General features: G+C 40.9%; 4 protein-coding genes and 1 long non-coding RNA gene across 10 annotated transcripts; 3 read left to right on the top strand and 2 right to left on the bottom strand.

Moving 5' to 3' along the window:
- The first annotated feature begins 10182 nt into the window (after nucleotides 1–10182).
- On the top strand, nucleotides 10183–22405 carry E2F6 (E2F transcription factor 6). 4 transcript variants are annotated; one of them, XM_076332772.1, is made up of 7 exons: nucleotides 10183–10265; nucleotides 13870–13918; nucleotides 15455–15671; nucleotides 15995–16153; nucleotides 17207–17321; nucleotides 18818–18965; nucleotides 19684–22405. In XM_076332772.1, the coding sequence occupies exons 2-7, from the start codon at nucleotides 13876–13878 to the stop codon at nucleotides 19719–19721; spliced, it is 720 nt and encodes a 239-aa protein (XP_076188887.1). In that variant the 5' UTR covers nucleotides 10183–10265; nucleotides 13870–13875; the 3' UTR covers nucleotides 19722–22405. The 4 variants fall into 4 exon arrangements, with proteins under 4 accessions (XP_076188887.1, XP_076188885.1, XP_076188884.1 ...); XM_076332770.1 differs by lacking the exon at nucleotides 10183–10265 and adding an exon at nucleotides 10396–10680 and having other exon boundaries at nucleotides 15455–15665; XM_076332769.1 differs by lacking the exon at nucleotides 10183–10265 and adding an exon at nucleotides 10397–10680.
- A 17020-nt stretch (nucleotides 22406–39425) lies between these two features.
- ROCK2 (Rho associated coiled-coil containing protein kinase 2) lies at nucleotides 39426–143844 on the top strand. 3 transcript variants are annotated; one of them, XM_076332773.1, is made up of 34 exons: nucleotides 39426–39692; nucleotides 83220–83301; nucleotides 95079–95179; nucleotides 100741–100878; nucleotides 103772–104032; nucleotides 110832–110976; nucleotides 114704–114842; nucleotides 116544–116635; nucleotides 117440–117599; nucleotides 118212–118275; nucleotides 120127–120206; nucleotides 120550–120598; nucleotides 121352–121487; nucleotides 121616–121707; nucleotides 121961–122207; nucleotides 122534–122640; nucleotides 123318–123477; nucleotides 124516–124676; nucleotides 125095–125279; nucleotides 126496–126565; nucleotides 129001–129104; nucleotides 129244–129430; nucleotides 129782–129875; nucleotides 129997–130091; nucleotides 130773–130952; nucleotides 131175–131343; nucleotides 131734–131910; nucleotides 134448–134518; nucleotides 135485–135573; nucleotides 136314–136392; nucleotides 136606–136867; nucleotides 137531–137744; nucleotides 142164–142276; nucleotides 143507–143844. In XM_076332773.1, exons 1-33 carry the CDS (start codon nucleotides 39543–39545, stop codon nucleotides 142261–142263), a joined length of 4440 nt encoding a protein of 1479 aa, XP_076188888.1. In that variant the 5' UTR covers nucleotides 39426–39542; the 3' UTR covers nucleotides 142264–142276; nucleotides 143507–143844. The 3 variants fall into 3 exon arrangements, with proteins under 3 accessions (XP_076188888.1, XP_076188889.1, XP_076188890.1); XM_076332774.1 differs by lacking the exon at nucleotides 142164–142276 and having other exon boundaries at nucleotides 39430–39692; XM_076332775.1 differs by lacking the exon at nucleotides 131734–131910 and having other exon boundaries at nucleotides 39434–39692.
- Nucleotides 143845–152735: 8891 nt separating this feature from the next.
- Nucleotides 152736–162978, bottom strand: SLC66A3 (solute carrier family 66 member 3). The gene is made up of 7 exons (XM_076332776.1): nucleotides 162784–162978; nucleotides 160328–160410; nucleotides 159781–159850; nucleotides 159099–159156; nucleotides 157779–157899; nucleotides 156544–156585; nucleotides 152736–154539 (listed from the first exon to the last, which is right to left on the bottom strand). Exons 1-7 carry the CDS (start codon nucleotides 162924–162926, stop codon nucleotides 154451–154453), a joined length of 606 nt encoding a protein of 201 aa, XP_076188891.1. The 5' UTR covers nucleotides 162927–162978; the 3' UTR covers nucleotides 152736–154450.
- LOC143157779 (uncharacterized) lies at nucleotides 162821–180938 on the top strand. The gene is made up of 4 exons (XR_012994845.1): nucleotides 162821–162888; nucleotides 177348–177442; nucleotides 178055–178216; nucleotides 179677–180938. It is a non-coding gene; the product is annotated as an uncharacterized LOC143157779 (long non-coding RNA).
- Nucleotides 174690–178300, bottom strand: CIMIP5 (ciliary microtubule inner protein 5). The gene is made up of 3 exons (XM_076332777.1): nucleotides 178030–178300; nucleotides 175670–175709; nucleotides 174690–175047 (listed from the first exon to the last, which is right to left on the bottom strand). Exons 1-3 carry the CDS (start codon nucleotides 178287–178289, stop codon nucleotides 174856–174858), a joined length of 492 nt encoding a protein of 163 aa, XP_076188892.1. The 5' UTR covers nucleotides 178290–178300; the 3' UTR covers nucleotides 174690–174855.
- Nucleotides 180939–288358: the final 107420 nt, after the last annotated feature.

The following is a 288358-nucleotide window of genomic DNA, read 5'->3' on the forward strand; positions in this document are numbered from 1 at the left end:
CCCCTTGTCCTGTCACAACAGGTCCTGCTAAGAAGTTTGTTCCCATCTTTCTTATAGGCCCCCTTGAAGTACTGAAAGGTCTCCCTGGAGCCTTCTCTTCTCCAGGATAAACAACCCAAACTCTCTCAGCCTTTCTTCATAGGAGAGGTGTTCCATCCCCCTGAGCATTTCCGTGGCTCTCCTCTGGACCCGCTCCAACAGGTCCGTGTCTTTCTTATGCTGAGGGCTCCAGAGCTGGACGCAGGACTCCAGGTGGGGTCTCACCAGGGCAGAGTAGAGGGGCAGAATCACCTCCCTTGACCTGCTGGCCACGCTTCTTTGGATGCGGCCCAGGATACGATTGGCCTTCTGGGCTGCGAGCGCACATTGCTGGCTCATGTCCAGCTTTTCATCCACCAGTACCCGCAAGTCCTTCTCGGCAGGGCTGCTCTCAATCCCTTCATCCCCCAGCCTGTATTGATACCGGGGGTTGCCCCGACCCAGGTGCAGGACCTTGCACTTGGCCTTCTTGCACCTCATGAGGTTCACACGGGCCCACTTCTCCAGCTTGTCCAGGTCCCTCTGGATGGCATCGTGTGCCTCAGGCATGTTGACCGCACCACTCAGCTTGGTGTCATCTGCAAACTTGCTGAGGGTGCCCTTGATCCCACTGTCTATGTCATTGATGAAGGTATTAAACAGTACCGGTCCCAAGACGGACCCCTGCAGGACACCACTTGTCACCGATCTCCATCTGGACATTGAGCCGTTGACCACTACCCTCTGGATGTGACCATCCAGCCAATTCCTTATCCACCAAAGAGCCCATCCATCAAATCCATACCTTTCCAATTTAGAGAGAAGGATGTTAGGGGGGATCGTGTCAAAGGCCTTACACAAGTCCAAATAGACGACATCTGTAGCTCTTCCCTTGTCCACTGATGTAGTCACTCCATCACAGAAGGCTACTAGGTTGGTTAGGCAAGACTTGCCCTTGGTGAAGCCATGCTGGCTGTCTCAAACCACCTCCCTGTCCTCCATGTGCCTTAGCGTAGCTTCTAGGAGGATCTGTTCCATGATCTTCCCAGGCACAGACATGAGGCTGACAGGTCGGTAGTTCCCAGGGTCCTCCTTTCTTAAAAATGGGTGCAATGTTTCTCACCGGGGACTTCACCTGACTGCCATGACTTTTCAAATATCATGGAGAGTGGCTTGGCAACTACATCAGCCAAGAAGTCAGAGGCAAGATGCTGACAGTATGGATACTCTATAGACATTTGGAGATCAGTGGGAGAGCAAAAGCAGCTGGCCGGAAGATGCAGCCCAGGATACAGCCTGGGCTGCATCTCTGGACCTATCCAGAGAGTAGGAGAAGAAAGAATTCTGTGAGGCTGCTCAGGCAGAAGGCAGCAGTCACCAACACCGGTCAGGGAACTAAAGCTGGGTCCAGCTCTGCTCAGTCTCTCCAGTGCAGGAGCATACCAGGGGCAATGGACATGCTAGCGGCACGAAGTGCAATCCTTTGCCCTCACAGCAGACAATCCTTTCTCTTTCAGCCAATGTTTTTGCCAGTGCTTCAGCCAACAGCAGCAGCCACAGAACCAGGCAATCCCAAAGATACTTCCTCCTTGCTACCTGCTTTTGTCCAAGTTCAAGGAAGTAACTCAGCACAGAGAGAATGGAGGGATGTTGCTGCCAAAGCCACACTTCACAAAACCACCTTTTGACGCTTTCTTCTCTGCTCTTGCTGCAGCTGCTAACTGTATGTGCATAATGATGGACTCTTACCCACTTAGTAAAGAAGTCTTTGAGCACTGTAGGCAGTTTTCTGAAAACATCAGCTCAATGCTCACTAGTCATCAAAAAGGCACATACAGTGTTAGGAAAAGAATAGAGAATAAAGAAGAAAATATCAGTTTGACGTTGTATTAAGTCTACACTTGTAGACTTCTTGTATACTGCCTGCATATCTGGTCATGGGATCACAGGATAACTCAGGTTCAAAGGGACCACAGGAGGTGTCTAGCCCAATCTCCCAGTCAAAGAAGGGTCAGCTATGAGATGAGGCCAGGTTGCTCAGGGCTTTATCCAGTTGTGTCTTGGAAACCTCCAAGGATGGACACTACACAACCTCTCTGGGCAGCCTGTTCCACTGCTTTATTGTCCTCATGTTGGGGGGAAAAATTTCCTTTTTTCCCTTTCTTTTTTTTTTCCTTTGAAATTACAGTTTTCTTCCTTTCAAATGTCGCAACATTTGAAAAGGCTATAGCAGAACAGAAAAAGAAACATAGGAGAGTGACTACAGATTTGAAATAACTTCCACAGAAAACAGATTACATAGGCTAGGATTCTTCAAATTGGAAAATAGGTAACTGAGCTGATAAAGATCTGTGAAGTTGAGAATATCGAAAAAATGAACTGAAGAGAAGTTCTTCCAATTTCTCATAACACAAGAATTAGAGAGCACCCAATGACATGATTAGGGAGCATATTTGAAACAAAATTTGTTTTTTCAAACAACTTATAATTAAATTGTAGAACTCACTGCTGCAGAATGTAACAGCAGTCAAAACTATCAAAGGGTTCAAAAATGAATTCAGTGAACACATGGAGTTTGGTCCATCAGTGGGCAGCTCAGCTGCAGGATACCTGCAGGACAGGAATTCTCCAAACTGTTTATTACAAATGGATACTCCAGAGAGGGCACTACTTTACACTTCTGTTTCTTAAACTCTTCCTGAAACTGGATGTTCCTACTGTCCATTGTCACGGTCAGAATATAAACAACATACTTGGGTACCACATATTCTTAGGAAGCAAAGTTTTCTGTGTAGTCTCCTGTGTCCTTTTAATAAAACACATTTCTAGCAATTTTCTTAGTAAAGTGAGATGAAAAATCTTCACATACATAAAACATCAATGCCGTAATTCAGTAGAGCCAACCAAGTTTCATAAAGATGCTAAATGTTTTAAAACAATACATCACATAACATTTAAAGATACAATCATGTAGTGAATTTTTGTTTATTGTACCTTGATGTAGCCACAACATAAAGTCTTCAAATATCTGTGCATTTTCATCAGCCATGTTTAGCACAAGTCTTCTACCACAGACACTTCTAACAATCTCCGCTGCTTCTTCATAGGCCATTTGTAAATCATATACCACTGCAAAGATATAATAAATGGCATTGGTGCGGTGCTAGACCAAAAGTATCCAAGTTCTCAATGGAGTTAAATTAGCAAATAAATGGTATTTTCCCTCAAGGCTGACTGTTCCTCTCAACTTCCAACGACAGACCACCAAAGCAGGTTCTTGGCTTCATTAGAACAGCTACACTATGAACTCCGGAAGCAAAAGACAGTGATTGCCTGTCCAACTTAAACAGCAGAAGCATATTTTTGGCAGAAGCCCAGGTTTCTGAGCAGAGCCTACAGATCTGTGGGACAGCCCAAGCGCTGTCATGGCAGCTATGAAATTCTGAACTAGTTCAGAAGACTCATTCTCTGTATGAACAGAGCAAGTGCCTGCTTTACACATCTAACACCAACCAGGAGCTGGATCATTCCAACTTGGGCATCAATTTTAGCACAAGGTTTCAATTCAGCTATAATCACTAAGCTGCAGTGTTCTCCTGTTTTATGCAAAATATACAGAAGCTTTTCCAGAAGTTTACAGACACTCACTGTGAATAAAATGTTCAAACAAAATGCAAGTCTGTCTTCAAGAATTCACTTTCTGATAAGAATCAATATATATTTTGCATTATTGATCATAAGCAATCATTTTAGGTGCCTATCGCCTACTTTTTAATTTGTATCTGACCCAGCCTCAATCTTCTTAATAAACTTAATAAAGCCTCTTAATAAACTAGCAAGAAAATTCTCTGTGACTCATGTTACAAATATTACCTGAGGTAATATAAATTATACAAGCAAAAACATTTAAAAGAAAAATATACCTTTTTTTTGATGATGATACATATGATACATGATACATGTATCAATGTATCCTTGACAGATAAAGAAAGAGTATCTTGGAGATGGATTTCTGCGTACAGTGAGATATTTAGGTAGCTACAAGGATGAGGAAATAATCAAATCACACATAATTTAAATATCTATTGGAATTGAAAAAATCTGTATTGTTTATTCTGAAGTTAGCACTAGACATATTCACAAACTATAAATGATACTAAGCATCAGATTCTTAGTAACCAATGAAGTTACCACGTAATCACCACTTTCCTAATTACAACAAAACTCAGTTGATGTTGAAATGCTAGGAACTAAGCCGTCTTTGACACCCTTACAGAAAGCATGCAAGACACTTCACAGCTATTTCAAACATTCTAGTCCTTATCAGAGGAAAGAAATCCTGTCCAGTTTTTATGTCTAGATGTTGCATGAAATTCTTGCCTCTTCAAAATCACTCCTTTTAATCATATTAATCCCAGGTACTCAATATACAGTCTACAAAGTGATCCACCCTGCCAGAACAATTAATTTGGCCCATAGCCTTTTCTTTCCCTCTCTTTCTAGGATATAGAGTTTTGCCTGCTCCTTATCTGGAATAGCACCCATAACCAAAAGCAGTTGTTCTCTAGTGCACGATGGATACACATCCAATCACTTCTAAAAAAAAAAAAAAAAATCAACAACAATCACCATAATATTTCACTGTGACAGTAAGAAAATTAACGTCTTAAGCATTTTCAGTCATATGGCATGCTTATTACATGGCCAAAATACAGGCATGTCCATGCTTGTGACTAAAGGTAACCAAAACTTAAAGCACATGCCTGCATTTTAGTTAGGTAACATGCCAGTCTGATTATTCCTGGAAAAAGGTCATTAAATACAGCTATAAATTAATGCGTCTAAGAAACTGAGTGTGTCACTGCAGCTAGAGTGATGGCTACAAGTAGTAGAAATTACTCCAGCTGTTCCAGAGTCAAGTTCAAAGACACGGTGTCAGACTACAAAGTAAATGCAAACTTGTAAAGAGAGATATCATCTTTGTTAGATCAAGAAATATAGTTAGAAAACCAGATTTTTTTTGGTGTGTGTCTGAAATGAGAGGAATAGGATTATGGTAATTCCATTTAGTGCAATAAAGAAGATACCTCTCCACTTTTTTTTTTTTTTTTTTGCTTTGCTAGGGTTTATCTTTAGATATAGGTGACATTTGTAATCAAATAATTTATTATTATTTATTAGAATTTGCGTTCTGATCAGAACCACCCCAAGGTTCCTCAGTATTGTAGGCAAAACTGAATTTTGCCATTCCACAGTCAGCAATTATTTTGTTCTATCAGTGGTAACAGCTACTTTCTATTTTGCTTGTGGTGGCAAAGCGAGACGAAGGGAAGGATAAGAAGAGGGGTAGAAAAGTCTGCTTAGCTTTAAGGCTCTGGAGATGGAGGTGATCTAACCTTGCTGGAGGGCTGGGACCTGTTCACAAGCAGTGTTACTCCCTAATGGTAAAACACGGAAGCACTGGGGCTGGACAAGCACAGCATGGATGGTCGGAACGCAGATGCCTCCAAAATGGAAATGACTACCTGAGTTTTCCCAGTGTTTTCTGCTTTTCCAGCATCCTCCTACAGTATGCCTCCCAGTGGCAGGTAACCCACCTTCCCAAAATCTCATTCTCTCCTCTACCCTTCCCTCAGTGCAGAACAGGTGCCCCAACATTTCTCAGCCATTTCATGTTCTCACTGCTATAAGGCAGAGTGAGACACTGGAAGAAAGGATGGCAGTGGCCAACCCAAACACTTCCCTGTTAGGCTAGAATCACTTTGATGCACCTAGAGACAAACCTGCCATCAGTGAATGTGCTAGATCATAAGCCTCAGTGCACACATAAGAGCAAGGGACTCTAATTTCAACTAGGTGCTATAGAACACTTTTTCATATTATGAAATAAAATTAAATAATAAAATAAATTTTAAATAATACAAAAACTGCAGTGGGGAAATAATTCACCTAAAATAAAAAAAGTAACTTCAAAGATAGTTCAAAACTCAAGATATAAAGATAACCATCTTATGAGGACATACTTCAACTTTTCCATACATTTAAATCTAAAAAAATGAAATACATCAGGCAATTCTGCACCTCCTCTGCAACTCAAAAGACACAAACAACAAATATAGTAGTGCCCTTTTGCAACAGGAGTCGTCTTCTGTTTATAAACTGCTTAGCATGGATGAAAATTTCCAGCAAGCTCTGTTAAGACCTTTGCCTAGAAACCCTCAGACTCTTTCAGATGGGAGACGGCTTGCTGCCAAGTTTCAAAACCTTACCAAGAACATAATATTCACCGAACCTTTTCAATAAGATACACCAGTGTTCATATGCAGCAAGCACTTGCTATTTACATAACCCTAATGTCACCTTAAGGGTACTTCTTCCATCTATGTATTTTCTTTTCTGGATTACAGGTACAAAAAGTAGGGGCTTCAGTTTATACCATGTCCTAAAACCTACGTCTCCAACATGATACCACATCCACGACTTATAATTTTATTTCAGGTGTGCAATTCAGGACAACACAAAAGAGAACGCTGTTTAGCACTGTGCTGTTCAGATCTGGTTAACTGACTCAGTCTTCCTCATACTTATACAACAAAGTGAAGAAATAAGAGATTTGACTTCTTAAATTAATGGATGACTATTCATCATGTATACAGGAACAAATTTTTTCAGTCAGGTTAAGCTGAGCACATCAAGAAAGACTGTATTATTACCAGAAACAGATTTAAATCATTACATTTTACAGCATAAAAAATTACATAGTAGTGTTCCACACCTTCATGCCTAATTGTTATGCAGTGGTGAGGACCTTAGTAGGACCTTCGGGAAGCTAGAGAGTTTATACAGACAGACATATTAATATACAAAAATATGGATGATTCTATGATTTTATGTAGCTTAAACAGATACTTACACCTATTTCTGTCTTTCATGATTTTGTACTTTCGCACCTTTGCAGGAAGGTATTTCCTGTGGCTCATCTTTGCAACAATACATATGCACCTAATGGAAGATCCAGTTAGAAGGTTATTATCATTAAAGGGAAGATTGCATTTGATACAGAATTGTAAAGATCTTTACAGAAGGCGGCCTTGGCTGTAACTGCAGTATGTTGGAACTATTAAGCACATAAATAAAATAAATACATATCATATAAGGATATAAAGGTACCTGTCAGGTGATATAATTCCCAAATTCAGAATTACATATATAGGCTAGTAAATATTAATAGGACATTAGTGTAACAGAAAAATAAAAGAAGAATAGGAAAGTAATGGCATTCAAAACAAATTTTAAAATATTACAATGGCAATATAAAAACCACAAAAAATCGTATTTTGCATGAAATCCAAACCTTGCACCGTTACAGTGCTGCATGAGGTTCACCAGTAAAAACTTTTACAAAGCAGTCTAATTTCAGCTGCTCAAAATAAAAGTAAAACCTACATGCCTAAGCAGTGCAGAGTAAAACGTTAAAATAGTAATAAAATTGGCATTAAATTACACAAGTGAAGCATTTCTAAGAAAATTATGTTTTGACTTTCACATATAGTCCCTCAAAAATTTTAATGAAACCACTGTTCTAGTACGTATTAATGTTAAAAGATCCGACTTAGGAAATGGAATTATTGCCCCCTGGTGGCAGATTAAGAATCAATGCAATTGAAGAAAACAATTTCAGCTAAATAAGCAAATCCTTCATTTCAAGAATCATGTTTTGTACGATTAATGTCTGGACATATTAAAAAAAATGCACAGTCATTTTCATATGCAATAAGATAACAGTAAATGGGGTATAATTTACATTTTCATCTACAAGAGTAATAAAGAATGCGGGAGAAATTTAATTATCAGCTTTATAAAATGTAAATAATAACACACTAGAATCAAACTCTTTGATCAACAAAATGCCACAGCTGAAACTCCTGACAGTCCAGTCAGTTACTTCGAAATCTAATTTTCATTTAAAAAAAGAACTAGGCTTTATAATTTTCATGTAAATATAGAAAAACCTTCCTGAATCTGAATCCATGTGGGACTTTTCTTCGCTCAGTTAGGTATGTCAGCAGCCAAGGACAGAGAAGCACAGGAACAACAGAATTTGATCTTATGACTGGCTAGAACAACGGCATAGTTAAATATTGATGCAATGTTTTCCACATGGGTTAATACGGAAATTCATGTATCCTAATCCTCAAAATATGAGTCGTTAGCCGCCCTCCTAGTATCTGACTACCCAACAATCATCAAAATCCTATTCAATGATTTTTATACTGCATGGCACATTCCTTACATCACCCCAAACTAAAGCGGCCCAAGACATCTATTCCAAACCATTTTGCTGTTCCGGCTGGAAAAGACCTGCTTTATCACAGTGGGTTTATACAGTCTGTGATTACAATGGTAAGATACGACTTCCAGTTAAGAGTATAACAAAGGGGGAGAAATATTCATTCCTTATGGGACTACATTTGTCACCACAGAGTAGTTAGCAAGGATCATGCTGCCCACACAAAAATGAGCATTTTTACATTTCAGTGATGTGTTGCTTCCGTGACAGGAAAACCTTTTGCATCTGCAGTAGTCTAAGCTCTCCTTAGAATACTGACAAGTAACATTTGCACGACGTCTTTAACTGCACAACTCAAGGCTTCATGTCTCCTGAAACACAGACATCATGCCTTTGAAGAGCTGTAACATATTTTTCCCCCTTTTTTTCTTATAAATTGATCAGAGCATGAGAACAACCCACCTTAGTTCTACATACCTCTACAAGGACAATTATTACCATGCAAGTAATTGACTGAAAATTAGTTTCTATGAAGAAAACTCAATCCTTTCTCAAGGCATCTGATGTATCAGTGGTGACAAAGGAATGTCTAAACTGAAGGGATATGAAACAGCTAGTAAATTAAAATGAATTCAGTATTTTTTCAAGATAATAGAGTGTAATTTGACCTGTCCAGTCTGGCATATTAGAAGATGAATGAACTCCTTCATGGCTTTGAATTCCTCATACCAGACTGGCAGTTTTACACAACATCCAATGAAATTCACATTTCTCCAGAGCACCTGCCCTGAGGGCAGGGAAGGGAAGTGACTGGAAATTTCACCTAAGGTGTAGGTGGGGGAAGCAAAATAGTTCACAAATTCTTTAAGCAAAAGAACTCCATGACAGACTTACCTGTTGTACAATATGGTAGAGGACAGTTAACTGCCATAAAAAGCCAACAATCAACAGATCAGCTATCTAACAGGGAGTTGTGTTTTAAAGAAATGTTTTTGTCTGACAAATATAAGTTACCTACTAAATAAGAAATTTTGAGATTACTGTCGATGCTGACAAATGAGCAAGGCAACAGCCAGTGCTTGTAAAAGGTTATCAGAAGTGTGGAAGAAAGGGCAGGAGCAATGGAGTTGGGATTTCAGAAAGGAGCTGGGACCTCTTGCTGTGGGGTAAACGGACAGGCTTAGTTTAGACAAGCTGCATTTGCTGGCTCCTCTCTCTAGAGGAACATACCTAGCCCTTCACCTACAAGCCTCTCATAGCTAACTTATTCCTGACACGGGCACGGGATCCTGGTCTGCCCAGTGAGTGACGCACACAGCTTTGGCCTTCTCATACTAGCAAGTCGTGACAGAAGCAGATTATCTGCCAAGAAAGCAACACCAATTATTCTCACATCTATTTACACGATGGTGCTTGGGCAGGGCACTCTCTCCTTGCTCATGCTCTACACCGAGCAAAGAAAAACCTCCCTCCTTGCAGTAACCAAAGTGGTGAGAACTTCCTCCTTTTAACCCACCTCAGCCCACGGCAGTGCTTAAAGGAGCTCCCCTTGCCGGCTGCACCCCCCCGGCAAGACAAGGAGGAAGGGGGCGAGCAAGTCCTTTTCTCCGCTGCTCTGGGAGGGTGATGAGAGCGGAGGAAACGCCAATCCGGGCGATACCCGGAGAAGTCCCCTTCCTCCCGGCGTTCAGGGGAGAGGACTCCCCTGAAGGACACCTGCCCGCCGCGCTGAGGGGATGGAAAGGCCGACTGTGCCGCTTCCCCCGCGGCCGCTGACAGACAGGCGGGCGGGCAGGCAGGCAGGCCCGGCGGGGGGGGGAGGGCGGCGGCGCCAGCGCGCCGCAGGGGCCGGCGGGTAAGGGAAGCGGCGGGTAAGGGAAGCGGCGGCCAAAGGAAGCGGCGGCCAAGGGAAGCGGCGGCCAAGGGAAGCGGCGGCCTCGCCGCCCGCGGACGGAAGGTTCGCTCGCGCCGCAGCTCTGGCGGGAGGCGGGCGCGCGCGTGCGCACGGTCCGGGAGGGGCGGGGGTGGTTCCGCTCTCCCTCCCGCCGTCCGCTCGGGGCGGGGCGGGGCGAGGCGAGGCGGCGCGGCCATAACGGGCTGCGGTGAGGGCGGGAGGGCCCCTGCCGCCCCCTCCTCCCGGAGGTGGGGTGGGGATGGCGGCGCCTTCTTCCGACGTGGGCTCGCGGGCTCGTCGTGAAGGCCTCTGAGCACCCTCCCTCCGCCGCCTCGCCTCAGGGCGGGAGAGGCCTCCCGCCGCCCTAGGCCGCGGCCGGCCGGCCGGAGGAAGGAGGAGGGGGCCGGCGAACATGGCCAACCCCGCCAAGTGGGAGCGTCTGAGGCCGCTGCGGCCGGACACGCTGCGTGTGAGTGAGGTACACGGCGGGCGGGGAAGGGAGGTGCCGCTTGTGGATGGGGAAAGGGCGGGACGGCACTGCAACGCTTTGCTCCCAACGCGGGAGGTTTTAAGGAGATTCCCGAAAGTCCTTCCTCTCACCTGTCCGGCAGGAGATCCCTGAGTTGGAATGATGAGGCAGGCCTCGCCAGAGTGATGCACGAAAGGGGCGTCGTGATGCATCCCTCCTTCATCGATTTTAGCAGGCTGCCCGGGAAACGAAAATGTAGTCATGTTAGTCATAGTGCAAAGGGATTATTTTCTTAGCTGTGTTACCTATAGCCTCTTAATCGAGTTAAACAGATTGTAGATATGTTTGAGAAAAACAGACTATGACTGTGTATTCTGTTCTCCCAACATCTGTGATGTTCAGGTAATCTTATATGCAGCTTCCACTACTACTTTTAGTAATATTATGAGGTAGATAACAAAAAGCAGTCCTACTTCTAATTCTGTGATACATTTCAGAAATGCTTATTTTTATTAACCTTGACTGTTGGGCTAAATGTTACTTGGTAGTATTGTCTCAAAGCCGTGAAAAAGTTTACGTAAGGTTTTACACTGGTAATTGGAAGTTTCTTATTATTGGAGATGATGATTGTAAGAAACAAAGGATGTTGGGCACAACTTCTTATATAGGTGTTTAGATGAGTCAACCAGGGGTGATGCTTTCCTGAACCTGCTTCTCATAAACAGGGAGGTCGAGGACGTGGTAATCATTAGCAGCCTTGGCTGTAATAGCCATGGAATAGTGGAGTTCAAGATTGGATGTAGTGAGGAAGACAAGTAGCAGAGTACAGAACCTGGACTCCAGTTTATTCAGGCTTCAGGACTCCAGTTTATTCAGGCAACAGGTAGCTGAGATTTTGAGGGAGACATCTTTGAAAGTTGGAGGAGCTGAAGAGGTGGAGGTCTGTAAGGACATCATACAAGCACAGGGACATTCCATCTGATACTCATGAAAACAAGTAAATGTGTTGAGGGATAGGCATAGCTATGCCTGCACACTGAGGGTGGGGCACAAAGACAACATGTGCAGGACGTGGAAGCAAGGACAGGCTATAAAGGAGAAGGATAAAAAACCATTGTCTGGACATGTAGGTATGATGCTAGGAAAACTGAAGTTCTAGCGCTGAAACTAGCAAGGAATGCCAAGGGTGACAAGAAGAACTTTTACTGCTACATTAGTGGTAAAGGGGGGGAAGAGGGGAGTGAACCTGCTGCTAAATGGAGCAGGTGATTTAGGAAGAGCAGACACAGATAAGGCTGAAGTACTCGGCCTTCTTGCATGGGTCTTCAGAACTGATGTCTCCTAGGCTTTGTGTCTAAGAGACAGGATTCAAGGAGAGGAAAAACCAGCAATGGAAAAGTGTCAAGTTAGGAATCTCATGAGAAATCTCAACCCATACAAGTCCATAGGACTCACTTGGGGTACATCCTGAGAGGGCTGAGAGAGCTGGCTGATGTCATTGTCAGGTTGCTCTCTTACCATCTTTGAGAGGTTGTGGAGGTCAGCTACAGCTTAGTCAGCCTTGCTTCAGTCCCTTGGAAAATCATGAAGCAAGTTCTCTTGGAAGCTATTTCTAGGCATGCGAAGGAGAAGACGATTGGGAATAGCCAACGTGACTATACTTGCAAACTGAATACCTTTGGTGATGAAATGACTAGATTTGTAGAGCCAAAGCCTTGGATGTCATCTACATTAGCTTTAGCAGGACTTTTGAAACAGTCTCCTGCAGCATCCTCCTCTTCGAGTTGGGATGTTACAGGCTGTAAACTGCTAGATGAGTAAAAAAACTTGGCTGGATTGTCAGGCTCAAAGAGGAGTGGTTAGTGGTGCATACTTTACCTGAAAGTGGATTACAAGTGGAGTTCCTCAGGGGTCTATCCTGGGACCTGTCCTGTTGATAGGAGGAGGATGTGGGATGCACCCTCATAATGTTTATGGGTGGGGAAGGTGCCATAGACAGCTAGGAATACACTGGAGGAATGGCTCATCAGACACCTCAAACTTCAACCAAGGAAGCTGAAAATTCAAGTGTGAAGTCCTGCACCTGGACCTGTACACTGCCTTGGTACAGGCTGGGGGACCACCCTGCTGAAAGGACTCGGAGGTCCTGATGAACAGCGCGCTAAACGTGTGCCAACACTGTGCCCTGGCACTGAGGCTGTATTAGCAGGAGCATAGCCAGCAAATCAAGGGAGGTGATTCTTCTTCTCTACTTGGCATGTATTAGGCTGCTCCTGGAATGCTGTGTCTGTTTTAGGCCCACCAGTACAGGAAGGCTGTTGATAAACTGCTGAGGGAGCTTGTTAAGCCACAGCAGCCCTTCTGTACTTGGAGGGAAGTTAACAACACGCTGGAGCCAGGCACTTCATGGCCATGTGTGATGGGAGGCTGAAAGGAAATAGCCATGAATTGAAATAAAAGAAGCAAGAGAGGTTGCAACTTGATGTAAAGTGAAACTTTTTCATTGTGAGGATGGGCAAGCAGTGAAATGGGATGCCCAGAGAGGTAAGTGTAGCCTCCATCCCTTGAAATTTTCAAGACCCACTTGGATAAAGCCTTGAGTAAGCTGCTCTGATCTAATGGCTCTTCCTGTTTGGAGCTGGAGGTTGGACCAGAGACCTTCTTGGGTCTCCTCCAACTGGAATGAGTCTGAATTTGAAACTACTTCTTTTGTTAAATTGGGGTAAGGGGTGGAATGAAGTACCTACTTAGGCTCATCATGTCAGTTTCTTGACCAGAGCAGATTCTGCTGCCAGTCTGGAAGTCTACTACAAAATAATTGTGATGCTGTATAATAGCAGTGTATCTTCTGTATGTAAGCTGTTACATGGAATAGCTGAAGCTTGTATTTGCAGAATTTATACAGGTATCTGTTTGTGTTGTGACCGTTGCCCGAGCATTAAGGAGTTCGGTGGTGTTTCCTGCTTTCCAAGACAGAGGGGAATGTGCTGAGATTTAAGGACTGAAAATTCTGATAGGAATTAATGAGTGTGTATCCCTTCTATCCAGTGACACTCCTTCACCGTAATATCTGTAAGAGTTGTCAGCACTCTGATGGCTGTAGCATCTAGAGTTGATTTGGGGATTTCTTCTGGAGAAGCTTCCTGTGTAGATAGCATTTTATGTCAGTTTTTTTGTTGTTGTTGTTTTTTTCCCCAGCCACCAATGATCAACCTGAATGTGGATGATGACGTACAGTTTGTGAGAAGTAAGTTGCTATGTTCCATGTCTGAAGATTATTCTTGAAGTATTTCACGCTTTTTTACAATGCTGAGTACATGCTGTAAACAAGTGAGACATTGTTATGTATCTAATACAGGCAGAACAGGAGGAATGCTGCACACTAAATGAAATAACAGATATGAAGCAACATGTTCTTCATAGTTTTTCCTCTTTAAATCTGCTGCAAGTATACCTTCCCACTGCTGTAAAGAAAATAACTTATGGGAAAAGTGTGTTAGAGAAAACTGGAACATCGTGCTGGCAAACATTGGTTTTCAGCTGGTATTAACAAATGTAAATACAAGCTTGAGTGAATTTGAGTTGTTTTTTGTTTTTTCTCACCATTTGAATAGTCTCACACATCTCGCAGTAACACAGTCCAAAACTGAGTTCTTGAACCTGTCACTTCGTGTTAGAGTGCACAATCTTGCAGCCATGGAATGGGTGTGATATACTATGAGTAAAAGTGCGTGTCCCATTCATCCTGGGAAAGATACTGAAGTTTGAAGTAGAGTGTCTCCTAGGGAAGGTTCCTTACCCACGCACTCATGTGCACGAACACACACGCGCACACGTTCTCTTGAAGCATTAGACTGGAATATTACTGAGTGACACAGTTTGATCAGATGTGAAATACCTGGTTTGCTTTGCAAGAGAAGAGACAAGTAACAGCAGGATTTAACAGTCTTTCATTTACTCTAACATCAGATGAGTGCATGTGTACCATGTCTCCTTTGTGCTTTAAAAATAGGTACTTTTTTATGCTTTATGCATACATAAATAACAGTCTAAACAAGCTGTTCATCAGTAACTTTTCTGCTGTTTCTGTGAATATGATGGTAATGGATATGCATAGCACAGGGATCTCTCTTAAACCTGTGGTGTCCTGGTGTCTGTAGATCTTTGTTGCGTTAGTAAATTAAACAATGGCATCACCAGTTCTTTTGGCCTGAGGCCAAATAGTCCAGCCAGAGTTTGTCCATGTATTAATTTCTTGAACTCCAGAACAGATTGGTCACATCCAGCTTGAAACAGTCCCTGAAACCAGGCTAACTTCTGAACCATGCCTGAATGTTATCTGGGAGACCTATTGGTTAATCTGGGCCAAAAGGGTGTGAAAAAACATTTTAACAGTGTCATGGAGCAGATGATAAAGCTGCAGTTCTCTGGCAGTGCCCTGCCACTACCTATAGTTAACCGAAGGTTTCATTGGTATTCATTCAGTAGTCTGAGCTCCTACAGAACATACAGTTACGTAACTGTTCATGTCCATCCTGGCAGTCTTGAAGTCATGAATGCTGAAAATACAAAGATGCATGCTTGCTATTAAGATACAATCATTGCAAACAAATGAAGGTATATGTAGTTAATAGACTTTATATGATGCCGTTGCAATATCAGCATTAATAATGGCAGTGTTTTCAGACTTATCTTCATTGCTACTTCATCACTATTGTTTTTTTAAGGAACACTTCATACTCGTGTAGTAGTTTACCCTAAATATTCTACCAAAACTTTACAGGAACTCTGAAAGTCAAAAAGCCTCGATTTGATGCATCCTTGGTTTATTTGACCAGAAAATTCATGGATCTTGTCAAAACAGCTCCAGACGGTGTCCTTGATTTAAATGAAGTAGCAACAACACTTGGAGTACGAAAACGAAGAGTGTATGACATCACTAATGTGTTGGATGGAATTCACTTAATTCAGAAAAGATCTAAGAATCTTATCCAGTGGGTGTGAGTTGGCTTTGAAACTTCTAATTTCTGAAACAATAAAACCCAACAATGTTATGTTTATGTAATGTTTATAACTTTGAGAGTACTTTTGAGCATATTGAATTGCTTTTAATAGATAAAGATATTTTTAAGTTCTTCTGTATCCTTAGGCTGTCTGAATTACTTACTGTATTAACAAGTATCAAGTGCAAAAGCACAATGAAGCATATTTCAGCGGAGTAAAGGATGCCAGAATTCCTTGTTGTTTTCTATTAGTATACTTGTGTTCAATAAACAGGCTCTTATTTATATAAACATACTAGACAACTTTCATATTCTTCTAGAGGTTCTAATCTTGACCAAGTTGTTGGAAAAGCACCAGAGCAGCAAAACCTTAAAGATGAACTTTCTGACTTGTCAGCCATGGAAGAAGCTCTGGATGAATTAATCAAGGATTGTGCTCATCAGTTATTTGAACTAACAGATGACAAAGAAAATGCAAAATATCCTTTTAACTCTTGTGTTACTTTAACACGTGGTTTTGGTTGCAAGTACTCAGGTATCTAGTAATAGGTGTAGGCTGATACCACAGGTATGCAGTAATACTTGATAATGAGTTTTATAATAGGAAACTTACTGGTTATTTTATATTAGTGTATACTAGTCACGTCCCCTGCTTTGCAGTATCATTTGCAATCTAGCCTGTTCTCAGGGGAGTGCTAGTTGTGTGACCTTTCCACTGCAGAAGAACGGAAGTGGGGCAATAGTTTTAGTACCCTGACCATCACCTTGTTCTCTCCATTATAGAGTAAAGTTGTCTCAGGGGCAGGTCTTGACCCACCAGTGAGATTGAGTTGCTTAGTGAGATGAGAAAGAGGACCCAAAAGAGAGTCCCAGTGCCCTGTTGCCAAGAAGATATAATGGTACGTTGGTTTTGTCCTAATACTGTTCTGTCTCTTGAGAGAGGTTCCAATGCAGTCTTGTCTTTCAGATGGGTTTTGATAACAGAAAAGGCATTTCTTTTAATATGACATAAACATTGGATTTTGGCTTTAGGTTACAATAAAATACTATTTGGCTCCCTTGTCTGGCGGAACGTTAAGGTCTGTGCTCAAATGAAATGTGTCCGTTTTCTGTATGATACCGGGAAAACTTTTCATTACACCTTACCTGTTCTGGTTAAGAAAATAGTTTGATAATTTTCCAGGAAATTATTTTCTGTGCATAGTTATTACAAAACAAAGAAGTTTCTCAAGGGCAGCATTCCCTCTGCTTTGTAGACTTACGACAGCATCTGTGAAAACTGTTTGTCAAATTTGTTTGGCTTTTAATATTGAATATATAAATTTTTTTTAAAAGCTTTTTCCGTCCTAGAAATAAAGAAAAAAGGTTTTCCACTTGTTAGCTAATACTTAGTTTTACAAAGCTAGTATTAAAGTAACCTCAGCTGAACCACCTCTCTTAAGTTGATATTCTGCTTCAACATATCTTAACATCATACTCTTTGCTTCTGCCCATTAGCAAATTACTTTACAGAATCCTTGACCAATGTGTACACTAGCTTATGTGACATATCAAGATATCCGTAGCATTCAAGCATTTCAAGAACAGATTGTGATTGCAATCAAAGCTCCAGAGGAAACCAAATTGGAAATACCAATTCCTAAAGAAGTAAGTTTTATGCGTTTCTGTCTTAAGGGAACAAAAGCTCTCAAATTTGATTTTTGCAGCAGCAATCGGTAATTGACTTCCAGTTTCTTTGTCATGTATAGCAAATATTGGTACTTTATTGTTCTTGTGGTCTACTAAACAATGCTGTAGGTATAATAGTCTAAAACTTATTTTCAGTATTTTTTTGTTAAACGATAAACATGTCTGAGCTTCAGTTATTTGGTTTTGCTAGAGAGAATGGAACAGCTGTAATAAATGTTACTTATTTCCACTATCTGTTTGATAATTACTATGATAATGAAAGTTCAAAAGAGGTGTTACTGTTTGTACACTAAAATCTACAAAAATTGCAAATCTAACCAAAGCAATAATCATGACTTGATAATGGTCTTAACAGCATGTAAATGCTGTCTTACTGCTTAATGAGTAGACAGCTATTGTTACTATAATATTCAAGTATGAAATGCACAGTATGGTTGACAAAAGAAAACATTTGGCACTCTAGTAGATCCTGTCAAGGTGGATTTTTCATGGAGGAGGGGGGCTGTGCCCTGTCCTCACCTCACGGTACAACACGCATCCTCCCATTCAGGTCACACAGAAGAGCTGTAGCTTTGCCCTCTGCACCCAGTCACTCTGCACCTGGGCCTATATACTGGGAACCTGCTGTTTAAAGTAGTGCTGAGAAAGAGGGGAAATACTGGAAGTAAGCTTAAGATAACAAATGGAGCTTTAATTCTGTTTCCCTTTCACGTGTGCATTTTTTTATAATGTTCTTAATTGTGTAGTCATCGAATTTGCCTTGCTGTGTGCACAGAAAGGGAGGTGATATCGTAGGAAGAGGAGATCTGAATCAATAGAACCGGAAAACTTAGTTCCACTGCATAGATCTCCAGTGGTTTCACTGGTAAAAGGAGCTGGCTCTTATCCCATGGAGTTGATAAGATTTCGGAGACATCCTGAGGCAAAAGAAGGCAGGATTTAAAAAGCTGTATTTTAGAGAGAACAGAATCTTCTCTCCATTGTCCATTAAACTTGATTTGCTCTGTGCCTTGCAATGTGATGTCTGCTGGAGGAAAGCAGTAAAAGTAATATGATTTAGTTGCTTTGCCATATTATTAAAGCTGCTATGTGCTCTGATTTGTTTTCTGATCCATGACATTGACTTGTCAAATTTTAAATTTTGTTACTCTTCCTAAACATATAGTAAATCTTGGTCATATATCTAAAGGTCAGTAAAAAGACTAAACAAAGATCTGTTAAGTGCATGTTCATCAAAAATGAAACCATTGTTAGCTTAATGGTGCTTAATAATTGGCCTATAAATCTATGTAATAGTCATAATTTATGTAGAATTAGTAACACAATTTTAAATAGGTATGTCATTCCTGTATTTCTTCTTTTCTTAATCCATTGGCTTTAAAATATGTGCAAAAATAGATAACTGACGTTGGAAGGTTTGTTCTTTGTTTTATATGCAAGTCACTGTTTTACAGGATTGCATAGAAGTACATGTGAAGAGCACAAAAGGACCCATTGATGTGTATCTATGTGAGGTGGAACAAGAGAAGCCAGGTGCCAAAACTTTTGAAGATATGGGTGCTGTCATTTCTGAAACTGAGCCATCAGTTCCTCCTGATGAAGGTAGTGTCTTCCACTTACATTTTTATCCCCATGTAATATTTTTTTTTTAAAGACGGCCATACCATTCTGATAAAGTTGAAAACTGGACTGTACAAGTATAATTTTGTGGGCCAAGATGTGTGGGAGCATAGGAAACGCCTGAAAGAGAAGTCTGTGCTGTTGTGTTACCTCACGACAGCGGGAGGTCAGAGCATCAGGCACGTGCACGCATAGCAAGGCACTCTTGTTCCCTGACCCCTTTCCTTCCTTTGCTCGTTACTGGTTTCCTGTCAGAGCTGCGCTCTGCAGATGGAACAGCGTGTGTCAGTTCTCAGCTGCCTCGCTGCAGAGTCCAGCAGCTCAGCTGAAATAGTCGTCAGGAGAGCTAAGATGCTGTTTCAAACAAGAGAGTGTGCTGCTCTTGCTCATTACCGCCTGATCTAAGGGAGGGCAGACAGAAGGAGGGGATGTAGTATTTTGATGTCCTAAAACAAGATTGGCTGGAATATAGTCTCTCAAGAGCCCCAGTGCTGCAGGATGTTGTGGTTTAAAAATAAATGTGGCGGGAATTGCAGTAGCTCAGAACACAAAAGGTATTTTTAGCAATGCTGCTTTATAGTTGAGGGGAAGAGCTGACTTTTGATCTTAGGCATTTTTTTACTTTACTTGTGAAATGACTCAGAACTATATTTCCTACAATGACAGTAATCGCATTCCTTTTTTTACTTTCCTTTCAAAGTGAGATCTCCGGGGGAAGAAAAAAACCAAACCACCTGAGATGACAGATTAATTACAACTCAAAAATTTAATATGGAATGTAAATATCTGTGTTATAGAGCTTTTCCAAAGCCGCTTGGATCTGCAAACTTACTAACCTGAAATGTTCTGAAGTGTTTTAAATTTAAAACAGCAGTGGGTTGGTTGAGTGCTTTCACAGGATTGCTTATCTTCCCAAGTCAAAAGACGACAGTTCCTAGACTTGCTTTTAGGAGCTTTGTTTTCATAATTGCATGTGATCTGCAGAGCTCTGGGAAAATGGTATTTTTAGCTTATGAAATAATTTTAATTGACGGAAAGCATAAGCAATTAATTACTTCTAAAAATGAAGATTTGAAAACTATTTCTGGAAGGATCCATAATCCTTATGAGAATGTATATAATAAAGAAATGCACTTTTCAGTTCTGAGGCTGCACTACTACTAAGCAGGATTGTCAAATACGAGTGTAACAAAGAACTGGTGTATGGAAGCCTTCACTATAAGGAACGAGATGTAAATATCATGAGGGTTATGCCTTACACTGTGTAGATGCTGTTTGCATTGTTTGCATTCAGCTCTGCATGAACTATGGTTATCAACACTGAAGTCAAATAATTGGGCTTTTTGTATATATCTGTATCATGTCTAGGTAGTTACTGATGTAGATTTATTGAGATGGTTTGCATTTCTGCCTTTGTACAGCAAAGAAATAAAATAAGCTTATAAAAACATTAAATAGTCTAATCGGTCAGTCTAATGAAACATGTTGGGTTGTCTTTGTTGGAATTCACGGGGTAACTACAAGCATTAAAACTGATGTGAAAACTTTAAATCTGTTGTACGGGGTGCTGGCAGCTAGCAGTTAGATCTGATTCTTGTGATGCCACAATACCGTAGCAATTTTCAGAAGAAACGTTATGATCAATAACTACTTAAATTGGTCCCTTCCAGTTTCTAGAGTTTACATACAGCATAGCTTTAGCCTAATACTGTGATCTCTTTGCGGCTTCAGCTCGCAAAAATACACAGAATACTTTAGAACTACATCTGTATTCATCCATCTTTAGTATCCGTAAAATGAAGCTGCACAATTTTGATACTGGGTTTTCTAAGTGAATTAACTGTCACCGTACAAATGTCATACCTAGGCTCATTTCACTCCAGTACTGAAAAGTGTACTTCATAGTTTTCTGTGTGGGGAGGGGTTGGTTGGTCGGTTTGTTCTTAAATCAGAATTCCAAGTCCTCGTTTTCCCCATTGCACAGTATCAACAACTATCCATCTACTCACAAGTGAGAACAACAAAGCTAATAAACCCCTGAACACTTTAACCAGCAACTCTACACTTATTTTAGACAGGTGCTGTGGAATTAGATGCCCTGTATTGTACTAGTGGATACAAATAAGGTAGGGCAGTTGACGCTGAAGAGCTTAAATATACCTAAATACAGATTGCAAGTTAATCCAGTTTTCTACAAGGTTCACTAGTTCTGCAAAGCGCATAGTAGTATACTATGCAAACTGGGAAATACACCGAGTGCAAGCTTGTGTCGGAAAGTAATCTTGACTTCTTGTGTACATGCTACCACTTTGCAGCTCCAGAATACAGGACTTCAGTGTTGGATGCTATTTTTCTGCACCTCTATAAAATCTAAACTACAGGCTGAGCTGTTACAATAAGAAATAAAAGCAAAGTGAAAGCACATTTCATACGTAGATCACAGTAAAAATGGGGAAGGTGCTCCTCCAATGAAGCTGGGGGCGGGGGTTAAAATTAAGAAATCATCTTTTCGCACAGAAAGGTGGTCCTTTTCCTTCAGTGGCTGGCTTCTTTCCAGATGGCAAACTTGCTATTTGTTTTTTTACATTGCTGTTCTGTTTTGGGGGGGAGAGAGGTCTGTGCCTAAGAGAAGTATTGATCCCCCTACGCTGGTTCAATAATTGGGGGTAATGTTTGCTGTGAAACGTGTGAAAATTTCCAGCACCAACAACTAATCCTGAATGCTCTGTGTTAGGGTGGGATTTTGTTACATGACGATACAGTGTCGAACTGTGGAGTAAGAAAGTGTACTTTTACAAAATAAGCATCTTATAACTGTTAAGGAAGTCTGTCTTCAAAAGCAGAACATACTTTATTTTATTGAAACATAGGATTTTTCATTTTGAACAAATCTGTAGTGACTGTTTTTCCTCCCTCCTTTGTGCAGGTTTAATTTTCTAACTTCAAGCTACACAATTATCACAGTGAAATGAGAGAAGCTGTAATATGGCAGTTATAATTATTTTCTTAAATACTTTTACTGTTTTAACAGTGCACCTTCAGTGGAACAAATGGACTTTTGAAGATTAAACCACTTTGTTGTTGCTACTTGGATACTTACAGTATTATCCATTTGCAATACTGGAAAACAATGTACTGTATAAGCTCAGTACGCTAACTAGCTGAAAAGAGTAGACTTGGACTTGAGGAAAAGTTCCTGAGTGATGCTGAACTTAAATACAAGTTACAAGCTCACTTAAAAAGTAAATGTCATAGGACCTTCCTCTGAATTTGTATAATAATGCTTGATTTTTTTCTGAAAGGTTATCAAGATTAAAGTATTTTTGTTGAATCCGTATCTGTCCATTTTCAGCATATTTGTATCTGTAAGCACTTCCCTCGGCTATTTGAGGACTCTGCCTGTAATAAATTAAAAAGCTCTAGTAACGTTTTTGTCTTTCCTTCAATAAGAATGGCTGAGCATCTAAATGCATTAATCAGCAATAGCAACAGCCAGGATCCGTAATTATAAAACGGCCTGGTTCTGCTGACTCTGGAAGTGGAACAAACGCCGCAAGTTGCCAGTTCAGCCCTTATTTGGTATGGGAAATTACTCGTCAGAGTTTTCAGATGTGAATTGCAGTTTTTAAATAACGTGATTTGTAAAGAAGAGAGGAGATTGCTTTAAATTATTATCTTTTGGAAAGCACTTAAAAGACAGCAAATTCCTTCATTTTGAGTAATCTGCTGTGTGTGAAGAGCCTCGTTTATAAGCGTAATTAAATTACACTGATTTCAAAAGTCACTTTAGCTTTTCTAATTTTCAGTGGTGAAGTTAGCCTGCTTGCTAGACAATCAGCTGGTCCTGAGTAGCTGGAGTTGACTGCAAGCTTTAAGCCCTTGTGTGTGCCACGATCTTGTTGTATAGGCTGGCTCTGGCACCGTGCTGGGACTTAAGTAATGGCTGAAGTGTTTATCCGGAGCAGTAATCTGCTGTTTTTGCTTCCACTTCTGATCTGCCAGAAGTAACTTGTGAGAAGTATGACTAAAATCACATAAATTCTACTTGGTTGTGTATGGTTTATATAAATCTACACGAGGCTTCTCACATAGATGTTTACTGAACGATTGGGATACTTGTTTGTAAAAAAACATGGTATATGTTTGGAAGAAAAGCTTACTTGATGCTTGGAGAGAAAGAGAAGCCTGGTTCTCTCCATGTATCTCATACACGGTTCCTTCCCATTCTTTCATCCCACTGCAGTGTCCTGGTTTCGGCAGGGATAGAGTTAATTTCCTTCCTAGTAGCTGGTACAGTGCTGTGTTTTGGATTTAGGGTGAGAACAATGTTGATAACACACCGATGTTTTAGTTGTTGCTAAGCAGTGCTTACACTAGTCAGGGACTTTTCAGCTTCCCGTGCTCTACCGACTGAGAAGGCTGAAGGTGCACAAGAAGCTGGGAGGGGGCACAGCCAAACTGGCCAAAGGGACATTCTGTACCATGGGACGTCATGCTCAGTACATAAACTGGGGGAAAGCTGGCCGGGGGGGGCCGCTGCTCGGGGACTGGCTGGGCATCGGTCGGCAGGTGGTGAGCAATTGCACTGCGCATCACTTGCTTTGTGTATTATTATTATTATTATTTTCCCTTTCTTTTCTGTCCTATTAAACAGAGATGTCCTGGAGACTGGTGACGAGTGGCGTCCTGCAGGGGTCTGTATTGGGACCGGTACTGTTTAATACCTTCATCAATGACATAGACAGAGGGATTGAGTGCACCCTCAGCAAGTTTGCAGATGACACCAAGCTGAGTGGTGCGGTTGACACACCAGAAGGATGGGATGCCCTCCAGAGGGACCTGGACAAGCTCAAGAAGTGGGCCTGTGTGAACCTCATGAGGTTCAACAAGGCCAAGTGCAAGGTCCTGCACCTGGGTCGGGGCTACCCCCGCTACCAATACAGGCTGGGGGATGAAGGGATTGAGAGCAGCCCTGCCGAGAAGGACTTGGGGGTACTGGTGGATGAAAAGCTGGACATGAGCCAGCAATGTGCGCTCGCAGCCCAGAAGGCCAATGGTATCCTGGGCTGCATCCAAAGAAGCGTGGCCAGCAGGTCGAGGGAGGTGATTCTGCCCCTCTACTCTGCCCTGGTGAGACCCCACCTGGAGTCCTGCGTCCAGCTCTGGAGCCCTCAGCATAAGAAAGACACGGACCTGTTGGAGCGGGTCCAGAGGAGGGTCATGAAAATGCTCAGGGGGATGGAACACCTCTCCTATGAAGAAAGGCTGAGAGAGTTGGGGTTGTTCAGCCTGGAGAAGAGAAGGCTTCGGGGAGACCTTATTGCAGCCTCTCAGTACTTCAAGGGGGCTTATAAAAAAGATGGGAACAAACTTTTTAGCAGGGCCTGTTGCGACAGGACAAGGGGGAATGGCTTTAAACTAAAGGGGGGTAGATTTAGACTAGGTATAAGGAAGAAATGTTTTACGCTGAGGGTGGTGAAACACTGGCACAGGTTGCCCCGAGAGGTGGTGGATGCCCCATCCCTGGAAATATTCAGGGTCAGGTTGGAGGGGGCTCTGAGCAACCTGATCTAGTTGAAGATGTCCCTGCTTATTGCAGGGGGGTTGGACTAGGTGACCTTTAAAGGTCCCTTCCAACCCAAACTATTCTATGATTCTATGAAACTGTTTTTACCTCAACCCACGAATTTTCCTTTTTTTTTTTTCCCCGCCCCGATTCCCTCCCCCATCCCACTGGGGCCGGGGGGAGTGGGCAAACGGCTGTGTGGTGCTTAGCTGCCTGCCGGGTTAAACCACAACAGGCAGTCTGATGGCGGGCTATCTAAGGGCCTGTAGCTGTGCTGTCTGGCATCTGCTGCATATACGTGGGCTTATGGTAGCTTCTCACAACGTGATCCATGAATGAGGTAGTTTTTGTAATCACCCCTGGATTAAGTGATGGGGCTATAGGAGACGATCCTGGAAGTTGTTAGCAGCAAATTCAAAAGATGCAAGCTCAGGACATCGTTAGCCTTTTCTTGACTTTTATTAGGCCTCTAATATTTCATAGCATCCTTCTTCGAAAGGAAAACTTGGCACTTCAAATAAAAACTTCAGGAATCTAAAAATCTGCAAGAAGCTATTCAAGTTCCTGGAACAGTTTTGCTTTCAGTCTTTTGTAGATTCTAATGCAAATCCTGCACAGAACTGCTTTTAGATAATGCAATATTCTTTTCCAGACAGACAAGTAATTTTGGTGTTGCAGCTGTCATTTTCTAAGGAATTTTTTTTTTTCTTTTTTTTTTCCATAAAAATGTCTCAAGCAGGTTAACAGCAGTCGTTGTTGCTTCTCTAACATGCAGCCAAAGCGCATGTCATGAAAAGTGAAACAAAAACTGATAAAGTTTTTCTTGCAAATTAGGAAGGTGTCAGATGAAATATAAAGTTTCAGCAAGCTCAGAAAGGGAAATCCTATTTTTATATATATTTTAGTTACAAGACACAAATTCTTAAGAGGCTTGCTGGCTCCTAAACCTAGGATAACATTTGTATGCAGAAACTGTGACCTCAACATCAAAAGAGTTCATTTCCAAATGTGAAAATAAAAGTTATCTGTCAGAAGAAAAGTTCAAAGTCCAGTAAAAATATGTCAGAATGTATTTGGATAATAAAGTTTTAAAGGGGATTGTAAATTGAGATGGGCCCAGACCTTTAAGTGCAAGTTAAGAAGCAAATACCTGCAAGCTTGAAGAGTAAAACAAGGTCAATAGGTCCCATGTTTATTATACCAGTCATTAACGGTAAAGGTTGAAGGTAGATACAGACTTCTCTAAAGATCGAGATTTCTGGCTGAGATTTAGCGTGACCAAGTATTTGTGAGTCAGCTGGGATTCAAACAGAAGAACTCTGGATCGGGAAACACCAGCAAAGGGAGAATTTCCCTCATTGTTTGCAGCAGTAGCTGTTTGTAGGTAGTTACCTACCTCTTTATTTTCTTCACAAGCAGGCAAAAAGAAGTTCTTGAACACAGGTACCTGTATGACACATATCCTACTAAATATTGGAAGTGGTCAAATTTTAGCATGGCGTCTGGAACGAGGGGAGGCGTTAATGCGATTTTGAAAAGGAGGACACACAGTCAGTACCCCTAATACTGTTATTGGTAAGATCCATCTTTCTGCAAACTCTGATGAGACTGTCTTCTGACATTCTCATCTGCTAGGTTGTACTGTGCCTGTGTCCTGGTTCAGAAGTGTCCAGAAAATAAATTGTATGTAGAATGAATGAATGAATGAACTGTTTTCCCCTGGTGAGACTCATGAACATTCAGACCACTTCTTACTGACCATACGGCAGCTGTGAAAGTGCTCTTAGTAATACCTAGTAATAGCAGACACTCTGCTATTAGCTGGGCACTCAAGGATCAAACCAAACTTCCCAGTAGTTATTTGTGATAGTAGAACTTCCTCTTCACAATCCCTAAAACACCTACAAAGACAGGGGACAATATCCACGTGCTGCCTCCATCCCTTATGCTAAAGCAGGTTGCACAGAATTCGTAGTTGGAGCAGAGAACCGTGATGTACTTGATAATGCTACTCCCCAGAAATCGTCAAAGAACCTTTTCACCAAGCAATGATGTTTTCATCATCAACGCCAGTAATACTTTAGTTTTGTGTAAGAAACAATTTCTTGTTGCAAAAATCCCCCCGGTGTTAGAGACAGATTCAACCTTAACTGCCCAGCAATGTGTGCAAGGCCTTCAAGCTGGTGAGAAGCTATCGGAGATGATGATTTCTGTCCTTATTCAGCTGCAGGTAAAACAAACACCTGTGAAATGATAGATAATGATCCCATTCTGGGAGAATATGCATGAGGGAAATACAGAGATTTGCCTCAAGAACTGCGGGATCAATTCTTCCTGTGATTAGAGGTTTGAAAATAAAAGCAAAATACCGTGAAAACATTAGTGTTGCTTCTCTTTTGAGATCAAACGGGTCTTAATTGCAGATTTTTCTTGGAGAACTGAATAAAGGGATAAATATAAATGTCAGTCTTTGAATTGCCAAAGTTGACACACAGGTTGGCAGTCTCAGTGCACAGATCAGTGGTTTTGATTTGTTTCGAAAGTGTCAAAAACACTGAACAGCCCTGGGCCACCAAATGGCACAAAAGGAAAGTATGGATTACTACATATTTATTAACCAATTGTGTGTTTCTTCCAGTCTAAAAGACTCCGGACTGTATTAAAAATTTACTGCACACTGGGGCTCAGGAATCTTACTTCTTTTTAAAAAATTAAATTTGTGACATTAAATGATCACTTCATAGATTCTTAAAAACAAGTATCTTCCACATGAAAATATATTATATTCCCAATCTGTAAAATACTGTTCCTTTATACATGGAGAAAATATAGACTGTTATAGTTGGACAGAAGGGGTTGGAAGGCTGTCCAGGTATTGTCTGTATGCTATGTTTGTGACACTGAGGATCTGTTGCCTAGAAATGAAAACAAGACAACAATAATTGTTTATATAGATGTTGCCTGAAAACTTCTCAGGCATTTATGCTCCCTCTGCTGGCTTTATGCCAATCGACCATTTCTTACATTGACAAGCGGGAGCTATTTTTGTGAGATAGGGAGGGAAGTCTGCAAAACGGCATTTATGATTTGGAGAGAAAATGATAGAGCTGTAGACGGAAAAAAAAATCCCCCCAACGCCACTTAAAAAGTTTCTTATCACCTTTGAAATGAAAAACTGATCAGGATGGTGTCTGTTCATTCAATTAATCGCTTCTGATCAGTTTAACAAAATCGAGGTTCAACTAGAAATGGTCATTCAGCCGTGTGCTTTATTGACAGCAAATGGTGGCTTTGAAATGGGCACGAGTAAGCTGAATAAATTATACTTGGAACTGAGTTGTTACACTTCCATATTTTATATAGGTAATTCTCAGTTTAAAAGTAATAATGGATTCACAACAGTAATGTTGGTAGTACAGATGAATTACTGAGATACAGAACTATGATTATCAGAAGGATGAGATTTGAGGTTTCTGATTCCATATAGAGAGAATCTCAGTGTGGGCTGTCCTCTAAGGACAGTTTTACTTACGTATAAACCCATGTATCCTTCCAACACCACATCACGCTGCCATCAGGCAGCTTGCTGCCTCTGGACAAATCATTCCTCCGTGCTGTGCCCATTTGCAAAAAGGGGGTGACTGCCTTGATCTCTTTCGCAAATTCCTATCGATCAGTTCTGCTCTGCAATGACTCCCAAGAGCATCCCCGCTTCCCCAGGACCCTCCACAGGATGCTTGTCTGAGAAACCCCGGCAACAAGGGCAGTCCTTGGACTTTTGTTGCGCTTTGTGAAGCAGTCACGGTCAGTACTAGGTCCTCCCAGGTGCCCCAGGAGAGCATCCTCTCTGAAGACAGCACTGGAAAGCTCTCTGCTATCTTGAAAGATGCTGCCCCAGGGCTTATTGATGCTCTCAGTCTTTACTGCATGTCCTTTAAGAAATTAAAGGCAAAATAAATTTAATGTTCCAAACACATAATCCAAAGTAGCATCTTGTTGACAATTTCAATTGAGAAGCCAACATGTATGAATGCACAAATAAATGTTCCTTATGTTTATTTTACACACAGTGGTGTTTTTTTTTCCTTTGTTTATCCTATCAGTCTTGTATTATCAGACAGGAAAATCTGAAACATTTGATTAATCTTCAGTATAACTTGCATTTTTTTCAACAATGACAAAATTGTTCCCTCTCTAGGTTAAATAATCTGACATTTAAAAAAGCTTAGAGATAGGATTAACCCTTTCCTCACCCCTTTTTCATCTCCCAGGACATCTTTTTTACAGTGGCCAGAGAGGAACTGAAATGGGTACGTCCTTCCAGCATCGTGGCTTGCGTGCAATAGACACTCTAAACAGCCTGAACTGGTGCGGAGTTTCAAGGGCAACTTTGGTGAAAGGGAAAAGAGGAAGAAATTACCCACTATTTCTTATCCAGTTATGCCAGACAGGTCCCAAGCCCCACGCTGACTGAAATGCACAGCGTGCAAAGACCCAACCCAAAGGCCTGCGTCCATGCTGCGCCCGGGGATGGCCAGAGCTGCTTGCTGGCTTCCCAGAGGCCGCGGTGCCACTAGAGGGATGTCTACAACCATCCTTCCACTGGTTTCTGAATCGCCAAACCACCACTTCACGTTTCTGACCAGTTGCAAATTACACTCAGCATCAAACAGTAATTGCAAATGCTGTAAAGACTGTATCAGAGGGCTGCTCACCATGGCCTAGGGAAAGTATTTGGAAACCACCAATCTGGAAAGATGCGACGCAACGCCAGTGCGCCGCAAGGTTCAAGTGAGCTGATCAGAAATCTTCTGGTTGAACAATTTTCCACCGTAAAATTCCAATTTGGTGGAAAGCAAACGGCTTCCCCCCAGATCCCTAGCTGCTGCTTTCCTTCCAGCACATCAGACACAATCCACCCAAGTCTTTTTGACAGCCCAAGTTCAAGGACTTCCAGGTCTTGGAAGATCAGAGCGTCTGGGCTGTGGCAGTACCAGCAACTGACTCTGCAGGCTGCCTGCCTGCCTGCGATACCTGTTGTGGGGGAATCTTGGACAGCTGCTCAGAAAATTCTGAAAAACCCGAGTTTTGTTCTTTTCTGTAGTGAAAACTCTCTTCATGCTGCCGCTTTGCAGGAAGCTTCAGATCCAGCACTTGGTTCGGAGCTGGAATTCTGTTTTACTGTAACATTTCCTACACTTTTATCAACTCCAGCTAGATATATCCTTTTTTGTTTGTTTGTTTCCTATGGTTTAGCTTGTACCTTGTGACATGGCATAATCTATTTAAACTATCAACAAGTTAGCAGTATGCTCAGTGACAAAAGTACTTCTTTTTATTTTTTTATTAAATTAGTTGACTAGAAAAGGATGAAAATTTAATAGTGAAGAGTTCCCCCTCCTACAGGGACCAGCAGTTGGAACTGACCAGATGAAAGGGGCTGCAAAGAGATGAAAAAATTGGTAAGCTGAGGAAATAAGCATTAGTTGTAGGTGCTATAATAGGCCCCGTGTGCCCAGCACAGCATAATTAATGAGCCCTAATTTATCACCCTGGCTGGGTAGATGGGTCGAACTCTTATACTTAAGAAAAGATAAAAATGTGTTTTAATTTAGGTGGAAAAGAAGCAGCATAGATTTTAAAAGTGGTAATAGTTAGAGTTGGATGATTTATTTATTTATTTTAACAGTTAATTCCTCGGAAAATGTGGTTTCAGTCATGTCTAAACTATTTGCTTCAAATTTGCTGAATAGTTTTGGCTGGGAGAAAAACAAAGGAGGGGATAAACTCTGTTGGAGGAAAGTCCCCAATTACCCAACAGCTCAATGATCAGAGCATTTACTTAGGTAGCACAGACCCCTTAGCAGAGGCTGTTTTGAGGCAGGCTACGCTCAATCCTTCCTGTTACCACTTTGATTTTGTCCAGATGGAGAGGGATGGGGACACACCTCCCAAGGGAGCGCACTGGCTCCCAGGGTGGGAAGCCATGATTCTCATGCTCCTCCTTGCTGACCCAACAAACTCGGTGCCTTCGTGCAGGGCAACAGCTTCAACGTGAGGAAGAATTTCCCCTTTTTCCTACTTCAGGGATCCCCAGTCCTTTGACAGCTTCCTAAGAAGTAGAATTCTGCTTCAAATTCCCTTGGACAAAAGTAGGATTTCCTTATCCTAAGTATCTCCATGCTATGAGATAAAAAGAGACTGCCTCTCTTCTTTCAAGCATCCAGAGCAAATATTCTACATCGGGTCAAACAGAACATTTAATGGTCCACGCAAAGAAATACTTCCAGGTTATTTTCTTTCAGCAAGGAAAAACAGCCAGTTTGGTTATGTCCAAACTGTGCTGGTTTTTATTATATTCACTCTGGGTTTTGAACAAAAATGCAACTTCCACAAGGTCTTTAACTGGTCGTGAAATAGTTTGGTTTCACTTTTGTCCAGGCTGCACTATGCTTCTTACAAACTATTATGTCTGCAGCCACAGAAACAAAGAACTGACAGCGACATTGAGGGCTCCCGACTCCAGTCCCTACGATGCCAGTCACCACATCGTACAACCCTTTCAAAATGCACTGATCACGCTGCAGGTAGTTATTTTCTTGCTGCCTTTACTCAGATGAAGGTTGTGCCAAACCCCCATCATTTATAGTTAGAAACTTTCTTATTTCCCATCTAAGTCTATTTGTGGCCAGTTTACATGCATACATTCTTCTGCCAGCATTGTTCTGTGACGTACAGAGCGCTTAGTCGCCTTGGTGTTGACTTCTTTGGTGTATCTACAGACACCACCATATTCTCAGCCACCCCTCTGCTGGACTTAGCAAATTGAGTTATTCAGGTCACCTCACATAAAACAGGCTGCCTTGTTCCTTTATCTCTGCCCAATTCCCAATTTCAATTCCTCTCCTTCAATACAGATGAATAGAACTATTTATGTCCCAGCAGTGTTTTTACTTGATCTTGCCCTTACCCTATCTTCCTTGAGTATCTTTGTTAAATTTTACAACACCATTTATCCTTTTTAATTCCACATTTCCATCAACTAATGGAAGCCTGAAGTATTTCTCCTCAGCTGTTTCCAAACGGTAAGTTCCCACGTTGCATCAGAATTTCTTACTAGTCCCAAGGGCACATCCCTCTATAGACTGTACCATTTAATTATATCCTATTTCTATCAATCATTCCCGTCACTGAGATGATCCAGATCTTCCAAGCAATATCCCAACCCTCAACCCTCTATTGATGTTGTCTTCTGACTGTGCAAACAGCCAGCATCATCAGCACACTCCTTGATTTCATGCTGGTAAACAAAAAGGTTCTGATTTCAAAATGTTAAACAAGATGGACCAAGCCTGGTCCTTGTAATTCTTACCAATCCAAATCTTCAAGGATTCAACTAATACCCTCCTATTTCACCCCATAAGGCATTGCTGTCCTACCTATAGTCAGTTCTTTGTCATTTAGGAATGGTATGTTACCCTCCGGAACATTTTATAGATGGATCTCCTACAAAGAATGTACATGAAAAGTTCCCTTAATAATTCCCATTAACTCCAGCCTTACCATATCAAATTATTTACTGAAGACAAGGTAAATGAGATCAGCTGCACTTTTTTTTGCCATTATTTTATAGCTGTGATTACTCCGGTGTGACGTACATTTAGACCATTTCCTATTTTCTTCCATATCTTTGTTATTTGGTAGAAATGTGCTTTTAAACATGGCATGCTACTGAGGTCACAGAGGGAGTTTGATAACTGTCATATCTGTCTCCTTTAAAGATACAGATCTATACTATTTTCAATCATATGGCATCATCCTGGCAATAGTAATTTATTTGAAAATCACTTGTTATTGAAACTGAGATGTAGTTTTAGTAATTCCAGAATTCTGATGCTTATCTGACACTGAATTTATTAAAATCTTCAAAGCTTTTCTTCCAACTTGGTTGTAACTACCACTTTTATGACAATTTTCATTTTCATACCTTAATTCTGCTTACCCACATAGTGTTTTGTTGTAACATCATCACCCATCACCAAAGCCTAGATGAAGTATTCATTTGGACTGGGGCAAAACTGAGATCATCTCTACGCTAGCCTCTTCACAAGTCGTCCCATTTACTATTTCAGAGTCAAGTCTAGTAATAACAGTTGTTAAACAAGACTGTCCTTCTTGTTGGACAAAATGAGGAGAAATAGGAAAATCGTATTTTTTCCAAACAGGAAGAAAAAAAATAGGGTTCCTGGATATTCTTTTTCTTTCTTTCCCTCCCTCCCTCTCTGTGCTGAGTGTTTACTTTGCTGCTGGACTCTGATGTTGTTTAAATACAAAATGATGTAATTTCTCCAAGAGCGTAAACCCTTATCTGCAGAGCCATGTCTTCACCAGTGCACTCACGATTGTTCTTATTCTCATTTTACAGCCTCTGCAAGTTCCCCAAGAGTAAGCCCAGCAACCGTGGCTGTTTACACCCCACTATCAGCTAGACTGGCTTGTTTTCCCCACAATTAACAGTAGCTAAGTCTTGACGAAAAGCAGATCGCAGGAACGACAGTGCTAATATGGAGACACATAATGTGGGTATTCAGAGATGCACACAGAACTACAGCAATAATCATCTTTATTTAGCCCGTTCTATACAAGTCATCTTCGACTGGCATTTCCCCTTAATTGCAGGGAGTGTTCGGGGCCCAGGGTTTTACTGTCACTTTCCAAGCCAGTTCCTGCATACTTACGGCTAAAGGCCAGATCAAAAGGATTTATGAGGTGCCTACAATGGTCCTTACACCAAAATCCAAGATCGCAATCCAAAAATACTCTTCTCAATAGCCATCTAACTGTGAAGGTTGCTAAGTTTGCTATCCACCTCTGCCTCCACCCTGCTGAGCGCTCTCATCGGTAGGCTAGAGAGCCTTTTCTTCCTGGCCTCTTTATCTTCTTATTTATGCATTTTTACTGCATAAAGACTGCTTCAGCAGAATGCATCCTTAAAGAGGCAAGACCACACACAAACCTGCAAGATAGTGGCTAGGAACTTTATTTGGAGGTGGAATATGCAGCATGAATTGCCACAGGATGGAGAAAGGAGAATACGTATGTGGGTTCTCACTCTGCTAAAGAATTCCAGAACAGATCAGGATGGACATGCTGGTTCAGATTACGTATCATCTGGGAAAACATAGGATTTTGGGCACACTTAACAACAAGTTCTGTTCAGTACGCAGTTGGGCACTCCTTTCTAAAATGTCTGATTCTCCTCAGGTTTTCTATAAGGAGCCTATTTGCCCAATTCTGGACTTTGGGTTCCATTTTGGGAAGCAGGTATTTAAATGTTTGATCTTAGATCCAGAATAAACTATCAGAAATGCTTCTCTTTGTATGGGTACGTGTTCACTGGAAGAGATAAGTATTACAGGCATGCAAGTGATGGGACTGAATCAATCCTTAGTCCTCTTGTCAGAATTAAAAGGAGGCAGAAACAGCTTTGAGAAGCTATGGCCAGCACTTCCAAGGGACCAGCAGCTTTGTACCCTGCACGCTTCCAATTTTGCAACCTTTACAATGTGTCATGCAAAGGAAACGCTGAAGACAATGCTCACAGCAGAAGTAAGAGTGGCAGAAACCCTCTTCTGCTCCAAGGTACTGTGAGGTATAAGCAGCCTACTGACAGCACGACGGGGAGGATTTCATAAATCAGAGCAGCCCCTCGAACTGCTGTGACCTACGCCTATGGGCCGTACAGCCCCAAACTTAGCCTAAATGTAGAAAGCACCAAAGGAAAACCTGAGGTCACTTTGTCCTTACTCTCCAAGCTACGCTTACTGCAAGTTTCCTCCCAAGACTTACAGCAGAGAATCTGGCACATCAACATCACGTAAGCATTCCAATTAACCTAGATTCACAGTTTCACTTCTGTCTTCCCAATGCACCCATGAAACTAGAAACTACCTTATTAACAAAAGCAATGTTGGTTTTTGTTAATTCTCCACAGTTAGCTGGAGAGAATTATGTAACCAATTAAAAGACAGACAGGCAGAGACCAAGTCCTGCATTATCAGGACACACCCAGGCATTATGCAGCCATTTTTGTTTCACACCTCCTTTTCTTGATCCTCTGGTATTTAAGATACTGAATTCAACACAGCACAGACAGCACCAACTAGTATTTCTGCGTTTATATCAGCTATATAGCAAGACACGCTGTTTGAAATCGTGGGAAGCAATGATACCTGGCATACCTATCAGAGACAAAAATATATTCCTTCCCAAGTAGAAACAGTAGATGTAGGCCTTCACCTATAAAGTTTACCATATGAAGATATTTTCTTTAACATTTGCTTGATTAGTTTGGTTTACATTTAATTATACAGATGGCTGAGTGGTTGTGTAATTTTATAGCTGGCCTGTGCTAGTGATTGATGTGGTAGTGTCATTCTTACTGAGGGCTGCTGGTTTGGAAATACATGAGGTTTGAAAAGCTGCTCATATTTAAAGCCACTAGTTGCAATGCAACAGATGCTGTACCATGAATGAAATGAAAGAATGTTAAAAAATGGGTTTTTGTGGACTTTACATAACTATAATATTTGCACCAAGACAACATTGGAATCAGAAAATCAACAATGATGATGATTGTGGCTGACTTTGTGACTCCTTTAAAAACATGTGCTTTTATAGTTCCCAGATACAGAAGTCATGTACCTTTCTTCCTGTCCATTTTCATTAACCTAAAATGAAGAAAAAGGGGTTTATTTTTAATCCAGAAAAATAATTTATTAACCCTTAGACTGATTTAAACACTAGCATGTGAGAAAGGAAAATTTAAAAAAACACCACCACAATACACATATTCCTTTCTGTCCCTATTTCATATTTATGAATCTAAAAATAAAGAAACCCTTATGCTAGTGAAGTAAATTATTTTCTGAAGGTAGAATGACAATCTTTAGCTACAACCTCCAAAGTCTCGAGACCTCATTATCTAAAAAAACACCTCTTGTCCTATTTCCATCACAACAACAGTGATCGACTGTGACGTTCAAACCATCAATGCAGCGTCCTGGACGCCCCAGCGGGGAGGGACGATAGTTATGCACCTTTGCCCGTAGCAGTTTGTTTGACATGGCTTAATTTTGGCAGCTTTCAGAGACTATGTATTTGCTTGGACTATTTGTTTTTTTGTCCTTCTTATTCTATGGTCGCAACTTGGTTCTCATTCAGGATGAGAGTCAATTCATGTCTCTAGGCAGAGATAGTCCATGAGATCACTGGCAACTCACTTACTTAACTTTTCTATGCATCCGTTTTCCCATATGCAAAACACAAAAATGGACTAGATCCACATGAGATGCTAACCCTAAATTTTAGGGACCCTCCCAATTAGTAGAATCAATTCCCCCATCTGTAGTGCTCTTATGCTCTCTATACAATACCTGCAGAGAGCGGGAGCTTAAGAAGAGGATTTGCAAAAGCCTTAACTAGCCAGCAGCAAGTGCTAAAAACGTAGCAGCCCTTTCTCCTGAAACAGATGCACAGATGGGTAGTTTGTCTCCTTTTTCTTCTCTTGCAATAGCTAGTAGTGAAAGCATGCCTGAGGTCCAGAGCCAAATCCCTCCTCTTCCTGAGAAGGCTTGATCCCTATGGAATACCCTAAAGGAATGACCCGAAGCTGATGACTTTTAACCAATAAGCCCAATTTACCAAATTCTTACAAATCTGCTCATAAAAATGCAGCCAGTTCTGAAAACAGTCAACAGCAAATTCCCGACTGCCTCAGGACACCTAAGACATATTTGGACTGTAGACACCTAAAGAGTTAAATGGCATTTCAGGGAGTAGAGAGAGAGGTGAAGGATCCAGCTGTGGACTCATAGGCTTAAAGCTGCAGCATGCACGCTGGAAGGCTTGGACTTTGCCTTACAAAACATGGTAAGTAACATTTGACAATTCACTGCATTGGATTTCAAAACTACCATACACAGACCAAGTAAAAACAGTTCTTCCTTAGATGGTCATTGTTAGGGATAGGTGTTAGCCTAAGAGACATATGCCACTGTAGGCAGAAAAGGTAGAACTGTAAAAAGACCGCAGAGGGAGGTGTTATTTTTCCTTTAGGACATGTTAAAACAGTGTTTTTCGCAAAAACTGAGGGAAGGATCTGACTTTCTGGGTACTCTTTTTGCCACTTCATCACTTATAACCAGCAATAAAGCTTCTGCTGATAATTTTGTTGAGGATTTGTGTTGTACAAAGGAATTCAGCTGACTCTGCCGTTGTCAATTTGTCCCTGTAACACAGTAAAACTTGTTTCGTCAGTAAACATGTATGTCCTGAAGGCTGAAGGAACAGATCTATTGGGCAAGAATTTCAAGAAGGTACTGTTTCTACACACTTGCTTTTGAAGTCACAATCGCACTTTTTTTTGTATGCAAAAAGGGCTGTTATTCTTATTTAAGAATTTGTTACCTTTGTTTAAATAGCTCCCTGAACAATGTCACTAAATCACATAAACTAGATAAAGATTAGTTTTTACAAAGCTTATTTTATAGATAAGAAAAATGAGGAAAAGAGAAGCAGCTTGCCTATAGCCAAGGGGAAACTGAGAAGAGAGCTTAGATCTTCACATCACCTGGTGCTCGACTCGAAGCTCATTGAAATCACCCCCAAAAGTGCTGTTGACATTAGCAAAACCCAGCATAAGCTCCTTATTGATCACTGGAGACACACGCCCCATGTTTGGTCTCTTGTCCAAACCTATTTTAAATCCCTTCTTAAAAAAACCAAAACATTTCTGCTGTGCCGCTTACAAGAACTTAGCCAGTAAGTAGGCTGTCCGTGAAGAAATCATGTTTCTTTTAGGTAATTTAGAGCTTTTAATGGTTTGACGTGCTAGGCCGTGTAACTTCATGATCCTACTAGTACTCACATCCTAATCCTAGCAGCAACCCTACCAGTTGTTGCACCTACTTCTTTCATCTCATTGCAAAGTAAACTGCTCGAGCAAATTATGTGGGTTTTTTGTTGGTGTTGCAGTAAAGCGGATCCTAATCTGTTTTGGGGATGAAGTAGTCCTACGATATACATAAACAGCGTCTCCCCCAAACAGATTTTCACCAATTCCTTCAGAAAACTCACAAACTCAATGTGGTTCACTGAAAGAAGCGTGATTCACAATGCTCAATTTGACTTTTCAAAACGTTCACGTGTGTGTGTGTTTCTGTCAGGTTTGGGGATTTTGATTCAGTGGACTGTAGAACAGAATCCAGTTACAGGGTTTGGGTTGATATTCAAACCTGACCTTCCCTCGAGTTGGGGGCTGTTCAGCGCCAGGGCCCTGACTCAGAATATCACAGTGATCTCACTCAAAACCATGCAAGTGACTCACGTATTTACTTCTTTGATTCCCTCTCCTCTTCCTTTCAAGTTGAAATATTGGCCCATTTTTCTGACATAAGCTCACTGACATCCAGCTATCAGCTGAAAGTCAACACAATAAAACTGTTAACCTTTCCTCCCCGAGGTCCCTCCACCTCTGCGGATGGCACTTCTGTGGTCTCTGTCGCTCTGCCCATTGATGCTGGCCGCATCTCTGGGCTGCTGGAACCACAGTTCGGCCACAACCTCACCACGTCGTCCCACGGAGTATCCCTGCTGGCCAACTCACCTCCTCCATCCCTGCAGCCACAACTCGAGCCATCAACAGCACTCTCCCCACTACAGCCTGCTCTTGCCTGGGTCTGATCAACAGCACTCTGCCCCCCTTGAAATGCCCGCTGAGCAGTAATCATGCCCGGCACAGGGCATGGAGGTTCGTCTTCCTCAGGGTGAACGAGGGAGGTCATCTTCCCTGGCACAGGTCCTCGCCTTCTAGCTCTCCATCCTCCCTCTCATATGTGCCCTGAGCACTGTCGCTCTACCAGAAACGCTGCTCACCCACCTTCTCAAATGGTTACTATTTTTTTTGGTGTGCTTTACGCTACACGGGCAGGATGAAGTCTCAGCCAAAATTCACCCAGCCACTACACAGCCCTTTCTCTCGCCGGCTGCTGTGCCCAGGCCCGGCGGAAGGGCCGGGCCTTGCACGCAGCGGCTGCCTCGGGGACCGGCGAAGCAGAAGGTCACCTTGGTGCTGTGGACGGGCGACAGGCTGAGCATGGTGGGGCAGCCCCGACCCCGGCCCCAGCCCCGGGCCTCCCCTCCCGGCCGCGGGCCGCTGAGCTCAGGGATATAGTTAGGCGGTGAGTGAGCGCTGTGCTATGCGCCGCCGCTCGCAGCGGGGCCTTGTGGGTAAGGGAGGCCGCCTCCGCGGCGCGGGGCCGGAGGAGGAGGCCAGGCTGGGCCGGGCCGGGCCGGGCTGAGCCGGGCGGGGGGCGGGCGCAGCAGCAGCGCGCCGCGGGCGGGCGACGGCCGCAGCACCATGGAGTGAGCGGCGGGGGCGGCCCGGACGGGGAGCGGCGAGGCGAGGCGAGGCCGGCGGGGATCGCGGCTGCCGCCCGAGCAGCAGACGAGGCGGAGGAGAGGGAGCAGGAGTCCGAGCGCGACTCCGCGGCGGCCGCTTCCCCCTTCCCTCCCCTCCCCGCCTTCCTCCGCCCTCGGAGCGGGCGCTCGGCCGGTGCGATGGCCCGGCCGGCGGCGGAGTGCGGCCAGTGAGCCGGCGCCCGCTGAGGGACGCCCCGAGCAGGGGGAGAGGCGGGGGCACGGCGGGAAGCGCTCCCTCCCTCCCACCTCTTCCCTCCCTCTCCCCGCGCCCGGGCGGAGCAGCGGCCGCTTCCCCGCGCCCTTCATGCCCGGGCGGCCGCGAGGCGGCCAACGGCGGCGCGCTGCCCTCTGCTCCCGCCTTACTGCCCAGGCCCGGCCCGCCGCGGCCCCCGCCCTTCCCCCGGCCTCTCTGCCGCGCTAGGCCCCGAGCCGGCCCGCCGGGCGACCCCGCTCAGTCCCCTCCTTCCCGGCAGCGGGGGACGGTCTCCCGCCGCCGCTAGGCGGGCCGGAGGATGAGCCAGCAGCTGGCGGTGAAGATGTCGGCGGCTCCCCTCACGGCGGAGGCGCTGGAGTCGGCGGCGGGGATGCTCGAGGGCCGCCAGAGGAAGCTGGAGTCCATGATCCGCGACCCGCGCTCCCCGGTCAACGTGGAGAGCCTGCTGGTGAGGGGGGAGGCCGGGCCGCGCCGCGGGGGGAAGCGCTTGGTGGGGTAACAAAGGGAGCGCTGCCCTCGCCTCGGGCGGGCGGGAGGAGGAAGGAAGAAAGGAAGGAAAGGGTTCCCGCGTCCTGGAGGAGCTTTCCTGGGGGAAGACGAAGGCTCTTTCCCCGGGGGTGGGGGGGCGGCGCCTCTCCACGCCCCGGGCCGGGCCGCCGGCGGAGGGGGCGAGGGGCACCCGGCCACCTGAGGGGAGGGCCCCGCCGGGCGGGGAGGTGGCGGGGAGCGGGCCCTCGCCCCCCAGGGGCTGTTGGGGGGTTTGTGTGTGTGTGTGAAACGGGGGATTGCGCCGGCAGCCGGGGGCGAGCGCTCTCCATTTAGGTGCAGCTTATTTTGGGGAAAGTGAGAAATGTCTGTGGAAAGATCTGCTGTGGGGAGGAAAGCGCCTTTTTTTCTCTCCCAGCATCGTTTACACCGTTTACTTTCGCGCCTTGTAATCATAGCCTGTCCGTTCCCAAAGTACCTGCCTTTTGTGTGCGCTGCCAGGCACCCAGAACCCATCCTCTCAACCCCCCCTGTAAAACCGTCCTCTGATAAAGTTGAGGTTTGCTGTGTGATGTGGAAATAATTCAGGAAAAGGACACGCCTAAGGGAGAAATGTAACTGGGGGGTCCTGTGGGGTCACGTTTATTTTCCATTGGGGCAAATTGATTCGGCTGTCTCCTATTTCAAATAGCATTTTTCTGTGTGAGTGTATGAAATATAATTTCCTTTAGTAAGAAATCCATGCCCTCAGGAAGGAGTGGGAAGGGAGTTATATTTCCCCATTTAAAACATCCAAACCCTGGAAAGGCAGTGAGAAGGGAGTCTTGATTATTGTTGTTGTTGTTATTGTTATTATTATTATTTAACTGAATTTAAGGGTCTTCAAACTGGTCTTGGGACCAGTCTGTCCCAAGATTTCCAATGTGTCCCAGTTATGAGGAACGGAAAAGGGGGGGAAAAATCCCAGTCCTTCCAAGAGTTGCTCAAGGCACTTACACTGAGGGTTTTTTTTTTTTTCTGCTTTCAAATGACTCAGTTCTGTTTTGGCCAAAAATACAGGAACTGACTGAACAGTATGTATGCCTGTGCTGTGTGGAGAATATAGGAATTTCCTATAACATCTGAAAAATGTTCTCGAGGCTTTAATACTGTATTACTCCTCTCATAGATGTTCAGAGGCATAATGACACCCATAGTAGTCAATGAAGGGGAGTGGGAAACAGTGTTACATATCTAACTGGATTCAGAGTTTTTTCGCCTAGGCCAAAGCAAAGAGAGCTGCCTCTGGGCTTCGCTCCCAGCGTTTTCACTTTGGTATTTTGCTAGGAAAACTTTGACCTGTGGCCAAAAAAGAGCAGTTAAAAATAGTACAGTCGTTCTGAAAAATGCATCAGGTTAATACTTAACCCCAGTAGACTTTTTCACACTCTCTGCTTTTATACTCAACAGTGTGTTTCTTTTATTCTCTCACCTCCCCTGCCTTGGACATAGATTAGATACACTAAAACCTGTTTATGCTTCTGAAGAGAAATTATAATTGCAAAATTGAGACTGGGCTGCTTAGCACTTGATTTTTTTTGTTTTGTTTTGTATGCTTACAATGTAGACCACTTCATGTAATACATTGGACAAATTAGCAAATCGTGGGAGAGTGTTAGCTAGATTGTAAATGCATATTTTCTATGGTAAAGGTCATCACTTTGCTCTCTGCACTCTCTCTGTAATTATTGTTTAAAATATTAGCATCAAGTAAAACATAATGCTAATCAATCAAATTTCCTAGCTTGTGCATTCTACACGTCTATGTATGAAATAATGAAGTACTTCAGGTTTATTTATTTATTATTCTTTAGGAAATTTGCAATGGATTTCCTGTAAAAGCTTTTTCTTTTGGGCTTTGGTATTGTCGCTTTATGCTATTTGACATTAATTTTGTATTGACATTCTGCTAGGCAGTCTGAGTATGAAAACATCACATTCAAATTGCAAAATTTACTTGTTTACTAAACAGCTCACTTTCAGTGTAAATTATCGTAAGTAGAAATGTGTTTTCAGTTAGAAGTAGAAATACAGCAACAGAAACTGAGGCAGGGAAAAAGTCTTAAAAAGACTAGCTGGAATGCCACTGTTTCATGCTCCAAAAATAACATAACCAAAACTAAAAATGTGGAATGGAATTCAAAATGGAATTCATTTCCTTACACTGTAAAAAGTCATAAACAGCTGCTATTCTGCATTTTGTGTGCATGCTTTATTTTTGGGAAGCTGTAAAAAGCAAAAAAAGTAACTGTTAATCTACAACACATGGTGCAAATTTGAAAGATGTGAAAAGCTGAGGTAATAAGCTGTCTTTCTCTAGATACCACTTCCACTGCCTGTCAAGAGATAATTTATTCAGTGGCTCTAAATGAAGAGACTTTCTTTGTGTACCTTCCTGACCACAGGATGGCTGACCACATCCATCTCTTTCTTCAGCAGGAGAATCTATGAAGCCAAATACATTGATTATTTTCCTCCCATCTCCCTTTAGGGCTCAAGAGAGACCATTAGATTTTCTAATGTGATTTTTCTATATTGTATACCTTAGCACTTGTCTATTTATGCCTGTGTTGAGCATAATCATTTGTGTTTGATTAAAGTATATCTTTGAAAAAGATATGCAGTCTCAGTTCAGAGGCATTAAGAGATGGAGAACTCGCTGTTTAGTTTGTCCTGGTAGTTAGTTATGAAGGCAAAATTTTTAAAAAATGCAGATTGAAATGTGTGGCATGGTTATTGTCATCCTTTTTCTGCTAAATTAAAAAAAATTATCATAGAGGACTTTCTACTCATTAGCATGGTTCAAATGCATAGCCTGCACTTGGTGGGTTTCTTCTGGTTTTGGTCTGATAGACAGGAACATGGGAATGCTAGAACTGTATACACTGTTCCATGATAGGTTTCAGCAAAGACATCTACAAAAAGTGGTTTTTGCAACCTCCTTTAGTGGTTGCTTTGAGTGCTCTTTTTCTCATTGTATCATGTTGAAAGCCTGTGCTAGGTTGCCTATGCTAAGATAAATAACTTCTTCATTGTCACAGCTTTCTATGATATGGTCTCTTACTCTTTTTGGTCGTGTAACATTGCATTAGTGGTTATGAAAACCTGTTTTGTGTGTTACATTTAGATTGTGCAGATCACTTCATAAAACTACTGTGTTCTTATGATTTGCTTTTCTGCCAGTTTGTCATCCACTAATTTAATGAAGTGACATTTTTATGTGTACTGCATGTACACATTCATGATAGTGCTTAATGGTATTTGACCTTGGGTGATCTATAAGAAACCCTTCTATAAATACATTCCTACCAAACAGTTCCTAGTTGACAGCTACATTTAAGAAGAGCTTAATGGTTCTCAAATATGTTTGTGTATTTATGCTTTTGCATATATGCTCTATCTACAGTATTAACCAAGTTACTTTATATAGTATTAAACACACATTATTTAAGGGTGCGTTGGTAAGTATTAGCTGAACACTTAATGTATTCTAAAACTAGAGCAGATAGGTCAATGTAGGCTGTGTAAAACTGATCCAGACCTCCACTTCCTTGCCATGTGTAATTGTATCACTTCAGCACATGCTGAAGTCAACTTCAGAGTTTCATGGTGGTGACGAACAGCTCTGATAAATCTTACCATCCTCCTCCCTGCAGTTGTCTGCTTGGTCCTTCTGCTGGAGCTGCAGTCGAATGCAGTTGCCTGGAGAAAGGAACTGGTGTCCGCCCTTGGTCTTGTTCAGTGCAAGCCTTAGGATTTTAGCATTAAGCTTAAACCTTGACATTACACTAGAGATGTAAAGTGTTGAGTATCTTCTGCCTGTTCTGCTATGGTTGTGTCAGCCTTTGAAAGAAGGAGTTCTTAAAACTGTTGATGAGGCAGTGCAGCAGTGCAATTGTGAGCACAGTGCTGGGCTACACTAGGAACGTGTTCATGGTGGACTAAGAAATGGAGAGATGATTAGCAGGAGAGTGCTTAAGTATCTTGGAATATACATGCCTTAAAACTTGAAAAAAACCAACCCCAAACCGAACTAATTTGCTATTTATTTCTTTGTTAAGGCTGACAGGTAAACTGTGTATTTATGCTAGTTTGAACATGAATAGATGTTCATCTGAGTTGATCCTTGCCGTTGAGACCCTAGAATTTTACTCCTAATGAAAAGTGGGTTGCAGATACAGCTGTGACTCTGATCCTTTCAATAGGCGCATCTGTCCATAGCAATCTCATCAACTGGATAGATACCAACTTTATACCAAGAGTGTTAATTTAGCAGATCACTAGGCTGAGCTCTGTTAATACAGGGTCTCCAGGTCATCATGGCTGACACACATGTATCACTTTGCAGGATTTTGGCCTTGTGAGCTTTCAAAGTGTTTCTTATTTAATATGAAAGTTGTCTCATTTTCCTAAATTTATTGCCACATAATTCTGAATCAGTAAGAACAATCTGTTGTGTTAATTTGAGCCAGCAAGCACAGGGAAGAGCTGAAAACATAGCAGTTTGCAGGATCTGATCTGAAATTCGTTGCCCAGTAAGTAGTCGAAAGGCCAAATGATTCTCTGTTCTTGAAGAAATAATTTTTTTCTTGTTTTTTATAGTTCTTGTGCTGTTATTTCTCTCTTAGCTTCTGACTCGTTCTATAAATTCTCTATTTTTGGTCTGTAATTTCAGAACATCTACTGCAGAGTTGAAAAAGATGAGCTTTAAAGAAACAGAATTGTCTTTTGTTCATTGTTCCCATGTGATGGATTTATATATAGCAATGTAGTTAACTGCAAAAGGACAGTTCTATTTTCTGACGGTTTTACGTGTTCTTATATTCTGTTTTATTCCACGCTAGGATTAAAGCATTTCACTTTTAGTTTAAGAAAGGAAAAAAGCCAGTTCGCTCATCTTCAATACTTTTACTGCCACACGAGATGCATGCAGATTTGTGTGTGCATTCACAAGAGGAATGTTCACTCCCAATATTTCACCTGTATTGATCAGATTGCAGAGTGGGTCATTAGGATCCTTCAGTTGTTCAGTCTCTGTAACAACTTAAGGGGGGGAAAAAAACCAAAACCCCAGCCATGCTATCAAATTAGCACAGTTCTCTTCTGCTTTATATGTGATGGATTAAAAATTCAGGAACTCTTCACTTTTCCAAATATTAGTAGCCTCAGTGCCAGTTGGAGAATATGTGAAAATGCTGATTAAAACCTGGTTTTTTAAGTACATTTTCAATTTTCAACTGATGGCAGAGCAATGCCAAAGCATTTCGCTATTTGTCTAGAAATGCAATCCATAACAAAAGCTGCCTAATTTAAAAAGAAAAAAAGATGCTACCACAGTAACCAATCTCTGCAGCTATCAATTGATGATTTCTTGCCAGTGTTTGATCTACAAAATATGACTGGAATTGTATCACTGCCACAGAGGAACTGACCTTGGATTTTAAGGATGAAAGTGATTGCAACTTGGTAGTAGAATTTTACATAATGAAAGAACATTAAAAAAAAAATTTAAATACATATGTTTTTATAACCCATAAGGATGGGATTTTTTTGGGGGGGAGGATGCTATATTGTGTCCAAGGTTGTTCTAAACTGTTTTATACTGAACAGCACAAAATGTTTCTGGTAACAAATTAATTTAAAATACTTTCTTCTTGGTACATCCCATTGGTTAAGAACAAGAATACTATGTTTATATTGGCAGCCTTTGCTAGTAATAAACTTATTTTAATGAGTCTTTTGCTATGTAAACAGAACGTTGAATGTAGTGCTCAGTTCCGAAGCCATACCTACTGTACGTGAAGCTTTTGCTGCTATAGTAATGAAACGTCAAAACACTCCCCATATTGCCAGCAGGTGCATCTTCACAGCCAGTGACACTTAAGCTTCTTTAGTGCAGGTGAAGCGTCACTTGCATCCTTATTTTGGAACATTATGTTAATTACCTGCTAACAAAGTTTTAAGACCGTATGCTTAAAACAATGATTTGGCCACCCCCTAATGTGCAGAGTCTCTGTATTTGGAAGATTGTGGTTCTGTGAATTTGTCCAAATTTCACTAAGTTGGATAGTCTCAATCAGTAACAGCTGCTTATGTGATGTGGACTTGGCTTTTTCTTTTTTTCTGTGTTCATCTGCTACGGTTACAGCTACTGAGAGAAGGACCTTTTTTTTCTTCTGTGAAATACAGAGTTTAGTTGTTTTGTTTCACATGAAGGGATGGATACAAATTTCTTCATCGGCTTGTGAAACATCCCTCCTGTTCAATCTCTGCTTCAATTTTTGTAGCATCTGGAAGGTGATAGATATGAGAAGAAAAACAATCTGGGTGCCACATACAAATGTTTTTTTGTTACGCCTGTCTTTCATTATGTTATGTAGAATGACTTACCTAAGTCAAATCTTTTGCAAACTGTCACCAATCACATATTTTGTGTTTTCCGTGTGCCCAGACAGACACAGTTGGGTTTTGATGTTAGTGTGCAGCATTGCTACCCTAATGCCATAGTCATATCATCGTCCATTTTTGTTAGTAGGACAGTGTCATTCAGATGGTAACAGGCAGAGGGATAAATAAAAAGGATGGCATGCAGGAAGGTCTGAACCCTAATGTAGTGCTGGCACTGCATGTTGTCAGACAAATCTTTCTTCGTTTCCAACTATATGCAGTGGAGATGATGAAGCTTTTTTTCTTTTTCTTTTTCTTTTTTTTTTTTTTAAACCTGTACTGGAGAAGAATTTAATATTTAGAATGAACTTATGTGATATAAAAAAAGTGATCATGAGGAAACTTTACGTCGAAGTGTTTAATTCTGAACCTTGAAGATTCAGATAACTGAGTGGTTGCTTTATTGCCTCTTGACTGTTCTAGATCATGGGTACTGATTTTATTAGTCTGTATGTAAAGTACAGAGTAACAGGATCCTGCATAAAGCAGGATAAAGTTTGGGTGACTCATCCAAACAAGGATTTTTTTATACTTTTCTTCAGGAGGAAATGGAGAGGAGGTCACATACAGACATGAAAGAAGGTTTGAATCGTGATGAAAGAAGAAAAGCTAATCTTAAAAAAAAAAAAAAAAAAAAGTAATCTCAAAACAAATAATGTTGACTGTTACTATTACCAAATAAATAAATAACTAGAAGGAAAAAAAATGCTCAAGTTCCACACTTTCTTCCAAATGGTATTTAAAGTTTAACTAACGTCTTGATTATGATTTAAAGGCTGTAATGCATCATTGTTCTTTGTCCATGCCTATCACTGCTGTTATAAGGTAGTTGTCCAAAGTCTGTAGCTTAGTTGTTGATTAAATATGAAACATTGCTCTCTCAACAGTGTAGATTTACCCTAGTATGGTATAGATATAGAGAAATACCTTTGGGTCTTTCTTGGAAATTACTTTTTACTGAATGAGCTGCGAATTTGGAAAATTTAGTCTACTTGTGTTTGTTGCTACTGTACAAGTTGATCCTCTATTTTTCTTTTGTTCAAAGTGAAGAGTGCTGCATCGATAAATTCACTGTAGTGTGTATGTACATGTCGTCAAAGAGATTATGCTCTAAAAACTATAATAACACAGGTTTTGGTTGAGGGGTATAGAATCATTTGGCTATGAAAATGTTCTATTTCATACCAAAACTAGTTTTAAACTGGTTTTCCCTGTGGTTTCTGAAACTGGTTTGTTCTGGTCTCCATTTTCAGTTTAGTGCTGATTATGTTGAGTGCAAGATTAGGGAGACAAGCCTTGTCGTTTGTTGCATGTATAGGGGACAGGTTTTTATTTGTAAATGACTTTTAACACCATCTGGTATACAGGGGAGCGTATGTTGTGGTAGACTTCTAATATGTGCAGCTAAAGTCATTTGGAATAAGCTGTAGTAAATAGATAGAAGACGTTATGGGGTTCCTTAATATTGTTTCCGCCCCTTCTTACACAGCTTTATAACCATGCTTGACTTCTGAATGCTTTTTTTGTGGAATTTTTAAACTTTTGTGATGGAATAACCATGAAGACTCTCACCTTAGGAATAGAATTATTCTAATAGTGCAAGGAAATGGAGAAGAGCAGGAAATAATACTGTGTTGGAAGCTGTTGGTTTAGTGAATAATGAAAACCTTTCTAATGCCAGCTGTATGCACGCACGATCTGTTTCCGTTAGTGGACATTTCAGGACCTCTTCCTCCAACAGTAAAAGTCAGCCCACTTAGGCATTAAGCCATAATTTTCAATTCTTGGCCTATTCAATTTAATGACCTCTTTAGGGTGTATAAGCCTGGATTGTGAAGTAGCCCTCCCTCTCCCCCCCCTTTTTTTTATTCTTTCATATGAAAAGTGACTGAAAACAACTACTTGAATTACTCATGTGGCAAGGAGGCACTGACAGTTTATTATTGTATTGCAGCTACTGCTATTAATTTAAACATTATTCTATGTTTAATTTTTACTCTGTGCGTACAAAGTAGTTAGTAATTTTGTTAAACTTAAGATTTGCTTCCGTGCTGGTATTATAAGCACCTGAACTAAGCTATAGATCTGATAAGGAAAGCTAAAAATAACTGCATTTTCGAGATTAAAAAAAGTATTCCTATTAGTAAATTGTAAAGTTTTCTAAAGCCCTGGTTTTTTAAGTGAACAAATTACTTCAGTTATATGAAATTACTTCTTTTTTTATTTTATTTTTTATTTATTTTCCTTAATCCCCATCCCTGTGGGTTTCCCCACTGTTCATCTCCCCAGAATTGAAGGGCTTGTCTTGACTTGGGAAATGGTGGTGTTTATGCCAGTGAGAGTGGGGAGCAGCAGAACCCTGGTTGTCAAAATTCTGGTGGCAAAACCTGAATGTATCAGCAAATAAGGTAGCAGAAACACTGTTTTGTATGTGCATAGTGTTTGTTCTGTTTTGGGAATATTTTAAGCTTGAATTAGAAGATAAATATATAAGAAATAATAAATATGCTAATACAAGCTGCAGCTCCTGAAAAATACTATGGTGGCAAATCCTTTTAATTGTAGACATCCAGCTAGTTCTCTGTTTTGAAAATAATTTCTAACTGTTAGGATTATGAAGAAAACCTCTACATATGGACAGTATGATGAAGAATGGTTCGTATGTATAGAAGCCTGAAACAGTAGCACTATGAGGTGTGAATCACTTAATCTATTTTAACGGTTGACTGCCTCTGAAGAAAGGCAATTTAAGTGTCAAAATAAACTATTTCGTCGCTTTTCATTTTTTTAGAAGAAATACCAGTATTCTTTCCCACGTGTGCCCTGCAGTGTTTCTCAAGTGCCTGAAGTCATCAGGCATCAAAAAAACCATTTTTGCCAAAATTTAGCATATTAAAAATGGAAAATGTAACTTTAAAACCAATTCTGTGAAGTATGACAGTGTTCATTATTAAAAAATCCTAGATTTATTTTATATGACTCTATTGCAGGACTTATTTGACTGAATCAGAAAGCTAGAGACAACGTTGAGCCTAACTGTAGAGTTTATTTTAAGTTTCCTATACAGTATGGTATGTTTTGGTTAGACTGTATTGCTGAAAGTGTGTTTGGTAACACAGTATTCATTTTTTGAAATCACACTGTCTAAATTTATGAGGAAAGATACGCAGGATGTCTTTCAGACTTAGGTGTAAATTGGTGAAGTTTCAGTATACTTGCAATCCAAGTACTTTTTTATTAAATCAGAACCAGGCAATGTACAATGAAGTTATTTCTGGTTATCAACATGTTACATCAAAAGGATGCTGAATGGGGGGGGTAAAGGAATGGCATTATGTGTAAGATGTTTAGACTTTTTGTAGTATGTAGAAAGCAGGACTGAAGAAAACTCTTACACACATTTTATTCCAAGGTGAAACTCTTTAGTTACATTTTGATTTCAAGCTTAATTTCTAGAGCATAAATATCAGAAGAGGCTACCATGTGATCGGACTCCCTTCTTGGCACATGGGAATTGTTCTTGGTTTTATACACTGAGTAATTTTCTGAATTGCGGAATTGGTATTGTTTTTACTGTCATCATGTCTTGATTTATTTTCTACTGTATAAAATCTTACCACTATTGGGTTAGTTGTCCTCTAAAATGGAAGAGAAGCGGGGGGGGGGGGGAAACAAACAAGTTTGATGCTGTAAGATTGTAGGGTCAGTGATGCTGAAAGTACGTACAGATCGTGAGAGGATCATATTTTTTTTCTTTGTGTTTGATTGTATGCAAATTAGTCATGACAGTAAAATATCTCCATTGTCTGTAAGTCTGCATCTATAACCATAAACCAGACAGTGTCAGGCTCCTGCCATGCTCTAGCTGGCATGGTCTTGCCCTGTCCCGAGCATTAAGTTCTTAGCCTGCGGTTGTCCAAAAGCATGCCGTGGTTACAGCGTGGGGAATGGAGGTCTCACACCGGGGCTCAGGTGCTGCTGTTGTTTCACTTACTGCTACAGATGTGGTCTTGGAAACCATCATTCACCCTGAGCACTGTCAAGGTTCATTTTAAGAATAAATTGCTGATTATTCTGCTGGTTTTGACTTAATTACTAGATTAGACACAATGTGACAGAACAGGCTAAGAAATACTGTGGTGAAATTCAGTAGTACCTCTTGCTCTACTGAAAGAACGGTAGTAAAGTAGAAGCAAGCGGTCTTTTCATCTAAAATAATGCAACTCCAATTATCTGATCTTATCCCTGTGTTCACTTTCTGAAAATGCTGGTCTGTGAGTAAATGGACGTAGCCCTATTCCATAATCAATTTTTTTGTATGTTTGAACTCCCTTGGACAGTGAGGTGCATATAGCTGGTTATATGCAGATTGTCCATGAAGGCTAGTAAGGAATGGCAAGAAACCCAAGTCAGTTAGAGACACAACTTTGTTTGGAACGGCCTGAAACATTAGGGTCATGCTCTTGCCTAAATGATGTACAGTGAAGCTTACAAACTGTTTTTTGTTGATGTAAGGACTTTGTTTCCCCAGATTTAACTAGCTGCTTTAGTAGACAGCTTGTAATAGTCTCTGCTTGCCATAGGGTAGTGGCACACTGGTGTGGCTCTCCTATTTCTAGTTAGCTCATGGGTCTGTGCTCTTTGGTTGTGTATATACCTATAGGATGTGTGCAGCAATACTCTTAAAAGAGACATATGTAAATTTTCTTCTCCCCCACAACGTTTAGCCAAGTGTGTACACCTCTTCTGACCCTAGTGACCTTGATGCACAGGAGTTTTTCCTTCAAATGTAAAAAACTTCATTCCTCAAGGAAGTAACTGGTTCAGATGGCTGTTGTGGGAATTGATCTGCTGAGGTCTAATGGAAAGGCAAGATAGTATTTGCCTATCAGAACTGCCTGTTGCTAAAGCTTAAGGAAATTTTAGGAAACGTCAAGTTGTTATCTATGGGAAAATTATTTTCCACTTATGGAACCATGATGAACTTGAAATCTATTTTCTATTTTGCTTGTTTTCCCAAGTAACTTGGGATATTCACTTAGCCCTGAACTTCTTGCCATATTTCTCTTTCACAATAATGTTTTTTTATTCTTTGTATTCCAAAGACAAATTTGCACAGAAAGGGGAAACCGATTGTGTTGGAATAAACACAAGCTAAATAAACTGAAAAATACTCTTCCATTTTAAAATTTCTTTTAGCTACCATAATCTCAGCTGATACTTTTTAATATCAGTATGTAAACAAATTCTGATAGAATTGTAATTTAACTATCTTATTAAAGGCAGGCATGCATGTCTTCTGTTAAATGACACGGTGATTAAGGCAACATTTCATTGCCCATTTGTATGAAGAGAATACCACTACCTTGTAAAGCTATTATCTATTGGAAGAAAATTTTTATACGTGGTTTAAGTTTTACAGTTCCTAGGAATCTTTCCTTGTAATAGCTTTATCTTGAAAAGACACCGAAATAGTCCAACAGTTCTGAAGATACAAGGTACTTAATTGTCAGATTGAGACCAAAGTTCCTGAGGATGTGGGTTCCTTTGAGATCTCTATCAGCCATAGACAAAGACCTTTAGAATGTCTTTCTGTCTTTTCAGATAAGCTCTGTCGTCATCCTTTTAAGATTCATGAGTAGTCGGGGGGGGGGGGGGGGGGGGGGGGGGGGGGGGGGGGAGGGGGAGGGTTAGGGAAACCTTAAAATGCTCTAGGATGCAGTATCTGTTTCTGAATGACTTCTAGAAGCAGAAAAAGATGAGATTTTGCAGACAGGAGCTTACTAAATAGGCGAGTATGGTCCTTGGGTCAGACAGCTCTGGTCTGCAATGTGGAAGTAAATGCAGCAGTCATTAAGTCTAGCCTAGCTATTTTCAGGTAGTCTATGATGGTCTGAAGGAAGGAAGATACAACAAAGAAGGTGACCCTTTTATTTTTAAAAAGGTGGGCACAGCAGAGGACAGACATGCATTCTCAGTGGTATGTATGTGTGAAAACTATTATTAATGGAGCCAACTTGGCTTTTCTGCCTTAGTAGTAGCACGTTTAGAAGAGGAATAGACATGATGGTCCTCATAATTGAAATCAGGTTTTCTGGGTTATTCTCTAATAGTCTAGATTTTAATTTTTTTTTTAAAAAGGTGTGTATATTTTTGTATTTATTTAAGGGCTTCAGTCATTAAGGATAGTCACAATCAAGTTTTTATATATTTTTCAAAAATACACTATCTTGCAAGAGTTTGTAAATGAACCGATAAAATTGTACACTGTTGAAGGAAGAAACAAAGCAGCTTTCAATATTAGAAAAATAAATGTTCAGAAATCTGAAGAAGATAGAAGTTTGTCAGTATGGGAAACTGAGCCTGAGCAATCTCAGAAACTTTTTAATCTACGTCTTTCTCCCTTAGTTATATGGATCTGTTTAAAAACAAATGGCTAACAGTTCCACAAATAGTTTTGCTATCAGTTAGAGAAGTAGCTCCACCTGCTTCCATGGGGCACCCCCTTGATGGTGACACAAATATTTGTGCTGGTGTGTTGTGAATTGACTTGAGTAACTAATCTGGATTAAAACTAACCTGAATCATTTTCCCAGCTAATCCTGGCAGATTTGTGGAACACAATGGTAACTACTGCTATGACATTTAAAAAAAAACAACTCACAATCCTAAACCTGTCCAAAACAAACTAAAAAATCCACAGTGTGTCTTTCCTCAAAGAACTAGGTTTCAAATGAATGGTGTGTTTTTTAATTAAAATACGCAGCCTACTTTTTTTGAATTCAGGCCATCATCTGTGTGTCCTACCAGTGTTGGTAATGAAACTTTGAAGGGAGTGTGGGGACAAGAACAAAGCTCTGTGTACTGCTGTGCAAATACTGTAGCTACTTTCAAAATTGCAGAGAACTTCAATTCGGCTAGAATCTGCTAATATAAACTAAGAAGAAAAGAAAATTAGAATAAAAGAGTGAAATAAGTTCTGCTATCACATTCAGACCTATGTAAGAAAGTAATGGGGTAATAGCACACCCTCTTACTAGCCTTTGTACAGAGAAAATTGTAGAAACTGGAAAGGTGTTTTTTTTTTAAAGAAACTTGTAAAAGGCCAATTCCTATTAGTACTTGTCTACATTTGAATTCACGTAACTTAAACCTATTCTTTGTATTGTAGTCTGTTGCTTTAATCTGTTGTTTCTTCCCCTCTGTTTTAGGATTAAATTACACAAATACTAATTTGATCTTACACTTACACAGTATTTTCTGATTTCATATTCTTACATCAGGGCAACATCATCAACTACATCAGTAGCATTATACTGAGTCAAGATTGTTTTAAGTTTAAAGAAAAAAAGCAGTTACTTCTAGGTTGTTGATGGAAAGGTGGGTATGTTTATCACAGATAAAACTATTCTGAAGGTTCCATAGAAAATAAATGTTTAATTTTACAGTTGGTAAAAGAAAAAAGTATTTTTAATGATGGATACCATTTACAAATTATTAAGAAAATAGCTGATTATTGATGTAGACTGTCTTTTTTCAGTACTGATGACAGAAGTCTTTCAGAAGGGTTCAGGTTGGAAGGAACCTTTTAAGGTCATCTAGTCCAACCCCCCTGCCGTGGGCAGGGACATCTTCCACTAGATCAGGTTGCTCAGAGCCCCCTCCAACCTGACCTGGAATGTTTCCAGGGATGGGGCATCCACCACCTATCAGGGCAACCTGTGCCAGTGTTTCACCACCCTCAGCGTAAAAAATTTCTTCTTTATATCTAGTCTCAATCTGCCCCCCTTTAGTTTAAAGCCATTCCCCCTTGTCCTGTCGCAACAGGCCCTGCTAAAAAGTTTGTTCCCATCTTTTTTATAAGCCCCCTTTAAGAACTGAGAGGCTGCAATAAGGTCTCCCCGAAGCCTTTTCCTCTCCAGGCTGAACAACCCCAACTCTCTCAGCCTTTCTTCATAGGAGAGGTGTTCCATCCCCCTGAGCATTTTCATGACCCTCCTCTGGACCTGCTCCAACAGGTCCATGTCTTTCTTATGCTGAGGGCTCCAGAGCTGGACGCAGGACTCCAGGTGGGGTCTCACCAGAGCAGAGCAGAGGGGCAGAATCCCCTCCCTCGACCTGCTGGCCACGCTTCTTTGGATGCAGCCCAGGATACGGTTGGCCTTCTGGGCTGCGAGCGCACATTGCTGGCTCGTGTCCAGCTTTTCATCCACCAGTACCCCCAAGTCCTTCTCGGCAGGGCTGCTCTCAATCCCTTCATCCCCCAGCCTGTATTGATACCGGGGGTTGCCCCGACCCAGGTGCAGGACCTTGCACTTGGCCTTGTTGAACTTCATGAGGTTCACTTGAAGGATTAGGCCAATAGTTTACTGGAGTTACAACTGGAATTGGTATTCTTGATTCTTTGTCTGAAAAATCTTACAGAACTATGTCAAATGTGATTTATGGAGGGAATAGACACTTGCAGTGTCACCACAGTCAGATTTATGTTCAATTTGTTTCCTATTTGTAGCCTGATATTCAGCAGTTCAGAGTCTTGTTTTGGTAACAAAACAGATTGAGGGTGGTACAAAAAATACTTTTTCACCATTAGAATGCAGGAACCGTGACGGGATCACTTTCTGTAGATACCGGATCTTCTGGTCAGACATGCTAAAGGAAATTTTCTTTCAGAGAAGTATGTATCCCAGGGGATGGTATTAGTCAGTTATTTTCATAAAATTTCCTTTTTTGACAACACTAACATGAAAAATCAAATACAGTAAATCCAAAATCTGTATTGTTATACTATGCAGATGTTCCCAAAATGTGAATTTGTCAGCTATTCACAAAAAAGGTGAAATGAGTCTCTCTGTCACAGTGGGGAGTTTCTTTGGGTGTTTGTACGTTCTCTCGTATATCTCTTTTATTATAAATTCCTTTCCCCAAGATAAACAGATTAGATAGCTAGACTAGGATTTTTTTTTATTACTATTTAACAAATCATGAAAGTGAAATGGATCCTAGAGAGATGGATTCCTGAAGGTCTTTTGAAAGGCACTGTGGGGCGGGGGGAGTGTTTTTCAGAAATATTATTAGGGTGCAGTTTTACAAGCACTTACATGCATGTTTAGCTTAAAACATTTTAGTAAATACAATTAAGTGGGTAGGACTACTTAAGGGCCCAGAATTAGACATGAGGTTGTTTTAGTCCAGAGGACCGTGGATTTGGTGATTGTTACCAGTGACCGTGTAATTTTTTTTGTCATCTCTTTGATATGTAAGATACTTGTTGTACCCACTTCATTTTAATCTTTCTTCTCATCTTAGAGCAACATGGAGCCATTTCAGTTGAGACTAACAAATGAAGTCTATTTCCTAATAAAAATATGTTTTGTTTAAGTGGATTCCTGACATCTTAGACCTAATGTTTGAATGTGTGTTTTGTTAGCATGTAGTTCTGTGAGCTTAGTCATTACTGCTTTGAAGCCAAACAGTTTACCTTATGTGAAATTTAGTAATATGTTCAGTAATTTAGTAATACATTCAATTTATTTCTGTGGAATTCCACCCCTTCTTTCTCAGGTATTTAATTGTATTTTTGGAGTGAGTTTTGTATGCCTTATGGGGAAGTAATTGGAGGAAGAGGAAAGGGCAGACGTCCTGGGCCCAGTGATGATTTTATTTTATTTTTTTCAGACTCGAGATGTTTTATTCTGTTACTAGAATATCTGGGTGAAACTTGAATTGGAGTGTAACTGGAATATTTGCAACTGTGCCACTGTGATGAAAATCACAGAATTAAAATTACTGATTTATCACATCTTTATATATGAACAGGTTGATAGAACCTTTTTATTTTTCTTAAAGGGTTGTATTTTAAAGACATTGGAAGTTTTCCATGGTACTGTCAGCTTTTCTTTGAGATCATTGGTAGGAGCTACAGTGTGTCTTGTTACACATATATGTACATGTACTTGGAAGTTAATATTTCTTTCTGTTACTGAAAGTGAATTTTGGCCAGAGATTTGTTTCATGTGCATGACTTGAGTAGTTACAGAAATGTGTTACTCTTCATATCCCCTATGATTATTTAAGTAATTGTTTATTTTCTGAGTTATTCATCCACTTTGACAAATATGAATACGTAACACTGGAAATAATAATAAAAAGTATTTTTCAATGTTTTTAGTGAGGAAATACATACATTACCTATCTTTCCTTTCCTCTGAGCTTTTCAGTAATTTTAATCAGGTGATATTGGCTGACAGATGTTCTGTCCTGCTCATCTCATTTTGCCAGGCATTTAATGAAAATTACTTCAATTTTATATATAGTTTGCTCATCTTAGTGCGAGCTGCACTACCTTTATTAGGCTAGTCTTTGAAAAGCAGTTTCAACCCAAACTGTCAAATAATAACCAGCTGTGATCTCTTTTTCTCCCCTTTCTCTTCATATGCACACAGGCCATCTTTAACGAATAAATATATTTTAAAATTTTGTGATAAGTTATAGTATTTCCTAATTGCTTATTTTATAAGTAATTGTGGTAACTGCTAACCTCTTTATTGTATGTAGGAGAAACTTCCTGCAGCAAACTTCAAATGTTGTTGAAAGAACACAGTATGAAATGCATTTTAAAAATGAGCTCGACATAAGTTAAGAAAACTACAGTCTGTTTCAGACTTGTGGGGTTGGCTGCCCTCAGACCTCCTGCAAGCTCTTTTTGTCTTTAGAGTTTGGGGAATTACATTCGCTTTTCCGTAAGCTGTTATGCTGGCTTCCTCAACTATGATATCTGGAGACAAATCTTTTAGCAAATAAGCAGCATCTGACTAGGAAATGCAGCTTGTGCTGGAGAAGTTGATGAGCTTTTCTGTGATCCTTAATTTGTGTGGAATTTCATTCCCTAGTTTTGGACCAGTCCCTCAAAAGCTTAGGCTTCTAGATAGAGATGATAAAACTCATCTCTGTTGTAGAAAACCTCTTTGCTCAAGAGGAGCGTGATATAGACCAGGATCTTCAGGTGGGAGATTTTACTGATGTCTTGATACTGTAAGGTGCAGTTCATGAACACAGCGTTTCTCGAGGAGTGCTAAGATCAGTCTTCAAAGTCTAAATCAACCACAGGAGCCAAAGGCAAATGTATTGAGATGGCTAGTCTGGCTGTGGAGGAATACTGCAGTGTTTTGTACAGCAGGACTAGGCTCCAGAAGTCTTCATGTCCATAAAATTGTATGGCAGTACTCCAGCCAAGATTTAAGGTAAGTGAATAACTAAGGCTTATCTGCAGAATGGGGTAGGAAGTTGAGGAAAAGTGTCATTCAGATTTTTGCAGGGTGGTTTTATTTTGAAGGGTAGGGAGGGAAGAGATTTTCAAGTTGACAGCGCAGATACATGAAGCTCAGGATAAACGTTCTTTCAAACTACTTAATATAAAGCCAAACGACACTTTTATGAAGAGGGGTTGTGACCATTGTCTTAAATAGAATGAGAAAGAAAACCTATTTGAAGAGGTGAAGTGATGTTACCATTTCTCTACAGAGGATGGATCAGTTTAAAATAGCGTGATTTAAATGACAACAGTTTGTGATTAATCTTTTCCCAAAATATATACTTATTGATATAGCTGTGTGTTAATTTACAGCTGAATGTGATCCTTGTGCGGTCTGTAAATATGACTTTCTTACAAATTACCTCTTTTTCACTCTCTTTAAATTTCCTGCTGTTTCCTAAGCAAAAGAAGGTACTATATTCATGTTTGAACAGTTTTATATTTAATTATATAAATATTCACTATTTTTGACATTTTGCTTTTTTTTTTTTAATTTTGTCAGGAAATGAAGGATGAATTTACTGGATGACTCTTTAAAATATGTAGGGAGTATTTTGTTCTTGAGACATCTATCTGTCCACTTGGTTGTGAACCATAACTCAGTGAAATGCAAAACATTTTCTATGGATAAACTAATAGCTATTGATAGTATGCTTAGCTATTGATAGTATGCTTAGCATATTTTTCTTTCCGAGTTATGAAAATATTTTCTGTTCTTAAAATAGACTGATTAGTATGACCAGAAACAATCAGTTCTAAAGACTCGATACATCTTCTTTTCAATTGAAGTTGTATTGGCAGAATAAAAGAAACAAGTTCTTTCCAGTTTTTTGTTGTCATTTTTCCCCCCTCTCAGTTTTTCAAGTTTGAATGAAATGACATTTTCTCAGGAGTAATTCCCTGTGCATCTAACTGATCTGTCTTGGTTGCTATATTCTTTCTGCTGCCTTTCCACTGATTATTTTTCTTACCTGGCCCTGCAGTGAGCAGGTTTAAGGAGCTAAATGGCCAAAAAGGAAAACTGCAAAAGATGGACAGTTTAGCTCCCTAAACTGGCTCGCTCAGGCTGAGAAAGACATCGCTGCTGAACCAAAGGAGGGGTGGGGATTTTTGTTTAGGGGACGGGAAGGCTGCTTTAGACTGTCCTGGAACTTCATCCTCAGACCTTGAGTAGATCATTGCTGTTTGCAAACATATGCTGCTTGACTGGTTAATCTGCAGCCCTGAAAATGACTGTGGGTTGCTGTAGTTGATTTACTCTGCATGTATATTAGAATGCCATATAATGGTAATTACTTTATATGAAAATTATCAGAATTGGTCAGTTTTAATGAAAAGTACAAGCTGTTCACTAAATTCCGTCTCAGAACCCCTCCCAAAGAACTACTTTTGGTCATTTTTCTTTGGTGAATTAAAACAAAGCAATTACCAACATATTTTATAATTTCAACATTTTCACATTTATTTGTGGAAGTCCTTCAGGCTTTGTTAAAAGGTGTAGCAAATAACTACTTCATCATGTATTCCAAGAGTCACTTACTACAACTTCTAGGCTTTTTCTCATTTTATCTTTAACACAATCCTATTGAAATGTTTTTAATAGACTATAATATGTTTAGACATAAGTTTCAAATTTATTAACTTCATTGTTTAAAACTTGCATTTCAAAATAACTTTTATACATTCTGTATAGTTAATGTGTGCAATATCTGTTACGATTTTTTTGTATAAGCCAGAAATTTTGAGATGTTGAGACCTGGAGGTAGGCGATGTAGGAGGGATAGAGTGCATAGATTTTATTTATAAATCCCTTAGGTGCATTATTATTAATGTCATGTTAGGAAAGAAATGTATAAGAGGGGAGAGCTTATATTAATGTTCTCATTTTCATAACCTTTTTAATGAAAGGCTTAGCTGGCCAAAAGCCATATCTTGCTAAAGAGGTGAAATGACATCACACAACTAAAACTTAAAGATTGGAAATACTTCTCTGTTAAACTATGAACTGCATTCCAAGAAATTATGGAAAATACTATGAATGTAAAGCTGCAACTTCATATGGCCACCCAGGCGCTCTATCGATGCTAGTGTTCTAAAACCCCAGCGGTTTATGCAGTGATGTGCGTCTCCTTAGGAGATGGTGCCAGGCTAGACCCTCCCTTGCTCCCCAGTCAAGTTTTTGAAGTGCTCTTAAATAATGTTTCTATCAAACATTTGCTAATTTACCTACAGCATTTTTCAGTTACGTTGGGTACTTGTGTTGAATTTCACTGTGTAGTCTTGCTCACTCAGTTCTGAAGAATTCTGAAAATTATTGTTTAAAAGCTTGACTTTCCTAAAAAAGTCCCCAATCTTCAAAAGTTTGTGATCTTTTCAATCTGAAGGTTTGAAAGGTCTTTCATTGCATGATCTCATGAGAAGAGCAGCATGCATTGTTAATACAGCAGACCTCTTCACAGGTAATGAAGAAAAAAAAATAGTTGTAGGAAAAAATGACACGGTAACCTGGACCGTGTAGATAAGATGAGTTTAAAAAGCTGGAAATGGGCTGGCTGAGTAAGACATTGCAACTCTGAAGAAGACATACGACCATGGTCAAACATTTAATATTAAGATCAGTTAATGACAAATTATGGAAATAATGCAGGATCAGTTTTAAGAGAATGAAATTTTGTCTGGGAATCAAGCTGAGATGGAGCTATAGCAAGGAAAGAAACCCCAAGAAGAAAAAAGCAGGAGACGAGAGGAGCACAGGCTTTGTTAAATAACTACTTCTGAAACTGTATTACTGACACAGTTAAAGCACCACTTTTTTTAAAAAGCCTTTATTATTAAAGTAAGACAGTTCTGCTGACTTCAGTAGAAATAGTGAATCTTGATTGAAGTGCCTTATTGTAGCATGAAGTAGTAAGAAACTTTCAGCTTTTCCTCCTTATTTCTGTAGCATAAAGAGCTGGTGCGACTGGGTTTGCAAGTGGAAGTTGCAAAAGCACTTACCTCATTTTCATGCCCGCTGCACAGAATAGCTTACCTCTGCATTTACAGGGACAGTACTTCATGTTCCTCTGAGTTGCCCAAAAAATCACAGCATAAATTTCCATTGATCTTTATGCTTCTATCTTACTTTAAAATGTGCATTCAGTCCATTTCTTTCCAGGGAAGAACCTAGATCTTTTAGTGGAACATGAGGTGCCAGCGGGACGGTTGTGCAGCTGGGAGGCAGCTGTGTCATAGGGCTTTCGGAGGGGTTGTTGAAGGTCTCTGAATGCTTTCTCATTTTTGACTTGGTGAGAAAATTTAAAAGGAGGGAGTTGGTTTACTAGGATCATGGCTAGTTGGAAGAATAAGCTTAATTACAGTGTGCCATAATTATGTAGTCAGTTAGAAAGCGAGTTTGCATAGGGTGTTATGATTTACATTGTCACAGTTACATTGAGTGTAGCTTCACTTTTTTCTATTACGAATGTCAGAGTTTAACAAATGTATGATATCACACTTTAAGTTTGACATATGCATAGTTTGGATAAATTACAAGTTACTTTAATATTGTTAAAAAATCCTACTTTTCACACAAACATTCACACAGTAGCTCATGCTGATGGCTATGTGTTATATAGCACCTTCTTAAATTTGAGGCCAGTCAGGAAATTAAATAATTTTCCCATCCAATCGTGTATTTACTAGAGGATAGTATTTGAGCAGCTGTTCACAGGGGTGGGCAGGTGCCCTATTCTGCTTTTGTTCAACTACTTCCTGTAGTGAGTGGAAGATATTTTTAAAATGAACCAAAGTATGATTATAATTTCCTAAACATTTTAGAAGGTGAAAACGTCATACTGTTAACTTCGCACATACAATCTTAATTGCAGCAACTGAGGGGGTAGGAATTAATATATAGCAAAGTGTGGTTGCAGGTTTCAGTGTATATTATAAAGTAAGATTGGATTGCAAATTTATAGGTAGCTTCAGAACTTGTGAGACTTGTGAAAATGTCTTCTCAATATGATTTCTACTTACTTACTGCTAATTTTGCCCTAGTGGATTTTTTTCTAGCACTTTTTTTAGTACAAAAATTCTAAAATTTTACTAGCAAGAGGTTTCATATTTAAAATATTTCTCCATGACAAAGGGAGTGAGTTAATATCTTCATTAGCATTCTTGTTAATAGAATAGCACAACTGTAAATGTAAAATTGATATGCAAACCAGCATGTCCTAGCAAACAACCCTGATTTCTGGTAAACTGCGTTTTGGTAAAGAAGGATAATGTTTGTTCAACTAGAATAGAATTCCATGTCAGAAATAAGGATAAGGCTTCTGCTCTGAGGGCGGTGTTGGCTTTCATGTGTAGCTGAAGGACAGTCTCCTAGTTTTAAAAATGCTTGTCTGTAGGTTTGGGGATTTTTTTTTTTCCTTTCCCTTTGCAGTTTTCAGGCAGACAGATGTTGCCATGAGGTAGAGGGGAAGAGCTGGCAAATACTGGCAGGGAAGCAGCTCTGAAGGCTTCTTGGCGCAGGGGCGGAATTCTGGTTCTTAATCCTGAATGTGTAAAAGGACATAAAGCCCCTGGCCCTGACCGCACCTGTAAGTGTGGAGGAACGGGACCAGAGCGGCTGTCCCCATCCGTGGCCACGATTCCTGCTCCGCTCAGCAATGCACCGTGCATCACGCAGCCCTGGCTGGCTGCAGGGGAATGGGGTGCTGCTTCCCCGCTGCTGCTGCCGTGAGATACGCTTCTGCACAGCCTCAGCTGGCGGGCAGGGGAGCGGCGGTTGGCTTTGCTAAGAGTGCTTGATAAGGGTAAAGCGATAGATCCCTTTTAAGCATGTATTTGGATATAGTATATTTAGCGTATTTGTTTCAAGTTGTTTGATTTTTTTAAAGCCAAATAACAATCTGTAAAATTCCAATCAGCAGATGAATTATATAGTAAGAGGGTCAACTTTCATGCGCAGTTCTGAATGATGGTGGGCCGTGAAGATTTTTTTGAAGTTTAAAATAAGTTACAGGTTTTATAATATCTTTTTATGAAGTATCTTTCAAAGTAATGTTTTCTTGGTTTATTTAAAGTACTCTTACTATATACAGCACTTGGTACTTTTAACAGATGTATTTATACAACTATAGACAAGGGACACTTCAAATAAGTACAAGGTTTCTAAGTGTTGAGTAACTCCTGAACTGTAGAAACTCCTGCCAAAGTGGGAATAAGCAGGTGATATAACAGAAAATGACGCTACTAAGCTGCTCTAGTTGCTTTCATTGCATAAGTAGATGTTTTCTCACTAATGGATGATACTGGTAAACATTTGCTTATTTTAATTGATGGCACCTCACAAACTTACTTTTGATCTTGAGGCCATTTGCCTCATTCACAGTGTGAATTCTCCTGCTGGTTTTGGCTAATAAAGGGGTGGAAATGCAGCATTTTTGTTAAACTGGTCCTGTTTCCCAATGAAGGATGTTAGTTGCTTACCTGAGTGTTGAGTTTGCAGCATGGGTGAGATATGAGCTGTGATATTGGTAGAGTGAAAATTAGTAAGAGGGAGGAGAAAGGAAGTGCATCAGTAATCTTGTGTGGTTGTGCACCTACTCCAGGCAGAAGTCTCTGTCTAGAGGTCTGCCTGCGTTTCAAGTTACAATGGGAAGTGCAAGTAACAGCTGTTGAGATCATACACCTTTTAATTTGCAGTGCAGCGATAAGGCTGTGCTGGACTCTGGGTGTAACCTTCGCTACTGTTATTGCTCTGAAACATAGTCATTGGCATAAAATACAGCTGTACAGTCTGCATGGGGGCTGAGTCACTGCTTTTCACTGGGGAAGACTTCATTGGCTTGTTGTAAAGTACCTTTCTCTGGGAACTCGGGGCATTTGTGATTATGAAATCAGGGCTGTCTTCTTGGCAGAACATAGGACTTTTAAAGTTGGGGATTTTTTTATTTGACTTGTACCCTACGTGGCCTGTGCTGTTGTTGTGGTTTAACCTCAGCTGGCAACTAAGCACCACACAGCCGCTCGCTCACTTCCCGCCCTCTCCCCCCCCCCCCCCCCCCCCCCCCCCCCCCCCGGTGGGATGGGGGAGAGAATCAGAAGAGTAAAAGTGAGAAAACCCGTGGGTTGAGATAAAGACAGTTTAATAGGTAAAGCAAAAGCCGCGCACGCAAGCAGAGCAAAACCAGGAATTCATTCACTACTTCCTATGGGCAGGCAGGTGTTCAGCCGTCTCCAGGAAAGCAGGGCTCCATCACGCGTAACGGTTACTTGGGAAGACAAACGCCATCACTCCAAACATCCCCCCCTTCCTTCTTCTTCCCCCAGTTTATGTACTGAGCATGACATCACATGGTATGGAATGTCCCTTTGGCCAGTTTGGGTCAGCTGTCCTGGCTGTGCCCCCTCCCAGCTTCTTGTGCACCTCCAGCCTTCTCAGTCGGTAGAGCATGGGAAGCTGAAAAGTCCTTGACTAGTGTAAGCACTACCTAGCAACAACTAAAACATCGGTGTGTTGTCAACATTATTCTCATCCTAAATCCAAAACACAGCACTGTACCAGCTACTAGGAAGGAAATTAACTCTATGCCTGCCGAAACCAGGACAACTGTCTATCTGAAAGGCGTCCCATTTATCTGTGCCCTCGTGTCTGAGGTGCTGCCATCCCCACTCTTGCTTTGTAAGCCTATTGGATTGCTTATCATGGAATCATGGAATCATTTAGGTTGGAAAAGACCCTTAAGATCATCGAGTCCAACCGTTAACCTAACATTACAAAACAACAAACTTCCGTTTCCAGATTATTTATCCCCACATTATTTCCATGGATGTAATGTGGGGCATCCTGGAAACCATTACAAATAACGAATCGTATATTGTGTGATGTACATGTACTGGTGAATGACCTGAAAGAAATCTGTCTTACTGGCTCAACAAGCAACTGTAAGGCACGTATTTTTCCCTAGTTGAAACTGAGAAGGACTCAGATAAGAGGTCATAAAATCTGATTGTCAATTTATGATGCTTTATCGGTGTGCTATTTTTTATGTATGTATGTAGGAGTACCTGCAAAAAAATTACATGGTCCTTTTACTAAAGAAATTTATGAACAACAATTGTAAATAATTCTAGAACTAGTTCTAGAATTCTAACACTAGTTCTAGAATTCTAACACTGTGTTAATAGTATTTTAAAATTTTATGGGAAAGCTCACTTTTGAAATAAGCAGCTTCAGTTTCTCCCACAGTATGGTTCAATGGTAGTTAGGGAGTTGAATTTCCATTTAATTAATTTGCTGACATTTTTTAAAATTCTAATATCTAATTACAATTTTTCATATAGTTTAGTAGCTAATGGGATTTAAAGTCAATGCAGAAACATTGGTTTATAATTTGAATTAATTCAGATTGAAAAGGCCATAACAATTTTATCTGGTCCTCTCCTTTTGCCCAAGTTTAAGTGATAACAATATTTAGAATTCCTTTCAAAATGTCTTTGGAATGAACTTTGGCATTTCCTTGTGTAATCCTTTTCTATCCTTTCATCTTTTTAACTGTTAACCCCCTTTCTTGTGTACATTATGTCTGCTAAAACTCTGGCCGGTTTTTTTCTGGTCATTTTACTATAAACCTGGATTTTCAGTACCATGATTTACTGTAGAAACCTGTCTGTGGATTTTCATTCTTCCAAATTCTTTGCATGAACAAATGGGATCTAGTTCTCAAGCTAGACTTCATCAATATTTGTGATGATTAATGTTTCAGGTCAAATATCTCCTAATTTGATGACTGCAGTATTTCTTAGCCTCTTTAACACTTACTTACCTATCCTTTGGAGAAGGGGTTTTACTGTGCTGCTATTAGGCAAATACAGTTATACATACTTTTCAAACAGGCACTCCACGGTCAGTTTATTATTCAAAGGTTTTTAAGTTGCTGTAGGATCAGACAAAATGGCAGGGATTAGTTGCACATAAGTGAAGTTTCACAAATAGTTGTTATTGTGGTGAAAAAAAACCCTGTAATTCAGTGTTTCTGAAAAGTACACTTAAACGTCGGTGATTTGAGCAAGTAATGAAGTTAGGTATATGCTTTTGAAGAACTGAAGTTGTATTTTCAGATAAATGAGTCAGCATAAAGGATGACTGCTTCTAGGAGTTCTATTTTGATATCTGACTAATGTATTTCCACTGAGAGTGATGGCATTCTGAGTGAAGAGGTGGCTTAAATATAGAATTGCATAGTGTATAGTACAAGGTGATATCAAAATTTAGAAATAAGTATTAGAAAGTAAGCTGCATTGTGGGTTATTGCACCTTTCTTTTAAATGATTAAAATCAACACACTGAATTTTTGTAATGCTGGGTTTGTGCATTAGTATTAAAATATTTTCTTGTGAGTTGAAAGTAAAAAGGGGATCCTTTTTATTTCTCACCTGCATACCGTCAGCTTCCGGATTTGTGTACAGGAAGTTAGGGACCAGGAATTCTCTTAAAGAGTAAAAGAAGGTAAAGATGCATGTCGACTTCAAAATGTAGTGCTTTTGGATGGGATTTTTTCTTGAGAGCTTGAAAACTTGTATGTCCATCTGAAAGTCACATTACAGGTCTCATGGCTAGAAGGATGAATATGCATATGTACAGCAAAAGCTTTAATTTTACTTCATCCATAATGAACAGAAGAGTGAATGTACAATAGCTCAGGAACATCATCTTTACTGTGAAGAAAGATTTACTTTAGTAGTTCTAATTTCAGAACAACTTCACAATACTGCTTGTGTTAGTAGAGGTAAGTCTTCTTTTGAATTGGATTTGAAAATAGTAATTTCCAAGGTTGGTAAAATTGTACAACTAACACTAAATTGAAAATTGAGATAATAGTTCTGACTTAAAAAATTAAGACACTGGAGTTCTCTTAAAGATAAATCTTACATTTGAAATACTGCGACAACTTGCAACTGTTTCCACTCTTAGCAGTAAAAGACTAAGGAACTGCATTATGATTTTGAGTCTCTTCTAAAAAGACTACAGTTTCCTTTGCAAATTAATGTGATTCCTTTTCAGAAATGCAAACAAAAAGATCTTGTATACGTAAGCACACCCAACTGTTTGATTTGCACCTACAGCTGGAACACTTGGGAAGAAGAATGTTCTGGGAACTCGTTATGCAAATGTCAGACCAAGTGTCCCACTTCTTTAGAGTTACCATCTAGAGTATTACCACAACAAATAGCCTTTTTTTAACTAGAATGAGGTTTAACCAGCTGTAAAATTGATAATCAGTCATGGTATTTCAGAAACTGCAATGTGAGTGGTTTTTGCATTGTCTGTGCAGTAATGAAAATCAACTTCCTAGAACACTGAGTATACCTGAAATGTTGTTTTAAAACTACCAGAGAAATTTTATATGCTTAGTTCTGTTGGTTTTGTTTTCACTGAGCGAGAGATGAAGTTGCATCCAGGAAAGAGGACACAAAGCAATATTGCACAGCCACCCATTCCATGCTGGAAGGATTATCATGATGTGGAAGGGGAAGTGAAGTAAGGATGGGCGCTCAACCTTTATTCTATCATATCCTAAGTTTTGAAAATTTTTCCTCTTAATATAGCTGTACGTGTATGTAGTTGTAATGCTACTTCCAAGATTTACAAGTTAGCTTAAAATAGATGCAGTATGACTTTAAAGCATCACTAAATGGTAAATAGTTTTCTTGTTCTGTGTATTGCCAAGATTAGAAAAATTGTTTTATTCCACATAGGGCTGATACTAAGTCCTTTCAGATGTTTTCTGCAAGCTCATAGCCTGCTTTATAGCAGTGGCACTTGATTTGGCTGTTGCCAGAGCTGGCATTTGAACCCAGCCTCCCATTGTCTCATGTTTGAGGCAAGATAGCAATGTACTGCTGGTTTCAGAATGGTTTCTCTTAGTTTCTGTTGTTGAAGCTCTTCTCTTTTTCCTTGTGTATTTTTGAGTTTGACACTTGATGTCCTCTTTTGTCCAGAGCATGTAATACTGAGGCTGAAAGAAAGTCTCTGTCTTATTTCCTTGTAATTACTTGTAGGGATTGAAGCAGCTTGTGTAGGAATAAAAAGACAGTTGCCCGAAGTAGTAACATGAGAGTGAATCACTAGAATGGAAACTAGATAATCAGGAGTTTGTCTAGCCTAAATACCCTGTTTCCAGCAATAGCCAATAGCTCAGAAGTGCCTGGGACGCAGTGCAGGAAAAGGACTTTTCCTATTCCATTACATTCTCTCAGCCTGTGGAGATGAGGCAGCTCGGGGACTCTCGGAGGCAGATGTGGTGTTTTTCTGTCTCATAGCTCTTGACAGCTTTATCTCCCTTGAATCGAATAGCCTTCAGCCCAATGTAAACTTCTTGGCAGCAGAAACATCCCGTGACAATAAGTTCTAGCTTAACTCTATGATGTGAAAAACTCCCTTCCTTCTGTTTTGAGTCTCTTGCATGCTGGTTTCATTTGCCTTCCATCTTTCTATTAATGGGGTTCTAGCTAGCCAGTGAGTCTGAGTCACCACATACGTAGGAGACCAGGTTCCAGTTGATTGCCTGTGATACTGTCTGATGTTGTCTCTGCTTATTTCAATTTGTGCTTATCCATCAGGCATCTCTTATCTTAGATTTGACTGCAGTACAAAACAAAACAGTTGTGATCTTCCACAGACAGGCCCCGGTCCGTGATTGATGACACTGTGATAATACAATTCACGATGAAATACTGTTTCACAAAATATTCTGTCAGCTCTTCTAACAGCAGTGTCTAGCCAAATAATTTGTGGTATTTCTGCAGATTTACATGGCACCCTGTTAGTAATTGAGCTCTGGTTGAAACTATTTTCAGAATTGAATAAAAATACCTGTCATAGGATTATTTAGGATGCAGGGGACCTGTGGAGGTCTTCTGGTCCAAGCCACTGACATGCTCTTAAGCAAGTTCAATCAGATTATGTTTAAGAATTAAGTTTTGAAAATCTCCAAATACAGAGATGCCACATCCTCTCTGGGCAACCTGTTCCAACATTTGACCATGGTAGAAAAAATGTTTCCCTATAGCCAATTGCAATTTCCCAGGTGGCAACTTGTGTGTGTTGCCTCTTGTCATACCCCTGTGCCACAGGCCTACTACTGACTCACAGCCAGCTTCTTGTCCATCAGGACCTTCAGATCCTTTTCCTCAAAGCTGCTGTCTAGCCAGCGAGTGCCATCCTCTCCTGGTGTGTGGTGGTATTCCGTCCCACATGTGGGAGTCTGCCTATGTCTTTGAACTGCATGAGGCTCCTGTCAGCCTGTTTTCGCAGCCTTTCCAGGTCCCTCTGAATAGTAACTCTGCCTTCCAGTGTATCAGCTGCTGCCCCTGGTTGTTGTTAACCATGAAGTTACACACTGTGTCCTAGCTTTTGGGTCATTAGTAAAAACATTAAACAATATTGGTCCCAGTATCAGTTCCTGGGGAATGCCAGTGGTCACCAGCTGACAAGCTGGACTTGATACTACTGATCATGATGGTTCTTTGGTCCAGTCAGCTTTCCACCCAACTGATTGTTCACTTACCCGATTGGCCTATAAGATTACTATAGGAATGTTGAATGTTGAATACCTTGCTGAAGTCCAGATAAACAGCATACACTGCTCACTCCTTGGGCACTGAAACAGTCATCTTGTTATAGAAGACAATCAGGTTGGTTAGGCACAATTTGCTTGTGATCAATTTATTCAGTTATCTTTTTCTTCATGTGTTTGGAAATAGTGTCCAGGGACCTGAAGTTAACTGGAATTCTGGTCTGTTCTGCAAATCCTTCTTGTTGCCCTTGTTGAAGATGGGCATGACATGTGCCCTTTTCCAGTTAACAGGAACCCCCCCCAGTTGTGGTGACCTTTCAGAGGTGGTAGAGAACAGCCTGGTAATGGTTTTGACTGGCTCCTTCACCCCCCTCAGATGGATCCCGTCAGGGTCCCTGGAGTGGAGCTGTGTATGTCCCAGGGGACAGCAGCAAAAAAGGCATCGAGTGCCCGTCTTCTGTCTCTAGGTCTCCTACCCCACTGAGAAAGTGTGCCCACATTTACTTTCTTTTGCTGCTGATATATTCATACAAGTCTTCCTTCTTGCCCTTCATACCCTTTCATTGCCAGGATCTGAACCTGTCTTTGTGTGCGGGGATGTACATGTATATGTGTATATTCTGGTTTTCCAGGGACAGTGTAATTCTAAATGCTTCCCAGTTTAAGAGAAACAGGTTTAATCGCAGTCATTCAGATATTTAGCTGCCCTTTTATGCTTGGCACAGGGTGTTTTACAGTAACCGAAGTGACATAATATGCTTATTTCATTATGGTCTTATATGACATTTGAGTATTTCACAAACACTGATAAGGTGATGTTTTTTCCCCACTGAAGCAAAACTGAGGTGCTGTGTATTAACACAAAAAGTATTTATTATGGTTTGTCTGTTCGAGCTGCAATAGTTTGGAGTGTTTTCTTGGGTGTCTAGTATTATATAATATTTAGCTTATTTTTAAATACAGTTCCTTCTGATATAACTTGCAATTAGCATTAAAAGCTTCTGCAAATTGATTCGTAAAGCACAGCGTATAACAACACCCACTGACTGGAAGTTATGGCTAGATAAACAGATTAGAAGTCAAGAGCTGTTATTTTCCCCAGTTTGTGGTCAACTGTGGTAGAAATTTTAAATTTTGTAATGAATTCTTCTGCTAGCAACTTCTAAAACAAGGTTCTGCACTTACCTTGATGTCTTTTAAACCTTAAGTGGATTTTAGTGACTAAAAAAGTAACAGTTCTGCAACTAAATTAGTTTATTGATGAAGCAGTTGAAAAATCCTTCAGAAGAAATTTTCTGCTCTCTTCTATAGCCCTTTGCATCACCTTCTCTTCAAAGAAAGAAGGCCAAAGATCTTAATAAAGCCTGCCCACAACTTTGGGGAGGAGTTGTTTGCAATGTGAAAGTCCTGACTGATCTTGTAGGTGAAATAGCTAATTAATATAAACTTGTGCACAGAACAAATTTGTTGCTTAGGGAGTTGAAAAATAAGTAATTACAGCAGGAGATTGCAATAGGCACGCACTTCCTCCTCGGGCTTTCTGAAGTAAGTCTCAAATTCTGCAGAGAGGAAGTTCCTGTCAGCCACACTTCTTTGCTAGTGCTTTACTTCATACTTTTTACAATAAAGAAATTCCTTATTTAAGGACTATCTTTACCTTCCACTAGACCAGAAGTTTTTGGACTCGTTGATATAAAAACTGATTCTAATGGTGCCGACCTGCATATGCTCAGGTCAAAGGTAGTTGTAGCATCACAGAATAATTCAGCTTTGAAGACTTCAGGAGGTCATCTAGGTTCAACCCTTGCTCAGAGCAGCTGCTTAATGTCTCTTTTATACAGGACAGCCAGTTATGTGGGCCTGATAGGCAGGGTTGTGTTTCCCCCACCTTTTTTTTTTTTTTTTTCTTTCTTTTCTGGCAGGTATTTTGGGAATAGGAAGTTTCTCCAAATTATTTCAGACGACAAAGACAATCAATCTTTTTGTTCCAGAGAAAAACATGGGAGATCAAACACTTCTAGTTGGGCTTGTCAGGAAATCCAGCGTATTCCTTTCCAGTCCCAGAGGCTGAGGCTAGTGACCTCTTAAATACCTTTTTATTATTGAAGTTGGTGAGAAAACTTCAATTCTTTGATAATACCTCATCATCACGGATTTTACGTATGATGGAATTATTACTCTAGTCAGTCCCTAGAAGCATATGTATTGAGTTTCAGCAGAAATCATCTAGGAAAGTTCCTGTTCTGCTTTAAAACCTAGAATGTTGCGTTAGTAGTCCTGACGCAGGAATTGGAATTGAGATGGTATTTCTGTTATTTTACATATTTAAACATTTTTAAATATTTACATATTTTAACATATTTACATGTAGGCTTCTTGTATGGGAAATGCATTGCCTGTTTGGGAGACAAAATTAATAGTGAATTTGACTGCAGTCTAGGGTCATCAGTGAAGTTTGCTTCTAGGATGCATGTTGGACTGTGGAACAGGGTATTGCAATGTGTTTATCTGAAACTCCAAATGAATATAATGTTATGTATGAAATGGGAATTATGCTATGAGAACACATTGTTCTACTAAAAAAAACTAAAAAGCATTTCTTCAAATGGATTCCATAAAAATGTTTTTTCAAGTGGTATGCCCTTTTTTGTCAATAATAGAGAAGATCTGTATTAACTAAGATTTTGAACAGATATAACTACTGTCAAGAATGTCGGTTAGACTTAAAAATAAGGCACTCATATTTCAAGAAAATACTGTATACTAATTAAATAAATTAAAATGATTGTAAATAATTTCCGTTGTTGTCAAATCCATTTCTGTGAGGAAGCCATTTTTTTAGGGCTGCTTAGCTTTTTTTTTTAATTAAAAAAGAATCTCCTTACCAATCAATAATGCATATATATTATTGCAAAAATAAAAACTTGTTTTCCTCATGTTGATACTCTTTTGCCCCATTTACTTTAGATATTGGTGATTGGTATAAATGAGTATACATATTCATTTGTTTAAATTCCATTAGTTTTCCTCCAGTGTCATTAGGTAGCTACTCATGCAAAGATAATCTTAAAATAATTGTTTTGTCCCTATTATTAGACAATAGACCAAGAGTAGTTTAAGGTTGAACAAGGTCTTTTGACTCATCATTATTTAAAATTAATTTTTACCCCTTTCGTTTTTTTTTGCATGTCTGTTTAATCTCTCCTGCTGTCTCCTACCTGCAAGCTCCCTTTCTTCCAGCAATCATTTTTAGAACTATTGACTTTCCCAGAAGTTGTCCACAAAACAAGTCCGTGTGTTAATATGTGAACAGCAGCTAAATGGCAGGACTCTCTCCGTTTTGATTATTTCTATTTGACTTTAATTGCTTCTCCCCTGGAGTAGAAACAGTACCTTTTTCTGCTAGCATATGGATCAGCGCATCCTGATACTTGATGGATTGGTCTTGATGTCTTGACCTTTAAAAATAAAAAAAAAATCCATCTGTGGCAATAAGCATTCTGCGTTTCTCCATACTGCATCCAAATTCTGTACTCCAAAGTTAGATGTGATTTTGATTGCTTCAGTTTTATTCATCACTTTAACGGGAAATCTGGGCTCATGGAATTATAGTGGAGTATGGCACTTATGTTAAGAAATACGTGGTGCAGCTGATTAGAATATGGTGCTGATATCAAATTTGAAGTTAGGCAGGAGATAAACATGATAGGCAGGCTATTATTTATTGGGTTAGAAATGTTCTAAAGAGTGATTTTAGACAGTTGCTGATTTTTTTTTTTAGTACAGGGAAATTTTGTAATCATTTGTTCTGAATCAGTGATTAGGAAAAAACAAATCCTTTTATTACTTCTAGTCAATCATGCTTTTAGGGGAGGAGGTTGCTAGATGATATCTTGATTCTTCTTTCAAGCCTTGTTTGCAATTCCAGTTACTGTAAAACAGATTGTTAGTTTTATTATTTACTCTAATAAGTATCCTTTTTTAGTTATTAGAGTGTGTTCTTGCATCTTATTTATCCATGACTGCTAAACAGATTAGTAAAAATATATAACATAATGCAACTATTTGAATTATGTGAAGGAATATTTAAGAAATATATTTATTCAAAAAAAAGCTCACAGTAGAATCAAGGGATAAATGACTGATGGCGTAGTGTGCAATGGCTAGTTGCTGAAACTAATAACTTCACAGACTGAACTATTTGAAGGTACAAAAAGATAAATGGAATGATTTTCATGATGGAGAAGCAGGACTTATTTAATATGAAACAAGGATGGGCTTGTGGTCAAAACATGATTTTAAGAATGGACTGTACATCTGTCTCCTACCTCAACCGCAGATGAGCTCCCTGACCTTTTACCTGTGTTCCTCGTGTTACCTCTGATTCCTGCAGCTGTAGCCTTTGAAAGCCCTGATTAGGAAAAGAGAAGTGAATAAGCATCTGTGTCTTGCATTTGGATTTTATGAAAGAGCAGGTAGTTCCACTTTTTCAGGGTGTCAGAGAAACAGTTCCAGGCATGGGTTTGTTTTCTGTGCATTTGTAGATAGTCTTTTTGCAGTTCTAGTACTTGTACTATTCTGCTTGATTTCTTGGGAAATCTTCATCTGAACTGATGCATAAATGGCTTGGTGCGGTAGAGTAACAGTCAAAATTACCAGACTGCTTTTGCTGTCTTGCTAGGGAGCTAAGCTTGCTATTAAAGGCCTTGAAGAATTCCAATTAATAGGAAATTATCTCTAGTGTTATTTTAACAGGTTTGCAGTACTGGGCTTTGGTGCACATTGATTTTTTTGAAAGCAATACTAATTCTAAAATCAAAGGTAGCTAAAGAACCTGGAAATGTACAGTGACTTCAGATGAAAGCAGATTATGCTGAACTACTGAATTTTCTGTGGCTACAGTGATAACCAGCAAGACATGCAAGATCAGTTTTATTTTATTAAGGCTATTAAGAAAATAGCAACAACTGATTTGGAGGAGAAAATGTGCATTTTTGTAATGGTTAAGTGTTAATACATGGTTTTATTAAAGTGAATAATATTGTAGAGATTAAGCTGTATATTCACAGCTGCTGGTTTACTCCTCTTCCTCAGTCTTCTCTCTTCGGTTTAATTTACTCCTTTTGTGTGTTTCTTCAAGTAATTTATGAAGAGTTTCCAGGTAGGCTTGGAAGGAATTTTAGAGATCGCTAGTAAAGTCCTCTTCACAGAGGTAGGATCCACAGCTGGATCTACTGTGATAAACATTTCTCTAACTTGTGAATCTCTTGTGAAGGTGATTTCTCAGCTCCATTGGGTAGTATATTACGTCAGTTCTTCACTACTGCTATTTAGAATTTTTTTTCCTAATCTATAACCTAAATCTTCACTCCTAATTCAGCTAATTTTTTATGCTGTTTCTGGGTATGTAAGGAAATGTCCATCATCATCATCACTCGTAACAGCTTTTTATGTTCTGAAAGAAGTTGTCCTGTCTCCTCTTACGCTAACGTTTTTTAAGACTAAAGCCTGTTCTTGACAGTCTGTCCTAGCACAAATTGCTTATCGCTTCCCTGCTCTTGTTAACCTCCCTTCAGTTCTTTTCCAGCTTGTCTTTTGCAATCCTCTGTATAGGGATTCACAAAGCTGGACACAATATTCTGGCTTAGGTTATAACAATATCAGCAAATGATTTCTGATCTTTATTTACAAAAGAACATTAGTTCTCTGTGAGGTCTTACACAATGAACCTCCTGTTTATGCATCCTAGATGGGACTTCAAGTCTGCTATACACTGCATCTTTTTCTGTTATCTTCCCATTTACTCATTATTCCCATTTTCATGTTCTGTGCATTTAATTTCTTTCAAAAGCATATGTTGGTGGGGATTTTTTTCCCCTCTTTTTGTGCTTATTCTTTGAATTGCACCTGATTGGATTTTTTCAGGTTTTTTCCTTCATTTTGAGATAATTTTAAATGCAATAAAAAGCATGTGCTCAGAACTCTAAGCTTAGTATCGTTTGCTGATTTTTATTTGTTCTTAATAGGTAAGTTTCTAATGCTCTTGCTTTATTGTGGTAATGAAAATATTCTGTAGAACCCAGGGGAATTTCTTTTTGACACACTTTTCCAAGTCCTGATACTTACCAAACTCCTGATAATTACCTTTTGGACATTTTCTCTGTTATTTCCTATACAGTATTTTTTTACTTTGCTAATGAGAATGATGAGTCTTGTGTTTTATTCCTATGATAAGATGCTTTGCTTTATTGATTACAGCATATATTCTGCCAGAAATCAGTTACATGACACTATTTTATTTTTGAGAAAAATACAAAAAAACTTAAACCCTGGATCTTACATGTTAATCTTCTAGGTGTTTACAAATTGATTAACATCTTGTTCTAATTCCCTCTCCCCAAGTATTCTGATCTGTAGTTTGGAAAGCCCTCCCCCTTCTAACGGTAGTGCTTTGATTTGCCCTTTTCAGTCCTGATGACCTCTCCTGTTCTCCCGAGTTCTCAAAGAAAATCGGTTAAGACAGTCTCTTTAAATATTTTAGGGTGAATTTCAGTTGATCTTGCTGTCCTCAGCACATTTCTTCATGTACAGTGATTTTCTTTAGGATTTTTTTTCGTTCTTATCCTTTGTAAATATGTCCAGATACGCAACATTTAACAAAAAAAAAAAAAAATTGAAGAAAGCATGGAAAACTTAAGCCTTCTTTGCATTTTTTTGCCTTTCTTAACTCTTAATGGACTTTTATTTTAATCATTCTTATATAAAGTATCTTCCATTCTTTCTTCTTGTATCTTGTAAACTACAACTCATTATACACCTTTGCCTTTCTGATCTTTATTTACATGCTTTTGCTGTTCCATAGTGTTGTTCCTTAAAGTTCTTCTTGTTGCATCTTGAACACAATTTTGTGATATTTTTTTTTTTTTTTGTGGTGGTGGTGGTATTTTGTTTGTTTGTTTTTGGTTTTTGGGTTTTTTTAGTATTTAAGGATGAAGCTATTTTTGGTCTGTTATCATCCTGTTGTTACAATGGAACAGTTTGACACTGTGCCTTTCAAATAGCAAGGTAAATTGTATAATACCATTAAAATACGCGTGTAGGATGTAGCACGAGATGACAGTCCTTGAGGAGCATTGCTTGTATGATGAAGAAAAATTTGCATTTATTCAATAGTAGACAACATTAAAATCATTTCAGTCATTTAAATAATTTCAATATTTGTTTACCTCCATATACAGAAATCAGACTGCAAGTAAAACCTGTTGTTAAGTATTTACATACTTATTTGCGGACAGCAGCTTCTTTTAGGTTTCTAAACTGTACATACTCAATATTGTTAAAACTCAAATCCGTTAATTAATGTAGAACTATTAAAGAACTTCTAGAATAGCAAGACCTCCCAACGATAAATGTTGGCTTGCATTATCATGCCCTGAATTATTCCTTCACATACTAATTATGCTTAAGTAAGAGAAAAATGAGTTGCAACATATCCTACTCAGCGATCATTAGGATAAGCTTGGGAAAATGGTGTATTTGCCTTGCATATGACCTCTCAGTTATTTTTCGTATTGTATGCTCTTACTGAGCTGTTAGCCTTATATCCAGAGGTAGCTTCTATGATATGGAAAGAAGTAATCGCTCAGGAAAGACCAGGATTATTTAAGGGTCCATTTGGCATATGGAAGAATCTACTGGGGGTTTAATCCTGGTGAAGTCATTAGATGGTCAGTTCCTGTGTGCGTAGATTCAGGAAGTTCTGCTTTAAAAAGCATGTAGGTCAAGTTAGAAAAATGTAATCTGAAGTTACAGACTTTTCTGTCCTTACTCTCCACTGCAGCATAGTTTATTATATTTTATTTGAGCATTTGGAAGGGGAAAGGAATAGTGTTTTGGTTTTCTTATATGTAATGGTTTAGTGGACTTTTCATAGAATCAAAGAATGGTTTGGGTCAGAAGGGACCTTGAAAGATCATCTAGTCCAACACCTCTGCCATGGGCAGGGACATGATTCACTAGATCAGGCTTCTTACATTTTCCAGTTATTGCAGGATTATGAATTGTTTCCTGTGGGTACCAAGGAAGCTTCTGTTCAATAGTCTTACTTTTTGGTCTTGAGTTTTACATTTTTCTCATCATGAAAGTGAGGAATAAATCAAAATAGCCAAAGCTGTTGTGACATCCCGTGGAATTTACATGTACATATCAATGTTAGACAGGTTGAAAGAGATATTTTAATTTCAGAAATTTGTATCAGCACAGCATGGTTTAATCCCACTGAGGGCCTCAGTGGGATTGCCTGGAATTAACGTTGAGCTGCTTATTTAGAAGCTACCATTATTTTTCCCTATTACTTCCCCTTTTGTCAGAGAGAAGAACATAAACATTTCGTTCCCATATCTCCTGAACCTTTCTTGCCTGTTTTTAATTCGGTTCCTTCAGGTCTGTAACAGTGCAAGCTGCTTGCTGCGAAAGCCACACTCCATGTTGTTACCTGAGGTGGTCACTGCTGCCAGAGTGGCCAGGAACTCTTCTCCTGGTGTAGGAGGGTATTGCAAAAATATCTAGTTTGGGCTTTTCTCTTGGAAAACAACCTATGGAGAATGTTTTAGCATGTTTGCTGTGAGCAAAAGGCTTTTAATGGGGGCAGAGCTGTCTTTGCCAACAGTGCGTTTGTTTGGAAGCTGCTATTTTTGGCCTGTTAGCTTCTGAGCCTTTTGTAATAGCAGAAAGAGGAAGCGAACAGTGAAATCACTTTAATAACATATTTCCTGGTTGAAGTGACTTATCTGTGAGGCCTAGACAGAGGAGATGTCATTTCCTGGATCACTCCTCTTCAGTTTGAACGATCTGTTTTACTGTGTAATCTTTTGACCCAGCTTCTTAATTGTAGTGCAATTTTTGTGTTAACTAATGTACACTAGGCCTTTTAATGAAAATGTCAAGCTTTAAGGAAACACCTTTTAGACAGAATGCTAACGTGCAAGACAAGTCTTTCATAAACTACATGTTGATATGAACTTGAAATCCCTTACCTTAAAATTATGTTCAAGAGCTTAAAATCTTGTCTTTAAAAGAGTATGATAATAAAGTTTGTTCACAAGGATAAAAAAAATTGACATTCTTTGTATTCCTCGTGATGCTGATACTAATCACCTCTCTTTGACGCCAACTGTAGCTGACTGTCCTCAAGAGTTAGGACATTTCCAAATAGAATAGGTAGTTGTGCTGTTCTCAAATTTCTGTTCATTAATAGCTACTTGTGAAAATCGTTACCAGAAGTCCATGAAAAGGAGACAGAAGGAGCTAATAAAAAAATTAGCTGCAAATATGGTTCTCAGTTTTTATAGCCCACAAAAAGGCTGTGGAATCAGAATGACACAGGAGAAGAACCAGTGACACCTGAAATGATAATATACAGCTCAGTTTAAATGGAAAGTTACGGTTGTTTTGGACCTTGTAATCCAACTTTACTAAAATGACTGTTGCGGATGATAACTTTATTCTTTTCCGTGACTTTGTGCATAAGATATAAGTAGAGCACATTATAAATGTTTTACTTGGTCAGCCTCTAAAATATCTTTGCATGAAAAGCATTAAAATACCAGGTGACCTCACCTTTCCCCCCCAAAAAATATGAAGAACAAAAATATGCCTCATTGATTTGTGCTAACACAGAGTGCTTTTACATCTCCTTTAAAAATGTCTACCCAGTTGTTAGTGATCATTAAAATATTGTTTCAATAACAATGAAAGAGTGTAAAAGGAGTGATAAATAAGGTATTAGACTGTGAAGAGAGAAATAGAGTAAGAAGGTGCTCAGAGCTCTAGAGAACTAGTTTTTATTTTTGAGTCTGTGCAGTAGAAATGAGAGCTGTAATTCATCAGAAAAAATATGACCAATTGTGAAACTCTAATTACATTAAGGGATTCTAAAGAGTAAGAAAGACTCTTACTTTGATATTGTAAATTGATACTGTAAACTACAGTCATATATTAATGCAGTTATATTGCAAATATGTTAATGAAAATGTAGCTTCAAGTCGTATTTGATGTTGGAGTTAGGTGTTGCGTGTAGAATACCAGGTAATTGGAATTGAGCCTTTATCGTGTTAGGTAAAATCATAAAAGATGGCCCAGCTGTTCTCCATCAGGACATTCAAGTATGGTCCTTTTCTACATGTTGCAAGGTGAAGATCCATATTTCTGCTGACACACTGTGCTACAGAATGAGATATCCTTTTTTGGAAGGCAGTGTTTGCTAAATAAAGAGTTTGGTATTACAAATTCTATTACGTTATTTTGCAGGAAGTCACCTCATCAGAGTACTTTCCATTGGATTTGTCCAGGTTATTGAGCAGTTCCTGTGCAATTCATGCAGTGACTAATCCATAAGTATTTAAAAACTTTGTTACTTTGGTTTAGTTTTATTGTATCTTTTGTAAAAATGTCATCAAATTTAAGAATAGGTGCTAAGTCTTTTGTCCCTCTGAAAGATGAGTACTATGTCCTAGTGCATCACTCCTTTATCCTTAATGGGTCTTGCAGGAACAGTTATGGTCAAGGCTGAAATAATGCCTATAAATACTGTTCTTAAAGTAACTAAAGATTGATACTGTGTCTTCTTCATTGACTTCCCTTTTTGCTTATTAACACTATTTTATGTTTCTTTTTGTAAGGAAGTTCTAAAACATGATGTATAAGACCTTCATGACAGATTTCATGTTGCAGAGATTCAAGAGTAAAACTCCTCCTTTTCTCTGTGCGGCGGTGGAAATGTTTTAGGTGTTACATCACAGAATGGTTGAGGTTGGCAAGGACCTCTTGAGATTGTCTAGTCCAACCCCCCTGCTCAATGCAGGGTCAGCTAGAGCAGGTTGCCCAGGACCACGTCCAGTCAGGTTTTGAATATCTCCACTGATGGAGACTACACAATCTCTCTGGGCAACCTGTTCCAATGCTTGACCACCCTCACAGGAAAAAAGTATTTTCTTGTGTTCAGATGGAATTTCATGCGTTTTACCTTGTGCCCATTGTCTCTTGTCCTGTCAGTGAGCACTACTTTCTTTTCAGAATCTAGCTCCCTTTTCTTCATTCCCTCCCATCAGGTACTTATACACATTGATGAGATCCCCTGCCCTGAGTCTTCTCTTCTCCAGGCTGAAGAGTCCAAGCTCTCTGAGCCTTTCCTCCTACAAGAGATGCTCCAGTGCCTTAATCTTCATGGCCTTTTGCTGGACTTGCTCCAGTAAGTCCCTGCCTTTCTTGGTGTGGGGAGCCCAGGAGTGGACACTGCACTCCAGGTGTGGCCTTACCAGTGCTGAGTAGACAGGAAGGATCACCTCCCTTTACCTGCTAGCAATGCTTTCTCTAATGCAGCCCAGGATGTTGTTGGCCTTTTTTTCCTGTGGGGATGCATTGCTGGGTCATGAGCAGCTTGTTGTCCACCAGGACCCTCAGGTCCCTCTTTGCAAAGCTGCTTTCTAGCTTGTCAGGCCCCAACCTGTACCTGGTGCCTAGGGTTATTCCTCCCCAGATGCAGTACTTGGCACTTCCCCTTGTCAAACTTTGTGATATTCTTCTCTGTCCAGTTCTCCAGCCTGTAGAGGTCCCTTTGAATGGCAGCACAATCCTCTGGTGTGTCAGCCACTCCTCCCAGTTTTGTATTGTCTGCAGGTATTACCAACATCAAGGTAAACAGCATCCACTGCTCTCTCCTTGTTCACCAATCTAGTCACCTCATCATAGATGGCTATCAGCTTGGTCAAGCATGATTGTTCCTTTGTAAATCCATGCTGACTACTCCCAGTCACCTTCTTGTCCTTTGTGTGTTTGGAAATGGTTTTCAGGAGCCTTTTCTCTTATCACATTCCCAGGGATTGAGGTGAGGCTGGCCCACCTGCAGTTCTCTGAATCTTCCTCCTTGCCCTTCTTGAAGACAGGAGTGATATTTGCTCTTTTCCAGTCTTCAGAAACCTCTCCCAGTTGCCATTACCTTTCAAAGATTAAGAGTGGCCTCTCAGTGACACCAGCCAGCTCCCTCAGCACTCATGGGTGCATCCCATCAGGGCCCATGGACTTCTGTATGCCCAGTTTAAGTGCTGCTGGTCCTGGAGCACTTGGTCCTGGCACCTGGTCCTCCTTCACCAGGTGTAAGTCTTCCTAGCTCCAGACTTCTTCTCTGGTCTGAGGTGCCTGGGATTCCTGAAGGCTGGTCTTACCAGTAAAGGCTAAGGCAAAGAAGGCATTGAGTTCCTTGGCCTTTTGCATGTCCTTTGTCACCAGCTCCCCTGCCCTGTTCAACAACAGGCCCATATATTCCGTAGTCTTCCTTTTGCTGCTTATGTACTTGTAGAACCCTTTCTTGATGCCCTTCACATCCTTCACCAGATTCACCTCTGGGTCAGCCCTGGCTTTCCTAACCCCTACCCCTGAACAATCAGACAGCAGTTGTCCTCCTCCTGGGTCAGTTGCCCTTTGTTCCACCTCTTGTGTGCTCTACTAAAGGCCACAGAATACAAGCTTGCCTTACTATTTGTTTTAAATGGATAGGGAAACATCATTAGCATCTCTCTAGGATCATCTATAAGGTTCCCAAGAGGATTACATTTATTATATTTGACATAACTATTATAAAACATCAGAGCCTCACAGATGCACTAAAACATTGCATGAAGCATAAAACTTCAAAAAAGGCGAATGGCATTTCTTGAGCAAGTCCTGTTTTCCATATGGTCTAGTGACTACTGCTGCTACTTCCCAAGGCACTTTCATTTGTTAGGAGGTAAAAAAAAAAAAAATTGCAATCGAATCTCTTGATTTTGAAATGAAAATCTGCTTAATCATTAATTTTTTTTGTGGTGAAAAGTGACATCTCTACAGATGAGGTAGTCTTATTTGTGTATGTGCATATTTAGGACAGTCTGGCATTCAAAATGTATTTAATAATCTTGGGCCTTGCCTTTAACTCTGTCCAGGTAGATATATTATTAGAATGAGTATAATAATTTTAGTGAGATTTGCAACAGAAATGATCCCTGCCCAGATATATTAAGAAAAAAAAATAAAATCGGCAGGTTGTTAGCTATAGCCTCAGTTATTAAGAAGACTGAAAAGCTGTCTAGTTCTATTGGCTGCCTATTAAAAAATGTGATGTGGTCTCTGACTTAAATCTCTGTGATGCCCTGTCAAGGCTCAAAACCTGAAGAAACAATCTCAGGATTTTGTTCTTAGAGCAGTGAACAAAACTACAAGTTCAGGCAGAACTCTGGAGGTACTGAGTATGAATGGAGTCTCTGGCTCTTCTTAGTATCTGAAACTAATTTTTATTTTTATTTGTCCTTGCATAACTGGAAAGGGCTGTGTATTTTGAAGAGTAATTTTTTAAGTTTTTCTGGGTTGTTGAAAGGTGGAATTGAGTTAAGTCTTGTAAGAGGCGTTTAAAATACTATTTTTAGTTTAGATTTTGGTGATCTCATCTCTTACCATTTTAAGGGGTCTCAATTGTTTTCTGTGGAGGCATTGATAATTGGTAGCAGAATGGCATGTAGAGTTCTGGCTTGTCTTCTGTTGAGTCACTTAGAAAAAGTAATCTAGTCTTGTGAGCTTGAATTATGTGGTGAATTGTCTTCTTAAGTTTAGGTCATGTCCTGCTTCCAAGAAGAAAAATGTGCAGTTGTTTTTTTGAATATCCAGAATGAGAAGGTAGAAAGAATGTGATCAAAGCAGTAATATAGATAATACAAACATAAAGTTTTTTAATATGCAGGAAAAGTGTAATGGAAATAAGAAAAACAGATTGACTGAATTGAGTATATTAAATCAGTCTTTAATGAGTAAGATTACTTACTGGTTAAGATTAAAACTACTACTCCAGTTTAAGTCCCAGTGCTACTAATCAGTGGTAATGTATCTGTACTGTTTATAGATGAGCTTGGAGCCAGTCAGTGTGTGTTAGCTCCTTTGTGGTGACTGGTTTATAAACATACTTGAGAGCTTGTTTGATTTGCCTACTAGGAATGTAATGCATGTTTGAATAATATATAATCAGTCTCAGTGTAGTAGTTTTAATAAAGTTGTTAATTATGATTTTAGAACTCAACTTATTTTTATTTCTTTTCAGGATGGCTTGAATTCTTTGGTCCTTGATCTGGATTATCCAGCGCTGAGGAAGAACAAGAACATTGATAATTTCTTAAATAGATGTAAGTTGCAAGTGGCCCTTAAACAATGACATTGCTGTGATCTCAGTCATAGGAAGCTGAGTGGTCAGAAACGCATTGCTGATTTTCATTTTACTGATTTCTATAACTCTGAGCTTCTATAGAAGTCTTTGGAGGACTGCTTATTACAGAGAGGTTTCATTTTGGGGAGTCATTGTATTGCTGAAAATATGTTGGAAAATACCAGCAGTAGATTGTAATTTTTCCAACTACAGTTGGAAAAATCCTTTTATATTATTTTTTATCTTAAGTATGTGCTACGACATAATTTGCAAAGCATATCCCAGTTATTATTCTTTAGGAATTAAGTACTCAAAATGTCAACATTATATATACAGTCTTAATTAATCTAACAGAGAAGCCTGTTCTGTTGATTAAAACTAAAATTATTGTACCTTAAAATCTGTTGGAGCATTTTTGAACCTTTGTGTAAATGTTTGTGATTCTCCCCAAATTAATTGTAGACAGGATCTTGGAGTTTACTGAGCGTATGAAAATGTAAGACTGTTACATCAGAGTAGCTGTATTTTGTCTTTTTGAAGTGTTTTCTATCCATGTATATAAACAGGTTTTTTTTTTTTCCTTGTAAAAATAGTGGATTATTTGCTTTAAAATGTAAGTTGCAGTGAGTAAGCCTTCTTGGAACAACTATGCATTGTAGTGAGCTTAGATATATTTTTAAAAAACCCAAAACTTTTCTATTGCATATGTCGAGGTTACTGTGGATGCAGTCTTATCAGCCACTCCTCTTTTGGTTCTTAACTGGTAAGAGCTTTGTGTGTCTTCCCTCCGTTGCTCAGGGACTCCTTTGAATATCCAGTCATGATCCTCAGTTAAATGGTGGCTTGTGTAGTCATTTGTAGTGAGTTCTTATGTTTGGAATTCAGTGCTTCTCCGTGAGGTTTGGCAGAGCCCCATAGCTGGACATAGAGCTTTACAGTTGCCAATAAAGTCTCATTTGGAGAAGTCACTGAAAACAGAACAAATAAGCAGATTAGGAAGGAGAGGCATACCTTGGGATTCTTCTCAGTTTGAGTTCAAAGGAATTTAAGCAGATACTTATGAGAGAAAGGATCAGGAACAGCATTTTAAGTAATTGTTACCTGCAACTGTGCATTTTAAGTGTGATGTGAGGGAGAAGCCCTATCCACAGCAAATATGAGAATGACGTAAATGACAGTATCAGTAACTTTTATGAGCTGTTCAGATTCGCCTTTACATTACAATACTATTTTTGCAGTAGGACAAAATTAGAAACCTTTTTCTAATCAGAAGACCAGTATTTTCTGGTATATGGCTATTAAAAATAGCAACTATGGGAAAACAATTTAACCTTGGGAACAGGTTTTTTGGTTTTTTTTTCTGCAGGCCCTCAACATTCTTGCTGTCTGTCTTCCCTTTTCTGAAGGCTGTTGCTCCTTCTCCTACTCTAGCTTCTATCTCATTGTTGTAGTAAATATTATTAAGCAGCTGATGTGGCCTGCGGGCTACCAGCAATGGCAGAAACCCCAAAATATACTTTGGTTCACAATTTTATTACTGCCCTTTTTTTTGAAATAAGCTGACAGTTTACAGTTGAAATAGCCAGATACTAGTTAAAGAAAATTCTGAGATGTGTTACCAAAAAATTCACAGTAGTTAATTAAGAGTTTTCAGGGATGCATGTCATCCTTACCTGTTGAACTTTAAAAAAAGCATGTGAGAGCTGACTGTTTTGGCTCACACACTGTGAGGCTGTACATCTCTTTTAAGAATCACCCATGTAACTTCTCTCCTGTTACTGTACTGCCTGGGAAAGAAGGAAAAATAGTGCTGCATATCTTCTGTGATTTAAACTTTAAAAAAAAAAAAATCTGAAATGAGAATTTTGTAAACATTTGAAGCTGCTAATATTTTGGCATTGCAACTGAAAGAATCAGTCCTGCCACAGCGATTTGTTTCAAAGTCCTTTCTGACACAGGTGTTTGTGTCAGTTTGTTATCAACCAGGATGGGGAACTGAGGAGAATTAATGCAAAGAGTGGGGTGTTTGGTTTGTTTGTTTCTTTTTGTTAAAACTAGTCAGGCAAAAGAAAAGCAAAGACCAGTTTTTGATTTTCATTTCGCTTCACCAATATTTGTGCCAGCACAAAGGGAGCTGCTCGGGTGCCAGAAAAAACAGGAGGACAATTGGGTTCTTATTGGCATTGGTATTTTATGTAATTTAAAGTTGCTGAACTCATATCTCATGTCTTTTTGGAAACTGTTCTGACGGTAGCAAGTATCAGTGGAAAGGAAGAGCGTACATGTGCTTGCTGAAGCCTCTCACTACCACAGACTTGGAAGAAGAACTGGGAATAGTATTAAGAATTTATGGAACAGTAAGTTGCTGCTCTCTTAGGTTAGGGAACAGCGAGTTCTTGTCTCTTCTGATTTTTTTTCTCAGCATCTAAAGAGCTGTAGCAAATGCCTAGATGAGAATTATTGTCAAAAGGTTCTGACAGACTGATGAGCTGTCTGTGCTGGGGGCCTGGAGCCTGTATCCCTCCTCACAGCTTCCTGAGGCAACTGCGGAGAGGAGGTGGGGCCATCTTGTGAATTAGCACTCCATAGTGCAAAGTGAAGCAGCTGAGGCGGAGTCGTTGCTTATGATTGTTTTAATCCATGTTACCCAAATCTTCAAAAATTGCAGAGAACACTGCAATTTTCATCACACTTTCGGTCAATTTAATCACTTAATTCTTCCACAACACCACTTTGAGAAGGAAAAATTTTTTTCTACCATATTCCCAAGGGTTTGAATATGCCTTACTTCAGACCTACTGCAAGTCATTGCTAATCAGGTTAATGTTTTATTAATAGCTTATTTTAATTTAAAAACAAAATAGTTTGCATCTCAGCTGAGACATTAATTGATATTCAGCTCAACTCGTAGTTTCAAGCTGAAACTCAGATGTTTTAACTCATTTCACAAAGCTACAATTTATTAATTGCCCGTACTATAGGAGTTCAGTATATCCTGTTTCTGTGACCACTTTGCAGAAACAGCCTCTTCGTGTTTAATATGCAAGAAACTTTTTCAATGCCTGCTTTCCCTTACTATTCTGATTTCTTACCACTTTCTCTAAGGCATTGAACCAAAGTAGAGCATGTATTTATTATAAGAGGCACATAATTATCTCATATAAAAGTACAACCATTCTTTTTCAGTCTTCTGTATTGCTTTTATCAACTGTTAGGATTCTGATTAAATTGCTGCTTTTCGGAGTATTCATGGGACAGGAAAGCGTAACGTAATATTTAATTCCCAAAACAATGAGAGGAATCTCATAGTCCTCTGAGAGCAAAAACTAGCTTGCTTATTTTAGAAAAGAAGCTTGAGCTTTCCGGCACGGGCTTGGTGTAACAAATCTTTCTTGGTCTTTTCTTTTCCTCCTCTGTCATCTAGGCTATGACAACAGGTTGAGTAAATTCTTCCAAGTCACTTTCTCTGCCATCTGAGATTTGCCAAGTGTTGAATAATATCTTAGTGGCTTGTGCCTTTTTTGGTGGTCTCCCATGCAGGTAGTACATAGCCTGTTAGCTGCTTTAACTTCTGGGAGCAGAAAACTAAGTAATTAAATAACACTTTTAAGCAACAGTTTAATAATTTGTAATCTTATCATCAGGAATAAAAGGGCATGAAGAATGGATTTTGAGGAAGTTCAAAGAGCAGCACAGGGAGTGGTGCCGGCAGCAGGCCTGGTACAATCCAGAAGCCTTGACTCCCTAAACGGATCAGTGACTTCCTATGTATTATCCAGCATCACTCAAAAATTAGAAACCTCTACTGGTAAAATGATTTGCTGATGTTTTGGAGGTTGGCAAACTTTTAGAGTGTAACGGCAATGGCCATATTTGCAGTAGAAGGAACATTTAGTACAGGTATGTCACTCGTGCAGCAGCTTTGCTAACCCCCTGAATAAACTTCCTGGAAAGTTGCTTTTGCCATTTTCCTCTCCAAGCAGACACTGCTTACTTAAAAGATTTATCTTTTAAGATTAACTTCTCGCAAAAGCAACAGTTCTGGTTCCTTCCCTTACATTTTGTTATGTTGCTTGAAGTTGCTGAATCATATGCCAGCCATGCGGTTACCAACAGAAATATGTTATCTGGTATGGTGTTAATGCCTGTTGTGACTGTAATTCTCTGTGCTCCGTACTTCCTGTCAGTGACACAGACGAAATGTCAGATGCCAAGAAAAATCTTAGAAATTTAGTGCACTGTAAAAGTTACATTGAGTTAAGGAGCTAATTGCCCCTCTGGTTTTCTTTTGGCTTCTTTAAGGCCACTCCTTGCCAGGTCTTTGCAGTCACCTCAGCAGGTTGGGCTCCAGTTCCATTCTTAATGATATTGTTCTGGTGAGAGTAGCGATGGGAGAGGTATCAAATAACCAACTTTTCCCAAGCAGAGCATGAATTAGAGTCACAGTGTTTGAGACAGAATGTCTTATATGTATAAGCAAGTTACATGTCACTGATAATAACCACTTTACCATTTGGGTACTTGGTATCATAGAATCATAGAATAGTTTGGGTTGGAAGGGACCTCTAAAGGTCATCTAGTCCAACCCCCCTGCAATAAGCAGGGACATCTTCAACTACATCAGGTTGCTCAGAGCCCCCTCCAACCTGACCTTGAATGTTTCCAGGGATGGGGCATCCACCACCTCTCTAGGCAACCTGTGCCAGTGTTTCACCACCCTCAGCATAAAAAATGTCTTCCTTATATCTAGTCTAAATCTCCCTCCCTTTAGTTTAAAGCCATTCCCCCTTGTCCTGTCACAACAGGCCCTGCTAAAAAGTTTGTTCCCATCTTTTTTATAAGCCCCCTTGAAGTACTGATAGGCTGCAATAAGGTCTCCCCGAAGCCTTCTCTTCTCTAGGCTGAACAACCCCAACTCTCTCAGCCTTTCTTCATAGGAGAGGTGTTCCATCCCCCTGATAATTTTCGTGGCCCTCCTCTGGACCCGCTCCAACAGGTCCGTGTTCTTCTTATGCTGAGGGCTCCAGAGCTGGACGCAGGACTCCAGGCGGGGTCTCACCAGAGCAGAGCAGAGGGGCAGAATCCCCTCCCTCAACCTGCTGGCCATGTTTCTTTGGATGCAGCCCAGGATACGGTTGGCCTTCTGGGCTGCGAGCGCACATTGCTGGCTCGTGTCCAGCTTTTCATCCACCAGTACCCCCAAGTCCTTCTCGGCAGGGCTGCTCTCAATCCCTTCATCCCCCAGCCTGTATTGATACCGGGGGTTGCCCCGACCCGGGAGGACCTTGCACTTGGCCTTGTTGAACCTCATGAGGTTCACACAGGCCCACTTCTTGAGCTTGTCCAGGTCCCTCTGGAGGGCATCCCGTCCTTCTGGTGTGTCGACCGCACCACTCAGCTTGGTGTCATCTGCAAATTTGCTGAGGGTGCCCTCAATCCCTCTGTCTATGTCATTGATGAAGATATTAAACAGTACCGGTCCCAAGACGGACCCCTGCAGGACACCACTTGTCACCGATCTCCATCTGGACATTGAGCCGTTGACCACTACCCTCTGGATGTGACCATCCAGCCAATTCCTTATCCACCAAAGAGCCCATCCATCAAATCCATATCTTTCCAATTTAGAGAGAATGATGTTAGGGGGGATCGTGTCAAAGGCCTTACACAAGTCCAAATAGACGACATCCGTAGCTCTTCCCTTGTTCACTGATGTAGTCACTCCATCACAGAAGGCCACTAGGTCAGTCAGGCAGGACTTGCCCTTGGTGAAGCCATGCTGGCTGTCTCAAACCACCTCCCGGTCCTCCATGTGCCTCAGCATAGCTTCCAGGAGGATCTGTTCCATGATCTTCCCAGGCACAGAGGTGACACTGACTGGCCTGTAGTTCCCGGGGTCTTCCTTTTTTCCCTTTTTAAAAAATGGGGTTTATGTTTCCCCTTTTCCAGTCAGTGGGAACTTCACCGGACTGCCACGACTTCTCAAATACGAGATACAAAGCAATTGAGTTCTGCCATCAGGCTTACTTTCATTAAATCAGGGATGTGTCCTCTGCAAGTCAGAGGACTGCTGCTTTCTGTTTCCCTATCTTCCGCTCGTCTATGGAAGACAAAATACATCTTGCGTTCCTCTTTCTTTTCTCGGGGGGGGGGGGGGGGGGGGGGGGGGGGGGTGATACACGGGGACGCTAGCCTGTCTGAAGTTTCTGCTGCTTCTGCAAGGTCTTCAGCAGCTTCTTGTTCCTCACATACCTTTGACCAGATATCATGTATGCACCTCTAATTACTTCAGTCTTACTGTTGTGCTTTTTGTTTGTTTTTAGGTGGGTGTGGGATTGCAGCACTTCCTGGCTGTACTTCAGTTTAACTTCTGGCTAGACTTTTGCCTAGGGCAGCAACTTTTGACTTAATGTAGCAGCACTCATTGACTGACTGTGTCTGGTCTGTGGGGATAAAATTGCACGTCCTTGCATTTTTATTCATCATATATACACACCCCAGAACTGTCTGATATACATTTTTTTTTTTTTTTAACTTTTAAGAAAATAACCTGGATATGAATTTCCCCCCCACACTGCCTCTGCCTTAAAGAGCAGGAAAGCTTGGTTTTCTCCTCCTCCCCACCCCCCTTTACTCTTCTAGTCAGGTACTTATTCCATTTTCACAAGCACTTGTAACCTTCAGCCACATTCTTGCTGCCAGCTGTCAGTGACTGATCCAAACACTCTGCCCTTTCAGAAAGTGAAGCTTCATTTGTTTAAAGGTTACAGTGCCATTTTCAAGTAGTAAATCAAAAGCTGTCTTTAAACACTCTTGCTATCCAGCATTCCTGGTCCTTTTTATGTTACAGAAGAAACCTGAATCATAGGTGACGACATTCTCACATTTTAGGACTTCTACTCAAATGTCACAATATTTTTATAAGATTCCATTATATTCTGGGGCTGGGCAGGCCATGTAATGTCTTCCCTTAAACCTGACATTTTTCTTTTGTTGGGCTTTGTGCTGTTGCAAATTCATGAGGCTGTAAGATACAGCCTGTGGTATCTGTGCATACAGATACCAGAAATGTACAAACTCCTGTGTGTGAAACCTTCTGAAAATTAAGTCGTCTAGTAAAAGGATAGTGCTGGAAAGGCCTCCTGCACCTTGAATTAGATCATGTTATGTGATATATGAACTAAATCATCTGATCCAGGATGTTGCAATTACGACATTGCTTCAGGGTTTCTCTGAGCTTGCCTTCTTGCAGCCTGTTTTTTGTTTCAGGTTAGTTCCATTCTTTGATTATCTGTTCCGTATCTGTTAAATTTTATGACAAAATAGACAATCCATCTGTATAACTGATACTTCTGCAACACCTGCATCCCTAGATGATGATTATGGTTTTTAACTAAGATTATTAAATCTTGTAGTAGAGCAAGTAGGATTTCTCCATCCTCAGCATTTCACAGGGATGATAAAACTGGTAACTCCTCAGTTGGTATCTCATTTGCTTACTTCATATATTGTTGGGTTTTTCATTGCTTAACTGCAGTGTTTAATGCTTAAACAGTTTCACTGGAGCTGTATTGTTTATATGTATAAAATTGTTTATAATTTCTGTATTATATTTTGAACACAGAAGTATTCCTGTGAGTTTCTGACCAATAATGGAGCTATGTAAAACTACACCCTACTCTTTCAACATGTTTAAATCCCTGCCATCTCATCTCACACATCTGAAAACATTTGAAACATCTCAGAAACATTTGAAAATAAATTCATGTGATTCCCCTCCCTTGTGAGATGTGTGAACATTGTGTTCACACATGTAATTACACATTCTCTCTGACTTAAAATTTGCTGATACTCCTTCTCTACTGCTTCTTCCTGTGAATTTGAATTTGTCCTCCTTGTCTTGTGCCAAAGCTTCTGATTTGCAATTAAGTAAGCTTCCAAGCACAGTCTTCCCTTCTCAAACTGCAAAATTAGGTCACATAATGAATGAAATAATAAACTTGGTGTGGGTGAAGCACTGTTGCTGTCCTATGCTTCCTGTCTAAGCTTTCATGATTCACTGTAAAAAAAACAGCCTCAGCATTCTCTCAACTCCTTTTCCTGTGCACACGCTGGATTACTTCACAGTCTTATCGGTACACTGAATGTAGCAGTTTTGTCTACTTTTGAGGTTTTAATTGCCTTGTCCTTACAACTTTACTAGCAGACTCTTTTCCCTGATTATTATTAACTTTTTTTTTCCTTTAAATCTCTCCCCTTCCCCTTCTTACCTAATCTTTTCCTCAGAAGAAGAAATTTTCAGTTGCACTTTTGTGTTCCACAGGTTAGGAATGACATCTGGAGGTCAACTGGTCCAACTATCTGCTCAAAGCCAAACCAGTTTTGATGTTAGATCAGGTTGTTCAGGTCCTTGTACAGTTGAATTTTGGAAATTTCCAAAGTTAGAGGTTTTGCAGCTCTGCCGGACAGTCTGCCCCATTCACCAATTCTAGGGATTCTTTTCCTACAAAGTAGGATTTCCAGTGTTCCAACTTGCCTGTTGCCTCTTGTCCTTTCACTTTGCATCTCTTAAAAGTAAAACATCCTTTCACATTCTGTTGAGGCCAACCATTTAGACTTCCTTAAGCTGAACAATTCCAATTCTCTCAGCTTCTCTATAAGCATCATGTGATCCTACTCTCTAAGCATCTTGGTGACCTTCCATTAAGCTAGGGAATATTTTCATATTTTTCTTGCACTGAGGAGCCAAAAACTAGACATAGCATTCCAGATGTAGTCTCACAAGTGACAAACAGAGGGGAAGAATCACTTCCCTCAACCTGCTGGCTATGCATTTACCAACACAGCCTTGTATGCAGTTGGTGCAAAGGCTTGCTGTTCGTTCCTCTTTGTTCATCTTGTTGTCCACCAGGGCTCTCAGGTCCTCTTTTTCAAGGTGCCTTCTAGCTGGTGAGCACCATCTTGTACCGTTGTATGGTGTCGTTCCATCCTATGTACAGGACTCTGCATTTGCCTTTGAACTTTGTGAAATTCCTGTCAGCTCAGTTACCCATCCTGTCTGGGTCCCTCTTAGGAGCAGCCCTGCCCTCCAGTGCATCAACTTTGAACTTTGAACCACTGACCATGACCCCAGCAAGTTTTCCACCCACCTTGTAATTTCTCTGTGCAATCCATGTCAGCCTGGTTTGGCTACAAAGATTCTGAGATGCTGTATTGAAAGTCATGCTACAGTGAAAGAAAGGAAATATGTACTGCTCTCCCATCGTCCACCAAGACAGACATCTCCTCCTGGAAGGCAATCAGCTATTGAAACAGTTTGTCCTTTTTAGATCCATTCTGGCTGTTCCCATCCTTTCTTGTCCATCAAGTGCTTGGAAGTGGATTCCAGAAGGATTTGCTCCATGATCATCATGGGCAGTAAGGTTAGGCTGCTGTTCCAGCCTGTAGTTTTCTGGATCCTCCTTGTTGCCCTTCTGGAACACGGACATGACATTTGCCCTTTACCAGTCATCAGGAGCCTCCCCAAGTTGCAATGACCTTTCAAAGGTGATAGAGAACAGCCTGGTAATGGTGTTGACTGGCTCCTTCAGCATGCTTAGATGCATCCTGTGTCATCTCATGGCCCGGTGTGTGTCAAGTTTGCTTTACTGGTCCTTAACTCTGACTTTCTCTACTGTGATACTTCACTGCCCCACACCCTGCTATTAGCATCAGGGAGCTGGGAGACCTGTGAGCAGAGCTTGCCAGTGAAGCCTGAGGCAAAAAAGGCATAGAGTACCTTGACCTTCTCCATGTCCTTTGGCATTAGAACCCCAACCCCACTGAGAGCAGCAGCCCCACATTTGCCTCATTCTTTCTTTTTATTGCCAGTGTATTTATAATGGTTCTTGTTTCCCTTCATAACCCTGGCTAGTTTCAACTCCAGCTGGCTTTCCCAATTCCATCCTTGCATGTTTGGGAGATTCCTGCTGGGTAGCCCATCCCTGCTTCCATGTTCCAAACCTTCGCTTTTTGTGCTTGAGTTGAGGCAGAGGTTGCCCGTTCAGCCAAACTGGCTCTCTGCCATGCCTGCTCAATTTCTAGCTAATCAGAACAGACTGTTCTTGTGCTATGAGCATGTCATCTTTGAAGATCAACCCACTCTTCTACCCTCCACAACAGCTTCCCACAGGATCCTGCCTATGAGTTCCCTGAACAAGCCGTAGTCTGTTCTCCTGAAGTCCAAAGTCTGCTATTTTCCTTCCTCCTTTCTCTCAGGGTCTTAATTTCCACCATCTCACGGTTGCTTCGGCGAAGGCTGCCACAGACTTTGTCATCCTCTGGCCAGTTCTTTCTTGTGAGTAACAGATCAGAGTGCCTCCCTGATTGGCCTTGTTGCTCACTTGGGTCAAAAGAAATGTTCTTGATGGTCAGGCATCTCCTGGATTGCTTGCAGCCTGCCAGGCTGCTTTTCATGAATATCTAGGAATGGTTAAACTATTTACTAGATGTTCGTTATCATTAACTCCCTGCTGACAATGTCATCTTTAATGTAATACTGAATTAACTGTACCTCTGATCCTTTTTTTTTCCTGTATTCAGATCTGAGATCCCCTTTAATGCCTTTCTTGGGATCAAATTCCACGGTCTTTGACCCTAAACAGGGATCTCACAATATACACCTCTACTCCTCTCTGGATATAAGCATCCACAGCTCTTCGTACAATTTCATGCTCTTCCCTGGTAGAGGTCTTACTCCAGCCAACCTGTTTTGCTTTGTTTTGTTCTTCCTCTAAGCATGTGTGGGAGCAGTGTCAAAGCTTGTCATGCTTAAGAAAGATTACCTCCAGTATCATGGATTCCATTCATTGCTCCCATTATCTTTTGTCCTTGTAATAATAATAGATTTTTAAAATGCATTTAGCCAGGAATGCATTCACTAGTATGCTACATTTACAAAATTAAAGAGTCTAGGACCTTGCACGTTTTTAGAATTTGTTGGAGGTCAGAATTTCACTGGTTTCCCTTACAGATTCCCACAACTGCCAACAAGAAAAATACTGAAAAACGGAGCTTATCTGCAGAGTATTGCACCAGAGGATACTTGAACAGAGCATTTGTAGACCTAATTTTAAAAAGTGTAGAACTACCCATGCAGTGAACACTAAAAATTGAGATGGCCAGCAGTTACATAAACATATGTAAACTTGAATTAATATTTCATATGGAATGAATGAGTGGATCTGAAGTCATATCTCTACATGATCTGAAGTTGTACACAAAGGTTATTGAGTTATATTCCTCGCCGTTTGACTGCTGTTGAACCCTCCAGGTGTGTAGGAGCAGGTTGCACCTGCAGTGCTTTTGTGTGTACCAGGTACTTCACACTCCTGCATTATCAATGGAGTGTCAGTGCATCCTGCCAGCGCAGGGGGTGGCAACAAATAGTTGTCTGAAAATTCAAGATAGGCATCTCTGGTTCTTTTCTTTACCCACATCTTCCTGTTAACTTGTAAATGATTATTAGAGGTGTGAAATGAGAGTCAGCAAAACCTAAAAGACATTTCAGTTGTTACAGCTAAAGGTAGATGATTAATGGTTTCCAAACAATAATGAAAGGGGCTATTAGTTGCGACTGCAGATTTCAAGAATTACCAAGGCGGCTCTAAACATTTAAATAAAAATAGCTTGTTTTGACTCTAAATGAAAAACGTTAGAGAAGATTCTTGTATTCTGTTAATACATGCATTATCATAACTTTTATTTGATTTGTTTTAGATGAGAAGATTGTGGAAAAAATCCGAGCTTTACAAATGAAAGCTGAAGACTATGATGTTGTTAAGGTGATTGGAAGAGGGGCTTTTGGAGAAGTGCAGCTGGTAAGAATGTAATGATTTAATGATTAGACAGATTTACACCTCTAGCCAAAACCTTCCCCAGTCTTGCATGCTTTATATCTAAAAATGCATTCTTATAAAGAATAAGTCTTATTTTCATTGTATCGTGAGGTCATTTCTGTGCATAGTAAAAACAGTACATCTGAGTTTGAAACATGATGGGTTGGAAGGGAAGGACCTGGGAAACAGTTTGCTATCCTTTGATCAAAGTGGAAAAGGCAGTTCATGGCAATTCTAAATTTTTTTGGCTGCAAGCATCACTGTATGACAATATCTGAAACCTTCCTATGAAAGAGCAAGCTAATAGTGCAACAAAAAAATTTTGTGTTGCTCTTATAATTGTGATGCTTGCATTGTATTTAACTGGTATGACTCATGTAAGATTTTTTTAAGACTCTTTCTTAACATTGTATCCTGTATAATATCTAATGTAAGAATGGGATTACTTTTTAAATTCATATTGCAGAGAAATTCTGTTTAAAAAAGAAGCAATAAAAATACAAAAAGTAACATAGTGTATCATGCATAGGCTGCTTTTCATTTAATTTTGATTTTCCCTGGACTTCCAAGGGAAGTGATAAATAGCACAAAAATGTGAACATATGTATAAGGTGGATTAATGTCAGTTTTGAAATACGCTATGAATGTAAGCTCCGAATAGAATCTGAGGATACAAACACTGGGGCAAGTTATCATGAGCTAACAGATAACTGCATATCAGCTGATCCATGATAATTTTCTCTGTAAGAATTTTTAGAGGAAGAGAGGTGTGAAGCAAGTCAATGGAAAAGGGAGCAACTAATTTGCAGCAACTGAAGCTTGTTACCTTGTTACCACAAGGCAACAAAAATTACCCTTTTGCCTTGTGCCTTTTGGCATGGAACTGACATTTTACTGTTCTGTGCTAATTTTGCACTAGGAAGCTGGGAAAATCATATTGTCTTGTAACGTACAGCAATTTTGGAAAATACAAAGATGTTTTGGAGTTTTGTTGAGCAATGTGGCAGGGTCTTAGCTCTGAAGTGCTTATAGGAGGTACACAACGTATAATGGCGATAAATTTATTATCCATTTATGAAATTATTTGCATTTTCAATATTAGTATCGGTGAAATTGATTGGAACTGGGGAGAAAACCCCTGCAACTAGCCTAACACTATTTTGCGTGGCTCATGGGTAATTTGCAAGTTTAGATGTAATTCATGTGGCAGTTAACAACATTTAATCAGCAATTTTTAGTAATTTATTTCATTTTTCAAGGCAACTTCATCCAAGTGTGGCAACATGAGAATGTAGCGCTCTCTTCCCTATTTCTTTCTGGGTCATTTGCACTTTGTTTTTATCCAGAAGAATTTATAAATTATGGAGAGGAGTATTTCCAAAGATCTTAATTTTCGAACAAGACTTTAAAGAATTAATATGTATCTTGCATATGCTTTTATATGCTTGCTGGCAAGAGATTAAAAACAAAACCTTCAGCAGAACCTTACCTATTTGAAAGGGGCTGCTGCAGGGAGCTTTGTAAGAAAGCAGTCTACTCTTTGTCTTTTCACTGACAGTCACATAAAATGGTTTGTTTAAAAGTCTTTATTAGACATTTTAATCATTATATATATTCACTTGTAGTGACTAATAGAGATGCTCCTTTTTCATGCACTTGCATGGGAAGTCAGCAAAGAATCAAGTTGTAAGGAGCAGAGTTCCTCGTCTGTTTGTTAGGGAGGGAAGATGAAAAAGAGAAGAACCCAATAACAGAAGTCATGTGCATTTTTTTGGATGTCACACTAATATATCTACTGGAAGTATCCAAGAGAATTGTATTTTAATGTGCTTCAAAAATCAAAATACATTGTTTTCATATGTATATTTCTAAGAACTTAAGGGTTTTCTAAATAATTTTCATTTTCTTTTTAACATTTCATTTAAAATATAAGTTCTTAATTTGTTCTGGCTTAGAATGGAAACAACTTCTTAATTCACTGTGTCACAATGTAAATTTTAAAGTAGAGATGATTTTTTCAGTGTATGTACTGCAATTAGGTAGTTTGAGGGGTCTGAAGACAAACTTTACTTCTCATTTGCCTCATGATTATATGTAATGGTAAAATGCATAGTACCTTGGTCATATAATGATTTTTTTTTTTTTTTTTTTTTTTGTTGTTATGGAGTTTTTTTGTTCTTTAAGTAAGTTCTTCAAGACCCAAAATAAAAAAAGCTAAGAATGCTTGGTACTGGAAGGGAACTTCTGTGTGTCCATATAGAGCTCTTCTGTACTTCATGCCAATTTAAAAGAACACTTTTTTTCTGGAATGTAAAAATATAAGTAGAAGTCATAATGCTATGTAGTCTTACAGCTAAAAAGCGGTGGGTTAATAAATAGAACTGTAGACCTGAACTAATATTAGCTGGTGATGAGGGCATACATACCTAGATTTTTTGCCTCACAAGGTATGATACAAGTTTAAACTATTGAGCTAAGCTATATCTATTTCTACTCCATTCAAAATGTTAACACCGCAGTTGCAGATGATGGATTTGCAGTAATCAAATTATTTTGCAACACATTCTGTGATCAAAATAGAAATTTGCTTCAGTGGGGGCTAAACACAGAAAGAACCGTAAATAAAACATGATTAAGTATATGAGTTAAATTCATGAATGTCATGTTATCAGTGTGTGCCATTGTGCACATTGTGTAAATATTTGTAGCACAAATATTTGTTAAATATTCATAATATTTAAATATAACAAGCCAAATAAATGAGTATGTTAACATATAGCATAAAATAGTCAGCTATGACCTCCTTCATTTAACTTTGTTTCGCCCAAGCTTTCTGCTCCAGTAAAGCATTTTCATGTGAAAGAAGTGGTGTGGAGAGATCAGCTTTCTGGATTCTAGCAAGAAAGGAAAACACATTCTCTACTGTTGTATCTTACAGCTAGATTTTTAAAAAAGCCTCGCTTCTGCCCCCCCCCCCCCTTAAAAAATTCAGTCCAGTAAAGAGAGACCAGATGACTCTGGTCTGAGCATCTGACTTTGGTGGAAAAACAATTTCCTATAACTCCAGAAGTATTAAACTCTGCTCTTGAGCTCTGGCCTCTGGCTTTGCTGCGTCTGTGGCGATGGAGAAAGCTAAGAAAATAATTGCCAGCTGCCAGATTGCTTCTTTGCTTATGCAGTGCCGTGGATAAAAGTGACTGGTGTCTAGGGCAGACAGAAAAATTGAATTATGGTGCTTAATATGTTACCTGCAGTTCATGCAGAAACAGTAATTTATGAAAGCACATCCTGAGTACCTCTTGTTTGTTTTCACTTGAGGGAAAATCCTCTTGATTTGAAATTGAAACATATCCTCAGTTCCTTCTCCCAGGTCTAATCACAAAGTATTGTAACACTGCAGTGACGCAGCAGACTGACTTGATCATGTACTGGAATAGAGAACTAAAGCAAGGCTAACTCTTTCTTCTGTTTGGGTAGTAAAGGATGGTCTGGGTGACGGTCTTTACTATGTGATTTCTTAGTGTTGCAAACCAGCGGTTGTCATAGCCTATGTAAACAGGTGCTGGTTTAGTTTTTTCCATTAAGTGCTTTGTTTATTAGGTTTAGTTCCCAGCCACTGCTGATGTACACTTCTGTAATAATGCAAGTAAAGCAGTCGTGGTCTATTACATGAAAATTTGTCAGGACATAAACTTTGGTACCCTATCTGTAGTAATTTCATATGGCTTTATTAAGTATTTTAGGATGTTTGTCATTATTTCAAACCTTAGAGTTCATTTCACAACTCCACTCTAGGATCTTCAATTTCTTTTATCATAAAAGAGATGGTACCGTTATCAATACTACATACTCAATCTGATAACTTCAAATAGATATGTTATTTTCTTTGCCTACAGATTGTCTTCTGATGTGAATGCTGTAGAAATTATGGATGCATTTTGTGCGTACTTGTTTCTTGAAAGTCTTAGATTAATGAAGCAGAGTAGAGGGAAATTCTTATTTCTTAATGCATTTTCAGAAGTTAAACGAGGCCATGTTACTCAGTGCTGATGGCATGAAGGGATTTTCCTACCTATTTTGAGAGTTACCCTGGTGAGCTGCAGTTTAAATTTGGCAGTTCATTTAAACAGTTGGAAGAAATTGAAACATCATGACAGTTTAATACATGAATAATCTGCTATATGAGCCAATATATGTATGTACAAATATAGCTCTGGGTAAAGAGCACAGTGGCTAGCAGCTAAATAGGCTGTCTCCAGGGGCCATGGTGGTGATATAAGAAGTAATGTCACCGGTAGGTCTGTTCACCTGTAAGGCATGACGAGACACACTCAGCCTTTGGGTGTGCCAGTATACTAGTTGTTGCTTTGGTTCCTTGATTTTTGTACAGAAAATCAACCTATCTTGAAATTTTCTCAAGAAATAATTTAGCCAACTAATAACCTCTTGGCACTACCTTAGAGAGGTGCACAGACTGTGATTTCTGGTCCCCCTGCCCCTGTTTACTTTGCTTCTCCTATGCATGAGCTTGCTTCAGGCTGTGCTGACTTCTCGAGAATTTTTTTTCCCGAGTAGCGGGAGACAATTTTTCTCGTAAACGAAGGCAGCTATACTAACTACACCCAGGCAAGAGTACACAACGATTTTAGGAATTGTAAACTACTAAATACATTGCAGAGCTTTACATGAACTTTCACAGAAAATGCATCTTCAGTTAAACAGTATCTTTTTGAGGTTGCTGATCTTTGTGTTTCTTGTGGTTTTGAGCAGGATTACAAAAGCTCTACTTCATGGCGTAGTTTGTGGTGTACCACCAAGTCTTTGTAAATAATCCCACGTGGGATTAGTAAATGGGAGGGAAGTAGTTTTCAAAATCCTTTTTTAGGACACCTTCACTAGCTGGTTGATAGTTAATATCTTAAAATATACATGCTTATAGAGTTGTTAATGCATGCCAATAACGTGTTTCTGTTTTGGTGTTTGGTTGGAGGTTTTTTTGATCTAGCTGTACAGAATGTTATTGGTTAGTGTTAAACTATGCAAGATGCTAATCCTAAAACTTTTGTACCTATATCTTGAGAGCAAAAATTTGAGTAGGCAGACTACTGGAGTCAGCTCTCATTTTTATGCTCATAGCCATAGTGAGGAAGAACATACGCTTGTATTAGTGCATCTTCAATAAAACAGCTACCTCCTAAGAGCTCCCGCAGCCCTGAGGTGCATCCTTCTCGTAGCCCTGCAGCTCCTCTTCTGGGGTTGCAGCGGCAGCTGCAGCAGTTGGCCAGGCTCTGGCATATCTTCCTTCATTTGGCATCCTTCTTGTTCCACCTCTGCTATGTTTTTTTGGAGCAGCTGTTAGGTTTTTCTTTCCAGGCTTGGAAGTTCTCAAATCCTTACTGTGTTGAAAATTGTGTATATGAAGATCTGGAGGCATCGCATCCCAAAAAGTAGTTTGCATGTAGGAGAAATATACTATGCTGGTATTCAATTTTTTTTACAAGGCATTTTAAAAAAAGTTGTTTCTCTTCTTTCTCAACCAACAGGTTCGCCATAAAATGACACAGAAGGTTTATGCAATGAAGCTACTTAGTAAATTTGAAATGATCAAGAGATCAGATTCTGCCTTTTTCTGGGAAGAAAGAGATATCATGGCCTTTGCCAACAGTCCGTGGGTGGTTCAGGTAAGGAAGACATATAAGAGTAAAATAATAATAATAAAGCCATAAATCTTTCTCAGTCTTGAGCTGGTTTTGAATTTACATCTAAACTCAAATAACAGTTTAGGTTCAATTTTAATTTTTAAAGATACCTATTTACAGCAATTTCACAGAGTTTTGTGTATTTGGCTGTGTTAGCGAGTAGATTAGAGTCATAGAATCGTAGAATCATTAAGGTTGGAAAAGACCTCTAAGATCATCGAGTCCAACCGTCAACCCAACACCACCATGCCCACTAAACCATGTCCCTAAGTGCCGCATCTACACGTCTTTTAAATACTTCCAGCGATGGTGACTCAACCACTTCCCTGGGCAGCCTGTTCCAATGTTTAACCACTCTTTCAGTAAAGAAATTTTTCCTCATGTCCAATCTAAACCTCCCCTGGCGCAACTTGAGGCCATTTCCAGATTAATTTACATTTGAGTCACTACAAATGCATCATAAAACAGAATTAAACAGATTTTTGAAATACCCATGTAATTATTTGGAATAATAGGGAGGTTACCTTTCCAACTAAGAAAAAATCTGTAAAAATGTAGAAACAAATGTCAACATTATTTCCAGCCTTTCCTCATGATTCAGTCAGTTGATCACAGGCAATTAGTATTAAGAGTGCTTTAAGTAGTTACTGTCTTTTCAGCTGTGATACGGTAGATGGATGAGTGCACACTCCTGGGCTCCCGCAAGACAGGAGGTTGTAGCAGTGGTTTGCTTGAAACCATCTTCTGTTTAGTGGTCAGTTACTGCATCTCAGCTCAGAAGTAATATCCAAGTAATGGAGAGTTGACTTCTTCAGCTGGTCTTGAACACTGTTGCTTGCAGCTGTCTCATGACATGTATCATCATCATGTTTGTAATATGAATTATGCCTTTGGGAAGAATTAGTACTAAATATTGCAGTTTGTTGTAACTGGTAAATTGCACCAACTAATAAAATGAGTAGTGAAAGCATATGCTTAGAGAAATTGTTAGTACTTCATTTCGTTAAATAATTGATACATGTAAATGCTTTCACATACGTTGCCATGCTTCTGTATGTTTAATAAGTAAAGACTGGCCTTAAGCTTTCCATATATTCTTCGTAACACTTTACCTGATATATGCAAGAAATGTTTTACAAGTTGTTTTTTTTTTTTTTATTTAGGTGTTATGCTCTTTTGAGCATATTCTGTGTTCTTGCCTATATTCAGCAGAAATACTTAACCAAATAGATTGATTTTTGTTTAGTTCTTTGTTTTTGCTCGATTGACAGTAGTTGTCTGGAATTATTTTTATTTTTCACATGCAGTTGAAAGTAACAAGAAATGTAGGAGACTCAATTTTCAAAGGAAAGTGTAGCAAGCGTGATATAAATGTGTGTGTGTATTTGTAAGTAGCAAATTAACTAAAGTGTAGTTGCAATTGTGCCTTCTATGATGAAGTGTATTAGTGTGATATATTTAGGTAATGTGGTCCAGTGGGATAGGACATTGAGCTGGTTTTAAGAAAATGTAGGTCCTGTTCTGAGCTAGAAACTGGGACAGATCACACTGCTTCTCTGTGCCTTCTTTTTTATGTGAAAAACAAGTGAAACCAGAGCCCTAGAGAATTTTGATTTTTTTTTTTTTTTTTTATGAAATCCCTTGAGAGCAATAATAAAAGTGCTGTATAAAGGCATAGTGATGGTGTTTATTATTGTGTTATATTAATATCTTTACATGTGAGAATACAGAGACTATTTTGGATTTTAATTTAGATTTTAATGACCAAATGCATTATCATATTATATATTGTATGTACTATCCATTTGTGAAAACAAATACAGTGCAATATATATGTATTAAAATACTTATTTATAATATAGGTCTTCTGTCACTAATACACAATAAATTTTAATCTAAAGGTCAAATCTCCTTAATAATGTCCTGCCTTTCATGGTTCCTCATCCTCCACAAACTCCCTGTTTTTGATTTCCTCCTTTCCACTCATCCTTTTTTTCAATTGCCTTCGAATTTTGTGTGGGTAACTTAAAAATGTGAATTATTTTAGTTTTTAATGTAAAGGAGCAGTATTCCCTGAGAAATAAGCTGAGAGACTTTCGGAGACTTTTCCACACCAGTCATTGAACATTTGATAGTAATGCTTTTTGCTAGTTTGGGCCATTTTCAGACCGAGTAATCACTGGGTGAAATCTAAAACTTCAGCACTCTAGGTCTGAAATACATTTTAAAGAGATTAAACTTAGTTTCACTATTATGCCAGTAGGAAACATACTAGCTGCAATCTAAAGCAGACCGTTACTTTATTGTTAAGGATAATTTCTTTGTATTATGTTATAGTTGTCTTCAGGAACATTTTTTTCTTTTTCCTTCTTATTTTAATATACGTGTTGATTTAGGACAAAATCAGTAGTGACCAGTGTTTTTCTACATATGTACAGAGATAAGAGGATTTGTAATATATGAAACTGAGAAACAGTCTAAGATGCTGTTCACTGTTGAGCTACTTTCAAATCAATACATGATGCTCCATGTCTCAGATTTGATGTTTTGCGTTTTGACTCAGTGATACTTTTTAATGCCAGGAAACATGGATATACATACATGGCTTATACTACTAAAATAATCAGGAAGTCTTTTTCGCTTTCTTAAAAATGAAAATGATCGTGTTTTGAAGTTCAGTAAATTTCAAGGTACTGTCATAATTAATAGAAAATGTAGATTATCTGAATACAAAAAATAAAGTTACTTTACATCAGTCTTGAAAATATATGCTCAGGTTTGATGAAACTTCAAGATGAAGTGCTTTATTCTTTTTCCTAGCTGTCTCTGAAAAGTAATTGCTCTTTTTTCTTTTCCTTTTTTTTTAATGTTGCAGCTATTTTGTGCCTTTCAAGATGACAAATACTTGTACATGGTAATGGAATACATGCCAGGTGGAGATCTTGTAAACCTTATGAGCAATTACGATGTGCCTGAGAAATGGGCCAAGTTCTATACAGCTGAAGTTGTTCTTGCTCTTGATGCAATTCACTCCATGGGCTTGATACACAGAGATGTGAAGCCTGACAATATGCTTTTAGATAAACATGGGCATCTGAAGCTGGCAGATTTTGGCACTTGCATGAAAATGGATGAAGTAAGTATGCAGCTGAATAACTTATCATCTATAAAACTGTAATTCTGAGGTTATTTTCTTACGAGTTATAATACCCAAAGGAATATTCCATCAAGTGGTCCACTTGGTTGGAAAGCTGTTCCTTGTCTCCTAGTTTTAAATAAAAGGATACTTTAAATAGTGTAACCTTGTCTATAATAAACTGTTCTGGCACACGGAAGAAGGATGTAAACTTACTTTTTGTTATTTTTGAAAGCATGTGTGTTTATGAATTTCTGAGGTTCATTTTTTTGCCAAATGTCTGAAAAGCTTATGAGACAACTCCTAGTTTCAACATTAGTAACCTTGGAACAGTTCATAAACTGACATTTTTCTGTAAATTAAATTATTTTATAGGCAAGAAACAGTCCCTATTTTTTTTTTTTTTTTACTGTGTCTAATTGTTCTCATAGCATCCTCTAGTGGTCATTAAAATGAGGTGACAGTAAGGCAGCAGTGGTATGTGATATATTGATTAAAATTTATGTTAGCTATTTATCAAGATGTCACACATTTTAATTGTCCAGATTTTACCATGTACAGCCAAATACACAGTTTTCTAATGAGATTGTGTAAGAATATTTTATTTTTAACAGGATGTAATGCCTTATATTATTAAAGGAGACTTAAAAATAAAGCTACCTTTTGTAGTTTGCACTTTTAAAATCTTCCCTGACAGTGTTATGCTGTAACTTACACAATATATTCTTCCTGTGAAAAATTGTAACAGATTCTAAAAAACCTCTGTATGAATGTATGTTATCATTTGCCTGGCCTTTGAAAGGTTTCTGTATTAATGTTGGGAAGGATGATCCTTTTAAGCTTACTTGCTTTAATGTATTGGATTTTTTTCTGTATTGTTTAGGCAGTGCTTGGTATAATGTTTGCAATCTACTTAATTTGCAGCATCATTAAGTTAATGTCTCTTTGGCTGTATCTAGAAGTACTGTCTCTGGTCAGGGGTTTTTTCTTTCCCGTGACAATATATTAACTTCATTGTATAAATACAGCTGTTTATTGAGGTTCAGTAGTCTGTTTAGTTTTGCTGATACTGTAGTTGTTATTCTAAAGGCAGATAGATTGTTTACCTCCACTTTGATGATTTGCTTGCCTATATTTTAGGGGACAGCATTTACTTTAACTGAAAAAAATCAAAAGTAGTACTTGTTCTCTTAATTAGTCCTTAAAAAAATTAATCTTGGTTTTGCGCCAATAGACTGTAGGTCTTACAGGAATCTGATGTTCATCAGAAGACACAATTAAAAAAGCATCAGAAAGTTCATAAAATAAATATACAAAAAAAAGGTGATCCCTTATGCTATTTTTGGGATCCCAGAAATGGTGAACCTAACCCTTTTTTCCTTTTTTCTTTTTCGTTGTTGTTGTTAAAATAATGGAATACTAAAATGTGGTTGATCATCTTATAAATGTGAGAAGTGCATGCACATTCCTCGTAAAGAGTTACAGTGAGCTCCAGTTTGGACTGGGCATCATCAATGAACCAGTGATCTCCTAAAATGTAATCTGTTAAAAAATTAACTTCTTTAAGTTCCTCATGTTTCTCAGACTCAGTGGAATGGCAAAAATTTTTTATACAGGAAGCTTTAGAAGTTGAGAGGTTCTGGATTGTCTCCAAATCTCATGCTACTTCTTACAAAACATGAACACATCCCAGCTGTGTAAATATAATATTGATGTTGGCAGGATGATTTCTAAAAAATACATGCTTACCCAATACTTATTTATTTTTTCTGATTTGGAGTTGTTTCAGCAGTTGTGCACATTAGCATCTTCCTTATGCTGTTGAGAGCCCAGGAAAATTCTGCTGCAATTTGGTGAGAGACTTTTTTGACCTTTGCTGTGGAATTGAATTCAGTGTCCTCATAAGTCTTCCAGGCCAGTTCAGACACTTGCAGCAGAATTCCTCCTTACCAGTATGGAAAAGAATTGCTAAGTGTTTTAGTGATCTTTTCCAACATAAAAGGAACTGGCCTGTTTATGTAACTCAATTGTGATGGTTTTGGGGTTTGTGGGTTGGTTTTTTTTTTTTATTTTTTGCTTTTTAAAAAATCTGCAACAAGGTGAGTATTTCTGTAATTGAATAAAGAATAGAGTTGGCCTCAAAGTTTTAGTAGGAATTGTAGTTCCCTTTTGGTATTTAGGAATGATAAGGTAGCCCAGGGCAGGTTTCACCAGACTTCAGGTTTTCTGTAAGAAACTAGACAGTAGCATGGTTGGCTTTCGTAGGTATCGTAGAGCCAGGAACTGCTCGTGCTGCCAGGCTCAGTACATCATGCTGTCTTGTTCTAACTGAGCTTTTAGAAGAGCACAGGTTTAGAGGGTATCTGTTGCAGAGAGATGTGACTGAAAGAAGAGATGTTTACCACTTGGGATTATCACCTCAGCTCAGGCAGTTTAGCTGAAAGAAGGAATGTGTTCCTCTTTTTAGAACTCAACATATTTCTCATTGAAGCTCTTCCAAGACTCTTGCTGGATACTTCTTGCTTCAGTTCATTGCCTGCAGCACGCTGCGCAAGACCTGGTGCAGTGTTAACACCTGATCTGAGCTATCCTAATGTTTCTGCACAAGCACTCTCCAGCTCTTGTTTACTGAAAAGAACTTCATGAGGGACTGAAAGCCTGATTTGATGGATGAGGAATTAGCTGGGTGGTCGCATCCAGAGAGTAGTGGTCAACGGCTCAATGTCCAGATGGAGATCAGTGACAAGTGGCGTCCTGCAGGGGCCCGTCTTGGGACCAGTACTGTTTAATATCTTCATCAATGACATAGACAGTGGGATCAAGGGCACCCTCAGCAAGTTTGCAGATGACACCAAGCTGAGTGGTGTGGTCGACACACCAGAGGGACGGGATGCCATCTAGAGGGACCTGGACAAGCTGGAGAAGTCAGCCTGTGTGAACCTCATGAGGTTCAACAAGGTCAAGTGCAAGGTCCTGCACCTGGGTCGGGGCCACCCCCGGTATCAATCCAGGCTGGGGGATGAAGGGATTGAGAGCAGCCCTGCCGAGAAGGACTTGGGGGTACTGGTGGATGAAAAGCTGGACATGAGCCAGCAATGTGCTCTCGCAGCCGAGAAAGCCAACCGTATCCTGGGCTGCATCAAAAGCAGCATGTCCAGCAGGTCAAGGGAGGGGATTCTGCCCTGGTGAGACCCCACCTGGAGTCCTGTGTCCAGCTCTGGACCTGTTGGAGCGGGTCCAGAGGAGGGCCACAAAAATGCTCAGGGGGATGGAACACCTCTCCTATAAAGAAAGGCTGAGAGAGTTGGGGTTGTTCAGCCTAGAGAAGAGAAGGCTCTGGGGAGACCTTATTGTAGCCTTACAATACTTCAAGGGGGCTTATAAGAAAGATGGGGACAAACTTTTTAGCAGGGCCTTTAGTGATAGGACAAGAGGTAATGGTTTTAAACTGAAAGAGGGTAGGCTAGGAACTTTTTTACACTGAGGGTGGTGAAGCACTGGCACAGGTTGCCCCAAGAGGTGGTGGATGCCCCATCCCTGGAAACATTCAAGGTCTAGTTGAAGGTGTCCCTTCTCATTGCAGGGGGTTTGGACTAGATGACCTTTAAAGGTCCCTTCCAACCCAAACTATCCTATGATTCTCAGCCTTGGTCCAATACAGTGAGTCATTCAGGTCTGATGGAGATCCTCCTGAGGATGAAAACTGAACTGCTTTGTCTTCAGCAATATAATAATTCTGAATGATGCTAGGAAACACTACAGCCTTACCACCAAGTTGTCATAAGCTGTGAGAACACACTATGTCTCATGGACAGCCTCTTTTAAAATTCTGCACTGCACATCTCTCAGCTGCAGGAGCCTCCCTCGAGATGGAGTTCCAAGATCCACCTTGATCTTTTGAGGTGATGAGAAAAGTCTCAGGTAAAACACTGGCCTGAGACTCCCAAAAGGAAGCTTTGTATTGAGAACTGCTATAGTAAGTGTGCTACTCAGGCATAAAACAGAGGCTTAGCATTTGAAACATAGGAGTAACACTTTGTCCAGAGAAAAAAGCACCCTTTAGATCTCTTCAAATGCTGAAGTAGTGTCAAGATGCCATGTACTGCACAGAGAGGACTTCCTTGTTTACTTGGCTTTGAAGCCAGAGATCATAGAAGCTAGTCTGACTGTGGTATTAAGAGTATCCAGTACTTAAAAATACATACAGAGCAATGTCCAAGTTCTTTGAAAGAACAAGCGTGTAAATGAGAGGAACAGAAATCCTGGAGTACTTTATTTAGGTGATAATGGACCAACCTTCCCAGGGACATGGTAGAGTCCCCATTGCTGGTGGTTTTCAACATGCGATCAGACAGCGTGCTGGATAATCTCATCTAGGCTCCCTTTTCCATGAAAGGTTGGGCCAGATGATCTTTCCAACCTTCCAACCTGGGATGTTCTGTGATTCTGTGAATGCATTTTTAGGTTTGTTCCTGAGACAGAAGGTAGAGGGTTTTATGGGGAGTAAGTACAATCTACTCATAGAATAGAATAGAATAGAATAGTTTGGGTTGGAAGGGACCTCTAAATGTCATCTAGTCCAACCCCCCTGCCGGGGGGGGGGGGTGTTAGTTGAACAAGATTCAACTAAATCATGTTGCTCAGAGCCCCATCCAACCTGACTCCATGTGCTGCAGAGAGATACAGTCCATTGAAAACTGATGTTAGCACACGGGGCACTTTTAACTGTAGAATTATTTTTTTGTTTTACTGTTCAATTTATTGACATCTTATCTGAAGACTTAAGTCATTGGTACCTGGAGTTCTTTAGCATCTGTAATGTCATTGGGAAGAAGCTTTCTTGTTGCTACATACCAGCCATCAGCCTTGGGTAGGGCTGGGGTTTTTTTTTGGCACTACCTTTGCTTGGTTTGCATAAGACTTCATAAAATATTGACATGTATAACGTATTAAAAAGTGTTCTTGTTTTGGTGTATTAATTATAGAGGAATGGGAAATGGGGTGTTATTAAGTGCTTAGGTGTTGAGGTGATGAGGCTGTGACTGAAGCTGTGGTCTTCAGAGAAATATTTCAGAACTGTTTTGGTGACTTTGTTTTTAAAGAAGCTTCTCACCCAGGGAGGGATTCAGGTGGCTTCAACCAGTCTTTGCTGAGTGAAGACTCAGACTTTCCCTTGTTCTAATTTTGCATTTGGATAAGGAAGAGAGAGACATGTGCCGGTGTTGGAGGCCTCATTAAGAGGCCACAGTCCTACTAGATCAGCAGAACCACATGAGCCTAGAGCAGATTCTTCAGTGCCCAAAGCGAAGACAGGCTTAAGCTTCAGAGAGGAGCTGTAGGTTTATGCACAGAGTGCTCTTACAAGCAGAATGATCAAATAATGGTTCCAGTCGTGAAACCATTTTTTAATGTTCTTGACTTCAGATTTCTGGAGCCTTTGGGTTTTAGTTTATTTCCCAGTGTTAAAATGTGTTCTTCTGTATTCTTCTTTGTCCAAAGAATGTGTTTGGTCTTCTGAAAAGAATTGCTTCATTTTCTTATTCCAGGATGATCAAGCTATGTGCTATCTGTTTCATAGTGCAGAAAGCAGAAGATAACCCACTCTTCATTCTGGAAATAAGAAGTTAAACTTCCTTTAGGTTTCAGCTTCAGCATGGAGTTGTAGAAGCATTTGCCAGGAGGACACCTGCAGTACTCTTTAGGTCTCTGCAGTATTTAATCATCACTTTAGTTTTTGCCTGCCAGTTCATGGCTTTCCAGGATTCTGATTTTGTATATAAATAAAAGCTTTTGGCAGTTCATATTGTCTGTGAAAAGAAATACTGCAATTTGATGTGTAATTTTTACATATCAATACAGCTCCAAAAGGAAAATACTTCTCTTCATTTTGATCTTAGTTGTTGCTACTAATATTCTGTATTAATATTGAGCCAAAGCTGGTGGCAAATTGCACAAATAACTTTGTAAGATGACTTAGAAAAGACCTGAGGTTGAGAGACAGAATAAGAAAGGAGTGTATTTTTGGTACTTCTCTAACTTGATCCAGGATTTCATTTCATTCATCCATCTGGTTTCTCTGGAATGAATGCAGTGAATTTGATTAAAGGAAACAAGGCTTATAAGCCTGACCCAGCACACTGGCAGATCTGACGATGCTTCTGCATCATTTAGCCCCTGCATTTTCAGTCTCTCAGTGTGAAGCAAAGAGAATGAACAATCATTCCATTAATACAACTGTGTTAATATGTTAATAAAAATGACTTAGATGGTCATATTTTACCTTAGTTTTCATAACACTTTGCTGTTTTTTAAAAGTAGCTTTTCTTTTTATTTTTTTCCCTATCTTTAAATAAAAACCAAGGTGTGACTATAAAAAATTACCTGTAGCTTCATGTATTAGCAGATACATAACAGTTTTGTCTAATTCAGACATGTAGGGCCTAACTCACAGCTTGTCAAAATTGTTCAGAAGTTTGTCCCTGAATTCAGTGAGATAAGGAGCAGTCCAATATGATGTGTAGTTTCATATTGAAACCAACGGTGAAATCATAGAATTGGTCAATTTTTGAAAGATGTAACCAAGAAAAACTGCTACGGAGTAGGCAGGGGAGCACGTTATCAAGAATTGTCATTTCAGTCCATATTGCTTCTGGAGAAAAAAACAGACTTTCAAAAACCTTCCTCAAACCAAATATTTTAGGCTATATTTTTTATGTTTTTCTGGTCTCTTAATAGACTAATTGTTTAAAGACTCAGAAGTATTTTTAATTGAGCTGTTTGAATTCTTACTGTTGCACAGACAGGTATGGTGCGCTGCGATACAGCTGTGGGAACCCCCGACTACATATCACCCGAAGTTTTGAAATCACAAGGAGGTGATGGTTATTATGGACGGGAATGTGACTGGTGGTCTGTAGGAGTTTTCCTTTTTGAGATGCTAGTTGGTAAGTAGTGATTTCTTCTGCTAATGAGATTATCATTTAGTCTTTACTGTGCCTTTAGCTGTACTTTGCTGCAAGGGGGCTGGTTGTACCTCACTATCTAGCAGCTTCTGACTTTTGGCTGATGCTGTTGTTTCAGTCCTGTTCTCTTTGCTCTCTGTTGCTCTTACGCTGCGACAGCTGGTTGCACGATGCTCAGTGATTAGTTCCCTGACTCGGTTCAGCTTAAAACTAATTCTTAGAATAGTTTTAACTGGGGTCAGCTACCTCACCATCTCATGAGCGTTTGTGCCACCTCAGGGGCAGTACTGAGTTTTCAGGGATGCAGAGATGGGAAAGGAGTGGGAAGGGCAGGACTGCCCCCCTGCCCCCTTTCTTTTTTTTCTTCCTTTCCCCCCCTCCTTTTTTCCTGTCGTTTACACCCACCCCCCACCCTCCATTCCCCCCCATTTTTTACCCCCAGCACTAGCAATGGCTTCTGTTATGTCAAAATGACTGTGGAAGCATGGCTTGGTTCTTTCTTTTATGCTTGAGTCAGGATTTTCCAGTAAAATACACTGGACTGCTATGGCAACGAACATAGAATATAATCTGTTAAGAAGATGAGTCATCTGCATCTTAAAATACTGTGGGGATCAGTATTATAGTCTGGTAGCAAAATACTGATTATAGATGGATGGAATTGAGCATATAATTATTAAAAATCCAAATCAGCATGTTCTGGGAATGTTGCAGATCTGATGTTTCTGGTGTCCTGAGCCAGGAAAGTTGTTTGGATATATGATGCTACTGAAATTTCTGTGTCTTTTGCAATGAAGGCATTTTGACTTACAAAAAGTGTGTTTTTATAATCAATAATATCTCATAAACAATTTTGGCAATAAATAAAATTCTTCCATTATTAAAATACTGGACATAGCTGTCCAGAAATGTTTTCTCAGAGCCTCTTTTTTTTTTTCTTGTATCTGAGAGGATTCTCCCCTTTTTATCCTTCTAATGAAAATATTTTTTTAAAGTGAAAGTGGAGAGGTACAGTTTTTGCAGGAGCTAGATTATATGAGGGAGCCTGTACTCGATTAGGACAAAAATCGATCTACATCTCAGTGCAACACTGTGTTTTTATTCCGATGTTTCAGTATGGGTTGCTAAGCTTAAGGGTGTTATTTGGTGTAGTTGTTCCTAGAGTTTGGAGTCGTGTATTAAAAAATTTCTAATATTTCATAGGTCTCATGTATTTTTTTCCTCCCAAAGTATGGGAGGAAATGCTATTTTTACTACTTTTTTTTTTTTCCTTTTTTTCTTTAGAACTCAACATCATTTTTTTTCTTGTGTATACTCTAGACTGGAAACTTCACTTTCATTGACTCTGTGATTTTTCAGACACTTTTTCTAATGGGAATGAAATAACAATTTTGTTTCAGTTTTAGCCATGCTATAACCTACGTGTGATTAAGACTGTACCCTTTCAGCTGAATTCTTGTCTTCTCTCTTTGTGCTTTTCATGAAGCCTTCTTCCTGCCCCTTTTTTTTTTTTTTTTTTTAATATGAACCTCTTTCTTCCTCTGAAATGGATATGTGATTTTCTATCTATGCAGTCTTCTTGAAATGTTAAAACCTGCTTTACCTTTATACTGGTAATTAGAGTTACAGGGCCTAGTTATGCCCTGTAATTTTTTTGTTTATTTGTTGTTCTCCAATCATCATATTCCAACCTCAGCTGGATTTCCTGTCTGACAGTGCTACATGGTTTCCTTCAATGACTTTGTTTACAAGTATTTGAGGCTCAGGTCAAAGTCATTTGACAAAGTGTCTAGAAAAACATGCAGCTTCTCTTCAATAATGATATAACTTTTCTGGTCCTTGTATTTGAACTAGGAATAATGAGACTATTCAAAACAGCTCTTCTACCCCCACGTACATATTGTTAAGAGACAGGCACTGATAAACTGGTTTGGAGTATTTGATACAGGCTAACTTTGACCTTTGACGAAACCTTTGTCCCTTTATTATCCTATGGTATTTTGACTATTGAAGATTTCTTCTTTTTCACCCTCAACAACATCTAACATAAACCAATGTTAGCATTATCGTTTCCATTCTTAAATAGCCTTATTAGTTTCAAGATCCCATTAACAACAAATGTTTTTAAAAGCCTTTGTGGACTTTCACACTTGGTTTTCTCTTGATAATCTTTCTTAGTTTCTCCGTATCCCACACATTGGTAGAAAATATCTGGTTTTGTTTGTGTTTATATATCAGTTCCCATCTATGGTCTTCGAAAAATTTATGCTCTGAAGAAAGCACAGAAAGCGTTCTGATGTTCTGCTTTTAGTAAAGACATAGTACTAATGAAAACAGTACTACTTTTTATTGTGCGCTTAACTAAAAGCTAAAATGTTGGTCAGAGGATGAATCCTAACATCACTTTAGTTCAGTGACTTAGGGTAGTTTTGAGGTGTGGCCTAAATCTAAGCTGTTTCTGAGACCGAAGACAACTGAGAAGGGGAAGGTTTGTAAAAAGGGAGGCAGCAGCAAATACCTGTGGAATCAGTTGATCGCAGTGATCCCCCTCTCCAATGTACTGGTATGGCAACCTAATGAATTTACTAGAAGTCTAGAAGTTAATTCGAGCTGTTGCGTACTAATTTCTTATTTTGCCATAAAATGACAGAAAAAGGCTGAAGGGCAGGATTGTTGCATTTATATTCCTTTTGAAAGCCAAATGGTTTTTCTCCATTGATCTGTTTGTCTATTTTTTCATGTACCCAGCTTTTGAAATTTTTAGTACCTTGTTGGAAGCATGCAGTCAGCATGCTGACTGCCCTGCCGGGTGATCTCCATCTGCACGCAGCACACCAGGAAGGAGGAAAGAGTCTAGCTCATGCCGTTTATTGTTCACCTTCTCTATTAAACCTATGGATTAGTTGTGAGAAAGGATTTATGTAAAAGGTGCAGCCTCTTGATTACTGACCTGAACCATTTGTATATCCAGAATGTTGTCAGTTAACTTGAATACCTTTATCAATACTAATTCTCTTCAGTTGTCCCAATTTTACCTTTCTTAAGGACATTTGCAAAGAAACTAGACTCAACTAAAGCCTATGCTGCAAGCCTTTGGGTGAGAGACGTCTATGATTTTAAAAGCTACCTGCCCATGTTCATATGGGCTAATATAATTTATCAGTCAACAAGATTTATTAATACGGGTTTAACAGTGCAGTAACACACTGTGAAGGCTCCTGCTCAGAACTGCCTTGCCTTAGGCAGCTCCAGGGGTAGGCAGGATAGACCTGCGTGCCTCTGAAAATGGTCTTCGGTGGATTCCTTCCAACAAATGTGTGTTAGCAAATCTTTAATGGGTTTCAGTCCATTATACCCATGGAAGCTCTTAAAGAAGGAGGTTTATGTGGATGTCAGCCATCATGTAAATTAGAAAACAAGGTGATGGTCTTCAGGTAGAACAAAAGATGTAATTCACTGGGCAAAATTTTGGTAGTGATATGCAGGATGGAAAACAGTTTAGTTTTGTAACACAGACATTTTGGAGAAGGAATATTTTTAGTAGTATACATTATTTTGTACCCTGCATTCCAATTTTATTTTTTATTTAAATAAAAGACTATTTTAGGTAAAAGTGCTTGTAAACTTTTCTTTATATCTTTTGGTTTTTTCAACTTGCATGACTTGAACGTGACTCAAAATCACAGTGAATTTACTGTTTTATTTTCAGGCGATACTCCTTTTTATGCAGACTCACTAGTAGGAACATACAGTAAAATTATGGATCATAAGAACTCATTACATTTCCCAGATGATGTGGAAATCTCTAAGCATGCAAAGAACCTTATCTGTGCCTTTTTAACTGATAGGTAAGCACATGTATTATTCTGGTACTGTTTTTATTTTGGATGGTTATTAGCACATGTACATTGTAAAAATTAATTCCTTCCATTACTTCTCCTAATCTCTGTTCAAATCTTTTCTGCTAAATCTCCTGCTCTCTAGTTTTTCTTCTGGGGTGTTTTTTCCAGGTATTGTATTTTATTTCTATGAGCAGTTCTGACAGCTCTTGTTAACAATGGAATTTGTGCCAGACAAATCCTGCCAATTGCAGTGTATAATACAGTAACAAACCTGTAAGGTTGAAAGTAATTTGTAAGCTCCAGGGCAGGGACCAAATCATTGTGCTCAGTGTTGAAGTGGGTGTTACTTAAAAAAATGAAAGCAAATACTTCTATGAAAATAAGCATGTACTTACTGAATTTGTTTAAGCTTTCTTAGAATGTTTGAACCTTTTTTCATTTGCTTTGTTGTATTAATTGATGAGTATAGCTGACAAACCAGCATTGTTTTGTTTTGGCTATAAATAGATCCTAGAGGTCTCCCTTTGTGGAACTGAGCCGTTTATTGATACTGTGTAAGCTTGTTCTTGACCTGAACACTTACATTTTCTTTAGTTCCAGAAAGCAGAGATCATCTTCAATTTCTCTGATTTAAAAGAAGAACGCTGTAGGTCCATAGTTAACTCTGGATCAATGCTGCCTTCTTATGCTTTCCTGTGGTCACCTGAACTTGGCTACAGCAGAGCATCTAGCCTTTATAGAATGAGGGATGAAGAAAAAAAATTGCCTTATAATGGTTTTTGCATTCAAAGAGAGATTGTTTGCTTGCTCTGTTGAGCAAGATCGCGGTTACTCAGGAAGGATGTGCTTTAACAGCGTTTTTCACCCTTAGCAGCTGAAGGGTAGAGAGAAAATATGAGTAGAATTTAATAATGTAAATGCATTGAGGTGTACTTCCACTACGTGTGTCCGTCTTCCTGTTTATATTTAATACAGTGCCTGAGCGATTTATTTGGAACAGATACCTTCTTTCCATATGCATGATCACTGCTGAAGCACTTAAAGAAGGAATAAGCATTGACCCTATGATTTATTAGTTCTTCTGCACGCATTGTTTTTATCTCCTGTTCTTGTAGATAGTTTTAAGAGAGGTTTCTTCTGGTCGAACTAAAAGCTTCTTGTTGCACTTAAGCTTTACTTCACTGCAAATATCAGCAAAAGATGTGTCAGGGTTAGTTATGGGACAGAGGATGGAATTCTTAAAATATTTATTTCAGTCCAGCTTTGAATAACTGTTCTGTGCAGTAAGTTAGACCTTCCTTCACTTGCATCTTAAGGTTTGTCATGTGGTTTGGCAGACATGGAACTTAGCAGTTTTTTTCCCCCCCGAGGGTGCTAGGGTTTTGTTTGTGTTTTTAGTTTTTTCTTAGTTTTTGCCTCAGTGCTCTCTTTCTTGCTTTACTCCCCACGTGGCAGACTCCAAGTTCTGGACATTTTAGCAGTCGCAGGGAGAGTGCATGCTAAGAAACAGACTACATTTTATTTAAGAAACTACAGATCAGTGGTTGGTGTTTTTTAATTTTTTTTTTTCATTTGACCATTAATGTGGTTAACACAGACAACCTTTACTGAAAGTTTCTTTGCTGCTTATGAGCAAATCAGAATTTAAATAACAAAAACCAGGTGTTGTTTTTCCTAATGTGAATTTGGCTTAATTGCTATGTTTAGGGATGTGCGACTTGGGAGAAATGGGGTAGAAGAAATAAAGCATCACCCTTTCTTCAAGAGTGATCAGTGGAACTGGGACAACATTCGAGAGAGTAAGTAAATTAGCTTAAAAGTTCTATTTTTATTCAGTATTTGCAATAGTAGAAATGAAAAAAAACTTTAGGCTGTATAAATTAAGTAAATATTTTCTATCTAACGGGAATCTTGCTCAAACTTCCATATTTATCATTTATATTATAAAACCTCTTATCAGTAAGGGTTAGTAAATACACATTTTTCCTGCTGGAATTATCCTCACCTTTATCATGCTTTTAATGTATACATTTCTGTTTTGAACAACAGAACTGGATGTTTTAGAATTCTAACTAAAAAGAATGCACAATAGGTTTTGTTTCTTTGTGGCTTTTGTTGTTTTGTTTGGGGTTTTGTTGTTGTTGGTGGTTTTTTTTTAACCTTCTGTAGTTAAGACAGTAGTTTGACAGTGGTCTTGTCAGTTTTACTGCTTTTCATTTAAGGCATTGTGAACTTGATAGCTTTAAGCAAAAAAACAGAGTATGTCAATTCAGATCATGAACTTGATCGTAACTTCTAAAGTCATATATTTACTATAAAGTTTCTTAAAATGATGATTGTATTTAGAGTTCTTTCTCAAATGTGATTACCTTAGCAAATACATTTTGCGCATTAGATACTCTATGCATTAGGCAACTAATGTAAAAATAGATTTCTCTAGAAAAAAATGTTCACAGTAATATTTACAGATCTGCTGCATGGTTAATACATATTTAACTAGCAGGACAACTTATATTATAGGCTTTTTAACATTACAGAGATACCAATATATAGCAAGTGGCTGAAACATGGAGTGAAGTTGATCTTTTCTCCCCTTTTTATAGCTGCTGCTCCTGTTGTTCCTGAGCTTAGCAGTGATATAGATAGCAGTAATTTTGATGACATTGAGGACGACAAGGGAGACGTGGAAACCTTTCCAATCCCCAAAGCCTTCGTGGGAAACCAGCTGCCTTTTATAGGATTTACCTACTATAGAGACAATTTGTATGTGATACTTTAATACGCATTTTTAGAAATACATAATACCTGCAGATTTTTCTTATAGCCTATCCTTTTTTCCACTCTAGATACATACTTTATTCATTGCATTATATTCATATATGTCCAATTGTGAAGATACAAAATGCAGAGTTTAAGTAGAATATGTCATTTGCTACTCTTTTGGTTATTTTGATAACTCTGATTAAACACAGTATTTTTATATGCACAAAATTATATAGTCTCTTAAAAAAATCTTTTAGACTTAAAATACTGATAGATTTGTAATTTAGTTCTAAAATGGCTTTTTATTAGTAGCTTTAGAAAGAAGTTTACACAAAAGAATAGCTTGCTAGGATTCAACTTGAATAGTTAAATAATTGTATTAATTAAAAATTATAAGCTGCTGTGGATTTGAAAACATGTTATACTTCACTTAAGAAAAGATTCAAATCAGAAAGATGCACTCACACTGAAATAAAACAAGCTTCATTCTGAGAATAGCACAGGAGAAACTAAGACTTGAGAGAATTGATTAAAATGAGTTGATTGGCAAGGTTGCCAGAGTTGTTGAAAACTTGAATAAGAGCTGGAGGGATTTGTTTTTGTTTTTGACAGGTTGCTAAGTGACTCCTCTCAGTCTTGCAGAGAAAATGAATCCGTGCAATCTAGTAAAAATGAGGTTAGTGCCTTTTTTTGTAAGTATTAATGGTATTATTAACTAATTTTGATAAGTCTGTTAAGAAAAGACAAAGTATAAAACAAGTTTTTAAGAAATTTTGTGGGGGGCTTTTTGTCTTTTAATGGTCCTCAATAAAAATGATATTTTCTATTTACAGGACAGCAAGGAGGTAAGTATATTATTTGAATTATGAAAGGAATAAAAAAAATTCCTACATAATTTGTGTGAATGTGAAATATCACATCTCAGTATATGAATAAACACATAAATATATGAATAAACATATCATATATTTATTCACCAAATTGTTAACAGTAAACCAGTTGTATTTGGAAACAGTTGTACTCAAGCATTAAGGTACTACAGTATAAAGATGAATGAATACAGATTTTTCTCGAATTCTTTTGGCTTCTAGAATTTGTTTGGAAAACAAATGTATAAGGTTCTGTTTGCCACAAACAGCATCACTCTTGGAAGGTTGTGAATTTTGGCTCCATGCTTGCCTGAGTGATTCATGACTGATTTATTCAGAGTTTGGAAAAGTAAATTGTCACCTGCAGTGATAAAGGAATGTTTAAATCATGCTCTCAGTTGAAGTGAGTGTATGGAGCATGTTTATCCAGCTTTTGGAGACTGACAGTTGAATATAAATTTGCAGATGATGGGAGAATGCTATGGAATTTTCATGTACTTACTTACTTTGTTATGTTACTTAAACATTTGTATTATTCAAGTGTAGATAGTATATTGTTAACATTTCTTAAAACTTAGAACTCCTTTTCAAAGTTTAAAAAATAAGTAAACACATTATGTATCGACCAGCATAAATTTAAATGCAAATGTTTATTAGACTCCACTTCATTCCTTCCTGTCATTGCTGAATAGATGAATAGTTTTAGACATTGCTGAATAGATTAATAGAGTTTCCCTTTTAAAAGAAATGCTACTGCTGTTTAAAATACATAGTGTCACATTCGTGATATTTGCTTTATGTTGCGATAGTAAACGTAGTTGGTAAAATTTTGCATTTCACTTCTGACAACTTTTTTCACTTGTATTTTCTCAAGCAATGAATCTCCGGTCTTGGTGTCCTTTTCAGTGTCCCCGTTCTTATAATTGTAACAATTATAAAGTATTTCAGAAAGCCACGTTTTTACATTTTATGTTTGGAGGGTAGAGGAGGAGGGGGAAGGGAGGAAAATAAATGCTTTTGAAAGCCTGAAGACATGAGTCAATTCCAACGTTTATTATTTATAATTTATTTCATGAATATTTGGGTATGTGACTCACAATTTCTTTATAATATTTTAGTAATCAAAACAAAGTATTCTCAAACTTGAAAAGTGTTTGTTAGCTTCTGTATGTGTTAGACTAAGAAATTATTCTCTATGTGAGGTCATTGAGCATGTTTAGTAATATTGTCTGAATATTGTCCAATTTGGTCATGTGGCCCCCTTTTTATTTTTTAATTTTATTTAGAAAAGACTATCCCGAAAATTCTGCTCCAGTGGAAAGTCTCTGTCTACAGAGAAAGAGTACAGCAAAGGGCCAGTAACAATATTCTTTGCCTGTAGAAGTTTTATGAGTCACAATCTGTGGCACGTAATTCTGCGATGGTTAGATTTAATGTAGCCTGCAGCAAATTTTGTTACTATGGATCTGTATCTTTAAAATCATCAGGATTAATACCTTATAAAGATGTAACCTTCTGGTGATGGTTTTAAAATAATATGGTGGAAGGTTGAATTCATTTTCCTCGCTTTCCCTTTTTTTGTTATTTAATTGAATGACACTTGTTTTATGTGGTAGCATTTTTATATGTGGGTCATGCTTTTTTGACATTTTACACAGTTTCAGAAAAAACTAAGCAAGCTAGAAGAACAGCTCAGTAACGAATTACAAGCCAAAGATGAACTAGAACAGAAGTACAGGTGAGACTGTTTTGACATGTTTGGTATGTTTATAAAGAAGTTTTATTACACCTTTTGTTTTTGAATGCTTTAAGGGGATTCCCAACCCTGCAAGCAGACCTCACTGTAAATTGCTGGCTTAATTCTTGCTACTCCTGTGACTAGTTGGGTTGTTTTTGTTTGTTTGTTTGTTTTTGCCTTAACTCTCCATAAGATTCTCTCTATTGTTTAATTTCCCCAGTTCTTGAAGTTTCATGTGATTGCTGAAAATAGAGTATCTTACATAAAATTAATCAGTCACATCCAAACATTCTAATTTCTGTATAATAAGCAGGGTTTAAAAATATTTTTCAAACTTCTTCAGGTCTACTAATACTCGTTTAGAGAAGATAGTGAAAGAGCTAGATGAAGAGGTAAGTCTGTAGTTATTTCTTATTGGAATTAGAACTTTTAACATTTGTGTGTGGCTTTTTTCCTTAGGAAACAGCAAATTACTTTGAGTAGCTGTGTATTTATAGCAAGTAATACCAGTTGATTTCCTGATAGTCACAAGCCTGAAATTGTTGTCACTGTTAAAACATTTTCATTGTGATTTCAGTACTACAACTACACATTTGTTTCCAGATCTGTTTTTTACCATGCTTTTAATTTGGAGGACAGCGTAATATGAATAATCCATATACAATTCTAATAACTGAAGATGTGAGAGTAATGTTGCTAGAAGAGGAAGCCCATTCTTTGCACTGTTCAAACAGTGTCAGTGAAAGGACCCTCTTTCTTGCCCAGCTTTGCACTTTAGTGCTACTACAAATTTGTTACATCTTTAGTGGATGTGTAGAACTTAATGTACTGCTCATCCAGGTGCATGTTGAGACCTTACAGTACACATATGTTTCTGTGCTTCCTGAGTCACTGCTAGGTTGGTTTACCAGATTCATCAAATCCAAATGATCACACAGTTTTTAAATTGTAAAAGCTCCTGGCCATAGTCATCCTGGGCTGGATTTGACCATGTGTTCTGATACGCTGTGTCTGTGGCAGGCAAATACTGTGTCTTTCTCCATTACAAACTAAACTGAGTGTGAGAGCTGTCTTTTTGTCATTTAAAGATGATACATACATTCTTCTGTATGTAATTAGTGGTGTTTTCTTAAAAATATATGCAGATAACTTCAAGGAAGAACGTAGAGTCTGCAGTCAGACAGTTAGAAAGAGAGAAGGCTCTTCTTCAGCATAAGAATACAGAATACCAGAGAAAAGCAGAACATGAAGCAGATAAGAAACGCAATTTGGAAAATGAGGGTATGTTGAACCATGCTTGCAGGGTTCTGTTTTGATGTGGGTCTTTAAAAGATAAATAAATGAAGTATAGCTCAAATTAAAGCTTTTTCATGACAGTGATTAACAATGTTGAATTTTTTTTGTTATAGTTAACAGTTTGAAAGACCAGCTTGAAGATTTAAAAAAGAGGAATCAGAACTCTCAAATATCCAATGAGAAAATCAATCAACTGCAAAGACAGGCATGCCAACTTTATTTTATATATTTTAAAATAATAGCTGTTTGAACTACAGGTTTTACTAGTAGTGGAGGGAGTTAAAATGTGTAATGAAGTTTTAAAAGCTGTTCTTTCTTGTCATGTTTTGGTGTTCAAAAGTAATCTTAAAATACATTCCTTTTTTATTTCTTTAATCCATAAAATCTAGTATTCTGTAGTAGAAATGGTAGATGTTATATTTTAATTGTTTCTGAAGTATGTTTTTATCAACCCTTAGTTGGATGAAGCCAATTCTTTGCTGCGATCAGAGTCTGATACTGCAGCCAGGTTAAGGAAGAACCAGACAGAAAGCACAAAGCAAATACAGCAGCTGGAAGCTAATAATCGAGAACTACAAGATAAGAACTGCCTGCTAGAGAATGCTAAACTCAAACTGGAGAAGGACTTTCTCAATCTTCAGTCAGCTCTAGAATCAGAAAGGAGAGATCGAAGTCATGGATCAGAGATTATCAGTGATTTACAAGGTATTCCCACAAGTGTTCTGAAGTTAAGCTTGCTTCTCATTTCGGAAATAAAAATAGGTTTTGGTGATGTTACTTGAGCTTCAAATTGTGACTAGATTCGCGTGCTGTTCTATACAATGTTCTGTAAGTGTGGGCACACATTTAAGAGAAAATGTGTGATAACATTTATAAATGTTTTGATAACTTTTAAAATCACCCTGAAGGGAGATGTTCTTAATAATCAGAATTAGAAGCTGTTACATTTGAAAATTTTTATCTCTAAGTAGATACAGTACATTCTTTTTCCACACACTGCCCAGCCTCATTAATGTTTTGGTCATTTTTAGGTCGAATATCTAGCCTAGAAGAAGAAGTAAAAAATGGAAAGAGTGCATTAGCCAAACTGGAAACGGAGAAGAGACAATTGCAGGAAAAACTTACAGATTTAGAAAAGGTAACAGCACTTCTAAGTGAACATTGGTGTTACATTCTTACGGAATTTTTAAATTTGCACTTTTATTACTTAAGACATGGAGACAAAATCTATGCAAAAAATAAGCCTTGTTTTCAGTGTTTATTCTTTTTCTTTGATTTTTTTTTTGTTTATTGTTTTTGCTTGGGGAAAAAAAGACAGCATTTCCCCATTTACGATCCCTTAAGATCATAATACATTATACTTCTAAAGTACATGTACTCCAGCGTGTAGCTTAACAGTGCGGAAGTAACACTTAATTTCACCTGATTTTTTTTTTTTTTTTTTTTAACTCTCAGTATTGCCAAAAATAAAAAAGCTTCTGCAAATTTTTTGACAAATTTGTCATTTAAAACAAAAATGTTGAAAACATTCTCCAGTAAACTTAATCTCTGAGCCGCTCTTATTACAGAATGTTGGTTGTTAAGGCACTGATTCTGTAATTGTTTGCAACTGGGGATGTCATTGTGCATTTTTGGAGGACTTTGCCATCCATAGAAAAACATTTGTAGAAATGAGTTCTCTGTTAGGTCCCTTGAGTCTGAGCTGTCTCTTCTACTCTTAGCATACTTCCAAGCAGCATGTTACTGTTGTCTGAAATTTTTTCTTTAACCTGATGTATTTAATGTTTTATTTTGATGTAATTTCTTCTTGAACAGGAAAAGAGCAACATGGAAATAGATATGACGTATAAATTCAAAGTTATGCAGCAGAACCTTGAACAAGAAGAAGCTGAACATAAAGCCACAAAAGCACGATTAGCAGACAAAAATAAGATTTATGAGTCTATAGAGGAAGCAAAATCTGAAGCCATGAAAGGTATATATTTGACATCATAGTTGGACCTAGATGTAAATTATACAAAGTAGGTAATATAATCTTTTAATGCTAGTGGAAGCCTAAGTGTAGGCTTTTTTCCTTGATTCCCCTGTTCTTTTTAAATGTAATTAATGTCGTAAAAATCAGTCGTAGTCCCTTTGTCCTTGCTTTGCGAGGTTAAAGACTCACTGTTTTAGTCTCGGAGTAAAACAGGTTCTCCATTGCACACACAACTAATTCATGTTCTGTGCTAGTGTATTCTGAATTAATTGTTCTTAAACTTATATTACTAAAACGGCTTGAAACATTTTTGTAAAGAGCTTATCTGTGTTCTTACTCAGTGTACTCATACCTTTTTGTGTCTTCTTAAAAAAGAAGTCAGCAACTTAATTTAAATATGTAGATCAGATAGAGTTAGAAATAGCAAAGCCTTTGCTAGGCTTCCGTAGTCACCGTGCGTATTCTGGTGCATCTCATGACAATTGAAATCTCTTGGAGAGAGGGATAATTGCCAAACAATTCCAGAAGATGGCTCTTACTTTGGAATTAAATGGCATATGTTTATTGCAGCTACTTAAAAAGCTACCTACAGATCCTGTCCTTCCAGATGTTCAAAAGAAGCGCAAATGATTTCAGCAGTAATGGCTGAATCACTTGGCATATCACATTCCCAAACAGCTTCAACTCTTTAAATGATTTCAAATTGTCATAGTCAAAGCAACACTTCAGTAGATTTAGATGGATTATTTTTAAAAATCCACCCTTTTATCCACCTCAGATGTGTTGCAGATAAACTGGAGTTACCTTGAAACTCAAAAGTAGGAAATAGCTATCAGTCAGGAATGCTTGCAAAAGCATCCTCTGGGAGTGGGTTTACTGTGAAAATTTTAATGAATCGCTCTTCAGCAATCTTTCCCTTCAGCGTTAAAAGGTTAAACATGTTGCTTATTGTTAATATGGGATAGACCTCCTCCTCCCCTCGCCCTCCAGAATCCCCTGGTTTACGCTGACTGATGTCTTAAATCTCTTGCTTCACAGAAATGGAGAAGAAACTTTTGGAAGAGCGAGCTTTAAAGCAAAAAGTAGAAAATCGGTTGTTAGAAGCTGAAAAGCAGCGCTCCATGTTGGACTGTGATCTCAAACAATCACAACAGAAAATCAATGAGCTTCTTAGGCAAAAGGATATACTAAATGAAGATGTAAGGAACAATGACAAAAGGAGTCTTGAGTGGAACCTGGTTTTCAATGTCGTAATATTTTCCCTGTTATAGCTATATTTAGGAATGTTTGTAAATGAAAATGGCAGCAAATTTTTCCTTCTCTGTATTTGGAGCTTTAAAAAGTCTACTTTACGGAATGTGGTTTCGTTTTTCTGAAATATTTCAGTGTTATTTATCTTAAAAAGTTTTTCTTCTGGAATGTAAAATGCTGTGAGATTGACAGGGAAAAACTGGCTTATTTATTGTGTGCTAATGCAAATTCAGGAAACAGCTTTGACTTATCAAAAGATGTGAGCACATTGTACAAAAGTGTAGAGGAAGTCAATAAGAGACACTATTTAAATGTTGCTTTCCTGTGTAGGTCTGTAAAATTCACAGGTTTCTGTTTATTTTTCAGGTAAAAAACCTGACATTAAAAATAGAGCAAGAAACGCAGAAGCGCTGTCTCACTCAAAATGACCTCAAGATGCAAACGCAACAGGTCAACACCTTGAAAATGTCAGAGAAGCAGTTAAAACAGGAGAACAACCACCTTCAGGAAATCAAATTAAGTCTGGAAAAACAAAATAACGAACTGCGCAAGTATGCAGAGTTGCTCTATATTTTTTAATAATGTTACTGATGTGTAATGATTTTTTGGCAAAAGCTGAGAGCAATATTAATTTTAAAAATCTGCTGCACAGAATATGCTATCCTACAGTGCAAAACTTAATTGTTGTTTAAAATAATTTACAGTGACTCTAGTTGAGATTTGCCCTAGTGATTCAGCAATGTATAGATTTGTAGTAAAAAATGTTTGTTATCCTGAAAAGCTTAAAAAACCCAGCTTAAAAACAAGAGTGTGGGGACTTCAGAGAAACACTTATTTAATAGAAAGTCTAGGTACTTTTTTTTTAAATTACGTAGGACTTCAGTTAAGAGGAAAGTTACTGGCATTACTAGTCCAGGAGAGCTTATTAGAGTTGGAAATGAATACTAATACAGAGCTGTGAAGCGTAACTATTGGAAATATCCAGTACTAAAGATGTGTAAACACATCTGTTGGGCCTTCAAATAGGAGTTGTGTTAAATCCCAGCAGTTCTTCAAGCAATATTTGCACCTGATAATAAGTAAATAGTTTTTTTTTTAACATAAAGAACATTCTTTTGAATGAAAAGAGAAGTTTAGCACATATATCAGATGAATCTTGTTCTTAGCTCCTTTATGACTTCTGATGGTTTATCTCCTTGTGCTTTCTATTTTCTGTCAGCAAGAGGCAGTTACTCACCTAGAAGGCGGCTACATGTGACGGTTGCTGTAATGTGAAACACTGGCAGAAATCTTTTCTGCTACATTACTGTTCTTTGTTATGGACTGACTAATTGACTTTCTGAGTTGTTTTAATAACAGATGAATTAAAGAAATTATGCATGTCAAAGAATACAGACATGTTTTCACAGACTGAGCTGTAGCAAATGAGAGACCCAAAACAATCTGTCAGATCAGTGACATTTTACATGGAAATAAGATTCTGTTGGTGGCCGTTTGCTTTATCAGTGTCTCTTACTGGTTAAACTATGTGACACTGTTGTAGTTAGTGTGTTAACAATATTAAACTGATTTCTTATTAGTGCAATTTTCTCAGCTGTGCAAGTGAAAAAGAGAGCTGGTACCCAGAGGAAGCCTCAGGTTTAATTGCTTACCATACTTTGGTCAGGAAATGACTGAAAATCTTAAGAGTACGAATGCTGTCTTTTCTATTTATTGGTTTGGAATATCTTCGTATCTTTTCTTTTAAAGTATGTTATTCCTTTCTAGGGAACGTCAAGATGCAGATGGACAAATGAAAGAGCTTCAAGACCAACTTGAAGCTGAACAGTATTTCTCGGTATGTTTTATGCTGCTTTATTTTTATACTAATCTGTTTACTAAGTACAAGGTTAGCTTTTCTTCTTCCTTAGCCATCAGGTGTTTCACATCTCTAACCTAAAGCTAATCCTTTTTCTTGTGTCTGTCTTTAGTCTTGTCTGCAGCCTTGTCATCACTCCTTGTTCTTGATTATTGAGCAGTGTGAAAGAGTTCGTGTTAAGAAATGTCACAGCTTTGGAAGGGAGTCCCAAACACGGTTTAGAGGGAGGGGAGGAGTCAAGCAGCTCATTTTCCCCCAATGTGAATAATTTTCTGCATGTTTCAAGCCTTTTGCATTCAGCATCTCGTCCATGCTGCATGGAAGAGAAGAGCTGTATTCTCAGAATCACACGGTGTGACAAAACACGTGTTTAAGGCTTGGAAGGAAATTTTCGCATTACAGCCAAACTTGGTAGAGATCTGTGGTGAGTTGACCTTGGCTGGATGCCAGGTGCCCACCAAAGCTGCTCTATCACTCCCCCTCCTCAGCTGAGCAGGAGAGAGAAAATGTAACAAAAGGCTTGTGGGTCAAGATAAGGACAGGGAGAGATCATTCATCAGTTACCGTCATGGGCAAAACAGACTCGACTTGGGGAAATTAACTTAATCTATTGCCAGTCAAATCAGAATAGGGTAATGAGAAATAAAAAATAAATCTTAAAACACCTTCCCCCCACTTCTCCCTTCTCCCTGGGCTCAACTTCGCTCCCAATTTTCTCTACCTCCCGCCTCCAGCAGCGCAGGGGGATGGGGAATGAGGGTTGCAGTCAGTTCATCACACATTGTCTCTGCCGCTCCTTCCTCCTTGCTCTCTTCCCCTGCTCCAGCGTGGGGTCCCTCCCACGGGAGACAGTCCTCCATGAACTTCTCCAACGTGAGTCCTTCCCACAGGCTGCAGTTCTTCATGAACTGCTCCAGCGTGGGTCCCTTCCACGGGGTGCAGTCCTTCAGACACAGACTGCTCCAGCGTGGGTTCCCCACGGGGTCAAAAGTCCTGACAGCAAACCTGCTCCAGCGTGGGCTCCTCTCTCCATGGGTCCACAGGTCCTGCCAGGAGCCTGTTCCAGCATGTGCTTCCCACGGGGTCACAGCCTCCTTCAGGCATCGGTGGACCCCATGCTCCGGCATGGGGTCCTCCACAGGCTGCAGGTGGATAGTGGATATCTGCTCCACTGTTAACCTCCATGGGCTGCAGGGGAGCTGCAGAGTTGTTCCTCTCACATATTCTCACTCCTCTCTCCAGCTCCAGTTGCTGTTGCGCAGCAGTTTTTTCCCCCCCTTCTTAAATATGTTGTCCCAGAGGTGCTACCACTGTCACTGATGGGCTCAGCCTTGGCCAGCGGCGGGTCCGTCTTAGAGCTGGCTGGCATTGGCTCTATCAGACATGGGGGAAGCTTCTAGCAGCTTCTCACAGAAGCCACCCCTGCAGCCCCCCGTTACCAAAACCTTGCCACACAAACCCAATGCAAGATCTGTTGGGAGTTTTTGCTTTATTGTGGTAAGGTAGAACAGAATAAATAGGTATTGTACTTAAAAATCATCACTAGCCTATGGAGGTTAATTTATATTAACAGTGCACAGCCAGTCATACTGCAGGTAGAGCCCAAAAGCTTTGTTTCAGAATTAAAGGAAACTTAAGATTTTACTGTGGTCTTTAGGTCAGTGAGGAGAGGACTGTCTGAAGTTTTAGTAGATCAAAAAGTTGCACACAGTAAAGGAGAGAAAGGGGGAGTTGAGGTCAGTTGACCACTGTGGATAGACCAGAGACAGTCTGTCTTGAAATCCCTGCACTAAATGCACTTGCAGCTGTCTGTCACTTTACCTGTATGCAGTCATTTGAGTGTACAGAGCAATATAATTGTTCTTTCATTCCCTTAAGAACTCTAGATTTGTATCCATTTCACAAAAATTTGAATTTCAAGTGCTTTTCTAATCTCTTTTTTCCCTTCCTCCTATACTTTGTGCTCTTTAACTGTGATGTTGTTTTAATGGATTTGTATTGTTAAAATCTAAATTCTACCTCCTTCCCTCCCTCTGACAAAGATCTGAAATAGTAGAAAAAAAAAATTACTGATTTTCCTTGTTTCTGGTACTTCTATTTTCTGTCAAATAGTGGTATTCACATTGAGAGTCTCTTTAACAGTAAGTTTACAAACATATAAAATGCATATCGTACATCTATCCATTCACAAATACACAAGTTAAAAAAAACCACAATAAAAAAGTAAAATAACCAAAACATATTTGGGAATGATGATGACATTTAGTAAAATTTAGAGAAAGCATTGCACAATTATACTCTAATTGAGTGTGTGATTAAAGAATTGCATACGCTGTCCTCTTGTATAATTTTTTGTGTACCTGCAAGCTAGAATATGCAAGTCACGTCCTTTTCTATCCAACTTTAAATTCTAGACTCTGTACAAGACGCAAGTTCGAGAACTTAAAGAAGAATGTGAGGAAAAGACCAAACTTTGTAAAGAAATGCAGCAAAAGATACAGGAGTTACAGGATGAGAGGTAGATTTTACTAGTCGTATTACTAATACATTTTTTGTTTTAGTCTTTTCCCCACCACACACACACACACACCCCACCCCACCCCCCCCACCATAACCTCCCATTTTTTGAGTTAATAGTATGTACCAATCATTTGCAGAGATTCCTTGGCTGCTCAGCTAGAGATTACTTTGACAAAGGCAGATTCGGAACAACTTGCACGTTCCATTGCTGAAGAACAGTACTCTGATTTGGAAAAAGAGAAGATTATGAAAGAGCTGGAGATTAAAGAGATGATGGCTAGGCATAAACAGGAACTCACTGAGAAAGATGCCACCATAGCCTCTGTGAGTAATACGAATCATAATTTTGGTAGAGGTTTACCTGGGCTTGAGTTTTATTTGCAGTTTGAGTTATCCATTGTTATTTAGCATACTTAGAGGTAAGTGATATACAAATATATCTGACATTTTAAAAGTATTTATTTTCCGTGAATGAAATTAAAAAAAAAAAAAAAAAATCTCTTATCATGTTTCTTCCATGCATCTCTCTGACTGTTCTTTCTTCTGCGCCCCTACCCCTCTTACAGCTAGTCCTCTTATCCTGGTTTCACTCTGAAGCATTTCCTTCTGTCCTGTAATGCTTTCACATGCCAAATGTGTTTTGTTACATAGACACGTGTACTTTTTGTTTTGTAGTTGGAGGAAGCAAATAGGACACTAACTAGTGATGTGGCTAATCTTGCTAATGAGAAAGAAGAACTAAACAATAAACTGAAGGAAGTACAAGAACGTATGTATTCTCTGAACCAAATGTAACTTAATTTGAAACCAGTTTTGTTCTTTAATAGTACTGTTGTCTTTTGTAATGAACTTTCATAGATTTTTTTTTTTTTTAAATTATCTTGCTACAGAAATTACAAAGCTAAAAGAAGAAGAAGCAAATGTAGGAAATATTAAAGCACAATTTGAGAAACAGTTGTTGAATGAAAGAACATTGAAAACCCAGGTAAGCAAATGTATCTAAAGGAATGAAGAGATAGTGTTCATGAGTCAAATATTTTTTTAATAGAAAACCTTCCATGGTAAACTATCTATATATACCGTTAACACCTTATTCTTTTTTGCCTTGAAACAAAATATATTGATTTTTTTTTTTTTTTTTTTTTTTTTTGCTTCTACTAAGTAGACTTTCAGTGTAGTGAAACTGCATCCTCATGATTTATTATAGAGGAACTCCTAATCCAGTTGCAGTCCACCAGCAAAAATCTTCATTTCAGTCAAATGAATTCATATTTTACTGGTTTCCATCTTGATTTATATTCCTCTGTAAGTTCCATAAAACAGTATATTTCTGATTTTAATCCAGATTGTTTTTTAGAACAAGTGGCATTTTAATCCAAAGATACATTTTCGGGCTAGCTGATGGAAACAGAAGAGAATATTTAAATGAGCAGAAGTGTTCAAAGCAAACGCTTGCTTAAAGTGAAAATGGCATCATTACCTTCTTTTCGATTTTGAGTAGTACATTGAATTAAAGCAACTTTATAGTACTGGATATGCAGGCATCTTAGTTTACACATAGATGAAAAGTGTCTGTTTGTGGATAGCAAAGACGACTCTTCACGATATAACTCTGTGTATTTATTGGTGTGGTTTTTGTCATTTTTTTTTTCTTCCCTATGGGAAGGCTGTGAATAAATTGGCTGAGATCATGAATCGGAAGGGTCCAGTCAAACGTGGAGCTGATACTGATGTACGGCGGAAGGAAAAGGAAAATAGGAAACTGCATATGGAACTGAAGTCTGAACGAGAAAAGTTAACCCAGATGATGATAAAATATCAGAAGGAAATCAATGAAATGCAGGCGGTAAGATCCTTTTGCAAATATAAACATCGATAGCATTTTCTGTAATTCTCATTGAATTGATACAGGCTTTAAGGTAGTGTATGCAATCTCTATTCCTGAATTTCCTGTGGCCAAAAGAAATACACAGTATATATATTGAGACTGGCTTCAAAGTCTGCATAATTTTCTTATGTTTTCTCTGAGTAACTGAGTATTGTGATAATAGGAAATCTATCTTTACAGCAAATAGCAGAAGAGAGTCAGATACGGATTGAACTCCAGATGACTCTGGACAGCAAAGACAGTGACATTGAACAGCTTCGTTCACAGCTGCAGTCATTACACATTGGTCTAGACAACAGTAGTATAGGCAGTGGGCCTGGAGATGCTGAGGCAGATGATGGATTCCCTGGTATGTTAATTTTATTAATATTTCTGCATTAATTGGTTTTCTATCAGTGTTTTACCATAGAAGCTGAAGTATTAAATTAACGCTCTGATGATTCTGTGGCTTTTCATCTTCAGGTGTTTCTACCATCTTATTAATGCTTTGATAGTGATAGCTATCCACCTACTAACTAAATCTGTCTGTAATCATACTTCATCTTACATTTATTTAAAGAAGTTTCTTTTAAAAATTCTATTGTACCCCATGAAAACTAAATATTTTTTTCCACTTGATTGTGGTGGTTACTTTGCAATTACTGTGTTGTGTGATGAAATGTAAAACTAATACTCTCTTCTTAGAGATTCTATTTTGACTTCTTTTCTACCTTTTTCCTCCTTTATGCTTTATGTTTAGTCCATATCACTCAATCCCACACTATGGAATCCATGTCTTTTACCTACCAGCACTCTTCTACCTCTGTCAGTATTGCCACTAAGCCTTCCAGTTCTCGCATGCTTCTCGATTCTGATTCTGACTCAGAGGAAGAACCTTTGTCTTGTTCCCACAGCCCTACAGAAGTTGATAGCACAGGTGACATCCCTGAGAACTGTTTGGTTTTGTTCTTACTGTCTCCTTTTTCTCTGTTTCAGAACTAACACTATTAATACATTATTAAAAAAACCCCAAAAAACAAATCTGGCAGTAAACAAACTGCAGTGGCAGTAAACATTGCAATCCAAGACATGAAAAAGTTTGCATGAACAAATAACTGGTCTGTTTTCTCTAAATGTTTATGATGCTTGCTACCATTTATAAAACTACCTTTTTTATTAAAGCATTGAATAAATGAGCCTTATGGCTTTGTTTACAAGGTAGCCTCTATCCAGTATCTGCAGCTATTTTTATGACCCTAAGATACTGGATACCAAAAAGTCAAATCTTTGTGGTTAAGTGAAGTGTGGAGACATCTAACTCCTCACCATCTAAATGTACATTACTTACTCATAGAAATTCAGCCTTCTGAGTATTACATTGTTTTGCCTTATTTTGAATCTTATATTTGATTCTCATATGGTAAGGCAAGCAAAATTTATTCATTTTTCCAGATATGTAAAGCATATAATGAAATGATACAGCTCTGGTAAAACAGAGCTTTGTTTTACTAATTCTGTATTCATTTTATATGACTACACATACACTGTGTTGAACAAAACTTCTGTTTAGTGTTAATGTCAGAGGTGGGTTTTTTAATTAGATTCAGATTTCTGTATTTCACTTGAGGTTCCTTTAAAGTGTGAATACCTTTCCACTCAAGGCAAAACTTGTTTTGGAATATTGACATTACTTCATCAAACTAGAGTAAAGAATAATGCATTTCCTCTTTTTTCTTCATTATCTGGTTTTTGCTCTGAGGCTTCTAATAAAAGAATTTTTAAGTACATACATAATTTTTTCCTCACTAGCTGCTGTTGTAGTATCTGCATGGTTTTGTTTTGTTCTAAAGTAAAAATCATAACTAAACTAGGATTTTTTTCTGACATAATTACAACAGATTTGAGGTATGATGGTTGTGTTTTGTTGGTTTTTTCCCTCCTAGTACTTATAAGCATGTACTGTGAAAATTTTGGAATATTCTGGCCTTTCCCTGATCTGCTAGTATAGAATGGACACCAGAAGTGAAGAAGTGTAACCAGAAACTCTCATTTTGTCCAATTTCATGCGATAGTATTAGAGATTACAGAGAAAAATAGGAAAAATATTAATGCATTTTTTTTTCACACCATTAACAAACTATACATGCTTCTTGGATCTGGGGAAGAATTTTTTGCATGAGCATTATGCTTGCTACCCTTTGTATCAGGTGTAGTTGAAAGGAACCATTTCAAGTGGCAGGTATGAGGCAAAATATACGTTATAGAACTACTTCGTGTGCTCGGTATGTATGTTAAAATGTGTCATAAAGAGCAATGCTTACAGAGCAATAAACCTTGAAGACAGCGCATATCTGAATAAATAACCTTGCTTCAAGTCTCTCTATACAAAGTGAGAATTCTGTGAATATCTAATAACTGTTTGTTACGCTATGTTAAACATGGGCAGGATCTTGCAAATGCTCTCTGATGAGAAAGAAAATAGCTTTTGCAATTTTGGAGCATGTTTATACTCCCTTCATGGTTTTGTGTTTGTTAATACTTAAGGCTTCAGTATTTTTGACTTGGAAGTTCCTCAGCAGCAGTAGAGGTTATCTGCTAGGGTGGGAAACTCATTAGGAAAATATTATTGCAATTGAGTAGTTCCTCTTAATAAAACATAGGGGAAAGAAATGCTTGTATTAAGTGCAGCTATAAAAATAGGGTCAAAGGCTATGCGATACTATGTATTACCAAGCACTAGGAAAGCGTGATCCTGGTGAGCTTTTGGTTACTACTGAAATGTGTGTGTCAAACAACCACTGAGCTGTTAATACTGTTGATAAATCCAATCTGACTGACGTGCCAGTGTAATATGAAATATTGCAAGTGAGTGAAAGGGCAGTTGAATTTAGGCAAGGCCTAACGATTAGCCAAAAATAACTTATTTTGGATTAGAACGCCTAGGAGATTTAGGCAGAGTTAGAAAAAGGAAAAACTGACAGAGCAAAAAATATGAATTAGAATACTCAACTTCTGAAATTTTACCCGGCATATAGAGGATATAGGTTATTGGTGGTGGTAGTTTGCCTTTTTTTCTCTTGAACTGGATGTTGTGTGGTCTGTACTAATATCTTCAGACGCTGTTTTAAAACCTAAAGGTTGATAGACATAAGCATTTTAAGTCTTGAAAGATTTACTAAAGGGAACGTGTGTGCTATAATTGCAAGTTTGCTCTTCCCCTTCTTCCTTGTGCCTACTACTTTTTTGTGATTGCATTGTTGGTTATTGGCTGTATTCAGGAATACATGATTTAATTTATTCCTACACATTTACTGTGATAAACTTTGCAAGACCTTGTAGCTTTAAATAGTTCATGTTCTCATGTTTGCTCTGTTGCTTTATTATTGATCTTCGATAACTACTTTAAAATGCACAGTACTCTCAAAAATAATATTTTGTGAATGTTTATGTTCTTAATATATATCTTTTTTTCAGAATCACGATTGGAAGGCTGGCTATCACTGCCTGTTAGAAATAACACTAAAAAATTCGGATGGGTTAAAAAGGTAAGAAAACCAGATTTATGATCTTCTTTCATCTATAGTCTGGATTTTAAACTTACTGCAGGTTTTAAACACTTTAATTTTTCTTTGATGTATGTTCTCTCATTAATTAAATGTATAAAATGTGTTAGCTGGTATAGCTATGTCTGAGAGGAGCAGGTTAAGACAATTGTAATAGGTTAAGACACTTTGTCCAGCCAGAGGTGAGAACAGCCATTCATGATCTTCAAACGTTTGTACATTCAGCCATAAGCATTCCCAGCAGTATTACATAGCTGGAATTCAGCAGAGTCTGGAAGCAGATGCCCTTGGCAAATTCTTTATTTAGGAGATAAAGCTAACAACTACTCATCTTCCTTGTGCAGCCTTCACTTGTTTACTGCTTTTCAGTAGCCTCTTTGATGGGTCTTTGCCCAAAGAGTAACTACACAGTTTCATACCCGTTCACTTACTGCTCAGTCAAACTGTTCATTCTGGACAAAATTCTGGAAATAGGAGGTCTTCTAGGTAACTAGCTTTTTTTATGAAAATTGCTAGCAATGCTGGTAAGTATAACAGTGATCTTTGTGAGTATGATCCCTATTAGTTGTGAACTGCACATGTAAAATAGGCATCATGACAGTTACTCTTACTACCAGTCCAAGTAAAATACAAATGAAAAGCTTTTATCTTACTTTCTTCCAGACTTTCATTTTTATCTCTTCGTAGGTACTTAAACCTGTTTAAATATCAGTTAATCTGATAACATAAATGGGTTTATCGGGTAATCAGAATTCTGTATGTTGTTCAATGAATTTACTGGCAAATCACGGACTTAGAATATAGTACTACTATTGTCCATTTAGCTACCATTTAATAAAATTGTAGAAAGATACTGCTGTGTCATCTGTGGTAATTGCTGTGACATCTTTGACATCTATGATGAGCTTGATTAAAACATATATTTCATCCTTTTCTGTCTCTTAACAGTATGTAATTGTAAGCAGTAAGAAGATCCTGTTCTATGACAGCGAACAAGATAAAGAACAATCTAATCCCTATATGGTATTAGATATAGAGTGAGTATTGCCACGTGAGATTCCTTCTTCTGATTTTTAGGTGAACTTTGTTGGAAAGACTTTGACAAAAGGCCTTTTGAGGTCCAGTCTGGGAGCGCAACATCAAATGGGGCGTACTTTTGCAATTTGAACTACAGAGCTGGGAGCTTAAGTACCCATTGTAGGCAGCGGTGCAGCAGTAGTGTGGTGCTCAAGTCTGATAGAGGTAGAGCTCTGTTGAGCTCTGATGTAACTGAACTGCTTCCACTAGCTCAGCTAGACCTACCTCACATACACATTGTAGCAAAAAAGCTAAGAAAACTGTAGCGGAGAGGCTATGATTTTCAGTGTTTGTACATTTTCACTTACAACATGTCTTTACGGGTGGGTTGTATAGTTAATTAATTTGTTTTCTTAACTAATACAGAATGTGGATATTCAGAGGTTAGAACATGGGGAGAGGATTGTGTTAGAAAGCTACCGGCAATCGTTAAAGTCACGTGATGTTGATTTTTCAATGCTGTCTTTTTTTTTGCAAATATAGCTGGATACTTGTGACTTCTTTTTATTTAGGGCTTTTGGAAGTTCACGTGCAGGATTGAGCGATAGGACTTTAATCAAGTGATTAGAAACTTGTACTGACAAATCTTTAATGGCTCTAAGTCTTAACGTGGTGTGTTGTATCCTAACTTAATATGTCAATTTAAACTTATCATTTTGGTAACATTAATTTTTGTCCTTATTGAAATAATTTCCTATAGCAAACTCTTCCATGTCCGACCAGTCACTCAGACTGATGTGTACAGAGCAGACTCCAAGGAAATTCCTAGGATATTCCAGGTATTCAGTAATAAATTAATGTTTCTAGTGTAACAAAGATGGCATTTCACACATCGTCAAAAATATTTTCATAACTTTTTCTAATGGAATATTCACTAAAAGAAGAACTTGAGAAACACCCATTCCATTGTATTTCCTCAGTCTTTCTACTTAGTCACTCTGAATTTCTGTTTGTCATATAGGACTACTGATATTATTTTGCTTTGATTTTAGATTCTGTATGCTAATGAAGGAGAGAGTAAAAAGGAACAGGAATTTCCCGTGGAGCCCATGGGAGAGAAGTCAAATTACATTTGTCACAAAGGACATGAGTTTATACCTACTCTTTATCACTTTCCAACCAATTGTGAAGCTTGTATGAAGCCACTGTGGCATATGTTTAAACCTCCTCCTGCTCTAGAATGTCGCCGTTGCCATATCAAATGTCACAAAGATCACATGGATAAAAAAGAAGAGATTATAGCACCTTGCAAAGGTAAATAGCAGGTATTTGAATGTGCATATAGTCACTGGAGTCACAGGGCGTTTTAATAGATCAGAGGATTCTAGTAGTGGTTTGACACCAACTAAACATAAGCAGGTAGGTTTTTCTTTTGTTAGTACGTAGCCATCAGAACCTTTCTAGGGGTGTCTACACGAGGATCAGCTCACTGCTGTGAGTTAACGGCATGTGGCCAATATACGTACATACCTGCTGTGTTGTCAGCATCATGCAGTAAAGCATGGTAGTTGTAAAACTGCTCACACTGTGTGTTGTGCTGGATTGCTATAGGAAACGATAGTGTTGCTGCATGTTATGAAATAGATGATATGTGGTGAAGTTTACTCCTTGTGACTAAGGTTACATAGTTTCTTGGGCTCAGGCACACCTCTTTGTGTTACCCTTCCTTGTTTTTTCCATGTGAGTGTGTATCTTCCACAGTACTAAGTTGTTACCCTCTAAATGTAAGGAGGAGGCGCTGTCAGCAACCAGGAAACATAAAGTTTGGCAAAATCTGGTTCACTTTGCTTTTGATTTCTGCTGATTTCTCTTTGTGTTGACTGTGAGAGTATGGTAATCTGGCAACTAATTTTTGATGTGGGGATGTGTTTAGAATAATAACAATATTCATTTTCATTTTAAAAATTCTTATTACAGTGTATTATGATATTTCAACGGCAAAGAATCTACTACTGTTAGCTAATTCTACGGAAGAACAGCAAAAATGGGTGAGCCGACTGGTGAAAAAAATACCCAAGAAGCCTCCAGCACCAGACCCCTTTGCTCGATCTTCTCCCAGAACTTCCATGAAGGTACAGCCAAACCAGTCCATCAGACGACCAAGTCGACAGCTTCCTCCAAACAAACCAAGGTGATACAAGAGCTGCTATTTAGTTTATTGTTTTTAATTGTAGTAAAATGTTTGTCGTATACATTGACAAGGACAGTTGACCACAAATGTTGTTGCCTACTGACATGTGATCTAGCATGTCATCTTCTATAAACCTCAGTTAAGTTATAAGAAGAGTCACTATGTTTGTTCCCTTGTTTAAAGGAACTTGCATTACCTGTTAGTTAACCCTACCGTACTGATAATGTATCCTATTGCTCTTATGTGTAATAGGCGGAACTTGTAGCATTGTCTGTAGCCTAATAGTTCCTGTGAACTGGCAGCTGGTAGGGAAAACGGGGTTTAACTAGGCAAAGGGTCAGTGAGAGGGGTGTGAAGATTTAAAAAAAGAAAAGAAAAAGGAAAAAAAGGTTGAACAATTTTCAAGATGGCTACTACCATACCTGATTTGAAGTTGAGCAATGAAGTTAGGTGTTTGTGGTTCTGATGAACCTTGGAGAGAATTAGGTGCCTTCAAAAAGCACTCTAGAAGGCCTTACATGTAGCAAAAGGCTACACGTCTTTTGTTTCTTATTGCTTGGTTTTGAGGCGTGTGTTTGAATTCCTGCCCTGCTCTAAGGTTAGACACCTGATTGCGGATTTGTATGTTAGAGTGTGTTTCATTTGACCAAATGTATATATCTGTGTATGACTCAATTTACAGTTGATATTTAGGAAGAGTTGTTTTCAGGATTCATGTCCTCCTAGTGTAGAAAAGGAGCATACGGCATGCTCTTGGACATCTACAGTGAAAAGCTAGTTCAGATGAATCTCACTTTTTGCGTCTCTGCCCATGCGGGTTCCACAGCGTGGAGCCCCTTGCTGCAGTGGTAAGCACCTGTCTGAGCATCACTCACGCTTTCTGCAAGAGCGCAGGAAGATGGGAGGTGGGGGATCACCATTTGGTCAAGCGGCTGGAGCACTTACCAAAGGGTGGGAGAATTGGTTGCAATTCCTCATTCAGCCTAGAAGGACTCATGCTCATGTCTCATGATTCCTAAGAGAATAGTCTTACCAAGTTCCTCTGATTTGGGAAAAAAAAATCCATACAAAAAACGGTAATCTATTACTGGATCGGTTTTAAGGAGCAAAATCCTATACGGTATTGTGGGAGTGATAACATTCTGCAGGTGGAGCTTATGTGATTGCACAGTACAGAATTTCTGGGTTTTTTCAGTTTGCTTTTTTCATCACCTAGAGTACTAGCTAATTCTTGGTTATATCAGTCCCCAGTTGTTGACAGCCTGTGAAAAGTTTGGTCTGACTTGTTTTGTTTGTTGCAGTATTCCAGCAGCAATGGACAGGTCAGCAAAGGCTTAACATTTTTCCCCAGAGAGGTAATTTGGCAGTGGCTAGACAGTATTGCTCTCCTTGTGTCTGTGACCAGACTGCCTCCAGTATCTAAGCTGGCTGGTTGAAAACTGGGTTGGGTGAGTTGCCAGAGTTACAGTGGGGAATGCAGCGTTAAGTGTGCTCTTACTGCGATGCTGCTGTTATCCCAAAACAGCCTTGCGCTACAAAGAGTTAGATCTTAAAAAAACAAAACTGGTATTTTAAGTGTGGAAATGCGTAGTGAAAGGACTCAAAGTGACTTAATTTCACTTCTCTCCTAACTTCCTGACAGTCTGATTTTTTTTTTTTTTTTGTCATTTACTTTACATACTTTAAAAGAAAGTCTGACCTCATAATTTGCATTTTAAATTATTAGGTTTTTTGATTATAACCATGAAGGTAAAAAGTTCTTTAGTTACTACTTAGGGACTGATTATTGAAGGGTTTCTTTGTGCAAAACTAACCAAAATATCAGTGATTGGATTGAAGCATGAATCAAGGAAATATTCATGACAACTTGTGGGACAAGTAAAATGCTTTTCTTCTGTATAGTGTTTACAATCTAATTCATCAGTTTTATTCTGTTTCTTATTGTTGACATATAAAGGGTGTACTATAAATTCCGATTCTTTTTCGACAGCTGTTCTTAGGTGCTCATAAAATAATTTTTCTCCTTATAGCACCTTCTTTCAATCTTCATGACGTTTTTTACAAAATGTTTTCATAACACAGTATTTACTCTTACCCTTCCTTTTAGTTGTGGTCCTCCTCCAGTCCGAATCAGTCTGTAGTCATTTTTTTTTCTATCTCTATGTTTTTCTATCCATATATTTTGTAATGGTGGAAAAAGGAGGAGGATGAACATTCTTATGCGTAAACCATTTTATTCTTGTAATTAAACTTTCCAAGTTAGCTTTGCAAATGTACCTAACAGATGGAAAAGTGTAGTTCTGTGAGGTCATCTCACCTGTCGCCTTATTAATGCAGGTCTGTCAGACCAGTGGAAATTTGTACAGATTTAAACACTTTTAATTAGAAACCACATACTTATAAATTACTGTAATTGCTGTGGCCAATTAATATTTGACTGGTGCCTCTATGAGGCTTTTGTCCAAGGGCTTACCGTATGGAATAATTAATTTTCTGTTACAAACTTCATTAAGAATGAAGGTCTAGTTGCCAGTTAAATCTGGGGACTGAGTGGCTGGGGAGAGGCTGGAGAGGCCCTGGCAGCAAGGCAGGCTCTGGGACTGCACCAAGAGGAGCGCAGCCGGACGATTGAGGGAAGAGATTATCCCCTTCTGAGGGGAATAAGGGGCGGGGGGAGAGATGGGCCCTCAGATTCAAGCCAGACATTGACAAACTGGGGAAAGTCCAGCGGAGGCCACCAGGATGGTCAGAGCAGAGGCTTGAGGGAGCTGGGCTTGTTCAACCCAGATGAAGGACGGCTCCAGCGGGGTATCATAGCAGCCTGCCCCTGCCTGTGGGGAGGGTATCGAGGAGACGGAGCCAGGCTCTTCAGTGCTGCGTGGTGGGAGGGTGAGAGACAAGGGGCTCAGTTGAACCAAGAGAGATTCCAACTGGGATAGAAGGAAAAGCCAACGCAGACAGTTGGGCAAGGAGGCAGGCTGGTGAGGCTGGACAGGCTCCATCCCTGGAGGCTTTCAAGACCTAACAGGACAAAGCCTTGAGCAGCCTGGGCTGACCTTGTAGCTGACCCTGCTTTGAGCAGGAGGTTGGACTTAAAGACCTCCTGAGGTCCCTCCCAACCTGCACGGTCCTATAAATGCTGCCCTTGTTAGGAATTTCACACAGTGACTGTTCCTCCAAGGTTTTCATGGCTGTTGTTCTTCGTGATGATTTAAGAAAGGGCAAACCAGTTTTTGATACAGACCATACAATTTCTGCTTATCCATTCAATTGGATTGTGCCAAAAGGATAATTCCAAATTGAAAAAAATCAACTTTCGTGTATTTTAAGGTCTAATAAATTCTTTAAGTGTGTTAGAAATTACAATAGCTGTAGTTTATAATAAATGAATATTGAGCCTTTTCAGGGATATGTCACATTTAAAAGTATAAAAACTTTAAAACCTGAAAACCCCTGAAACCCATTTTGTTTAAAGCATGTGATTAACTATATTAAACACTGTAGCGTGTTTTAGTTAAAACACACTGAACTCTCTGTTAGGGTAAGGCTTCTATCTCTGCCTGCTACGGTTGGCATATAATCCTGATTTAAAATCCATTGAGCTCACTGGAGGGATGACTAGACTGGGTTTCATTTCTTGCAGCTATAGCAATTGAGAAGTTAGTACTTAAGATATTTGTCGAAGATCCTTTGATAACAACAGGAAGAGATGAATGCCTCTAGACAATGATTCATCCCATCCCAAAATAAATGCCTAAAGTAGGTAAAATGACTCATTTGCTGACAAGGTTTGCCTCGCTTGCTTTCTTTGTTCTGTATTGACCATAGAAGGAGCGCAGGCAGCAATGCCTAGAGAACAAGTTGATACATCCTCTTTTTTGGCATTGCTTAGCTTTAAAGAATGAGCTACAGGATAGCTGTACAGCGTAATCCCACTGTATTGGGGATATAGTAAAATCCTACTGTATTTCTTTGTAAATTCAGATGACGCTATTTTATTTGATATTCTGTTCAGCAATCAAAATTATTTATTTTATTGGAAAAATGGTTAGCCTTGCGTTATTGTCTGGAAAGGGATAGCAGGAGAGCATAAAACTGCGCCGCAGTCAACAAGAACAGCAGCAAAACAGAAAGCAGCTAGTTTTATGAAATCTTTTCTGCTGAAATTTTTTGGGGAAAAATCAATATGGTAAGTGTTCTATAGAGTTGAATGATTTGTGAGATAAATTTCCAATGAATACAGTATTCCTGGCTTACATGAACACTAACTGAATCTTCATATTCCGTGATAGGCAAAGGAAGGAACCCACCTACCTTAACACAGTCTTTTATTTAAAAAAGTTTAGTGATAACAAATGGAATTTTGAAGTCTTTTATAGAAGCGTGACACACGTTAAACATCAAACCCTCCTGTTGCAGATTACTTGATCTGGCATTTAAGGACTGGGATTGGTCATTTGATGATATTGATGATATTGATGGTGATGATGATGATGATGACGATGTTTTTGATTTCTGAAGAAGTATAAGGGGTAAATCTAAATAGTGAGGAATGGATTTGTTTGCCTTTGAATACAGCATGCTATGTTGGATTTTGTTTCTCAAAGCAGAGAAATACAAGATCTCATTTTAATATTTTAAACAGTAAAAATGAGATTCTGTTCACGATGTCGATGAATTGTTAGAGGAGTCATTTTCATTAAAATGATGTTGCCTTTGTCAGTGTTTTTATTTTTCTAATTTTAGATCTTTATTCAAAATTCATGTCTGCCTGCCCAAAAAGAAAATATCTCCTGTTGTCAGAGTAGTTGCTCATCTATAGTGCTAATACTGCTAACCTCTGCAGATAATTTTTGAAGGCTAAAAGGGAGATTGTAGGAGTTGGATGTTTAGCTGAAACAGAATTGGTATTTACAAATACTTTTCATTTTTAAGCTTTTAACATAAACTGACTGGTCTATGGCTAGCAGACATGAAATCACCGGAGTTCTGCATTTTGCTTTTCTACCTGTGTTATGAAGTGAATTTGACTTGGCTTTTCTTTGCAGTGCTGTGCTTTTTGGGTACCTAACCACGCGTTTGAAAACTACATAAACAAATGGGCTTTGCACCTTCTGTGATACGGTTTCCTTGGCTGCTTTAGAACAGATACGGCCGTTTTATTGATCTAATTTGTCCCCTGGCTTACTTAAATATGCAGTGTGAATGTACTGGAAATAGTGAATAACTATTTTATAGTTCTCAGTGTTTAATCATTTTACATGTTGATGCAATGTTATGGTTACACAGGAAAAAAAACCTAAATGTTAAATTCCTAGGAATTCTTTTAAATAGTACGTAAGGTGTGTCTCAGCCTTATGGCAATGGGCATATGACAGCAGCACTAGGGCTGCGCCTCAGCTGTGTACTCAGTTGACTGAGATACCAGCTCTTGTAGAATTTAACTGGCTTAGTGTTTACAGTAACAAGCATTACGTTAATTAAATATACTGCATCTTTATGTATTAAAAGCTTACAAATTACTAATCTTTTAGAAGTGACTATTACATTGTGCGTATTGTACTTTACCCTCATATATTATAAGGGGGTTTAATTGATTTGGGATCATAATGCGTAAGGATGTGCTATACTTAAGTAACGGTGCTGTTGATGCAGAGGAATGACGTTTCTCCCCAGTATGCTGATGAGCCCATCTTGAATGAAGACTTTGTCAGATTTACGTTCGTTGCATTTACTGACCAAACTTCCTGCTTCTTTTTCAGCTAACTGCTTTCCGTGAATGCAGACACAACTCAAGGTGATGATTTTCTTCCCGTTACAGCAAGACTGAAACATATCCCAAAATAGATTAAAACTATATATTTTCCTGAGAGATTGTGCTATATATATCAGAGGTTTACATTTTTGCTGCAATATAAATTACTAATCTCTGAGGGTTTTCCTGTATTCTCCTGAGTGACTGATCGAATGAGGAACGGTTGGTAAATAGTAAAAGGATATGTTAGGTAACCTTTTAAACTCTGTTCCACAAAAGCTTTCTTGGCAAGACACATACACTACATTTCATAAAAGGCTCAAGAGGAATGAATATTAAAACGGAAGAAACTGACTTTTCAGCTTTCATAAAGATGCCACCAGCATGTCTGCAAGAAGAACAGGAGGAAGATCCACCATAGTGATATAGACTGCATCTGTAAGAAGCGACCATTATACTGTGTATATATATTGTACTGTAATACTGCAAGAGGGTTTTAAAAATCTTTCCACTTTATTTTTTTATGCTTATTAATCAGATACCGTTACTTATTGCAGTTGCAACTATGCACTTGTATAAAGCCATAATGTTGAAGTTTATATCATTCATACACGTCTATCAAAAGCTGCATGTCAGTGTTCAGCAGCTAGTATAAGTTTGAAGTATATACTAGTTTCAGCTACGTCATCATGGGCAGTCCTGTTTTACCTGTCTAATTGCCTTAATTTAATTTTTTTTCAAGTTTTTTGCCCATTCTCTCTATTTAAGGAAAAAAAGGTTTACCAGCTCTTAGGATGCAATTTTGCTTTGTGGCGGAAAAAATAGTGCACTATTTTTACACCTAGTAAGTATATCAATGTCAGCCTATTTTGAATGTATATCGACTGGTTTTGAGGGTGGAGAAGTGTTGGTTACAGAAACAATGTCTGATACCATTGGAATTACTAGACCATTTGCTTGTACATGTAACTGCTCATCCAGCCCTTTTTACAAACCTCAATATTAGTTATTGACTTATATTAACCCTCATTAAGTGCTATGAAACTTCATTTTGCCTTGTTTTTGCATACTCTCCTAGATGTGTTTTTTATTTCTGGAAAAAAGAAAAAGAATCTGTGACTATTTTTACATTTCACAATATCTGAGGACTGTCACAAACTTTAAGAAAAGTAAAACATACTGTAGATGTATTTTAAATCTGGTTCTCTAGCACATAGCTGTAGACATAGATAAATATTTCAGTAGTGTGTTTTGAGAACTGATAGCTGGGAAGAAGGCCTCAGAGGCACTTAATCTGACTTTTTTTTTTTTTAACTTGGAGTTGTACAAAAAATATAATTTATGTGGGCTCATTCATGATGTGTTCGTAATTATCCCAGAAAATGCATGTTTTATACAACTACAGTATGCGAAGTTAAACATATTGACAGTAAAAAAATGTAGTCTCCTATTTGGTCTCTTTATATATATAAATATATATATATATTTAAAATATATATATATAAAAAAATATTGTGTGGGAGTGCAGTAATTTAAAATATGATCTAACACTTCAATGAAGGAGGACATTTCACTTTAAAATTTTGTTTGTTTGTTTTTGTTTTTTAAAGAGTGTTGAAATGTTTGGAAGGATAGGACCATGATTTATTTAACACTATCATGAAAGGTGGACTTGGAAACACTGAAATACTGAAAATGAATAAATACATTTACATTTTGTAACCTCTACCACAGTTCAGCTTTACAGAGCCAGAATGTATTCAGTCTTCTATTTATGCACTCGCAAAGTAAAGTGTTGTTTGTGAGTTCTTAAATTCAAAACTAAAACTTTCATATCATTTCTGCTAGGTATTCTAACCCAGCGCACAGCTACAGTGTTTTTCCCTGCTTGTTTTGATTTGCAGAAGTACGGTATATTTTTAGGTAATGCAGATTTGCATAGAGTACAACATTAAAAATGTATACAGTAAAACTGTTTCCATTCACTGAATGCATAAATATTTTATATATATATATAAAAATGTTACATTGTGGGAAGTTCTATCCTTTTCTGAATTGGAGAATATTATATATATATTTTTAAATAAACTATTTGAGTAAGGTAAAATAGTTCCTGAACTTGAGAAGCTGATATTTAATTGAAATATTTAAGTATATAGGCAACTACTGCGGCAGATATGGGAAAGGCAAGGGTTGCTCAAAAGGAAGCCAAGCAAAAGCTGTGTGCAGAGGAAGGGCAGACTCCAAGGGAGATGTTCTGGCAGGCCATCAGGTGCTGGGGCTGGATCTGTTGCACTTTCTCTCCTTGGCTTGCCCTCATTTACTGTGAATCCCTGGGGCCCTGTTAAGCCTGACATTTTGGGAAATGTGCTGTATTACCGTATTTACTAGCCACAGTTTATACATTCTATACTTGTACAAATAGTTATTAGCTATACATACAGCAGGCTGTGTTGAGAATCTATTGTAGAACGATAAGGGCTGATAGGGAGCACTGGAGGTCCTCTGGTCTGACCTCTACCTCAAAGCAGGGCCAACTTAGCATAGGTTCCTCGTGGCCTTTGAGTTTTCAATGCCTCTAGGGATGGAAGTATCATAGCACTCCTCAGTTTTCCTTCATGCAGTTTGTCCCAAAGCAAAGGAACAGCGTGGGCTGCTTTGAGCTGTAATGTGGAGATCATTTGGCCAATGGTATGATGTGCACAAACCTTGTTTTGTACCCAGGACACAAAAGGCAAAGCTGCTCTTCTGTTCTTCTCACTTGTCCTTCTGCTCGAGATAGAGCTTCCATCTGCTGATCTATGGAATGCAAAGACCTCTTAAACGTTAGTTCCTGGGGATTGTGTTGTTTCCTTATTGTCCAGCGGTAACCTTTTAGAATTTCTGAGAGAAGCACATATTCCTGAACTAAGGAATATTTGTCTTAAAGTCACTGACGTTTAAACACTTTCTTCTTGTAACAGGGCTGTCCCAGCAAACAGGACATTTTTATGGCCTGGATGACTTTATCTATAGAAATTCTCTCATTGCAAGTCCTTTTGTTTCACAAGAGTAAACAAATAGCATAGCCAAGCTGCACATTAACCTTCTGGAAAAATCAGGGGTCAAACTTGGAGCCAGAAGCTCAAGACACTTGTAGGGAAGTTGCTCTTTGGGTCCCATCCAAGAGCTCACCAGCACAGAAGGTGGACAGGAAGACCCCATCAGAGTTAACGTGTCAGTTGTCACAAAGACCTTTCTGCAAGGAGATTTCCACTTCTGTCCTAGTTGTGTACTGCAATTTCCTACTTCTAGTGGTTCCTGCCAAAGCTCAACCCCTCACAGCACTGCCAGCGATCCGGCACCAAGTCTGCATACTGAAGGAAACATTGTGGTTCTTGTCCTTCTTAGCATGGTTGATGCTGTAACCAAAACGTGACATGGACTGTAGTACTGTGGAGGACTTGGAAACATGCCAGAGGCTCAAGTATCTTGGCAGTCAGTGACAGTGGCAAAATTTAAAATACCACTGAAGTTTCACTGCAAGTGTCTAAACCTCTTACTACCTCTGTTGAAGACACTGAACCTCTGATGTTTTTGACAGGCATTCAGTGAGAGGCATCTGAAGTCACCAAGGCCAAGAAAGCTGCTGCTAGAAATTATATGCTTTTTCTCTTTAGTTTCTCAGGCAGTGTCAGATGATCATTAAAAATTTGAACATTTGTGTTTATAATCTTACAGTGTATTAGTTTCCCATCTAGCTTTAAGAGAGTCATCCTTGGAAGAGGATTTATATATCTTGGTCTCAAGTGCCTTCACCCATCCTGTGCTTGTGAGGCCGTGTTCGGGATGTTGCTGTGAAAAGGGGGATCTTGGATGAAAACAAACTTCTCACCTGCATAGCTCTTACAAACCCTTACCACCTCCTTACTCTGATTCTAAGGCAGGAGGACATAACAGTCCATGGTCCAGTTCAGGGAACTGGAGTATTTCAGTCTTCTCCGCATTCCTGGTTAGTTTTCCTCGACATTCATGTTAAAATAGTAATTCATTTGTTTTTTCATAGAATATCTCAGTTGGAAGGGACCCATAAGGATCATCGAGTCCAACTCCCTACTCCTTGCAGGACTACCTATAACTGAACCGGACGACTAAGAGCATTGTCCAGACGCTCCTTGAACTCTGACAGGCTTAGTGCCTTTTCGGTGCATTACAGTTATCTTCAGACTATTTTTATGGACCATCATCTCTGCACATACTACACTTTAAATTGAAAACATTATTTGTTATTTTTTAAGACGATCCTATAAACCACTTAGGGGATTATCGGCATCCTGTGGATCATGGGTTTTTGCCTACTGCTTTGAAGTATCCCTCATGAGAGTGGGAAGGAGTTTTCTTTTGGGTCTCTGTAAAAGATGTTGATGGAGCGGTTCTGAAACTAATTCATGTTCTTTGTTGAAGTTGCCTATAAAGTGGACAATGACGTACTCAGACATGCTCAACTGAGAAATGAGACAAGTCTACTGAGATGTATGTGGCACGAAAGAACACTACGTCTAAACTCATCAAACCTAGTTCTCCCCAGAAACTACTGCAACGAATGGAAAAGCTTACCGTAAAACCATTGCTCCGAGAATTGGGGACTCGGAGGCACTGTAATTTATTAGCACAGGGATGCTAATTACCAGGCCTTGTTATGAAGATTGGGGTTTTGAATCTTTGCCCCTTTGTAGGCAGGAAGCATTGTTTTATAAGGGTAAGAAAGTCAAGTGACGACCTGATACTTGCTGTTGCAGGTGTGAAGCTAGATTTGACCACTGCTGCTTTTGCTCCAGTAATCTTACAGAAGCTCCAGGATTAAAGTGATCGTTCAAAATGAAAGTCACAGTGAAAGGTAGCAAAATTACAAAGTTATAAGTGTACGTAGTCTTGCATACCTTAAGAAATCTGGAAGGACATAACTTCATCCTGAAAAGAAAGGGCAGAGAGCACAGCAATTGCATGTCCCTGCAGCCCTTTTTAGGTTGCTTGGAGGAGGTACGTAGAAATGCTTTCACGGCCAAGGCAACTGCGTTTGATGCTTCAGTCATATTGCCCCATTCTGAGGTCTAGGCCTTCACTGTTTGTTCAGAGATGTGAGCCTACTTGTATGCATAGTCTTACATTGTCATGTCCCAGCATGCCTCTTAGGTCATCCAGTTCTTCTTGTCATCTGTCATCGCCCTTGCTAGCTCTTTGGGATTTTTTTTGCCCAGGATGCTGTTGCACCACTTGGTAAGCACAGCCACCCAACAAGAAGTACATCAGGCTTGTGAGATCACTGCCAATCCTCCTCTTTTCCTTTGGCTTGCCAACTGCTTAGACTTTAAGCACTGAATTGCCACGTTAGCAATGTATCTTGGATATGCACTACTTTTTATTAACGAGTCAATTGGTGGAAACTTCTTTTGGAGGTGTCCGAGATATTTAATACCTTAACTGTTCTAAGGCTGAAGGAGCCAGGAACCCCACCATCTGAACCTTTTCACATTCACTGGCCCTAGCGTTGTCTCTTACCTCAGCTGTGTTCCATTTTTCAAATAGGCTCTGTAGGCTGATCTTGTCGCTGGGAGCAGGTCTGGCTGCAGCTTCAGGACTTGCATGTACTTGCTGGAGCCCATGGCCTCATGCGCCTGCGTGATGTTGTCCGGCATATCACAGCCTTGGTGTGCTGAGGGCCAACTGAGATTCAGTAGGAATCCGTGTAGCCGCTTGTCTGCTCTGGAGCGATGGAAGGGCTTGATAAATACAGTGAGGGAGCTCCCCTGTATGCTTCCTATACTGTTCAGGGCTACAGCAATGGTAGTTTTATTACTGGGAAGGTGGGCATACGTGCAAGCTTAAAACAAACATCGACACTGAGAGAGGAAAATATCCTTGAGCTCAGAGAGGCCGTGAGGACTATAAGGCATGCTGATGGTGCATTCCAGGGAAAACAATTTAAAATCTCGGAAGTCAGCTCAATGGAATCTTTATGTAGTCAATTGCTCAAAGGTGAAAGAATTTCTTTACAGTAATTGGGTAACTTAAAATACGCTTTACACAAGCTCAATTTGTGCTTCACTGGAGTCCTGATTTACATGACAGAGGGGACACTGAGGCATAGGAAGCGTGTTCTTCCATTTATGCTTTTCGTATCGTATGAGACAGGTCAGCACCTTGGTACTGCTGACCAAAGCCTCCAAATTCAAAAGCAGAAATCGTGTACATCCCAGAGTGGGCCTATACACAGAGGACTTGTAATTACAATAAGGTGGTGAGTAGAATTTATTTTCATCATGGAGCCATGTTACTATTCAATTTGAATTGTAATCACTGTTAGCTGACTTTTCTTGTTGCATTTTAGGCTGCTGCAGGTTCTGTCCTTTAAATTAGTTTCCAGAATCTTGACAGATAAAACAAGATGTCTGCCCTCTTAAAGCTCCCTTCCTGTGAGTCCATAACATAATATACAGAACTACTTGTTTAGGCCACTGACAATTTAAGACGGTTATGAGCTGAAATAACAAAACAAAACAGGGCATGAACAAAATTACGGCAAGTATTTAAATTGTCCTTAAGGTATCCCCAATTAAATTTCATCAAGAGTATCATGTAGTGTAAAAAGCCTCTTATTTTACCCCCAGTCCAAAGATTGGATTTCTTCCAAGACAGAGATGGTGCTTGCCCCAAACCACTTCCGAGGTGGAATGGAATAGCTGACATCTTTAACTTGAAGATGTCTCTATGCCTATCTTGCCATCAGGCAGGAAACAACCGAGGTCCATCAGGACTTGGGGCTGTCAGACTGCCAAGGTCTTGCAATTGGATCCAGCACAAGTGATGAGCTGGCGGGTTCTTAGGGTAATGTTTATTGTGGCTCCCAGACACCTATTTGACATCAAGATCCATCATCTCCAGGAACTACTAAGTATCTTGGAGAACTCTAGCTCAAAATCAAGCAAATTAAATTCAGTATAAACCAAGAATTTAATAACATCCTATTTTAAGTTTTTTTTCAGCTTCCTCACATTCCAAACTGGGACATCCTTAGACCATTGTTAGCGATGAAGGCAATATTTCATGTTCTGCTTCATACATAAATACGAATCTCGAGTATCGAAGAATCTGGAAGGGAACGGAACAAACCAGCCTGAAAAGAATTAGCAGGGAAATAATTGTTATTCACCATTATAGAAAATACATAGCTGGGAAACGACCTCATTTGAGTTGATCTCCGCATCTGTGTCGCTTTTCATTTATAATAGTTCTTCCTGTGGGCTCTGAGGTGTTATTTCCTTTTTTTTTTTCTTTTTTTTTGTTTTTTCCTCCCTAGTTACATACGTTCTTAAATGGATGATGATTGTTTGATGGGGGAAGAGTAATTTTACCTCATTTAGAGGACTGAATAAAATGTTTTTACAAGTTATAAGCTGTTTGGGACCTTTTAGCTAACTGTGAATGACTCTCTCCAAAGAGTCAAAGTGCTCTAGAACCCGGCTTCTGCGCTCCAGCGGTTGAGGTGTGTGTCCGCCACCCCACTCCCTTCTCTCCTGTTTTAATAGGATGAGCAGAACCAGGTTAGGGAACAGCCACGTGCACAACGTAAGCCATGGAAGAGGCTCAGGGGTCAGACAGGGACAGGCAGTTCTGAGCAGTCCGAGCAATAACATCTTTAGCTGGATTGGAGTAGCGCAAAGAAACACATCTATGTCTCCATAGTCCTACTCCGCACAAAACGTTAAGCGTCATGGAGGCCTCTAGAGCGGGGGAGACGATGGTTTTGCATTTGTGTACGACGTTCCTGTTTGCTGAGGACTGTTCAGAAATAGGCTTTTGGGAAAAGTAAACTCTACACATCTTCCACTGTCTACATCCCCACTTTCAAACCTGCAACCTCTTATCTCTGGAATCGCGTTCTCGTTCTTTTTTGGATAGTAAATCTCATGATAAATGTTTTCTCTTTCATGCTGTTAAACTGAGCTTTGTGGCTAAGTGCAGATTGTAGCATCTGTTACCAAATGCACAGTCATAGTTCATCACATCCACAGCTGGAGAGATTTGGGGTTATAGTGAAACTTCAGTGGGCTGTGCTAGAATTCAGATTTTGTCTTTTCCCAGGCAAGAAAACTCATACTTGTTGAAAGCCCCAACAGGACCCACACTTTATCAGCCAGGACAGGAAAGGCTCTTTCACCTGGTGAGCTTGCTGTGAGCTGGTGCAATTAGACACCGAGTGTGTAATTCAGCACTTCTAGAGGATCCGTGAACGGAGACACATTACTTCCAGCCCTGTGGATAAAAGTAGCTTACTGGCTTAGGCGCACAGCAACAAATCCAAGATGTGTTCCCTGCCTGTCTTTGGTCGACTGCTGCACTACGCAGCAAGCTTCCTTGTGTCCGCCCCGGTACCGTTGAATGACAAGTTTAACAAGATTTATCCTCCCTGTGTATCTTGTCTAAAGCTATTGCCTTTAATCCAGCTACGGAGAAGATTATGGTTTACGTACTGGAAAACCACAGGGTCTACGCTTTCATGGGGCTTGCCCAGGACTTGACCATACTTCTACCTTACAAAACTGAAACAAATTATTCCCCGGGGGGGGGGGGGGGGGGGGGCGGGAAGTGTGTAAAACTATTTCCTGCTGCCTTCTGGGAACATGGGATATGTTCCATATCCCATGCAGCTTGAATGAGAACTCTCGGTCCAGCTTTCCAAGTCCACAAAATTACTTTACCTTAAGCTTGTGAATTATCCAGCTTTGTTTCTTTTCCTCAGTCTCTTTTTTCCACAAGTTTCTAAGATGATTTATTCTACGTATGTTATCTGTAAAGAACTTCTCTTAAATGCATTTTCAGTGTTTCATGACGAAAAAACCCCAACTTGAAGTGTTGATCCTCAAACTGAAAATGGAGTGTCTTCATTGTGCTACAGCATCACTCAGGAGTATGAAAGATGTCAATAACAGACAGGGTTCGGACTCCACACAAATCTTTCTCTACCAAGAAGAGGCTTTAATTAAAAAAGACGAGATGAGAAGTAAGTGTGGTTTTTTTTTTTTCTTTTAAGATGCTGGAGCTCTTTAGCATTTTACAGGTTAATATACAGCCTGATGCTTCCAATATTAAGGTGAAAACTGCCCATTAATGACTTGTAATGAGTATTTCATTTTCTCTCCATATATGGAAACAAAATAAAAAATTAAATGTAATTAAAATTAACTGTAGGAATGACGTTAATCAGTCACGAAGAATAGCATTTATTAATATGACCTGGAAAATGTATCACCTGCCACCTGCCACCGTTTAGACCACTTCAGATATTTTGCACAGCTTTAGTAAAATCAGTAACAGGATGTTTACAGTTACTCTCAAGCAACATAGAAACATTTATACATTTTGTTGGAGCAGTAAAAAATCCTTGTCTTTGAACTTGCTCTCAATAATGTGAGATACATGAAATCGTATGTCCACAGACATACCTCTTCCCACCCCTTCCCGCTCTAAAATCAGAGTTTACAAACCAGCTATGTTTCCTGACGGTGAAGGTCTCAGTCTGATGGCTGGGTGTACGCTGGCGGAAGCATCTGCTTTTGCAGATCCCGCTCTTCCACAAGAGTCCAATGATTTAGCATGTTGCAAGGAAAACCTGCCTCAAATGCGGTCAATGCAGTCTTCCCATAGTTTTTACGGCTGTCAGGATCAAGGGTGCCTTGGTTTTAACATGCCAATCAACAGTAATACCGTAAGAACTCTTTTGAACAGGCATATCTTGTCATTTTGGAGAACGTAATGAGAAATGAAGGCAAGCTGTATGATTACTTCTGTACCTCTTGGTTGGAAAGGCATTACTTCCAAAAGCAAAATCCCCCGTTAACAGTTCTCAAGAGTATCCTTTTCCCTTTTTTAATATACTGACTACAAATTGATTAGAATCTGCAGAGTAAAAATGGAAGTGAAGTCTTTACGTTCTTCAGCACACTTAGCACAGACAGGCTAAAAACTAACAAAGCGCAGAGCAGTATCATCAAAAACTGAAAACCACTGGAGATGAGTTTGCTTTGATGCATCAAGCTGCATATGTAAACGGGTCCCTGTCAGTACGGACTGCATTTGGGGACTCTGGGTGTCAGTTCAGGAACTTCTGCTTGAACACAGTTTTTAACTCTGCTGGTCAAAGTTTCATTAATTTCTATATGTTCTAGTCTCTGCTGTTCCCAAAACAGTATGTTCAGTGAATGAGAGCTCAGGTTGAAAAAGAAGAATTCATGGTTGAGTTTCTGCTCTTATCCTAATAAAAACTGGGTATATTGAAGAAAGTGACCGTGGGTATCCTGTATCAGCTGTATAAATTGTACTATTTAAGTGTTGCATGTAAGCGCTACAATCCCAACTGGATTTGTGACTTAGTAAAACACATTTAGAGCCTTATTTTGAATTGGGCCTTGACTCAGATTTTCTTCATCCTAAAATACAGCTAGTTAATGTCAAACTACTTGAGTTGCTTGCAAGAAGACAAACATCTGTTGTTGTTTTTCAAACTCACAGCAGATGCAGAAAGATGAGTTGATATGTTGGTGCAAAATTGCTCTTGTATAATTGAAGAAAGTTGCTTATATGTAACCAGAAAGTACTGAAGTGATACGAGAATATATAAACATCTAAATACGAAATACCTTGTTCATGTAGTAAAAAAATCCAGAGAAAATGTGATATCAGTGAAACTTGTCTTAAATGACCAATAAAAATATGCTGCTTAAATTAAGTATCTTATCAGAATTATTTCTAAGAGAAAGTAAGCATGACTGTACTAAGTATGCTTAGGGATAAATACTCAGCTTAAGAGAGAGAGAGAGCGCGCGTGCGCTTCCTCAACCTTTGTTGTGTTGTTTAAGCTTAATTGTATTGGGTTTTTTTGATGGTAACTATGTTGTGTGCTGATGAGTGTCTTCTAATCAGTCTTTTTAGTTTTCCTGTAGTGCAGGATTGTGGCTGTGACCCAAATGTTGAGAATGAGCATGGTTATGAAACGGATGAGAACTAAAAGGGAAAAAAAAAAATCTTGTAAGCATAAATAAAAAAAAATCAACTGCTGTCATTTTCAGAAGACATGTTATTTTGTAAACCTTCACTGGTGTACAAACAGGCTGGTTCCCATTCTGCAACTCTTTTCAGTCAATTAGTTCGAATTACTGTGTTCAGGAACCCAGAAATTCTCAAAGTAAATATAGCAGAGAAGAGCATTTAGCACTTGCGAGTGGTATCTGAAAATAATACACCACAGTACCTCTAATTCCTTTGCGACAAAACCAGGAGACTAGTACAAGTTTGAGTAGCCTCATATAAATTTACATTTACACCTAAAATTAAACGCAGAGCCATAGCTCACATGTCCGTTATAGTTGTCCATGTTGTTTATAATAAAGGGATTATTCTAAACTTAACAGATGGCAGTAGAGACTTCAGGGAGACAGGAAATACTTGTATCTGTCAGATTTTAATGAGAGGAAATCTGACAACTGAGAAAAAAGCAGTTTTTCAGTATCTTGACTAACTTTCAGAATTTTTTTAAACCAAAATAAGCATAGTATCTCTACCTGTGAGACCACAATTTGAAGTAGAGGTATATCTAATATCCATTTGGTAAACGGATTATTCACAGAAATGTACACAAAACTTTGTTTCAGAAATATGTGATATTTGACAGTTTCATACATGTGTATGAAACCAAGATGAACATGCCAAAGTGTTCAGTGTTAGAAGTTAACTGGAAACATCTTCCATTGATACTGTGCTGCTCTAATGTTTGCCACCATCTCTTCCATGTTCCAAAGTGTATTGTGCTGTATTTTAAAAAGCAGCTTTAATCAGAGCCAGCTTTACTTTGAAGAGCCAGCTTTTTACTTTCACGGTGTTTTCCTCTTTTCCTTCCTCTCCTCAATATACCTTTCACGCTTCTAATCAGCGTAAGTGTGTAGCTGTGGGTGAACTGGACTTGGTAACTGACCTGGACTAAATTTCTGCGTGTGCATTATGCCAATTTTCTGGTGATCCAGTTAACTGTGTGGCCCCAAAATTCTTGCTTTGGCAAAGAGAAAGCAGCAAGGATGGGGGTGAAAATGAGTGATTCAGAAGGGGACTTCCTTTTCCAGTGAAAGAGCCACTTGAACTGCTTGTAAAACTAGAGCCTTACTGTGCTGCAGAGGACTGCTTAAAAAAAAAAAAAATCCATTGAAATGACATTTCTGATGAAATACCGGTTTTGAACTAGAACAAGGATCCGCCAAATAAAGTACAATGTGATTTTGTTACTGTTCTTGCATCCACCAAGTCTTCATTTTGAACCGTTTATTGAAAAATCTGCTGCACTCCTTAGCTCTTTCAGTTTTGTCAGGATGATAAGGTGTTAAATAAATTTGCTTTATAATGAAATCAGCTGCAAATTATATATTTTAAGTCAGTTTTTTGTGAGTTTCTTACCAAACTACCATTTCATTTTCAGCCTGCCATAAACTTTCTGAATATTGTGCCCAGAACTATGCATATGCTATGCTGAACTTGAGTTTTCTAGACTTTTTTAATGCACAAACCCCGCAATAAGAAAAGGAAACACTTACTATTTGAAAAGCTATCACTCAATTATTAGATTTACTCTCAATTATTACAGATTTATTAAGTTGTATTTTACTAAATTTATTTATGTATTTAAATATTAAAGACTTTTAATGCTTTATTCTGCTATTTTCATAATTAAGTTAATTTTGTAGTGCTTTTGCCTTTTGAAAAAAATGGCGGCTTTTAGACCACTTGTCACCATGTGATAAGCATAAGCAGTTTGGTTTGTTTTGTTTTGTTTTCTCCAGGTATTCGACTGATTTATAATCCTGTGCTACTTTTTCAGCAGTAGCTCCTTCCCTCACCATGCTAAACCACCAGGTTCATGGTTTGTTCTTCTGAGACCAGAAAACTGCTTTTACAAAACAGCTAAAAAGAACCATGGCAGCTGTTATCTTGGAAAGGCGGGCAATTCCATTCTTTACTCACCTGCGAGATCATTCGTAGTCATTACAGTTGTAACTATTCTTGCTGTAAATTGAACGAATTCTGATTAGTGGACTAGATACGGCACGTTCATACCTTCAAAAAACGATGAAATATCTATTTTTCAATAGAGGATAATCTTGCATGAAAATATCTGTTCCCACTTTTAGTGCATCCACTCTTCACTATTTTAGCTTCAGAGATCAAGCTCTCAAAGCTGAGTGACACTGTATTAAGGGTCTTTTTTAATGAGAAAATCACTGATATAATTAGAATTTTTATATCTATCTATCTCACTAGATTGGATGCGGTCAGAGTTTACGGCTTCTCTTTCCGTTCAGCCCCCTGCTTCAGTAGTTGATACTGAGCTACACCCACAATCGAGTTAGCATGACTTAACCATTGTAAATGTTCACATGCATGCTTTTAGGCTTCCGCAAGTATGAGGAATTCAGCTTTCCTTCCCACAACAAATCTAAACATTAATTATTTCACATTTGCAGCAGACTAAAACCATTTACAAAGTTTATTGCCATTGTTCAGCAAACATATCACAACTTCTAATTATTGACTTAAAAACGTTTGTTTCACAGGGAAATGGATCCAGCATCACTATGTTTTATAGTAAGAATATTTTAAACAAGTTTTGTGAATATGACAAAGGCACTTCTGACAAATAGCTGTAGAAGAACTGTTCATGCAGACCACTAGGTAATTAACACATGAACTGCACAGATCACTGTTCTTGGGACATTCTTAAATTCTCCTCTGTTGAGAAATGTATTTACATGTAGTCATAGAGTTAAAGGTATTTAGCATTAAGTGTGTATTTATTTGTAGATGACCTTTCAGAATTAGCATTGTCTGACTGTCTAACTACAAAATTTAGCACCTTTTCATGCTGGATCACTGGTAATTTTATTAAATCCTAAAACATTGAAATCTTTTCTTCGTAAGGACACTCTTTCAGTTATTTCAACTGTATCAGGTTCCTTTGACCAAATTTGCATGTTTTCTAAGTCAGTGTCATTGTGACTGAGCTGGTGTCAGTGATAAAACTTGACTTCAAGTCACTGTGTGGTATCTGAATCTCAGCAGTTGGCACTAAGGGAAACTACATTAGGCAAGATTTTTACCTACTATGATTGGGTAAAGATCTATTGAAAGAGGCATTAGGAGGAGATATGGCTTTAAAAAATGGAAACTCAGTGCTTTGCACTAAGTCACCCGTAGCTTACTTGCGCAGGTGTATGCAGACATACTCCAGGTCAAGGCGCTCACTTGTCCAGAATCTTTTGTTTGCCAGAGACACCGCAGCTGAGCAAGCTTACTGGCCGCACTGATGAGCGTGCACAAATTCTGAAAAGCAGGTGGAAAAAGAGAAAGAACCTCTGCCTCTGCCATTGTATTATCCGAGTGTTTAGGAAGTTACATACTAACAGCCATAAGCTAAAAACCAGGACTAGCTTTTTCATTTAGAATTAAAAAAAATACACTTTTTCAGTATTTTGCAACCCAAGCGTTTCAGCTTCTTACTAAGGAACCATGAAGCAAAAAGTTAAAGTTGCCAGAAGCAAGGAACTGATTTCTGAGGTACTGCCCAGGAAGAAGCTCAAAGAGCACAATTGCTACTGCTGTTGGCAAATGCTTGATAGAGGCAAATACGGTAAGAAGCAAAGAAATAAAAAAGCCTCTCAATCTGCTACATAAAACTGTTTATGAAAGTTAGCTAAAATGAGACTGATCTAAACAGCAAGGTTGACTCAGACCATCTGTTACCGTTACGTCTGGCATAAAAGAATGAGAAAACTGACAAGAATGTGTGGAAAATTAGTCCAATTGGTGGGAAAAAGCAATGAAGGGAACAGACTATTCACCCTGTCATCCTTTTAAGGGGGATTTTGCAAAGGCAGCGGGTAGAGGGGACCTCCACATGGGTCTCTGTGGCATGCCTGGATTTCCCTTGCAAGTAAGGACTGGCCCCATTTGTGTATAATCTTTTGCATTAGCAACTCCAGTTCATCTCAATTAAATTTTAACTTTCCCTCTTCTGATAAAAAGGACAAAGACCATCTTTAACCTGTGTAGGGCATTATCAGATGATATTTTTCTTGCAAAATTCTAGGACTTAAGGGAAAAAAGATCTTGTGAAATCTTTAATATTCCCTATTTCAAATGTTTTGACTGATGCTCTATTCTTTTCCTCTCATGTTAAAGGTTTATTAATGGCAATTATAACATTAGGACTAAAGAGGCAATCTTTTTTCAACATCTTAAACGTTTGCTAGTTTTAGTTAAGGCACCACAATTAACAACTTTACCTCAGAACATAGGTTCCCCCCCCCCCCTCCACAGAGTCTCTATTGCCAGCGTTATGTTTTCCAGATACTCACAGAAGTGAAACAGCTCTATTTGAAAACTGGGGTTGTTCTGAGAGCTAACCCAAATGATTAATTCTTCCAAGGACAAATATAAGGAGAGATTTCACTGATCAAGACATCCAGAAAAAAAGTCATTTCATATGTGGACCTAATTTCAAATAATCATGCAGCACTTACCATGGCCAGGTCTATTATCCACTTCCGCAGTGTTAGCATGTACCAGCCCCCCCAAAATCTTACCTTATGTTAAGTTGCATAGCACTGAAAATTCTAGGATACCAAAGCTCTCAAAACTGCCTGGGGAGTAAGATTTTTTTAAACATTTGAAAATAATCTTACTGAAACCTTATAACAGACTATATGCTCTTAGATAAAACATATTAAGCACTGTTTGAAACACTAAGTGTTCCTATTTTTCACACTTTGGTTGAACAGTGCCTGGAGCTTCTCAAGACCTTCTCCAAAGCACAAGACTTGAGATTTAAGCCCAAGTCCTATTTTAAAAAAAAATACACAATACACTGCTCTGTTGATCATAGCAAGTACAATCTGCATGGGTAGGAATCAAAGAAAAAAGATTCATCATTTCCATCCAGCATCTCTAGCAAAGATGTAAATTAAGAATTGGTCTTACTCCTTATCAGTTGTGGGCCGTCTAAAGCATAGCTACATATAAAGCTTTCTTCTTGTAGAGATTTTACTGTGATCCAAGAAATCAGCATGTGAAGGTGGAATGCATGTTGAGGGGTGGCTGAAAATGATTTACAATGGTAGCACAAAACAAATGACGACATAGCTGCTGTGCAAAGAACTACCAAAAAAGCTACATAAACCAAAATTCCCAGATTTCAAAGGATACGTGACTGCATAGAACAAAGCTCGTTTCATGTTTCCACTGAAACGCAGAATAAACAAAAGGAGAATGACATCTGAAATAAATAAAAGACTGCTTGTCAGAGAAGGGAGAGAAAGGGCCTAAATGCAATTCTAGACGGAAGGAAGTAGTTCCACTGGGCACCATGTCTATGGAAACTGGTTTCTTACAGGTTTGTCTCTCAAATTTGGTCGATGTCCAAAACACTGCAAGCTCCAAAATGAAACTTTTCTTAGAATCTGGAGCATTTATAAGGTTTCTCTCCCACGTGGAGTCACTGCAGAAAGGATGAGCTTACACTGCAACTCCACCATGTGTGTATTAATTAGATCTTTCTCCTCTACCTGATGATTTATTTTCATAAAATGTATAGGAATTCAATTATATTTGAGGTGTTCATTCTCTCTTCCCCCCGACCCCAGCTAGAATTGGTCAATGGATACACGTCATTGCAGTGGAGTACTGTACCTACAGGTCTTGGAGTGCTGAATAAGCCCTGTTTTATTTCCAAAACATGGCTTAAAAAAATTACCTTGTGCAATGATGATGGGATATTCCAGGTATGTCTGCAGAGGGTAACCATAATAAATCTGGTACCTCAGAAACACAAGGAAGCTGAACAGAAAGACACAAAACAGTGTGACTGCACGAAGGAACACAACAGCTCCTTCACAACTTCTTTTTTACTGTTTTGGTTGTGCCAAAAGGCTCCAGACAGGTGTAGCCCCTGCTGTCAAACTGATCAAACAAATATGAAGACAAAGTGCAAGCCTGATGATTCTGTAGTCTATTTTTGTTACCCTCAAATAGCGTAAGATGTAGAGAGCTGCCCACACTTCTTGTCAAGGTCTTTGTGTCACAGTGTGAAAGGCATGATTTTATTAATTACAACTGATGAGAAAGAAATAAAGGCTTTCAAACCTAGAAGCTACCTTCTCTTCGCAATTGCCTTGGCACCTCTGGGATAACTCTGATTCCTTTATTTATCTCGGAAGTTCAATCTGTACACTTGTACACTTGTACACTAAGCAAGTTTTACAGGAGTAGAAAACGTCTTCCAAGCTGCCTGGACTACAGTGTTAGAAGATTGCCCAGTGTAGCTGTACTGGTTAGACTCAGACCCTGTTCTTAAGTGCACCAAACAATGGCAATTCTCTTTCCTGCCATTCCACAATACAGTATCTAAAAGGAATTGAACTTTTATCACGTTTTCTTTACTTTCTTCAACTTTCATGCAAGTCTATGGGATTAGACAGAAACTTCAAGGCTGCAGAGAAAATAGAAAGGACTCTTGGGGCATAGTTTTATGTAAGGAAAAATTGATGGTTTCCGGTGTAGAAAGATGGAATAAGGAACTGCTTGCCTTGTAAGAAACTGGCTTTTACAGTATTGAGAATTTAAATATCTGAACTTCCTAGAAGTCTTATTTCTTGTAGGGTCAAATTATACTCCTTGCCATCAGCACCATGCGCTGTGTCACACCTCTGCCAGGTCACCGCATTCTGACTCTGCAGAACCATCCCAGTTTGTACCAGTAGCCCCAAAGCTCTCTGCAACTGGACCCAAAGTCTTTAAAGGCTGCAGGATAAATAGTCTACTAAATAAACAAACAGTCCCAATAAATGTTTCAAAAAAGCCTTGTTGCAATTCTTCCAAAATAGTTTTGCCCAGAGCAGGCGCAGAACCCGCAGCCCTGTGGGTACCATGGTTATCACACAGGTGCTGAAGAGACATTTACAGCTTCTCCATGCTCATCTGAAACATTACTTATAAAGCCTTTTCAATGCACACCAACACACATGAATGATTTTAAAATGCTACCACCACTTTTTGGCTGGGGCTGTCAGGTAAGTTATCTCTGGTGGAACTAGAATTTAGTTCACGTACTCTGAGGTGTATTAAGGGTAAACAGCAACAACAGGGGTTCAGTGCCATGGAGAAATGTGGGCAGCGAACAGCCACAGTAGAGACCAAGGGAATTGGGGGCAGCTACGTGCAGAAAGGTGTCTGTACGCCTAAGCCTGTGCAGCGCCAGACCAGGGTCAACAGCTGTGCCCCTAACAGAAGATGAGGCACAGGTGCATTCAGAAACGACATGCCTGTTTTGTGAGGCGATTTTTCTGAATAAAAAGCCCTTTTTTAGCTTGGTGCGAAGAGCTAGCAGCCATCCACCTCTTCAAGGTATTTTCTCTCACATGCCTGTACCCACATTTACCTGTACATGTACAGAGTTTCAGTATTTATTTTCCATTCCATACAATCCTCTTTAAGCAAGATTTAATAAGCCTAGCCCATGTAAGCTTATTACAGACCAACAAATCTTTGGAGTTTGACAAGGTTTGTAATTTTCTTAAAGAATGATTATGTTTTACTTATTTGAGAGAAGCCTGTCTAACTGGTACAATTACCTGCACAACAGGGCACACAAACCATTTAATAACCTAAATACATAGCTTAAACCCAACAGTAGGTGTTGTCTCTAGCTACATGGGTGGCCCGGGTTGGTTTTAGGCAAGTAAAAAAAGCCAGGTTTCCCTTTAACCAACAGTGTGGAAATGCTTTAAAATAGGAAGTTTCTGCTTCAAAGCGTTTGTACGCCCAGTGAAGGCAGGACACAGCACCTGCACATGACAGGCATACGAAGAGTCAGCAGGCTCAGCGGAAGCTAACCACGTTGTAGAAAGGAGTGGTTTTAAAACCGGAGAGAGCAAGGACTGCTCGCCACCCCCTTCAGACAGCCACTCAACACATCCTCATGCGTGACCAGAGCTGTGAAGGAAGGAACTTACTGCCGCAGCAAACCGCCCCTCGCTGTCCCGGCCCTCTCGCCCGCCGCTGAGGGAAGCCCCTCTGAGGCGAGGTGCTGCCGCCTCACCCCAACGGCTCCTCCCGCCGCGTGCCCCCGAGCTGCGCGCGCAGCCCCGGCGCCCCCGGCGGGGGGGGACCGCCATGTTGCCCCCGTGTTTTCCCCCCCAGCCGCCGCCTTACCCGGCCAGCTCCAGCAGGAGGCTGCCCACGCTGACCCCCCGCGCCGACCTGGCCGCCAGCACCGCCGCCAGCTGCGGCAGCTTGATCACCGCGCACACCGCCCAGGTGCTCCAGTGGGCCAGGTCCAGCAGCGTCGGCGCCATCCCGCTGCGCTGCGCACCCGCGGCAGCCCGGAATGGGGAACCCGCGGTGCGGTGCGGCGTGGCGGGGTAGGGCGGGGAGCCCGCCCGGCCCGGCCCCGCTGGCGCGGGGGCAGCCGTCACGGAGCGCTCATGGCGCCAGCGCTGCCCGGGGCGTGGGGCGTGGAGGCCGCCCGGCCTGTGGGGAGAGGAGAGCCGGGCCCGGCAGCGCGCCTCCCCCGCTTCGCATCAGCCTCGGGCCTCGCCGGGCCTGAGCGCGCTGCCGGGCGGTTTGGCAACCCCGGGGAGGCCGGTGCGGCTTCCTCGGGAGGGGGAGTGCTTCCTGTCAGCCGCCTGCGGGGGAAGGGGCCGGTCACCCCCCCGTGCCAGTGCTGGCGTGTTGCGGAACGCCGCGGTGACCGGGGGAGCGGGGCAGGGTCACCCGGGTCTCCCGGGTTGTCGCCGTGCAGCTGGTTTAGGCCTACCCACAGCTGACGCTCCTTGGTGTCAGGGCCGAGAAACGTTAAGCCCTAGGTTGAGAACGTTGGTCCTGAAATTGGTCTTTGTTACCTTAAACAAAATCCACAAACCAGTAATCATCAGATGCTGTGTTGGTGTAAAAGGTTAGCCATGGGTTGTGTTCACTTAGCAGTAGTGTAGGTCAGCTCTTGCTGGATTTCAGTTTTCACCCCCAAAGTGGAGTTTCCGATGCTACAGCTGTGTTTTTTGGGTCACGCTGTCTGGATTGCTACGGTGCTAATTCCTGCAGTAGGGATGGCATAGTTCTGACAGTGTCACTTTTGGTTGTGCAGTAAGAAAGTTCAGCAAAATTAAAAGTTCCTGAATGCTGGACTTGTCAGATTATCGGAGATGGAGCAACTTCCCTGGAACATACACCTACCCACCATATACAGTTATACACAAAAATAGTAAAGCACAGTTTTTAAAGCTTTTGTACTTACCAGCTTGTCAGAACTAAGTAAGAGCAATTATCCAAGGAATATACATTTGTACTGATCACACACATACAGAATCTTGGCTCTTTCATGCCAGCATATGGCCGGGACTACTCAAGAGTGTCAAATCCATACTGTTAATTCAGATTTTCACCTACAGCATAATTGCTTTAACATGAGGGGTTATTCACAGGCATAAAATTTATTCTTTTTCATTTTAATGAAGGTTGTGTTTCTGTATGACTGATAGTTCTTAACGCAGTTTAGTTTCAGCTCTTTTGCATTTCTCACAAATTATTTTCCATTGTTTTGATAATATGATTTGACAGGTTTATTGCATTCATTCCACATACCTTTAGTGGTATTTTAAAACAATGTTACTAATGCTTAATTTGTAAATCATGTTGCCCTCTGTGTAATTCAGTCATTAAAAAAAAAGAAGCAGGTACGTAGGAGTACATAAAATCTCAAAACTCTGATTGAAAATAAATGCTCCCCCAAATACAGAATTTTAATTTAAAAGCTGTGTTTCTGTTAATATAATTAAAATTAATCAGGCTTTTCAAAAACAATAAACTCTAAAAGAAGAAAATTTGAAGTTACCTTAAAATAATAACTGTTCCAAGATTTTCTTGATAAACTGAGTTCTCAGCCTTGTGGGAGTATTGTGTACTTGAAAAAGAGTTGAGCAGCCCATCACACAAGATGAAGTTACCTCATTTAAAATTAGATCTGAGGTGTAAATGTGTCTGAAATTTCAGATAATCTGAGAATAATAGAGAAATATTTAAGGTAGAAGTTGTGTGTCTGCATTACTGTGTGGATGCTGGTCCAACAAAATGCTGTAAAAATATCAATAATATGCACTGCCTTGTATCCTACTGGAGTAATCAAGAAGCTGAACTGACTTCAAACTATTAAGCAGGTCCATGAGCATATTTTATTCAACTATTTTTATATTTAAAAAAGACATGAAATGTTTACCTTTAGTCAGCATTTCAGCTTTTTAAAGAATACATCCTGCTTTACATTGCAAGCAATCAGTTAAGCAGAATGATTTATTGTCCTTCCCCTGTCCTGTCTATGTAATGATACTGCTCTGCGTCTGTTTACTGGCCACTTTTATGTAAGTAGCAGCTTAGGGAAAGAACAGACGTCACAGTGCTGGGCAGCCCTGTTCAAGGTTATGACAAAAAAAAATTATCTCTGAAGAGTATAAGAAATTACTGCTATTCTGTTCAAATTATTTAGTTTTATATCAAATTTCAGACTCTTTTACTTGGTAAGTTGCAGCAGAAAGCAGAACCACTTTAAATTACAGTTCAGTGAATAAATTCATTACATTCGAATCTACAGTGCAGATTGCCTGTTTCGCAGCAGATGGGCAGTGGTTTAACACTGCTGCACCTCGAATAGGAATGCAAATGTTGATTCCTATTAAAAAAAAAATAGAGAAGGAAAATAATCTTTCTGTAATAACCAAAGACAAAAAGCCAAACCAGGATTTTTTTTCCAATAATGATGTTGGCTTATCATAGCTGAGTTTTTAAGCAAAATAATGCCTTGAATTTTGTGGTTTTGCAAGGAACGCAGAGAGTGCTCTCTTGCTTGTTATTTCCACAGCCTAGCACGCTAGCAGGGAGTAGTTCATTTTATAGATAATTGGTGTTTTAAGCTCCAGGTTAAAATAAAGGAAGTTCCACAACTGGGGAACCTGTGGGGATGGAGACAACCCCCAAGAGACGTGTGGAGGAAGGCTAGGGGTGGACAGAGATGACCAGGGACAGCAGGCTGCAGGAGGCTTGCTCGCTTGCCCTGAGAAGGGGGTGCGACACTGCATGAACACACACAGCCCAGGAGAGAAACCAGAGGAATTAGACATATCAGCACAGTTGCAGAGCTGTGACCTCTTTGGGATCACAGGGACAGGGTGGCATAGCTCATGATGAGTGCTGTGGTGGAAGGATACAAGGTCTTTTGGGAAAGCAGGCAGGGAAATGAGTGGAAGTTGTGTTCTACAGAAACAAGCGTCTCTTTGCCCGGAGCTTTCCTCTGCTTTGGAGTGAGCAATGAGCCAACTGAGATCTGAGGGGTCGGGATCGGTGGGGAGACCAGCACGAGGAACATTGTAGGGGCACCTGCTATAAACAGCCTGATCAGGAAGAGGAAACAGATGAAGCGTTAAATAACTAGAAGAAAGCTCATGATTGTAGGACCTTAGAGATAAGATCCCAAGAGAAGTAAGGAAGGCAAATAGCAGAATAAAGATTCTGGGCTTCAGGAGAACAGAATTGGGCTTGTTCAAGAAGCCTGCCTGTCAGTATCCCTCAGGAAATTACTATGGGGGGTGACGGAGCCTAGAAGAGTGAGCTGATATTCTAAGACACCATGCTCATAGCACAAAACCAGTCCCTCCAGTGAGCTGAAATGTGAGCAGGCACGGCAGAGGAACAGCATGGCAGAGGAACAGCTTGGCTGAATGGGCAACGCTTGACTGAACTCAAACACCAAAACAGAGGGTTTGGAACATGGAAACAGGGATGAGCTACCCAGGCAATACAAAAAGATTGCCCAGGCATGTGGGGATGGAGTTCAGAGACCAGAGCTCAGTTGGAGTTGAAGTTGGCAAAGGATATGAACAACACCAAGGAAAGTGTCCATAGTTACTTTGGCAACAAAAGAAAGATGAAGGAAAATGTGGGCACACTCTTTGGCAAGGTAGGGGACATCAAAAAGGAGACTTTTTTGTATCAGTTTTTACTAGCAAGGTCTGCTCACAGGCCTCTCAGGTTCCCTGTCACAGTCAGAGGGAGTAAAATACTAACCACAAAGGTGAAGACAGAGTTGGGGACTGCAGAAGCAAACTGGACAAAGACTGCTCTGTGGGACCAGATGGGATGCATCTGAGGGTGCTGAAGGAGCTCGTTGACATTATTGCAAGGCCACTGGCTGTTTTTCATCTTTGGCAGGTTGTGGTTATCAGAGGAGATTTCCAGATGACTGGAAAAAGGCAAATGTCCTATCTTCTTGCAGGAAGGAGGATCCAGAGCGTGACAGGCTGGTCAACCTAACCTCAGTTTCCAGGAAAATTATGGAGCAAATCCTCCATAATGGCCTCCTCTGGCTGTTTCCAGGTGTGTGAAAGAGAAGGCGGTGATCGGGAGCAGCCAGTTTGGATTTACCAAGGTCAAATTTTGTGCTTCGATCAGCCTGAATCCTTTGAGAGAGCTGGCTTGGTGGATGAGGGAAGAGCAGTGGATGTCATTTACCTTGAAGTTAGCAAGGCCATGTCAAACATGGTCTCGCTTAGCATCCCTGTAGTGAAAGTGGGGACATACAGGTTGGATGGAAAGACCACAAGGTTGGTGGAAAACTGAGCAGCTGGGCTCAGAGAATAGTGGTTAGCAGACTGACATCCAGTGAGTGGCCAAATTGAGGGTGGTATTTCTCAGGGGGTGATACTGGGGCCAATACTGTTTTAAGTTTTGCATTAACAACCTGGCTGAGGGGTGGAGTGCATTCTCAGCAGGTCTGTGGACAATACCATGTTGCACGCAGCCTTCAACACACTGGGCAGTTGAACTGCCACTCGGAGGGATCTTGGCAGGCTGAAAAGATGGACTGACAGAAAACTGATGAAGTTTAATAAAAATTAAAGCCTGCAGCCTGTGACAGAGTAACCCCATGCAGCAGTAAAGGCTGGGGGCCAACAGGGTCAAAAGCTGTTTTAAGGAAAAGGACATGGGGGTTAAAAAGGACAAGAAGTTGAGTGTGAGTCAGCGTTGTGGTCTGCTGGCAAACATGGACAACATCCTGAGCTGTGTTAGCAAGAGCGTAGCCTGCAGGTTTATGGAAGTGACCCTTCCTCTCTATTTGGCACTTGTGAGACCACACTTGGAGTACTGCTGAACACTGGAACAGGGGCTCAGAGAGGCTCTGGAATCTCCCACCTTTGGAGATTTTCACAACTCAGCAGGACCAGGTCCTGAGCAAGCTGATGTAACATCAACATTGGCCTTGCTTTGAGCAGGGAATTGGCCTAGAGGCCTCCAGAGGTCCCTTCTGGCCAACATAACTGATTTAATGTACTTTATTCCTTACGCAAGCTGCATATTTGAGGCCCCATTCTGCCACTGGAGGCATCAAGGTAAAAACAAGCTAAAAATGATCAAGATTTAAAAAAAAAAAGTATGACTGTGATTCTAGCTACTCTTCCTATTTGGTTGTATTTGCTGAACACTTTTGTAGTGCCCGAGGGCTGGGGTTTTACTATTGACTTGAGTAGTAAGACTGATGCAGAGTTGTCACAAAAGCTCGCCATGAGGAAGGAGGTTATCTCTGGGCTGAGAGACTCGTCGGTGGCAGAATGACAGTGTTTCAACTCTGATTTGAAGAACCTTCTCTTACTAAAGAACTACAGTGGATCCTTGTGTATTTCATGTTTGAGGTTATGTTGTACAAGTGTGCGTGATAGGAGTATAAAAGAAACATTGGACGTTGCATGTAGTTAATTGGTTTTGGGTGCAGTATGTTATATATATTTGTGGCAAACTGAAAACATGGCTGTATTTATATAAGGTTTACTTGAGGTTAGGCTGGATAGAAGCATCACAAATTGAGTGAAAGTTCTGTAAGCAAAAAAACCCCAAACCCTGTTGACTCAGTGTTTGCTCTGTGAAATGGGTTGTTCAGTTAACTGAAGGCCTGAAGGCCATCCTGGGTGATGGCATGTTATCTCAAATAATACAGTTAGCTTAAAAATAGTACTGAAAGAGCCTAGAATACCAAAACTGCCCCCTCCGCATACACACTTAAAAACCTAACCTAAAACCTAAGAAAGCCAAAGAACTGGGAGGAAGAGAGGGAAAATCTATTAACTAGTTTGTGCTGGGACTCCTTAAATTGATTTCCATATTAAATTTGGAATTGTCTCCATTACATAGAAAATCTACATTGAGCTTGTAGCCCAGAGAGGGGGTTGAGCTGTAGCATTTGGATCTGGAACTGGCATTGTTCTAGATCCATGCTTGCATCTGAATTACTCAAATAAGGGGCTCCAGTAAGAGTTGAGAGTGTGAGTACGTTATGGCAGCCCTTACTAGGGCCCTGGTATGTGATGCCTCTTGTATTCTTGCTAGAAGTCTTGTGATTCTCCCAGAGTGTGCAAATGGATCTGCCAGCACTGAGGAGCAGCTACAGTATAATCATGCTTGTTCCAGCAAAGAACATGGTTGGCTCACCAGATCTGAAACACTGCTCTGCGCTGGTTTTGCCCCGTGGCTTTTATGTTTTTCAGTGAAAAAGCAATTGAGTAGCCCTATGGTAATATGGTACTAGCAATGTGTCAGCATTTTGATAAGTTTTACTATAGAAGAGTTTATATAAACGTTGTGTTTTCAGTCCATTTAGCTTTTAAGAGAGATAATAATTTAACTGCTAATAAGCATTGTGATAGTTGCAGACAGTTCTACGCTACATGGCTGGTTTGGTTGCTCTTTCGCAGCAATACCTGTAGTTGAAGTAAGAGTTACTGCTTGAATACATTTGTTAATTCACAGATTATATAAAATATATCCAGTGATGATAATTGGTCATTAATAAATGGGGAAAATAGACACAGAGTTTGAAGTGATCAGGTCAAAGTCATAGAGTGAAACCAAATCTCATCATTTTTATAGCTATTGTGCCTGTATATTTGCAGATTACTTCTTAATGCAATTTATCGATCAGTATATACCAACTGAGAGTTTCCTCTTGGCATTCCCTGGGATAAGAGACAGTTAAGAGACATTTGCAGCAGTTTTGCTCTGTCAACCTGGCATAGAGGTGTTGTGCTGAGGTGAGGCTGTAACCCCAGATACTTGGAAATTCCATTTCTAAGTACTGGTGGTTTTCTGGATACATACAGCTTCTGAGAGAAGTTTTGGGAAGGTTACAAGCTGAAGTCAGTCTATGGCATCTGTACCCTCTGACAGAAGAGGGCTGTGGGCAGGGCTGTGATTGATGGAACTGTGCAAGCGCCTCTTCAGCCTTTGGCAGAACTTCTGAGTTTCTTGGAGAAGCATCTGTGTTTCAAGGAATTCATCCAAGCAAACATGAAGTTTTCTGAAGAGGGAAAACCGTACCTGAATGGATTCAGAGTAGCAAGTAGAGTTTTTAAGAGAGGCATCCTACTGTAGGAAAGGTTTACTGGCTTCTGTCTGGGCCGGATTTAGGAAAAGCAGCTTGAGGCCCTAACAAATTATTGTTGATTTCTAAAACCAACAAACCAAAAAATACCCCACTTCAGAAGACTTATTGTCTGCTTTAAGACGAACTTCAATTCAGAAACTTTATTCTATAGAGTGTTCTTTATAGAAAGCAAACAATGTGAATGTGTATGTACATAATACATACAAACATATGATGCCTGGACTGGCAGTATTGTCCATCTAATGTTCATACATAATTATCCTCTCCCTTTCCTTTTCTAGGAGTCTTACTGTTTATGCAGTAATTTTCACAGCGTGATGAAACCTTTTTGTAGGAAAACCCATTTAGTTATTTTGTTTACTTTAGAGTAATTTAAAGGTCAAGAAACAGTTTTAAATACAGTTTCTAAGAAACACAATTGGATTTACAGCTGTCACTGATCTTATAAAACCTTCATATTTAAGATGCCAGCTGGGAACTATGTACAAAGACTATTCTAAAAGTATGAGAAATACAGATTTATATGAACTTACATACGTTATGTTTTGTTAAAAAATATATTTCACACTTTTCTATTATAAGCGGAACTCAAAATGAGAACACACAAAATTTGGAGGCACTGGAAACATCTATGCACCAAGTTACAATTAATATTAACAATCCTCAAAAACCTACCAGAGAAAGCAGTGTATCTAACTGAAGAATTGTTTAACTGAGAGAAATAAAGAAAATGAATTGTCTGAACATGTATAATCTCTTGTTTGAGATCTGGCAGCAAAAGGGAAAAAAGCTTATAAAACTGAAGCACAAGTGATACATTGTAAGAACTCTTTACAAGAAGCTTACAACACCATTTAATATCTACATAATCTCTAATAAATGGAATTTCCACTGATTATATACAGATTTCAATGCTGTTATCATCTCATCCAGTCTTTCTAAGAGACTCTGCTTATAAGGATTAGTGGCAAAGTTAATTATGGTAAAAGAAAAATGATTGTTAAACTTGGGATGAAAATGGTGTCTAGAGAATATCTGTTTGCTGCCTTCTACTCGCAGATGCTAAGGCAGTTTTAATTAGGACCTTGGATATTCCCAAAAGGTCTTTTCTGGAGGTTGCTGTACGTGATAGATCCAAGCTAACTTCAGAAACGTAACGCTGGGTACCAGAGGAGGGCTAACTGCAGCAGCATAAAATAATTTGCATTTCCAAGGAGAGTGTAATAATTGAACAAAATAAGGTGTCCAGTTCAACACAATGTTCCCATATCACATGGATTATCAGATCTAGTCCACATGGGAAACTTTTTTCTCTAAATAGTCACTTTCCCCTTAGAGATAGTCATTAAGATGTCAAGTGCTTAAGAGTTGCTATTGATTTCAACAGGAAATAGGAATGAACTGGAGTTTTGGGGGTGAACAGAGCTACTCCCACCAGTACTTTAGAGTCATTTCAGTTAGCTTAATCAGAAAGTCAAGGTGTTAACTTAATTCCACATCAAAAGAGGCAGTACAGTTGTGGGTTGCTGTGATCTTGCAACAAGGCACAGAGCTACATTTTCCAAGGTTGCACACTTTGATGAATAAACCAGAAATCCTTGCATATTTTGGCTCCACTCGGGTATACCTGCAGTCTTTCCTGTTGTGATCTATTGGACTGAAGTGACCTGTGCATAGCACAGCTGAGAACGAGTGCAGGGTTGTATAAGGGTCTTACTGTGCTGTATGCATGTAATCACTGCAAGGACCCACTGCAGGAACCGCCTGGCATCTCAACGGGTGCTTTATCTGATTAAGGACACAATCAGGACTACATTTCATTAGTAAAGGCTTGCAATTGTTGAAAGAAAACTAGTTATCGCCATTCATACATGTGACATAATGACATGAATGTGCTCTTTGAGATGTGTTCTTACGTGGCTGTCAGGAGGGCACTAGTCAAGCCTCTCAGATGCGTGTGATGAAAAGAGGCACATCTAGACTTTGTGAAAAGCATTTTGTATATGAGTAGTTAGAAGAATTAGAAATACATTTTTTATCAAAAAAATTAGGTGATTAATCTCTATTTTAGAGGTGCAATCTATTTAAACCTGGTGTAATTGAAATAGGATTTTTTTTTTTATTCTTTTTGAATGTGTTTGAAAAATCATGTTTGCAAAGTATGTTCTCATCCCAACAACTCTGGTATAGATCAGAGAATTGGTGAAAAGCTCTTCAGATGGTCATTCAATTTATACACTAAAAGACAAACCCTACTAAATACATCATTCTTGATGGATATGTGTGTTTAACCTTCAAAGGTGGAGATTCCTCGGGGAATCTATTCCAGTGCTGTATTAGCCTTACCACTAGCTTCCCAAAAAGTTAGCATGATTCTTCCTTGCTATAATTTAAGCCTATTATTTTTACTATTGTCTGCCACTCACGTGAAGTACAAATGATTCCTTTTCTCATTCCAGAGCTATACATGTATCTAAAGACTGCTATCCTCTTCCCAGACTGCTTTTTCTTCTCCAGCTTAAACTTTAACAGTCTTTTTAATCTTTCGGCATAAGCCGTATCTTCCAGTACTTCAGTTACCATCATTGCTTCCCTAGACTCTGCTTAGTGGCCCACATCTTCAGGGTAAGACATGGAAGGTCTTGTCCAAAACTGGGAGAAGAGCTTCAGCTGAAACAGCACCAGTGCTAAGTGAAGTGGAAGGATTAAATCATGTACTGCTTAGACCATCAGGTTCCTGTACCCTTCAGTTTGCAGGAACTCTCTGGGAGAGGGATTCTCTGGATTCACACAGAGCAAACTGAGTCAAGAATCTGGAATTATTTAATGTCCTTTGAAATCTAAAAGGAATTTTCTAACACTGCCTTGCTATAACTTAGTGTCCTTTTCAGTGGATTACTTAGTTTGGAGTGACTGCCATCTGGAGGTTGGGAAACATGGAGCTCTGTATGCCTTCATGCTGAAAAACAAAATCCCCATGCTTTATAAATGAAATGTTCTTACATGAATAGGAGCTTGAGCCTGACAGATACTGGACACCTGCCACTCGGTATAGAGTTTGTGACCCATAGCAAGAGTTGAGGCTGCTCAGTATGTCTCAGAGTAAGGCACGCAAGTGTAATGACTTTTCAGTATTATGCAATCACCAATAAATATGTAGCCTCTGAGTGGTCTGTGTGGTTTTTGGAAGAAGCTCTGGACAACACAGGGACAAGGAAAGGCTTGATCTGCTCTCTCCTTTCCCTCTTTCAGATGTTTGAAAGTAAACCGGTTCCTGGTGCAGTTTTCTGCTCACAGGAGAGAGCAGAAAGCATTTTAGCTGAACAAGAAGATGTCTTTTTTAAAGAGTAGGTTCCCATTTGGTGTGTCTGAACACAGTTGTCCACCACAATTCATGTCTGCACAGAGTGGAATCAGTCTTCGTCACCTGGGCTGGTTGCATGATGTGGTCTTCCTTCTTCCCTAGGTAGCTTAGCTGTCATCTTGAAAGCCTTAATCCTCCAGTTCTTGCTGCATCAAGGAAGCCAGGAGGAGAACTGCTTGGTGCCGTGACTTCAGCAAGTGGGATTTGGCCCTTCTTTCTACAGTGTCTTTTGGGTTTTTTTCCGGAGACCACTTGGAAATTGACAGTGATCACACTGTTCCATACCACCTCTTGTGCTTTTGAACTGCCTTCTGCTGCTGAAGTCTAATCATAAAAACAACTAGCCTTAGTTGCAAAGCATAAGTATACACATCTCCACCTCAGTCTGGTGAGAGATTGCAGCCTTTTGTATCAAGGCAATGCTAATGGCTTCTATGTTGATCCCCACCTAGGACTGAGCATGGTCCTACAGAAGCTACATACAGTTCAAAAGGCAGATACTGTGTATATACTCTCCACACTCTGCTGATTACTGCTTTTTCCCTACAGAACAACAGCTCATAAACAAAGTTTGCATCTATGTAATGAAGATGCACTACTGAACAGGCTTTAGGTATTGTGTCAGTTTAGCTTGATGATAGTTTTCCTGGGCAACCACAGATTTTAGGAACTATGAACCTGTTAAATTCAAGGTTGATGATCCTAAGAGTGTAAGACAGGTTGCTGAGCCAACACACCTTCAGAGCAAAATGTGAAAGCCTGCTTCCTTGTCAATGAGTTTCCATCAGCTAAACCAGAAAAAAAGAATAAGAGAAGGGAATTTGAGAGCAGCAAATCTAAAGAAAGAAAAATGAAAACTAGTGTGAAAAACATTTGGTCTCCTTCCCTTAGCAGGGAGGGGTGAAAAAGCACAGAACATGTCTCACGTGCCTTAAATTTTATTCTTCAGAGCAAGCTTAAACATGCAGATGACAGAGGCTGATGAATCCTTGGCTAACTACATGAAATGCAACAAGCTGCTGTGTTTTATTGCTCTGACTTTCCGAACTGAAAGTATGTTGTTTATGTTGGGGCTTATCTGAGCAGATCTCCATTAATTGTTTATTTTCAGGAGATAAAAATTCAGGAAGAAATTGCCTTTTGGCTGTAATCTTGTTCTTTCTGATGTTAGTGGCAACCTTACTGTAGACTTGCATGCGAAGATGGATGAGATCTGTAGTGCTAACTCTCTGTATATGGCCAAGTCACCCCAAATACAAAGAGGATTGTCTCCTACGACATTGTTGGACAGCATCCATCTTTGCTCTTGGAAGAAAAATCCATGCTAGACAGCAGTATTGGTCTCTCTGAGAAAAAGATTGAGGAATTTCTTACATGCTGTGGAGTCTGTTGGCTAGAACCATTCAACTTGCTTTGTTACCATTATATTTTTACTGAAGCACTAGGAAAGCTGGAGCTCACCCTCAAGTTTCCTTTTTCGTGCTCCACTGCTGAAGAAGTAATCTGTGTTTACCAGAACCCTGCCAAGTTCAGTATTCATTCGACTGCCAATAGTCTGGTTGGTCGAGTTGGGAACTTTGTTTGAGAACACAGGCATATAGTTTGGCAGTGGCTTCTGCTCCTTTTTCTTACCCTGGATAAAACAAAGACCATTAATAAGTTTTCAGAATTATGTCCGTTGCTTGTTACAAAAATACAAGTTACTGAGATTATTTATAATATCAGCATTTTTGCTTTTGAAATTAGACTTTGAATGTACTTTAAAATGTCATACTGAATGTACATGAAAGTGTTGAAGGAATAAAACAATTTTTTTTTCCTGTCATCTTACATGGGAATAGGATAACACAGGAAAATGAATCATTTTCAAATGTGTTGCATAAAATGTCAGCTAGGACAGAAGTTAGCCTGCTCTAGAATGGTCGTGATGTAGGAGGTTTTTTGTTTCGTTTTTAGTAAGTGGCTTGGGTTTCAGCATGATGACATTATCTTACAAATTTTCTCCTAGGAAGTTGGTTCTTCTAGCACTTGTCTTTCTATGGAGTTGTTAATATTGAAAGAGGTCGAACACACGCATGTACAGTATTTCTTTGTGGCGTAGGTAGCAGTTCTCTTTTATTTTTCCTAAAGATTTTGGTCTTGAAGCATTTGCCGATTATGCCTAAGTATGCTTCAATTTGAAATATTAGCTTAGCTCAAATTGATGAAAACTAAAAAGAGCCTGGATTACAGCTGAAAGTCTGTTCGAAACTTACCATTTGGTCATAGTCCTTTAGGAAACTCCAGTTCTGGTACCTTGGAATAGAAGTAAAAAATGCAGCGTCAAATTTTCTGTCTTTAAATAAAATAATGTTGGTCATATTTAAATGCCTGTTTAACTGCTCAATTTGATACTTACAGCCCAGCTCTTACACCTGCAAACTCTTCGTACTGAAACCTGTCTTTTCTGTGGTGAAGCCCAGGGTTTTCTTTATTCCGATATAAAGCCCATACTACATGAGGATTAGAGTTTTTTTGCTAAAGGAAGATGAGGATGAGGATGGCATGTCCACAGTGTATTCTTTGTGCAAATGCAGATAAATTAGCAAAGTCCTGAGTCACTCTAGCAAACTTTTGTCCCGTGCCTTGAGCAAGACACAGCTTCTTATTTTTTAAATGACCGATATTCTGGCAGAAGTCCCTGGTAGGAATTCCCAGAGCCATATTTGCTGCAGGTGAACACCCATGGGAGTATTTTGTGCAGATAGACAGCTGTGCTGAGTCAGAAGACCTGAGTTTTGCTCTTCAGCTCTGTTCTATACCTGGTGTGGGACTACAAGGCAAGTCCTTTGATTTTCTGTCCTTTGCTTTCCCTGGCCTGAAATGGAGAAAACGAAAGTTCACCTGCTATTGTAAAAGTACTGTGAGGTCAATAGAGGAAACAGTTACCTACAGCTGTATTTGCAGCAGGGCTCAAGGGACGCCTGGGTTGACTCTCTGAGCTGTGTCTATGCAGTGCTGCATCTAGGCTTATTGATGTAGTGCTGAAGTTGTACATCCTTCCGAGTTGAGCTCGTCTGTACAGCACAGCCATGTACCATGTGGAGCTAGGAGCATTGGATTTCTGTGCTGCACTCCCCCGTCCAGTGCATATGTACCCTAGGTGCAAGTAAAAGCTAATTTATGATTGTGTTTATCACTATGTGTCTTGGTATACCAGCACAGCACAGAGATCCTAAAATTTTTTATCTTGCTATGCCAGCCACTATTTGAACATACCAGATTTGGGTGTTACTGGACGGTGCTAATTACTGAGAAATGCTTGGGTCTCAGACATTTACCTGTATCCACTTCAAGTCAGACCACCAACATGTAGCAGCCTTTCCCCATCATTGTTTTTGGGATGGGGATGTGGAGCTCAAGGACAGTTCTCTGCAGGCTGTAACATATGTAGTCTGATGAACCCAGCTTTAGGCATCTGTCCTTCACATGTCTGTCCTACCCTTTTGCAAGAGTTTCTGTCTTCGTAGCTAAGACTAGAGAGCAGGACAAGCATCAGCTGTATGATGTGTTACTTTACTTACCCATGTAAGTTTGCACCAATATCCACGACTGTGAACCCCAGGGGGCCTGCACAGACAGAGAGTCCCTCCTGCTGCCTTAGCTAGGGAATGGGCATGGAACATGCTGGGCCCGTTTGGGAAGAGTCTGAGTGCACAACTGGGACAGAGTAACATTGCCACCACAGCCTTGGCTTTGCATGAGTCAGAGTCCTGGTGTCAGCCTTTCTCTCAGGTAAAATGAGCCAGACGAGTGCAAATGCGCCTCTGGGGAAATCAGAGCTGTGATTGTATCTCCTCCAGAAGGCTGAGGAGGACAGGGGTTTTCAGTTGATTTCTTTTCCCATTCTAAAAAATCCTGAGAGTGATGTTCTTTTTCCTCTCTTTCCTTTAGCTTGGATAGTGCACAGTCGAAACTGGATCTGATTTTACTTCTACCAAGGATATTCTTCTAATAGGCATGCTCATGCTGTGTACTGAAGTATGAACGTAAGCACTTACTCAAGATATGTGGCAGAGACAGAGAGGATCTTAATTTTGGGTTCCTTCAGGTCTGTGGTGTATACACAGTCAAAGCTTAGGTTGTATGTGTGCAGTTCAGTCTGCTGAAACACTGTAACAATGGGGCATGTTCAGCGGATTTGCAGATTGGGAATACAAAATCATATTTTGGCAGAACACTCTGTTCAGCTTCCATTTCAGCCATTTCCAAGAATATGAGAAGAGGTGATAATATCAGTGTGTCTGCAATAAATTATAAAGGTTGGCACATTTATATCTTCATTGTGGAAATCTCTATAAAGCTAAGAGATACTTAGCATGCAATTCTTTGCATCTCTTTTGTTAAAGCTTAAGCCCAGCATGCCAGGAGATATTAGCATAGATTTTGTCCAGTGAAAGAAAACAGAGATAATACAATCTTAGAAAGAAAGGTGTTAGGGTCTGATCCAAAGTCCCTGCAGAAGAAAATTTCCTTTGATAGTGTAGGCTTTGGATCAAGCCCTAAGACTGTCAGGGAGCATCAGTACCATTGTCAAGATGAGTAGAAGAGGCACAAACTGGAACAAGTGACTTACCAGATTTTTCTTCCTCTCTGTTCAGCCTCTACAGACTCTCTCCAGATCTTATCCTGTTGAACCTGGTCCTGCTGCAGTGCTGCCTGCTCATCTGCCCAGGCCCGAGTAGCCGGCTGTGCAGCAACAGGTCTTCTGGGTTGGCTGCTGCCAAGAGACGCAGATGGAGCTGAGGCTGGTTGTCCCAGAGGTGTGGTTGCTGGTTGCCAAGACCTAACCAAGTTATTTCTCCTGAATCCAGAACCCTTTCCCAACTTGTCCATTTCGAGACTCACTGTATCCCCAGTATTGTTAGGTATATTGTGACAGTTAGGAAAGTTAAACCGGCTATTGTTTGCACTTTCAAAGCTCCTTCTCTCCTAACGTTTTCTTTTAGCTGCTGATTTGGAGAGCTTTCAGAAAATGAACGTACGCGGCAGCACTGACAGGCAGTGCTCGGCAGTGTTTTACTTGCCTCTTATTTAATGCTCATTTCTTACTGCTTTATGTTGCTTCATTGCTTGAATGCTGAAGGAGTTTTCATGGTAACAGCAATTTTGTATGAAATGACTGTTACTGAAAGCCATCAGTTCTCCAGCTGTAACCAGCAAACTCAGCTTATGAGGTGATTACTGCTGCTTGCAGCTGAGACCACCCTCTATTAAAAATCCTCAGAACAATAAAGTCTGTTTTAGCAGCAAAGGGTGCTGTGGAGATTGCTGCTGAGTACGTCAGGAGGACTTTTGTTGTGGTTATGTAGCAGAAGCAAAATCTCCTGAAAGCTGCTGGTTTCCCTGGTGTGTTTACTGTATCTATTGGAAACAAGTCTGACTTGTGAATATGCACCAGAAAGGGAGCAGAGACCCAGTGGGACAGCTGCTGGGGCCTTGAACTCTATTTGGGGCAGAGCTTGTTTGTTTAAAATAAGGTATTTCAATGAATCTGTGCTTTGAAAGCTCCTTACTTTCATATTTTAAAAAAAAGAGCAGCCAGAGATCATCAAAAGTCCTTTTTAAGTACTTAGAGATTTCTGCAGAAGGTATTAAGCAACTATGAGAAGTAGTTTTTAAGTAATTTTAAAGGGTTATTAGTATACAGAGTGAGAATTTTCCAAACAGTGTCCAAAATGTCAGTGTTTGTCTTTACAGTCAGCCTGTTGGGCTTTTGTGGTATGAAGTCACTTCCTCAAGTATTTGTGAACTTGCAGGAAAATGGACTATTTTAAATATAAATTTCCTCTGAAATTCTTGACTGACTTGTTTTTGAGTAGTGTGGATTAGCTCCAGATGAATTCTAGCCTCTTGCTTCATCTTCCTGGTAAATGCTAATGAACTTTGAATCTACTTTTTTAGGGTTTTTTTGGCAAACTTATTTGCTTGCAGTATCGGGAAATACATGCTGAATTTAGCAAATAATTTCTTTTAAAATAGTTACAACTATACAACAATCCAAACACTTCACGTAGATGCATTTGAGCAAGAAATTCTTCTGTATTTGGAAAAATTATTCTGACTTTGAAGATTATTAATAACATAACTTAAGAAGAGGTAAACTCCACCTCAAACCACAATGTTTGCTTTGGGTTTGAATGAAATTTTAGTAGGCTTTTTGTTTGTTTACTTATTTTTCTGAGATAGTTGAAACCTAAACAGTGTTTTTCATCTCTTTCAGCCAAAAAGCAAAAAAAGTCATGTATCCACACAACATCACCATGAACTGAAGAAATGAACTGTTTGCCAACCTGGCCTGATAGTTGTCTCTGTTCCTCTTGTGGAATCTGCTTATCCTGCTGCATTTGTTCCAGGGTCCTCTCCAAGTTGGAGTGTGTGCAACTGGTTGGAGAATGGGGTTTTAGCAGCATCTAACTGCTCTAAAAGGAGGCTGAGGCATGTTTGGAAGACCCAATGCATTAATCAGTGTGCATGGGATTTTAGCTCCTGATCAGGTCAGGAAAGGACCCTGATTGGGAAGTCTGTTCCTGTGCATGGAATGCTTTTTAATTCTCGTTTACAAAGTTCTTGTGTTATTTTAATTCTAATCCTTCCTTCAAGTCAGTTTCTGCAAATTAAACATAATAATAAACTAAAAATGGCTATTGAGCTGAGTACATAGCTTCCAAATGACTACTTGTAGCCACTGAATAAACTGGATGGAAAGATTACAAGCAGGTTTTTAAAGTCTATGCCATTGAGTGGTGTCTGCAAAGATGCAGGAGTTGTAACTACCCTGGTTTTTAATGCAGGTGTAGGGCTACAAAGTGCCTCTCAGAATAACTTACTGAAAGTGAACTCATAGGTTAAAGCCAGATCTGTTGGTCTGAGACCCCACAACCTTAGAAAAAAAGGAAGTCTTAACTGTTTAGGACTTCTTTAGGCTTTAAACAAAAGTAAGCTATGAGTCTACATGCAGGTATTGGACACTACATAATGTTCAAGCCATTTCTCTGGAAATAATAGATGGGAATGGGATCATGGCTGTTTAAATAAGTTGGGTTTTTAAAAATATTATAATAACATGACTTCAAAATGTAGCTGCTGTTCCAAAACCAGATCAGTAAGAGCTGATATTTTGAAAATTATTCCGTTTTCTGTTGGGACCAGAAGTCATTAAGGGGGTGGTTATACACCATTGAAGTACATCAGGGTGAGTGCAAGGACGACATTTCTGGGTGTTACTCTAGATTCCTTGCTGGATATACTAGTAGCTCATTTAGGCCTTTTACTAGATTAACAGCTCAGCAGAACTGCTGCAGATACTGAACTGTTTCCCCTCATATTACCATCTGCCAGTTTAGCATTTTATTTGTTCATTATAACAACTCGGGGCATTTAAGCAGGGAGCTCATTTGAATTGGTATGACTGATTTACTGTGTACTTCCTTTTCATCCTGTAGTAGAATAGGTTGATGTTTATTGTGGCTTCATGCGATATGTATCTATGTAAATTGATTATAGCATCTTTATTTTTTCTGGTTGGGGACACAAAACTTGAGAAAAGTTACGAGTGTCACTGTAGGAGATGGTACCTTTGCTTAGGAGTTCGTTTTGGGATTAGTTTATCTGACAAGCAGTGTTGGTGCCCATCATTCTGAGGAAGAACTTGTCTGAGGTTAGTCTTTTGTTGTTGCCAGACAACTGATGATATGCACTACAAATTTGTCTGTGAAAAATATGTGAGTTATTTCCCCCGTCAAAGGAAAAGATGTCTGGAGAGGCTTTTTATGGAGGAAAAAGTTCAGGTGTTTAGACAAAACATTTTTATTTGACCACAAGAGGGTATTGCAGTATCAGTTATGCAAGACTTGAGCTAATGTTTGCCTTTATATGCACTGCCTTATTTTTAAAATACACATTTCTCGAAATTGATCATTTACATTAGGCTGTAGTTAAGAAAATTAGGTTTTGTATGCCAGTATTTGATGTCCTTGTCCAGAGGCAATTTCTGAGCTGTTTTTTCTAAAATTTGTTTTGTTTTTTATAGTAACAAGTTTCTTGAAGCTCAAGAAGTTCTCATAGATTTCACTGGAAGACAGGGACTTCAGAGGCTTATTCCAAAACACTGAAAAACTTAATGGAAATTGCTTGGTTAAATGCAAGAATACTTCAGTTACAGAAGGGAAATAATAACAGCAGATGAATGTGTTGCTGCTTTGGTTGGAAGTGCATGTTGGTCCAGGATGGGTGCTGTCAAAGTCAGTGAGACTCTGATCTGATTTTCCCATGTCATCCTACTTGCAGGAATAAGGTCTGAAATCTTTTTTAGCTTATTCGTGTTTCCCAGATTTCTCCTTTACATCCAAGTCTTCTACAGTATACATCCAATGTTGGTTTACACTTTTTTCCTAAGTCAGTACTGTGTTGGGATACTTTCCTACAAAAGTTACGTCTTCTAAACTTTAAGGACAGTGTTGCCAAAGTGTTCATGCCATGTTTTGTACAGTTCAGACTATGGAAGAGGGAGCTAGAAGGATTTCTGGATTCTCCCACTCTAGATCTGCTGCTGAATTTAGGAGAAGATACATGGTATGCCTGCCTGCCTCTCAACAAGCCCACCTGTAAAAGAAGAAAGATCACAGCCATATCACATTATCTGTGAAGAACAAATTTCTGAGGGGTGTGATAGTGATTTGATGGACAGCAAAGCGATCTTCATATAAGAAAGTTTGTGAGATATTGCAGCGATTTAAGAAACACACACGTTTAAAAACACACATGCAGTGTATATGTCACTTGTGAGTAAGAGGCAGGAGCAAGATCATCAGCTGGAGGAGAGGGCAGGTCTCCGGAGACCAGCTTTTCAGAGCAGATCACCATTCGGAAGATCTCTGCCTTTTCACAGATGGGATGGAGACCCCCATGTAAATCTTTCAATACGAGCAGTGTTGCCTGCCTCAAATAGTGACATTTTCATTGTCATCATCATCTTCCTCAAATGAATAAAGATCAGTCAAGTCAGTCAAGATTGCAGGCTGGAAGATAGGTCATGGCGATGGTTAGTAGAGTGGGGTGTTAGATGATTGGTCAGAGGACGCTGAGCACTCAGCAGAGAAGTGATGGATGGCAGAGCATTACTGTGGTGCTTTCTCACTGGCCCTGGGTGTTAACCAGCCAGGGCCCTAGAAAGCCTGGAGGTGACAGATCCTGCTGACAAGCTGTGTCTGGCAGGAGGAGAATGCCTTGGGTCGCTGTATGCAGCCAAAATGAAAACAAATCCTGCAAACTGCCATTTTGGAGTACAACTCCTTTTAAACGATTACGTAGCTGCTTGATTAAAGGCCTCGTGTTAAGTTTTGCTGTAGCTTTCATAAAAAAATATAAACTTCTTTCTTGTCTTAATGGAGTTCTGCTGAAAGAGCCTGGCAAGTTGAACGTCTGTTGCGTCGGCAGCGTACAGATACCACCGAGGGAATCTGTGCTTCCAGTGACACAGAGTCTGACACTTCAAAATAAAATCAAAGCTGTAATGCAGACTGTAAGAAATCTGTTGTGAATTTTTTTTTGTCCCCTTCTTTTAATATAATTTCTAGTGTTACAAAATATGTTAGCTACTGATATGCAGTTTGCTTTATTTGAAACAAAAATTATTTACTTGAAAAAATATTATTTACTTGAAAAAAATACTAAACAGCAGCTATTCCATAGAATATGCAGGCCTATATCCATTGAATATGTTAAGAGCCTTCTGCTTAAACCTGCCACCTGAGCAAGGTGATGGGATTTCAGGGAGGGAGCGCTGCAGGGCTGGTGTGTGAGTAGGGATGTTTGGAACTATCTGGTTTGAGGAGAAAGAACTAATAAGAAGTGTTCCTCACTGGCTGAGGAATGTTTTCAGTTGGTATTTCACATAATTTCAGTCTTGGAGGCTAGATCCTGTCAAGAAGTGCAATACTGCATGAACAACCAAAGTTGTCTTTGTTAGAGTTGTTCAAGTCACATCTTCACCACGGCAGGGAGCTCTGTTAACTGCATAGTGAAGCTTGGCTTCATTCTGTTCATCCTCACTGTTTTGCACAGTTTATTAACAGGTCTAAGAGAATGTCAGTGTATAAAGTGATCAAGTACTTCCGAAAAGGCTGTGCTTCATACTGCTTAAGTACCTAAAGCAGCAGTTTGACCTCTGAAGTCTGGCGTAGCCCTGCTTTTCTGTGCTCCTGTGGTATGCATCTGTTAACAGGATCAGCTTACAGGTCAGTTTGTAACAGCTGAGGAGAAGCTGCTTCACAAATACTGCAGAGATTCAGTTTTTTCTCTCTGCTACCTGGGGCACTGTAGTACTTAGAGAAGTATTTTATCCTGTGAATTACAATAGTCCAGGTGTGTATCACTATGTATTTCAATGCTCAAGATGCTGTTCAGTCTTTTTTTTTAATTCTCTGTTTCCTAGCTATCTCCTCCAGCAGCTAAGAGTCTGTTTGTTGATCTGCACTTTAATATGCTAAATGTTTCATCTGCCATGTGCTCACCTGTCGTGGTTTAACCTCAGCTGGCAACTGAGCACCACACAGCCACTCGCTCACTCTCCCCCCGCATGGTGGGATGGGGGAGAGAATTGGAAGAGTAAAAGTGAGAAAACTTGTGGATTGAGATAAGAGCAGTTTAATAATTGAAATAAAATAGTAGTAGTAGTAGTAGTAGTAATAATAATAATAATAGTAATAAAAGAATATACAAAGCAAGTGATGCACAATGCAATTGCTCACCACCCGCTGACCGATGCCCAGCCAGTCCCCGAGCAGCGGCCCCCCCGGCCAGCTTTCCCCAGTTCATGTACTGAGCATGACGTCACATGGTATGGAATGTCCCTTTGGCCAGTTTGGGTCAGCTGTCCTGGCTGTGCCCCCTCCCAGCTTCTTGTGCACCTCCAGCCTTCTTAGTCGGTAGAGCATGGGAAGCTGAAAAGTCCTTGACTAGGGTAAGCACTGCTAAGCAACAACTAAACCATCGGTGTGTTATCACATTATTCTCATCCTAAATCCAAAACACAGCACTGTACCAGCTACTAGGAAGGAAATTAACTCTAACCCAGCTGAAACCAGGACATCGCCATATTCAGAAAGGACATAACTTTCTGTTTTGATGTGAGATACCAAAAATTCTCTGCTGCAAGTTAGGCAAAGTTTTCAAATCAGGGTACCTAAAATTTGTTTTAAATTGTGTCTCTGGCTATTAAATGAAAGGGACCTTTTTTTCCAAACGTTCTTAACCTTTGCAAGTTTTGTTGGCTGAGAATTGAGCTATTTCCTTTTAGTTGTTTTCAAGATAAGTGTGAGAGTCTAAATTTGGGAAGCCTTGTCTGAACATGTCAATCACAAGTTTTATCTGTTTTTCAGCAAAGCTTTTAGCATCTTCATTGCAGCTTTCTATTAGTGTAGGTTTCCTTCTTAAATGTAGAAGCTAGTGTTAAATCACATTTCAGGCTGATGTTTGGCCAACTCTGACTGTTGGGGATTAGTAGGAAGTTCTTCCTGAAGGCAGGATGTTCCCATAACTGGATGTAGGGGGGTTTGTGTATAGCCTTTTCGTTGATATGCTAGAATCTGGTGGCAAGTTTCCTGAGATCATAGGAGAATTCAAGTCTGAAGGGACCTCAGGAGGTCTCTAGCCTAACCTGCTCCTCAGAGCAGGGTCCGCTATGACATCAAACCAGCTGCTCAGGGCTTTATGCTGTTGGTCTTGAAAGCCTCCAAGGATGGAGACTGCACAACGTTTTTGGGTAACGCGTTTCACTGCTTGGCTGTCCTCATGAAGAAGTTTTGCCTTATATACAGTCAGAACCTCTCTTGTTTCAACTTGTGCCGATTTTATTTCGTCCTCCCACCGGGCACCGCTGTAAGCAGCCTGGCTGTGTCTTTCCAATAATCTCTGCAGGTACTGGGAGACTGCTCTTGCGTGTCCCCACAGCCTTCTCTGCTCCAGGCTGAGCAGGATTTGATCACCGGTCGCATTGCGTGTGTTACACAGGTTTGTCAGACGTTTACCTAACTCGTTCCATTCTCAATCCCTGCCTGATTTGACCACATACACTCATGCCCAATGAGACAGATGCTCCATGAGACCTAGAAGGGAAAGGAACAGAGTGTACCAGGAAAGCACAGGCTGTTTTGCCGTTCTTTTCTTGGATCACCTGAACTGTTCCGTAGTTCAGTTCAGCCTTATTCCTTCTACGGTTGTAGAGAGCTTCTTTGTTTTGCTATGGAGCTGGAAACTTTTGCTCCCTGAAGAAATGGACAGCCAAAACAATGTGAAATCTTCCTGGATGTGTTTGGAGCTTTGTATTTTTAGCTCAATTGTGCAACAGTTCACATGTGAATACTCAAACAGTAAGGCAAAAACGAAAGGAAAACAGCTGCGGCCCAAGACCTTATGGCCAGAGCAGCCAAACAGATTTTGAACAGCTTTCAGACCAGACCTTCATTGTACCAGATGCTTCATTAAAGATCCTGTTACGGTTTAATGAAGAGAATAAGAGCCTGACTCTTAGGATGGGCTATATTCCAGTTTTCAAGACAGGTCTCAGTTTTTAGGAAACCTTTTCCTTAGGTTACTGCTTAAGTTTAGAAAGCTTCCAAAGCAGCGCAATGCAATTGCACAGCTATGCAATTAAAAATACAGTTGCAGAATTAGGATAAAAACCTACTTTCTTACAACTGACCACTTAATGAGGAAAGGGCAAGACCTTATCCTACTTTTTGTGTGAATTATCCACATAGTCTATACACATGCAGTATGAGGATTATATTCTCTCTTTAAAAATCCAGCTTTGATCACAGCGCTGCCATAAGTGCACCTACCAGCCTCGTCTACGTAGATATCATAAAAAACTTTTCAGCAAAACTGAGATTGTGGAAAATTGTTGACCTGTTCAACCTGAAATATTTAATCTTGAAATATAATGAGATCAGTGAATCTTTGATGAATGAGAAGCAGGGTTTCCAAAATGCTTCCAGGATCTGGAGTCCCAGGACAGAGAGCAGAGTAAAGCCAGCAGCCTGACAGCATGGAGAACCCCATGTCAGGTGAGGTCTCCTACAGCTTCCAGCATTCCTGCTGCTGAACAGCAGGAATCTCAAAGCTCTGTGATATTGGGCTACCCACATCTTTGGTTTCTGGGCAGACTACTCAAGGCTTCCGTATGCTTTTAAAAGAGTGGAAAAGATAGCAACCAAAATAGGGATATTCAGATGTGCTTTTTCGTTCTTGATGATCTGCAGCATTCCAGGTCATTGGTAGTTTAAACCATGTAAAGAGCATTCTGCAAATCTTGGTTCTTGTCTGCTGTGCATGCTAAGGATCCTTTAAATGTATTCTTAATTATTTAAGATTGACTAACCTGTGCAAAATTAGTTGGGTCAGTTGAGTTAGTCACACACAGAGGCTTCTACTGCCATTTAGAAAGTCCTAGGATACTTGAGAAATCCATGCAGGGCCAGCAGGTCCATAGCAAGCCTGCAAGGGACCTGTGTCTTTCTACAACAGCAGGAGGGAAAGGCAGGAACATCTGGCTGTCAGATTGCACTGGATGACTATGAGCGCATCAATATGCACATCTGAGGACCAGTTAAGAGTGTTTTTCAAGCAAGTCATCTCCACTCACTGTATTTTGGGCTGTGCCACGGGGTGGTCTTGGAACATGCAGGCTATGGGGACTCCTGGGTTGCTGCTGGGGAAGGCGAGCTGCACCCGCTCTCCAGCTGCTCATGGGCATTAACGCTGCAGACCAGGAAAGAGCAGGCAGCCCCTGGCCCACAGGGTGGATTAAACGTCCTTGTGACTCCGTAACAACAGTTGGCTGCACTCCACAGATCCACACTACCTGCTATTTTAGATACGTTCCCTAGACCTTCATTACCTGTAAGGACGGTGGAGATACCCTTACGGAGTCCTACATGCGGATGTCGAAAATGAGATTTCTTAATGTGAAAGAAAGGTATAACCACACCTACACTAGGAAAATAGTGCTGGGGCCTGCTCTCTGGGTGGGACTCGGAAGCATTCCCCACCTTAGCGGAAGAAGTTTATTATTAAGTGATTGCATTGAATTGCAATCACAAATTTTCTGTTACTGATTTGCTGTTTAAAAAGGGACTTAGCCAGGAGTAAAGGGAGAATTTGGGTGGGACTTCATAGAAGAAATAATTTCAATTTCCAGTCTTGTGTTGGAGGAAAGTATGTGTTTTTTCTCCTCTATTTGATACAGTTTATATTCCTAATTCTAGCCATTCTTCTTTTGTAAGAGTTTTGTTTATATACTTGAACCTGACAACTGGAGGATTAAGGATGTGTTTGGACTGCCTTTTTTGCAAGTCTGATTATGAAAACCACCTATGCCATTAGCATAAAATAAAAAGCAGAAAGTTTCTTACACTTGCAGTTCCAGTAGGACAGCAGTTCACAGGAGCTGGAAGTTTTGCTGGTGAATGAGAATATCCATTTTAGAAATAGCCTGCACTACCTCCGTAGTTAAAATGATACCATGCTCTTGCAAATGGCTAATTGAGGGACTTAGCAACAAGCATCTCTCTGCTGTTATCTCTGCTCTTTGCTCTTTGCCTGTTCCCATTCCTCCAGGGTCTCATTAACTTGCTGTAATATGAGTATCCACCTAGGCTGCATACCTTAACTTGCACAAACCTACAATTTTGCAAGAGGACTAGAAAACAGCAACAATCAGGGCAGACTTTTCAAACTGCTGCTTCTTTTTAAAGCTTTTATCACAAAATAGAGATTGAAATACCATTTTTAACCTTAAAAAAAAAAAGGTTTTCTTGCTTTTCCACATACCTTTGTTTATGGTGAGCATTCAAATTCGTTTCCTTAGAATAAGGACTTCTCAGCGCCATGGTGTGTGACGGCTGCTTTACTTTATACTTTCTGTTTTATGGACTTCACTATTGGTACTGTTGTTAGCTGGGAGAAGTAAATAGACTTTGAGCAAAAGATCACACCATAGCAACCCTCAGCTTCTGTTTACAGTTCAAATAAATGTCTGTGCCGTGGAAAGGTATGTCCTGAGGAATTTTCTAAACCAGTACGCTAATTGGTTTAATAACAAAAGGATTAATGCAGATAAGTTGAAGACAAATTTATGCTTGATATTTAAATGGTGAATCAGTAAATAATACATCACGGCCACTCAGTAGGGAGAGGGTATTTTTTGACTTATTTATCGTACTAGAAAGTGCATGACAGTTCTGAGGGAGAGATTCATGTAAGCACTCGGCAGAATATGAGTTCTCCCATTAAAATCAATATTAAAGCTTCCTTTGTTTAATGGGAGCAACTCTGTGTGTGTTTTGAAAACCCAAACCTATCGGTTTATAATTTCCTCACCTTTTGCTTAAAGAACTAGCTTTTACTCAAGCAAAACTTCTATTGACTGAGCTGGACATTTTGCTCAAGAAAAGATCGTGGAATAAGTTATGTGCCTCTGAAAATCGTAGCTGCAGGAGGATTTTAGGCCTTTAAAGGATATGCCAGGAAAGGACATTTTTTCATTTGTGCAACGGATACTAAGACACTGTTGCTAGCAGTGCTTTGGTTTTGTTGTTTGTTTGGTTGTTTTTTTTTTAAACACGCAAATTAGCAAGATTTTATTCGAAAGTGTAAGCATTCCTTAGAGATGTCACCCATACATGTTGGTCCTTCAGCTGGCTTGCCTTTATACTTGGCCAGTGATGCAGAAAGCATGGTCAGGGGAAGGCCAGTATGGGATGCAGTCACCATTTTGGATGATACTGTATCTGGTGAGACCCTTGCGGGTTTTGATTAGGAGGTAGGGGCAGGGTTAGGTACGTGATGATGTGTTTCTGATTTGGTTCCTGCTCATGTCTGTGGGTACTGTGGGATGTCTGTGTTTTAATTTAAATACAAATGTGGTATCTGGCCAGCTGATAGCATAGCTTCTGATGATATCACTGCACAAATGACGCATGCGTAATCCCAACCAAAACTGGGCCAACCAACAGGTCCAGTGGTTGTGAGCTGGGTTCACTGTTCAAAAAATGAGTGTTGCAATGCTGCGTTGCAATGCTGTTCGGTGTTCTTAAGCAACATGCTAAACGTAAGAACGTGCCATTGCATGGTTGGACTTAAAAATATGAGCCAAGTAGTAAATCTGACATCTATGATCCTCAAATGAACCAGATGAAATGTACCTTGTAGAATATTATTTTAGCTCTTCTGTACTGAGGTGAAGAACTGAGTGTCAGGTGCAACCCTTGAATTCATTCTGGACAGCCTATAGAGTAGAGGGACTATGTATATAGGAACCAGGGGCCACCACATACAGGATACCCTATATCTGTGCACCCTAATGAGCTCAGCAGAGTGGGGTCACATTTTAGGCTGCGGGTGGTGGGCACAGTGTATCTCTGTAAGGACTGGGGGTATTGGCAGGCTGGTACTGGAGAGGTGGGAAGCCTACGGGGCAGAGTATGGGGCAGTCCCGGGGCGGGCTAGAGAGCCTGGGGGGAGCCATGGGATGTGCTATGAGGTTGGTGGTGGGAGGCAGGTGTGGAGGTGTTGGGGCAGTATTGCAGCAGGGGTGGTACTGATGAATATTTTGGGGGAATGTGGTGTTTGGCACCCATGGGGAGCCGTGCCTGCAGGTATGAGCACAGAGAACAGCCCCCATCAGCACAGGGAGCCAAGGAACAGAGGTGGGTTTAATATGGAGTGGCTGGGAAATTGGGAAATCCTCAGGGTACCTCCTCCCTGATAGAAATGATCAGAAAAAAATAATAGCTACAGAACATCAGTGGAAAATGAGTCTTGAAATCCAGAGGTAGCTGATCCCCACAGAGCCTCCAGTGTGATGCCTGCTCAGAGCCCACCTGCAACATGCACAGATGCAGGTTTGTGCTTCTTCTCTCCCAGCTTTCTTACATCACATAAAGATTACCTAGGTGAGGGAAAAGTCAAGCTTTTTGTATAGCACTTGCTGCTATAGAAACCACTAGCTCCGTAACGACGTGCCCTGCTATGGAGGCACAGCCGGCAGCAGCTCCAGCCTAGTGCATGCTGTAACCTGTGCTGTCAGTCTTCGGTATTTTTGACCAAAGCTCAGCTGCCTTCTGAACCGCTGTGTGCCTTTCACTTTTGCAACATGCAGCTTTTTAACATTGGAAATAAAGACACCAAACCTCAGGAGCAGTTTATGCTAAAAAAGAAATCCATATCTTTGTAGTATAAAGGTTTATCTGCTATTTTAAATCTGTTGCAATGTGCGGATGACATTAAGCCTCTGCTCGTTTGAATTATGGCTGTAACATTCCCCAGAAAGTCACTATCGGCCATCTCTGTCTCTCTCCAACAGGAAGGAAAAGGCAACATTAAAGGAGGTGATATATGGAAGGCATTGTGTCTGCTAAGCCATTCATGACAGTGTTGAGATAAAAAGTCTGTAAAATGACTGCAACCCTGATGCATATTTTTGAAGTCAGAGGAGGATGGAGCTGTCAGCTATGAGGACTGTTGAGGACTGTTATGGTTTAACCCGGCAGGCAGCTAAACACCACACAGCCGTTCACTCACTCCCCCCCCCCCCCCCCCCCCGCACAGTGGGATGGGGGAGATAATCAGGAAAAAAAGTAAAATTCGTGGGTTGAGGTAAAGACAGTTTAATAGGACAGAAAAGGAAAGGAAAATAATAATAATAATAATAATAATAATAATAATAATAATAATAATAATATGATACAAGAATATACAAAGCAAGTGATGCACAATGCAATTGCTCACCACCTGCCGACCGATGCCCAGCCAGTCCCCAAGCAGTGGTCACCCCCCCCGGCCAACTCCCCCCAGTTTATGTACTGAGCATGACATCACATGGTACGGAATGTCCCTTTGGCTAGTTGGGGTCAGCTGTCCTGGCTGTGCCCCCTCTCAGCTTCTTGTGCACCCCCAGCCTTCTCAGTCGGTAGAGCATGGGAAGCTGAAAAGTCCTTGACTTAGTATAAACACTGCTTAGCAACAACTAGAACATCGGTGTGTTATCACATTATTCTCATCCTAAATCCAAAACACAGCACTGTACCAGCTACGAGGAAGAAAATTAACTCTATCCCAGCTGAAACCAGGACAGGGGAGAAAAGCAATCTAGTATCGATCCTCAGTCAATAGAACAATCCTGCTAATGCTTGCAATTCTAATTTCTGTCACTAGAAAACAGAACAAGAGGGAAAACATATGTAGAACATCCCAAAGACATCTGAAGTGCTCTCTGCTAAAAGTAAAATGGAAATTGAATTCATGAAGTGTATTAAAGCAATAGATGTGCTTGCTTCTTTAGAGATTACAAGATCTCTAGATGAAGAAAAAGGGAGCTGCTTTATTAAAAGCTAAATTCTGGATGTTACAGCTGAGGCAGTATCTCAAAAGCATTTACCTGAGAGACAGATCTGCAAATGAATACTCTGATGAGAACAAAAAAACAATGTGGAAGATACAGTACAAAATAAAGCTCTCTTTTCAATGACCAGGGTTAGCTTGCCTTGAGCACAGTGATCACTGAAAATACATGTCCAGGAAATGTGACCAGGAGCTTTCTGCAAAAGAGAAGAAGCTGAGGATAGGCAACAAGGACAGGGATTAAGAATGGCTGGTTGCTTCCTTCACCAGTACTGCCTCCTATTCATGCTTTAGCCTCCCATCCTGCAGAGGGGGCAAAGCGAGGTAGAGGCCAACCCTTTTTTTTCCCTTTCAAGGGATTTTTCCAATGGCTGCACTATGTTTAACTCATGCAAAACAGCATCCCAGAGTATAGGCAGTGAAGCTGTAGGCAGGCGGTGTCGGCAAGGTACTTTACGGACAGGCAGAGTGGGTCCCACCTGTGTTTGGCTTAGCAAAACCTCCTCCTGTGATCTGGCCGGGCGCGTTAACCCAGCCATGGCCTGGTGGCTGCTGCCTGTGGACTTCTCGCAGGAGACAGCCCTGCCCTCACCTTGTGCCAGGACCCTCCCCAGAAACGCACAGAGAAGCTTGTTGCAGAGCACCAGGATTCGTTTGGCTCCCAGTGTTAAGTAATTAATTGAACACCTTTTGGCACTGGAGGAAAAAAGCCCTAAAGGTTTTTACAGGTATTTTGCAGTACCCAAAGCTGTTAATTGCTCCTCTTCACATCATTTCCCATTCCACAGAGACATACGTACCTCCAGAGTATCTTTACCTTCTATAGACGTAATCATCCACTTACAGCAAGTTTATCTTCATTTTGCTGTTTTCTACTTCTTTCTTCAGATGTCCTAAACTAATATCCAGAGGTAGGTGGCTAAAGTTCAGCTCTTGATGCTGTGCCATTGGCCTCAGCAAGAGTTTGCATTTGCCTTCCATAGCCCCGAGCAATGGCAGTTTCATTAGGTTTGACGTGTTCTTTGGCTCACAGAGAGCCCTGCAAAAAGTTTAATAAATTAGGCTGCTTATTTTGACAGTGACTTGTTTGCAGGTTTAGGAGCTGAACTTATTTTGGGTTCCAAAACAGTGATCTCGGAGGAACCCTCGTGTCCCACTAGCAAAGTACTGAGTGGGGCAGAGGCAAGGCAAGGACTGTGTATGGGGGCTGGGGAGCTACAGCAGAGGGGAAGGGCAAGAGCTTCAAGTCCTGGCCTCTACTTCTGCAAGTTAGAAGCTAATTCTGCAAGCTTTTACATTGCTTTATCCAGCTCCTCTCATTTCAAACACTAGGACAGACTATGCTGTATGCCCAGCAGCCTTCCCTTTGCTTAATAAATGTCGCAGGAGTAGAAATGTCACAGCAAAGTGTTGATGCTTCTCCAGGTACCCCTGAGTACTTTCTGCAAGCCCAGGGTGTCCTTGAATTATGAGACCAGTACAACTCAAAACACAGACAGGCAGACACACGGGGTTGACAAACTGCCGTACACAAGCTATTGGAAAGTGCACGCTGAAAGAGAGATGCTAGCCCACCACCTCTTCTTTGAAATCAGTAGCCTATGTCAGGTGTTTTCTGAAGTAAAGATGCTCTAGAAGTATTGAAGTTCATCCTCTAGGAGGATGAGGATTCTGACAAACTGCAAAACCAAATCTCTCTAGAAAGACTGCATGATTTACACACCCACTTCTTCTTAGTTTTGAATAATCTAGGATTTTTGCTGCCAGACAAACTAAATTAGTCCTGTCATAAGCTCTCAAAGCCAGGCAATAGCAAAACCAATTCAAGGGGTTTTGTTTTCTTCTTTAATTTTTCAGGGCTTTGCAAGCTGTGGAAATGATGAAACACCTAAAACAGTGCGAGAGAAAAGATTGTATAGGATTATACTAAGTAAGCTTTCTGGTGGGAAGCATGCAATTATATATTATGTACTGTCAGCACATGGAGCGTGATGGGACTATAATTTTATCTATGTTATTTCCCCTGGTTGCCAAAGAAACCATACTAAGAAAAGTCAAAGTGCTCCTGTCTTTATTGATCTTCTTAACAAACTCTCACAAACAGCATCCGATGTTCTAATTATTTTATCTTCACTGAGCTGATATCTGATGTCACACATACCACTGTCAAAATCAGCTGGTTTACCAGTGCAGAAATCTAGACATAAAACTATACAAAAAAATCTGTGCTGAAGGAAATGGAACAAGCACATTAAATAAAAATAGTCATGCATATGAATGCTTTCCTTTGCCTTTTCTTGAAAAGCCTTATTGATGCAGATTGAAATAAGAAAAAAACGGGCTGCCAAGTCCAGGAAAATTAGTCCTTGTCAATTTTAAGGTGAGTGAGATGGTGATGAAGGTCTCACTGATGGCCGGTGGTGTTCACGCTGTGGGGAGCTGTGTTCGAGGAGAAGCAGGAGCTCTTTGGAGACCTTTGTTTCTAACCACAGTCTGGAGCAGGTTTGCTTGGCAGCCTTGGGAAATAACATGACAGTGTCTCTTGTATGGATTTTAGGAGATGCGGGACAGGGAGGACAGCGGCAGGGACCTGCCAGAGGACAAACAGCTCTGGGGTGGCAGCAGCAGGAGGGGAGAGGTAAGCCAGACTCTTCATCCCCTCTCACTGTGAAACCAATGGCTGAGCAGGTGGCTGAAGGCTTCCTCCTCCTCCCCCTCCTCCTCCTCCTCTTCCTCCTCCTCCTCCTTCTTCTCCTCCCTGTCAGAGTCCCACAGGGAGTGGGGTCTTTGGGGCTCTGTGGAGGAGCAGGGTAATGGGACCACACCAGGGGAACGGGGGAAAGCTGCCCATCTCTCAGATCCTGGAGTTAAAATTTTAATATGATTTTTTTTTAGTGTTCCTTTTCTGTCCTTCGAGAAGGGTTGCTCTGGGCCTGAAGCAGCAGTATCTTCATGATCAATGCAATCATATTTTTTCATCCAGAAAACTGAGAGTACAGATTAAACAGGGAGTGATGGCTAAAATGAACCTAAACTAGAGTGGCTGCAAACACATCCCATGCTATTTCTTCAGCCTCTCGTAGCAGCAGCCTGTGGCCCCACACCTGAGAACCTCTGCTGAGTTGTAGATATAGAGAAAAGAGACTTCTTTTTGAGTCTTAGTATTAGTGTATAAATAAAAGCACAGGAAGGCCAGAGAGGAGGAATTTATTTTGTAGGGGAAGCTGAGCAAAATACCAGATTTGGGCTTTAGCTGTGGGACTAGAAAGGTTTTTGGTCTTTTGGAGCATGCAACCCATCATGGGTATTCCTTCCCTCAGGTTCTCATGTTCACCTCCGAAGTCTCTGTGTCCCTTGTGCCCAGATGATGGGCAATCATGGTCTCCCCGGGGAAATACGGCTGTCCTGGGAGGCTGGGATTGGGAAGGCAGGTCTCAGGTCAGGAGAACTGGCCTGTGCATGGCATTGACAAGCGTAGCATACCCCTGGCTGGCCTGCAGCTTTTGTTCGGAATTGCAAGACAAAAAAGCCAGTTCAAATTTATTCAAAGTGGTGAGTGCAAGGCAAGTCCGAGCACTTGGGAGCCTTTAGTGAAAGCTGAGAGGTGGACACGCAAGCAGAAACGTTCAAGTTGGGTTTGTGTGCATGTGTTTGTCTACCCTTTCCTAAAGCTAATGGAAAATGGAGGTTTTCCCCCTCATTTTTGGAAGAATTTTCTCAAGTAGCTTTAATAGTGTGTGAAGAAGAAATGACAACACCTCCCTGCCTGATTGGCAGCCTGCAGCTAATTTGTAATGAGTTTTTCTTAATAACGTTTCAATTATTCTTCTTACTGAGGGTGAGTGCAAGATATAACTTCAGTAAAATTATTACAGCCCTATTTTTAAATGTCCCTGGTGTTTGGAAATTATGTCTGACAGCCCCAGGAAAGCGTGAAAGAGAGCTGTCCTCTCAAAGCCTGTGAATAGTCATCCCGGTAACAGGTATATGAACAGCCCAGGTTTGTGTCCAAGAGAGATTTTGAGTCTCTTGTCTTGATGGAGTTTTGATGAAACTGAAAAGAAACCATTTTTAAGTAGGCGGTTGGAAGAACAGAAAACATTATTCTTACTGTATCATATAATCAGCAGAAGAAACAAGGTGACTCCCACTGGCCAACCTCCCTGCTGTAAATCCTCTCTGAATAAAATTTCATCAGATCTTCAAAAACATCTTGAGAAATCTTTCACTGCTGAAGAAAAGTCCCTAAAGATAGCCAAGTGGTTTTCACATTACAACAGTAGCTGCTAGTCCTGAGAGCCACTTAGGGTGATGGAAGTGGTTTTCAAATTATTTCAGCCTCTCCTCCTCCCATGCTAGTTTAAGTCTCTTCACAAGGCGTCTGTACCCACTGCTGAACACGCGAGGGAGGATGGAATTACACGCTTACTGCAAACAGACTTTTGCATCACATGGCACATCGAACAAATCATCAGCCGTGAGGCTGCGGTCAGTGGCTGGTGAAATTGGATCTGAAATTATTGCAAGAACTATCATTAGAGGCAGTTATTACAGTATATAGAATATTCTCTGCATATACCATTTTCCCATTATTTTCTGTTTGCTATGCAAAGTGTTTCTTTGTTGAAACATACCATCTTATCAATCAACAGCGCTGTTTGTTATGGCCGTACTGTGTATTTTGCCTGTAATTGGTAACAGGATCATAATTGTGAGACTGACACAGCAAGCGAAGTGGCCAGCCATTTATCATTGCATTTCTGTGTGCTTTTATGTCGATGCTTGATTTGTAGCTTAGTTATGAATTTACATAAACCTGATCATTTTAATGAAAACTTGATTCAAACAACCACCCCGGCATTTTTTCTTTCTTTGTTTCCTTGTACATAATGTTGGCCCTATTTTGTGTTCAGGCAAGTGGTGAAATGAAAGTTCTTTACAATTTCAATATAATAAATCTCTCTCTGCTTGACAAAACATTAAGGATTTTTTAAAAATGTCGTTTACTCAGTATGTGTAATGGAACACACACATGTTCTATGAATACGTCTGGACACATGCATTATGCATGAATGTTCCCATTTACACAAAAAATGTTGAAACAAACCAGGTTGTGACCAAAATCCAAGGAGATTCCAGGACCAAGGCAGCCTTTATTCTCATTTCTCTTTGGGTATATGGGAAGCCCTGGGTTTTGTGCCTACATACTCTTTCTGTTGTAGGTTTGGGCTCCCAATGAGAAGATGCTCACTGAACGTCGGGGATACCTTGCAGGCAGACTCCACTGGCTGGTTCAAGCACAAGAAGAAGATGATCACAGGTGTGTTCCTGGGCTACAAAGCTCTGCCAAAAGGGCAACGTCTGATCCCTCAGGTAGCAAGCTGCTCTGAGAGACCCTGTTCATGGTATGCGGGATAGCTCTTCGGCTATTCCTATTCTGTAAGGTGATGTGTTATGCTGGGCAGACACACTCGTAGCTCAGGACTGCATCTATGTGCCTCTGGAAGACACCCTTATCCCTGGTGTTTAAAAGTGTTAAGAGTCTATTATTCAGGGCATACATAATTTAATACAAATAATAGTAATAACATGAATAAATGGTAAGTAGCTTCCTTTCTTAGCATTGAGCCAGGTAAGTGAGACTTCTTTCATTTTGTGGTATCAGAATTAATTCAAACGAGACCTCTTGCACTTAGGAAGAAATGCCCTGCATACACAGTGGAGTGTATGCACTTTCCTTATTAAAAGGTCATGCCCTGTTCTCTTGAAGTCAGTAGCAGAATTCCTGTGATTAGAAAAAAAATCAAATCCCAGATAATGTAAAAGAAAAGCACACTTGAGTTATAGCTGTTGCTTAAGGATACAATCAAACTTTGAACGTGCTGCCCTGTTTTCAGGATGCAATTTGAGAGCAATCCTGGGCTCCTTGTCCAGGCAGCGCCTGCCGAAAGCACATGGAGCTTTGCTGGGTGGGAGGGTTGCTGCCACGTAACCTCCCAGCAGGTCCGTTGAGTTGCTGTCGTCAGTAGGAAGGGTGTTACTAGCTCATTTCGGGCAGTGTTTTGACAAGATGCTGGGTGTGCAATCTCACAGAAGGGCTAAAAACAGCAGTGTACTCTCAGCACAGACAGGCTCTTTGTAGAGGTTTGCTGCCAAACTCCAAAGTCTCTTGCTGCTTATGGGTGGAGAGGCATTTTTTGATTCTGAGTTTTGTAACTTGGCTACGTACTTTCTAGCTGGTGGTATAAAGCAGTTCCCAAACACATGCTGCCAAATTTCAAGTTTCTGCTGGAAAACGCTGTAAAAAACCAAACCAACGAGCAAATAATATGAAGGAGAAAAACAGTCTGCTCTTCCCTAAATTAATTTTCAGAAATTGCTGTGCTGTTTTGGTAGAAAATTAAAAAGAATCGGTCTGTGGTAGAGATCTGACTGGGAAATTTTCAGGCATAATGATTAAAGTTTATAATCACAGAAATTTATAATCACAATATTTATAATCACAGAAAACCTGGTGTTTACAACGGGAAGGTCAAGGCATCCCGACCCCAAGCAGTACAGCCAGACCCCCTGCGATAAGTTATCCCTCTCTGCGTAAAGAACTTGTGAAAATTGTTTTCAGGTGTGCTTGCCCTTGCACAGAGTCATGCAAGTGCTGATCACCCGCCTGGAAAAACAACATTTCATGATTATCAGCAGTTTGGGCCCTCGTTGCTTTTCAGTTGGCAGATAACGGCCCCTGGGGAGGTCTGGCCGTAGTTCCGTGCCGTGTCCGGGTACCAGCCAGCAGAGGGGAGCCGATGGCCGCGCATCCATCTCTGCCCGGTGCAAGAAAGCACAAGCTGCAGAGGAATGAGTGAATGTCTGCGTTCACATTTCCAGCTGCTCTGATTTTTAGTTTCCTACTGTGTTGTGGAGGTGCTGGAAGTGGGCTTTCTAGTGAATTAGGAAATTTAAAAGTGATGTGTTGATGACATAAATATAAATGAATTCCCAAAATACTGAACAGTACACGTTCATGCCCTGAACATTTTATACTAGAAAACACATGACATGAAACTGTCTCAGAGCCTCTAAATGAGTCTTTAATAAAACAGCAGGTTAATGAACCAACATTACAGATGAGATCTTGAGAGAGTGCTGCATGTCTGATAATCCCTGTTAATTTTATTCTACTGGAATATTCCAAGTGTCTCTTTTTATCACAAACCATAAAGGGCCAGACATAAACGGACTGGAAAATATCATTTAGCGGGCTGTTTCTGTCCCTTGCTTATGTGATGACTCTTGCCTCCTCTTCAGTTGGTTGAGGGAGTTTCTGGCTTGTTTTGCCGGCAGATTTAGTCTGCACAGAGCCTGCAAGCACCCGGTAGATTTAAGGGGTAGCAGAAGGGCCCTGCTCTGCTCACAAACCACACACCTTTTCCCAGCGGGAGCAGAGGGCAGGAGGGCAGTGGCAGGAAAAGCTCCAGCAGTATGGGTGGGATCGATGGAGAGAAGAGCACTGATTAGGGATGAAGAGGGTGCAGGGTCAGTGGTTATTGTGCAGCGTCAAAGGAGAAAGGGAGGATGTGTCTTTTGCAGTGGCACTTTTGTAAAAGCACTTATTAAGGTGAGAGAGGTGATGTGGGAGAAGGGAGTCACAATCACAAATATTGGTGAGAGCGGCTTTTGGAGTGGATGGCAGCTGAAGGTGGAGAATATGGATTAGTGAGGTTAAAAGACTGGAAGGCTGAAAGGGGGCAGATCAAAAAGCGAGAGGGAGGAGGATGAACAATGACTGTGAAACAGGAGAAAGATGAGCACAAACCAGTTTGGGTTTCTGGTGCTGCCACAATGCCTGAGGGCAGCGAGTTTTCTCAGCTCTTGCTGTTCCTCAGCTTGACTTTTATAAAATGACGGTGGCTTGACTTTATGGGATCACAGGATTATTCAGGTCGGAACGGGCCTCATGAGGTCATCTAATCTTTGGCATCATCTTCCCTTCCCTCTCTCTGCCTTGTCTGATTAAGGCTTTTCTGTCTCTTATGTGTAGTGTTACCACAATGTTTTTGTGTAGATATAATTGCTATATTACAAATAATAATAAAAAAACTGTTACCCAGAGAGCTCAGGCTTGTAGATGCACCAGGTCTTAGCACCTATGCAAGGCAAAAAGAAAGGTGAAAACAAGCAAAGAGGAAGTGTAACGTTTCTTCTGACTTTAATGTGGCTGCATCCATGTTTGCATTGCCTAAATTTCTGCTGTAGCAGCAAACTCCTGTGTTACCTACTTGAAGCGTATTTGCTTGTCATTCTTTACAAATCTCATCACAGGTGTAATGCAAATGGGAGATGAATCTTACAGCATGGAAGAGGTTTGCATCACAGCCTCTGTTCAGACCCAGATAAATGCGATTCCTGGACCGTAGCGCTCACTTTACGAGAGCAAGCAGTCAGATTCCCTAAATTACCCATCAGCTCCAGGACGGCTGTGTTCCCTTTGTGTTTTGGATTATTATTCTCACTATTATCATTATTATTTTCAGACTTGCACTTGCTTTCTGAGATTTGATAGGATACTCCTACTAGACACCACAATTATTGCTTTAAAAACATGCTGTCCTGCTGTAGTCAGGCTTTGAAGAAACCAGCTGTGCCTAGAAGGTGGAAAAACTGCTTCTCTGGAAGGAGGAAAGTATTTCAGAAGGAATAAGGTGTGCTTCATCCTAAAATATCAGGGTCATCAATACCGAGAGTGAGATGAAGCAGTGATTCTCCTTTCAGCCGGAGTGGGGGGAGTAGGGGTGACTGCCCAGCCCTTCCCTTTTCCCTCGTCGTCCCCACAGGGAGGCTGGCAGGACTTCTCGCCCCAGGAGCCACAGTTTCAGATAACTTTCTGAAGGACTAAAATGCTCCCTCGCAGGGCTGCTGGGGTTGTCTCGGCAGCCCATGGCACGGTCCCCGGCACCACAGCCGCTCAGATCAAGGATGGGAGCCGAAGCATCGACTAACCTGCTTCTGGCTGCCTGGATTGCTGCACATTTTGACCTCGCCGTTGGGGGTTCAAGATTGCTGTTGGAGAGGCGGAGAGGCTTTCTTGCTGCAAACAAGCGTTTCTAACTCTTCTTTTATTCAGTGGAACCATGCTTTGGAAAGACAAAGTGTACACGCTGAATGGGGAAGAAGAAAGACACTGATCTTTTGCTTTCTGCCACTCTTTATTAAATTCCCTCTTTCTCCTCAAAGTGTGCTCTGTTTAAGGGTGTCCAGGAACCAGACACACACACATACATGTATAGGAATAGTACCAGTGCTCATACCCATCGTTCCTTCTGGAAGTAATTTCAGCTCCCCTCTCCATCCACTGCACGTGATTTTTAAAGGGCAAATGTCATTTGCTCAAGACACGTTAAAAAGCCTTTCTCTGTGGGTTGACTAAGCACTTGCCTTCAGTGGGCCACAATTAATGAAGCACAAAAGAATAATCATCTGGCTGTTTAGAGAAAATGAAATTATAGGCTGTTATGAGCCAAAGTGCTGTGGTTTCCCCAATGTCTCCTTCCACTTGATCCAAAAGAAAATTCTTAACAGAAACAAAAGATTGTGCTTGCATGTTTAGCTGCTACAAGTGGTTAAGCCTGGGTGCAATATGCATACAATTTTTCATATTAGAAATATACTTTTCTTTCTGCCTCCTTTTCCTGTGTTTTCTGCTAAGTGAAATGGGGATGAATTCAGCGTCAAGTCAAATTTTGAGTTGTGAACCCTCATCTCTGAGGATTATTAAAATTTGGCAAGATGGATTCATGCACCCTGAGCATTTTTGGCTCAAATGAGCCAGGAAACGCTGGAAATATTGGAAAAAAACATAATCTTAAGGCCTTCTGCCTGATTTTCAAGACCTAACTGTGAATGAGCCTCTGGATGCATTTCTAAGCCCTCTTTGGGCTGCTCTTCGCTGCTCAGTGAAGCATCTTTCTCCAAGATGCTTCATTATCTGCAGGGCAGGCGGGTGGCTGAGCAATAACTGAGCAACTGTGACACCGTAAAACAAAAAAAAATGCAATAAACTGGGTTTCCTGTAAAACAAAGACCCTTCAAAAGTAGAAAGATGCTATTCGCATGAGCACTCACTGACAGGCTCGAGTGCTCACAGACCTTGCGTGAGAGCCAAGCTCCGGCTGAGGGGCAGAGCATGCCATTGCACAGCTATAACCTCAATTACGTTTTATCATCTAGGTCACAGAAACATGAGTGACTGAGGATTTTTGTTCAGTGCAGATTCATAGCCATACAAACAAAATCCTTTTTAAAATCTTCCATCAGCACTCCTTAAGTTTCTACCTCCATCCTTTGAATTTCATAGACATATTTCTTAAAGGCAGCAGAAATGAAGCCTGGCCTTTGCTGAGAAGGAGTACTGGTACCTTCTGCCTTGAGCTTGAGCCTCCTGTGTGATATACCCATCGGTTTACAAAAGGGTATTGAGATTTCTCCCCAATTCTCTTTCCTAGCTAACCTGGTTCTGTGACAGTACTGTCGTAAAACTATCTCTAGAGCCAGTCTTTCATGAACCAGAAAGACTTTCTTTCTCATATTCCACATGTCTTCACGTGTGGCTTTTTTGCATTGTAGCTGCAATAAACTCTCGGAGGAATATCCCTGGCAGTTTGGCCACATCTCTGCTGCCAGCCATATAACAATAATCTCAGATGTTATTCTAGCATCTGGGGTGACTCATTACTGTAGGAATACTTGAAATTCTCCCAGTCCCATCACTCTTGACCAGCTATATGGGAACGAGTTACATTTCCCAGAATATCAATATCAGGTTAAAAGACATCTGTTTATTGATTCTATGTCTTGACTTGATGTTGGGAGTTCAAATATTTACAGACTTCCACCTTATAAGACTCTTCATTATGAAAAGTAAGTCACGCAATTTAAAGTAAGTGCAAATTAATGAGATTAAGAGCTCAGAGTGTTTCTCCAAATTAAAGAAGCACTAAAATTTTATTAGGCATGTAGGTGCAGTTAAAGTTAACAAACCAACACAATTTTGATTCAGCTTGGTGTACACTTATTATCCACCCACAGACCACCAAGCACTCCATTCTGCAATGGGACTAGTTCCATTTCACCTGAATTACAATTCCTCTTACATATCTTTTATGGAGTCACCTCTCCAAAAGCTATGGAGGATTATGCAAATCTAGTTATGCTTGATTGGAAATCCAGGGGTCTCAGCACATGGTTACATTTTGGAGCTACGAGATGAACCAGAGATCAAATTAATGTGAATTCTTTGGCTGCATAGGTGATTTGGTTACCTATAGAAATTTTTCTTGCATCATGTCAAGTCTCATTTTTCATTTTGCAGATAGTGTATTTTGTGAGTCCACCAAGCCTTTATCTGACCTCTACTCTTCTTCAGCCCTTGCTTTATATCCCACATAAGTTTCTAACTGTGGCAGTCTCTCTAAATGGACTTGTAAGTAATTTGCTGAGCAATAGGTGAATTAAGCTAGTTTTTAACTAAGTCCCTATATATCAAACCAGAATATACCTTTACTAATATGTTCTATGCATTGGGAAGAGAGTAGATGGACTCACTTTGCAATGATTGGACATTCCCAACCTCACGCCACTGGCCACTGTCCTATAGAGAGATCTCCTGAAACAGTTTTCTCTCCCCATTGTGAATTCTGCTATATGAGAAACCCTCAGAACCTCCAGAAATAGAGGAAAGTTTTGCTAAAAATACTTTTCTCCTAACCAAACAAATCCCAAATGCTTCCAGTGACAACAGCAGCAGTTGGATGAAAGTCCCCTTGTTTGTCTTCATTCAGCCTCATACAATCTGAGATCTTGCCAAACCACCTTAATCACTTGAGTTTCCAAGGAGAGTTAAATAAAAAAGCCCCACTTTATTGCCAATAAATAAAGGCAGAGAAAATATAAACCCAAAAGAAAATCATGGGAGTAAATCACATCTCCCCACAGCTGGATGAGCAGAGATCTTCCTTCCTGAAGTTCAGCATGTGGAGAGGTACAATGCAAATTTTATTGCTTATCTTGTTTATTTTGCAGTCTTGAGAGTAATTTCAAAGGATGATGGGACAGAAGGAACATTCCTTTCAGAATTTTAATTTCTGCTGTCAGCTGGTAATTTGCTTTTCCATTTTTTTGTGTTTTCTGTGTTTATTTTTCATGGATGCTTCAGTGTGGGTGGAAGAGTAGCAATTCCGAACAAAACTCACTGTGTCTTGCCTGGTGTTGGTGTACAAGTAGATCAATTTACTCGGGCGTGCTCAACCTGTGGCTGACAGCTTGCTTGCAGGGGCAGCTCAGCAGCAGTCTGGCTCTGATGGTGCCAGTACTGTAGATTAACCCCTCTGGTTATACGTCTCCTTGTGCATGGGATGCCTGTGCCCAGTGCACACCGTGTCCTGATGATCCTGGAAACACTGGGCTTGTTGCGGGCATCCTGCACATACGAGGTGAGCGCAGCATTTCTGGGCAGTGCTGGACTTGGTAGAGCGTGTCCTTTCAACTGCACTCTCCAGCCTTTGCTTTCTCTCAGACCTTTCCCTGCTAGACTACCAAGACCTTTAGTGCCTGCAACTTCTTCCCCAGGAAACTCCTTAACTATTGTAATCAAGATAGCAATCTGAGAGGAGGATCAGGCTGATTGTAAGTGTTTCTCCTGGTTTTTTTCGCCCATTATCCCTTATATTGCATTGCCCAGAAAGGGGGATTGGTATGTTAACAGTTCACAGCCTACCAGAAACAGGCTGAAACAGGTTTGGCCCCTCAGAAACACTCACAAAATGTTCCTGGCTCCTGGTTTTTTTTTCTTATTTTGTGATCCATAGAAGACCAAACCTAAATGTGAAATATTAATACAGAAAACTTTAAAAAAAGGTTTCTGTGTGCTCTTAACATGCAAATAACAATAATAAATGATTCTGTAAAGCATTTGGATCATTCAGGGTGGTTTCTAACACATTTCTTTAGCACTACAGAGGCTTATATTAATGTCAACGTCCTCAGTGTCAGACCAATAAAACCTCACAAATAATCTAATCTTTCTCATTTCCTAAATGAGAAATCAAAACACTCTTCTGACCTTCCAGACTCATTCCAATATGACAAATTAACACATCTCAGTACTGTTTCTTTTGCTGAGTTAACAAGTGCTGAGGTTTGTTTTTGTGGCAAAGGCAAATCATTCCTCCTTCCACGGTGATAATTAATAGTGTCCTCCACCAGTACAGGCTCACAGGAGACCTGTCACTTTCTACGACTAGTACAATTGTGATCAACCTTAGAGAGTACATTCCTGTTTCATTTTCTTAATAATGAGCACCAGTTCTTCTACTGTGACTGCTGAGGCTGAATGGATGCTTTTTAAAACAGTAATTGATGTGTGCAGTACTATTCATCAACATCTTTTAAATGCTTATTCTGAAACATTGGATAGCTGCTGATACTTTACATTCTGCCTTGGACCTTTAGATGAAATGTTACTGTCTTTATGAAAGCCTGAAGAGACATGTTATCCAGAAGCTGCAGAAAGTCAAACTGTAGTTGAACTATTTAATAGATAGTTTGGGATTGCACTGGTGCAGCTTCGCCAGGGTCCTGTGGAATCAGGCTTGCTTTGCGGTGTCCATCATGATTTACTGGACAGAGACAACAGTTACAATATGGTTATCACGTTTCAAATGATCTGGTGACTGTTAAAATCTGACATTATTGCTTTGAACCTGCAGCATACTCTGGAAGACCTCAAAGCCTGTAGACCTTCCTACTTGCACAGTATGGCATGTAACTGCCCTCCTGGCGTGGTCTCTCTGGAAGGAAGAGCTCCACTGGCTGCCTCCTGCTTTAGCAGCTTTGAAGTTATGATTTTGGAGGTACTACACCTTCCTTCAGAGGGTCTCAAAGACCTTCCCATCTTTACTGGATGCAGTACAGTTAGCAGCCATGGCAGAGCAGGACAGTTGTGTCTCTGGATGAAGTTACAGATATTAGGGCAGGGATTCCTTGTGATACTAAAACACGTCAGTTTATGCTTTTCTATGTAAGCGTCTATAGACTTACTAAGCTTTCTAAGCTCCAAGTTCCCAATAAGCTCCCAGTAAAACCTGGTGGCTGGAAGCTGCAGCAAGTTTTCCGTTTCTGAGCTGCCCACAAGGGCTGGGGGAGCATCTCGCATTTCTCTTTGAAAATTTCCTGGGGCAACGTCTGACTGCAGGGCTGGAGCAGTCTGCTCACAGCATCTTCTCTGGGTCCCAGGGCAAGGTGTGGGGTGTGTGGTGGGAGAAGGGTCCTTCTCCAAGTACAGCCACTGCCAGTGGGGAAGAGGCACACCTGAGATAGCAGCAAGTACAGAAGGAAAAGACTCAGCAGAGAGTTTAGAGAAAAACAGCACAGACCCTGCTGATGGGTGTGTAAGACTGGCAAAGGATTTACTGAGGTTTATCATTTCTGTACAGAAGAGTATTAGAAAAGGCTTATTTTCTGAAGCTGTGATTAGAGGGGGAATCCTCAGTGTTGGGTTGATGGTCTCTTGGGTCTGGAATGATTCCCAGGGTTTGAAAGAGCAAAAGGGAGATTACAAAGAGAGAGCCCCAGTGAAAACCTCGACAAATTGTTCAGCATGTGGTCCCTGACCCCCTGGAAAGACTGAGGACATGGAACAAGCACTGGCTGAGAAAATGATCGCAAGGGAAAAACAAGAGGTGAAAAAGCCCCCGCAGCTCATTGCAGTAAGAGCCGTTGTAGAAACAGACCCACGTTCCCCGGGGCTGCACATCACTCAGTCCCGTGCTCTCAGGCAGTACAAAGCTCTTCCTATACCTTACCCAGTGGCACTGGGCTGTCTGAATAGTTGCAACACTACAGCATTAAATCCGTCTGTAGCTAGCTGGAGGTTTGGAAGAACTATTTGAAACCTGGGCCCCTTGTATTTTTGTTAGAGAAAATGCTTTCATAAGGAAGAGTTTGAAAAGATCCCACATTTTCTGAGAAACTCTGTCTTGACAGTCATGCCAAATACATTTTTTGGTTAAGTTTATTTCAAGTAGCAGGTGTGATCTAAGGTCTAGTTCAAGGTCAAAACCAGCCAGAATGAGTGGCCAAGGAGAGGAACTGATAAAACATGTCTGAAGGCACGTATGGAAGTTGTGTGGATGTGATAATCCTGAGAAGATTAGCCATAAACTCCTCAGAGTTCACAGCCTTGGGCTTGCAAGCCTTGTGTCTATACAGCACCCAATGGGCCCTGGTCTCATCCACAGTCTTCAGGGTAATGGTGACGGCACAGTAATGCCAAAGCGACCTGGGGAGAGAGAGGCCACTGCTGTTTTCTGAAACTGAAATCTGAATGTCAGGGTGTCCTGCATTTCCTTTACTTTGAACTGAATACTTGGCTGTCTCTGAGTTGTTGCCCTGGTATCTCTACTATGCTCAAAAATACATCAAGTAAATGGGAAAGAGAAAGGTTTTAAAGCATCGTGAACATGTCACACCTTGTTCTCCCAAACTGTGCCACCTTGAGGGTACAAAACCCATGATTTATTTAGATTCAGGGCCTACTGAAAGTGAGATTTTTCAAGTCTGGGAGTGGAACCGATACTGGGTGACTTACGTGCCTACTCACTGAATTCACATATCCACTTCTTACCATGAGCAACTGCTTATTCATGCACAAGGTGAAATGTAATAACTTAAAAATGCTAAAACAATTGCAAAGAGCAAACAGCAAAAATTATACCTAGATGATTCGCAAATAGAAATAAATGCATGACATAAATTATGCATTTCAGTCATTTGTTCAGCTACAGTAATAATGTTTTTGTGGGCAGGGATAGTTACTCTTACAACCTGTACAAAAGAAAAAAATTGTACCCTAACAAAAACATTCCCAGGAAATTAATTATTCAGATTATGACATTACTAACCACTTTATGGAAACCTGGAAAACTTTAAAAAATATATTCAGTAACATATTTATTTTAGGAATTAGTAATGCAATTTTATTGCACTCAGAAGGTATGTGGGATCTCTTTAAAAGCAACCCCAACATTACACTCCCCCTCCAGCCCCAAATGGGGTGTCTTTTTTGGAGGCAGACCACTAACAACATAAAAATGTCTTGTGTAAAAGCCGCGTGTCTTTCTGACCCTGTCAGCTCAATCAGATGCTATAGCATTAGGTATAAGAATTGCCAGATTCTGTATTGTCTTATTGTCGCTGTCTCTGAAATACTTCATTTCACTTATAATTGTGACTCCAGGTCTCTGAAACCATCAGCAGCTTTGCTTCCTGTCATGTCCAGTTATCTCTGCCAGTGCTGTGCTGGGAGGAAAGGGTTTTAACCCTGGCAAGCCTAGGCAGGACAGGCTTCAAACAGGAAAAAATTGGAATTAGTTTAAAAAAAGAGCCTCTGGAAATGAACCGTCCTTGTGAATGTGACTGTTTAAAAATGGTGGGTGCTTCACAAACTGCCTCCACACTGCCTGGGACTATTAATCCTCCCAACACTGCAGTGGCTTACAAGAGGATTTCCCTCGTTCTTGCATGCTGGCTCACCTGCGCTGTGCAGGAAAGGATTCAGCTTCAAAAAAACCAAGATTAAACCTCATGCAATCCCATCACAGGGCTGTGCACGCATAGCTCTCCTGCATCCCATACTGTCTCACTCAGCCACGGTCCTTTGCTGCTGTAGCAGAGAGAACATCCCTATTAACATTTTTTTTTTCTGTAGCAATACATTTTATTTTGTTCAGGGAAAACAGGTATTAAAACAACCATTCATTAATGAAAACACATAGGAGGATATTTCAGAAACTCTTTCTGGGCAATTTTTTCTTCGGTTTGTTGTTGGTTTAAAAGAAAAATTGAAAGATGTCGAAGAAAATGTTTGACAATAATGAGAAAATATTTAATTCTGCTGCCATTCTTTCTGTAGGCAAAACCCAGTAATTTCCCTCGTGTATTGACCCTAATACGTACTTTGCTGGAGCTGGGTGAGAGAAATGCTCCCCGGTGTGTGCAGGAGCACTTCTGGTGGGGCGGGTGTCAGGCGTTTCCATCAGCACAGCTATGGCAGTGCAGGACATGGAGTGGGACCCATTACTGCACGGTACAGCCGCTGTCCTGATGATGCTGTTTTCCCTGGCAGCTTTTGTTGCACTCAGGGCATCACCTGTCTCAGCTTGTGGTCACATATTCAGCTTGTTCCTCCATCATACCCACAGTGTTTCCAGTTTCCAGTGTTGATAAAACATTTTCCTTCCATCGTAATGGGGTAGAGGGCTTTTGTCAGTGTGTCCAAACAGCGAATAAGCACGTTAGGAGAGTAGATTGGCAGAAACTGAAGCCCTAAAATTTTGCAGCAAGGAATTAAATGCCATAACTACCATTACACTGCAATCGCATTTGCTACATCTGCTTATTAACTCATCTGAGCAGCTAAATGGTGCCAGGATCCACTCTCTGTGCAAAACTGGCACAGACTAGCCCTGTGTTTGAGGAGGAGGAGAGCCAGTTTTGGAGCATGAGAGTGCAAAAACACAGCATGGCCTGGCCACGTCAGTAACGTCATGCTGTCTTCTGCTTCAAAATAGAGACTGCATTGAAATAGAAACTGCACTGAAATCTCCTGCTGGAAGTAACTCCTGGGCATCTCTCTGTGCCAACCCCTGAAGCCTTCCTAGGAATTGCTTGGGGTGGTGGTAGGTGATCTGGCCAAAACTACACCTGGGACCCTCCTACCAAGGTGACCTTCCTACCTAACAGTGTTCAGTTTACTAACATGGATGTGGCTGGTTTTGGCAGAGAAAAAGAACAGCTGACAAAGGAGACAATCAGTAGGGCTAAAGATGCATGAGAAGGCGGCAGTGGAAAAGAGGCAGAGGCTGCAGAAACACTAGATGAAAGGAACACGGCGACAGGTTTTGCAAGGGGCTTTAGAGATAGTACAGGCTGCTGTTGATAAATGTGACAGATATCGAGGAAAACAGGAGATTTGTCATGCAGATGTCCTTGGGATCCAGAGGCAAATTTTTTTGGAGTAGACATCAGCCAGCAGTCCTTTCCTTTCGCTTCCATCACTGCCTCTTCCAGTTACACCAGTGATTTAGATCAATTGCAAACAACGCATGATGGATTAACTCCTAACATCAGTGTGACAGTGAGAGCACTTTGCTAACCTTCAGATGAGCAGCTGCTGTAAAAAACTAAGCTGCCTCTAAGCCACACAAGTTATGTTTGTACCAGTAAACTAAAGAAGACGAGGACATGGAGCAGAGCTGGCATGAGGCTGTCCGTACTGTGGGATTGCTGACACGTCCCTGGCACAGCCTTAGGGCAGCTCTGGCTCTGCCACGTAACGCCTGGGCACAGTGCAGGCTTGAGCAGGATTCGTCCCTACGGGCAGTGTGGGTGCTGGGAATAACAGAGTTTAGCTGTATGGGTGCAAGCCATGCCATGCCATTCACCCTCCGAACTAGGCAATGTTCTGGGCTTGGAATGGGTTATTCGCTAATGTGCATGTAGCATATTTGGGCAAAAAAAATATTAATTCACATTTCCATGTATCAGGACAGCAGTGGAAAGGCTAACTCTGTTTACAGAATGGTTCTTTGCTGCCTACGAAAGCCATGCTGCAGAAAGCTAGTTGAACTACAACATAAAAATGAGACTTGTTCTTTTTGGTTGTTTTGTATGGCTTTCACCCAGGTGAAAAGCCTTACAAAACCTTAAAATGTTTTGGTTCCCCCCCGCTTTAGTTTCTTGTCATTAATAAAAATCCTCATAAGAAATGCCATCCAACGGAGACGGCATCTCAGTCAAATCCCTCTCTTGGGAAAAAAAAACCCACAACCAACCAGAAAAAAATAAAAGTATTTCTTTGAAAACTTGTATATACACAAATTGTTAAGTATGCCGATCAGGGCTCGGTGGCACCTGGGGTGGGACACTGCAGCCCCCAGCCTGAGGAGTCACTAAATAACACTTGAATAAAATGAACTCTCCCATCTGCACTGCCCCTAGACCATATCAGGCTCAATTCTAAATTTAAGCACAGAAAAGACAAGAAAGAGTGAACTATTCCATAAACAGACAGAGAGGGACAATATTCATATTTTTTAACCACCAGAAAGCTACCAGTTTGTGGCTGATCCAGTTAAGCCAAGTTTCCATTATGTGTCTGTTAGGCAGGGTTTTAGCACTAGTGTCGGTGAATGCCGGATCAAATATAATTATTTTAGCTACTTATGAAGCATCCAGATACCACATTTAGTAAGCTTAAAGTATCAATAAGAGAATGAGAAGAAAGAGAGGACAGATCCTGAGCTGGCATGAACTCTCTTGTCTCTACTCAACCGATCTTAAGGGAGCCTTAAGCCAGGTGTGAAGTGGTCTGTATGGCCTCTGCTCCAAAAAGTTTTCGGCTCTGCTGTACGTACCATATATCTTGCACAAAGACTGTAATTTAAAGTGTGAGCAGGAGCAAGGGTTAAAGCCTCTGGCCATACTCTTTCTTTGCACAAGTTCCAGGTGTGTCTGCTTACTAGAAATGTAGAAAAAACCTCGTGGAGAAAGGCCATCCAGAGGAGCAGAAGACTGTGACAGGTTTAGTCAGAATAATGAAGACTAGAAGAGGATAAATGTGTAAAATAGGTGACCATCATTAAGCCCTCGTGAGCACTAGAGGAGATTTCACACACTACTTTAAGTCATACCTCTCTAGACCCTGATGCTGCAGAGTTACAACATCTTTCTTTTGTTGTTTTAGATCATCCAACACAGTAATTGATATTCTTATGTCACTTCTTCTGGATGCTGTGCAAGAAGTTAGTTGTGATTTTGAAATGTAATAATACAGGATCAGTATTAGCAATGTTGGGAAAGTTAAAGTTATTTCAGTCAACTAATCGCTCCCTAAAGGCCATTTTATTCAAAAGTGGTTTGGAGTACATAGTACGTTAAATGGTATAAGCAGGTGCTGATAAAACTGTATTCACATACTTTGGGTCTGAAACTGGACATTTAAAGTCTGCTGGTTTACAGTAAAGATTGCAATGCTATTTTTTATGCTCTAATTTTGGCCATTTCTGTCAGCATTTGTCACTATTTCTGTATAAGCACGGGAATCTTGCCTAGTTCGACACTTGTGGACAGTCCTGTAGCTTTGCCAGTCGCTGTGTCTGATGACAGGAGAAAAAATTCCTCATCAAGCCAAGCATCCAGGACCAAATCCGTGGTGAAGAGTTTGCAGTAGCATGGAAGAGCTACATTAGAAGTCTGTACAATTGGAGTAACAACTTGCTCCATTTCCAGAGCACTACAGGGTCAGAAGATGAATTTGTGTATGTACAGCTGTAGCACAGGCCTGGCAAATACACAGACAAACTCCACACAAGAAAGGAAATAATTTTAACTTAATGTTGTAAGGTATGAGTAGTTTCAGTTTTTAATGCAGTATGATGCAAAAAACGATTTGTTTTTAGCAGAGAGCAGCAGAAGATACAATGAGTGGACACACGGATTGCCTGTTCTCCTTAATCACCATCATTAGCCTTTTCCTTGGAGACGGGCAGGCAAGAAAAAGCCAGGAGAGTCTGAGTGTATTTGCTCACCTCCAGTGCTGGTGTCGGCAGCCTGGCTGGCAGCCTGGGAGCTTGTTGGGAGGCGAGGGGCTGGCTGGAAAGGCTGGGGATAAGCCTGCACCTCCCCGCACCGTGTGTTTCCCTGTGTTTCTCCATGCATGCCTTTGGAAAAGGCCTGGGGGAGCAGACCAGGGTGCTCTGCAAGAGTAATGGGTTTATACAGAGCTTGCTGAGCATGGGTGTGCGTTTCCCTGCCAGTGGGCCTGCTCTCCCCAGCGCAGAGACCACTCCAGTACAGAGACCAAGCCCTTCCTCGCCTGCCCGCTGGAGCATTCGGGCAGACTGAAGCACTTTCTGTGATGGAGAAGAAAGCCACATTCATTTGCAGATGGTCTAGCAGTTGCTATCCATTTCTGTTGCCATGGATACAACGAAGCAATAACTTTATTCAGGATTAGCTATTTTTACTGTAATTACACAACAGAAAATTATTAGACTATTCTTCCCTCCTTCTCACCCGTAGTTTATTTACGTGATGCTTCAGGTGCCCGTACTGAGACCCCAAGTATTTTATCGCTTGCAATCTGGGGATGCTGCTCTGCCGGGGGGTGTACAGTGCTGACGGCTCCAGGGGTCCAACGGCTCTGCTCGGTGGAGCAGGCAGCAGACTGCAGGCAGGAGCCCACCCAGCAGCACCATGCAGCTGTGCGGGAGCCCAGCACCGTGGGGGACTCGCTGTGGCCCTGTCTGCAGTCAAGAATTAGTGTTGATAAATACATTTTTTTGCCGTGGAATTAAGTGAACTGCAGAGTTAGCAGAGCTTAGGATCAGGCCTGCTTTGAATCGTTCCCCAGGAGGGAGGTTGGGGTGGCCCCTGAGCCGTGGGGCACTGGCTCCAAGCGGGGTCAGGTATGGTGTGAGTACCCAGCTGTGGTTTTCATCGATGGATGGTTAAGCCTTTCCATGAGTGCCAGGGCTTGTACAAAGCCATTGGAATTGCATAGAGTCCTCTTCTGAAATTCTGTTAGGGTGTGCTGCTGCGCACACTGCTGCAGGGCTTCCTCAGTCTTTCTCTGGCCATGGTGGCACGTGGCTGGAGTAGTTCAGGTCACTGGTAGGTGGTAAAAATAAGGACTTAACCCTGATTTTTTTATTACTGTGATTCTGCAGGGTCCTCAGTCCAAGATCCCTATGGGAAAAGTTCTATAGAATTTAACAGAAAGTAAAATATCTACAGATTTCTGTAGATTTTTAATAAACCTGTAAGATTCAGCGATGGAATTGTACAGAACACCAAAGGAATCATTAAAAGAGTGCATTTTTCTTTGCTTCTGATAGGCTTTAGAGACGTTTTGCTTGGCCACTGCCTTCATTTTTCCAGCAGTTGTGTAGCTGCTGGGGGCAGCAGCTTGTGTCCGTCTCTTCTTGCAGCACACACAGGGGGAGGATATCACTAATAGTTCTGTGCAAAGACAGGTCTATGAAAGCAGAGTGGAGGGGGAAACCCGTCAGGCAGCTAGCATTAAGAAGTGCGACTTTGCCAGCGATGATGGACAGGCAAGTGAACACACTGCATGATAACCAAATGCCAGAGAGATGCTCCGGGAGGGGAGCAGAGGAGCATGCAGGCACCCGGGGGCTGGAGTTGTATCCAGCCCAGTTATGGAAAAGTGCATCAGGGAAATGAAGCCCAGACACTCCAAGCCTCTTGATCTGTCCAGAGGTATCCAGCCATAGGTTAATCCATACGTCATCCTGCACCAAGTATAAGAGAGAAGAGTGTTACCACGTAAACCACAAGCAAATATCCTCTCACAGCATGTGTCTCCTGTGACCCAGGCAAATCTGTGCTGGACTCCACATCTACCTTAAAATTCATAAAGAAAAAAAAATCCTTAAAAAAGGACCTTAAAAAAAAAACCTTTAAAAAAAAGAGCATGGAAAGCCCCCCTCATTGGACATGAGGAAGTTTTATCATTGCACTTACCGCTGCTGCGGTTTAGATGTGATGAGTTTTTCAACCTCTGCAGCACTGATTATTTTTGACCTTTTTTTTGGCCATTAGCTACACTGATCTAATAGAGAGAGGATGTTGAACCAGGATTTGAGAAACATGGATTAAAGTACTGAGTTTGCCCTGGCCTCGGTGGGGCTGCATCTGGCTCAGTTTCTGCACCCTGCGCCAACCCACCTCCTTGCGCTGGCCACACTCGGCTGCACAACTGGGGCCTGTCCGGAGCCCCCAAAATTGCTTTTCCTTTCACCTCTCTGTTGTATTTGGTCATGGTTCAGGGAGAAAACTATGCTCAGGGAGTCTGGTGGCTGCTTTCACTGGTTAATAATAAAAATTATTTTTAAAATTGTCCCAAAGACAGTGGCATAAAAAGACATTTGAACTGATGAAAATATTGGAGAATTGAAAGCTTTATTTGATGCTTTTTACTAATGAAATTTTTGCTCTTGATGCCATTTTTGTAATTTTTCAACTTACAAAAAGTGATTGAACTTAATTTACCTAAACTTTCAGCCATCTTAAGGTGTTTCAGGACTGCATATTTCATAGCTGATGAGAAATAATAAATGTAAAAAGAAAATGAGATGAATGATTCAATGCAGAGCATTGGAAGCAATTCCAATTTCTGAGAAATAGGTATTTAGAAATGAAATAAATAAGAATGAAAGAAAAAACAGGTAATTCTCCTATATGAGAGCCCTGCTCCAGCACTGTTACTAACTCATAGGGAAAATTTCAGAGAATTTGTAATTACTCAGTAGTTTTACAGAGAAATGCCACTAAAAATGTGAAAAGTGTTGTATTGAAAATATGGTTTAGATTGGTACATGGAAATTCTTGGCTGTATGTGAAGAAACATTGGAACAGGCTGCCCAGGGAAGTGGTTGAGTCCCCATCCTTGGAGGTATTTAAAAGACGAGTAGATGAGGCACTTAGGGACATGGTTTAGTGGGCCTGGTGGTGTTGGGTCAACGGTTGGACTCGATGATCTTAGAGGTCTTTTCCAACCTCAATGATTCTATGATTCTATGATTCTATGAAACAATGAAAGAAATAAGAAGGTCATTGAAAAAATAGTAAAGAGGCAACTGTTAAATTATCACCTTTACCCACTGAGCTGTGTGAACCATAACAGGTTATAGGAAATGCAGAATAGGGTCTATTGCCTCTATTCTGACATCTTTGTTGCCATCAAATAGACCCAAGTCTTTAATTTCGTTGTTTAATATTAGAAACTACTCCATGCAAGTAAGCGTGACCTGCTCTTCCGATTTGCTGAGGACCAGTTCACTAAGCAGAACAGAGATGGAGATCCAGCTACATTTAGCTGGTTGAATTTAGGCATCTTATGTCTGGCATTTAGCTTTCATTTGGTCAGAGTTATTTCACAGGATGTGCTGTCTTTCTCTTCTGAGGCACATGCCAGCATTCACTTTACTTCCATTATCATATCACTCTTAATCAACGGTGGTGTTCAGACCTCTCTGCATCTTGTCATCTTGCCAATCATCAATGCTCTTCACAGAAGAATATTTTTGCCCTACTTAGTATGCCAGATAATTTTGCCTGGGTCCTTCGAGACCCTAGTGGGACACATCCTTGCTTTCCACCTGCTTGCTCAAATCTGCAGGACTGCTGTCCATTCGCACTCCTCTGTGAGACCAAGCACCGGCGGGAGTCTTATCTTCAAGAAAAAAGCAGACTTTTCATGGCTTTAACAGTAGGACTGAGAAATTAAGTATCTAGTTATGAAAGGCCAAGCTTGACAGTGCCCTTAATCCAATTAAAACTATGTCTAAAATGCCATTGTTATTTTGGCCTAAGTGATTAAGCAGTGCTTGGAGTCTTGCATTAGGACAATAAATAAATAAATAACTATTAGGATGTGACAGAAAGATCTTGGGTTTATAATCAGTTAAGGCCTACAATCGATTAAGACCTATAAACTCAATTATCTCCAAGACCAGAATTCTTCATTTTCAAAAGACCAGTCCCGTGGTTTAAGTTTGTTATCACTTTGTAGCAGTGGATGTTAGTTGAGCGACATGAAGATTTTAATTAGAGCCAGAAGCTTATACATGAAGAGATTAAAATAAAGAAGCAAAAATGGGCTGTTTAATGTATTTTATCAGTTTTAAGGACTCTCTTAAAACACTTGATCCCTTTTTCCTCAGGTCACTGTATTTACAGATTTTTCGAAATTGTCTCTTTCTTTCTCATTTTGGGAGCCAATTAATTTTTTTAGGGATACTCTTTTGATTTATATTTGTCAATGCACAAAGCCACAGACCCATTGCTGACAACATTTTCCCAAGCTGAAATTACATTTTAATAACTGAACTCTACATACCCAATGGCAAGGATGTTTGTGCAAATTAAATTTTACTTGACAAGTGTAACAAGATTATAACTATGCGGAAATTACTTTCATGGACACAGATTTGGTTGTTTTAGACAGAAAGCTAATCTGAAGGAAAACTTTGTGGAGTTCAGTGGTGATAAAAAAATTGTCTTGTGAAGCACAATAACATCCATTTGCAGTTTCCCATATGAATTTAGCTCTTCAACCCTTTGGAATTTGCTCCATGGGAATTAGCAGGATTAAACCTTTTTATATTATTAATTCAGCAAGGAGTTCCTTTGAGCTTTCAGGTCCTTCAGATTTAACTCTTCAGGTTTATGTCAGAAAGACTACCTTTCTCTCCATCTCATCTCCCCAAATTTATCATCAGCACCCCTTGCCCAATGATCAGACTCACTTTTCATGTCAATCGAAGCACATTCCCATGGTCAAGGCTCTGTGGCAGTGCGATTATATCTTGGGCTGTGGAAGAGCCATTGCAGGAAAACCCACTGGCTGTGTTAGGGTGCAGTTACCCTGGCCTAGAGCAGGTCTGACTAAGCGCTATATGATCCAAATAGAGTGCCAGCTGTTGGCTTGGGTTGGTCTGGTTTTCTTCTCATTTTTCTTTCTCACAGAATTTATTTTGGTCACATTTGCCCATATAAAAATGGTTACCACCATTGGTTGTCATCAGTGGTTGCTAAAAATAAATGTAAGTTCTTGTGCAGAAGGCTGCAGATGGGAATGTAAGGTGTGGGAGGAAGATATGGAAAACCAGAAAAGGACAATGACAGAGCTGGAAAAGTGAGATAAGGAAAAGAGTCTGGGAGGGCAAGAGGATGTCAGGACAGTGAGTAGCTGGGAAAAACTGCATGGAGTAAGGCCAGGGAAAAAGATAATGGGAAACTGGAGGGACCCTTAGCAGGAACAGGAAGAAATACCATGAGAAGAGCAGAAAGTCTTGCGGATACAATAAGAAGCAGATGTGGTTTCCTTTTCATGAAGGAAAATGTATACATGTGACTCACTGAAGGCAGATTTGCAGGTAAATGTGACTCGGATCTGCAATCAAGTGAGTTAATTTTCCCCAAGTTGAAGTTCTGCCAGCTGCAGCATCCAATCATCTCTGGCTGTGTCTCTAAAGTATTTGAAAGGCATTTCTGAGGCTAGCTGCATTTACCTGTATTGTATCAGGCCGGCGACATGCAGTGCATAAGATCTCTGTGTGGGCCCATCCTGTCATTGCGATCACATTATGTGAGGATGTTGGGTGGATCATGACATTGGGTGCCCACAGCTTGATTAGTGTTTTGTTCTGCAGCAGGTGGGAATCACAGTGATCTGGGTTTGGCTCAGTTTGAATGTACAGGTCAGTGGAGACCATGCCAGGCTTCATACCTCTCCCAGGACTGGCCAGGTCACGTACAGCATAGACGAGGATCCTTCCTTTCCCTTTGCAGACCAGGTGGACATACGACGTCACTGCGTTTCCTCATGGCATGCACCAGGTTGAAGGTCTGAATTTCAGACCATTTTTTGCATTCTTCTGTTTTGGAGACTTCTTTGGGGATTTTGCAAGATTCCTTCCCCTGGAACATTCCCCCATCATGAAATGTAAAGTGGAGTTCAACCCAGATCTCCTCACTGGGACGACTGAAATAAATTTGGCCCAGGTTTCATCTGAAATCACTGTAGAAAAAGAGGCACCTTCTGGTAGTGTTTATATCTTCTGTTATGGATAGCTAGGATGGGTAGGGTACTTGGACTTTGGGGATGATCTGCACCTGCTGAGGTTATCTAGAGAGAGATGAGAAAGACTGACCTCAAACTGGCTGCCTAATGCAGACTAGATGCCCAACCATACGGTTAAAATTTGGTGAGGTAAAGCTCAGTGTATAATATGCATACACATTTCTTTATGAATTAGAAAGTTTATTTCAGTTTGTGGTAGCAACTGTATTAGGAAAAGGTGTTTTTGTTCCCTATTGTGGCATCAGAAACAGGTAGTCTAACATTTTAATGGAAATTGGTATTACATTTAAATTTGTGGAAGATTAGATTGGGTCTTTTCCAGAGGTACAGTCATTTCTTTAAATCTGCTTGCTACTTCTGAGTTATCATTGTTGAAGATCAACCACCTTCCTCCCTCACAACGTCTTTTCTTTCCGAAGGTATAACACATATTAAACCACATCATTTTGGGAAATGTGTTTGTATTATTCATATCAGATTGTTTGTGAATAGTAAGTAATTTTTCAACAAAAAGATTAATTACTTATGGACCAGACTTCTCTATGATCTTGGATTTCTTTATTCTTATTAGGAGTTCTATAAATAAGAAATGCTGCTTTGTATTGTTATCTGTTGTACCAAACGTGGGCCTTTTCTGAAAGCATTTCTTTGAGCTGAGCGTTAATTCAGCAGACATTCCCTGGGGAAACAGGTCGTGGCGCATCAGCCAGGGCGTGGCACAGCAGATTGCACGGCAGATCGCGCGGAAGGGTGTGCAGGGAGGGCGCGCAGGGAGGGCGCCTCTTCGAAGGAGAGGCATTCCACTGGCCGAGTGGGAGACCTGGAGTACACATAACCCAGCAACCAGGCACCCTTCTGTGACCATCTGCACAGGTCAAGGGCACTCATCCTACCTGACCCTCAAGGCAGAATGGTGGGCACTTGTCTGAGGGCAAAAGCTGCAGCTCCGCCTGGGGGGTCTGCACCATCCACCCCAGCGGTGGCCGATGCCTCCACCCAGATGGAGCTGCTGAAGGGAGAGGCTGCAGTGCAGACCTCAAGCTGCAGGGAGTTCCTAGACCTCTCTCCTGGGGCAGGGACAGGCAGCAGACCTGCCTGCAAAAGCTGTGCCCAGGTGGAGGACCTCCTGCAGCAGGTGGCTGAGCTGCAGGAGGTGGTGAGAAGACTGCGTAACATCAGGGAGGCAGAGAAGGAGCTAGATAGCTGGTTCCAAGCGCAGTCTGCAGCGGACACGCAGCCCACGGCCAAACAGCCAAAAACTCCCCCACCGGCACACGCAGAAGGGAGGGGGGGCCAATAATGCAGAAGAATGGACAGTTGCAAAGGCAAGGGCCAGCAGGAGGAAGAGACTTCCCCAGAAGCCTGAGGTGCCCTTGCAGAACCGCTTCACTGCTCTGCAGGCTGAAGAGGAAAGTCCTGTCACACCAGGAGAAGCGCTGGAGCTGAGTAATGCAGCCCCATCTGCCCCCCGTATAACAACCAGCACCACTAAGAAAAGGCAACGGGTGATGGTAGTAGGCGACTCTCTTCTGAGAGGTGCGGAGGCACCCATTTGCCGACCGGACGCACTCTCTAGAGAGGTGTGCTGCTTACCGGGGGCTCGCATCAGGGATGTCACCGAGAGGATACCAAGCCTCGTTCAGTCCACTGACTATTAGCCGCTGCTGCTGTTTCACGTGGGCACCAGTGACACAGCCAGGAGCAGTCTGAGGACTATCAAGAAGGACTACAGAGCCCTGGGAGCGGCAGTAAGGGACTCGGGAGCGCAAGTAGCTTTTTTCATCAATCCTGCCGGTCAAAGGGAAGGGGTTTGAAAGGGCCAGCCAAATCTGGCGAGTCAACAAATGGTTACAGGACTGGTGCCACAGCCAGGGGTTCGGCTACTTAGACCATGGGACTCGCTTTGAGAAACCTGGTCTACTGGGGGCTGACGGGGTCCATCTGTCAGAGAAGGGGAAGAGCATCTTCAGTCATAGGCTTGCCAAGCTGGTGAAGAGGGCTTTAAACTAGAGATGCTGGGGGAGGGGAACCTCAATCCATCCCCCTCCTACCAGTTTGATGCCAGGGCCAGCAATAGATGCCCAGAGCCTGGAGAAGGAACACAGGTCAGCAGGAGAGCGCCTGAAGGGCAGCACAAAGGAATTCCAGCCAGTCAGACAGCTCCATCGGGGGCCCAACTTAAATGCCTCTATGCAAACACACGTAGCCTGGGGAATAAACAAGAAGAGTTAGAGACGCGCGCACGCCTGCAGGGCTATGACCTTATTGGCATCACGGAGACGTGGTGGGATGGCTCCTATGGTTGGAGTGTTGGGATGGAAGGATACAGGCTTTTTAGGAAGGACAGGCAGGGGAGACAAGGAGGGGGTGTCGCCCTCTATGTCAATGACCAGCTGGAGTGCATGGAGCTCTGCCTGGGGATGGATGAGGAGCTGACCGAGAGCTTGTGGGTCAGGATTAAAGGGAGGGCAGGGACAGGTGACATTACAGTGGGGGTCTGCCACAGGTCACCTGACCAGGAAGACCAAGAGGATGGGGCCTTCTATAGACAGATAGGAGCAGCCTCACGTTCACAAGCCCTGGTCCTCATGGGGGACTTCAACCACCCCGACATCTGTTGGAGGGACAACACAGCAGGGCATAAGCAATCCGGGAGGTTCCTGGAACGTGTTGATGATAACTTCCTTCTCCAAGTGATAGAGGAGCCAACGAGGAGAGGTGCTATGCTGGACCTTATTCTCCCCAACAAGGAGGGGCTGGTGGGGAATGAGAAGCTCAAGGGCAGCCTGGGCTGCAGACACCATGAAATGGTGGAGTTCAAGATCCTTAGGGCACCGAGGAGGGCACACAGCAAGCTCACTCCCCTGGCCTTCAGGAGAGCAGATTTGGCCTCTTCAGGGATCTGCTTGGCAGAGTGCCATGGGACAAAGCCCTGGAGGGAAGAGGGGCCCAAGAAAGCTGGGTAATATTCAAGGATCACCTCCTCCGAGCTCAGGAGCGATGCATCCCAACAAAGAGGAAGTCAGGCAAAAACGCCAGGAGGCCTGCATGGATGAACAAGGAGCTCCTGGACAAACTCAAACACAAAAAGGAAGCCTACAGAGGGCGGAAGCAAAGACAGGTAGCCTGGGAGGAATACAGAGAAATTGTCCGAGCAGCCAGGGATCAGGTTAGGAAAGCCCTGATAGAATTAAATCTGGCCAGGGACATCAAGGGCAACAAGAAAAGCTTCTATAGGTATGTTGGGGATAAAAGGAAGACTAGGGAAAATGTGGGCCCTCTCCAGAAGGAAATGGGAGACCTGGTTACCAGAGATACAGAGAAGGCGGAGGTACTCAATGACTTTTTTGCCTCAGTCTTCACTGGCAAGTGCTCAAGCCACAACACCCAAGCTGCAGAAGGCAAAGGCAGGGACTGGGAGGATGAAGAGCCACCCACTGTAGGAGAAGATCGAGACCATGTAAGGAACCTGAAGGTGCACAAGTCCATGGGATCTGATGAGATGCATCTGCAGGTCCTGAGGGAACTGGCGAATGAAGTTGCTAAGCCACTATCCATCGTATTTGAGAAGTCGTGGCAGCCTGGTGAAGTTCCTACTGACTGGAAAAGGGGAAACATAACCCCCATTTTTAAAAAGGGAAAAAAGGAAGACCCAGGGAACTACAGGCCAGTCAGTCTCACCTCTGTGCCTGGGAAGACCATAGAACAGGTCCTCCTGGAAACTATGCTAAGGCACATGGGGAATAAGGAGGTGATTGGTGACAGCCAACATGGCTTCACTAAGGGCAAATCGTGCCTGACAAATCTGGTGGCCTTCTACGACGGGGTTACAGTGTTGGTGGATAAGGGAAGAGCAACAGACATCATCTACGTGGACTTGTGCAAAGCATTTGACACTGTCCCGCACGACATCCTTATCTCTAAATTGGAGAGACGTGGATTTGATGGATGGATGACTTGGCGGATGGTCTCACTCAAAGAGTTGCAGTCAACGGCTTGATGTCCAAGTGGAGACCAGTGATGAGTGGCATTCCTCAGGGGTCGGTATTGGGACCGGCGCTGTTTAACATCTTTGTCGGTGACATGGGCAGTGGGATAGAGTGCACCCTCAGCAAATTTGCGGATGACACCAAGCTGAGTGGTGCGGTTGATACACTGGAGGGAAGGGATGCCATCCAGAGGGACCTTTGCAGGCTTGAGAGGTGTGCCCGTGTGAACCTCACGAAGTTCAACAAGGCTAAGTGCAAGGTCCTGCACATGGGTCGGGGCAATCCCAAGCACAAATACAGGCTGGGTGGAGAATGGATTGAGAGCAGCCCTGAGGAGAAGGTCTTTGGGGTGTTGATTGATGAGAAGGTCAACATAACCCGGCAATGTGCGCTTGCAGCCCAGAAAGCCAACCATATCCTGGGCTGCATCAAAAGAAGCATGACCAGCAGGTTGAGGGAGGTGATTCTGCCCCTCTACTCTGCTCTGGTGAGACCCCACCTGGAGTCCTGCGTCCAACTCTAGGGCCCCCAACATAAGAAGGACATGGACCCATTGGAGCAAGTCCAGAGGAGGGTCACAAAGATGATCAGAGGGATGGAGCACCTCTCCTACGAGGAAAGGCTGAGAGAGTTGGGGTTGTTGAGCCTGGAGAAAAGGCTCTGGGGAGACTTTATAGCAGCCTTCCAGTACCTGAAGGGGGCCTACAAGAAAGCTGGAGAGGGACTTTTTACAAGGGCATGTAGTGATAGCACAAGGGGTTATGGCTTTAAACTGAAAGAGGGTAGATTTAGATTGGCTATAAGGAAGAGATTCTTCACTATGAGGGCAGTGAGGCACTGGAACAGGTTGCCCAGAGAAGTTCTGGATGTCCCATCCCTGGAAGTGTTCAAGGTCAGGCTGGATGTGACTTTGAGCAACGTGGTCTAGTGGGAGGTGTCCCTGCCCATGGCAGGGGGGTTGGAACTAGATGATCTTTACGGCCTCTTCCAACCCAAACCATTCTGTGATTCTATGATTCTGTTTTCAGCACCTTTTTTAAGATTTGTGAAGGCAAACAACTTTCAGCTCCCTTAATAGTCAATGGAGAAAAATAGGCACTTTTATGATGCAATTCAATTGCCCTGTTGTGGACATTTAGTTGGGAATGAGATAAATCACACCCTGTCAGTGACTGTTTCTCTCCAAGGGAATATATACTACTAGATCATAGACATTTGATTACGAGTTCCCCCTTGTTTTGAAGATGTGTTATATATACATATGTATCTATATATGCTCTCTCTGTGTGTGTGTGTGTATATGTACACGCACACACCATATATATAAGTTGTCTCTTAGTTTGAATATATGCTTGAATTTTATAGTCTTACTACTCCTGAAGCATAATTTCTTGGTCATCTCCCAGACTTTTGCTTCTTTTTTCTATGCAACAATATGATCAGGCTGAAATCCTTTCTTTTCTTGGTGAGATGAAAAGCTCTCCTTTCATATGTCTTTGTGCAGGACCAGAAGTCACCCCAGCCTCAGGGCAGGGAGGATGGAAAGTAAAGCAGGGAAGCTGCACAGCTATGAAGCTGTGACCAATGCTGACTAGTAGCAGAGTTTGAGGGCTTTACTCAAAGCTTCCCACGGGCAGAGGAGAGGGAAAAGCCCCTCAGGCTCAGGAAAACTAACAGTTGAATCAAGCGCTTGGATTTTTTTCTTAGATTTAGAAAGGACCTTCCATCGGAAAGATGCCAGTATGTTTTTGAGCTGGTATGTCCTACCAAGAGTACATGCCTTGAAGTGAGATTTCAAATCAGTTTTGTCTTCTGTCCTTAACTTCTTAGGCAAGATTTGACGCACTATGGCTGATGCTAGCTTCTTCTGAATTGCTTTCAGACTCTTATGACTGGTACCGGATTGGGGCTATTTGCTGTTTACAAGTCAACAAATATTTGGGACATCTATTGTTCCTTTTTTTTTTTGGCATGTATATTGTGTCTGTAGGTAAAGGGCAGGTGTCCAAGGACACAGCATCTCTCTCTCTCCTCAGGCTAGTTCATTCAGAGATGTAGGGAGAAGGGAAGCCAGAGTAGGTATATATTTCATCTTTATAGAGAAATCTGTTACCCAGGCAATTAAATTAAATGCCTTGGCATGCTAATGAGTCTTTTTTTTTTCCCCTCCATCTTTTTAAGACATTCTATGTTCTTCCTCTTTTTTTTCAGATGTCCAAATGTGCAAATAATTAGTTGCCTCTGTCTCCGCTGCTGAGGTTCATTAACTATTGCTGGGCCATTAATTGAGATTCAACACCATGGTTTCCTGAAGTCAGAGCAGGCTGAGTCATCAAAAAACAACTGAGTACACAATGTGGTGGGATGTAACTTTCTAATTCTGTCACAGATAAAGACTCCTTTACAACACTTATTAATGACTCATGCGGTATCTTTGATATCTGGAGAGTTTGTGGCCATTTTGGTTACTGTTCTAAATATTACCAGTTGTGAGTGCTTACCTTCTTAATGTTTAGCATCTTGGCTGAAATGTCCTATTTTTCTGGAAAGGAGAAAAGCCTGGAGGACTGGAGTGTCTTCTCAGTTGTTAAAAGCAGCTAATCCAGAAAGCCTCTGGTGGTGTTCTTTCATTGCATCAGAAGCAGAAACTCTGCAATGAGTTCCATCTTTCCAGGCAAGCACAAGACCAGCGGAAAGGTCTGCCATATGCCCTTAGATGCTTTTGCAGCACCCAAGGAGTCACTGGCTGGTGCTGTCTGCTTTTGCATTGCAATTAGTGCTTGTCCTCAGCAACAAATTTGCAGATCTACCAAGTTTCATGCATTATACATGAGACTAAGTTATCTGGCCCGCCTCACTCCCCCCCTCTGCCATATTACTGTCTCACGTACTATGAGTGATGTCTTGCAACATCTCACTCTCTATTCCCATTTGCCACACAGATCAGCATGTGTGTGACCTCCTGATCACTTGTATCCAGCAGGTGACATCTCAGGGCCAGAGAGGCAATGATGTAGCAAAGCCTGGAAGGAGCCTGTCTGGAAAAGCATCCTGAAGTTATTGAAAAGTTAATCTATATTTTAAAGCTCATTTCTACAAATCAGGTTCTTCAGAGAAGGAAATTGCTATTGTAGAAGTTTCCTTTGGCTTTTGTAAGTAATGTGTAGGTGTCTAAAATGCCATTTTTGGGGGTATTAGACTCTATGTTCTTTACACCTGTGTTTCCCTACCATCTGGAGTGCAAGCCCTCATTCACCTTCCCTTTGCCTGTAAGCAGTCAGGTAATCAAAAAGAGGCATTAAAGCCACAGAGAAACGGAAACTGTCCAGAAGAGAGAAAACCATGTGTTAGCTAAGAGAGCTGAAGACACCAGGGAAAAGGAAAACTGGAGATAATCTTCTATATCCACCTACCAAGTCCTTGAATCCTTAGTTCCTCATCTGTTTGGGGGAAGAGGCATAAGGTAGGTAGCCTCATCCAACCCGACTGCTAGCAAGAAGTAACAGGGACAAGCAGACATCTCTCAGTGCCTATTTAAGCCTCTAGGGTGAAAGAACGCTTTGAAGATTGGATGGAAAAAAAGGTAAATTTCTATTAAAAAACCCCAATAACTCTTGGGCTTCTCAGCTAACAGGAACAAGAGAAAGGACCTAAAAGGGGATTGAATCTGCTTCTGAAGAAACCATTATGGGGATGGAAATGGTCAGTGACTCCTCAGATATCACTCAGAGTAACAGCCACTCCTTCCGACAGCACCATGGCCATCCCAGCCCCAGCCCCATTCATGCTGCATATTTTCTGCCCTTCCCAGACCTCCTTTTTCCTTTGGGGTTGGAAGGCTTAGTGTGACACCGTGCTAAGGTCTGAAGGTAGAAACCCTCTGCAGAGAAGCTTGAGGGGCACAGGAAATTTGAGTCAAGGAGCTGGTCTGACACCTGAGGAGAAATTTGGAGAAGTAACAGCAAGCAAACTTTGGGGAAAATTTCTTTCTCCTTGGAAGTGCTCAGCGAGCTGTGAGATAAGAGAAGGGAACATCCTCCAAACCCACAGTGCTCACAAGCTCGTCCAGCTGCTTGTGCTCATCCCTGCACTGAGCGCAAGACACGAGTTCAGGTTTACCCTGCGCTCATGGGTCCTTTGAGCTGCAAGGGCTGGGAGAATAGAAAAGAAAAGCATGCAGCCTGTCCTGCAAAATGAGACTCACAGCAAAAGCAGCTATTTTCAAGATGCTATTATGATGTCACTCAATTCCTTTCATGAAGTCATTGCTTAATGCTTGTTGCTATAACAACCTGTTAGTCTTTTTTGCTATTACTCATGCAACACAAATGCCTACAGGTGTGTCACTGTTGTGAAGTTCACCTTTAAAATGTTCATTTAAAAATATCTCTCCTATGCAATATCTCACTGGGACAAAGCACATAGCTTTACAGGAATATTATTTTCGAAGAAAAGCCAGCTCCAACTCATCCTGTGCTGTCTGAAGAAAAAAAATAAGTAAACTAGAGGAAAGAGCATTCTTTGAGTGAACCAGCATTTTAGCTGAATACTTTTTTCTTTTATGCTCAGTATTTCCAAAAGCTTTTTCAAGAGCTCATTTTAACCACTTAGTTTGTGTTTTTAAAAGTCTCATTCTGTGTAGGGGAGTTCAAACAAAGCACCTTCGACTATTGTGGTCAAGCCTGCGGCTTTCTGTATTTGTATTTTTAAAGGAATGGTGATACATAGAACAAGTGCCCCAAAGAACAGTGTCTATCATTTTTCTGGGCATTATTAAGCTCATGTGAAATATATGTCGCTTTGGTAACACTAAGACTAGGAGGAAAGATACCAATACAACAGATCATATTATGGGAGGGAAATCGCTTTCAGTGGCATTTGAAATGTTGGTGCTGGTTCTGGACCAACAATTAACTCCATGGAAGCAATGAAAGGCTGTAAGAATGACAGTAAGCCAGACAGATTTAATAATCTTCTTGGAAATATCTTCAAACATTCTGGGGTGTAAACAAGTTCATTGAAATATTTATGGTCTTGCATTGTCTCTTACTGCGGTGGAGTATGACAGTTGAGGGGACCCCATGTCTGTGCTGCCACAGACCTCAGCACTCGGCACTCATCTCCTGCTCCTTTCTCAGTCACACTCTCTGACAGCAAACACTATACTGATTGCTAACAAAAATCTAAAGCAAATGGTGCCAAAAAGCATGGGTTTGTCCCTCAGAAATGCCTTTCTCTCTCCATTGACTATAGGAGAAGCCTAGGGAGATAAGTCTCTGATTTCAGGGCCAGATGGAAGTGTGCAAAGCTCAGGTGGGATTGTCCTGGCCTTGGTGGCTTCTACCTGTGGTGTGGAAGCAGCTACGGCTGTGCTACCTTTTGGGACATTATCCTTTAACTGATGCAATATGTGTTGTCTGAGTGTCAGAAGTTTGAGGGATGAGCGCTGTAAAGTAACCACTTCCATGAAATATGCACAAGCTTTAAGACACAGTATTTTTTAAGGGTTCATTTGTTATTTTGACTTAAAGTTTGTTTCCCCCCCCCCCAAATTTTAAAATGTATTTTAGAGTTTTCAAAGCTTTTGGAGCTCAAGGTAATTTTATTTTACCTCACTTTTCTGTAAAAGGGAGCTATGACGTGGTGGTAAAAGGGCATCAGTTTGTCCCAGTGAAGCTGGGTACATATGTGAAGCTTACTTGTATTACATTGGGACTCCACCCCTCCCTTGCATCCCTGGGGGTGCAGATCACTGCACTGGTGACAGGCATACCTGGCCGGGGACGAATGACCCGCAGGCAGCCCCTGTGTCCCAGCACACAGCACAGGGGTCAGCTTGAATCTTTTTATGTGGTGATGTTCAGGTGAACCCTGCCTCCAGCATCATTCGCTATTATGTCTCCAGCAATGGATTTGGCTCATGTCTTGCCAAATATAAGCGGGCTAAACTCTCCAGAGGGGATTCTGGGAAACATCATAAACAGTGGAAGTTAAAGGCTAATTTTTTTGTCTCTCTCTCAAAAAAAAAGCTTCCTTATCTCCAGAACTCATGGAAGCAGCTTATGAAGTGGTAGCCAGATTTCTACCGTGTGAGGTTCATGCTTGGAAAAGAAGTAAAAGTAAGGATAAGAGGTACTTAAAGATAAGTCTTATTTCAGAGGGGTAAAACTACCATTAATGGCTTAATTCTTCCAGTTTTCAGTCAGATAAACTTACTTTATAGTTTAAAGATAGTGCTCCAGTCGGGGACTTAGAAACTATGAATCCTTTCTTTTTCTGTTATAGACAGATATTTCAGAAGAAATGCCATGGAATCAGAAACATATTAAATAGATGGAAATACCAAACAAGTGTACAAAACGGTCTTACGCCTCAATAAAAATACAGAGTTCAGCTTGCATGAAGACCCATGCAGTCATATTCATGTAACAGTAGTTTAGCTACAGGATTCATGAGTCAGTGTTTCTACTGTCAGGTTTCTGAAATGTGGGCTGACAGCACTTAGCTTGGCCAGTACAATATCACAACATCCAGAGTAAATGACTGCTGAAATTTTTTTCAGTCCTAGTTCAAGATCAGGGAAAGAAGCTGTGGGAGAGCTGGTATCACCTGATTGCCGCATCTGAGATTAAGACTTTTTTAATTCTTGTTTCCATGTCACTATTGCTTGAGCACGCTGTTCTTGCTGTCCTCCGTTTTTCTTCATAGAATCATAGAATCATTAAGGTTGGAAAAGACCTCTAAGATCATCGAGTCCAACCGTCGACCCAACACCACCAGGCCCACTAAACCATGTCCCCAAGCGCCTCATCTACACGTCTTTTAAATATTTCCAGGAATGGGGACTCAACCACTTCCCTGGGCAGCCTGGTCCAATGTTTCACCACTCTTTCAGTAAAGACATTTTTCCTCACGTCCAATCTAAACCTCCCCTGCCGCAACTTGAGGCCATTTCCTCTCGTCCTATCGCTTCTTACTTGGGAGAAGAGACCGACACCCACCTCGCTACAACCTCCTTGCAGGTAGTTGTAGAGAGCGATGAGGTCTCCCCTCAGCCTCCTTTTCTCCAGGCTAAACAACCCCAGTTCCCTCAGCCGATCCTCAGAAGACTTCTTCTCCAGACCCCTCACCAGCCTCGTTGCCCTTCTCTGCACACGCTCCAGCACCTCAACGTCCTTCTTGTAGTGAGGGGCCCAAAACTGAACACAGTATTCGAGGTGCGGCCTCACCAGTGCCGATGACAGGGGCACGATCACTTCCCTACTCCTGCTGGCCACACTATTTCTGATACAGGCCAGGATGCCATTGGCCTTCTTGGCCACCTGGGCACACTCCTGGCTCATGTTCAGCCGGCTGTCGACCAGCACCCCCAGGTCCTTTTCTGCTGGGCAGCTTTCCAGCCACTCTTCCCCAAGCCTGTAGCGCTGCATGGGGTTGTTGTGGCCCAAGTGCAGGACCCGGCACTTGTCCTTGTTGAACCTCATACAGTTGGCCTGGGCCCATCGATCCAGCCTGTCCAGGTCCCTCTGCAGAGCCTTCCTACCCTCGAGCAGATCAACACTCCCGCCCAACTTGGTGTCGTCTGCAAACTTACTGAGGGTGCACTCGATCCCCTCATCCAGATCATCGATAAAGATATTGAACAAGACCGGCCCCAAAACTGAGCCCTGGGGAACACCGCTTGTGACCGGCCGCCAACTGGATACATGATCTGTCCTCAGTATTTTGTGATTAACATTGTTAGCGCCATAACTTGCCTGGGAACCGGGAGGGATGGTGAGATTTGAATGGCAAGGGAAGAGAAGCAAAGTACTCAGGAACCCACATATCAATGATCTGAGCACAAAACAAATCATTGTCTGAGCTGGGCACATCTGGGTGCACATTTTAGCCAAATCCTTCCCCAGGTTGTACACCCCACCCCAAAAAGGGCCCCTTCACCTCTGGCTTTGATTGACTTACTGAATAGCCAGGGATTTGCAGCACTTCTTTGCTACTACCTTAGGAGGCAGCAGGAGGATGCAAAATGCTGCAGTGGCCCCATTGCATCTTTGAAGCATTTTACATCATTCTGGACTTGGGACCACACAGAGATATTAGGAGACTTCATGAACAGGGATTTTATTAAGTTAGGGGAGAGGAGGGAGGAGAATGGTGCCCAGCTGATGGCACAGCCTTGGCCATGTTGGCTCTATGGGGTGGGCAGGAGGGGGGCTACAGAGAAAGCAGGAGCCTTGCTTCACTGCCAGAGGGACATATGACAGGGAGGAAAGGAGCTGGTAAATGGGGATGTTAAGCAACTTTAAGCATGATGTCAGTCTCTGTTACGAAGCTGAGACAGGCTTACTACATTTTCAGTACACTTCAGCTCTAAAAATGAGGCAGATCTCTGTGGCATGACATTGGAGCATTAAAAAGGGTGATGGTCAATCTCTTTCTGTGGTCCAAAGTGTATTCCTTATTTAGGTGCATGAGAAGCCTGTCAGAAGAGCCCTTAATTTGCAGATGAATGTTAAAAGCTGTATGTAGAGAAGGAGTTTCTGGGGAACCATGTCTGTGGGTGATCCCTCTGTGTGCACCAGGCAGATGCAGGTCCAGGGGCTGGCTGCAGCAGTCAGATTTCTTGCTTAGGGCATCTCATCAGCTTTCTCTGAATTACCAGGCAGCTTCTCCTTCTACAACAGATGTCAAATTATGCCCAAATCAGCTATGCATTACCTGAAACTCTGGTAAAGGCAGCACTGTGAAAGTCTTTGGGGCTTATTTCTGTGACATTTGGGTACCAGTGCCTCTGTGAAACCTGAATTTCACTGTTCGGGAACAAACCCCACAAACGCTCCTTCCTTTTCTGCTTGTAGCTCAGTCCTCACCAATTCATGTCCCTCATAGTAATCAAAAAGAAACACTGAAAGGAGAACAATGCCTCATCTCCGGGTATGTGCCTGTTAGACTATGAGCATACTACTGCTTTCTTTCTCAGTTCCCTTCCAATATTTACAAGTATTGCTCTTTGTTTGATGAATTTCTCCATTTGCTGTTCTCATATTGTCAAAACAGATTGTGACTCTCACAAATGTATTGCAAGTAATTGCCAGATATTCTTTAGGTGTTGTACTTGAGCTGCAGCTTAATCATTGAAGATCCTTGTGAAATTTTGATTAATTTGATTTATTTCATAACTTTAAAAAAATCCTGCTTGGACTGGAAGCAGAAATCATGTGATGGGTTATAGTTTACATTCATGTCCCCAATCATGTTAACAGGTAAACTTAATATTCTGTAATATTAAAATCATAGAATCATAGAATAATTTAGGTTAGAAAAGACACTTGAGATCATCGAGTCCAACCATAAACCTAACACTGCCAAGTCCACCACTAAACCACGTCCCTTTTAAATACCTCCAGGGATGGTGACTCAACCACTTCCCTGGGCAGCCTGTTCCAGTGCCTGACAACCCTTTCGGTGTAGAAATTTTTCCTAATATCCAATCTAAACCTCCCCTGCCGCAACTTATAAAAGATTAAAAAATATGAAAGATTTTTATGATAATCTGTGTCATATTGCTACAATGTGCTATCAGGAGACTTAATAAACCTTTAACAGGCCTCTAACATATATTATTTCTCCTGGACAGTGTATGTTATGAATGAATATTTCATCAGAAAAGGATGTCGTGGTTAAAAATGCAAACATGCATTTGTTGGTTTGTTTTGGGATTTTCTGCATGGTAAAACTGTGATAAAAAGTAGTCATATTTGTATTGCTTGCTATGAAAGATTTATTGATAGTTCTGGTTTTACCTATAAAGGATGTTTTTTTCACAGTAAATGTTATGTACCCAGGAATAAATGCATCATAGCTACTCTTGAAAACTAGGGGCAAAATTTGGCGCTCTCAAATCAGTGAGGATTTAGCCATGGATGTCACCAAGAGCAAGCAGAGTCCCATCTCCTGCTGTGCACACAACTGCCTGGTTTCTTCCAGGTTGGGTGACTCTGACACCCAAAGAGGACTTGTTGTTGTTTTACAAAATGTGTTTGAAATTAATCTCTCAAAACTTTCTCTTCTTAAGATAAAAACATTGACTAATTTCCCAACCCACAAATGTTCCTTCTTCATTGCCTATTAACTTTCTTTAGCCTGTGATACCATGTTGTTAGTATTCACTAAATATTCTACCAAACGGAGTTGTCCCAGAGACAGGCAGTCCGTGGGGATGCTGCCCAGTGCCTAACTGGTACAAGAAACATTCCCTTTTGCAGGACCCTGCCTTTTGGTGGGCTGGTACCTTTTCAAGCCATTGATTACACTCAAAATGTATCCAAATGGCTGTGCTCTGACTAGTCTTGAGTTACCTATAGACAGTTATTGTGAAAGAATTTGTGCAGTGATTGGAGGATATCTATAGAATATAGACATTTTTGCACACTGATCACTCCCTCCATCATAAGTCCTTCTTTTCTATAGATCTCTACATTGTATAATAGAAAATAGTATCTTTCTACAGCTTTTTTTTTTTTTTAAATATGTTTTAATAATTATGCTCCTGCTTGAGAATTTAAAATAACTTAAACATCTGTAAACTGGGATCCTAGGCATTTTTTTCAAGAGATAACATTCAATTCCCAGGGCTGCTAGAACCTTCTGCAGTCTGTATAATGTCTTTTTCTTCTCTAAAGGAAAGGTATTCCTGTTTTCCTCCTACACAGCAAGGTTCATTTTTCCACAATATGGGATTACCCTGTCTGATGGATTGTCTCTAGCCCCTTAGATATATTAACCTGCAGATATATCTCTCTCTGTGCTGGTAGCCAATGTTACTAGCCTCTAGGGCAATGCTTGCTCATTGATGAAAAACACACTCTAATCCCTGAATTTTGAGGGGAATTACAGGTAATCAAAGAATGTGTCTGCCAAGCACATGACATGCTGCTGGTGTGGTCTATCACATTATCAAATTCCCCTAAGATTAACCAACTGACTTGAATAGATACAAGAAATCTTATTGTATTATGAGAAAGGGTTACATTCCTAATTAACACAACTCTAAACAAAATCACTAAAGAAAAATAACAAAACATAGTATGTTTTTGATTTGTTTTATGAGTGTTTCAGATGGTTGGGAACAACCAACAACCTTCACTCTCTTAGGCTTGATGTCCTTGGTGAGTTTTTAAAGTTACCCATCTGTGCTTTTGTTTTGCTGGAATTGCCCTGCCTTGCCAAGCTCACCTCCTGATCCTCCTCCAGTGGAAGTCAGTCTTATGAAGGGAGACGGGAGAGCTCTTTTCAACTTGTCATCTTATACATTTGCCCATGCCTGAAAGTCTCTGAATCAAGTTTCTTCCTTTCTCCCTGGTTCTTTGCACTGGAGCTTTCTCATGTCCTTTTTTAAAGCCTTAATTATGTGAGGCAAGAGCCCATTGGGTGCTATGAATGAAGCATTCTGGGTTTTTCTGGAGGTGGATGTATCACAACAGATGCAAGACTTCTTTCAAACTATCTAAATTATGCACTGAAAGCAGTATTCACTGTATAAAATATTCATTATACATGGATCTTGCCAAACTCGTATTTTCTAGTTTATTCTACCCTCTTCTTAGAGGTAGCATGTGACATAGCAACAATTTAAAATTTGACACTTAAACCACTTTCTAAGTTACTCTCTCCCTCTCTGTTTCTTTCCTTTATATCCAAAGGAAGAGATAAGAAACCTTGAAATAGGTAGCCTAAGATAATCAGTTTCTAGGGAAGATTCCAGTAGAGACTAAGCCCTGAAGCATTCAGACAAAGCTAAATCACAGAAATGTAAAAACAGTCCATGAGCCACAGTTCAAAAACGCCATCAGCCCTTTCTTTCTAAGAATCCATAAGGTACATCTCTCAAGCAGTACAAGTGCATTTGTCTAACTTACAGCATCTTCACATCTTTGTTAAAAGCATGAATATACTAAAAAAGTTCTCAGATGTCATAAATACTATATTATTTGGGCAGTAAGTAGCCTTTAGATGTTATGAAGGAGAGTGATAAAAACATTATTTAGCTTCTTTTAATATTCCTTTCTTTCTCTTTTCTTCCTGCTTTTCCTTTGTGCTCTGTACAATTGGCATCTGGATTGCTTCCAAAATGTGAAAATCAAGTAAATGGATGACTTATCAGTGAAAAAAATGTTTCACCACAAGGTTTGGATTTCCAGAAGAAGAAATTATCAGTTACTTCCAAAAGTAAATATCCATTATGGAGCTGCCATGCACAGTGCTTTCTTTTGGATTTGGGAGAGATTCACTTTCATTGAATCATAGGATCATTCAGGTTGGAAAGGACCTCGGGAGGTCTCTAGTCCAGCCTCCTGCTTAAAGCAAGATCAGCTACAAGATCAGACCAGGTTGCTTAGGGCTCAGGACTTTCTGAGAGTTTATTTTTTCATGTTAGATAGTGGTGGTGGTCTAAAATATTGTATTCGAGGTGTTTGGAATAGAATAATCTGCAGTCCTAGTTTCTTATAGACTCCCTTTACAGCATAAACATCAGCTTTCACAAGTGCCCTGGGCATTGCTGGCTTTCAGGTGTGGCAGCTTGAAAGTTCAAACAGAACACCTCAGTTAACGTTAAGGGATAACAGTATTACCACTGTAATGGTCAAAGGATGCAGGGAAGCAATGCGTGTAGGTATAGGTAACACCTACATTTAATGCCTTATTAGACCAAATGACACAGTTGAGTAAAGGGATCAAACTTTCTAGTTCAGTCCCTTTGTCATCTTCACTTGAGGAGCTCAAAAGAAAAAACCTTTTAAACCAGCATACTTAATATTTGGTGAATAGAAGAGTGTGGACTGAAGGAGGAAGGAGAGCATAATTTCCTTTGGCAGTGGAAAAGTGCTTTGAAATCCTACATGGAAGATGCTGGAGAATGTAAGCTCCCTGCAGGATTTCTCAGACATCTTTGACATTTTAAACTCCTTTAACTCTGAGTAGCCCCACTGATTCTCTGTAGAAAGATGAATACTAAAGCACAGTGAAGTCAACAAGACATTGGGAAACTGAAAACCTTAGAGGACTGGAAACAGCAAAGTAACGCCAGAGGAGAAATGGAATTGGGATGATCTGTGTTTCCCATTTTGTATTTACAAAGTTTAATAAACGGAAGCTGTGTCAATTGGGAGAAAGAACATGAAATGACATCAAATTATACACAGTGAGATCAAACATACGTAAATATAAGAAGCTTCAAGTTGCAGTAACCCTACTCTTTTGCAGGATACGCAGAGATCTACTGCCTTCAAGTTGAAAACAAAGGTAAAACTATGAGAATGATGACCATTTTTAGCACTGAAGGTGGCCATTGTAAGCTACTAGCAGAGAACACTTTACACTCTTCAGTCTTTGATTTAGAAGAACATCCCTGTTGCATATATGTTACAGAGCAACCACAGGTTTGAGTGTATGAAGGAATTATTGGATAAAGTTCTGTTTTCATCTAGGACCATTCTAGCCTAGTAACTATCACAGAGGGCCATGACAATAATAATTGTCCTATGAAACTCATTCAAGCTTAACATCCACTCAAACAACACTCACGTAGACCTGTTGTGAAAATGCCAGCATCACCCATTATTACTGACCATGTTGACAGGGAGGTCTCGCCTTGGGGGCAGCGAGGGCCGGCTGCTCCATGGTGAGAGACAAGTTGGGATCCAGTGCAAACCCTGCCCTCACCCACAGGCACAGTCCCACAGGAGGTGATAATGGGGTCCAACAGCTCCTGACATGGCAAGCAATGAACCAAGGCCAGGATCCATCCAAGGACTCCAGCCAGAAGCAGAAGGAAACAGGGCCAGAGACAGGGCTGGGAAGAAGCTGCAACATGGCTCCCAAGTCCATCCATACAGGTACACCTACAACATCACTGAGGCAGGGACCAACAGCTGAAATGGGGCTAATCAGGTGTAAGTCCAATAAGAATTTTTTGCAGTTGAGCAAAGGAGGACAAATACATCTTTATATCACAACAGTTAAGTGTTCATTTTTGTCTAGTGTTATTCCAATATCAAACAGCCCTCATAAATAATCTACTAATATTGGGCTTTCATCATAAGGTCATTTGCTTAATCCCATGTAGGCAGTGACAAATGGCAAGCTGTGTCTGACTCAACCATTTCTCTTGCACCCTCTCTTTATATGCATTTGGAATAAAACTACTCTATACCCTGCTGAGTAACCTTTACAAAGTGTGCTGCTTGTCGGGTAGGGTTCAAGGAAAGGCAGAGCAATTCAGACTTTGCATGAACAGAAGCCAACTTTTAACTGGATTGATTTTCCACAGTAAGGCTAATAATTTTGGTACTAAAATGCAAATAATTACTACTATAATTGTTTTCCAGCATCCACGGGTGTGCTGGCTGCCTCTCAACCTGAATGAAAAGACCAGGACTTCTGGTTTAAAAGCTCACAACGTTCCTGCTTCTGCAAAGTTCACTGAAAGCCAGGGGGAATAATTTTCATAGGTGCATAAGACTCCTTATGAAAGGCCACAAACTTTATGTTCACTCAGGTGTCTGGGAAAACTTATTCAAGGTTAAGATTAAGTTATCAGGCAAAGAACATACTTGGTCTGGAATTTAATGCAGCCCTCCTGTGTCCCATAAGAACATGAAATGGTCATACTGGTTCAGAGCAAATATCCACATAGCCCAAAAGTGCCTGTAAGCAGATACCTAGGGATGCATAAAAGCAGGAGAAGTCTGTGTGATATTTCTTCCTGCTACCTTACCCCACCTCCACGAATTTCAGCTCAAAGGATTTCTCCTGCCTGTCCTGGCTTGTCTGTTCAGTAACCTCCAAGGGATCTGTCTTTTATGGAATTCCCCATTTTCACCTTGAAACCATTGTTTACCTGGTATTTTCTTTCATTTTCTTGGCTTTTTTGACTTCTACCACTGAGCTGATGGCTTTAAGGAAATAGCTGCTGTTTCCCAGGGCCTCACTCCTGAGTGGTTATGCTTGGCTCAGAAGCCAGCATTTTATGTGTGAACTGTTTACCATCATGTGTGTCTTTTTACATTTATCTACATTGCACTTCATCTGCTATCTTACCGCCTTGTCACTCATTTTCCTAAGGTCCTTCCTAATGCTGCTCTGTCTACCTTTGACCTTACTACTTTGAGCAGCTCTGCATCACCAGTAAACCTTTCCACCCCCCTGACCTTACTGGCCTTGTGAATATGTGATGGAGGTGGTCTGGAGGGCTTTGGGGCTGGTAACTTCTTAGGTGTGCTACTTTTATCACTCATTCAGGTTCTTCCTGCACACAGGATTATCTTTTCCTTCAAGCACTCTACTTAAAACACATGCAAATTTTAAAAACATAAATTTCTTTTAAATACTTTTTGGCTTTTCTTTTCCCCAAATGGATTGGTATCTTGGCTTCTCCATGTTTATTTATAAATATGACATTCACTTTGCCCAGAAGGCAAATGGTAGTACCTTCATAAACTGAATGTTTTTTTGTATCTTCAGCATGTGTACATTTCTGTATGTTCTCAAATACATGTGTATGGAAATACTGAAATTAATATTTAACGTTGTCATGGATTAACCCCAGGCAGCAACTAAGCCCCACGCAACCGCTCGCTCATTCTCCCCTGGTGGGATGGGGGAGAGAATTGGAAGAGTAAAAGTGAGAAAACTCATGGGTTGAGATAAAGACAGTTTAATAAGTAAAGCAAAAGCCGCCCATGCAAGCAAAGCAAAACAAGGAATCCCTTCACTCCTTCCCTTTGGCAGGCAGGTGTTCAGCCATCTCCAGGAAAGCAGGGCTCCATCACGCGTAATGGTTACTTGGGAAGACAAAACACCATAGCTCCGAACGTCCCCCCTTCCTTCTTCTTCCCCCAGCTTTATATGCTGAGCATGACGTCACATGGTATGGGATATCCCTGTGGTCAGTTGGGGTCAGCTGTCCCGGCTGTGTCCCCTCCCAACTTCTTGTGCACCCCCAGCCTACTCGCTGGTGGGGTGGTGTGAGAAGCAGAAAAGCCCTTGACTCTGTGTCAGCCCTGCTCAGCAGTAACTAAAACATCCCTGTGTTATCAAGACCGTTTCCAGCACAAATCCAAAACAGAGCCCCATACTAGCTGCTATGAAGGAAATTAACTCTATCCCAGCCAAAACCAGCACAAATGTGAATCTATTTGACTATAGTCTCAGAAGGCAGTGGTCTTTTAATGATTGCTATACTTTCAGATGTGGCTAATATCAGAAATGTAAGAGAAGAACTAAACTAACAATTCAACATTTTGCCTTTCCCATGATATTTTGTTTATTTTCACTTCATAGACGAAAGAGTGACTACAGGGACTAAACATGCTGAAGATACAGGCTTTCCCTTTATGAAGCTGCAGCATAATGGACAAATAAAGCATAAAATTGCTTCTCTTGTATTACATACAGTTTTAATTTTTAGAAAAGCGAGCAGATTGAGGTTCAAATTAACTTATCATTTACCAGTGCATGATTAGATTCAAAACAAGTGTCCATCCTGCTCCAAAATGCAATAATCCATGTATTCCACTTTGTGACCACTGCTCAGCTGCATGCAGAAAGAAGTTTTTCTCCAGGCAGATAAAAAAAAAAACAAATTATCTTTCTTAAAAGCTCAATAAATCCTAAAGCCTGGCAAACATTACTGATCCCCTTATGCTCAGCAGTGCTGCTTGAGAAGGGAGATATAATGCCTTTTTTTCAATGAAAGACTTAAGTTAGTTCAGCAAAGATAAACCAGGTTTGGATTAATAAGCTGCAGTCACATCAATAAATATTAAGTCTGTTGTCATAAGCCATTATAAATTATGTCTTCTTATACAATTCATATCCACAGAAGTTTCATGCAAAGACTATAAACTTTATTGTATTAATAAATTCATTTTTACTCATAACCTGACAGAGTTGAAAATATTCCTTCTTAGACCTTCTGCATTAAGATTTGAACTACACCAGCAGCCACCATGTCTAGCTTGCAGATGCTCTCCTAACGTCTCTGACTTCTGAAATCAGTGACTTCTACCATGTTCTGGCTAATCCTAATTTAGTAGTTTTAATGCACATATAAGTTAAAATCTTGGAAGCCGTCACACTGATATCCTGCTTCATCAGACAACAAGGAAAAGGTGTTTCAAAATGAACAGGGCAGTGGTCCAGTGTAAAGATTGGAAACATATAAGCTGAAGACCAAGATTTAAATGTGATCAGACATCTATATGTCCTATGATTGCTAATACCAGTATTGCAAAAGTATCGTAAGAATGGTTTCTCACATTGTACGTCAGTGTTTCTTATTTAGGAATGACATTGAACATTATCTCTACTAAAATCTGACACCCTGCCTCAGAAATACCACTGCAAATCTTTGAAGGAAGAAACCTGATGGGAGTGTTACATTTAAATTGTAGAATGGGTAAATTTTATTCTCTCAAGACACTGTTTACTGCTATTGTCTTTATTTTAATTAGCTACCTAAATACATATTTCATCCTAAAGTTATGCTTTGCATTTAGCTAGATGTTTGGTGATGATGAAATAAAATGCACATATATGTAATTATATACATTATATGGGGCCTTAGTTTTTTAACTCTTCAAGCTGCCTCAGATGCTCACGTCTACTCACAAGAATATAATCTGTCTTCAACCACTATGTCTTTACTCCCTGTGTTAGGCAGGCTGAGAGCACCTCCTGCGTAACCAGGGGAGCGGGTTTGGGGAAAACCAGCAGCAGTCTGTCTCTCCACATCTGCTTAGTCACCTGAGGCAGATGATGCTACATCATTTGGCATCCAGTATCAGCATTGACAATAACAATGAGTTGGTGCGAAACTTCTTTCACATGAATTGTGTTAGATTTGGAGGTGACATCATTGGTAAATATTAAAATACAAAACTGTATTAAAGACCAAAGACAGTTCTGCATGCTAGACCAAATTCTTCCATGTCAGTCAGTGCGTTCAAGGGAAGCGTATGAATGAGAAGTTGTAGTTGAAGAAAGATCTGATGTGATAAGAAAAAATAAATTTAGATGATGTAACATAAATTATATGATATAACATAAATTAAGATGATATAAGGTGGGATTAAGCATGGAGCTCTCCTGCATTCATAGCTATAAATAACGCATGATTAGGTTATCGCAAAATTATCATATTGCTACTTTTTAGCTGTTTTATATGGGTCATCCTCTAGCGCTTTGGGCTGATGTGGCCTTTTGCCCTTTTGGGCAATTCTCCAGCTTCTGGATGGAAGTGGCAGCTTCAGGCGTGGACAACATTTTAGTGCTGTCTCTCGGGGGGGGAACAGGGAAGGCGGTGGGCAGCAGGCTGGAAGGATGAAAGCATGTGCCTCGTATTTCTCACCAGAACGGCATGTCTCTGGAGCAGGCAGAAAGGACACCGGCGAAGGAAATCAGCAGGCAAAGAACTGTGAACTCATCACAATTTGGAAATGCCACTGAATCCTTCTCATTTCTGTGCTGAGCCTCCACAGCCAGGTGAGTCTGCCCTGGGGAGTGTCTGAAACCACAGCTGTGGCTTAAAATGGCCTTTGAGACTGAAAAAAGACTAATAACCCCTCAGTCATGGCAGTTAAGCTTTCCATGCAGAAACGTGAGACCCCAGCCGGCCCAGGTGCTATTTGGCGTTGGCAGATCTCTCACACAACTTGTGCTTTCTTCCTGAAAGGTTGTTCTCTGGAGGGACAAGGCGAGAGAGCTTTTATGGGCTGACACAGGCTTGGTTTGCAGTGCTGCTCAGGGGAAACCAGCTTCCCCACTCCCACTCCCCCAGGCTCCACAGGTGGCAGACGGAGGGTGAGCATCCTCTGCTGAGCTGACGGACTGGCTCCAGGCAGATGGGGCAGGCTGCAGGTGAAACCTTATCTGGGATGGGGAGGTGGACCTGCACTGGGCCACATTTGCATCCCAGGTTGCTCCAGGGGTGCAATCCATCCCCAGGCTGGACTTGCTGATCCCTGGGGGTTAGCAGAGAAATTGGAAGGATTTGGTGGCATTTCCATATTGAAGTGAGTTCAGAGTATCGAGAGACTGTTTAGCCTATAGTTTGAACCACTGCAGTTGCTCTAATTTCCTTGTCCTTATGGCTGGAGTTAATAATTTCCTGATGTCCCCCATATGGTGCCAGTGCCTAATATAATCCAGAAAATAATTAAATGCATCATAGAATCATAGAATCATAGAAACCCATAGTTTGGGTTGGAAGGGATCTCTAAAGGTCACCTAGTCCAACTCCCCTGCCGTGGGCAGGGACATCTGCAACTACATCAGGTTGCTCAGAGCCCCTCCAACCTGACCTGGAATGTTTCCAGGGATGGGGCATCCACCACCTCTCGGGGCAACCTGTGCCAGTGTTTCACCACCCTCAGCATAAAAAATTTCTTCCTTAGATCTAGTCTAAATCTACCCCCCTTTAGTTTAAAGCCATTCCCCCTTGTCCTGTCACAACAGGCCCTGCTAAAATGTTTGCTGCCATCTTTTTTATAAGCCCCCTTGAAGTACTGAGAGGCTGCAATAAGGTCTCCCCGAAGCCTTCTCTTCTCTAGGCTGAACAACCCCAACTCTCTCAGCCTTTCTTCAGAGGAGAGGTGTTCCATCCCCCTGATCATTTTTGTGGCCCTCTTCTGGACCTGCTCCAACAGGTCCGTGTCTTTCTTATGCTGAGGGCTCCAGAGCTGGACGCAGGACTCCAGGTGGGGTCTCACCAGAGCAGAGCAGAGGGGCAGAATCCCCTCCCTCGACCTGCTGGCCACGCTTCTTTGGATGCAGCCCAGGATACGGTTGGCCTTCTGGGCTGCGAGCGCACATTGCTGGCTCATGTCCAGCTTTTCATCCACCAGTACCCGCAAGTCCTTCTCGGCAGGGCTGCTCTCAATCCCTTCATCCCCCAGCCTGGATTGATACCGGGGGTTGCCCCGACCCAGGTGCAGGACCTTGCACTTGGCCTTGTTGAACCTCATGAGGTTCACACAGGCCCACTTCTCCAGCTTGTCCAGGTCCCTCTGGATGGCATCCCGTCCCTCTGGCATGTTGACCACACCACTCAGCTTGTCCTTCAGAAATCCTTCAGTTCCCTCTTGTGTTAGCTTATCCTTCCATAAGCTGGCTTTTTAAAAACTCCCTTTTTGTGTCTTTCATTAATAAATATTAGAGCAAAAACTTGCCTTGGCCCATCTCAGGTCTTTGCAGCTTCAAGCACCATAGTTCTGCAAGGAGGCAGCATAAAAAGGAGGAATGTTGGAGGTGGACCAGAGAGTGAAGTCAAATTGATAAAAACAGCTAAAGGTAGTTGTCAGTTTACATTGGAAAGTGATTATTCCTTTGGAAGATACTTTACCCACAAATGCTATAAGTAACTTCTGTCTCATGTAAGTGAAAAAAGTCAAAGACTAAACTTTTTTTTGGCTCTGTCATGTTACCACTTTGTACATGGTCACTGCAATGCTGCGGTCAGTTTCTCCCATTCCTTCATTTACTTGAAAATATTTTTACATATGATACAGAGAAATCAAATCTAAACAGCTGGGGAGCTGCTTAGTATTATTTGTTGCTGGCAGTCTGTCCCAGAGGTCCCACTTGGAGCTTCAGACTCCTGTGATGCTAATTGTCATATGTGCATGCAAACAGTGATACATTGGTTTCTGCCCTGAGGAGCTTAGAGCTTGCCAAAAAAAGAAATGAGAGCCTGTCTCCTCATTGTACATTTACACATTACTGAGCTATCAAGTCTCTCGTGTTGGGGGGAGTTTCCCAGAGCTGGCTCTTGTCCCATGCTCCCCCTTCGGCTGTGCGCCATATCACCTGTTTGCAGAGCTGTATCCCAGCACCTCCGCTGTGATCTGCCCGCCACTGGTCAGTGGTGTAATGCACATGAGGTGCAGGAATGAAAGAAGTGCTGCAGAGCTGTGCGGAGATCAGCAGTGTGCTGCCTGACGGAGACTTGCCCTCAAAGCAAAATGGGGTTTGAGGTGCTACTCTGCAGGGCCAGCCCCCCATCATGCTGCTGTGGCGTGATCTGATGCAGAGGGCTGCATGCACAGGAAAAAGAATAAATCAAGATATCTCTGCGCAAGAGTATGGGATAGGAGATGTCTTAAAAGATACGAAAGCCCACAAAGGTTGTTAGACTTTGAGGACAAACACTCTATGTAAAAGCATGTTTATTTGTTTCAAAAAGTTACTGGGGCTAAATTGATACTTTAGGGACTGGATGTTAGAATCCAGTACATCACAAGTGGATTATTACTGCTTATCGTTACTTGCTTCATTAATGGTTACAAACTCCTTTGAAATCCCTAGATGACTCCTGAGGAATAAACAAGCAGACATTGTTCTGTATTGCAAAAATCTTTGGTTTCTAAGACATGAGGTGTTTGCTACTGACCTGCAGCTGAACCTGAGATGGAGCTACCTGGGGCAGTCTGCAGACTATCAGGGTGGATCTGCAGCCTGGCAGACCATTTTTTTGGTTTAATCTCACCTATTTCCAATTTTTTCTGCAAATTTCTATTTCAGTTGGCTCATTCTTATGTCTGGGCTTGCAAGGACCTATGCTTGCCTCAACTATATTTGAAGGAAAATCTCTCCAACTTTAAAGGAGAAAGAGTGTGAGGAGCTAACCCCCTTGAGGCCATTGGATTAATGGATTTCAAAAGTAGGTCTAGGGGAAACTGGAGAAAAAGGGGGAACAGCATCCAGCAAATAGGTGTGATAAACTGGTTTCTGGAGGTGAAAATTTCCTCTTCTCTGTTTCTGGCTGTCAGGGAGCAGCAAGGGCAGGCTGCTCTGCAGGGAAGGGGAGCCGAGAGCCCAGGGCAATGCAGGGCTGGGAGGGCAGCAGCCTCACTGACCACAGCACTAGAGCAAGGTGAGCAGATGGGGTCGGATGAGAGTCCAGCAAGCACCCAGCAAGTCCTCAGCAGTGGGGCAGGTCCCAGTCAAGCCATGGAGCCAAGTCCACAGGTCCAGTTCAGGGAAGTATGAGACTGGATGCAGACATTCCTGTGATGGAGGTGTGGTATAGCTCTGTTAAGGACAAAGTGCAAGACCTTCAGCTTAAAAGAAGCCCACAAAGGTGGGGAGCGCATCTGCAGACACTTCCTGCAGCTCTTTCATTCAAGGCCACTGGCTGCCCTCTCTTATCTCACCCTGAGCCCAGGCAACCAAACCCCTGTAAGGGCCCTCAGATTAACAGCCCAATTCCAAATGACTCTCCCTGGGGCCAGGGTTTTGCCAAAGGTCGGCAGAAATGGCCAAGAAAGCCCTATCTCACTGCTGCCAAAGCTTGGTGGTAAACTCAGGCACCATGGATTAGGTGCAAGCTGAAAGCGAGGCAGATGATGGTAATCACCTCATAAGTTCCTACGGCTTCTTATTGCTTCAGTCACACAATTACAAATGCATGATTCAGTTGTGAGAAATCTACAGTTTAAGTCTATTGACCAATTTTTTTCAATGGTGCAAAATACTGCTGCTCCTTGCATTCACTGGAACCACAATAGGTTATGGAGATCTGGTTTATATACTGGTTGCAGGCTCTACTGCAGCTACAGAGACTTCACAGTACAAAGGCTGATCTTTAAAAAATGAAGAGATATCACCCCTGTGAAAAAAACCAGCACTTCCAGAAAATATATTTAAGCAAATCTTGCTTCATCTGTACGTATCCAAAAAATAAATTACTAAATAAAATGAGATGTCAGGAAAGTCAACAAAAGGTTTTACCCCAAGTGATTTGATGGCATTTCGTATTGACTGAACGGTGCCCTCTGGGGCTCCAATTCTAAAATATAATACGGATACTCTCTGAAGTAAGACAGTTTTAGAAATCTGGATGGAGAGAAAATGCAGAGCTCTATAAATTACAACACAGCATCTCCTCCAGTCAGCCCAGCGCCACTGATCTTGACATTTACTGTATTGCTTTTGTCTGAAAGAAACAGAATCCTGCAGCCACTGCAAATGGGTCCAGTGAAAGGCAGAAGATAGCACTTCTAAGGCACAGAATTAATGCTTTGACATGAACTTTTTAAACCATTATTTTGGACAGACCTCTGCTTTTAGACTGAGAGTCCAGGTGTCTCTTTTGATTATGACAATCCTCTATCCTATCTGTATATCTTTCTAGGCAGCTTTCACACACTATTTATGGCGTGCATACATTACTCGGGACCTCATCCATAGTAAAGAATCCAGCTACGTAAGCTGAAAATGTGAGATTTTTTCCATTTTGTGTGCAGTGAGACTGAGACACTGCTGCACTGTAAAAGGCATGAGTGAAATGTGACCATTGTTAAAGGCAATTAAAACTCAAATTGAGGGAGAGGGTGTGGTTGCTGTGCCTCAGGACCTCATTGCGATGCAGCGGGAAGGTACAGGGCTGGCAGGCACAGAGCACCAGGCTGGGGTGTGAAAGTCTAGAGTGAGAAACCATGGCTTCTCCCTCAGCTCTTCAGGTTTCACCATTGCTCTCAGGACAATTGAGGGAAGTTGAAAAAGTCATCAAGAGATGAGCCTGAAGACAAGACTTCTGGGTTGCACATACCTTTCCCACTCACACACACACATTCCTTGCAGAAGGCAGTGAAAGAACTTTTGATGAGCTATAAATGGAAACTGGAAATATCTTTACTCGAGTCAGAGAAGGGAGCAGCCCTGCCTATAGCCCTTGGAGAAGGTTGTCTGCAGGAGGAGAATGTCCCACTGGGAATGGATGCTCAAGCAGGTGCGTGTCTGAAGTGGTGCTGTTTTCTGCATGAGTAACTAATCCTTGAGGGTCTTTCAAAATCATTGCTGGTGTGTCTCTCCAAATGCAGAGTCATCCCCATCACAGGGAAACTGCTGAAGAAAACACCCAGAAAAGTCGTACATTAAGGATTCCCTTCTAAAAAAAGTATTTAACCTCTGCTGGAGCCCCTCAGACACTCCTGGTTGTTCTTCCCCTATCAGGGTCTCTTTATTTAAGATAACCTCTGTGGTTTAACTGAGAAGACAGATCAACAGACCAGTGTTGTAGAAAAGCTCCTTTACCATTTACTAGCATAGAAACTTTGGCATTGATAGGTAGCTGAAGGGCTTCTTGCACCACCAGCATGGCACATTTGTGCAGCAGCTGCAGTGCACATGCAGGTGTTCTAGGATGTCTTCCTTGCAGGTGCTTCATGTGCTGGATGTTAGTGGGGGCTGAGCCACCAGTGTTCCTGTGAGCAGCCAGGGCACCAGCAGGGGTGGATGCTCTCTTCCAGCCCTTCCCAAGTAGGTGGCTGGGACCTCAGCTAAGCATCTGGTGTGCATGCAATGATGGGCTCTGAGCTAGCAAAGGCTTTCAGGGAGGAGGACTGTGGACACTGGCATTTCTTCGTACATATCTAATCTGCATAAGATTTTTCCTCTTTCGGCAACTTCTTTCTAGTGTGTATGTGGCACCTAGACCTGGAAGTTTCATGGACCTCAGCTCTACCTATTTTTCGTGCCAAATCACCATGTCCTCTCTAATTTTATGTCCTTAATGGGGCAAGCATCTTGAGTTATGCCTTACCTGTGACACCATGTCCCACCTTTCTGAGGAGCTTCTGTGAACTGTACATGTTTACTTTGCAACTATACAGGGATATGCAACTCTCACAGTTGGTGTTAGCAATATGTAGGATTTTAACAGTTCTGTTTTTCTCCTACTCCTTTCTGTCCACTTTTCCTTTTTCATTTCCTTTGTGAGCAAGCATGGTTCCCCTTGTGTGCTTTGCAGCTGTACAAACGGAATGATTTGTCAGTGAAGAGGTGATGAAACCATTGAACATTGTTATTATCTTTAATGGAACTACGAAGATAAAACTATATGAGCCTTATTATCTGGTATTGTATGCACAGAATGTGCAAGCATAATTGCGGTGGACTATGGTTATTTCATGGAAAGGTTTCAGTGGAAATATTAATGGACTGAACCGTATAATCAAAAAGAAGGATGGAAATGTCATAACATTAAAAATGAATATTTCATTTTTTAAAGAGAAACTCACCTTTCTGAGCATGATTCTGGAAACATTTTAATTAAGCCTAGCAAGTTCTAATACCTGCCCTTTATTTCACCCCCTTCAGAAAACACAAGGAGAATTGTAATTACTGACAACTTTTAAGTCTAAAAAATAAAAAATGTTACATTTCTTATGGCAAAGAACATGAAAGAAGATCATTTGGAGGAATATATATATATACACACATATATTCCTCTGACATGCAATTCTAGGGATTCTGCTGTTTTCTTTTAGGTAAATCTCCTTCTGGGAATGAATGGAGTGACTCTTGGGGAATGTACTATACGCCAGAAATTTGTGACTCTACATTGTTCCTGTATCATGCTCATTTCAACCAATCAGCCAGTGAGGGACCTTAAAATATTCCGGTGCATGTTTAGATGAAAAAACATTTTTCTGTTTTCCTTTTTTCCTACCTCCTGCCCCTTCTGTGATTTTAAAGATAGGGATTTATGATTATATTTAAAAATGAAATTTGCAAGCTTAGAAAAATAATTCTTAAAACAAATTCTGCTTCTCCCTTCCCCCTTCCCCAAATGTCACTCTTTATCCACAAGAGTGGGTCACACTGCTTGGCTGAATAAGACTCCAGCTAGTCATGCCATGACCCTTTTTGTAACATGTAGTCATCAAAGATCTGCAGAGGTAATTTAGGTCTCTTCATTCTTCCTATTGGAATATGCATGATCTTTCTTCTAGGTGTGTGAACTCACCCCAGCCCTGGCTATGCCCCAGGTGAATCTCTAGACAAGTTGCAAAGAATTATAATGCTTATATTGAAATGTGTGGTGGGTTACCACTGACAAGACTGTGGTGATTTATGTAGGAACTCTTAAATACTCGACCTCCTAATAGAGCCTCATTTCCAATTACAGTGAGTACACTTCTGTCTGGTATTTACAGGTCTCTGAAATGTTAGAAGAGTGGTGTCACATCTGTAGATTTTGGATTACATCTGCCAAGGAACATGCAAGTCCACCTACAGTTTCAATGCAATGTCTCTAATTTTTCAACTGCGATATTTTCTTCCTGTGACGCAATTACTGCTGAAATGACATTGTGGCATTTTTTGAATGCATACTTTACAAACTGGTATTGTAAATGTGCCATCACTGGCACCAATACAATAAAAGCTGTGTTTGGAATTAAGTGATGACTCAGAGCACACCGATGATTTTCAGTTTGCTAACTAATGACTTACTCAATTAATGGAATCATAGAATACCAGGTTGGAAGGGACCTCAGGAATCATCTGGTCCAGCCTTTCTTGGCAAATGCACGGTCTAGACAAGATGGCCCAGCACCCTGACCAGCTCAATCTTAAAAGTGTCCAATGCTGGGGAATCCAGCGCTTCCCTGGGGAGATTATTCCAATGGCTGATTGTTCTCATTGTGAAAAATTTTCCTTTTGTGTCCAATTGGAATCTTCCCAGGACTAACTTGTACCCATTACCCCTCATCTTTTCCATGTGGCTCCTTGTAAAAAGGGAGTCTCCATCTTCTTTGTAGCCACCCTTTAAATACTGGAACATGGTGACAAGGTTTCCCCTAAGCCTTCTTTTCTCAAGGCTGAACAAACCCAGTTCCCTCAGCCTTTCCTCATATGGCAGGCTTCCCAGTCCTTTGATCATCCTTGTGGCCCTTCTCTGGACCCTCTCCAGCCTCTCCACATCTTTTTTGTAGAGTGGGAACCAAAACTGTACACAGCATTCCAGGTGTGGCCTGACAAGCGCTGAGTAGAGTGGCATAATGACTTCTTTATCTCTGCTGGTGATGCCCTTCTTGATGCAACCCAGCATCCTTTGGTTTTCTTTGCACCAGCAGCACACTGTTCACTCATATTGAGCTTGTTGTCCACCAGGACCCTCAGGTCCCTTTCCACAGAGCTGCTCCCCAGCCAGGTAGATCCCAGACTGTGCTGCACTCCTGGATTTTGTTTTCCCAGGTGCAAGACCTTACACTTGTCCTTGTTGAACTTCATAAGGTTCTTGTTAGCCCACTCTTCCAGCCCATCCAGGTCTTCCTGCAGGGTGGCTCTCCTTTCCAAAGTGTCTACTTCCCCACTCAGTTTGGTATCATCGGCAAACTTCATCAGGGTACACTTGATCCCATCATCCAGATCATTTATGAAGATATTAAACAGCATTGGGCTCAATATTGATCCCTGGGGAACCCTACTTGTGACAGGTTGCCAGTTTGAAAGGGAGCTATTTACCACCACCCTCTGGGTGCAGCCTGTCAGCCAGTTCCCCCCACCACGACGACTTGTCTAGATTGTAATGCATCAGTTTCTCTAGGAGGAGGCTGTGGGAAACTGTATCGAAAGCCTTGGAGAAATCCAGGTAGACAATGTCCACCGCTTTAGACAATGTCCTTTAGACAATGTCCTCCACTTTAAAGTTACAAAACTTTATCTGAAATTCACCTTCTATATCTGAGAGACTTTTGTGCTTCCTGGATGAAACTAAAATTTTAAATGGTGCTTTTCAATTATAAACCAATAAATATGTTATGAAAACAGCAGTGTACATTCAGTAAAATGCCAAGTGTTATCCACAGCCTGTGGATGTGTTTGGCTTTACAGAGTGTGTCTGGGGCAGATTCCTTCCCTCATGATCACACATGGTCTGTGAATAGCAATGGGAATCATCCATCACAGTGATAGAGGAGGAACTCCTGTAATATAGGTAATAAAAAAATGCTGTATTGAACTCAAAATAGCATTCACCAATGAAGGATTAAGAAGCAAGGTCAGAGAAAGAAGTAACACCAAGGCTGAGAGGCGCATAGACAAAAATGTATCTTTTATGTTCTGCTAGGCAGAATTTGGGGATAATAACCTGATTTTGTGTGATAGTGAATACCTGCTGTTATTTTCTCTCTGAGACTTGGTTATAAGCATGAATGAGAAGATTTATTTTAAGGGCTTTTGATTGATTGGTCTGGGGGTGGGAGGAGGTGCAACCTGTTTTAGAGAGTGAGTTGCAAAATTGATACAGTTATTAATAAGCATTTATGGTTGCATAAGCTCGAAGCGGTAGCTGCTGACATGAAGACCACTCTGTGCAAGGTGCCGTACAAACATATAGGAACTGACAGTTCCTGCTTTGAAGAACTGACCTCAGAAACGAGGTGTCCGCTTCTTCTGTTTCTCTACCTTGAGCTTAAGTTGCCCAGTTGGGCAACTAGGTGCCTTCCCTGTGATCACCAGATGCCTAACCCTGCTGTGCCCAGTTTCTAGGACCCTGCATTTAAGGATTCATGTAGCTGTAAGGTCTCTTAATATTTTCCACAGTGGCAGAACGTGCCCACACCATGCACGGGAGCCTTGCCAGAGCAGAGATTGTGCTTTTGTTGTTGCTTGCCCCAAGTTAGTTTCAGGCCAGCCAGTTGTGGTGCCTTGGCTTTCGGCTTTGGGCATCGAGGTTGATTTGTGCAAGACAACAGAGAGATGCTCCCTCCTGCTGCAAAGATCCTCCCAGTGCATGGAGAGCCAGCACTCGCTAACAGACCCTCCACACCACCTTTTGCAGAGGACAGTGTGCTCTGGTCCTTTTGGAGAGGATGTGCAGAGCAGAGGACTTCTGCTCCCACCCTGGGCACCACAGCTCCTGCAGCCTGGCTGTGTCTAAGGCACGTTAACAGCTGAGAATGACTTTTAAGGTTGGGCTTCTGTGAATCTGCTGGGAAAAAGAGACTCTAAAATGAGCTATTTAACCTTTTCACACACTCCATTGTAGCCTTACATCTGTGAAAATAAATCCTAGGGACACAAGTACATTATGATATACGAACTCACCCTCTTAGCTCCAGTAAGTCTGTTCTTCCACTGCAGTGCAGCACTGTGAAGTCAGAATATATTTCTTATCAAAGCAATGTTCGTCTGTGCTGAAGCACCTTACACTTCTCAGCACTTTCTTCTTCCCTTGCTTTTGTTTTTAATTGACTGTCTTTTGACAGTCAGAAACAAATTGATGCCATTTAAGTAAAAAAGTAAACAAAAACAAACCCCCTCACTGATCTGTAGCTGATTGAGGTGAGATACTTGCCACCTACAAAGAGCACTTTCTGTTTTTCCTGAGACTTTGTGATAAAACATGCTCTGACATTGTGCTCTAGATATTTTTTATTTTTCTTTTCAGCTTAACATAACTTGAGGAGATTAAACAGCAGAGTATCTGAAAGTAAAAAGTCCAATGTCAGTCACAGATAGAACACGATTTGTCTCCAATTAATCCCCTTAATCCTTAACAGGTTTATTCCTGCAGGTTTTTCTCATTTCCATTTAGGATGCTGAAACAGAAGTTGATATTATCTTAGCATGTAAAACCTAAAGCCACTACCTTTCTTTATCTCAGTCACAGTGCACTTTTAAGTTAAAAAATATGAAAAAGTGTAGGATGATGAACGAGAAGTGGTAAACTGGTATCCCTGGAAATCAGCTGAAGGGTTCCTGCTGATGCTTTTGGGCAGGACTGAGGTTCTCTGTGGCTCACCCCCGTGCCCGGCTGAGAGCGTGGCTGTGCCAGGTTGCGTGGGGGGGGAGGCAGGGCGGTGTAAGCATGGCTGCGGGTGCTGGGGGTAAAAGGGGCTGCAGCCACCACTTCTTCCCCCAGAGGCTGCCATCTGATACCTGTTCTGACTTCAGTGAGGAGGAGGGTTTGAAGAGGAATTTTTCTTCACTCCCTTCTGTAGGTAATGATGGTGTTTCATTTTCTCGTCTTGGCTTCTCTTTTTGAATTCATTTATATCTTTTTCTGATTTCTCTTTCACTACTATTTCCATATCTGGTAGCATTTTTCCAACTATTCTTACTTTCTCCTTTTTAATTTTGCTTCCTCCCATCCGTCTCAAGATTTCCTCTAACTCCCTCTGTCCTTTCTACATCAGTCTTTCCATATTCCCTTCTCTAGTTTCTTTGTTATTTTCTTTCCCAGATTCTCTTCCCTCTCTATCTTGCTCTATGCCTCCTTACCGAAGGCTGGAAATGGCGCTTCTTGTATGCATGATTGCTACAACAGCTCTGGACAGCCTCCACCTCCATGGGCTCCCTTTGCTGTCTTCCTAGTTCTTCCAGTTAATGGCAGGTCAGACAGATGAGGGACTGTATCATCTATCACACAATTTACCTCCTTAAACTAAGCTTAGCCTCTAAAAGGCAAAAAAAAAAAAAGAAGAAATAAGTTGAGCTGCACAATGGAAGCTGCAGAACTTCTCTGAATTAAATGCTCATTTCTCTGACAATGCCCTGAAACAGATTTGTAGGAAAAAATAATAGGAATGACAAGCACGTGTTATATTTCCTCTGAGAATTTCTAGTCTCCATCCTGCATTGTCAGAAACTTTTTGATCCTACGTTGCCTTTTTATATTTCTCCTCAATGCATAGTATATGCCGGTGACTGTGAGGCTGAAAAGAAAATGTTATCTTCTAAATGAATCCCTGCACAACTTAGCTCAGGCATTATATCTTCCTGTATCTTTCTACAGCAGCTCACGGAGGGTGGCAACGGTAACGATCAGTGCTCTCAGCCATTTCCCAAGTGAGAAGAGAGAACACGATTCAAATCACTTTCACGGTGCTTCTATTTCCATAAAGTTAATGTAAGCCTTTCAGTGCTAAATATGGAAGGTAAATTGTTGCTACTTCTAGTCTGTGATATTGCTTGGGTTGCCATTGCAAGAATTGGGTAACCTTTTCTTTTAACAACACAGTTGTGAATAATTAGCCAGTCCCCACCTTTTAATATCACAGCATGGCAGTGTGCCAAAATGCAAGAATTAGGCACTCAGCCCCTAATGGCTCTCATTTCCTCTCTGGCATCAATTTAGATTCTGTCTTTGCTGGCATTTTACCAGTGGTAGCAGAAAAGTGTTAGACTCTAGGTTTTAAGTGGTTCCTTCTAAACGCCATGTATTTTTTTCACTGAGCTTTTTATTTGTTAAGAAGAAATACAGATTTGTTCAACCCAGGACTATGCATGAATTTAATGAATTGTTTTGGTTGGAAAAATGTTTTTTAGCAATTAGATTGTCAATATTGGAGCCTTGTGCTTCTGACCTTGGTTCTACCCATGTATTTTCCCCTGTACTCACTAGACACAGAATGACTAGTCACCCACAATGTACCAGATGTGGGTTCTTTTTTTTTTTTTTTTTTTTTTTTGCCTCAGAGGGTGCCTTCCTAGAGAGTGGCAAGCATTGGCTTTCTCTCAAATGCTGCTTCTGATACAGTCAGTGAATCAGAGATATTGGTTGATAGGTGACTGAGTGCATCCCTGGATCCCTGCCTCTCCCTGGGTGAAGCATTTAGAACATCTGCATGGCCCCACACTCCAAAGCCTGGATACATTAGTTAGACCAGTTTGCTTGTTGGACACTTTGTCCTCTGCAGTTGTTGGTGTAGCCTTCACAAACAGACCACCATTCAACCTAACGCCCATGAAGACTTTGTCCTTGATAATCCTAATGGATCTTTTTTTTCCAGAACCTCACTCCTCTGATGGTGGGAAAGTCTCCTAACTGCTGAACTGCATACATGACCCATGTATGCCCAACCTTTGCACCTGTGCACGCACATGTTTTCTGTTAGCTCTTCTCTGTTCATCCTCCAGCTATGCTTGTGCAGAAAATATCTTGTTCCAGCCTTCATCATGTTTGGCTAAATAAGCCAAACTGCTAAGTTTCATCTATAAAAAAAGCTCCTCTTTAGCCTAGTCTTCTCAATTATCGTTTGCTCATCTCTTTGAATATACATGACTGGAATACTACATGGTCTTCAAGATCAGGTACAGTTTCATTGCAGGTATCATTTTGTGTTGTTTAACCCTAAACAAAACCTCTTAGCTTTCAATTCACTTAGCAAAACTTTTAGCTGTTGGTTTTGTTTGCTTGTTTGTTTGTTTGTTTGTTTTTAAATTGGGTGGACCTCTTCAGAAACTGCTTTTAAGTGTTTTGTTTTGGCACCTGAATTGATAAAGCTATTATCCTGCTAGGTGCTTTCAGAAGTTGTTTGCTTGGTCAGTGCATTTACAAGTATTTTAAAAACCTTGAAATGCTTCTGCTTTCTGCTGATCTAGCCTTCCCAGGGTGCTAAAATGCCAAATAGGCCAGAATTCGTCTCCTATCAATCTAAATGGGAGAGACACCTCAATACCCGTGAAGATCTAGGCCCTTGTCATGACGTCAGTTTTGTAAACTCCTTGGAATGTGTCTAAATGCAGTCATCCACACAAACCCTCCTTATGTTGGGCTAGCAGATGCCATTTAAAGTCTCAATCCTCAAACAGTTCTACTGCAGCTTTTAAAGACAGAAATGGGGAGGAAGAGCTCTGTCCTGTTGCACACTGAATTCAAAAGCTCTCTGGCTTTCATGCACTAGCAGCTGTTGCAGCTGTTAAAACCACAGTTCCGAGAGCTATCCCCACCACTGTAGGTGTAATTGGGATAATGCAGCTGAGCAGGAAACACCATGAGGAAGAGGGATCTTGTCACAGAATCATAGAATTTTCTTCAGATATGTTCTTTTAAAACTCCAGAATTCATTAAGCTTTTGGTCACAGTATTTCTGACATTGCAGGTGCTTGCAGATTTATACACAGGAATGCTTCCTCTTTCATGCCTTTCTTTCTCTCTGAGAGTGCCAGTAATGTGAAGGCAAACAATCATTTTCATGGACACTGAAAAACAAGCAATTATGGAATAAAAGCCCTTCTGCTTCTGCTGGCAATGGATGAAGTGACAGGAACCTTAATTATGCTCGAATTCACAGTAGTATAATATTCAGGAAGTGAGAAAATCATCAGGGCATGAAAAAAATGGGCCTTGTTGCTCCTTTATGATATTGTGAAATTGTTCTGGACATGGGCCAAATCCACTTCTCAGTGATGCTGACGTGAATTAATAGAAACAATATTTACTTGCAGTGAAAACTTAACTTGTATCAGTGTAAAAGGAAGCTGAGTTTGCCACATACCCCAAAGGGAAGGTAACTTTGACCAGCTGTCTAATTGCATGTAAAACAGTTGGACAAATTGTCTACCATATCTTTGAAATTTAAATTCAGGGCCAGAGCTGAACTGTAGTCTTAACTTACCGCTGAGAGAGGCTGCACAATGCCACGGAGAGATGCAGTCTCTGAATAACTTTGCATTGCAGGGGTTGAAGTCCATAGCCAAATGCCATGACTTGAACCTCCCTTGGTAGGAACGAGAGGGAACTCTGCAATCCAGCTAGAAAAACAACATGAAACTCAAATACAGCCAAGTGGCCAATAACTATATCAAACTGAGTTAGAGAGATGCTGATTAGAGAGTTCCATCTAGAAAGCATACTTCAAAGAGCTATTAATTTTTGTCTGATCTACATATCTCTAGTCACTTTCTAAATCATCGTAGTTTATAAAAAAAAATTGGACACTTCTTTTTGAAGTGTGAATTGAAATGTACAGGGCAACATTTTCAGCAACGAGTGGTCTGCAAAGTTTGCAATTGTACCTGTCACCATGGTTTTACTGTGCAGCTTTTAAAAGTGCAGATAATTGACCTCTGAATTGAAAAGGAAAAATAAAAAATGAAATGTGGTAAGATGGTCGGAGCTGGGGTCAGTTCCTGGGTGACATGAGCAAGTCACTTCAATCTGGTGCAAGTACTGGAGTTTTTGTGGGTGGTAAGTGCATGAGATCAATTAGTTAGAAATGGTATATTATTATAAAGTATGGTTATAAAAGTTTTTGTAAGTGAAATGGCCTATGGAAGGCTAAGTTATATAAAGTGTTCCTTACAGTATTTCTTAATGAGAGCTTTACATTGCATTCCTGAACTTGTCAGCTGAATGTCTCACTGAATCACTTTGGAATTACTAAAAAGCCAGTTGTTTCAGCAATTGACTGATGCTGGAAAAATGTAGATTTTCAACATATCCAATGCTGGTTTTTAATACGCATAATTTTAATCAGAACTGCTCCTAATTTCCTAGCTCACAAACTGGGATCCTGAAGCCAACAGGAGAAATGTAAGTTATCTCTATAAGAAAAAGACTAGACCTTTGAGATAAATTGTGAAAAACCTTGTCTCATGAATTTAAAGCACATTTTTTCTGCTCCATTTTGTCTTGGGCTTATCTTTTTTGCTTTCTTTGGGATTATAATTGGACTGAAAATGAAACTAATTGGAACAGTTTGTGCAAGATGCTGGGAGTGCCTAGCTGACTGATCCACCCACTTATTTATAAATGAAAACAAAAAGAACGTGAGATATTTTTTACTTAAAAAGGTTATCAGTCTTCAAATATTAAATGTTTTCTCTATACAAAGATATTGTCTCTGTTTTCAGTTTTCTGAAAAAGCCCTTTCAAACGCTCTGTATTCTATAAGAACAGGATAATGCAAGCCTGTAGTAACAACGCTGTTGATTCTGACTGGGCAAAACAATGCTTTAAAAAGGTTTCTAAAAATGGTTTTATCAAATGACCTTTGAAGAAGAGACAAAGGTAAACCAGATGATATAAACAACCAAAAGGGAGAATTGAAGATGGCAAAGAAAGACAGAAAATCATTTGTCTGACTTTTCACAGTGTCTTCGCTGAAATGCTTAAATGATCTGTCAGTAATAAAATTTTGTTTTTAATTTTTTTTCCCCAAGATGTATATTTGAGTAAAATAATGCAGAAGTACTGAATGGTATAGAACTGAGCCTGTACTTGGGTACCAGGCAAAATGAAAGGACCTCACTCTTTATGCTTTCCAAATGGCTTTTCTTTTTTACATTATTTATTATGTGGAATAACCCTCTTAAAACTTTGAATGAGGCAATGTTTCAATCACACACCGGCTTGTCTGTTGAAAGGTCAGTCTCTCTAAATGTCAGCCAGCTCTTCCCTTTGTATTTATATTGAATTTGGTGATTTATCTGGTGTGTTTCCCAGCAGATCTGTCATTTAAAACCGGGTTTAAAAAAAAGGCAGTGAGCTGAAGAGAAGCTTAATAAATAGTAGATGGGGGTAGAGGACAATTTGGGAAAACAGTGCAATTTTCTCAACTCTAGCAGACTGAAATTAGGTACTTTAGATACTTCATTACTGCAGTTTCTGCGTACCTCAGATCACTAAATCCCAAGAGCACTATGTCAAACAGGAAGGTGCTGCTTCCTCCAACTGGTATATGGTTAATAAAGAATAGACAAAGAGAACCAAACCCCACTAAAATCAGAGAAGTCTTAAGGAGGGAGTTGTCTCCTTAGGACAATTCTGCCTTTAGAAGACATCTCCATCTGAGGTTGTCACCTATGGCTCCCTTTGCGGTCAATGAGAGGAAACAGGCACTTTTGGGGCATGAGTCCTTATGTCTGTGTAAATGTCTATCTTAAGATAAGAGGAACTGGATCTGAGATGCTTCCTGTTCTTCTAAAAACAGCCATAAAGGGAAGGTAGGTTACTCACTGAGATGTCGTGGTTTAACCCCAGCCGGCAACTAAGCCCCATGCAGCCGCTCGCTCATTCCACCCCTGTGGGATGGGGAGAGAATTGGAAGGGTAAAAGTGAGAAAACTCATGGGTTGAGATAAAGACAGTTTAATAAGTAAAGCAAAAGCCGCCCACGCAAGCAAAGCAAAACAAGGAATTCATTCACCACTTCCCATGGGCAGGCAGGTGTTCAGCCATCCCCAGGAAAGCAGGGCTCCATCACGCGTAACCGTTACTTGGGAAGACAAAACACCATAGCTCCAAACGTCCCCCCTTCCTTCTTCTTCCCCCAGCTTTATATGCTGAGCATGATGTCATATGGTATGGGATATCCCTGTGGTCAGTTGGGGTCAGCTGTCCCAGCTGTGTCCCCTCCCAACTTCTTGTGCACCCCCAGCCTGCTCGCTGGTGGGGTGGTGTGAGAAGCAGAAAAGGCCTTGACTCTGTGTAAGCCCTGCTCAGCAGTAATGAAAACATCCCTGTGTTATCAAGACCATTTCCAGCACAAATCCAAAACAGAGCCCCATACTAGCTGCTATGAAGGAAATTAACTCTATCCCAGCCAAAACCAGCACATGGGATCTAGATGTTTACATTGGAGACCTCAGGGGGATTTGCATCATGTCAGAAGTGATCTGCCTGTAGACAGGAAGGGCCTGGCACCCTGGGTTCCCAACTCCCAACTCACACCCTGCCTGAAGGACTGTCCTTCGTTTCTTAACAGACAAACAAACAAAAAAACCCCCAAAGAAGGATGGGAATTTATGCTTTTGGGTCAATGCAGCATCACAGTTTTGAAATGCAATTCTGAGCGTCCAGCATACAGACATCTGGTGTTCATTGAGTGCTCAGCGATGCTGAAGATACAGTGAAAACGGAGCTGCAAAACTCTATTACCCACACCGCAGATATGACTAAGGATCACTTTTCTTGAAAACCCAAAATCACATACAGTACTGAGGCACTTCAAAAAAATAGGTGTATGAATTAATATATTGGATTTGTGTGGCAAGGTTTTGGCAACAGGGGTGGCTTCTGTGAGAAGCTGCTAGAAGCTTCCCCCATGTCTGACAGAGCCAATGCCAGCCGGCTCCAAGAGGGACCTGCCGCTGGCCAAGGCTGAGCTCATCAGTGACAGTGGTAGTCCCTCTGTGATAACATATTGAAGAAGGGGAAAAAAAAACAAACCTGCAACTGGAGCCAGAGAGAGGAGTGAGAAAATGTGAGAGAAACAACTCTGCAGACCCCAAGGTCAGTGAAGAAGGAGGGGGAGGAGGTGTTCCAGGCGCTGGAGCCGAGATTCCCCTGCAGCCCGTGGTGAAGAGCATGGTGAGGCAGGCTGTCCCCCTGCAGCCCATGGAGGTTAACAGTGGAGCAGATATCCACCTGCAGCCCGTGGAGGACCCCACGCTGGAGCAGGTGGATGCCCGAAGGAGGCTGTGACTGTGTGGGAAGCCCGTGCTGGAGCAGGCTCCTGGCAGGACCTGTGGACTCATGGAGAGAGGAGCCCATGCTGGAGCAGGTTTGCTGTCAGGACTTGTGACCCTGTGGGGGACCCCATGGGGGACCCACAGTCTGTTCCTGAAGGACGGGACCCCGTGGAAAGGACCCATGCTGGAGCAGTTCGTGAAGAACTGCAGCCCATGGGAAGGACTCGTGTTGGAGCAGTTCATGGAGGACTGTCTCCCATGGGAGGGACCCCATGCTGGAGCAGGGGAAGAGTGTGAGGAGTCCTCCCCCTGAGGAGGAAGGAGTGGCAGAGACAACATGTGACGGACTGCAACCCCCATTCCCCTTCCCCTGCGCCACTGGGGGGAGGAGGTAGAGAAAATCGGGAGTAAAGTTGAGCCCAGGAAGAAGGGAGGATTGGGGGGAAGGTGTTTTTAAGATTTCATTTTATTTCTCATTATCCTACTCTGATTTGATTGGTAATAAATTAATTAATTTTTTTCCCCAAGTTGAGTCTGTTTTGCCCATGACGGTAATTGGTGAATGATCTCTCCCTGTCCTTATCTCAACCCACAAGTATTTCGTTATATGTTCTCTCCCCTGACCAGCTGAGGACGAGAGTGATAGAGCGGCTTTGGTAGGCATCTGGCGTTCAGCCAAGGTCAACCCACCACAATTAAGATCCTGTCCATTTAGGTACAAGTATTATGCTTAGCTCTTGGCATCTAATGGAGCATCCTTCCAAAAGGAAGGTTCCAAAATTCACTTTATAACTAACAGGGAAAAGTAAGTGCCTTTGAGGACCTCCAGAGGGAAATCCAATCTACTGAAATGAAGGCATCTAAATTAGATGTCTGGTTCCCAATCAGTTTAAATAGCTGCTATATCCCTTCATTGTGGTAATATATCAAGTAGATAGTAAACGGCAAGGACACTGGCTCAATTCAGTTGTCTTCACATATACATATAGTGCAACTATACTATAGACACTGTAGGGTGTCCTGTCTAGTCTTCAGTTGCTGCTAGTGAAGAGCATGGGTCTCCCATAGATCCAATGTCTTAACTGCGCTATCACATGGACATCTCCAGTACCCCCTCTGATGGCACTGCATACCTGTCTGTGGGCAATTGAAACATGCCCTAAGAATGATTCATCTTGACTAAATTGAGATTTCTGCACAGTAGAGGTCTACGTCAGCACTAGTTATGCTCAACTGTCTTTATAGCCCCTGAGAAAAACTGGCATTTTGAGAGTGCAATTCATCAACCTATTTCAGAGGTCTACATAAGGGTGCAATAAATTGCACTCTACAAGTGTCCTTTCTGTCCGTTGAATGTAAAGGGAGTCTAAAGTTATCAGCTCAAATGTATATAATTTAAGTAAATTAATCCTATGCTAAGTTACTGATTCAAAAGAAAATCAATAATATAAAAACAACAACTGGCTTTCTTATCATTAATACCCTGGGTCAATCTGTCTTGATATTCTTCTCTTTAAGGAAATTGTATATTGAAAAAATCAACAAAATATGAGTGTGTTTTAAATAATCCCATGCCTTTCTGGAGTCATTTTGCCCTACTTAGCGGTAAGAAAATAGTTACAACTATCTTCCCATACTCCCACTTATTCCTTTTATGTGCAATTGAAGTTTATTATTCTAATTTTTTCTCCCTTTTATCTTTCAGCATATATTTTCTTTATAAGTATTAGAAATTCTAGGCTGGTGGGAGGGAATGAATTTAAATGGCTGATCTGGAAGTTTTACCCGATTTCTTTTTGCCATTCCAAATACATTTTTTGTTTGTTTGGTTTTAATAATTTGTACTAAACTATTTTAAATCTCTTTCGATTTTAACTTGTGAAAAGTGTCCTGTTGAATATTTATCATTCCCCACCAAACAGGTGGTTACAGAGCAGTTTTGTTCTCAGTCCTCGTATTGGGTTTGCGTGGCAAGGTTTTCGTAGCAGGGCGGGCTACAGGGGTGGCTTCTGTAAGAAAAAAATTTCTTTACTGAAAGAGTGGTTAAACATTGGAAGAGGCTGCCCAGGGAAGTGGTTGAGTCCCCATCCCTGGAGGTATTTAAAAGACGAGTAGATGAGGCACTTAGGGACATGGTTTAGTGGACATGGTGGTGTTGGGTTGACGGTTAGACTCAATGATCTTAGAGGTCTTTTCCAACCTCAATGATTCTATGATTCTATGATTCTAAGCTGCTAGAAACTTCCCCCATGTCCGATAGAGCCAATGCCAGCCGGCTCCAAGAGGGACCTGCTGCTGGCCAAGGCTGAGCCAGTCAGCGACAGTCGTAGTGCCTCTGCGATAACGTATTGAAGAAGGGGAAAAAAAAACAAACCTGCAACTGGAGCCAGAGAGAGGAGTGAGAAAATGTGAGAGAAACAACTCTGCAGACCCCAAGGTCGGTGAAGAAGGAGGGGGAGGAGGTGTTCCAGGCGCTGGAGCCAAGATTCCCCTGCAGCCCATGGTGAAGAGCATGGTGAGGCAGGCTGTCCCCCTGCAGCCCATGGAGATTAACGGTGGAGCAGATAGATATCCACCTGCAGCCCATGGAGGACCCCACGCTGGAGCAGGTGGATGCCCGAAGGAGGCTGTGACCGTGTGGGAAGCCCGTGCTGGAGCAGGCTCCTGGCAGGACCTGTGGACCCATGGAGAGAGGAGCCCACGCTGGAGCAGTTCATGGAGGACTGTCTCCCGTGGGAGGGACCCCACGCTGGAGCAGGGGAAGAGTGTGAGGAGTCCTCCCCCCTGAGGAGGAAGGAGTGGCAGAGACAATGTGTGATGAACTGACTGCAACCCCCATTCCCCAGCCCCCTGCACTGCTGGTGGGGAGGAGGTGGAGAAAATCAGGAGTAAAGTTCAGCCCGAGAAGAAGGGAGGGGTGGGGGGAAGGTGTTTTAAGATTTAGTTTTTATTTCTCATTACTCTACTCTGATTTGATTGGCAATAGATTAACTTAAATTTCCCTAAGTCGAGTCTGTTTTGCCCATGACGGTAACTGCTGAATGATCTCTCCCTGCCCTTACCTTGACCCATGAGCCTTTCGTTATATTGTCTCTTCTCCCCTGTCCAGTTGAGGAGAAGAGTGATAGAGTGGCTTTGGTGGGCACCTGGCATTCAGCCAGGGTCAACCCACCACAGTCCTCAACAAGTCATCCCATGAGCTTTTAAGATAAAGTCTAAAGAATAGTGAAATTACATTTAAACTGAAAAAGAAATATTAGTTTGCAAGTAAGTTTAACATCACAGCTGCAGATTTGGTCAAAGGAGAGTTCCCATTTGACTGCTTTGACACAGCACACAAGGGTACTTGTGCAGTCCTTCTCTGTCAGAATTTACAGGCTGCAGTTAACGAGTTCAGCTAATTAAAGATTGCTCTGGGTCTGTATGGCTCTTGTGCTGTCTCTTTAATTCTTTAACAGGTTCACTCATCCAGCTCAGAAAACACACTTTAGCTACACAGAAATTTTCCTGATATATTAAGATGAGAAGGCTTGATATGTACCCAGTTCAACCTCAAAATAGTTTGCTTTTTTCCCCTCCCACTATACCCATGGGAAGATTGTTCCACAGTCTTAGTGCTTTAAGGAGTAGGAAGTCTCTTCTGATATCCACCTTCAGTTTATTAAAAGATGATTGAACCCAGGTGTTGGATGCTCTGGTACCTGCTGAATGAAATTAGTAACCTGTCAATTATGGTTTTGTCCATATTACCTGTGCTAATCTAAGTCAGCAGCTGTTGCTGTCCCAAGAAGATTTTTTCATGTCTGACACTCTATATCAGTGCTTCTCCAAATTAAAACAAAAAAATCCTGGTTTGCAAGAATTTTCTTTTGTAGATGCATTTGTTGTGTATGAAATGAAATTTCAAAACATTGCAGTTTCTTTTTAAGTGGAAGTCCCAAACTCTGTTCAGCACTGTTCCACAGCTCAGTACCAATTATGATGCAGACTAAGACTGAGCCAGCAAATTTGCTTTGACCATGCCTGTGCTGTGTGTAAACATGGCTCTTTATGTGCCCAGAGTTAGCAATCTGGCAGTTTTCATGCACACTAAAGAAGATTCACTTAAAGAGATAATATCACAGAATAATCAATTGTTCCCACAAACCATCTGTTCTTCTCCTACGCTACAAAAAAATCTGAATCCAATTCCTTTGTTTTGATTAAAGGTTTCTTTGCAAATTACTGTTTCTGAACTTCAAGAAACAGAGAAGGCCTTAATGAAACCCTGGAATGGAAGAGAAATGTAATTCTTCTCGGTATACTGTTAATAAATGGATGTTAGTTATCCGTGGGTTGTTAACAGTTTTAGAACCCAAACCTCTGTATTTTTGCTGTAAAACAGTGAAGCTATTGCTTATATCCATCCTGACAGAGAGTTCAAGAGAAAGGGAGTAAGAAAACCCCAGGGTATAAGATCTGCCATTCGTCAGAAGCTTCAGCATTACTTACAAAAAGATGCTTCTCTGATTTAGGAAAGAAACATGTTTTTAATTCCTCACATGGGTGAGGAATTGGTTAGATGGTCGCATCCAGAGGGTAGTGGTCAACGGCTCAATGTCCAGGTGGAGATTGGTGATGAGTGGAAACACCCATCTGCCCAGTACCATCCACTCTCAGAGGATTACAGGATCTGTCTGGCGCAGACGAACTATCAGTGTCAAAAGCATGACAGAATCTCCTTCAATGCCCTATTCTCTTTCAGGCTTTCTCCTCTGACTAATGTGTTTTTTCAGGAAACGTGAACTCCAACATGTCTTTGGAGCATTAACAAGTACAGTGTTACTCCCTTCCTAATGTCTGTTGCTGGAAAAACTGGCCTCTATAGTACTTTCAGCTTGTCTTTGAGGCTGGCTCATGGATTTATCTTAAAATGTCCATTAACCTAGAATTATTTCTAATCATATGAAACTTATTGCTAGTAGACACTTCTTACCATTTTTGTCCTTCCACAGCACCAAGGAAATCCCCCTAAAGATCACCTCAGCAAGTGGCTGTCTCGGGTGCCATGACCTCACAGCTCTTTCCTGGGTTGGCCTTCAAAGTCAAAAGAAGAAAATATACAGTTTATCCAAGAAAAAGCATCAAGTTCATAGCAGTTATTTTGGATTCCAGACCACAGAGAGCTTCTCTCTCACAAGACAGGTAAAATCCTATCATGGATCCATTCTGCCACCTCCAGGCTCAACAGCTCCAGAAGTCCCATTCTTGGGAAAGAGGGTTACTGTAGAGGAAGTCTGCCGACTCCATCTATACTATGGACAACAACAGATTAAACATCTGTACCAAACCTGCCTCAGCAAGACTTTCTTTCCCTGTGAAACCAGTAGGAACAGTTGGTCCAGTTGTGCAATGGAGGGCTCCTGTCCATGCTCTTAGTTCCTGATCATGGACACCTCTACTCTGGGTAACATCTGAACACATTTAGGCCACTAATGCCATGGGGCTCAGGATCACTTACTTGGCATGCAAAGCCTGTCTGCAGCCCAGGAGTCCTAATCCCAGTGACACTGCAAGTTGTCCTTCTTAATGCACTGAATAGAAGCAAGATTTGTATTGACTGAGAAATTGTATTGTGCAAGTCCCCTGAGATGCACAAGTTTTAAAAATTGACCACACAGATTAAACAGAAAGAGACTGGAAAATATCCACCTTTCTTGTAAGTTAATGACATTCTTTCCAGCTTCCAAAAATATACTACTGATTATGTACTTTGCTGTCAAAAGCCTAGCTCTGTATTTTTTATCTCCATGCTAGATCATAAAGCTGTTCATCCTTAGCTCTTTCTACATCACCCATTGTACCTAAAGAAACCAACAGACCAGGTTTTCCCCTGAATGAAGCTGTCTTCTGAGTCCTGGTGAATGTAAATCAGGATAATCTCCACTGAAGTCAGCGGGGATATATCAGTGAAACCAGTGCTGTGAGGATAAGTTCAGAGGAGAGACAAACAATAGGGGCTGAATCAAAACAGACTCTGAACATTGTTGAGAGTTTAATACCAAGATTTCATAAAAGTCTCCTTTTTGTAAAAGGCTGGGCTGCAGGGCTGGGAAAAGTAGGGTTGGAAGGAAACCTCTGTCAGTGTCTGTGCTAATAAGGCAGACAAGACTGTGCTAGTAAGGCAGACAAGGAGTCTGTTCTCCAGGAATGACAGCCAGTGGCACAAAACTCCTTGTCTCCATAAAAATAAACTCCCTCCTGTCCCAAATGTGACCTCATCTATACTGCATAGAGGGATATATATGTCTCATATTATCCAGAAGTGTTATCTAGGAGTGTGCTCTGGGCACCAGAATAAACTATTCTAGCATGAGCGATATCAATTAAACAATGTGGACAATCTTTTAAATGTGCAGGTTCTTAGACCCTTGTTCCAGCATGCTTTAATTTACAAGCTCAGCTGCAACCTCATAAAGTCGCCCAATCTCCTGCCCCAGGACAGGATCAGCTCTACCACCTAAGATATTCCTGAAAAACTGCTGTTTAACCTTTTCTTTAAAAAAAGGTTGTACTGGAAACGCTACATCTGCTGTAGGCAACCAAGTCCAATGCTCCATAGAGCATTAATAGAATTTTTTTCCTACGGTCCCACCTAAGTCTCCCACTCCCTCAGTTTATGCTCGTTATTGCTCACCCTGTCCACTGAAAGTGCAGATCCAAATATAAACAATTTGCAGCACATATATGCCATGATTCTGGCCCAGCACTTGCTTACATTTAAGTGTGGAAATATATTGAAGTCATTCAAATACCATCATGAACATACATCCTCTTACATGCCAAAGCAAAGGAGCAAGTACTATGCCATTTAATAAACTCTCGTTCAAAATCTCATACTTTAAAAAATTCATTCTCAGATAAATAAACTGTGAATGAAAACTCTCCACAGTTTCACCTAGAAAAAAAAGATCCAGCACTAGAGTGCAGGAATGGTCTTTACTTCTGTGAAGCTCAAATGAAACTGGGAATGCTTCTTTTTGTAACTTTGCTCATTTATAAAGTGCTTGTTGCTATAGCAGTTAAATGCTAGAAACAAACATGGATAAACAGAAATTCTTGTTATCAAAAGTGTGTTGTAATAGTTAATGGCTGATTTTATTCCTATTTCCCAACTAAATACGCATGCCATAATCTGACACATGTGAAGGCATTGGCCATTGGGATTGCAAAGGCCATATATAGGGACATCTTCCTTTTATTCCTGCCATTCGCCTAAATTGATATATATAATGCTGTGGAAGTTTCCACTGTCATTTAGCACTTTAATAGAATAAATATCTGTAAGAATGTTTTGGAAATTTGTTATCTGGATGTATAAAGCACTCAGCTCCTGGTATGAAGGACTATGTACACTATCAGTACAAAATGACTACAGTCATGGCCTAATTTGGAAGTGGCGTATTAAGGAATATTAAAAGCATACACCAATCATCTAGAAGGTCTTCAAGCTAGCACGAGCTTGGGCAAGCAAAATGTCCCAGAAATATGTCCCCTATTGAAAGCCCTCACAATGCCAGTCCTCTGAAACTATATCCAAATGGCGTGGTGGGCAGAAGCCGTTGCAGGCAGGGTGTCCTTCGCCCTCCACCCTTCTGCCCATCGAGCCACCCTCTGAACTCCTTCCCAGGGCCATGACTTTCTGTGAGACCCAGACCTGACCTGCTGCAGTGGTGGGAGCACAATCCTGCATAGAAATGTATTCTCAGATGAGTTGCTCATCAGCACAGACAATTCTGGAAAGAAAAGCAAACAGTATTTGGCAAGAAGAAATGGTAACGAACATGTCATTAAGGCATTCAGGGTGCTGTACACCTGACTGACCTCTTTGACCATTTTTTTCATCAAAATGCTGTTTGGGACACATTTGTCCAAACCAAAACACTTGCAGATCTCCTATGGCAGCTTTTTCAGGAAGCCAGTATCAGCTTCTGACAAAATCAACCTGGAAAAAGTATGTCCCATCTGTTCAGACACTGTGGATGCATAGCTGGAATCGAGCACAGGACTGAAAGGCAACACAGGCAAGGAGAGGAGTGCAGCAAAGGCAGCAGAGCCCAGGGGGGGCCAGGGGATACAATTGAATGTCTGACAGCATTTTCTCCACAAAATAGGTGGTAAAAAGATTTCTGTCTTTTTCTGGCTGTGATGGAAATGTAACACTTGCAGCAGCCTGGTTTGGCCAGGTTGATTACACAGCTCTGGGGTACCAGCTCATGACAGTCAGCCACTGCTCTCCTTCACAGGGTCTTTTCACCAACATTGGCTTATGCAAGGCTTACCTTAGCCCTACAGCACGACACTGGCTTCACACTGCCGGCACCCAAGGACACAAGAGGCAGGCCAAAACAAAGCCTGAACTCCAAGCCTGCACTCTCAGCTGTGCCTCACAGCCCAGGAGAAGAACCTCCTGCAAAGCACCCTGTGGCTGGGGTTAAAAGCCCATCTGTGGGTGGCAAAGGGCTCACAGCTGGGCATGGAGTAGGTCTGTAGTGACAACATGTAGATTTGCTCATCAGTGGGATTACAAGGCAACTAGCAGGTCTCCTGCTGAGCCTGGTGGCACAGCTGTGCCCAAGAGGGATCCAGCCACTCAGCAGCATAGCTGTAACCTTCCTGTGGGACTCTGCCAAGGAAATGCTCCTGGTAAGGTGAGAAGTCTCCTGCTGGCCCTGGCATCGCTCCCCTGGATGCTACTTTCCATGTCACTAATTTGCTCAAGCCACCTCAAATGGGGTAGTAGGTGTGTTGATTTTTACACGATTATGTATTATTTGGCATTATGATGTCCCAGGCAGGCTGCACCACAGGGACATGTATCCTCAGCTTCTCCCGGAGCTGCATCGAAGAGCCAGTAGAGCATGTAACTGGGCATGTTAGATCCTGGATTGGCTTATATATCCTTACAAACTATGGTGGGTTGACTCTGGCTGGCAGCTAAGCCCCCACCCAGCTGCTTGCTTACTCCCCCCTGGCAGGATGGGGGAGAGAATTGGAAGAGCAACAGCTGAAAACTTGTGGGTTGAGATACTAGTTGAGAGTTAATAGTTTAATAGGTGAAACAAAGCTGCGCACAGAAGCAAAGCAAATTAAGTGTAAAGCACTTATAAGTGTAAGCACTGCTCAGCAATAACTAAAACATCGCTGTGTTATCAACACTGTTTTAGTCACAAATCCAAAACACAGCACCATATGGGCTGCTGTGAAGAAAATTCACTGCATCCCAGCCAGACCCAGTACATATTGTCATATATGTTTCTAGCATAGGTCCCTTTGCTTAGTCTATTTTACTGTTTCTTAGGGCTTTTTATTATTTTTTTTAACACAGTGATGGTGCTAGTAGTGTTGTTAGTTATCAGCTGTTAATTCAGCATTTAGTATAGCATAGCTATTGCTTTTTCGTCAAAAATGCAGAACTTTTTTCTTGCAGAGAGCTAACCAGCAAGGGGCTGTCATTCTTTGCAATATCCCAGCTGAAGACTTATCCACTTATGGTATTTTCCCTTAGTAGCTGGAATTACATCCTACAGAAGCATGTGGGTAGGAAAGGTTTTGGTTAGGAAGGGCAATGTCTGCAATAGCATCACATATCAGCTGGGAGAATTGGAGTAAGGTGCACATTATAACAATTAGAGACTCCTCGCTTAATTTGACCAGATGCACATTGTTTATTTTGAGTGGAAGTGCAAATGAATTAGGTTTGACTCTGATTACTCTGACAGTAGTTTGACAGAGGAAACAACAATGATGTTATTCAGACTGAACAGTTCCTAGCTATACATCAGTAACATACTCCAAGAATAAGCAGTTTAAAGTAACTAAATGCAGAACCCAGTCTTAGAAGCAGACAGCGATGGGTAAGGCTGATAGGTTTTTAATCCTTGTATATGCAAAAGGGAGAATTTCATTTATTCTTTTTGCCATCTCTGTAGTGACCCCAAATTCCTTTAATAAGACTTTGGTGTATGCAGTTGCATTTCAAGAAGTGAAATGCCTGCTGATGGGGAGCACCAGTTAGTGCAGTACTGGAGGAGGACAGTGGTGACAACAGTGCCAGACTTCTCTGCTGCAAGAGGGAAACAACCACTGGAAGGAACAAAAAATACTCGAAGACCACAGAACATAAGAGATGAATTTTTTGCTAGTTTTGTAGGTCATAGCAGACTTTCCATTACAGGAAAATATCCAAGCATTTTGTCATCCTCAAGAAGATGTTATCAATGGCATTTACTGGAATAATCTGCTCCAAAATGCCTTTCATTGTGATAAGTTTAATTCCTCAGTTGGAGGCTACATCTGTGAACGGAGTGGGATCCCAGTGCAGACCTGATCTCCCAAAGTGGCCACAGAGTCCCTGGTATCATTTGGGCTCACCGCAGGGATCAGCCCCACCAGGTGGTTCGGATGGCTGTGCTGATGAGAAAATATTGGTCAGCCAGTCCGTGTCAGCTAGCCTGAGGGCCAAAGCATTTTGTTTCCAAGTCGAGCTGTAGCCAAAGAGGAGCACACAGAATGGAGCTGCCCTTCTCCATGATGGAGACTTGAGTTCACCTCCCTTCACCACTGGTGACCGCCTGACCTGGACTCCTCTGTGCTGCCTCTTTGGATGCGTTTGCCTCCCATCTATGGCATGGTGAGGCTTTATTGTGCCAGGGGATACCAGACAGCACACAGCCTGCAGGATTTCCTGCATTGCAACCACACGTGCTATCACCCCTAAGAAAATTGTGGTGAATGGAGTTAAATCCAGTTGGCGGCCAGTCACGAGCGGTGTTCCCCAGGGCTCAGTACTGGGGCCGGTCTTGTTCAATATCTTTATCAATGATCTGGATGAGGGGGTCGAGTGCACCCTCAGTAAGTTTGCAGACGACACCAAGTTGGGCGGGAGTGTTGATCTGCTCGAGGGTAGGAAGGCTCTGCAGAGGGACCTGGACAGGCTGGATCGATGGGCCGAGGCCAACTGTATGAGATTCAACAAGGTCAAGTGCCGGGTCCTGCACTTCGGCCACAACAACCCCATGCAACACCACAGGCTTGGGGAAGAGTGGCTGGAAAGCTGCCTGGCGGAAAGGACCTGGGGGTGCTGGTCGACAGCCGGCTGAACATGAGCCGGCAGTGTGCCCAGGTGGCCAAGAAGGCCAATGGCATCCTGGCCTGGATCAGAAATAGTGTGGCCAGCAGGAGTAGGGAAGTGATCGTGCCCCTGTCCTCGGCCCTGGTGAGGCCGCACCTCGAATACTGTGTTCAGTTTTGGGCCCCTCACTACAAGAAGGACGTTGAGGTGCTGGAGCGTGTCCAGAGAAGGGCAATGAGGCTGGTGAGGGGTCTGGAGAACAAGTCTTATGAGGATCGGCTGAGGGAACTGGGGTTGTTTAGCCTGGAGAAAAGGAGGCTGAGGGGAGACCTCATCGCTCTCTACAACTCCCTGAAAGGAGGTTGTAGCGAGGTGGGTGTCGGTCTCTTCTCCCAAGGAACTAGCGATAGGATGAGAGGAAATGGCCTCAAGTTGCACCAGGGGAGGTTTAGATTGGATGTGAGGAAAAATGTCTTTACTGAAAGAGTGGTTAAACATTGGACCAGGCTGCCCAGGGAAGTGGTGGAGTCCCCATCCCTGGACGTATTTAAAAGACGTGTAGATGAGGCGCTTAGGGACATGGTTTAGTGGGCATGGTGGTGTTGGGTTGATGGTTGGACTCAATGATCATAGAGGTCTCTTCCAACCTTAATGATTCTATGCCAAAATTTCCCCAGGAAGCAGCTGGATTGTTGAAGGCACTAAAAAAAAAAAATATTACTTTTACTGCACTTTCTTATCTGCAAACAGGACTAAGGTCCTCGCTAAGTGACAAGAAACCTCCCACTTCCCTCTGCTGTGTGAAGCTTAAAATATTGAGCTGGGGGTGGTACCCAAGCCAGGGCACAGGGAGGGTCCCAGTTCTGCTGTCCTTCACTGAGCAAAGGTGCTCCACGCTGCTGCTCTTGTACAGCATCTGCTCCATCCCCAGGGCCGGGGACTGTGTCGCACTCACTCCCCTTCCCACAGCAGCTCTCTTCTGCCACTGCTCCCCTGAGAGCAAACCTGAGGCCTTGTCCTTCCCTGGCTGGTGTGCACAGAGAGCACGGTCACGCTGCCCAGCATTGCTGCTCTCTGCCTGACGTTTTCCAGTATAAACCTAGTAAATCCACAGTGCTGAACCAAAGCAAATGCCGCTGAGCTGGTGCCACCTTGGAGCACCCACAGATAGCTCAAAGGCCCCCCAGCACCAACCTTTACTCTCTATATCCACGCAGGTAAACTCCAGGAATTAGCAAAAGAGTCTGGGAGTCACCGTGGGAGAGCAGTGCAAGGAAACCAAGGAGCAGACTGTGATCTGTGGGGTTTTGCAAAATCCAGGAGTTTTACAAGGCCACAGGTTGTGTCCCTTCAGAACGAGCTCAAAAGGGGAATTTCAGCCTGTAATTCAGAGATACTGTCTCTGTGTCAATATTTTTAAAATGTTTGAGAAAATGGGCAACATCTTCCTAAAGGAGTTCATTTCAAAGTCTACAGGGAAAAAAAGAACAGTTCAAACCAAGAGCAGATAAGATTAAGGTAGCAGTTTCTGGAGAGGAAAGAAGAACACCATGAATGAGCGATGCTAGAGGAAAGGATGCAACACACCATTTGAAAATCCACAGTGCTGGAAAACCCTTTTTTCAGTAATTAATCAGAGGTACAGCTTCAATCTTTTTGTTTAATTGGATTCTTGCCTCTTTTTTTACCTTGTTTGAACATCTACAAAGAGGTCTGAAGGGTTTTGAATAGTGTATGTTTGCCCTTTTTTCTCCTTTCTTTCCATTTGTGCACATCCCCCTTTTTCTTTCAGGTGCTAGGAGTACGAAGCCTGGTTGTTCCTGGGGCTGCCTGGGCTACTCTGAAATGGTTATTGCAAATTTCACACTTCGGGAGCTGAGGGTGCTGAATTCATAGCACAGGCTTCTTTTGTTCTTCATTAATTACCAACAACCAAGTAGGCAAACACAAAGATTGAATTTAAGACCCTATTTTTCCTCTTACTTTCAGTGATTTTGCATGTGCCAGTCACCAAAATATTCTGATAACAGAGAAGACTCACACTTCTGATGTGAAAAGCAAGCAGGAGATATTTTGGACAAATCTTTGGGCTGCCTTTCTTCAATTAGAAAGGTGAACATAGACACCCCACCCGACCCAAAGCCACTTTCCGCTCCTTTTGCAATCCACGGCCTTGTCCGTGCAGCTAAAGCATAAAGAATATAATCTTTTAACAATTGTAGGTAAGAAGGGTAAATTAAAGCAAAGTGAGATTTGATTATCATATTTCCCCCTGACCTTTGAAATGGGAAATGTTCTGGTACTTCAATCATTTAGCCTATGGTAAAGTGGTAAAGCAATAAAGCAAGTCCTTCATCTGGGCTCACGAGGCGTTTATATATATCAACAGAGGGGTAAATAACTAAACAAGAGAGAACAATGGTGAATCATGTCAGTGTGAGAAGGGAGTGCTGTACTACTTCCAAAGGTTTTGCTCTCCATCTCCAGTGGCTGTCTGGCTGCCCTGGTATTTATATCAACTAGTTTCTCTTCTCATTTGATGCTTATATCATTCATCATGATGTTTTCTGGAGATGCAATTTTTTGAGAAAGAGCTGTAATATTTGTGAGAGATCCTGTGCTGACAGTGTAGGAAATCTTCATTATTTACTCCAAAAAGCAGGAGTGCTGCAGGGCATTGCAAAGCCAGACCCATCCCTGGCCTTGGCCTCTGTCTGTTATTGTGGAGTGATCAGCATGGGAAAGATGGACATTCAGTCCTTGGGCTTGGGAATTGGACATTCAGTCCAGTTCAGTACTGAGGCTTCTAACACTAAAAAAGGGGCCAGTGAGTAAGAAAGATGGCTGTTTTTAACTTCCATGGGAAGATTATAGAGCAGACCCTCCTGGAAACCATTCCCAAGCAAATGAAGGGCAAGAAGGTTTTGGGGAGCAGCCAGTATGGAGCTCCCAAAGGCAAGCCATACCCAACCAGCCTCATGTCCTTCTGGCATGAGATGGATGCTTCAGCAGATGAGGGACAGCAGCAAATGTTGTTTATCTTGACTTTAGCAAGGCCTTCAACGCACACCCACAGTATCCTCATAACCAAATTGGTGACATAAGGGCTGGATTAGTGGATGATGAGGTTGGTAGAAAATTGTCTGGACCACCCAGGGTTGTGATCAGCAGGATAAAATCTACCTGGAGTATTCCTCAGGGACCAATGCTGGGCTTGAGACCATCCAATGTCCTTATTAATGATCTGGAGGATGGGATGGAGCAAGCCTGTGCATGATCAAAATTGGTTAGTGGTTGATATACTGGAGGGTAGTGTTGACGTTCAATGAGTCTTGGACAGGCTGGAGAAATGAGCTGGCAGAAACCTCCTGAAGTTCAGCAATGGCAAATGCAGAGTGAAGCACCAGGGTTGAAGTACATTATCATTCTGTGATTCTGAGTGAAAGACATACTTAAAAATAAATTTAAAAAAAATCCCAAAACAAAAAAACAAAAAGCTTTTCTCTGAAAGTTGTAAATTGCAGCATTAGGACATCAATTATCTTGCCTGAAATTTCTGCCAGCTCTTTATACATGTGGTTAATTGTGAGATTTGGTTGTTTTGTTTTGTTGTTAATTAGCTTGTTTTCTGGCAAAAAAAAAAAAAAAGTAGGATGGCCAGTCTGGTTTAACTGGGGTGCATGGAGGGTTTAGAGAGTTATAGCCCTAGGGTGACCAAAGTATTTTTTTTTAATAGGGGATATGACCTCTTCATTAGACTAGACAACACAATTTTGCTTGTCTGCACTGAGTTAGAGATCTCACCACCAAAGCTGGGGACAGTAATCCACTTCCATGCCATGGTCTTGAAAGTATATCATGTCTTTGAGGGACACATAGGGAAAAGTCCCATGTCCTGAAAAAAGAAACCAACAGATGTTTTCCCCAAATTTTCCTTGGGTAACTGTGACAGCCATAACATTTTGGCGTCACTTTTTTAGAACTACTGGCTACAGTGTATCCCTTATGCCATCTGATGCAATTGTGGCTGTGTGGTTATAGAAGATCCTTTGAATCGTCCACCATTTATCATAAAACAATCTAGGCAGAGGTATCTGGACTCAAAGCAGGGCCAACTTCTAAATCATGTCAGGTTCCTCCAGGCCTTTTTTCCTCAACTTTTGAAAATCTCTGTGTATGGCACAGCTGGCCTTGGTTATAGTCTCTAAACACAAAGTCAGGTTTGGGTCGGCAAAACCTCGTTGTCGTTGGCTGTGCAGAAATAGAGAACCATATTGGTGCTCCAAGAACTGAACTTCTTGCAAATGCAACAATTTTATACAAACTTATTTGTCCTTCAAATATAATACAATTTGTGGGATTTTTTTATTAATTCATATAACTTCTGCCTGTTGTGCGTTTTTTATCCTATTGAAAGAGTGCTTGTCACCACATCTCTGTGAATTTTGTTATTTGAAGCCTAGTCATGATTTATTTGTTCTTTGCTAATATAGTTGTATGAAACTAGCTTGATTTCCTTTTTGGATCATTTTCTGTACTTTACTGTTATTATTGCTGATGTGGCACCTATCATGTACACTGGCACACTGCCCCTAAGTTCTTGCAAGGAAAGGTATGCAAGAAAAAAACTGGTAAAGCTTTTTCAATGTCCTGTCCTTCCAGGTGGCTGATGGGCTGCAACACTTCGAAGCAGTAGTTCCCAGCCAGACTCAGCACAAGTGAATGTTTGCAGTGTTAACTCCAGCTATATTGTGTAGCTATATTGTCCAGCTATATTGTCCAGCATTTCATATGACTTTTGCTGTGAAGGTGCAAGGCTTTTTGTTGTACATCTACAAGTCGCTGGAAGGGAAGATGCTCACTGCTCATCAGAATTACAACAGATAGTCCATAGTGAAGAGAAATGGAAAACTTGTGTTGCTCACAGAGCACCACATAGAGATGAGCAAATGTTGGACTGTGCTAGTAATCCCCACAGTGCAGCTGTGTGCAGAGATGACAGCTCAGCCCCTTGGTTCAGGTTATTTGCCCAAGCGCTACTTCCAGTTCTGGACCTTGTTGGTCTTGCTAGCTCTGATGTAGACATTGCCAGACCAACCTCGTGACATGAGATCAAGTACTTTTAATTTCTCTCTAAATAGAATAAAGTTCCCTACACACACATAGGGTAACTAGGCAGGCATACACCTATTGTATGGTTTGAGAATATATTTAAGTACCGTGAAATGCATTTGGTTAAGCAAATTGCACTGGTGTTAGGAGTATCTATCAGCTGCTCCCTTGATAGCTGTGGTGCTGTCAGGTGCTGGTCAGTGAGCTACAGGGATCTGCAGATGGTGGACCCACCTGCCCAGGGCAGATTTCCATATTCTGCCTCAAAATGTGTCATTGCTATCAGCCTGAGACATCACTGCAGAGCCATCACTAACACCACAGAGGGTGTTTAGCTGATCTGGGACAAATGACAGCTCCCAGACTGCTTCAGGGCATGAGTATAATACAGGATAACAGAAACAGAGGCATTAGTGTACCTCGCCTTACCTGGACGTATTTGAACTACGCTGCAAAAGCCTCCTAAGCCTCCTTGCAGGGTATTTTGCACACTACAGACTCAGCCAAGACAAGGAAAGGCAGCATTGCATTTATCTTCTTGTGAGGTATCAAATGCAGGAGCTGCCATCCTGCTACATTTCAGCACTAGTATTGACAAGGCTGCTGAAGCAAGAAAACAACAAAAACAAAAAAATAATCTCCTCTATAGGGCTTTCCCAGTCAGTTTCTGGTCCAGCCTGTTTAAGTGGGTCACCTCAGATATTATTTTCCACATTCAAGCTGAGGACATTGTAACAGGCCACTGTGCCGGACGTCCTCGTAATGCCAGCTCTCCCCGGAGCCAGTTGTGGCTGATGGTTATTGCATTTCTCACTGCTTTGGGTATCTGTTCTTATGATTAATTCTTTCTCTCACTTCTGGGTGGATGACAGACTCCAGCCTACCTTTGAGAGTAAGATAAGCAGTTGCTTCATGGCCTGGATAATACATCTTAGCTGAATGGCAGCAAAAACAGAATCAGGCATGAAGTGTGCAGTGCTTCGGCACCTCTAAGTAGTGCAGAACATATTTCCTTACCTGTGCAACTTCCAGGATACCACCAAACCTTTCCTCCCTCATTTGAATTAGCTCCTCACAGAAGTTTGAGGCAAGCTCATGTTTTTAGCCCTTACTGCTAAAGTGCTTTATGGCTCGAGGCTAAGGATGTGCAGAAGGCTGCTTACGGGCTTGTGCAGGCATGCAGATGGCTGTTGCCAGCCTTCCTTCTCTGGTACACCACTTTTACGATGAGAAAGCTTGTCTGAGCAGAAATCACCAAAAAAATCCCTCTGAGACCCTTGAAGAAACTCCCTAAGGGCCAGAGGTGCATCACAGACCTTGTTGCCTTCAACTCTAATGGAAAAGTTCTATTTTTCAGCTGCCTTTTCTGCCTCAGATACATCATAAATTTGTCTGTTTTAAAAAAGTATATATAAACCACACAACACACTCTTCAAAAATAAGTCACTCCACCTCATCTGCTTTTCTCCCCAAGGAAAATCCCCAAAAGGTAAGCCCCATATATGAGAAAGGTAGTCATGTTGATTAATGCACTATGGGAAAACCTTTAGGTAACACAGTGGTGAGTATGACAGGAACTTTGATACAGAATGAAACATAAACCTCTTGTAACCATGTGCATTGAAAATATTGTATATAATGGTTTTTTGAATATTCAGGTAATTTCATAAAAAAAAGGTTTTAAGAAGCACATTTTGTTCTTACAGAAACTTCCTTACTTGGTTACCCATATATACAATAGCACATGGGTACATGTTATATGTATGTTTATTTTTATATCCAAAATGGCTCACAAAACAGATAATTTGCAAGCACATAAATACTGTTTTCTGAATGTTTCTATGCCTTTCTCACCAAGAGGCTTACGCTTCCCTCTGATTTCTTGTAGAGCGGAAAGACAACCTCCATCTTCCTCCCACCGCTTTGCTCCCTTTCATAAAATCAAAGAAATCAAATGCTGCCACATAAAAGTAGACCAATTGTATTTTGGACCTCTGGAAGAAAATCTTAGCAATATAGACATGCAGATATATGTAGCTCTTATGGATCTGACTAATTAACCAGCTTACAGCAAAACTTATTTTTCAATGATCTTGTTACCAGATTTGCACAGGGGTGGGGGGGTGGAGGGCACAAGCTCTGAATAGCAAAGTGTAATGCAGGTGAAACCACTGGTAAATCTGTCCTGAAAAATCCAGATTCCTGGAGGTGAGGTTTGGTTGAGGTGAGTATTAGTTACCGGGAGAAGAGTTAGCTTCACCTTGTACACTTTCTGTATTTGTTTTGTTACTTTATTACGCATTTGTAAGGTCCTACACCAGTGTTTTTGCAGAGCTTCAAAAGAGGGTGGAACAGTGCTTTAAGAAGTTTCATACCCTGAGAAACAGTCCTGAGCTATAACAGATTATAAAGTGCTGTCAACTGCCTTGGAGTACTGAGCTGGATGGGCTCCAGCAAGCAGTACAGAGAAAGGCTGTCCCAGCCTCTGATCCTCAGCAGAGAAGACTCACAGAGAAGATAGCTATTCTCTGCTGTTCTCTGGCTCTTTTCTTCTACTGCTGTCTACTCATGTATCTTGTGAATAAGTCGTTTTTTCAATCTAAATGCATTACTTTAAAAAAATTATCAAGTATCCCAGGAGAAATATACCAGATTTCCTCTTATGGCTTCTAACTTTCTTCATGACTGGATCAAAAATTCCTCACAGAAGATCCCTCAGAGTGGCCAGCCAACAGGCTGGTTCATTTACCCAACAGACTGTCCTGGGTTACTCCAAGTTTGTTCCTGAGGGGTGCTGAGCACCTGCAGATGAAACTGAAACTACAGGGTCTTAATTTTAGTGCTCATCCTTTTACTTACCAACAATCTGGTGCTTTGTACCCTTCTAGTGTGGCTGAAGACGGGGAGCTGTGCTGGGGTTGTCTACCTTCCCCTGGAAGGTAGGGGTGGAAGGGGAGACAGATGCTCCAGGCTGCCTCCTGCTTACAGCCGCTGTCTCCACAGGGGCCAGGAACAGCTCAGGCAGGTGGTGGTGCATTGCATTTCTCCACTGCCATCAAGGTCAGTGAGAATTTGGTGCTTGCTGTGTGAAGGCCTCAGAGAAGCGCTGTAAGCAGCTATATCTTAAAAAAACCTGTCTAAAGAAGTTTTATAGTTAATTCCTGGCTGGATGCTGTAACCTTGACTCTTCCTCTCTTATTTTACTCTTTCACAAAGTGTAGAAGTCAACAATGTCCCCCAGGGTGGATATACAGCTGAGATGGGGTTCCCTCCAGCCCCTCTGAAACCCTAACTGCTGAGGAGGTGAAGCAAGATTCGTGTTCATGTTAGAGCAATAAGAGGCTGATGCAACCTCTTTCCTGGGTCCTAGGGAATCCTAGATCCTGTTCCTTGTCCCCTCAAATGGCTTCTGTATATGATCATTGCATTGACGTATGCCCATGGGAGAGTGCCTTATAGCACACTAGGCTGAGAGTGCCTAAAACCAGGCTCTGTCTGAGCAACTGGCTCTGTGATATCCTCACCCATGATGGGAGAGGCTCAAAGCTGGTGTCCCTCCTCCAGCCTATGCACTGGGCTGCGAGAGGAGGTAGGTGCGTGTGACCTTCCCCGTGCGAGAAGAAAGCTGAATCCCAAGTGCTCCTCATCCCTCTTCTGCTCCTCTCTGAAAAGCAGGTGCTGTCCCTGAAAAACAGGTGCTGTCCCTAGCTGCTCTGGCTCTGGTGTTTGAGTGAAAACAGCTGTGATGTATGGTGGGTCATCTGCAGCACATGAAAAACCCCACACCCTAAACATGCCTATAGCATTGGCCACCAGGGAGTGTGGGGTTGAAACACTTCACTTGTGAGTCCCAAAGGGATGGGACACGGATAGGTGCTGAGCTGGTAGGATCTGCCCAGGCGGTGCTGTGAGGGCTCTGGGACCCTCCAAGGTCCCACCACCTTCCACAGTGTAGGAAGCTCCTCCAGGTGCTAAGGGCTGGGGAATGGATATGGGGATGTCACCAACAATATAGCACCTCTTTGGCTGTTGCAAGAAGAAAAATTTTGTAGCATCTGAAGTACTTTGCTGTTCCTGAGTCAGCGGCTCACAGTACTGACACAAGGAATGCCAAGGGTGCAGCTGCATCTTTGCATGACTGTGAATATGCTGCCTTTTCCCCATGATGCTGATATTGCTGAGTCACTATCTGCATCCTACCTGATACCACCTCCCAGACCCTTGCCCTGGCCCACTGTGTGTCCTGGGATAGATATCATCCTTGAGGGTTTTCAGCAGCTGGAGATTCAAAATAGCTGATGGATTAAAAAAGCTGAATGTATCCAGCTTTTTTTTTTTTAACTTCTAGATTAGTTAGCAGAGCAAAATCAACTGCTGCTATGAGTTGCTGGCTTATGCAGTGCGGAATACATTCCCCTACAAACTGTCAAAGTGTTTCTTAAGGAAACCTCAAGGAAACATCTATATTCAATGGTTATGTATTAGTTCTGCAAAGTAAAACAATGAAGTGCAGAGAAACTCTGGGTAAAAAGCCTTGAACTCAAGAGTGTTTTAATTATTTTTTATTTTTTTATTAACCTTAAATAAATTGGTGTGAAAGCAAACAAATCATGCAAAGCTTGTTCCTGGCTGATTTACCAGTGAGGGTGTTTATAACTGTACAATTGCATGTAAATCCAAGAAGAACTAGAAAGACAGTCTAGCCCCAGGCTGAGAGCTGGTTTATAGGCACTTTTGAGGTTTAATGACTGTTGTTTTTGCAACATTTAAACCATTTATGAACTAAATGGCTGAGATAAAATCCAGATATCACTGTTTCTTAGAGCTGTGGGGATACTTACATGCCTAGACAGCAACTTCTTACAGATAGTTTGTGGAGGGTGTTTGCTTTTGAAAACTCACTCAGGGTATCAGATCCTCTGTCTCTGATCCCATTCACCCAAAAAGAGGCAACAGAAGTTTGGTGCCCTGAAAAAAACCCTACTCCTAATTCATGCCCTCTCTATCGTGCTAGCTGACTTCTGAAAGAGCTGTTTTTTAGGGTACCACGGAGAACACAATTCATGAAACTTTTTCTCCCACCATACGCTCCCCCCCGTAATAAAGGGAAAATGCTGCAATGGAAACTTTTCATGATGTTTCTTTTGGAAGAAATGGTATAATGAGATAACAGGAGAGTTTGCCTCTTGCAATGTCCATCTAAGATTAGTGCTATCTTTGAAGCTTGGCTTGGAGAGATGTCACAGCATTGGAACAGGCAACTGCTGTTGTGCTGTCTGCTTTCCAATCTGTCAGATACAAACAGGGGAAAAATTCCTTTATGACTTTTACCAATTACTTTTCTACAGGAGAAAACCCAAGTCTAAGGTCTGTGAATCTCATAGGATTTTGCATGATGGAAATTGCCCAGGGATGATATCTGAGATGTGGAGGACCAGAATTGGGGCTAAGGGCTAAGTGCTGATCTGTGCTGTTTAATTAAACTGCACTCTGACCCCTGCCCTGGGTCTTGGTTGTTGATTCTGCTCACTTGTGAGTCTGGTCATTGCCGTTGGTTCGGCCACACTAGCTAACTCCCTCCCAAAAATTTCCCAGTCATGGTCTCCAAAAAAAAAAAAAAAAAAAAAAAAAAAATCCAAGTGCCAGGCAAATGGAGAGGATGAGAAGACTTGGACTATGAGCCCATGAAAGCTGTCATTCAGCTTTCTTCCTGGTGCTAAGGGGGAGGCAGGACTAAGGGTTCATCTTCCTCATGGGAAGCTGTGTATCAAAACCACATTAATGTCTGTCATGGTGGTTTCCACTTCTGCCTGTCTAGCTGGGCATCATAGGAAAGACAAAATGGTTTCTAAGGAACCATTTAAGAGGGACAGCTCTGTTTAAGGAAAATGAAATGACAGCGAAAGGTGTGTCTGAGAATCAGCCTGATGCAGGGCTAATTAGTGAGGCAGACGTAGGCTGAAAGAGGACGTGTAGAGAGGCCATGAAAAAGACGCTCTAAAAGCCCAGAGGTACTCTTCTCCTAAGCGTACGGCAGCAGAGCATGGTTATATTGTGGGGTGATGGAAATTTCTGCACAATGGACAGGGTGTTCCTAGCAATAATGTGCACTTAATGGGGAAATATCTTCCATCAACCTAAAAGATGGATAGGTGGTTTTGAAGAAGAAAGAAAGTAGGAGATTAATGGTGATATAACAAAGTTATAAAAGGTTATTGAGCGGTGCAAAGTTACAGTCTTTGGTCTGTGTCACTAAAAACTACTCTCTAGGGGGTTTTCTCAAGCAATGCACAGCAACCTGAATGCTGATGACAGCAGTGGAGGGCAGAGAATGGTGCTTTCAACAGTAGCTGTCTAACTTTGGTGAGACACATGCCTATAAGTGGTTTGGACACTTCTGAAAATACTGTCTACTTAAATGCAGGCATGCTAACACATGGTACTCAGGATGAGCTAATACCCTGCAGTGTTTAAAGTGTGATTCAGCTGGGCATCTGCACTGCTCTGTTACTTTAGAGGGCATCCTCTTCCCTAAGGTACTTTTGCAGCATGCCCAGAAGGTCAGCAGCTCGGGATGGGTTTGGACTGGCGGTGGTAGGAGTAGGGGGTTTTTTTAATTATTATTTTTTCCAACTTCTTCCAAAATACCCTGCTAGAAACCCTGTCTAGCTAGGACAAAATGTGCAGAGTTTATGCAGTAGCTGCAGCTGCAACAGCATTACCTCTCCTATGCTGTACTGTACTAAACAGCTGTTAGTTAAAAATGGAAATGGCTCATGTTCTCTGCCTCTGAAGTTGCATTTGATAAGGATCAAGAGGCTTTGGTGATGAAATTAAATAGGCCAGTTATTCAAAGGTAGCATTCCTGAAATAAAGTGTGCAAACACTTTCATGTATAACTGATGCATTTCAAATGCCACTGGAGCAGGGAAGGAGTGTTAGTGTCAGACCCAGATTCTTGTCAGGAGGATGATGGGGGACGAGGCTCTCCAAAGAGCTCTGGTACACTAGGATGGATGGGGTTTAAAACACTTACAAGCTCTTTTCTTACTTTTCTTACCTTTGAGAAAGATTTCCCTCAGATAATAGCGAACAATAAGAGCTAATAAAGCTTCTGGCTACAAGAAATGATCCGCTTCTGGTGGGTTATGAGCATTGCAAATTACCCATGGAAAATTCAGACTGGAAGTAAAATTAGTGAGTATACAGCGACTGTTTCTGAAGTTGTTCCAGATGACCATCATTCCTGTGTAGCTTCTTTCAGCCCAGGTTTTAAAGCATTTTTCAGACTTTAATTACTTCCACTTGCCATGTGGCAGGACAAGATGATGATGGAAGGAAAAGTAAGAACGGTATGAGACAGTCTGCATGACTGTTAGAAGATACCCTGCCTAGGCTTAGGTCTGTCCCTAATGCTTCGTGGCCTTCAGTAAAACGATGCCAACTTCCAATTATTTTCAACCGGATTCCTCAGATGATATCCACTTCAATGGCACTATATACATGAATGAGACAAGAACAGGAAATAGAAAGTTAAAAAAAAAGTAATTAAGAACAGTTTTTCTCTTGGAAAATGTATTAACTCTGGGCTCATTTACAACCAGTGACATAGCAAATGTTTAAGTGCTTTGGCTATATGGGAACTGTAGGTCTGAGTAGCCCTAATTACTCTTCATTGCCCCTGCCCCGATTATATAATTACCCTTTAAGAGTAATTTATCTACTAAAGTGTCTTCTCACTTTTAAAAATTATTAGTGAGTGAAGGCAGAGAAGGGAGTATCCCTCTTTACAAAGAAACCATAGCTAGAGTTTCAGTACTGAAGGTCTGGGAGCCCAAATGATGTCAAATAAGGCTGTCAAGCATCAGAGAAGCTGCTTTATTCTCCTGCCCAAAGGCACGTAACACCATGTGCCAGGAGCATTGTCCTTGTCTGGTTTCTTCCTAACCTCTAGTAACAGGGACTGTACAGACCCCCCTGTGCAACCTGCTCCCATCCTGCATTAATTTCTCACTCCAGAAAGCTTTTAGCTATTGAAAGCCCCCTTGCTGTAGTTAAAGCCCATTAAACTAAGTTTTCTACGCTGAGCACAGGGAAGAACATGTTCCCTTATGTAAGTGACCGTTGATATCTCTCCCCTTGGGCCACAAGGCAATAGCAGGTTTCCTTTGATGGCAAAGCTAGCTAAGAGCAGTTCTGCTCTCCTTGCTGTAGGGTAGTCCCCTCTTCCCTTGCTTGTGCCAGTCCCTGCCTGCCTGAGACTCTGCAGGGAGTTCAGCACAGTGACTGAGAGCTTCTTCTCTGCTTCTCTTACAGGGGGTTATCTAAAGATAACCTCAGACCTGGAGGCCAGCCCAGCCCTTGAGCTATTGATATCAAACTGCTGTGGAGAGGCCACTTCCAGTGGCTTTACACCTGAGGAAAACACTACAATGTTGATACTCTGTCTTCTCCAGCTTTAACAGCCCAGCTATGGACTCTTTGCAACTGCGTACTCCTTGAAGCACAGAGCACAAAGCAGTGTACGATTTGACAGTCCCCATAACTCCTCACTGGAGTGTAGATTTTTTCCATGCGTGTTGAACCACAGTGCATCTCTTCATATTTCCTAGCATGCCCCTAAATATGTCTTTGTCTTCCATAAAAGTGAATAGACTGATTCACATTCAGTTTTTGACCTACTGTGTTTCAATATGTATATCTTGACTATGTCCTTGTGTGTACCCTAGGTGCTCTTGAGTATACAAAGTGTAGTTGTTTTTCTCATATCCTCTGTACAACAGGTTTATTTCTGCCTGAAATGAAACCTGTATACAATATCCCACTATAGGGAAAGAAATGTCCTAAAGAAAGCCTGTTTGTTTTTTAACTAAGTCTCTTAAATGTCGAGGCCTGCATGAATGCTTTACTGGAAACTCTGAATTGATGTGGTTTTTTTTTTCTAGAGTGGGTTTTTTGGAGTTTTTGGTTTGGTTTTTTGGGTTTTTTTTGTTTTTGTTTTTGTTTTTTTTTTAATATGGGGGCAGAGTTTGACTTGGCTTGTTAAACTGCTTAATTATCAGGCACATAATCCATCTACATCATTCTATGAAGTAAGTGCAGTCCTGTAGAGCCCACTCCTGGAGCTGTGAGGAGCTACATGAAGACAAACTCGAAGCCTCCGGCACAGATCTCCCCCTCCTCTGTCCCCTGGGGCGAGTGCTGGCAATGATGTGGTGTCCTTGGCAGGAGGTACTGCTGCCCCGGGGTAGACAGTGCTGTACCAAAACAGTCCCTCTGAAATCCTGCTGGCCTGTGGCTTACTGTGCTCTTACATCTTACAGCAAAGCTTAAGAAGGGATCCTCATGTGCTTGGTGGAAACAAAGGGAGCTACTGTAGTAACGTTACCCTTGCCTTTTAGAGATGTGCTATGAAAGAGGAAAAGAAAATCAAAAGCTTCTCTGACAGATCTGTCAACATGAATTTTTTTCCCAGCAAGAGTTTTAGGAGATCCAAGAGCTTCTTGTGGTGTTGATGGTGACTTTATACTTTTTTTTTTCCCTGAACTATATTTGACAGCAGCAGAACAATCAATAAATATAACTTGTTAGAGAAGTGGAAATATTCTATTCTATTTCTTAGAAGACATCTACTTGCTGCTTGTCAAGACCAAAATACTTCTAGGAATCATGAATCCTCTATCAAGGAAAACTCAAAGCATGTGAGTACCTGCAATAGTCTGCCTTACCAGATAAAGTAGAATCACAACAAGGGGCTTGCTCGTATTGTCTGTTGTTGCCAATGCTCAAATCACTTCAAACTCAATTAAGATGTACTTCACCTGTGCTTATATCATTAGCAAAGGGTTTGTGTGTGGAGGCTGGAATATGAGTGAACTTGAGCTTTTGATTCAGCCCTGTCTTTAAGCAGCATGTATATACAACCTACTTGCTCTGGAGTACTTGAAATCTGATACTTCATTGCCTTGCCCTATATGCCCTTACACATGTATGAAAGTAAATAAAAGACATCTTTTCAGTGAAGAGGGTGCTTTGCTTGTAAGCCTAGGTCTCACTTCAGGTGGCCTGTACGCTCAGTGGTCTCTTCTACTGTTGTTTTATGCAAAGGAATAAAGTCTTAAATATTTTCAAAATAGTTGAATCATTCTCCTTAACCCACTTAAAGGAGTCTGACAAAGATATTTATAAACATTTAACCTATTTTCCTTCTGAAACTTATGATCTTAGAGTCTTCGTAAGATGCTTTGAAACTATAGGGCACTAATAACTTATATTGGCCATGAAGACCTAATTCTTCACAATGGTAACATGGGTATGTATGTGTCCACATGTATTTATACCTATATCACACTGTAGGTTTGGTGTTGTAAGGACTTGAGTGGGAAGCTTTTATTTAAATGAGCTGGCTTACATAAGGCTTGTATGGATTCCAGTATATCAACATTACTAAAGATGTGCTGAACTGCAAATTCTCGATCCAAGGTTAGGGTGCATATTTGGACCTTGGGATCTAGCTTATTGTTTTAATTTTAGTAACACAGATATAAGCAGAACAATTCATGCGCTCTGCTCAATTCACACTACAAAAGTAGCCAAGTATGTTAATAGATCTACTATTCTTTATACTCTTGTGTAAATAACTCTCCTTAGTTCTTGGAAGATTAGAAATGAAATAAAGGACCAAATTTCACAGCAGTGTTCCCTCTCTGAGTTCATTCAGCAATTTATGATCTTTCATAGCTGACCTACAGCAGTCTTCTCTCTGTAAGTCCATTAAACAATTTCTGATATATGTTGTTGTAAGACCAGAATTGAGCTGGACATACTTTGCATTCTGTCAAAGAGCTGAAAGCAGGCAAGACTTCGACAGAAAAGGTGGCATCATTCATTAGTAGAAAACAATCTGAATGAGCCTGATATCTTAAATAATTATAATTGTGTACCTCTTCAGTGAGACACCTCATATTCTGAAGGCTAGTAACATCAAAATAAAGGCTCATAAAGAATTGCTGCCTATAAAACTGGCAAACTTCAAGGATGCATGTGAAACAAAGCAGAGGAAATGTCTCTTTTCCTCTTTGAGGAATAACAAGCTGATGAAAGATGGTGGCATAAACTTAATGTTTTGGTGTCAGGATAGAACTTTTTATATAATATAAAACATAACATTTAATAATATTCATTCAGGAAAGGTCTTAAACATGTCACTTAGACTACTCTATGACCATCTCAAGGTAAAAAATGTGGAGAAAGTAATAGATCACATTTGATACCCATTCAAAGGCATAAACTAATGAAGAAAATGTTGAGACCTGTGGGAAGGATCAGTGCTTATAACAATAAGCACTAATCACTAATAACAGGGCAAAGTAATGCTCTCTTGACCTGAAACTAGCAGCAGTGAAATAAGATGAGATGTCTGTCAGTGTACTGCTCAGCAAAATCTCCTTAAATTGGTAGAAGAGACAGTGAATACAGCCACTACTGGCTCTTCAGCAGTTCATTCCCATGTACTTCCCTGCCTGTCCCTTCCTTTGTCCCACAAAGGAAATTATAGTAGATAAAATATCCCAGATTTCCCAGTCTCACGTGTGTGTGACCTTGGTCATGCAGTTAGACTAGGTCAGTTGTTGTAGTAGTTGCCTTGATAACAGAGAATGGCAAAACGCAGGCTTACACCTACACCCTTCTTGCCCTCACCCACCCTTTCTAAAAGACCTTTCTCCAGGAACTTCTAGTTAATTTGAGAGTCATTCTTCCACTTTATTTTTCTTAGCTCCATCAATAAGGTCAACAAAACTAGAAAGTTTGTATGAGTAAAAGCTGCAAGATCCAGGCATCCCTTGTCACTAGCATCCTGGGTAGCAATGAGGAAGGTCAATTATTGAGTTCAAGTCTGTGCTTCAAATTAGACATAGGATCCTGGGGTACCCCCTGTGCTGACAGCCCAGCTACTCAACACCCCTGCCAACCAGCCACCCCGGCTCTAAGCATTAGCTTTGTTTGGGCAGGATAGACCATCTTGAACTCCACTGAAGCAGGAGAACAAAAGCCATGTCTGGTGTGAGAATTGGAACACTTCAGTACTGGAGGGCTGAGTTGCTCCAATGTGTTGCATCCCTCAACTGTTCTTACAGCAGTGCTGTGTGTGCTAAGTTCCTTTCTATTTCTCACACTGAGCAATCAAGTAGATTTTTTTACTGAGACTGAGGTTCCCAAGACCCTTAAGTCCTGTGGATGTAACATGAAATGGGCTAAGAAATAAGCCTACTTCTCCTCCCTTTTGAAAAGAGTTGGAGTGTTGTTGACACTTGTGAGTGGGATCAGGAGTGATAGGTGCTTAGTGCCTGGGAGAATTCAGCCCATCAGTGAAATCTGACTGAAATAAGGGGTAAAAAGTGTTTGAGATTTGGTCAGAACAGCTGAATGTGCAGTGCAGGCCCTTAACATCCTACCTGGTCTGCTGAATTTCTCTTACATTTCTCTGACAGCTTTGAACAACGTTTGACAGGGAAGTAGAGTTGACTTTTGGAGACTACCCAGAAAATTCCTGGGTATTTACAAGATTGAAGTTAAGAATTAAACTGCAG

This window comes from Aptenodytes patagonicus, chromosome 3 (assembly GCF_965638725.1).
Source record: "Aptenodytes patagonicus chromosome 3, bAptPat1.pri.cur, whole genome shotgun sequence".
In the NCBI taxonomy this organism is placed as follows: Eukaryota; Metazoa; Chordata; class Aves; order Sphenisciformes; family Spheniscidae; genus Aptenodytes; species Aptenodytes patagonicus.

Coding starts and splice junctions, on each gene's coding strand:
- E2F6 (XM_076332769.1), top strand. CDS start 10,615: ATGGCCAACCCCGCCAAGTGGGAGCGTCTGAGGCCGCTGCGGCCGGAC. Junction 10,681..13,869: donor ACACGCTGCGTGTGAGTGAG/GTACACGGCGGG, acceptor TTTTTTCCCCAG/CCACCAATGATCAACCTGAA. Junction 15,672..15,994: donor AAGAATCTTATCCAGTGGGT/GTGAGTTGGCTT, acceptor ATATTCTTCTAG/AGGTTCTAATCTTGACCAAG.
- ROCK2 (XM_076332773.1), top strand. CDS start 39,543: ATGAGCCAGCAGCTGGCGGTGAAGATGTCGGCGGCTCCCCTCACGGCG. Junction 130,953..131,174: donor AAATCAATGAAATGCAGGCG/GTAAGATCCTTT, acceptor CTATCTTTACAG/CAAATAGCAGAAGAGAGTCA. Junction 135,574..136,313: donor TATATGGTATTAGATATAGA/GTGAGTATTGCC, acceptor AATTTCCTATAG/CAAACTCTTCCATGTCCGAC.
- SLC66A3 (XM_076332776.1), bottom strand. CDS start 162,926: ATGGCGCCGACGCTGCTGGACCTGGCCCACTGGAGCACCTGGGCGGTG. Junction 160,411..162,783: donor CTCCTGCTGGAGCTGGCCGG/GTAAGGCGGCGG, acceptor CTTTCTGTTCAG/CTTCCTTGTGTTTCTGAGGT. Junction 154,540..156,543: donor GACTACGAATGATCTCGCAG/GTGAGTAAAGAA, acceptor TTTCCCTTTTAG/TTCTCATCCGTTTCATAACC.
- CIMIP5 (XM_076332777.1), bottom strand. CDS start 178,289: ATGGACAAGTTGGGAAAGGGTTCTGGATTCAGGAGAAATAACTTGGTT. Junction 175,710..178,029: donor CAGAGAGGAAGAAAAATCTG/GTAAGTCACTTG, acceptor TTCTATTCCAAG/GTACCAGAACTGGAGTTTCC. Junction 175,048..175,669: donor TAAAGGACTATGACCAAATG/GTAAGTTTCGAA, acceptor TGTTTTATCCAG/GGTAAGAAAAAGGAGCAGAA.